Genomic DNA, 288,358 nt, shown 5'->3' on the forward strand with positions numbered 1-288,358 from the left:
GCCCAACCCAGCACCAGAGTTCCCGTGAGACTGGTGGAGACCCTCCTTGGGACTACATTACAGCTCAACTTTTTCTATCCACCCAATCCTGCTTCCTTTCTTCCTTGGTAAGATCCAAAAAGTCCTCCCTAATAAATGTCCTGCCCACAAATCTCCTTTGAGTCTGCTTCCCAGGGAACCCAATCTAGGACAATCTGGAAATATCTTGTTCATTTATCAATGTGCTTGTTTATTGTTTCCCCTTCCATCATTGAATATAAGCTCCATGTGGTCAGGGACCATGCCTGTATCTGCTAACTTAGCACAGTGTGACAAATACGAATATAAATTGATGACGTTAATCAATGAAAAACTGCAGGTACAGAGAGCCTCTGAAACAGCAACAGGATTTGTGCATGGTCCAATTTGGGAGGAAGAGGCATATGACTTCAGGAGGTCTCCCTCTTAAAAAGATTTCCATCCCCGGAACGTCCAAAGCCCCGAATCCTGCTTCTGCTTTCAGAGTTGGTACTAGCACTCTGTACAGAGTTCTGACATCCAGTTCCACGTCAGAGGGTGGCTCTCACCTCCCAGACAGACACAGGTGGCAGCGCAGGTGCAACTGGTGCTTTCACTGCGACACCTTTTCCTTCTACTTTACAGTGTGGCCGCGCAGATGGGAGAGGGAGAAGGGTCTAAACCTGGAACTCTACCTACACCACTGGAACACCTCCTCGCCATCTACATTCCTTCCTGCAGCAAGGATTCACTGCCAACAGCTGTTTTAAAGATAGATCTTCAGCTTTCTAAGGAGCCAGCCTCCTCCTAGTCCCCGCCCCCAAATATCCTTCAGTGACACCAGTGACCTTTCCGAGCGGGGAGGAGGCGCCCACAAGCCCCCCACCCCTCTCTTCGGCCAGGTAGAGAGCCGGCCTTTCCACCTGCGGTCCCGTCGCTCTCACCTGCTGCGCCGCCCCGTCCGCCGTCGCCGCCCGCAGGCCCCTGAAGCCGAGCACCACGCAGCCGCAGCCGCCAGTCCTGTCAACTCGCGCCCCGAGCTTGGAGACGGAGCATGCGCAGCTCTGTGGTTGGCGCCGGTCCCACTCGGATTCTTCTTCTCCGGGTTTTCGTGAAGTTCTCAGCCGAGAACGCGGTGGCTGGGACGGAAAGAGCAGGGGGCGGAGCTTATTCAGTGTCAATCTCAGCAAGTTATCGAAACGGGAAAACTTAAATAACAGATCAAATGGACTTGTTAAGGCACAGTATCTTCCTTCTGGCGCGCGCTTGAGAGGCACTTATTGAATGAAAAAATGATCAACCGTTCTCGGCGGCTCTCGGGCCTCCCTCATTTGACCAATCACGGAGCGCCGTATTCCGTTGTTCATCGCCAACTCCCCGCCTTCCTTTTTGGCTGCCTGGAAAACCTGGAGAAAAGGACTCCACAGCGACCATTTCTGTGAATCGTGTTGGAGAGCGGTCATGCGCAGTGCGAGCTGGTGGCGCTCAATTAACAGCTTCTGCCCTTAGTCCGCCGTCTGGGGGCCTACGGGGGGTTCAGAAGTCCTCTGTTTCTGTGCCCTTCACCAATTAGATAATTTGCGCGCTACGTCCCCATCCTGCTTTTTCGTTCGAGGACAAGAATTGTATTCCCCTGTACTATTCAAAAGAATTGTGGGAGAAATTATGTTCCTGGCTATTTTAAAATTTATCCGGCATTGTGCAAGTCACCTTTATTTTCCAACCTGTGTTTTCTATAATCTTCCCCTTCAAAGATTAGGGAGACTTTTCCCATCCTTGTGCTAGTAATTTTACGGGGTCAAGAAGCACTCTGTGAATGGACTTGAGGACACGGGGAGGGGGAAGGGTAAGCTGGGGTGAAGTGAGAGAGTGGCGTGGACCTATATATACTACCAAATGTAAAATAGCTAGTGGGAAGCAGCCGCATAGCACAGGGAGATCAGCTTGGTGCTTTGTGACCACCTAGAGGGGTGGGATAGGGAGGGTGGGAGGGAGACGCAAGAGGGAAGAGATATGGGGATATATGTATGTGTATAGCTGATTCACTTTGTTATAAAGCAGAAACTAACACACCATTGTAAAGCAATTATGCTCCAATAAAGAGGTTTAAAAAAAAAAAAAAAAAGGAAGCACTCTGTACTACAGGAACACTGCGTTTTATTTTTCTCTCGATCACCCCTGCTGTCTAGCACAGTGGGTAACTGATTCTTCACGGACCAATGATGTTCACTTCGTTCTCGGCCTCTACATAGTCGTCCTTTGCCGCCATTTTTGTTTTGGGCTCTCGTTGAAAGCCGCGAGATCCTGCTCAGAGGCCATTTTTCTTTTGGGCAGATTCCGCGCGCTTCCCGGGCCGCTCGCTTAGTATTTCGCCGCCATCTTCAATCCTGGTTGTGGCTTCAAATTCGCAGTGAAGCAGCTCAGGTCATCTTGTGTTTGGGCGGTGGCAGAGTTCCTCTACGCGCCGGGAGCCCGGGGAAGCGGGAAGTAAGCCGGAAACGGGAATTCCCAGGCGTCTAAAGGTTGGCTTGAGAGCCTGCCGCACAACCAGGTACTACTTCACCAGTTACTCTGGACAGTAACAAAACAAATAAAAGCCCGAACCCAAACCCTCTCACCATCATAGGTAAGAACTTGGAAATGCTGACAACCTGAGATATTCCTTCCCTTGAACTAAACTGTTTGCCCATCTCCTCCCCCACTCTGGTTTTTTCCTTTGATTAGTGAACCTTTTCTGAATCCTTCTCCCTCTGCTTCCACCTCTCTCCATGGTTTTAAACATAAGGGTAATTAAATAAATAAATTTTTTAAAAAAACAAAACAAAACATAAGGGTACGGGAAGCCTGGGCTTGACAGTGGAGGTGTTGGTTTGGAAAATTCTTTTTTTTTGGGGGGGGGGGTGGGACAAAATGGAGTACAGTGAGTGGGCCAGGTATTTGTATCAAACACCTATATGTACAGATAGATTCCCCTTTCCAGACATTTTTTGGGTTGTGACATAAATATAGATTGTGTTTGTATATACTTATTCATTCATTTATTCAGTACATTTGTTGAGTACCTAGTGTGCACTAGGCCATGACGATTCTGCGTAAATTAAAATAAAACCCCTTTATCTCATGGGGCTTACATTCTGTCACCTTGACAGCTACTGGGTCGGGGCAAGTAACAGTATTCTATGGTTCTTAGTCCTGCTACACTATACAAACAAGTAACAAGTATTCGCTTGCTCCTTCCTCTATTCCCCTCCTCCTTTTATTTTCCCCCGGACTAGGAATAAATCGTATTGACAGTTATTTCTTGGATCCTAGACATAACTACATTTGTAGGCCAACTGGGTAATTTTACAGCCAATATTCAAGTTACTTAAGGCCTTGTTGCTCCAAGTGTGGTCTATCTATCAGCCGCATCCGCGTCACCTGGCAGCTTGTTAGAAACACAGTCTGACTCCATCCCCAGGCCCACTGAGTCAGAATCTTCCCTACGAAGTGCACCTTAAGTTCAGAGACCACTGATTCCTGCATGGACTGAAGACAAAGACTGTCTCTTTTCAACTTGTGCTTCTGAAACAATATATGGTCAGTTTACTTCATGCGTTAAATGCAGTGGACATATGGCACGTTTTTTCTGTGCTTCTATCCATCAGCTTGATGTCAAGATGCCAATTTAGCATTCTAAAAAGTTGAGAATGTCAGTCCCGTGCATTGTTATGTAACTTTTGCTGTGATAATATCTCATGTACTTTGTGCATATTTTTAATTTATTTAAAGTTGAACTCAAAATCCTACAGGTATTCAGTAGTTCAATATCAACTTGGAAAACTTTGGGCCATAGTTTACCAAAGCTGTTTTGGCACCTTGCTTTCATCTGTCTTTTTAAAATGAGAACTCTAAATCTAATATGTCTTGGGGTTTCTCAACTTTGGCTGCTCATGAAAATCATGTGGGGCGCTTTAAAAAGAGCCTCCAGGCCAGTATCCGTCAGAGGTTGTGATCCCGTGGATGGAATTCAGGAACTAGTAAGGTATTTGAGAAATAGCAAATGACTTTTACATTTTCCACGTTGCTGTATGTTCGGTTTTTCTCCCTTACAGATTTACTTAAAATAATTAGGAATTTGAAGACAGTGAAGAGAGTTTGACTGGGAATGTGGTAAACCAACTTCCTAGTTGGTTTGACCAACCGATCAACTTGCCATTTATTTTGTGTCCTAAGCAAGTTGTCCAGCTTTTCTGTCTCTCCTTCCTCCATCTATTAATTGGGAAAAGAAGAATGAAGGTCCTGTTGTGTTTTATTTAGTCTTGTGTATGCTACAAAATGTAGTGGATATTTATATTCTGTGAATGTGAGAAAGAAAAGTATTTTGCAAGTGCAATATTCATTGCTTCTGATTTTCCTATACTGTTTCTTATATTGTATATGCCAGTAAGCACAGTGGGTACAGAAACGAACTCTAGAGCCAGACTCTCTGGGTTCAAATCCTAGCTCCTCCAGCTACCAGCTGTGTGACCTTGAGCTGATTACTTAACCCTTCTGTGCCTCAGTTCCCTCATCTCTAAAATAGTGTTGGTATGAGGGTCAGATAAGTTAATGTAAGAAAAGTGCTTAAAATGGTGCCTGGCACATAGTCACAGCTATGTAAATATTAATTAGCTATTGTTATATTTAAGTCTTTGGATTATTAAGGTTTTGTTCATGCATGCAGATCACTTAAGGGGAAAGTATTGTAGTTTCATGACTTTTCAGGACATATACCTGCTTGGAAAAGAGGGTGGTTTAAAGACAATATACCAAGCCAGGAAGATGTGTTTTGTTTTTTTTTTTAATGGTCTTTTTCCCTTTTTCCAACAGCTTTATTGAGGTATGGTTGTCATACAGTAAATTGCACATGTTTAAAGTGTATAATTTGGTGTGTTTTACGTGTATACAGCCATGAAACCAACATGCCAGTCAAGATAATGAACATACCCATCACCCCCAAAAGTTTCCTCTTGCCCTTTTGTAATCCCTCCGGCCTCTTTCTTCCAGGCAGCTACCTATCTGTTTTCTGTCACTCTAGGTAAGTTTGCATTTCCTAGCACTTTATCTAAATGGAATCTTAGAGTATGTGCTATCTTGGGGGGGTCAGGTAGTGTCTGGTTTCTTTCACTCGTCATAATTGAGAGCCATCTTTGTTGTTGCAGGTGTCAGTGGTTCATTCCTTTGTAATTGCTGAGTAGTATTCCATTGCATGGATAGACTAATTTGTTTGCACATTCGCCAATTGAAGGGCATTTGGGTGGTTTTTGTTTTCATGGTGCTCATTTTCACATTGGAAAAAAGAAGTCTAATCATTTGGTGGCCAAGCCTTCCATATACAGAGAAAGCAAGAGGTGCCAGTGGTAAAATGTGTTTGTTTGGGACTTTGTCTTTGCCATTGCGGAGTTTATGAATTCATGTTTTCTGAATGAAACATGTAATAGCTTCTTAAAGATGCAGAACACATGCATTGAGTTTTTAGTGGATTGCATCTCTTTTTTATTGAGATATAATTTATATATAACATTATATTAGTTTCAGATGTACAACATAATCGTTGGATATATGTATATATAGTTGGACAACTTGGGCATCAGGGGTGCTGACCCTTTGTGCTGTTGAAAATCTGCATATAACTTTACAGTGCACCCTCCCCTTCCCATATCTGAGGTTCCACATCCTTGGATTCAACCACCTGTGGATCTATAATACTGTAGTATGTATTTATTGGGGAAAAAATCCAAGTGAAGTGGACTCTCACAGTTCAAACCCATGTTGTTCAAGGGTCATCTGTATATAATACTATATATTATTATTAGTGGTCACCACACATTACATTACATTCCCAGGACTTATTTATTTCATAACTGGAAGTTTATACCTTTTGACTCCATTCACCCATTTCACCACCCCTTACCCCCTAACAACCACCAGTATGTTCTCTGCATTTGAGTTTGGTGTTTTGTTTTGTTTTGTTTTAGATTTCACATATAAGTGATATCATATGGTGTTTGTCTTTCTCTGTCTTACTTATTACACTTAGCAGAATGCCCATTCATGTTGTCGCAAATGGCAGGGTTTCCTTCTTTTTTCATTACTGAATAATATTCCATTTTGTGTGTGTGTGTGTACACACCACATTTTCTTTACCCATTCATCTATCATGGACACTTAGGATGTTTCCTTGTCTTGGTTATTGTAATTAATGCTGCAGTGAACATGGAGGTGCAGATACCTTTTCAAGTTAGTGTTTTCCTTTTCTTCAGATAAATACTCAGAAGTGGAATTGCCAGATCATATGATAGTTGTACTTTTAATTTTTTGAGGAGCCTCCATACTGTTTTCCACAATGGCTGCACCAGTTTACATTCCCATCTACAGTGCACAAGGACTCCCTCTTCTCCACATCCTCACCAACACTTACTTGTTGTCTTTTTGATGATAGCCATTCTGACAAGTGTGAGATGACATCTCACTCTGGTTTTGATTTTCGTTTCTCTGATGATTAGTGATTAGTCCATTTCATACATAAGGAAACCTGAGATTTAGAGGTGCTGAGTACGCTGTCTGAAGTCACATGAAAAGGTAGGCTTTGAATGCATGTCTGTTTTACTAGAACCTGAGACCATGACTGCCTCATGGGTCAGTGCCTATGTCTGTTTCTGACAAAGTATTAAATAAAAATTAGATGTTGTTTATTAGCGAAGCATCCCACACAGGGCCAGGTGGGGATTTTCTGTGGGCCCAGCAGGAATGGGAGGCCCAGATCTTGGGTCAACTGACCAGGTTAAGGGTATAGAGTGACTAAAAGGTAGGACTGTTCTGTGGACTTAATCTTGGTGAGAGATTTCAATATTTGACCTACATTTAAAGAAAAGGAAAAGAAAAAAAAAAAACACCTAATTTTTTTGGTCTCTTGTATTGCCCTCCTTTTATTGTTGGCATTTCCCTGTTTGCTTTTTTTGTTTTTGTTTTTGAGCCCATTTTGGCATTCAAAGTTACCATATGAATAATAGGAAAAGCTGATTCTTTTTTTTTTTTTTTTTTTACACTGCAGTTAACCTTTTCAAATTTTATCTAAGTTGTTGCCAGCAAGATCTTTGCTCATTTGTCATTTTTCCTTGGTATTTTGTTAAAGTTTGTGATTCCTTCCTTGATACTGTCCTTTTGCATGTGTGTGATAAAATTAGATTGGGGGAGTAGGGGCAGCAGGTTATGAAATGATTTCTCATTCTTGAATTACAGTTTTTCCTTCAGACGTTCTAGGGCCTTTGTTGTTTCTGCTCCCATAGGTAATGAAAGTTTTTTAAGACGATAGAAGGAAGTATAATTTTCTTGATAAAAATTGAAATCTGAAGATTAGAAGCCTAAAGTTAATTTCTGATCTTTTTAATCTGGAGTAGTTGCTTTGGCTTGTGACACAGACCAGCAATGCTAGAAGAAAGACAAATGTGAATTTCAGAGTGCCTTGGATTTTCCCACAGAATAATCTAGAAGGTCACTGACTTTCTTTATTAGAGTTTATCTCTGCTTTGTATTTAAATGACAGGACAATCACGTGATATTGTTTAATCTACTTCCATTCCCTCCCAAAATTAATTTTCTTAAGGATTTTAGGATCTTTTCCTCTCCAGTAAAGACACACATGCACACTTATTTTTGGTGGCGTCAGATGCTATCAAAGTCTCCTCTTTGTGAAAGATTGCCTGTTTTCAGGTCAGAGAAAGTGGGCTCAAGAATGCAGGATATAGGATGAGATGTTATTTGTAAGACTTATATAGTTCAACTTCTCAGTATGCTTATGTAAATTATATGCTTTTAGATATTTGGAAACTTGATCTTTTTGGAGATTGTCCTGAACATCTTAAAAACAGGGTATAAAATAAAAATTCCACTGAATGTAGACTCAAATTGGCAGCTCTGATAGGAAGGCTTTTTAACATTTATGCTTTAAACCCCAGGCACTGAGCTTGCTGTTCCCTCCTGAAAGTAACTCTAAGAGCCTAGGAAAGTAATTTTTTAAGGTGCGTGTTTGCTTTCTAAATGTGTGTGTGCACATCTATCTTTTAATGATCAGAGAACAAGTCCAGAAAAACCTGAAGATGTTTCCAGGGTAAAACTTAATTAATACAGAGGCTAATAATATCTTTTCCACTCAAACGAATGTTAGGATGTCAGTATTTTAAAGACAAAAACAAAAAGCACTGAAAACCTCACATTTATGGCCTTCAACCATTTGCCTGTTGCCCATTATATTCAATGTAAAATGCTTCCATCTTCTGTTTACGTTTATATGCATATCAGGTCTCTCAACTTTGGCTGCATGGTATGTGTAACTTAAGTGTTATTTATGTTTTGAAATAGGACCAGAGTGCTTTGACCTCCTTTTTAGAGGGCTTACTGTGGAATTTGGGATTTGGAGACAGTAAAGATGCATCAGATTAATAGGTATAAATCTAAAAAAATAATAACACAGTCCGTAGCCACTGATTTAAGTAACATCAACAGACTCAAGTTAGCAGACTTGATGGATACCTGTGCCGTGCTCCAGGTATCAGAGAGAATGAGGATGGATCCTGTCCTCAGGAAGCTTATGGTCAGACTGAGGAGAGAGAGAGGCTGAGGACCAGACTTAGGTGTGAGAGGAGAGGGGGTGTAAGAACACTGCATGTTCAAGGGCACGTGCCAGCATTGGCCGTGTGGAGGCCTTGAAGCTGTGAAGGTGCCTGAGCTGAGAGGTGGAGGTGTGGGCAGGTGTGGTGCTATGGGAGACCTCGGTGAAGAGCTTTGAAGAGGGGACACCTGCTCAGATACCTCTAGTGATGGGTCAGGGGATGGAGAGCTGCAAGAATGGAGACAGGAGGTACTTGAAGAGGCTCTGGTTGCGGGGGACCTTCAGGATAACCAGCTCTTTGGGATCTGGGACTTCCTGGCATCAGCAAGTCATGATTTTTTTCTTCCTGTGGGAGGCAGACGGGACCATCTGTGACTGTCATCTGTGCTGTCCCAGACGACAGGCACTGAGAGAAGAGAGCAGTGTGTGCTGTCCCCAGATTCCCTGGCAAGTGGTCTTTCTGTATTTAGACTTCAGCTTTCTCAGGTTTTATAAAAGGATAGTGAAGGACATGGCCCTCACCTCCCCAGCGTGGTTGTCAAGGCAGAAATAACACAAGGGATCAGGAGACTCCCACCTCCACCCCCACTGCCTTGCCAGACCTGTGGAGACTTGGCTGGGAGACAGGGGAGCCTAGCTCTGGGCATCTCCTTTGCCCGTTTTTCTATTGGATTGTTTTATTTTGACTACTCATCCTTTGCTTGTTATACGTCTTGCAAATATCTTCTAGTTTGTGACACTACCACATACCCCACCCCCATTTCTTTACGATGTGTTTTTTTAAAAAAAATAAATTGATTGATTGATTGATTAATGGCTGTGTTGGGTCTTCGTTGCTGCACGTGGGCTTTCCCTAGTTGTGGTGAGCAGGGGCTATTCTTTGTTGTGGTGCGTGGACTTCTCATTGTGGTGGCTTCTCTTGTTGCAGAGCATGTCCTCTGCATCCTCATCAACATTTGGTGTTATCCCTATTTTTTTTTTTAGCCATTCTGGTAAGTATGTAGTGATGTGTCATTGAGGTTTATTTTGTATTTCCCTGTTGGCTAATGATATTGAATATCTTTTTTTAATTGAAATATAGTTGGTGTACAATGTTATGTTAGTTTCAGGTGTACTACATAATTTTTCGACATTTGCATACAGTATGAAATGATTTGAATATCTTTTCACATGCTTATTTATTATCTGTTTCTCCTCTTTGGTGAGGTACCTGTTCATGTTTTTTGCCCACTTTTTGACTGGATTGTTTTATATTTTACCATTGAGTTTTGAGAGTTCTTTATATGTTCTAGTTTATAAGTCATTTACTGGATGTGTGGATCGCAAATATTTTATTCCAGTCTGTAGAGAAGTTTTAATATTAATATGGTCAAATCTACCATTCTTTTTCTTTATGGATTGTACTTTTTGTGTCTAGTTTAAGAACTCCTTCCTTTCTCTGAGTTCATGAAAACATTTTCTAAAAGATTCTAATTTTATTTCAAGTGCAAATTTTATTTTTTAAATTAATTTTTACTGGAGTATGGTTGCTTTATACATTTGAGTTTTTAGCTCATCTGTAATTGATTTTTATGGTATTAATTGTTCTTTAAACATTTGGTAGAATACATCTGGGCCTGTGTGACGTATCAGTCCAGTTTTATTTTTTTCCAAATGGATAAACAGTTGTTGGACCACAGTTTATTGAATGAATAGTCTCTTTATTTCCCACTGATCTGCAGTGCTTCTCCCATCATTCATTTGCATGAACCTGTGGGTTTTTTTCTGGTCTGTGAAGTCTGTTCCTTCGGCCTGTTTGTTTACCCCTTTGCCAGCACATTATTTGATTTACTATAGCATGGTGGTAGTTTTGCTAGAACTGGTAATGCAAACTCCCTCCTTTGTTTTCCTGTCTTTTTTTTTTCTCTCTCTCTCTCATGTATCTTAGTTCTTTTTGCTCTTCCTCAGATTCCCTGTTCAAGATTGTGGCTGGGATTGCATTAAGTTCAAAGATCAATGTGGCAGGGTCTGGCACATGCCTTACTAAGTTCATTCCTAGGTATTTTATATTTGTGGAATGCTAGTTTAAATGATGTTTTCAGAAATCTACGTTTTCTGCTTGTTTCAAAGAAATTGCTTTTTAAGATTCATCAGTAAGCACGTTTGCTACATTTTTTTGTAGATGCTCTTTTCACATTAAGAAATTTCTATTCTTAGATTTCTGATGTTTTTCTTTATTTTTTTCTATTTTCATTACAATGATCATGTGCTTTTACTCTACTTCAGTTTTTAAGTATGGTAATTTTTCTAGTATTAAACCAACCTTGCACTCCTCGGAGAAACCTCACTTGGTTCTGGAGTATTTTTTATATGTTGCTTGCTTCAGATTGCTTCTGTTTGTTTAGGATTCTCGCTTCTCTGTTCAGGTATAGAATTGGCTGTGATTTCCCTTCCTTAATCTGCCCTTGTCTGGTTTCGCTCTCAGGGCTTCATAAAATGAGTTGTGTGATGGGAGGGGGCTCCCTCACTCTCTTCTCTGGAATCATTTGTACATTGGCATTATCTGTTCCTGGAACAGCTGTTGGATTTTGGATCACAGAGGTTTAGAAATGGAAGAGACCGTAGCCGTCAGCCTGTCCAACGGCATTGTTCTACTGAGGCAGAAAGAATTAACTGCTGAGGCTCAAGTCCAGAAGGCATGGTCCACTGTAGAAAACCTAATCCTGAAGTAAAGGTAACAGCCGTTTTATTACCTAAGACAGAGGGCTCGAAGCCTTCACATCAAAGACCACGCAAGTCCATGGAGAGACTTGGAAAATGTCCCACCACCCTGACAAACTGGTCCTCAAGGTTTCTGGGGTCACTGGATTAAGTTGAAGAGCCCAGAGGGGAAAGGGAGCCTTGGGAGGCATGCCCTCTGACAGCTCATGGAAAGCCGTGGCAAACAGGCAGAGGCCTCCTTGGCTCCACCGTGAGCAGCTCTGTGTAGGCACGGCTCAGCCGGGCGTTAACATATATATCGCCCACTGTGACGACAGGTGATAATTTTCATCTGGAATATCAAAGGAATATTCACTATGTGGTATTTTTTATGAAAGTCGGGAAAGATTCAGTATATTTTTGGGAAAATTTCCCTAAAGACAGCCAAAATAAAATAGTCTCAGTTCCTGTTATCTGGAATATTTCTTCATCCAACAGACTTTCTTGAGCACCTTCTATTGTTAAGCAGTGTCCTGAGGGCCGGTCACCTTTGATACCTTGCTCCTTCCTGGATGGGTAAGCTTGCTTTTACTATATTCGGAAATTAGCAAATTGGTTTGGTTCATTTCAGATTTCAGTTCGCCATGTAGTTCATTTCCAACACCTGTGCCCAATGCTGTAATGAAGCCAAGGAAGTGTGCCTTCTTTATCTAATATGACTTTAGCAAGTATGCAGGCTCAAGGTCTATGCAACTGCTGTCCAGATGTGTTATGGGCTTTATCTCGGTAGGCTTTTTTTTTTGTTTATGAAGAAGTGTGGCATGTCACATAGCATAATGGCGAATTAAATGAATTCCAACCATTTACCTTAGCTGTGGAGCCCCTCCCTCCCTCTTTTCCTTCCTCCCCCCGCCCAGCCTTTCTGTCTCTGTCTTTTCCTCTCTTTCTTTCTTTGATTAGCAGGAGAGACCCACCGCTCCTGTAGCTTTATTCGAAGTCATGCTCTATGTAAGGAACTTGTGACTTGGCCAGGGGCTCTGGGAGGGAGGGTACACCTACCTTGACAGCCCAGTTAGCGTTTGACCTTAGCAGTTCTACAGGGGACAGATGGTGCTGGTTTGCCCTCAGAGAGCTGACCCGACTCTTCTCCTGCCCTTGGCCTTCAGCTGTGAGACCCTGGCCTGGTCCCCCAAGTTCTCGTTAGGGGAATAGATGTCAGGCCTGGGAATAGATGGTCTGTAGGGTGTCTTTTAGTCATAAAACTGTTACTTTTTTGAGACTGCAAACACTGTAGGAACAAGTGAAAAAATTTTACATTGAGAGGCAGAATGCCACATGGTATTAAAAATGGGTTAAAAGTATGCAAAATGTATTTTACAGTTCCTTTTTTTCATGCAGCCTGTTTTACACTAGAGACCATTTTATTTCATCTAAATATATGCTATTTAGTTCTAGATTCTTACAGATCATATTTTTGAGACTGGGCTTTGATGATACTTTTTGAAGAATCCAGTCCTTAAAAACAAAATGCAGGGATTTCCCTGCAGTGGTTAAGAATCCGCCTTCCAATGCAAGGGACACGGGTTTGTGCCCCGGTCCAGGAAGATCCCACATGCCACGGAGCAACTAAGCCCGTGCGCCACAACTACTGAGCCCATGCTCTAGAGCCCGCAAGCCACAACTACTGAGCCCCTGTGCCACAACTACTGAAGCCCGCGTGCCTAGAGCCCATGCTCCGCAACAAGAGAAGCCACTGCAATGAGAAGCCCGTGCACCGCAATGAAGAGTAGCCCCTGCTCGCCGCAACTAGAGAAAGCCTGCACGCAGCAATGAAGACCCAATGCAGCCAAAAATAAAATAAATAAATTTATAAAAACAAAATAAAACGAAATGCAGCTGCTCTTGCTTTACTGATTAAAGAAAAAAAATGAACATTTTAAAAGAGTCAACTGGAACCTTATTGTGAGTTGAAAATATAACCTTCACTGTTATGGCTCATTATCTAACAGCAGATACGGTCTTAAAGGCTCACCACAGCCTTCCGTGTGGTCCGCCTGTCCTTCGGGAAAGGAAGGACATAAGAGAAGACCAGTGTATAATTAAAGATAATTAGATCACACATGCTTCAGCTTTGGTTGGGTACTTGCTGGAAAACTCTCTCCCCTGTTTTTCTATCTACCTGAACCACTTAGTACCCTCTAAGTATCCCCAGAGAGGGACTCCCTAAATTCTTAGCAGAGTTATTCAAGCCTGATTTAATATATTTAAGGGGACCGACTGTTTATCAGGCTCAAATAATATAAGTTTTAAGATCTAGCTAAAGTTTTTGAAACAACCTTTATGAATGTTGTTTTCAAGTACACGTTCTTGACTTTCTAGAAACTTGTTTATTCCATTTACACCTCTGTCTAAATGGGCTTGCTAAGATGAACATCATTAAAAAATGTTCTAAATCATGTGCATTACATTGTTCAGAGAATAGAGATGAATAAATTAAAATTAAATTAAAATGACTTAGGGTTTGGATAAAGATATTTTTGTCTATTAGAAAAATAGGATCAAAGGTTATCAAATTTCTTAAAAAAATCGTCCTTGACTAAGTAATAATAACTGTTAACACTCATCCAGGGCCTACTTTTTATAAATGATGATACTGAGGGTTTTCACATGCTTAGTCTTTTCAATAATTTTGAGTTAGGTATTACTGTCCCTGTTTTATAAATAAGAAATCTGGGGTTCAGAAATAAGTGCTTTTCTTTTTTTTCTTTTCCATTATGGTTTATTACAGGATATTTAATATAGTTCTCTGTGCTATACAGTAGGATCTTGTTGTTTCTCCATTCTATGTATACCAGTTTGCATCTGCTAATCCCAAACTCCCAACCCATCCCTCCTCCACTCTGTCTCCTGCTTGGCAGCCACAGGTCTGTTCTTTATGTCTGTGAGTCTGTTTCTGTTTTGTAGATAAGTTCATTTGTGTCATATTTTAGATTCCATATGTAAGTGATATATATATATACCACATCTTCTTTATTCATTCATCTGTCAATGGACATTTAGGTTGCTTCCGTGTCTTGGCTATAGTAAATAGTGCTGCTGTGAACATAGAGGTGCATGTATCTTTTTGCATTATAGTCCAGATATATACCCAGAAGTGGGATTGCTGGATCATATGGTAGGTCTATTTTTAAATTTTTGCGGAACCTCCATACTGTTTTCCATAGTGGCTGCACTGATTTACATTCCCACCAGTAGTGTAGGAGGGTTCCCTTCTTTCCACACCCTCTCCAGCATTTGTTATTTGTAGACTTTTTAATGATGGCGATTCTGACTGGTGTGAGGTGGTACCTCATTGTAGTTTTGATTTGCATTTCTCTAATAATTAATGATGTTGAGCATCTTTTCCGGTGCCTATTGGCCATATGTATGTCTTTGGAGAAATGTCTATTTAGGTCTTCTGCCCATTTTTTGTTTGGGTTGTTTGTTTTTTTGATATTGAGCTGCATGAGCTGTTTGTATAATAAGTGCTTTTCTTATAATAAAACCAAAATCCCTTAAACTGCACTGTCCATTACAGTTGCCACTAACTGCAAGTGACTGTTGAGCACTTGACACGTGGCCAGTCCAAATTGAGGTGCTAGAAACATAAAATACATACCTGACTTGAAAGCTTAGGTAAAACACCAAGAGTGTAAACATTTTTATATTGATTGCATGCTGAAATGATAATATGATTGATTTATTGGGTTAAATAAGACATATTAGTAAAATTAATTTCACCTGTTTCTGTTTACCTTTTTATTAGATTCAGCTACTAGAAATTTTAAAATTACATCTGTGCTTTGCATTGTATTTCTGTTGGACCGTGCTGCTCTAAAAGTATCCGTATGCGTGATCTAAACGGCAGATAGTTCCATGCACGAGGCTTGTGAGTTACGGCATCCTTCCCACCCTATTCCTTCCTCCACAGCAGCTCTCTCCAGCTTGCTCTTCAGGTTGGAGCAGAGTTTAGCACTTAAGAATTGGGTCCTTATCAATGGAGAAGAGACTTGTGGTTGCCAAGGGGAGGGGGGAGGGGGGGAAGGGATGGAGGGGGAATTTGGGGTTAGCATATGCAAACTATTACATATAGAATGGATAAATAAGAAGGTCCTACTGTATAGCACAGGGAACTATGTTCAATACCCTGTGATAAACCATAATGGAAAAGGATATGAAAAAGAATATATATATAAGTATAACTGAATCACTTTGCTGTCCTGCAGAAATTAACACAACATTGTAAATCAACTACAATAAAAAAAAAAAAGAATTGGGTCCTTATCACTAAATTTCTTGCTATATCTCTGCTTTTTTATTACTGTTGTGGTTGTGTAGGTTGTTGTTGTTATTATTGGTTTTAGGCTTTGCTTCTAAAACATTCAATTAGCATTAAAGGGAGCTCCCTTTAACCCCTGTGTCCCTACTACATATACACACACACATTTACCATCCTCTTAATATTGTTGAAAACACGATATTGTTTAGGTCAAGATTTAGTGTTTGTTATCATGACTATAAACGCTGAGCTGTCTATGAAATACTCTAGTTTTTATTTTCTGCATAATTTTTGTTTATCCTGGAATCAGTAATTGCCTTGTATTATTCAGTTGCTTAGCTTTCCGTGCAGCTGTCCTAATTCAATCTCATATTCTGCACTGGTTGTCTAAAATTCATCTGCATGCGTGCAGACGCTTCCTGAAGAGGCCTCTCCTGGAGCCTCACAACCGGCTCTGTCCTGGACTGATGGTTCTCTGCTTGTGTAGCCCATGAGTCTCATGCAGGGATCTGCTTTCACCAGACCCTGGGGTTTCCTCTGCCTTTTGCCTATCTCAGCCTTCCTTTTTCCTGTATCTTCCCCTTTTTTGGGTCAGTTTCCTCCTTTTGGTGAAGCACATCTTTAGTAGCTTCCTGAGAGAGAATGCACAGGACATACCTTTTTTAAGACCTTGCATGCCTAAAAATGCTTTTACCCCCGCCTCGTGTTTTTTTTTTTTTTTTTTTTTAATAAATTTATTCATTTATTTATTTATTTTGGCTGTGTTGGGTCTTCGTTTCTGTGTGAGGGCTTTCTCTAGTTGCGGCGAGCGGGGGCCACTCTTCATCGCGGTGCGCGGGCCTCTCACTGTCACGGCCTCTCTTGCCGCGGAGCACAGGCTCCAGACGCGCAGGCTCAGTAGTGTGGCTCACGGGCCCAGTCCCTCCGCGGCATGTGGGATCTTCCCAGACCAGGGCTCGAACCCGTGTCCCCTGCATTGGCAGGCGGATTCTCAACCACTGCACCACCAGGGAAGCCCCCGCCTCGTGTTTAAATGCAATTGGGGTTTGAAAACAATTTTCTTCAGGTTTTTGAGGCTATTTTTCCATTGCCTTTTAGATTCCAGAGTTGTTTTGGGTAGTTTGGAGCCAGATATTCTCTTACCACCACCCCCTTCCCCAAACTCACCCTCCCACAGATTTTTCAAGATTCTTTTTGTCATCAGTGCCTGAAATTTTACTGTGATGTACACCCTTATATGGGCCTGCTTCTATTCTGATTTTTACCTGTTGGTTCTCCTATACTGGTCCTTTAATTTTTAATTTATTCTCTCTTATTTTTCATCCTCTTTATTTTTGCTGAAGTTTCTGGATGACTTAATATGATCCTCTGGACCTTCTATTAAGTTTTTTTATTTCAGCGATCATAGCTTTAATTTGTTGTTTTCTACAAGTTCCTTTCTTTAAAAAAATTATTTATTGCTTTATAGATGTATCTCCTATCCCACTGATATTTGTGATAGTTTCTTTAAAAATATTTCTTTCTCCTTGCATAGTCTAGGTTTCAGCCAAGTAGTTTTTTTCTGTTTGTTTTGTTTCCTTTCATGATAGAGTCTTTCCTTACATGCTAGGTGATTCCTGGTTGCTTAAGTGTATTTGAGAGTGGGACACTAAAGAGATGGGAGTTAGTTCTCCACACAGGTGTGGGGCTTGTGGGTGTGGCCTTCACTTTAGAGCCATCTGTCTTGGCTGTTTGCTTGGGGAACCCCTGATGTCAGTACTTTTAGATCCAGTTCCCTGAATGAGGAGGTTTCAGTCTCCTATTTGGAGACTAAGGCAGGATAGAGGGGTGTGTTGGTCAAGCTTCTCCAGAGAAACAGAAACGATAGAAGATACAAACACACACACATGTATATGTATATATATATATGTGTATTTATGAAAAGAGTTGGCTCATGAGATTTTGGAGGCCTTGAAGTCCCATGATACACTGTTTGCAAGCTGGAGACCCAGAAAAACCAGTGATGTGATTCAGTCCAAGTCCAGGAGTGCCAGTGTCCAAGGACAGGAAAGAAGATGGATGTCCCAAATCAGAGAGATCTTGGATTCACTCTTCCTCTACCTTTTTGTTCTGTTTGGGCCCTCAGTGGATTGAATCATGCTCACCCACATTGGGGAGGACCATCTGCTTTACTCAGTTCACGAATTCAAATGCTAATCTCTTCCAGAAGCATCCTCACAAACACACCTGAAACAATGTTTACTAGTTATCTGGGCATCCCTTAGCCCAGACAAGTCGACACATAAAATTAACCATCACAAGGGGCATGTGGGCTGCCCCTTAATTTCTCTTTTTTCAGTAGGATAACCCCCACTTTATGCTGTGCCTGGTGTTTTCCAGACCAGAGATCCTCTGTTTTACCCTCTCCAGAACATAGTTCTCTAGGCTCTGCAAGGTGGGGGAGGGCAGTTGCCTGGCGGAGCTCAGTAAAAGGGAGTATAAGAACTTGATTCCTTTTTATTGCCAAATAGTATTCCATTGTATGTATATATCACATTTTGTTACGTATATAGTGATACAAGCTTACCTCAGGAAACAAGAAAAATCTCAAATATCACATTTTGTTTACCCATTCATCATTTGATGGACATTTGGGTTGTCTCCACTTTTTTGGTTATTATGTATAATGCTGCTATGACGATTCCTGTATAAATGTTTGTGTGAACATATGTTTTCATTTTCCTTGGGTACATACCTAGGAGTGGAAGTGCTGAATCATATGGCAACTCTATGTTTACCTTTGTGAAGAGCTGCCAAGCTGTTTTCCAAAGTGGCTGCAACATTTTATATTCTCACCAACCATGTATGAGAGTTCTCATCTATCCATATCTATGTCAACACTTGTTATTGTTTGTCTCTTGTATTTTGCTATCCTAGTGGGTGTAAAGTGGTATATCACTGTGGTTTTGATTTGTATTTCCTTGATGACTAGTAATTTTGAGCATCTCTTCATGTGCTTATTAGCCATTTGTATGTCTTCTTTGGAGAAATGTCTATTCAAATCCTTTGTTCATTTTTAAATTGGGTTATTCATCTTTTTATTGCTGTTTTAAAGTGTTCTTTATGTTTTCTGGACATGAGTCCCTTATTTGATGTATGATTTGCAGATATTTTCTCCCATTCTGTGGGTTGTCTTTTCAAGTTCTTGATAGTGTCCTTTAAAGCACTGAAGTTTTAAATTTTGATGAAATCTGATTTACCAATTTTTTCTTTTGTGACTTGTGCCTTTGGTATTGTGTCTAAGAAATTATTGCCTTATGCAAGGTCACAAAAATTTACGCCTATGGTTTCTTCTAAGAGTTTATAGTTTTAGCTCTTACATTTAGATCTTTGATCCATTTTGAGTTAATTTTTGTATATAATGTGATGTAGTGTTCCAACTTGATTCTTTTGAGTGTGGCTATCCAGTTGTAACAGCACCATTTGTAGAAAGGACTGTTTCCCAATTAAATTGTCACAGCACATTGGTTAAAAAATCAATCAAACATAAATGTAAGGGTCTGTTTTGGGACTCTTAGTTTTATTCCATTGATCTATGTGTCTGTCTTTTATTCCAGTACCACAATCTCTTGATTACTCTAGCTTTGTAGTAAGTGTTCAAATGGGGAAGTATGAATTCTTCAATTTTGTTCTTCTTTTTCAAGATTATTTTGGCTACTATAGATGTATTTTCATATGCATTTTAGGATAAGATTGTCAATTTCTATAGTCAGCTGGGGTTTTGATAGAGATTGTGTTATAGATCAATTTGGGGAGTATGGCTATCCTAACAAAATTAAGTGTTAATTTAATCCATGAATATGGGATAACTGTCCATTTACTTAAGTTTTAAATTTCTTTCAATAATAATTTATGGTTTTTGGTGTATAAATCTTGTGGGGTTTTTAAAAAAATTTTTTCCTAAGTATTCTTTCTGATGTTCTTGTAAACAGAATTGTTTTCTTAAATTCATTTCAGGATTACTCATTGCCAGAATATAGAAATATAGTTGACTTTTTAATATATTTACATCTTACAACCTTACTTCATATACTTCATAATTCTATTAGTTTTTTTTTTTAATTCTTTAGGATTTTCTACATATAAGAACATGTCATTTTTGATAGGGACAGTTTTATCGCTTCCTTCCCAATCTGGATGCCTTTTATTTCTTTTTCTTGCCTAATTGCCCTGGCTAGCACCTCTGATACAGTGCTCTGAGGAAGTGACAGAGCAGATATCTCTGTTTTTTCCTCTTTGAGGAGGAGGCATTCAGTCGTTCATCATTTAATATGGTTTTAGCTGTGGGTTTTTCTCAGTGGATTTTCTTTTCTTTTTTTTTGGCTGCACTGTGTGGCTTGTGGGATCTTAGTTCCCCGACCAGGGATTGAACCCAGGCCCTTGGCAGTGAAAGCGCCAAGTCCTTACCACTGGACCGCCAGGGAATTCCCTAGCTGTGGGTTCTTCATAGATGCTCTTTATCAGGTTGACGATGCTTCCTTCTATTCCTAGTGTGTTGGATTTTTCTTTTTAATTAAAAAAGTGTTGGGTTTCGTTAATTTTTTTCTAAATTTGAGATAATCATGTGTTCTTTCTTTTATTCTATTAATATAGTGCATTATACTGATTTTCAAATGTTAAACCAATCTTATATTCCTGAGATAAATCTAATATCATGGTGTATAATTCTTTTTATATGTTGCTAGCTTTGGTTTGTAGTATTTTGTTGAATACTAGTGTGTAGTTTTCCTTTCTTGTGATGTTTCTGTTTGGTATTGGTATCAGGATGTAGCTGGCCTCTTAGAATGATTTGAGTTTTTCTTATGCTTCTTTTAAAGAGTCTGTGAAGGATTGGTATTAATTGTTCTTTAAACATTTGGTAGAATACATCTGGGCCTGTGCTTTTCTTTGTGGGCAGTTTTTAAACTGTTAATTCAATATAATATTTTTTGTTAAGACCAGTTATAAGTGAACATTCATCTTGTAAGAATACCTATTGATATTTGATTATTCAGCCAACCTTTCTCTTATATAATGTACAAATCGAAAGAAATTTTGATATACCTACTTTCTAACTTTCTTTTTTCTTCTGTTAAAGGTCTGTAATTACTCTGGAATCAGTAAGCCATGGCGTCAAAGAAATTTGCTGTTAAGGTAAGTAATGCTTAATAGCTTTCTTTAAAATGATTAATCACTTTCTAATATAACTGAGTCCTGTGTTAATTGAAAACAGTAGCCCTGAACTTTCCTTCTACTCTTCAAATTTGGGACACTGCTGAAAACTTGAAGTAGGTGATTGAAAATTTGCATGTTAAGAATGAGATGGGGGAGAAAATGAATAGTTCATGTGGTCATGGGAGTTTCTTGCTTAAAGTCTTTTGTAAGATGGCTTTGGGGCATAACTTGGTCCTTAATGTTAAAAAGTATTATTCACATTATACATCCATGACGTGATTTTTGATTATGACAAAGCACGTAAAAGTAAAGAAGCAGGCAGCAAATGCTGCACCTGGGTGAATGCCAGGAGTGAATTCTCCTGCCTGGCTGCCCTCTTTTGCTTTCCTCTTGTAAGCATCTCTTCTCTATCACTTGATGGCTGGGTCCGAGACCTTCTCAGTTGTGGAGGAATGGGAGGGTCACCTGTGAGGGGTGGTGGGGAAGGAAAGGGGAAGAATTGGTAGTGAGTACGGTCGACCCTCCAGGTTCTGCATCCGAGGGTCCTGCATCCAACTAGCTGCAGATCCAGTCTTGAAAGGAACCATTGTGTGAAGGATGCTTCACATATGCCTGTTCTTTAAGGCATTTTCCCTGTGCTAATGTTTTATTAAGCAGAAATTCAGAACACTGAAACAGAGAAATCATAGTGGTTAACCAGATCAGATACTGTTTAGTGTTGTAGTCGTATCTTATCTTTACCAAGTCAGTGCTTTAGATTTACAACATAATTATAAATTTCATTACTTACAATTATTTCTAGTATCTGTTTATTCTATATGTAGTATTCCTTTCTGTGAGAGATTATAAGTGGTGAACTTTCACAATCTGTCTGTCTAAAAATGTGTTTTGGTTTTCCTCTAGAAAGTAAAGTTTGTTTTAGAATTTTAGGTTGCACATCAGTTCCTCTCCGCACTTTAAAGGTATTTTCCCATGGTCTTTTGAAATCTTATTGCAACTGAGAAATGTTTTAATTATCCGTTGATGCTTAAAAATCACCTTAAAAGGTAGTGACTGAAAACAGAAGCCATTTTATTCTCTCTCAGGATTCTGTAGGTCACCTGGTACCAGTTGGGCGGTTTCTCCTCTTGATGTTGGCTGGGGCTGCAGTCATCTGGGGACTCAGTTCAGCTGGCACATCAAAGCTGGCTGCCCATGTGGCTGGCAGTTGATCCTGGCTGTGCTTGGAATCTCACCTGTTAATTGTTGCCCTCAGTTCTCATTCAGGTGGCTACTCTGTGTGGCTTGGGCTCCTCTCCTAGCTTGGTGGCTGAGTTTTGAGGGATGGTGTCCCAGAGCAAAAGTTGTGGGAAGAAAAAAGTGTAATTTGTCCGTCCCTTGAAGGCCTGAGCTCAGAAGTCCCACGTGCGTTTCCTCTGCATTCTCTTGGTCAGAGCACTCAGAGGGTCAGCTCCAGGGAAGCTGCAACTCTCCACGGGAGAAGCAGCTTGTGCTCACAGGGAGGGGGAGAATCTGGGGGTGCGTCTGTGGAGACCAGTCAGCAAAGAAGTCTACTGTCAGCCCATCGTGATTTCTTTCTTTGTTATCTTGCTTATCAACATATCTTGGTTCTCTTTGGTTGCTCCTAAGATTTTATTTTTGTCTTTGATATTCTATAGTTTCACTGTGAAATCTTGAGATACAGACTTTTTATTTATCTGGCTTGGGATGCAATGTACATCTTCATTTGGAAGAGTCAAGTCTTTCATCAATTTTGGAAAATTTCGACCTTTTTCTCTTCAAGTACTGCTCCTCTCTGTTCTCTCTGATCTCTTCTTCTGGAACTCTTATACGAAGTTTGTTGAATAGTCCCATGTAACTGTTTCTTATGTGCTAGAGGGTGATGTTAATTCATCCAAGACTGAGCGCCTGCAGGCTGTCTGCTCAGAAAAGGACTGGACCTCTTGCAAAGCTTCGCCCAAACTGGCTATGGTCCATTCAGATAGACAGTCCTTGTCAACCGCAAAGCTTAGACCCCAGGCCCCTAATTATGCCAGAGCTGGGTCAATTGATTTCCAAGACATACATACTGATGTGGTAAATTCTGCTACGAGATTGCCTGATCTCACAGCTGCACCAGCAAGTCTTGGAACCTAACTCCCAGATCATGCCAGGTGGGGGAGTGACCCCAACCATGGGTGTCAAGCCAGCAGGTTAGAGATAGTCAGAGTTCTGACACATTATATGGAAGAATCTACACATCATGTTGTGTTGGTGTCCCTGCCTCTGTCTGATCACACAGGCAAGGAACAAGTGCTTTCCTAATCATGCAGTTTAAAAGGCCCACAGCCCAAGCACTGGGATCCCATTCTGAAGGTCTGACATCTCGCCCAGCCAGATTGCTGTGCACTGCCCTAGGGTGTCATGGGCAACAGGGGACATGCACACCTGCTCTTGCTGCTGTCACCACGTGCCCGCTCTGATGAACTCTGCTTGGCCATTTTCCCTTTCCTTTTTCTCTTCTCTTTATGTCTGTATGTTGCATTCAGAGTGCTTTTTATCAGATCTCTTCCAGTTTACTAAAAGCTTATCATCAGTATTTATTCTCCTTTTTAATCTGTATTTATTCTACTCTTTGTTTATTTTTAGTGACTGTATTTTTCATTTGAGAATTTGTGTTTGGTTTTTTTTTTTAATTCAAATTCTACCAGTTCTTTTTTTATATATATACTTGTCCTTTTTTTCAATATGCTTCCATATCCTTCTTTTATCTCCTTCATAATCTTAAAGTAGTTTATTTTATAGCCTCTTTTAGATTGTTCTGTTATTTCCACTGTTATTTACTAATTGTGAAATATACGGGTGGAAAGGCCTATGAGCTCAGCCCTGCAGAACAGTGGAGCGGTTTCAAGTTTACTTCTGCTGGAGCCATTGGCATTTTGGTGGTTTTGGACCAGGTTTATATTCATTTCAGGACTTGGGATTCCACCACCTTGTGGGTAGTCTGACTTTGCAACCCACAACTGAGTATGGCACAAGCTTAGTGTTTTTAGTATTTTCCAGTATTTTCCTTGCTGTTCTCCCTCCCCTGCCCATCCCCGCCCCACCCCGCCCCTGCCAAAGCCCTGGGTGGACGGCAGGCTTCCATGCTGCTTCCCTTGGTCAGCGAGCAGAGATTTTTTTTTCATTTTCATGAAACCCACAGTTTCTCAAGAGGATGAAGGAAAAGCTCTCTTGAATAGCTCCTGTTCCAAGAAATTGTGGACAAACTTACCCATACGAACCCAAAGAGTATTATATGAGGATATCTACAAATTGAGTACTTACTTCTGTGTCAAGCTTTGTCTTATGTGCTAAGCTGATACAAACAACTGAAAGTTGAAGTTCTTCACAACTCCGGACTTAACTGGAATGAGTTTATTCCCAACTCCTCTCTCTCTCCTACCCTTTTTAGGCATTAGGATGCCAGCTCTCAGCTATCCTGGCTTCCAAATACTCTGACAACTAGGCTTGAACCTTCCAAAGGGGTGATTATTTTTTTTCCAGCTTGATTGAAATATCATTGACATATAACATTGTGTAAGTTTAAGGTGTACCATGTGTTGGTTTGATAAATGTATAAATTGCAAAACGTTTACCACAGTAATTTTAGGTAACACGTCCTTCACTTCACATAATTACCATTTTGTTGTCATGGTGAGAACATTAGAGCTTTACTCTCAAGTATACAGTACAGTGTTGTTACTCTAGTCACCATGCTGTACATTACATCCCTGGAACTTATTCATCTTATAACTAAAAGTTTGTACCCTTCAACCAACATCACCCCATTTACCCCACCCCTCAGCCCCTGGCAACCACCATTCTACTCTGTTTCTATGAATTCGATGTTTTAAGATTCCACATATAAGTGAAATCATACAGTATTTCTTTGTCTTTCTCTGTCTGAGTTACTACACTTAGCATAATGTCCTCAAGGTCTACCTGTGTTGCTGCAAATGGCAGAATTTCCTTTTTTATGGCTGAATAATATTCCATTGCATGTGTATACCATATTTTCTTTATTCATTCATCTGTCAGTGGACACTTAGGTTGTTTCCATGTCTTGGCTATTGTGACTAATGCTGCAGTGAACATGGAGTGCAGATATCTCTTCAAGATAGTGATTTCATATCCTTCAGATATATACCCAGAAGTGGGATTGCTGGATCATATGGCAGTTATATTTTTAAATTTTTGATTAACCTCCGTACTGTTTTCTATAGTGGCTGCACCAATTTACATTCCCACCAACCATGCACCGGGGTTCCCTTTTCTCTACAGTCTCACCAGCATTTATCTCTTGTCTTTTTCATAATAGCTATTCTAACAGGTGTGAGGTGATACCTCATTGTGGTTTTGATTTGCCTTTCCAAAGGAATGATATTGATTAGTGCTGATAGGGATTTGTTATTTTTATTAGTCTTTTCAGAGAACCAAATTCGGCTTTCATTTTATTTTCCTGTAGCATACTTGTTTTCTATTTTATTGATTTCTTTATTATTTCCTTACTTCTACATTCTTTGAGCAAATTTGTCCTTCTTTTTTCAGCTTCTTAAGGGGGCAGCTTAAATCATTGACTTTGGAACCTTTCTTCTTTTCTAGTATATGCACTTAAAGCTATGAATTTCTCTCTAAGTACCTACTTTACTTGTATCCTCTTGTTTTGGTAGAGATGCTGTTAAAGTAGGAATTTTGCTTCCATTAGAATCAAAATATTTTCTGATTTTCATTGTGTTTCATTTTTGATTATGGCTTATTCAGATGTATATTGTATAGTTTCTAAGTATTTGGAAATTTTCTAATAATCATTTTGTTATTAGCATAATCATTTTGTTTAGCGTAATTCCTCTATCTATTGATATTTTGGTTAATGTTCTATAAACACTTGAAAAAAGTGTTGATTGTCAGGTGCATTGAACTGTATATCCAACTCAGGTCAGGTTTGTTGATTCTATTATAAAAAATCTGCTTTGTGTTTACTCATATTTTGTCCACTTGTTTGATCAGTTGAGAGAGGTGTGTTAAAATCTCCAACTATGGTTTTAGATATGTATATTTGTCCTTTTATTGATCTTGGCTTTGTATGTCTTAAGGCTATATTAACACGTATATACAAATTTATGATTGCTCTTTCTGTTGAATAGAATCTTTAATTATTATGAAATATCTCTTTTTATTTCTAGTCATACTTAACCTAAAGTCTACTTGTCTGATATAAGTAGGGCCTGCATCTGGCATCCCCCAACCAGATATCTAAGTCCCCCACTGGATTCCTAAAGCCCAGCAGTCAGTAAGTTCCACTCATGTACAGAAACTTTCCAGTCAGAGATTTATTGTCTGTTCTCAATTATGAATGGACAAAAGATACCACCAGAGATTTAAGGAAAACTTGAGAAACAGAAAACCAGAGAACTGAAAAAGAGAAAAAAGTAAATGAGCAAAACTGGAGGATCAGAGAGATTCTAGTAAGCAAGAAAAGACTTTTAAAAACATTATAATTAGTATCCTCAAAGCAAAAAAGGAGGCTATTATAACCATGTGACAAGTTCAGGATTTTATGAATAAGGGAAATTCCTGAAAATAGGTAAGAGCTCTTGTAAATTAAAAATATAATAGAAATAAAAATTTAGTAAAGTATGGGAAGATGGATAAGGAATACTGCTCAGAAAGTAGAGCAAAAAGATAATAGTTAAAAAAATGGGAAGATAACACAAGAAAATTAGAGGTGTGCAGTATTGATATGAAAAATTGATTTTGAAGAAAAATTGATATGAAATTGATATGAAAAAGTTCTAGAAAGGAAAATAAAGAAAATGGTGGAGAGGAAAATTATGAAAGAAGTAATACGATAAAATTACTAGAAATGATGGCACAAAGTTGCTATTTGAAAGTTTCTGTGAGTGTGCACCTAAAAAAGGCAAGGAAAACAAGTTGTACTAAGGTGCATCATCCTAAAATTTCATAACACTGGGAATTCAGAGAAGATCCTGAAAGAAAATCAGATCACATATAGAGGATCAGATTCAGAACAGCCTTCTCAGCAGCTGTAGTTGTGGACAGTGGAACAATTCCTTAGATATTCTGAGGATAATAGTTTCTGATCTTGGGTGGCCTCGGCCTGCAGCAGCTTGAAGCAGGGTTTTGGTTCCCCGGCCAGAGACTGAGGTCGGGTTGTGGCAGTGAGAGCACAGAAACCTAGCCGCTAGACCAGTGGTCAGTGACAAGGCCCTGGCCCTTTGGCTTTGCAGAAAAGAATTCCCACAAAGACGGAAAGTAGTGAAACAAATAAAGTGTTTATTAGGAGAAAAAAAAAAAAAGGAGTAGAGGATGTGTGGATAGACACATGGGCGGACTCAGAGAGAGTCGCGCCCTCGTGGTAGTTTGAATCACTTTTATGGGGCATTTCTTCCGGGTTTCCTTTGGTCTATCACTTTGCTTTGCCTGGTTCTGAGTCCGTATTTGGAACATCTCAGGATCCTCCCATGTGTGCGCGTGCATCTCTCAGCCAAGATGGATTCCACCGAAGAGGCCTATGGGTAGTGGGCCTCTTACTGTGGGGTGGCTCCCCCCTCCCTTTTTGACCTCCAAGGAGCTTTCTTAGTCCAGAAAGTTTCCTTGACTTGGAGAATGAGAAATATGTGGTCTCTTATCTTCTATCTGGCCAGGGCCCAGCCTCCTCTCTCAATTGTCCTGCTATTCTCATCTTGGAGTATCGGTTCACAGGGAACAAATCTCCAATTGCTTACCCGGGCGGTGGGGGTGGGGGTGGGGGGTTGTGGCCCATCTACCTCCTGCCTCAGTTTCCAGCCCTGAATGCTTTTCACAGCTCAACTTTCAATCACATGTTAAGGTGGAATAGAGGCATTTTCAGACTTGGAAAGGCTAAAAAAAAATTTCTTCTAATGTACCCTGTTTTAGGAAGGACATGATTTTTCCCAGATGGGGCGGTGAACAGAGAAAGGGTGAGATTGGGATCCAGAAAATAGGGAATCCAGCAGGTGAGGGCCTAAGCAAATCCCATGGTGATCAATTGTGTATAATGCTTAGAGAGTAACCAGTCCAATTGGAACAGGACAGATGGTTCTATGAAAGATGTCTCCAACAAAAAAGGAAATGAATAAAATACCACATGTACTTAAATGTATTGAGAGGAGTTTCTGTAGGTCAGAGTGTGGGAATGATTTAGTGGTAGGAATATGGGAAACTATTCCTTAATTCTAAGCAAACAAAAGATTATGCAGGATAGAAAAGTAAGCATAGTATAACTACGTGGCTCAGCTTTGAACACTTCATATGTTGTGATCTTCAAGTTTTGGAAGTCTGGGGAAGGAGACATGTGAGTGGGTGGGTTGCAAGCATTATTTTTTCATTTTCCATGGGTAGTGTTTAAATCTGAAATAATAAGAGATTACAGTATAAACAAAATATTTAGAACTGTTTAGTAAATACCAGATGACATAGATGAAGTTCTCAGTGTGGTGTCTCCTAGTGAGTGAAAGTTGGGGTGAGGGTGGAGCCAGGATGGGGCAGAAGAGGACTGTTTTTGATAGGTCATTTTGATCTGTATATATGGATTACTATGATAAAAAATCACATGAATAAAAGTTAAAAGGAATTAACTTATGCAAATTTTCTTATAGATGTATTTACTTTTGACCATCTGGGTTGAAAAATACTTGGATAGAGCATGGTTTCCAAACTAACAGAAAAGCAGATGAATACCAAACAATTTGCCACTTGAACCTCAGTTGTTTATTCTGAGACTTTCCTTGGTATGGTATTAATTATCCATGCAAACAGGTTATTCTTATTCAAATGAAGAAAGGTCTTCTGACCTTCCTGCATAGAAGAGGGCTTTTTAAAAACAAAGCAAAACAAAACAAAACAAAAAACTGCTGTGACCTTGGCCTTCATCTCTTTCTTATAACTGCCTCCTAGGCCAGAATTTCAGGAAATGGCAGTGGTGTATGAGATAAGTCCTTGGAACCCCAGCTTTCAGGGTCTCTTTACTTCTGGGCCACTGCAGCCCAGGGCAGGAGGATGTGTCCTAAACTCCAGTGAAGGCTTTCTCAGCTCAAAGTAGTAGTGGCAGCAGACACATGTCTCCCCAAGGCTCCTGCGTGATCTTAATTCTAGCTCTGCACCCACCCCAGTATTTTAGAACTTCCATAATTATAAGTTCTTTAGGGAACAAGGGGTCAGAAATTTACACCCCACAGACGAGCTGCTTGTTTTTGTAAATAAAGTTTTATTGGAACACAGACACTCCCATTTGTTTATATATTGTGCCTAGCTGCTTTTATGCTACAATGGCAGAGTTGAATAGTTGCAACAAAGACCTTATTGCATGCAAAGTCTGAAATATTTATATATTACATAAGTAGATTTAAGTATATAAATATATCTCTTAAAGCACATCTCAATTCCTACTGGCCATGTTTCAAGTGCTTAGAGCCACCCATAGGTAGTAGTAGTAGTAGCAGCTGAATTGGACAGCACGGGTCTGAATCAGTGCATCCTTCTGTACTCATGCTTCCTTGCACCTTGTCGGAGTAAGCTTTCAATGAAGTTACCTTGGGTTAAACCGGCTGCAAGGGCACGGTAAATTAGGAAGGTCAAGGCAACGCCATTTCCTTTGCAAGTAGAAGCAAGAAATAGACATGGACATATAATGTATTCAAGTTTAGTAAGAAGAAAATAAATTTAAATAATAGATTACTGTTGAAAGTGTCAAATCAGTATTCATGGTATCTACCTCTGAAAAGTTTATGGATCCATTCCCCGCTTCACAGGTGTTTTAAAAGTGTTGCCAGGTCTCACTCCCATGCAATTATAGTTACAATCTTATGATTTAAAATTTTCGACTTGGGTTCCAGCAGAGCAGTACTGTGTTCCTACTTCATTGTCTGTCTTTGTTTGTAGATCATTTCCTCTGCTTCCTGCATCTGTTTTCTTGGATTAGTTAGGTATTACACCAAAGTCTAGAATTCTTTTGGCTACAAAGCTTGCTCTGCTGCTTTCCCTTCCCACAGCCCACTTTATTGTGGGTGGGAAAATTTTTGTTGGGAGGGCTTGATTAATTAGAAGGGATTCATGGCTTCCCTAGCAGGAAGATTACAGAGCCTGGCTTAGTGACAGGCCAATCTGTATTTAAGGAAAAACTCAGACCAGCCAGATTTCCCTGGAATGTGGATCTGGCTTTGTCTTCTTCCACAGGGAGTGTGTAATGACCTTCTCCTCCTCCTTCCCACCCACTCCAGGAGACTTGAAGCTTTTACTTTGGCTGTTGATAGTTGTCCACTTTTTTATTCCGGGGTTGGGGGGAGTGCGGTGTGCTGGACTTTTGGGGTATGAAGACTGAGTTATTTCCTAAATCTGAAGTAACAGATTTAAGATTTTATTAATGTTAACAAAGAGAGGAGAAATTTTACATTAAAAAAAAAAATCTCCTTGCATCTTTACTATCTGTTTTTCGTTCCATTCCTTTGTAGCAATTATAGTTTTATGTTCTCTGAATTTCAGTTAACCTTAGTCTCAGCATTCCTTAGAACAACCACAAAAAGAAATATGCCCAAGAATTGACAGTAATTTCCCCTTTATAAAAAGTGAAGAGCAACTCTGAACTTCTAGAGAGAGAAAGTTGAATAGCAAATGGGCTTTTGTCTTGCTGGTTTGCCTCAGTGAATAACTTAAATTCTGTGCCCTAGGTTTTTCATTTACCTAAAGGGGAATGTAGCACTTTGTCATCAGCACTCATTTGGAAATAGATGCATTGATTTTGTGTATTGAAAAAAAGATTTATGCAAATATTTTCATGTCAGTCGAGTTCTAGTTAATGACTCTCTATTAAATTTTGAGAAGGACTAAAACTGAAGTGTCCTAACACAATAAATCACAAAAGTTTTAAATGGTTACATTCTTTAGTAGAAATAAATCTGAAGGAAGGGTGTGCAACCTTTATCCCTGAGAATGTTTTTACAAAGGCATTTGTCTTTGTGAAACTTTCCAAGGTGAAGGAAGTAGCTCTGTATTTCTTCTCCCAGAACTTAAACTCTTCATCTTCCAGTTGCTTCTTAATTTTGTCTATTCGCTGGGCGAGCTTGAAGTTTTAAAGACACACAGGATCCGTACGAGTTTGCCCAGTGGTGATGACACGCACACCGACTACAGTCGGCTCCTTTTCCTTCCCTACTGCATAGTATCCGTTCTGTTATGTTGCTCATGCTGGGAACTATTAACTAAATGTGTGCTGAGTACTTGACAGATTTGGAATAAAATTCATAAAAGTTTACCGGCCGTCACCCAATTAAATGCTGCATCAGGCTTAAAGTTTTCAGGGACCTTCTCACTCTAGTGAGAGCATTTGTTCTGAGTGTTGATGACTTTGAAACAAAGTTCTTGTTGGACTTGAAATGAAACTTCCTTTTCCAAGTGTTCTCTCTGCTTCTCTGGCCAGACACCCAGTTTTCTGGGCTTCTTCCCCAATCCTTCCCCATGTGTATCAGCACATCTATTCTTTTTGGGAATGATTAGAAAGTGTTTAAATACAGCCCTGGCTTCTCACCCTCTTTTCAGTTTCAACTCTCCACCTGCCTCCCTGAAGTCTCTGCCTAAACTGATCCCTAAAACTTTGCACTAAGAATTCAGTTTATCACATTTTCTTCTAAATTGGCTTTTGCTTTGAATGTCCCTGACTCTGCCCTCACATCCTGGGCTCGCCAAATTATGCTGTCTCCCTGTCCTTCCTTCACAGTCACCTATTAATGCATCCATTCTCAACACAGTATACTGGACTTGCATCTTCTCTCTCCTTTTCTTATAAATTCAAGCCTTTATTATCCTTGTTGTTTATATTTCTGCACTGATCTCTGGATGATCTCTATGCCTTTCTTGTCCTGCCATTCCAGTGCATCCAGACAAGTGCCGGGATAATGTTTTCTTAACACCGTTTTCACCACATCACTTCCTTGCTTAAGCAATCAGAGTAATTCCTTTTGTTTAATCAGACCTAATCTAAACTCTCCAGCTCAATTCAAGGCACTCTGATAACTATTCTCCCCCTTCCTCTTTAACTTTGACCCATATTTTCATCTTGGAACTTGGGAACATGGCCCACCTATTCCTATGAAACTGATGCATTTGCATTTCCTGCAGTGATCTGGCCTGTGGTTTTCTCTCTTCCTGTTCCCTCTCACCTTTTCTTCTATAGTCTATGCTCATCAGCTTTTTCCAGGCTTGACCAAAGACTCGCTTTTATTTTCACACAAGATCTAAACTTTTCTTGCATCGATTACCCTCTCACTTTGTTCCTTTGACTGCTATGCGCAGCTTCTGTTGTCACGTGTTATATATATTCTCCGATTATTTATATCTGTATCTACCCATGCTCTTACAACATACTGTTCCCAGCGACATTTCCCAAGAAGAAGGACCTGTGCTCTGCTTGTTATGTATCTACTTTGAGTAATCCGGAGTATTTCCAAGGTGCCTGGTATCCCTCACTTTCCCTATTACAAAGATGAGAAATGTCTTTCCTCGTGGCTTATGCGAAACAGGAAAGTCACTCAAGCTTAGAGTTATTTCTTACTGGTCTTTTTTTCAGTCCCAGACAGAGAATGTTGTAATCTTCAATTTGTGGTTTATTTCTTATGTTAAAAAAAAATTGTATCTCAAGCTGTTTCTCCTTTAAGGAGTCCACAGTTTCACTTTGAAAATATTTTAAGTAATTCTTTTGAAAATAGCCTCTGTTAATAGCCAAAATGACAATGTATAGAGTTTGCTTCTATTTGGCCTTCAGGAAAGTAAATTATTCCAGTATAATGATGTTAATTCTTTGGACATCATCATATTTTAATTAACACCTTAGTGTTAGACCATGATATGCTACTTTTTTCCAACATACATACAAAGCACATGTGTATGTTATTAACTTATTCTGGTGTCAAAAATGATTCTTAGTAGGAAAGTAGATTCAGGATCTCTCACAGATACAAGAACTCAGTACGTTCCTTGGATTCTCTCTGAGGGCTGTAGAGGGCATCATTGTTCTGTGTTTTGTAAAGTACCTCTCTGCAGACGTCGTGATCCAAGGAAGCACAGCAGCCAGAGTGCTTTTAAAATCGCTGGCTCATTCCTAAATCATCATGACACCCTAAATGCCGGTGTTTGTTTGCCTGGGAGTTGTGTGTATGCCCTCACCCGTAGCCTGTTAGCCTGTGGATGTTTAGATTGCTCTGTCTTATAGTTCTCCTCGCCGGGAAACACCACCGTTAACCACAGCGGTAGAAAACAGAACAACCCAAACTATCCGCAGTGGCCTCAGAGAAAGCATTGTCAGTGACACAAGATTGCCTCTGGCGTGCTTCCCTTCCAGATTACAGAAGCGGAAGCGAGGGGCTGAGAGTGAGGATCCCTTTGGTCCTTGCACGGCTTTGGGGACCCCAGCTCAGCCCTGGTCCTAGCAGTAAAGGCTGGAGGGGTTCGACTGGGACAGAGTCGTTGAAGTCACAGTGTTATTACAGTTACTGTACTTCCTACTCACCTTTCCTAACTGTTATTGTTACTGTAAGTTTTGGGGATGCGTGGTTGAGGAAGTGAGATGTAGGGTGGGGATTAACAGAGGGTCCTTGCATCCCTGGGAATCGAAATGATATTTCACTGAACGGCCCACATGTGCAACGGTCCAGTCCTTAGCCAAATGATGTAAAGATGCACAGTGTTCATGTATTCTTATTGGCCTTTCGCTGTGTCTCTGGTAGTAACCTTTTGGAATACCCAGGATTAAGTAATATAGGAAACTAGGCCATTGCATAGGTCGCTTTGTTGCATGTGAGTAGTGTGTGACAATAACATTCTGATTTTAAGACTACTAGAAACACCAAGTAAAGAATGAGTTTGTACTAGTGACCATACACAGCACACACACACCTGCTGTGTTTTGCAAGTGTGAGCTGAGGTGAGGAAGAATGTTATGCTGTTTGTTTCACAAAGATGTAGTGTCATATAGATTCTGGCAAGACATGTGCCAGGTCTGGCATCCCACTTTTCATGACCTGAAAAATTCACTGTCTCTTATGAATCAGTACTGAGATCATGTCTTGTTCTAAGTTTCTGTGATTCTCTATATTCTATTCATGTGACTCTAGGTTCTTTTATAGTACTTTTTGAAATTTAGATCCTCAGGTTTTTGAGGAAGGGATTCTAGAAGATGAAATTAACATCAGACTTTTGATCAGGGTTCCTGATATCATGTTGTGGCTTCACTTGTGAAATGTGGATGACTGCGTGAATTGTGTTACCCCTCTGAGCATCCATTTCTTCAGCTGTGGGGTAGTGCTATTATTCCTATCTGTTTGACAGAGTTTCTTGTGGGTATCAGAGTAATAATAAAAGACAGTGCTGTCAAAGTGTTTGGGAAAAGAACACTTTATGCATGTCATGGGCCGTCAGTAATTATTTAATATTTTACAGTGACATTCTGTATAGTGTTAGAGGGACTTGGCCTGAGCGTCTTATTTGTTCTTTGTCTCATAATTCTTTGGCATGAGGACTAGTCTAATTCTTTTCATATGTGAGGTGTCAGCAAATCTTCGTTTATCTCTGGCGTGCAAGGCCCTGGGTTAGGCACTAGAGACACAGACAAGGGTGATGATTGCCTGTCCCTATCCTCAGGGGATTTGTAATGAGAAATTAATGTGTCAAAATGTAAGCAGCCATAGGTGAGGGGAACACAGAGATGGTCCTGCAGAGCTGAGGTGTGAACAAATGAGTACAGTCATTTTGTCCAGATCTGTTTCTTTATGGGATATTGTGGCAAAGTCCAAAGGTCACTCGGTCTTTGGGGTGCTCCATTTGTGTGTCAGTTTACCTGGTGGGCTACAGTGGCAGATGGCCGGGGCTAGAATTCGGGGGCTTAGATTTCAGTCCTTATTATTGATTCTTGACTATGGACAGGTCAGTTAACCTCATGTTTCAGTTAGCTATGTAACCAGCAGTTAGCTGGTGTAACCAGCTAGCCCGAAACTTTTCATAATTCCATGGGTCAGAAAATCTTAGTGGGCAGTTTTTCTGCTTTACATGGCATTGACTGGGTCACTCATTTGGATGCATTCAGATACCCACTGGGCTGGAAAGCTCAAGAGGGTTTCACTCCCATGTTCAGTCCTCCTCCACGATGCATCTCTCTCTTCACAAGGCATCTTTCATTCAGTTGTCTAGCTTGAGCTCCCTTACAGCATGGTGCTGACTTCCCAGAGAACATGACACTGGAAGATGCTAGGCTTCCTAAGGGCTGCATCTGGAGCTGGCAGACTCTTTTTGACACCATATTCTATTGGTCAGCAAATCACAAGGTCAGGAGAGAAGAAATAGACTCCTTTCTTTTTTTTTTTTTTTTTTTAATAAATTTATTTATTTTATTTTTGGCCGCGTTGGGTCTTCGTTGCTGCGGGCGGGCTTTCTCTAGTTGCAGTGAGCAGGTGTTACTCTTCGTTGCGGTGCACGGCTGCTCATTGCGGTGGCTTCTCTTGTTGCAGAGCACGGACTCTAGGCGCACGGGCTTCTGTAGTTGTGGCTCGCGGGCTCTAGAGTGCAGGCCCCGTAGTTGTGGCGCACGGGCTTAGTTGCTCCGCGGTATGTGAGATCTTCCCGGACCAGGGCTCGAACCTGTGTCCCCTGCATTGCCAGGCGGATTCTTAACCACTGTGCCACCAGGGAAGCCCAGCTCCTCATCTTGACGGGACGAGCAGTGTGCTTATGGGAAGGAGGGGAGGAATTGTTGGTGGCCATCTCTGGGGATTGTTTACCACATACATTCCTATCTCTTAAATCTTATCTATTAGTATCTGTTAAACGAGGTGTTGGATTAGCGCATCTCTAACGACCTGTCTAGTCCTACATTTTGATAATTCCCTAAACTTTTATTGGAGGAATTTTTTGTGTATGATATAGTGGAAAGAATTTGGGCTTTGGAGGCAGAGAGGCCTGGGTTTGAACCAGGGCATCACCATTGACCTGCACTTTGGAAAGTGATTTAAGTACCCACTTGTTAAATAGGAAATAGGGTTAATTAAGTGGTGTTAATATAAACTCCTTTCTGGGATAATCGACCATCTCAGCACAGAGTCACCACTTAGAAAGTGTTAGCATTTTTCCCTTTTCACTGCCTTGTTACCTGATATGGGCCTTTTCAAAGCCAATAGTAGTTGAAGACATTAATTGCCGTTCATTTTGCTTAATTCTGATAAGGATGATTAAGTATTTAATCACGTTTTGCCAGTGCAAGGATATTTTTCTAGTTCAAATAAGACTGTTCATTTTGTTTATCCATTTTGGTATTATAAATTATTTCTAGAACATTGTTGCTCCTTAGAAAGCATGCTTAAAAATAAGTATTTTGAAAATGTATTTTGGTCTGTGAACAGCGGACTTATTTGGCATTTCTGGTTATCTTTTGTCTGGAAGAAAGAAAAAGCCATGTGGGGTGGCCAGCATTCAGTCTGGCTGTTTTGGACTGTGGTGGTGCCTGGCCCGTGGACCAGCACTGGTGTGTGAGACTGGGACACGTGCTTCTACTACCGTCCTACCTGGGTCCAAAATGAAGCTCAGAGACAAAGGGGAGGAAGAGAAAAGACAGACCCTGTAGTCTCTAAAGCACTGGTTCTCAGAGTGTGTTCTCTGGACCAGCAGCATAAGCATAGCCTGTGCTAATTGCACTATTTTTATATTTGTTATTGTGAGGGTTAAATGAAATGATGCATATTAAATGCTTAGCAAAGGTAGCCACTTTAATAAATATTAGGCATTATCTCAATAATCATCATCATAACAAATATTAATTACTGTGATTAACTTTTTTCCTCCAGGGTATTTCATGAAGTAGCTTATTTTGCAATTTTTTTTTTAAAAGCTACCAGAGTTCTTATTTCATCCTTTTAAAAATTTTGTGAATGATCTGTTGGTCTAACAACACTTTGTGTTGTCAAGTAAATGAAGACTTGTTTAAGCAATGTCTGAAGGTACTTCGTAATTCTGAAGAAGATAGTCTTCAGTCTAAAGCGATGTTGAGAGATCATGTAACATAGTTATGCAAATATGTTCAAAGCCTTAATGTTTGTGGGAGTCATTAATGCCACTGAATGAGTCCCCGGGCAATGTCTGAACTCTGGAGTTTGCTTTTAAAAGCTGTTCTCTCTCTAGACCCCCTTTCTTTCTTCATTTAGGTATCTGTGTGTCCTTAAACAAAAGTCTCTATGTGGAGTTTTTTTCCTTTTCTTTTCTTTCTTTTTTTTCTTTCATTTGTGGTCAAATAAGGATCATGGTTAACCCCAAACAGAAGGCCAACAGGGCCGAGCGGGGCCTGGGTTGAGGGGTCTTGGGTGGTAGAGACCCCAATCCTCTACAGCTCAGCCTGCTGCCTTGGTCACTTCCTCTTTCTCCCCTTAACCACTGTGTTTAAGACAAATCCCAAAGTGAAAAGCAGTTTATTGGTCTTTGCAGCCTGCTGATTCAGAGCCATGGGTGCTCTCTGGGGTGTCACTGTCTGACCACTGAGCTGTCGACTGCAGCTTACCTCAGCCTCCCTCTGGCACCTCCATCCAGGAGTTTGCTCTCGCTGAGGGAGCCTTGGGTTCAGGTCATGGCCATTGCTCGATGGCTGGTCTTGCCCGCGCTTCCTGGTCTCGGCCTGAGTGTTGGTCCTCATCCTCTTGTCTCTCTCCTTCTCTGGGCCAGCATGTGGAGCGGCTCACGTAAAGCTGCTCTTCCCTGGAGGATGGGATCCCAGGCAGAGCCCGGGGCCCCAGAGGACATCGTGCTCAGGGTTTCCGACAGTGATCCCTGGGAGCGCGGCCTTCCACGGGGCCTGCGCCAGATCCCTGTCCCTGCTCCAGCCCGAGTGGCTCAGCTGCCATGGGTCTGATGTATTGGGTCCTGCATAGAATTTAACTGGGGGTGGGGGGAAGGAGGGGGAGATGACATAAAACACATTGAAAAGCACAGATGTAGTCCAGCTCCTTCATAGACAAGATGAGAATCCTTGTGGGGCACAAGGTGAGGATCTGAAAAATTGCCCAAGAGAACTTAGTGCCTTATTTAGAGAGTAAGGACTGTATCGGGCTGGTGGTAATCAAGGCTCTTTGGAGGAAGAAACAGACCTGTGGAAACTACGGGAACTGAAAAGGGAACCTCACGATAGGGCAGCAGAGTGTCTCAGAGAACCCCGGCTTCGGGCTTTGTGGCTGAGCTTTGGGAAGGTCTGGAGACAGCTTCGGACCACCCAGGGCAGCTCCCTGTGGGCCTCTCTTTGAGAAGTGGCGCCTTGTACTCTGCTTCTCCTTGTTGCTCTCCCTCTGCTCTCCTGTGCATGTTGTAGATCATGATGGCTCCTCACCTCCCAAGTGACATCTTTTACACGACTCCTGTGCACTCCACCCCAATAAGCAAACTTCTGGAGGTGAATCTGGGTAGGCATCCACCTTTGCTCCAATGACTGTGGCGCAGGGGCAGGGTCACTTAGCATATACATGGCTCTCCATGCCCGTGCCTATCCTTGGGCATGGCAGTTGTCAGGATTAAAGGCACAGACTACCCCCAAAGGTATATGGCAGCATTTTAAGGTTTAGAGACTTTACTATAAAGTTTCTCCTTGCACTTCCATAGAAGGCCTTCTTACAGAACATAATGAGTACTCAAAGTGTGTAGAGAGGTCTCTGGGGCATTCAGGAGGGAGCTGGAATAATCTGACCCTTGAGAAGGTTCTCTTGGTTACTGGGGATGAGGATGATCATAATTACTGCTTTACTTCATTTTGCAACTTGCTTCATTGTTGGTGTGCGTGTTGAGGCATTTTAAGGTCGTTCACATCCTAGTGTACATTATGACAATTAAATCGAAATATTGCAACAATCAAGAAAAGCATCAAAGAGGATATCATTCTACTAAAATTTTTGAATATCTACTCTATAGATGACATTCTGAGTCGGGACCCTCAGTAGTATGCATCTGGCCTTAAATCTTGAGTTCTGAAGCACTGAATGCATTCCACGGAACCCCTAGTGAGCTGTGAGTCTACACATTTGCTTCTGACTCAGCATTCCATTGTACTCCCCCCAGTGTGCAAGACTACAGAAGCGGCATTGTAGCTTTAGTATTTTTGTCACCTAGTAGTGCTGCTACCACTATGCAGTCTCCCAACAGCTGATGAAATGCTTCCTGTTTTAAAGATGGCCTGATGGAATCAAATGGCGCTGCATCAGTTCCAGTGCTGCTTGGGTCTGTTTCACTTCCCACAATGACTGATCCTCCATCTGCCATGACAGTGCATTCCTGGGCTGCTAACCCCTCACTGGGTTGGTGACTGGAATGTTTTATTTTGAGGAAAAGTTAAAATTATCCAGAGAAGGGTATTTTCTGTAAAATTTACATGAATCAGCCTCTCCCTGCAGGGATTTTGGGAGGGGTGTGTATATCTGTAGACTCTAAAAAACTTCTTCTGGAAAATTTTAAAACTATTAAAGGGGAAGGAGTATAATGAACATTGAACCCATCTTCAACATCGCAGACAGTTTTCAATTAAGTAATATTTAAGCTGAAGGCTGATTTAAGAAAAGCAAGTGGTACCATGTGACTCCAACACTCACGTGTTTAAGCTGAATTTTCCAAATTTCAGCACTCTTAGTAATTCTCCTCCGCAAAACCAAAAGAGCCTTAGCTCTACCTTCAGTCTTCTGTTTAAATGCTAAGAAATAGTATGAGAAGTATAATTAGAGATCTTACTGGGGCATTAGCGTGGGTTTTCCCATGACCAAAGCAGCCACCAAAACTGCTGATTTTGGTGACCTCGGTTCTGAAGATACCAGTATTCCTTAGATTTCTGAGTTTACTGTGAAGGGAATTCTTGTTGGGGTGTCATTGCACAATAGTCAGATGGACCCCACCGCTTTTCCTACCCGTGGGATCCTGATTCTTCCTCTCCAGCGTGGGAATAATAAATGTCAGCCTTCATAGCATTGTCACAGAGAAAGTGTCTAATCCAGTGCCTGGCAATTAGTAAACATTCACTAAATTTAGCTCTTAGCAATCAGATTAAAGATGCCAGCTGGGAAGCAGACCAGTTGAAAGGTTATGTAGGCTCCCCCTTATCCTCTTCAGGTATTTCATTTCAAGCCACTTAAGATGTGCAGTTCAAGTGGGTTGTGGTGTTTCTTGTAACAGGCTCTCTCTGGAAAGCTTTTGTGACAGCAAAGGAAGGGAGCTAACATTTACAGACAGCCTACTGAACTGGGTATTTTTCACATATTATCCTATTTAATGCTCACAACACCGTCAATGACACCTTACTGTTGACGGGTCACAGATGTGAGGGCAGCGAGGTCGAGTAATTTGCACAGGTCAGAGCTAGAAAATGGTCAAGGCAGGTTTCAAGCTTGGGGTCACTTACTGGAAGTCAGATGCTTTGAAGAAGAAGGTGGAAACTGTTAGCTACAGTCTTGTAAAAAGTTTGGCTTAGACTCCGGCTTGTCTGGTAATAATACAACTACCTACGTTATAGTGGTTTATAATTTTTAAAGTTTTCTTAAGACATTACTTTTACTAACCATATTAAAATACGTTGTCTTGGGAAGTCAGCAGGGCAGGTGTAATTATTAAATAGGGGACCTTGGAGCCCCCGATTCTGTTTCTTTATTGCTTCTCCCTCTCAAAAAAAAAGTCTTTTAGGGAAAAAGATGCGTTGAAGACTGTTGGTCAAAGGTCAGTTTTGGGCCCTGTTCTCATTTGTAGACCTTAATGAATCAGGCCACCTTTGCCAAGCCCTCCTGGGGGTAGGTGGCTCTCTCACGGGAGAGAATCTTGAGCCCCTTTGGCTTACGAAGTAGGTGGAGTGAGAGAGTGTTCAAAGCGGAAAAGAGAGAAGGAGAGGGCCAGACCTCAAGAAAAAGGCATGTTACCTCCACGGTCAGGTAGAAGCAAGAGAAAACTGCCCAAGAGCTGGAATTCAGGGGCAGGTTGGCCAGTCCTCCCCCAACTAAGGCCTCTGCCCAGGTCCTGACCTGGTTTTGGGGAAGAAGTTAGGGAGACCTGGAGAAGTGGGTGGGATCATTGGTTTCCATCTGGAGTCCAGCAGTGACTGTGGCTACATCCCAGATGGTGAACCTGCCTCTAGGAGAGTTGAGGACAATCTGGGTAGTTAGTGTGTATAGATGCAGAATAAGAATCAATGCCATATAACTTCTAGACTCTTTGTATACTTCTTTTTTCCCTTTGAGAAATTTTTAAAAAATCTGAAATGTATGAAGAGGAAAAATTTCCATATTCCTACCACTCAAATTCCATGTTTCTATTGCTGTTAACATCTTGCAGTATTAGCTCCTAGGCTCTTATTTAAAAATTTTAGGCAAACAGACTTGTAGAAAAACTTGTTCTATTAAAAATGGCCATTTGCATTATGAAGAATTCGAAGATAGAAAAAAATCACTCTGAATCTCTTATGAAAACATCTCTTGTTAGTATTTAGGTGAACATCATTCCAGATGGACACCGTGGGATATATATGTACAGATAGAATGATTACAGCAAAAGATAGAAGCACTTTTGTTAAATACTGGATATTATAGCTGTTATTAAAAACATAAAATGTAATTTTACTTTAGTAATAGAAAAGGAATCTGAATTGAAACTTAAGGAATTGTTGAACCTCAATTCTTTTTCCTTATGTAGATTTTATTTCCTAAAAGATTTAAGAATAAAATAGCTTCAAAATGAAAGAGGTTGAAGTAAGGTTTTTTTTTTTTTTTTGGTTTGTTTCAGTTTTAGACAGAATTGATTGACCGCTGGCTGTGAGAGAGGGGACAGCAGCTCCTCCTTCATCCTTGCTCCTCTCTTCCCACCTCCCAAGTTTTGTTGTTGTTGTCATGTGTTCCCATTTTATATTATTCACATTCTTCTCCTGTGCATTTCATGTTCAGTATGGTGACCGCTAGCTGCATGTGGCTATTTAAACTTACATTTACAGAAAATTATAAATTTCGTTTTTCAGTCTCAATAGCTACATTTTCAGTGCTCAGTAACCAGAGGTGGCTAGGGGGATAGTGCAGGTATCACAGAAGGTTCTATTGGACAAGACTGACTTTCAAGAAGCAGTTATTGGTGTTTTATTTCCTGGATTCTTTCACGCTTGAGAATGCCTCTTCTTTGCCTTTGTATTTGAGTGATAGCTTGGCTTATACTTTCCCTCAGCATTTTGTAACAAAATTTTCACCAGTATCTTCTGACGCTCAATATTGCTTTAGAGAAATGTAAAGCCAGCCCAGGATTTACCCCGCTATGTAGATGACTTGGTTTTTGTTCTTGGGTACCTGAAAGATTTTATAAATCTCTCTCAGTGTGGAGTATTCTTGCAGCATTTTTAAAATTTTTTCTGGAACATGTGCTTTTTTGATTTGCAAAGTTTGTTCATTCTTCATTCCAGAGAGATTCTTACATTGTCTCATATCTTGGGATCCCTTGTCTATTTCAGTTCTTAAGTTGTCTTCTTCAGGGATATGTCTTCCTATTTTTATTTGCTTTCCATTTTTATTAGCTTTTCTCTAATTGTTTTAATTTCCTTGTTTCTTTTATTTTTCATTCTGACTATCCAAACTGTGTCACCATAAACAACAGGGTCTTACTGTATAGCACAGGGAACTATATTCAATATCTTGTAATAAACTGTAATGGAAAGGAATATGAAAAATAATATATATATTTAGCTGAATCACTTTGCCGTATACCGGAAACTAACACAACATTGTAAATTAACTACACTTCAATAAAAAAATAATAATAATAACAAACCATATCACCATGATTATCCAAACGTTTTTACTGTCAGTAAATCAGTTTTCAGGGTTGTCAATTTCTTGATGATCTTACTTTCACTTATTTATTAATTCCATAATGATACTGATTTTTATTCTCAATTTGTTTTCTTACTTACCCCATGTTAATTATCTATTAATGTTCACCAAATTACCCCCAAATTTAGAGATGAAAACAACAGCAAACATTTGCTGACTCATGGTTTCTGTAGAACAGGAATATAGGCATAGCTTAGCTGGTGACTCTTGCTCAGGATCTCTCACAAGGATTCAGTCAAGATGTCAGCTGGGGCAGGTGTTCTCAAGGCTCGTTTGGTGGAGGATTTACTTCTAGGTTCCCTCATGTGATATTGGCAGGAGGTCTCAGGTACTTACTGGCTGTTGAGACTGGAGACATCTGTTTCTCAACACATGGGCTTCTCCATAAGGCCACTCACAACATGCCAGCTGGCTTTCCTCAGAGAGAGCAAGAGAGGGTGCCCGAGATGGAAGCCACAGTCTTTTTGTGACCTTACCTCAAAGTGACATCACATCATCACCTCTGCCACATTCTGTTTGCTAGAAGCAAATCGTTAAGCCTAGCCCACACTCCAGGGGAGGGGATCATATTGTACAGGAGCGTGAAAACCAAGAGGTGAGGATCATTGGAGGCCATCTTAGATGCTGCCTACCATACCCTCTTTTTCATTTTTTATTATATTGTATCTGTCTTTGGGCTCTTGAGTTAATGAGTGTAACTCCTAACTCCTATTTCTCACATTGTGGGTTTTTTTTTTTTCAATTTTTATTGGAGTATAATTGATTTACAATGTTGTGTTAGTTTCAGGTATACAGCAAAGTGATTCAATTATACATATACATATATCCATTGTTTTTTAGATTCTTTGCTCTTATAAGTCATTACAGAGTACTGAGTAGAGTTCCCTGTGCTATACAGTAGGTCCTTATTAGTTATCTATTTTATATACAGTAGTGTGTATATGTCAATCCCAATCTCCCAATTTATCCCTCCCTCCCTCCCTTTCCCCCTGGTAACCATAAGATTGTTTTCTACATCTGTGACTCTATTTCTGTTTTGTACATAAGTTCGTTTGTACCATTTTTTTAGATTCCACATATAAATGATATCATATGATATTTGTCCTTCTCTGTCTGACTTACTTCACCCAGTATGACAATCTCTAGGTCCATCCATGTTGCTGCAATCACATTGTGTTTTCTTTTAGGTTGGCCATGTACCTTTTGTTCCCCTTTTATATTGTGTTTTTGATGGAAACACACTTAAAGCCATGCCATTTATTTCAACCTTGGACTTGGGTGGCTGTGCTCAGACATTCTATTTGCTTCAATGTGGTGTGAATGACTATTTTATATTCTCCCCTCTGTAACTGAAGCCACTTTGATTTCCCTTCAAGCTACAGTTTGAGAACTAGGTATTTTGGCCAGTCTGCTTTCATGTAGCTCATAAGGATGGTCTCTGGAGGAAGGAAACAGTTGAGGTGAGGAGTTTAAACACCAGAATACCTGGATTCCTACTCTTTTCTGAGGTTGTGTTAATGATCCTGTGTCAGAGTTCACCCTTGGATGGGGAGGGATTGGGCAGGGCTGGATCCTCGTCTCCTGGGATGTCCTGTTAACTCTGCTTCCCAAATGGTCATTTCCCATACTTCATAGAAGGAAAGAAAAGTATATTTGCTGGAGTAGGTAAATGAGCTGGGGAACTTTGGCAGGGTGATAGAATTACTCTAAAACTAAATTATGATGACAGTTGCACAACTCTATAAATTTACTGAAACTCATCAAAGAGGAAACTTAAAACAGGTAAATTTTAAGATATGCAAATTAAACATGCTAATTTGCTACTATTGATTGGATGATATGTAAATGAAGAAGTCCTACCTGAAAATGCAAATTAGGTTTTAGTTAGTTTCTGACTGTGAAAGAAACCACTAGGAAAAAGGAAAAAAAAAAGCAATGCTCGGGCTTCCCTGGTGGCACAGTGGTTGAGAGTCTGCCTGCCAATGCAGGGAACACGGGTTCGAGCCCTGGTCTGGGAAGATCCCACGTGCCGCGGAGCAACTGGGCCCATGAGCCACAACTGCTGAGCCTGTGCATCTGGAGCCTGTGCTCCGCAACAAGAGAGGCCGCGATAGTGAGAGGCCCGCGCACCGCAATGAAGAGTGGCCCCCGCTCGCTGCAACTAGAGAAAGCCCTCGCACAGAAACGAAGACAAATAAATTTATATAAAAAAAAAAAGTAATGCTTTCCTAAAAGGATTCTGAGATGAGATAGCCTTTTATTTATTTAATTCTAATAGTAAAGCATAGAGTCTAGTAGAGCCAAATCTTGATGGTCTTTAGATTACAAAGATAGATATAGTGTGGCTGAAGGAATTAAAAAATAACCCCCACTTCCTTCAGCAGGAGCATCATTAACATAGCTAAGGAGTATTTACTGGGGGCTCCTTACTCTGGTGATCAGTTAGGAAGATACACAAAGAAATATGGCAAGCTTCCCATCAGTCAGCCTTCCAGTAAACAGATGGGCAAAGACTCCTGTGTGCTTGTTACTGTGAGATGTACTGAAATTGTGAGGTTCTTAGGGGAAGGGCTGTGTCTTATGAATTCCTTTTTATATCTGCGACTCTTTGTATATTACAGGTGCTCCGTGAATATTGGATGCATTAGTAAATGTAAGAATAACTAGGATGTAGTCCTTATCCTCCAGAAAAGTATATTCTAGTTAGGAGACTAAGCCATGCACGTATGAAACGGCCCCATATCATTCCCAAGTATCCACGTAGGGCCTGGGGAAGAGGAGGATGAGGGTAGGACTGCTCAGAAAAGCCTGTGCAGTTAGTGGTACCCAGGTGTGTACACCTGAATCCCTGACAAAGAATATATTTGAATGCTGCGCACAGACAGGCTCCAAGGTAGAAATGAAGATGGCTTTTGCGGGAGACCTTGAAGAGAAAGAATTGACTCTGATTGTAGAGGGACGAACTGGGAAATTGAGTTGGATGGACAGAGTGGCTGTGACTGCCCAGGGGCTTTAAAGCCCCGAAGAGAGATTGGGTTTGTTTTGTTGGGCGTAAGGGAATTGGTAGGTTCATAAGCCAAGAAGTGGTTAGATTAAAACTTAGAAACTCACTGTTACAGTTATTGATTGACCAACTGGGTAATTTGGCTGGTTTTAATATCTGTTATATGCAAGATGCTTATATATTTAAGAAGGTTTGTGTACTTGGTTGTTGCATTTTCTTTATTTTTCCGCAGCTTGAGCAAAATAATCATCAACTCTTCACTTTTTTAAAAAAAATTTTATCAGATAGGAATTCTAACACTGTCTTGCAAATAAGAATAAAAATGTTTTATCTGAAACATTCCGGCAGAAATTCACTGAGGGTGTGTCATATGCAGGACGCCAGGTGCTCCGTGGAGGGTTCAGATGGAGCGATTGCGTGCACAGGTGGTTTAGCCCATTAGAAAGGCAGCAATGCGGTGCTCCTGGGGTTGGAGAGGGGGCGGGTGCTGCTTTCTGCTTGGGAGCCAGGAGGGAGAGAGGTGTGGCCCATGTGTGAGCCAGGAAGGAGAGAGGTGTGGCCCATGTGTGAGCCAGGAGGGAGAGAGGTGTGGCCCATGTGTGAGCCAGGAAGGAGAGAGGTGTGGCCCATGTGTGAGCCAGGAAGGAGAGAGGTGTGGCCCGTGTGTGAGCCAGGAAGGATGTGGCCCGTGTGTGTGAGCCAGGAAGGAGAGAGGTGTGGCCCGTGTGTGAGCCAGATGCCTTCCCAAGTCTTCTTTTAATCCTTACAACGTCCTGGTAACACTTTTAATCCCTACATGCAGAGGAGAAATGAGACCGAGGGCTGATGTTTATGGACATGAGCATTTCAGGTATAGGCTTGGATGAATTTGCTGATAGAATGTTGGTAGGAAAGGCAATCAGGTGTTACAAAATAACTCAGTATTGTAACATCTTTCCTGGGGTAAATGATCAGGCAGACAATGTAACCAGGGCAGCTCTATGTCCCTATTTACAAAATGTTAAACTCTAAGGTAATAGTCCTTTAAATATTGCTTAGAATCAAGTTAGTTACACTAAGCATTCAAAGCTAGCATTTCTTGGAAGGTTTAAAAATTGCCCTTTGAAAAGATCCTAGTCTGAAAAAAATTTCTCCTATTGGAACAAAGTAATGCCTGAATCTCTACGCTCAAACCTTGTTTCTTTTGAATTATCAAATGAAGGGTACAATTAAGTGTTGATTTAGTTCACTTGATCATTGATTTTGATCCACTTAGCCTGGGCCTTAGTTCCTACTTAGTAAACAGAATTTTTAGATTAGAGCAGCCCCCGTGCCCTTACAGCTCTGGACTCTCTGTCCTGTACTGTAGAAAACTATTTATTCCTCAAGGCAGTAGCTCTTTGAGGGTTAAAAACAAAAAAACAACAACAACAAGAAGGAAACCCGACATCCAGTCTAATCCTGCTCTGCTCTTATTTACTCAGACATTTTTGGGAACTGTAATAACTTGTTAGATCTTGTGCAGTAAAACATAATTCCAAATTTTCCAAGGCCAGCTGTAGATCAGGATTCTAAAGGCCTTAATGGAAAAGGGCGGGTGTGTGTTTGTCAGGAGACCACTTAGGGAAATCAGTTCCATGCAGTTTTTAATACAGTTCTTTGGATAGACTTTTTTATGACTCAGTGTTACAGATGTCATTAATTTATGATGGAAAATAGTGAGACAATATGACAAGTATCTTCAGACTCAAGAATACTTAGGCAGCAGGGTGAGTGATGATTGAACAGTTCGAACAGAGGCTGCTATGAAATGCCACCACCAGGCACCAGGCTGAAGGGTGAGCCTGGCCTCCTGGCCTCTGACCCTGCTGGGTTAGCCAGCCACTCACTGGATAACTTGGGCGGCAGAAAGAAACTGAGTCCTATTGGAAATCCAAGGCTTTTGAGGTTTCTTCTCACCAAAGGAGGTCTCCACGAGTTTCCTGCTCTGGGCAGGCGGAGATGTGTGAGAAGGGCGGTCTCGGACAAAATGGGAGAGTGGATTTAGCTTGTCTTCTTGCGTAGGCATGTTGCACACACTCACCTCCTCTGAGCAGTAGACATTTTAGAGATGAGGGCCAGCCAGCTGCAGAAATATTTCAGGCATCTTTGTGAGGGAGGAAGTTAAAATATATGGTGAACATTGAGTGACCAAATGGGAAGATGTTTTCTCTTTGCTGGTTTTGAAGGTTTCATAGGTTTTTGCAAAATATCAGCATATTGTGGGTGACTCTGTAAGTAGGGCCTGTCATCTCTGGACCCCACAGCCTGTGCTAGTAGCAGAGAGAATCTTGTGAATAAGAAAGTAAGAAAGGCTGCTGGCCTGGAATTGGGAGACTGGGGTTCAGCTCAGCTCGTGAGCTGAGTTCCCTCTTAGTCCTTGTTATGAGTTCAGTTGTGTCCCCCCAGAAAGATATGTTGAAGTTCTAAGCCCTGGAAACAGGGTCAGTAAAGAGGTAATCAAGTTTAAATGATGTCATGAGGGTGGGCCCTAATCCGGTATATTACTGGTGCTCTTATAAAAAGGGGAAATTTGGACGCAGTCACACGCAGAGGGAAGGCCATGTGAAGACACTGGGAGAACACAGTCTGCAAGCCCAGGAAAGCCTGCAGCCACCAGAAGCCTGGAGTGAGGCCTGGAACAGCTTCTTATCACAGCCCGCCCAGAGGAACCCACCCTGCGACACCTTCATTTCAGACTTCTAGGCCAAGAACTGTGAGACAATACATTCCTGTTGTTTTAAGCCACCCAGTTTTTGGTACTTTGCTACGGCAGCCCCAGGAAACGAATACAGCCCTGATCCCCTAGAAGGCACAGAACTGTGAGCAAGCCTCTCAACGTCCTGGGCTTCTGCTTCCTCATTTATGAAATAACAGCCCGGGAGTACATGATCTCAGGACCTTCCTGCTCTGGCACTTGGTGATTAGTTCTTCAAAAAGTGCACTCAATTTCTGTTGTTATATTTCCTAATGTAGCTAAAATATGCAAAGAATATGTATTTTTTTCAGTTCCCAGTTTTGTTCTTTTCATTCAGGAGTCATTGGTGATACTTCCCTTTAAGCGAGATATTGGGTAAGGCTGTCCCTTCCAAGTTTACACGCTAGACAAATGACAGCATGTCTAGTCTGTATAGAGTATATAACCAAAGAACATACCACTTAAAAGCATTTAACTATTGTTGACTGGCTGGGGGTTAGCATATATTGAATGTCAGTTCATTAACGTTTCTTCCCTAGATTTGAGGATTGACTTCTTTTAGACACCCACAGGCTTATTCTAGTCTTCCCAAAGGAACCTCCCACATAGATACCGGCCACTCCTTTATTTGCTAAATGCCTCACCTCAGTAAACAGTAGCGCAAGCAGCACCCTCTGCACCGCGGGGTGTTCTTCACGCCAAACTTTGCTGTAAGTGAAGGTCTTCTTTCTTGACTTGTCAATAGGTTACAGTTGGGTCCACTGATGCAGCAAAATCAAGACATTGTATTTGGTGCTTTCCTAGAGGGAAAGAGTGAGGAAACAGTCACCCGCCTCTTCACCAATAAATATCTCTCCTGATATAGTCAGCAGCCAAAACCTACAAGATATGTTTGAAATAATGTTAGCTTTGGACCTTCTCCTTAGATTTTTTTTTTCTCTTTCTTTTCCTTAGTCCCTATGTTACAGTGGATAATATTTTTAAAATGTGCCTTAAACTTTTTAAGGAAAGATAAGTAATATAAAATTATCTTCCTATTATAAAAAAAAATCATTGTGTATTAGGTTCAAAGTATAGAAAGGACAAGATAAATGAAATGGTTGATACCACTTGCCCTCCTGTCTGAGGCTCTCTCATGGTCTTCCTATTTTCCTCAGAACCCTTTTATATCTTCTTCCTCTGCTAGAATATTCCCTGTCCTCAATCTGCTGGGACAGAAAGACCAAGGGGTCAGGTTAGGCCTAGGGAGAGAGTTTTAAAAGAGAATGGGAGGGGCTTCCCTGGTGGCACAGTGGTTGAGAATCTGCCTGCTAATGCAGAGGACACGGGTTCGAGCCCTGGTCTGGGAAGATCCCACATGCCGCGGAGCAACTAGGCCCGTGAGCCACAACTACTGAGCCTGCGCGTCTGGAGCCTGTGCTCCGCAACAAGAGAGGCCGCGATAGTGAGAGGCCCGCGCACCGCAATGAAGAGTGGCCCCCGCTTGCCACAACTACAGAAAGCCCTCGCACAGAAACGAAGACCCAACACAGCCAAAAATAAAAAAAACAAAACAAAACAAAACAAAAAAACAACGTTTGCCTTTGTTCATTTATTTAAAAAAAAAAAAAAAAGAGAGAATGGGAGTAGTCCTGGTGGGGTATGGCTGAATGGGCCTTAATGGCTCTATTTTCTTTGTACTCCTTAGTGAAAGGGATAGAGACATGGTTAATAAGGACAGTTTCACTATAATCAGCCAAATTAAAGGAAATGATTTTATTCACATGTTTAATGAAGCTTATCTGGTTCTTCAAGAATTACTGTGCTGTCTTCTGAAGTATTTTAACACATGCATGCCGTGTTTTTCATGCATTATGTCTCACTCTTGGAAATCCAGTCTGATTTAAATTTTCTTCTTCATTTAATTCTACTCCACCTATTTATCTTTCATAGGTTAAAACACAGGGAAGGGCCTAAAAATGTCCTTAGTGTTAGTATATATTCTAAAGAGGCTCCAATGAATCACCTGTATGGGTTATAAAGAATGACACACCTTAGAAAAATATTATCACCTTGAGAGGCCTCAGGAAACAACTCTGCCATGTGAACCTAAAAACTTGTGTTTTAAAATGAGTTATTTTTAATATTTAAAGTAATGAAACTTTCTTTTTTAAAAGATTAAAACTATCTTTGTAAAGTTCTATGCACAAATTATTTATGACTATTTATAATTTCATTTTGTTCCTGAATAAAATATAATAATTAAAATATTCCACTTCTGAATCTGTGCCTGGCGCTCTCTCCGGCTTTCTCTTCATGCTGGTTCTAAGCCTCTGCTCTGCACTGGCTTCAACAGAGCAGTGGTAACAAAGGAGATGTTCAGCTAAATTGTCCATGTGGTTTCCTGTAACATTTTCTTCTTATGGTGTCAAATGTGGATTAAAAATAAATAAATCTGCCGTTTTTAGGTTAAGATTCACAGTCTCAAAGATTCTTCTGACATCACATTGTTGTGACTGGTCACTCATTTTGTGAATTTTACCAGCTCTTTATTTCCAGTGCCTTTTTTCCTGGAGACCTAGTGTTTTGGCATTTTATTTCTTCCTTTGTGCCTTTTCCAAAGGACCCAGAAAAAAAAGAAAGGACTTGAGACCCCAACTGATCAGTGTTGCTACTAGTTAACAGAGGTTGAAAAGATTTGATGGGTTTCCTGCAGTTTAACATTATTGACCAAGTAGTGACTTAGATTATTTTTTTTCATTGCTGTTTGGTCGTTTATTTTAAAGTGTCTCTGTCAATTTCCCTTCTCCCTGTGAACATAGCTTCTCCTGGTAAGAGTCCAGTTTGCATTCATTATTCGATTTGAATGCTCTGATTCAGTGGTTCTCAACTTGTTGCTTTCTGCTGCCACACAGATGGCTTTCACATGCCTCACACACTCAGAGGGGTGTACCCAGGGTTGTGCAGAATTCCAAGCAAGCTACTTGTAATTCCACCCCTCTCTTTCGCATGCAGGATGGTGCAGTGGGAAGCGAGTGAAAGAGAACGGTTTTGTCACGTGGCTCTCAGTTGGCTCCACTTCTTAATAAAGCAAATTGTTACAAATTCTGGTACTTGATTACTGTCTTCTTGCCTTAGTCATTTGTAGATTTAATGGCTTCTTAAAAACAGTTTATTTGTATTTGAAACATTTAATAAAATGAACAATGACAGAAGGAACACCTTTGTCCTCATTCTCCAATTCGAACATTTCATGACATTTTGCCAAACATAAGACAGTATCTGCCACCTTCTTTTTCAGATAATGAAGGAATTAATACTTTTTCATTTCCCCCTATTTCTCACTCAGCTTCCCTATTTTTATATTATTACTTTATGCAGCTAAGATTGTTCATGTTTATCCCCGTAATCCTACTTATGACATTGTTCTTGGTGCTTTGTGTAAAGGGGTTTCATGCTTAACACTAGTGCCTTCTCCTTCTCTGTTTACCTCTCAGTGGGCTGGGGTTCTTCATGCTAGAGAATCTTCTAGAAGGGTTTCTGGGTACCATCTTCCCTGAGGGTTTTTGTTTTTTTTCTTTTTGACACATGCCTTCCTATTGGGTGCATTCTGGATCAGCGACTTGGATGGGTGTATGTTCTTGGGTTTAACTTTCTTTCCCCTCAGAGCTTTTGGACTCTGTACCATTGTCTTCTCCAATAACTGATGATGTGGAGAAACCCTCGGGACTGAATTTTTCTGAGTGTACCGCTGAAGAATGCCTGAGTTCTGTAACCTAAACAGCTTTTAAGCAGTGATGCTGTATCAATTTTCCCCAAAACTTGATGTATCTTTTAGATCTGAAGGTTTATTTTTTTCTCAATTTCATTCATAGGTGGTTTCTTCTATTGAATCTTTAAACTTTTGTATTATGTGATCATTTGATACACACAAAAGAATACAGCCATCCCTTATTTTATTGCACTTTGCAGATATTACGTTTTTTACAAATTGAAGGTTTGTGGCAATCATGTGTTGGGCAAGTCTGTAGGTGCCCTTTTTCCAACAGCATTTGCTCACTTCGTATTTCTGTGTCACATTTTGGTAATTTTCACAGTATTTCAAACTTTTCATTATTATTATATTTGTTATGGTGATCAGCGATCTTTGATGCTACTACTGCAAAAAAGATTACAACTTACTGAAGACTCAGATGATGGTTAGTATTTTTTTTTTTTTTTTTTTTTTATTTATGGCTGTGTTGGATCTTCGTTTCTGTGCGAGGGCTTTCTCTAGTTGGTGGCGAGCGGGGGCCACTCTTCATCGCGGTGCGCGGGCCTCTCACTATCGCGGCCTCTCTTGTTGCGGAGCACAGCTCCAGACGCGCAGGCTCAGCAATTGTGGCTCACGGGCCTAGTCGCTCCGCGGCATGTGGGATCTTCCCAGACCAGGGCTCGAACCCGCGTCCCCTGCACTGGCAGGCAGACTCTCAACCACTGCGCCACCAGGGAAGCCCAGATGGTTAGTATTTTTTAATTAAGGTATGTACATTGTTTTTTAGACATAATGCTATTGCACACTTTATTGACTACAGTATAGTGTAAACATACCTTTTACATGCTCTGGGAAACCAAAAAATTCACGTGACTTGTTTTATTGAGGTCATCTGGAACCAAACCCACAGTATCTCCAAGGTATGCCTGTATATGTAAATGATGAAGCACTAATTTAACAAAAATCTGTGAACTTGCCATCCAGCATAATAGCTAGTACAGTGCCAGTATCATCGGGTAAAAAGTAACTTAGACACTTTTGAATCCCGCTGTGTACCTCTTCTCAACCTGTAACTTTTCGCTCACCCAGAAATAATAATATTCTGGAATTGGTATTTATTTCTATATATGTTTTTATGCCTTTTTTACAAGTGAATGTGTCCATAAACAACATATAGTATGATGGATTTGCACGTTTTCAAACTTAATATCAATGGTGTCCTGCTGTGTGTAGCTTCATGCAGTTGGTTCTACCATTCGTTCTTATTTTGGTGATCCAGCCATGTTGGGACATGAGCTCTAGCATTGGATCTACTCTGTACTTTTCTCTTTCTTAACTGTATGCCATTTACTTACTCATTTCTCCGTTGAACATTTCAGTTTTTCCCAATTTTGTGCTATTCCTAAGAGTTTGCGATAAACATCCTTGTGTGTTTGGTGGGCATGGGGGGACTGTACACAGGTGCTAATTGCTCTAAGAAGAGCACCCAGGGGCGGAATTGCCGGGCTGCAGAGGAATGCTCATCCTTCACTAGACTCTGCAGATTGCTCTCCACACCCAAGTGCCAGTTTTCCCTCCCATCAGCAGTGGGATTCTTGGTATTGCCAGAAATTTTACTTTTACGAATCTTAACGAGTGTGAAGTAATATCTCACGGTTTGTTTTTATTTCTTCTGTAGATAGCCAGTTTATATCCTTTACTCATTTTTCTGCAGGATTGTTTGTATTTATCTTTTAATATAATCTTTATTCTATATACTGATCTTTTGTCATTTATATGTGTTATAGATACTAATCTGTGACTTGGCTTTTTGTCTCTGGTGTCTTTGGTTGAACAGACATTTTTAATTCTAATACAGCCAGATTTACCAGTCTTTTCTTTTTATGGTTTGTGCAATTTTTTAGACTGATTTTTCCACCCCTGGGTGCATTTCTTAGAGCAATATCTTTCTTTCCAACTGTTGGGCTGCACCCCACAGGCCTGCAAGGCCTGTGCTTGCCCAGCTTCAAGACCAAAGAAAGAGCCCAGAGGCAGCAAAAGAGACATCAGTGGTTTAATGGATAGGGGGGAGCTTACATGTCTGAAGCAGAGTCCTAGAGTGACACCCCACCGTGTGCGTGCAGATGGTTGACAGAAAGTGGCGGCAGTCTTCACGGGTGTGTGGCGGGATGTTGGATTACCAGGGAAACTGGCAGAGGGGCTCACCCCTCACGGCCCCTTTGATAAGAACACTCACTAGCTGGGGCCTGGGGCAAGTATGTAGGAAGGTTAGTGTAGTGAGCAGGGTTTAGGTGTAGCTGGCACTGGTCGAGCAGGGGGTGTACAGAGAGCAAGGGAACAGCCACTTTGAGTGGCCTGACCAGACACCAACCCAAATGTGTTTTTCAAAAATTTCAGAGTTTTGGTCTTTGTATTTATGTCTTTAATCCACCTGGTATTTAGTGGCATGAGGTAGGTATCTACTTCTATATTATTCCTAATGGATAACCAGTCGTCCCAGACCAACTTATCCTTTTCTCACAAATCTGTAATGCTCTTTTGTCATATATTATGATTCCAAATAAGCACAGATGTATTTTTGACCTATGTCTTTATCGTTTGTCTCTTCCTTTGCCAATGCCAACTGTTTTGGTTGCTGTAGTATTGTAAGTCTTCTGGCAGAACAAATCCTTCTACCTTTTTCATTTTCAAAATTGTCTTGGCTACTCTGGGACCTTTGGTCTTCCTTAAAATTTTGGGATTTTGATTCAAGTGACCGTTGGGTTTATAAATCAGTTGGAGAGCAGTTATCAGTTATCAGTTATCTTTATCATTCTCAGTCTTTGAACAAAGCCCTTCAAGGCCTTAAGCAGGATCTTTTATTAGGTTTATTTCTAGGCATTTTGTTTTTGTTGCTACTGTAAATAGAATCTTTTATTCTCTTACGTTTTGAAATAGATTATCACAGGGTTTAGGAGAATTATTTACTTTTATAGATTGATGTTGAAACCACCAAATGTACTGAACTCTCTTATTTTAGTAGTTTATTTAAGATAGTTTTATATTTAATAGTTTCTGTAAGATTCTTGTAATTTTTTCATGTAAACAGTCATTATCCACAAATAAGGTCAGTTTTGTCCCTTTCATTCACTTCTTATGTGTCCATTTTCTATTTCTTAAATCATTGCGTTGGGTAGGGCCCCGAGTACAGTGAAAATGTAGTGTATACTTGTCTTGTGCCTGATTTTAATGGAAAGAATTTTAAAGTTTCACTATTAAGAACAGTGCTTGCTTTAGGCTTAGATAGATACTGCTTTTCAGATCAAAAAAGTTTCCTATGGGTTTGGTTTGTGACCACATTGTGTCAGGAATCAGTGTTAGAATTTTATTGAAGATTTTTAAAAAAGCATTTATTGAATATTTTTTCCTTGAATCTTTTTATATGGTATATTATATTAGTATATGTATATAAGTATATAGTATACAGTATAGTATATGTATATAGTATATATGTTCTGATTTTGTCAATATTATTATTCCTGGGACAAACTCTGCTTTGATTTGCCAGTATTATACTTTAGGATCATTGAAACTATTTTCATAAATGAGCTTTATCTTTAATTTTCTTTCGTTTTTTTTTTTTTTTTTTTTGACTTTTTTTTTACTAATCTCACTAAGTGAATTGAGTAGATCCCTTTTTAAAAAATATTTATTAGGGCTTCCCTGGTGGCACAGTGGTTGAGAATCTGCCTGCCAATGCAGGGGACACGGGTTCGAGCCCTGGTCTGGGAAGATCCCACATGCCGTGGAGCACCTAGGCCCGTGAGCCACAGTTACTGAGCCTGCGCATCTGGAGCCTATGCTCGGCAACAAGAGAGGCTGCGATAATGAGAGGCCCCCACTTGCCACAACTAGAGAAAGCCCTCACACAGAAACAGAGACCCAACACAGCCATAAATAAATAAATTAATTAAATAAACCCAAAAGTTAAAAAAAATATATTTATTATAATTTGCATAAGATTGAGATTATCTATTTTTGAAGACTTGGTAAAACTCTCTTCTGAAACTGCCTGGACCTGAGTTTTTGGGGTGGAGAATGGGAATATAGCCTTTTTATTATTGTTTCATTTTCTTTAATACTTACTGATTTGTACACATTTTAATATTTCTTTTAGGTTTGTTTTAATAATTAATATTTGTTAGAGAAACAGCCATTTCATCCATGCTTTCAGATATATTGATATAAAGTTGTTATAGTTTTCTCTTTTTATTTTTTAAAAAACCCTACTCTTAAGATTATGTCATCCTTTTTATCCAATATTATTTATTTGTGCAAGAAGTTTGCCTGCTTAATTAGTTTTTCTAGTGAACCAGAATTTGGTTTTGTTAATATTTGCTATTTTTTATTTTCTGTTTAATTTCTTTTTTTTTCTTTTAAATTTATTTTATTTATTTTTTGGTTGCATTGAGTCTTTGTTGCTGCACGCGGGCTTTCTCTAATTGCAGCGAGCGGGCGCTACTCTTCGTTGTGGTGCATGGCATTCTCATTGCGATGACTTCTTTTGTTGCAGAGCATGGGCTCTAGGCGCGCGGGCTTCAGTAGTTTCAGCATGCGGGCTCAGTGGTTGTGGCTCACGGGCTCTAGAGCGCAGGCTCAGTAGTTGTGGCACACGGGCTTAGTTGCTCCGCGGCATGTGGGATCTTCCCGGACCAGGGCTCGAACCCCTGTCCCCTGCATTGTCAGGCGGATTCTCAGTCACCGTGCCACCAGGGAGCCCCCTTCTGTTTAATTTCTACTTTATCTCTTTCTCAGTTTTTCCCCCATCTCCTGTTGCTCCCTTTCTTAGGTTTGTTCTGTTTTAAATTGAATTTATTTTAATTCCTTCTTGTGTTTTAGAAAATTCAAAAACGACTGTAAAATTACATCTCAGTATCACTTTAACTGCATATTATACATTTTGATATGTAGTACTTTCATTGTTGTTAATTTCTAAATATTTTGTGATTTTCATTGTTATTTCTTTTTCAATTCCTGGTTTATTTAGGATCACATCTTAAATTTTGCAAATAACTACTTTTAAAGAACATTTTCTATTGTCATTTTCTAATTTGCCTACATTATGGGTTAGAAGATATAGTCTGAATGATAGAAATTTGTTGGAAATTTGAGATTTCCCTTTTGACCTGGCACTTGGTCAGTTTTTGTAAATGTTCCATGTATAATTGAAAAGAATTCGCATTCTTCATTTATTAAATGCAGGATTCTGTTTAAATAGCAGATCAAGTTTATTAATTTTATTGCTCAAGTACTCTGCCTGATTCCTCAGCTTCTGATAGTATCTCTCACTGCGGTTAATAGACTTGTCATTTTCTCCTTATAATTTTGTCAATTTTTGTTTTATACATTTTGAAACTGTGCTGTTAAGTATAAACAAATTCATGATTTTCTATTATCCTCACATATTTTTCAATTTTTATTATCAAGTATTCATCTTTAATGATATTGATGGTTTTTTCCTAAGATAATATTTTATTTGGTATTAATATTTTTTTTTAACCAGTTTTTATTTTGGTTAAATGCCAGACATTTGCTTTTCCAGCTCTTTCTTTGCATCTTCTTTTTTGTAAGCATCAATGTTTTGTTGGTTTGTTTTGTTTGCTCAGTGTAATAATCTGTACCTCTGCATTGGTTACACTTATTGAAAATATTGATATATTTAGATGTATTTCAACTACAGTATATTTTACTTACCATTTATTTTCTGTGTATCTTCCCCTTTCCTGCCTTCTGCTGAATTAATCAAAACTTTTTATGTTTCCTTCCCACTTGAAGTCTCTCTTGTGGTTTGGAGTACACATACAGTAATTCTGTTCTTATAGAACTTATTCTAAATTCTTTTCATTATCTAGTTAAAATAATATCCAGCTACAAGTAAGAGAACACCAATTAGATAAGCACAAACAAGCAGGCGTTATTTTTCTTACACAGCGAACAACTTGGAAGTGGACCTGCCATCAGGGACCCAGCTCTGGTCCATCATCCATAACTCTGGTCCATCATCATCAGCACATCCCACTCATGGGCTTTTCCTCATTCTTGCTGCTTCATGGCTGTGAGCTGCCTGCTGCACTTTGGGCATCAGCCTCTGGTGTGCCATGAGCCTCCCATAACTGGAGGGAGGCTAGAGAGAAACTGAGAATGGGATTTGAGGTCAGACCGTCTATAGTGTCTCCCACACATATTTCATTCTCAAATATTCTAACAAATTCTATGGTCATTCAATATTTCTGTCCTTTGTGCATATTCCACCATAACTTAGTACATTTTATTGAAACATTGAGCAACATCCACAATGTTTTCTTAATACAAAATAAATTGGTTATCGATATTTATTTTTTTCAACCAGAAGTTAAGTTTGTGTGTAAATGTATGTGCATGTTTCTTTTTTAAAAATCAGTATCTAGACTGATTATTGCTTCCAGTATCCCATGCCTTTCGTTCAGTTGATGAACATCCTTTTATGAGAGATTGTGGGGGTCTGTGGGTGATACATTGTGTTAGTTGTTTGATGTCAAAAATGTCTTTACTTTGCATTGAATCTTGGATGGTAGTTTACATGGGTGTAAATTTTTAGGTCAACAGTGATTTTCCCTGAGCATTTTGAAGGTATTACTCTTCCATTGCCTGCTGATTAGAAATCTTCTGTAAGACTTTATGGTAACTTTTAAGCTTCACAACTTTCTTTTAATCTCTAGTGTTTGTGGTTTCACTATAGTGTGTCTAGGTGTGGACTCATTTATTGCTTTGTGCCCAAAGGTGTTTTCATCTGAGGAATCACTTCCTCAATTTTGGAACATTCTTCACCATACTCTCTTTAAATCTTTTTCACCATTACCTCCACTTTCCTTGCCTGGAACCCTTATTCTAGCCTTAGTGCAGACTTTCAGTTTGTCTTTCATGACATGTGTGTTCTCTCATATGCATGTATTCCTCTGTTTCTCTTTCTCTTTGCTCTATTCTAGGGAAGTTCCCCAGCACTATCTACCAGCTTACTAAAAAAAAATTTTTTTTGTCAACTTAACTTTAGTCTAGACTTTATGCTGTCTAAAAATTTTTCAAAATATGTTCCAAAATTTCTTACTTGTTCTTTTGGTATTTTTCATATCAGTTTTCTTTTTTTTTTTTTTTTTTTGTCTCTTTCTGTATTATAATTTCCTCATATTTTAAATGAAAACTATTTTCCTGTATCTCTTTAAAGCTCTCAAACATACATATTTCTAAGTCTACTAGAATTTTCCAGAAAATTATTTTTCTTATTAATTTTGTTGCTCACCTTTCTAACCATTAGAATTCTGTATACATTTTGGGATTTTTGATTTGTAGGCTCACTTTGAGTAGGTGGTGGCAGTGGCTGCTGCTACTGCTGTTTCTTCTCTTCCTCCTCCTCCCCCTCCCCCTCCCTCTCCCCTCCTCCTTCCCCTCCCCCTCCTCGTCTTTCTTCATTGTTTTATTTTCCTCTGTTGCCCTCTGTATGAAACCCTTATCCCTAACTTTGCATTTTCTAAAAAGTTGTCTCTTCTCACTGAGAACCAGCCTTCTCTTCTTGGCTCCTCCAGCATGAGGTCTAGAACCCAGTCATAGAGTATATTTCATTAGTTTCAAAGCTCACATTGTTCTCATGTTTTAAAATCTTTCAGATTGGGATGCATCTATAATTCATGGTGAATCATGATTTAGTTGGCAGTATTTTTTTCTTAGTAGTATGTAAAATAATATTGTGCCTTACAATTGATGGCATCGTAGATTTGATGAAATAGGTAATATAATTTCAGATCATCTGTCCTGCAGTGGAATAGATGTTGTTAAGGTGAGCCAGTGGGTAGCTCTGTTGAGCTGCCAAGGCTGTGTTTGTGTTCTCCTGCTTCCCTGTGATGGCAGCATCCATTCATGCTGTTGTCTTAGGTCATCCGTTAGCAGTTTTCTTCTGGGTAGTCCTTCCTCAAGCCACAGTTCCAGCCTCAGGGGTTCTCTTTCCCATTACTCTGCAGGAGTGAAACTCCCCTTGCTTCTGCCTCAGGTCCCTGGCTTCTACCCTGCCCCTAGCTTATTTCACAGTCATTTCTTTCTTTTTATTTATTTATTTTTTTAATTGAAGTATAGTTGACTTACAATATTGTGTTAGTTTCAGGTGTACAGCAGAGTGATTCAGTTATACGTATATATATTCTTTTGCAGATTCTTTCCCCATATAGGTTATTACAAAATATTGAGTATAGTTCCCTGTGCTATACAGTAAGTCCTTGTTTATCTATTTTATATATAATAGTCTGTATCTGTTAACCCCGAATTGCTAATTTATCACTCCACCCTTCCCCTTTGGTAACCATAAGTTTGTCTTCTATGTCTGTGAGTCTGTTTCTGTTTTGTAAATAAGTTCATTTGTATCATTTTTTTAGATTTCATATATAAGTGATATCCTATGATATTTGTCTTTCTCTGTTTGATTTACTTCACTTAGTATGATAGTCTATAGGTCCATCCATGTTGCTGCCAATGGCATTATTTCATTCTTTTTTATGGCTAAGTAATATTCCATTGTGTATGTATATATACATATACATATGCACATGCATATACATATACATATGCATATACATATATATACACATCACATCTTCTTTATCCATTCATCTTCATGGTCATTTCTTGCCCGTGGCATGGTTATCTGAGTTTTCAACTTGGCTTTCTATCTATCATTTTGATAGTTTGTGGATGGTTTAAAAAAATTGATCATTGCCATAGGGATGCTTCAAGGTGAGAACTTACTGTGTAGTCTTGATGAGAGGTTCTTTGGAACTTGTAGCAATTTTTTTTTTTTTTTTGGACAGATTCACAATTGGATCTCACACCTTGGTGTGGTTGAGTCTTGGCCCTTATTCTCAGGATTTACATTTTTAAATATCCATATTAAAATTCTTTTTAAAAATCACCTAACTTTTAAAACTTCCTGCAAATTTATTTTGTGATCATATCATTCTACCCTTGAATAGGTTACAATGATTATAAGAATTATAGTCTATGATAATAGATTATAACAATGACAATTCTTATTAGCCTCTTTTCCTCTAAGTAGGAAAAAAGAACTTAAATTGGACAGTATGTTCTTTGTTGAGGGTTTAACTGGATCTAAGAGTAAATATAGCTAATTGTGATGATGACTGCTATCAAAGATACAGATAAGCTCAGTAACTGAATCGAAGGAAATGACACATGTCAAAGATGAAAAAGGAAAGGCTGTGGTTATTGTATGATTCTTAGGTGATTAATTTAAGAAACATGCACCCCTTGTTCAGGACACCAGAAAATTATTTATGAATCCTGTCCCTTTATTAGATATTATTATCTGAGCTCTGGGGATAGGAGAGGGTCTTGCATTTATGATATTCTGTGTCAAGATTCTACATGTGGTTTTTTTCATGTGGAGGAAAAGGTAGACTTTTCTGAGGGTCTGCCATTATATTCCTTGCCCCTCCCTATGCCCTAGGAACTCATTTTGGGATTCTGTTTTGTAGCCAACTTTGGTTTATGGGGTAATGTTCTTGGTAAAGATGCTTCCAAACCCAGGCATCGGATTCAGGATGTGTGGTGTGAGCACAGGTTAAGGCCATGTCTGTGGGGGGACAGTGCATCAGAGCTCTCTAGAGCCAGTCAGTCTTTTCATGGGTTTATTTGGCCTGGGCTTCCTTCTCCACTGGCCTGATGATGTTTGATGAGATCGGTTGGTGGTTTTCCTTATATGAATTATGCCTGTGTAAATCAGGAACGTTCCCATAGGAAGTACTAATTTAGCCGTGTGTACTTGCATTGAAGGTGGCTAAAATAGGTGAAACTACTGCAGTTACTATGTAGTAGAAGCACTACTGCTGGTGGCGGCAGGCATAATGGTAATGGTAACTAGCATGTATATATATGAGCCCTTTCAATTAGTATCCTCTGTGACCGAATTAGCATTTTACAGGGAGTATCTCATGTAAGAGCCACAACCAGAGCTGTCTTGTGAACTTTCACTTTTTTTTTCTCTCAGATGAGAAACTGGGTGTGATAGTTCATTTTCTGTGTCATCTTGGCTAGCCCATAGTACCCAGTTTCTGGTCAAACACCAGTCTAACTGTTGCTGTGAAGGTATTTTTTTTAGATGAGATTAACATGCAAATCTATAGATTTTGAGTAATGCGATTGTCCTCCGTAATGTGGGTGGGTTGCATCCAGTCATTTGAAGGCTTACAGAAAGGACTGAGCTTCCCTGAGGAAGAAAGAATTCTACCTCCGGACTGCCTTGCAGACTCAAGTTTGCCACACAAACTCCTCCCTGGGTCTCAAGACTACCGGCCACACCAATCACGTGAGCCAGTTCCTTTTTTTTTTTTAAAACATCTTTATTGGAGTATAATTGCTTTACAATGGTGTGTTAGTTTCTGCTTTATAACATAGTGAATCAGCTATACATATACATATATCCCCATATCTCCTCCCTCTTGCGTCTCCCTCCCACCCTCCCTATCCCACCCCTCTAGGTGGTCACAAAGCACCAAGCTGATCTCCCTGTGCTATGCGGCTGCTTCCCACTAGGTATCTATTTTACATTTGGTAGTATATATAAGTCCATGCCACTCTCTCACTTCGTCCCAGCTTACCCTTCCCCCTCCCCGTGTCCTCAAGTCCATTCTCTACGGCTGCGTCTTTATTCCTGTCCTGCCCCTAGGTTCTTCAGAACCTTTTTTGTTTGTTTGTTTTAGATTCCATATATATGTGTTAGCATACGGTATTTGTTTTTCTCTTTCTGACTTCACTCTGTATGACAGACTCTAGGTCCAACGCCCTCACTACAAATAACTCAGTTTTGTTTCTTGTTGTGTCTGAGTAATATTCCATTGTATACATGTGCCACATCTTTATCCATTGATCTGTCGATGGACACTTAGGTTGCTTCCAGGTCCTGGCTACTGTAAATAGAGCTGCAGTGAACACTGTGGTACATGACTCTTTTTGAATTATGGTTTTCTCAGGATATATGCCCACTAGTGGGATTGCTGGGTCATAGGGTAGTTCTATTTTTAGTTTTTTAAGGAACCTCCATACTGTTCTCCATAGTGGCTGTATCAATTTACATTCTCACCAACAGTGCAAGAGGGTTCCCTTTTCTCCACACCCTCTCTCCAGCATTTATTGTTTGTAGATTTTTTGATGATGGCCATTCTGACTGGTGTGAGGTGATACCTCATTGTAGTTTTGATTTGCATTTCTCTAATGATTAGTGATGTTGAGCATTCTTTCATGTGTGTGTTGGCAATCTGTATATCTTCTTTGGAGAAACGTCTGTTTAGGTCTTCTTTCCATTTTTGAATTGGGTTCTTTGTTTTTTGATATTGAGCTGCATGAGCTGCTTGTAAATTTTGGAGATTAATCCTTTGTCAGTTGCTTCATTTGCAAATATTTTCTCCCATTCTGAGGGTTGTCTTTTGGTCTTGTTTATAGTTTCCTTTGCTGTGCAAAAGCTTTTAAGTTTCATTAGGTCCCATTTGTTTATTTTTGTTTTTATTTCCATTTCTCTAGGAGCTGGGTCAAAAAGGATCTTGCTGTGATTTATGTCATAGAGTGTTCTGCCTATGTTTTCCTCTAAGAGTTTGATAGTGTCTGGCCTTACATTTAGGTCTTTAATCCATTTTGAGTTTATTTTTGTGTATGGTGTTAGGGAGTGTTCTAATTTCATTCTTTTACATGTAGCTGTCCAGTTTTCCCAGCACCACTTATTGAAGAGGCTGTCTTTTCTCCATTGTGTATTCTTGCCTCCTTTATCAAAAATAAGGTGACCATATGTGTGTGGGTTTATCTCCGGGCTTTCTATCCTGTTCCATTGACCTCTATTTCTGTTTTTGTGCCAGTACCATACTGTCTTGATTACTGTAGCTTTGTAGTATAGTCTGAAGTCAGGGAGCCTGATTCCTCCAGCTCCGTTTTTCTTTCTTAAGATTGCTTTGGCTATTCGGGGTCTTTTGTGTTTCCATAAAAATTGTGAAATTTTTTGTTCTAGTTCTGTGAAAAATGCCATTGGTAGTTTGATAGGGATTGCATTGAATCTGTAGATTGCTTTGGGTAGTATATTCATTTTCACAATGTTGATTCTTCCAATCCAAGAACATGGTATATTTCTGCATCTGTTTGTATCATCTTTAATTTCTGTCATCAGTGTCTTATAGTTTTCTGCATACAGGTCTTTTGTCTCCTTAGGTAGGTTTATTCCTAGGTATTTTATTCTTTTTGTTGTAGTGGTAAATGGGAGTGTTTCCTTAATTTCTCTTTCAGATTTTTTGTCATTAGTGTATAGGAATGCAAGAGATTTCTGTGCATTAATTTTGTATCCTGCTACTTTACCAAATTCATTGATTAGCTCTAGTAGTTTTCTCGTAGTGTCTTCAGGATTCTGTGTGTATAGTATCATGTCATCTGCAAACAGTGACAGCTTTACTTCTTCTTTTCCGATTTGGATTCCTTTTATTTCTTTTTCTTCTCTGATTGCTGTGTGAGCCAGTTTCTTAAAATAAATCTATCTATCCATCCATCCATCTCTCTCTCTCTCTCTCTTCCACACACACACACACACACACACACACACACACACACACCTATTGTTTCTGTTTCTCTGAAGAACCCTAACTAACACACCGAGACAGCTCCCTTGACACCCCAAGTTGTCTAACTCCAGAACCTGTGCTCTGAGCCAGTACAGAAAAATTTCCAGCATACGCTAATGACTCAATTTAAATTTGAATTTTATTTATTCCCCTCTCCCCCATCACTTATCCTCTCAAAAAAGTTGCTAATAAGTAGAAAGAACTTGAGCTTAAAAAGAGAGCTGTCTTCATCCATAAATCGAGTCCACCTTCACTGAAGAGTTACGTTGACTGACTGCAGTTGCCAGAAAGCTGGTAGACCCTCTCTGGGGTCCTGGAGAAGACGTGCTCGTGTACCACAGCAGATACCCTTCCTTCAGGGGGGTCACTCTAATGATAAATACTTCTTCCTCCACAGAAGGCTCCCTGCTTTACCACCTTTCCGCTGTTGCCAATCCACTTGGTCCTTTAGTCTGGTGGGCAGGGTTGCCAAAGACCTCCCCTGTCGGAGAGCTCTAGACTTATTGCATAGCCACAAAGAGATGGCAGTTGTGCCAGGTGGCAAGTTATACTTGCTTCTACTACCCAGGCAGACAGACTTAAGAAGGTCTGATGGTAAAATGAGAATTTTTGGCACCATCAAGAAAAATTGATGTCTTAATGTATTAATTGCTTCTCATTTTCTTCTGAGACACAGACAATTTATACAACACTTTAACAATGTTTTGTTATTTTAGAAAACGTACTTCTGCTTTGGAATGTTTTAACTGCCCATTACATTTTATAAAATGTGTTTACAGAGTTATGATGAATAGGGTAGACCATTTCTCCTTAAATAAATATAGATGTGATCTCTGATTTGCATGTAGTTTCACTTAGCAAAGAATGGGCAGGTTTTTCACTGGGTGGAGCTGAGATGACAGCTCACTATTTTTTCTTTAGGATAGATACTTAAAGGGGAGTTAACCAGCTGCACCACATTGGCTGGGGTTTATAAGCCTCAGTGCTAGCACAGGTGTGGCAGTTATGGCAGGAGCCTCCTCCCTGCCCCCGCCCCCCAGCCTGCCCTCCATGGAGCAGCCTGGGTGATCTAGTTAAAGCAGCAGTCAGATTGTGTCAGAGTCGAAGCCCTCTATGACCAGGCTGTTCTCTGCATGCATGGCCACATGTCCCCTTGGCTCTCACTGACAGGCAGCCTTATTCCTTGAAGGCTCCTGCCCTCATGGCCTTCGCTCTACTATCCCCCTGCCTACAATGCTCTTCCCCCAGTTATCACCTTCTCTTTGAGCTCTTTCTTTTTTTTTTTTTTTTTAAGTATTTATTTATTTATTTATGGCTGTGTTGGGTCTTCGTTTCTGTGCGAGGGCTTTCTCTAGTTGTGGCAAGCGGGGACCACTCTTCATCGCGGTGCGTGGGCCTCTCACTATCGCGGCCTCTCTTGTTGCGGAGCACAGGCTCCAGACGCGCAGGCTCAGTAATTGTGGCTCACGGGCCCAGCTGCTCCGCGGCATGTGGGATCTTGCCAGACCAGGGCTCGAACCCGTGTCCCCTGCATTGGCAGGCAGACTCTCAACCACTGCGCCACCAGGGAAGCCCGAGCTCTTTCTTGATCACCCCATTTAATCTGATAATCAGCCCCATCCCCACATTTCCTGTTCTCATCTCTGCTTTATCCTTCTCTGCTACTCAAATCGTTAATGCTGTAGACAATACTTTACTTTTTTTTTTTTTTGGTCTGTCTCCATTACAGGTAGGGATTTTTACCTGGCTTATTCACTGCTGTATTCTTTTTTTTTTTAATTTTTAAAAACTTTTGGCCGCACCGTGCAGTACGTGGGATCCTAGTTTCCCAACCACAGATTGAACCCACGCCCCCTACATTGGGAGCACAGAGTCTCAACCACTGGACCACCAAGGAAGTCCTTCACTGCTGTATTCTTAACGCCTAAAATATGCCTGGTCTACAGTAGGTGCTCAGTAAATATTTGGTGAATTTATAGTACTGCTGTACTAGTCACCCTTCAGAACGTACCTCTAGATCTTTAGACTTGATGGTTAGTACTACCTTTCTTGCTATTTGACCTTGGCATTAGTGGCCATCAGTCTGGTTCTCCTTCTATCTAGTTATAGTGCCTTGGGCTGCTGTAGGCACCCTTCCAGCATTGATACAACCAGGGGCCGTCACCGTTATGGCCTCCCCTACTATCTTTCCCCCACATTCCCTTAACTCATTTATTTAACCCATATCCCCTTAATCCATTCCCTCTGGGTATGAATGGGCCCCTCTATGTGCCAAGGTTTAGGTGGGACCTAAGGCTGCCTATGTTGCAGGCCTGTTGGCAGCTCCTAGGTCTGCAGGCCCACTGTCTTCAGAGCTCCACGGGGGTGAAGTGGCTACTGAGTCTCCTGAACAGCTGGCAGGTGACTGATGGGCGGAAGTATAGGTGGCCTAGAGGCATGGCTGGGGTGGATGGACCATGGAAACAACCTAGAAAGTGTAGAGCCAAACATTGCCAGATGCTGAGCTGCTCCCTGAGACGTAGCCATACATGCAGTTTTGTATAAAACTACACTTTAGGCCACCTTGCTGCCACCGTGCCACAGGAGGGGCTGATGTGTACGCCCTGTGCTTTCACATGCAGCTTTGCTTTCATCTGAAGGACAGTTGCATACACAAATGCCAGATTTCTTTTTTTAGCTCAAGACAAATTGCTCTTTGTATTAGTTTCCTGGGGCTGCTGTAACAAAGCACCACAAACTTGGTGGCTTAAAAAGAACAATTCATTGTCTCGCAGTTCTGGAGGCTTGAAGTCCAAAATCAAGGTGTTGGCAGGGCCATGCTGTCTCTCTGAAGGCTCTGGGGAGGATCCTTCTTGCCTCTTCTAGTTTCTGGTGTTTGCTGGCAGTCCTTGGAGCTCCTTCCCTCTAATCTTTCCCTCTATCATCACATAGCGGCCTTCTCACTCTGTGTTTCTATCTTTTCTTGTTCTTATAAGGACCTACTAACCTCATCTTAACTTGATTACATCTGCAAAGACCCTATTTCCAAATATGGTCACATTCACAGGTACAGGGAATTAGGACTTTAATATATCTTTTTTTTTTTTTTTGGTGGAGGGGGACACAGTTCAACCAGCAACACTCTTTTTGAGGCAGAAGCAGCAACCAGGGAGGAAGCCTGGGCATTTCCTAAGGATAGAGAGCAGAGTTGACTTCTTCTGGACAGCCTTGAGATTCCCTAAATTTTTTGTCTTTATTGATTGGTTTATCCTAGGACTGGGGTCATTCCTTTTCAGACCCTGGAGTGTGTGTGATTCAGTTAAGTGAGTCCCGTGTACCTTCTTTCTTCCTCTGGAGTCCAGGAGCCTTGAGAGAACAGATGAACTGTGAATGGCGAATTCCCTGAAAATACAGTAAGAACCATCCTCCTGCGGGTGTAGGCTGGTCCCTCGTGGGGGCTTTCGGACCTCCAGTGGGGCAGTTGTAGAAGGCTGCAGCAGGACGGCGGGGTGGTGGAAAAGTGGTTGGAGCCTCTTTCATGTAAAGAGCCCCCTTCTCAAGGGCTCTCCCATACCCTTTATCCTGCAAAGGTGTCCTTAGGGCTCCTTCTCTTCATCGTTGCTCGTTGCTCTGTGGCGTTGTTGTGGGCCAAGTGGGAGGTGCCACAGATGCTTGGCAGAGTTGGAGAGGCAGACATCACCTTGCTCCTCTCATCTGAGGCTCTGCATTTGGAGAAGTAGGACACTGGACTCATATTCCTCTCCTGGCAGTGCAGGAGCCCAGTACTGACCGGATCTGTGTGGAGGAGGCCCAGCAGTTAGAGAGGGGCCTCTGAGAGGCTTGTGGGATTTTCCTGGCGAGAAAGATGGTGGCCACAATGGAGGGAGGCCAGTTAAATGGCCGTGATCCTCCGTCAGCGGGGAGGAGTGTGCAACATCACACACCCAGCAGGGCTTAGGTAGCCGGAAACGTGGCAGCTCCATACCCCCAAAGTGAATTTTAAAGTTGACTTACTTACACCATTGTCATAGCAACAGGAAAACTCTTCTGACCTATAGCTGTGGAAGACTCTGTAAAAGAAACTGTAGAAGGAAAAAACAATAATGCCAGGAAAAAAAACCCAAAAAACCCTGTAATAACGTACCATTCTTTCACTTATTCAGTCAACTGAGAATAGCAGTTTGTGCATTTGGCAATCAAATGGGAAACGGCATTGCATGTTACAACATGAACCTGCTTACACTAAGTGATTTTTGTTTGTTTGTTTAGACACAGTGAACAAGAACCTTCAAGTGGAAAGCTATTAACAATGTGAGAACCGGCAGTGCTCACTAACCTACAGGAATGATAAATTCAAAGAGTCCAGAATCCAGAAACTGTCTTGAGCATCTGAACTCTAGACTCTGGGAATGAGTGTGTGTCTTCAGTCCATCAGCTGTAGGTCATTTTTCTTTCTGTGAGGTCTTTTTTCACTTATATATTGTCTGGACAGGGTGGAGCCCCTGCTTAGAGTCTATTTCTAGCTCGCAGAAAGACTGAATTATTGTAGACCAAAGCCAGTGCTACTTGGAAAATGGGAAAGGCGGAGGAGATGGGGCATGTCCTTCTTGTCTGGCCGGGCCGTGAACTTGGCTGGGACCCCTCCTTGGGTGGGTGTTCCTGGGAGGTTGCACAAGGCCTGGGTGAAGCTCCTGGGCCAAGCCTGTTAATGCCTCTCATCTTGTATGAAGGCCGGTGCTTGGGAACTCTTTCTTAAATCTTTCTGCCACTTGACTCTGGGCTCAGCATATTTGTATGTGATCTTGACTAGAAATCTGTAGGCCAAAGACCTTGTGTGCTATTTCTGTCCTCTCACTCGCCTGTTCTTTCTTTCTCTCTTTCTCTCTATTTAATATATATATATTCTATATTATATGTGTGCACAGATAACGCAGTTATATCAAATTATTCTTTTTCTTCAGAACTATATTAAAATGGGATTTTTAAAGCCCCCCCTTCCCCGCCCCTTTTAACCAGCCCATTTCTCCCTTAGTCCTTGCATGGTAACATCTCGATTCCCAGTTTGGCGGGAGAACCACATCCACTAGTCGGGTTGCATGCTGCTCCGCTCTGTATTCGTGGTTGTGATATTGAAACTTCAGGACCACACACAGATAGCAAAGTCTCTGGCCACTTAAGCATGTAAACAGTCTGGCTTTTTATAAAGTGGAAAAATATTTCTTGTGCACTATTTTAACATGATCAGCATGTTGAAACTTGGTGAGCAACTGTGTCAACATTTCTTTGGCTGGAAAGAGCAAACCTGGAGAGCCTCGTGGTAACATATAAAAAACGAAGTTGCTTTGTGTACTACTGGGATTTAGGCAGCAATTACAGCCTGCAATTGACTTTCAAACTTGGGACACAGGATGAGTGAAATCATTATTTTCGCATCATGATTAGGCTAGTTGAAATAATGATTCCTTTTCAGGCGGCTAATATTCTTTCAGGGAATCGGAGGAAAATGGGTAGCTGAATTCCCATGAAGTCCTTTTATAGAAAAACTCACATCGGACCTGGCCTGCCAGTGTCTTCTTTGGTTTCAAATATTTACCGAACACCTCAAACGTGTCAGGTTCTCTTTTACGCACTGGGCGTGTGGATTAAGCAGGATAGATAGGCTGTTGGCTCGTGGTGCTTGCTCTGGCTGTCTCAGGGGAAACAGTAAATAAGAAATCGGGTAAACAAGAAAGACGATATTTGTGATTGCTCTGAAATGGGTTTTCTCAGCGTCACATGTTTACTGAGGGCACTTTTGAGACACTTAGGATACGTCAGCAGTGATCCTGGAAAGCCTCACCGAGAAGGCTTGAAGAGGTGAGGGGGTCAGCTCAGCGGTGTCTGGGGGAAGAATGTTCTAGGCCTGTGGGGACCAGAGTGTTTGGGAACAGCAGGGGGCAAGCATGGCTGGAGTGGAGTGAGTAGGGGGGCGGGGGAAGGACATCCAGATACCGAGGGTGTAAGTGTGAGAGCAGGGTGGGCAGCTGACGGAGCGGTGGGGCTGCTCTTTTAGACACGAGAGGTCGGGGAAGGCCTTTGGATGAGGTTTTGAGGCTTGAGTTGAAACCTGAAGGATTTGATGAGCCTGTCATGCATGGGAAGAGTTAGGCAAGAATGGTCCAGGCATGGGAATGGGGGCACGGCAAAGACCAAGGGCCCAAGACAGGAAAGAGGCGCCCCCCCACCCCTTGCCCCTGCTGTCCTGTGAAAGCGGGGAAGGGGAAGATGGGAGAGGAGGGAGGAGACGGCTCAGGATGCCCTGTGTGGTCGGGGTGAGGGGTACGGGTTTTACTCTGAGTGAAACGAGAGGTAGAATGAGGTGAGGTGCTCCCTTCTACTTGTCTTCTAAGGTTTGAGAGAAGGAAGGAGAAGGCGGCATAAACCACGTGTAAGGAGGGAAAGCTGCACGAGGGCCGGACTTGATCCTCTTCCTTCATCGCCGGCCCTCGAAGCGCAGCCCGTGCCTGGCAGATTAATGAGGCGCACAAAGCAGGACGTGTTTGAATGGCTGGACACATGGATGAATGATTTAGTGACATACCTCCTGGGGGGACAGAGGCCTGTTATCTTTTATGTTTTGAGTTATTTGGAGAACACAGACACAAAAATCCTAGAATAATATACCAGCCACCCAGAATTTATAGCACTTAACATTTTGGCGTATTTGCTTCCAGCCTTTGTAAAATGTGTGTGTGTGTATGTGTGTGTGTGTGTGTGTGTGTGTTTAAGTTCCTTTCAATTCCCATCCTCAGTGGCTTTCCCCACCCTAGAGGCAGCCATGTCATGAGCTGGCCTAATAGTTTTTTTTAGCAGATCGCCTGTTTCTGGTTTGCATCTGGGGAAAAGGAAGGCAGAGAGGAGAGCCGGCGTTTCCTAAGAGGCTGTGTGGCAGGTCTTGTGGTCCAGCACTCCCCTGACTGGAGCTGGGGGAGTGTCTGTGCACAGACCCCGCTCTGGGGCATCAGGCCTGCTTAGCGAGCTTCCCACAGTGCTGGGCACCATGCCAATGTGGGCAGAGCCTCTGACAGCCCCGCCCTGAAAACCCCTCCCTTGTCGCTGGCATCCCTTTAGCATGATATGTTGTCCCGGATCAGCTTGTCCCGGCTCCTGACACCGTCAGCGCATGCGGTGCTCAGCGTGGGCAACTTTTCCAGATAGCCAAAGCTTATCCCTTTTTTCTTTGAGACATGGTGGAAATTATCCTAAAATGTCTTGCAGATTTAGATTTTCTGAGCTTCTTAAATGAGGTCTGTTGATCTTTACTGTGAATTAATCAGGGTCATTCTTTTGAGCATCAGTAGCTATATCCACTGTTGCTCCCGGGGCCACGCGCGGCTTCCTGCAACAGTGCATGACCCAAAAGTGCTCTGCTAAAGCTCTGCTGCCTGCTTTCGCTAACTTGCAGCCTTCCCTCTTGCTGTTGTCAGTCGGCCTGCCTCCAACTCTCCCCCAGTCCCACTTCTCACTCCTTACCTAGGAGTTCTGTCTGCTTTGGCCTGGGAAGCAGATAGTCAAAGGAAGAAAATTCCAGGTAAAGCCAAAGAAGGCTCCAAGTGAGTGCTCTCCACTGAGGCTCCTCTAAGTCAGAGTGTCTGTGAGACTGCGCAGCCTGCCATCATGAGACTGGCCAGCAGACATGGTTGGACGCATGGTCTCTTCCAGGTGGCCAATACCGAGAGCAGTGCCGCCATCTGAGGCCCAGTGGCTCCATTTCTCCCTTACATGACAAGCCAGGGTCTCACTCACTTCGCCTTCCCTGAGATTCTTCCCTACCTTCCCTGACCAAGAGCTTGGGGCGCAGGGCCTCTCATGAGCTGCTGTGGTGGCTGCCCTCAAGCGGTAATTCAGCGTTAGAGAAATCTGGCTAAAATTGTTGAGGAAAGTCACTGCTGGCTCTGTAAAGCTTCTTTTTTCTAGAACCAGTTGTTCAGTTATAAAGGCAGCAGGGAACATTGAGATAATCTCATTCTAGCTCCTAGTTTTACAGCTGAAGAAAGCAAAGCCCCATATGAGAAATGACATGACGGAGACCACTAAGTCCCTAGTTGCTAACTGAGCAGCGCTTCCATCTTGGAACAGTCTGGCCACCGTGGTCAGAGGTGCCCTGCTGTTGGATGTCAGGAATCTGAGCACAGAGGCTGGTAGGTGCTTTGGCAGGGGGGAAAAGTGCCTCATTTCCCGAGCTTGGTGGGATGTCATCTCAGTGCAGACCAGATTTTCTAGTGGTTAAAAAAAGTGGTTGAGAACTTACTTACGCACTGTGTGGACAAAGGCTTATCCAGAAAGATGTTCATTGCAGCATTACTTGCAGTAGTGAAAAATTGGAGACAGCTGGTCCACCATGGGGCTGATGAATAAATTTTGAAATAGCTACGTAGTTGAATATTATGCAGTTATTAAAACTACATGTACAGAGTTATTAATAATAAGGGTATTGACAAAGTCACTGGTTGTTTTTGAGCGTACTAAGTCAAACAGGCAAAATTAAGAAGTAAGGAAAATAGTATAAAAATTATGTACCATATCACCTTAACTGTATAAAAACTTTAAAGAGAAAAAAGACTGGCGAGGAAATATTCCAAAATGAGACTGTCTTTTTTTGTGAAAGTCTTTTTTTTTTAATTATTTTTTTCCTGTACTTTACAGAGTTTCTAGAATACCCGTCTACTATTTTTATAAATTAAAAAGTATTTCTTTATGATGTAATGTGGGGAGGGGGGTGCAGAAACAGCTCTGGTTAGGGAGACAAGGTGAGAAACCATATTTAAACATCCCTGGACACAGTAGGAGAAGCTGCATGGCCCACCTTCGTGGCATCGCACCTCGCCACGCCGAGCGTAGTGCCACCAAACAGATACACGGGGCGGACTTTTCTTACAGTGTCATCCCTAAATGTAATCGTCTGGTACTTAACCAGAGAAACAGAGATTTGTTCCAACACTGGAGGGGAGAAAGGAAAAATTGGCCACATTGGACTGATTTATACACAGACAGTCCCACACTGTGTTTTATTTATTTTTGCGTTTAAGATGTTTTCAGGAGTAATTTTTCATACAGTCACTTCTTGGTGAATTTTAGAACCCAGTTGTCATATAAGCTCTGATTCCACTCTGTGTGCCTGATAACAGATGTCGTTGTTACTGATGTGCCCCTGTAAGCCTGTGAGGCCTTGCCACACGGTCTTTTCCCTTGTGTGTTGCGTTGATCAACCTCTGAATTGGGACCTGAGAAGGAAAGAGAAAAGGAGTGACAGGGTGGAGAGGCAGGGGGAGGAGAGAGGTGTTACCTGTGTGCCCCTCGTCCTGCCAGGCCAGCCCACCTCCTCAGTATTGGCTGGAGAGGGAGGAAATAAAGAGAGCTAATGTTTATTCAATAGCTGCCATGTGGTAGACGGAAAGTACCAGATTCTAGCAGATGCAATCTCAGTGAATCTTTACTGCAACCTTTTGAGATAAGAATCATCCCCGCATTTTTCAGATAAGGCAACTGAGACTCAGCTAGCACTTGGTAGAGTCGGAATTTGTACCCAGGTCTGCAGAGGTCAAAGCCCAGATCATTCCTCTGCCTACAGCACTTTCAGGCATCTCTCACTCCAGGAAAGTCAGGAGAGAGCCCCTGGCCGAGGACTGTGCCAAGGTGGCCGTTTGTCACCATGACGGATGTCAGTGTGGCCATAGGAGCTGCCAGGTTCATTGTGCCCCACCCTGCTGTCCTCACTGCCCTTGTTGTCTGCCTGGGAAGGCAGACGTGGAACCGGGCTTCAAAAAGCTCCAACAGGGGCTTCCCTGGTGGCACAGTGGTTGAGAATCCGCCTGCCAATATAGGGGACACGGGTTCTATCCCTGGTCCGGGAAAATCCCACAAGCTGTGGAGCAACTAAGCCTGGGCGCCACAACTACTGAGCCTGCGCTCTGGAGCCTGCGAGCCACAACTACTGAAGTCCGTGAGCCACAACTACTGAGCCTGCGCTCTAGAGCCCGTGAGCCACAGCTACCAAGCCTGCGCTCTAGAGCCTGCGAGCCACAACTACTGAAGCCCGCGCGCCTAGAGCCCGTGCTCCGCGATAAGAGAAGCCACCGCAACGAGAAGCCCACACGCGGCAACGAAGACCCAACACAGCTAAAAATAAATAAATAAAATAAATGAATTAAAAAAAAAAACAAAAAAACTCCAACAGACGTTCAAACCCTGGTCTTTTCCTCCTGCCCATTTTCTGGAAATATCTGCAAAGAACAAGGCCACAGGTCTCTGAGGGGTCAGGACAGCACTCCAGGTGGCAGTGAGCGGATGGGCGGGGCATAGAGGTGGAGAGGAGGCAGCTACAGCTTCAGCAGCTAGTAAGTTGCTTTTGCTTCCTTAGGGTTGAGTGTCTTCCTCTTTCCACCCAATCAAAGACTGACCTGCAAAGCACCGTCTTCTTTCAGGCTGGCTCTCTAGCCCACCTGCTGAGGTGGGGGAACACGCGCCTGAGGTCATGGAGGAGACCCGGTGCCAGGTCCTCCCGGCCCGCTCAGCCCTCCACTCTCCTCCTGCCCGCACCCTCACCCCCTTTCCTTCTTCCTCGGGACTCCTTGGCCCCCTGGCCAGCTCTCACTGTGTCCCCCTACTGCTGTTCCGGCCTGGGCTCCGGCACCGCACCCCCTGAAGCTGGCGAGCACCTCATCCTCGTGCAGACGTGCCACTGCCAGTGCCGCCCCCAGTGTCTCTCCTGCCCTGATGCCTCCACACCTGCTCTCCAGGCAGCCTTGAGGTGGGGAAACGACCTGGAGTTAGTGCTGTCAGCTGGTCCTGGTGTGATCTTGAACTTGAGCCCTCTGGGTTCACTTGCCACGTTGAGGAAACTCATCCACACCCAGCAGGGTTGGCGTGAGGACGGCGTGAGGAGATAACATGTGAGAAAGGGCCTCGCCATCCTCCTTCCCTCTGTCCCCACTTCATTCTCCTCCCACCCAGTCTGCGGACCCTCGCTCTGAAAATCTGTCTAATTGACAAAAGGGCTTTGGATTGGCAGGCTGAAGTCTTCTTTAGCTGTGCGATATTGACCAAGTCAGTTGCCTTTTTGAGCCCGTTTCCTCATCTGCAAGAATGAGTGTAGAACTACCCACCATACTATTTTCTGCATGTGGTTGTGCTTTATAAACTGTAAAGTACCACGTGAAGGAGGAGCGTTTGTTACGCATTCCATTCCTCTCCGACCTGAGAGGACTTGAGATGGATGGCACCGAAGATTCGATCACCTTATGAAGAGGCATTTCATGCTAATAATTCATGAGGCAAACATGGACTGTGTGTGTTCTAGTAGTATGCGTGCCTTTATCCATTGATCCACCCCCGGACTCAGTGGCCTTGTTCTCAGTGCTTCACCTGTGATTTTCTGTAGCACACGCGTGCTTTCTCCTCCTTCTGCTCCTCTATACTTTTTAAACTCTTGATTTGTATTCAGGTTATGAACGAATGACCCTTAACCCCCGAGGGCGTTAAGGAGTGCTTGAGTCTGTGCTCTGTGGCCATACTTGCATCCTGGGTAATGGGCAGCCGGGGCTGCAGGCCCATTATGCAATCGGCTGTCCTCTCAGATGCCGTGATCAGTGGGTCAGGGCTTGTCCACTAAAGATAAGGCGGCTGCAGTGAGAGGGAGCCTGGGCTTAGCCTCAGGCACCTGGCAGATGAATTGGGCACAGTGTGCCTTTGCAGGAGGATCCTGCCGGCCAAAACCACTGGGTCTGTTGTTGGGGACCGGCCACTTCCTGGGTTAATCCATCGGCTTTGTGCGTTCATTGGTGCTCTGGTCTTGCCCCTCCATTCACCTTTCTGGCAAATGGAGCCAGCTTGTTTTCTTATCCGGTTTTGAGTCCTTTAAAACTTCAAGTTTGCAATACACTGTCCTCATAATCCGCCGACATCTACTTAACCTTTGGTGTGTCATACTTCCCTATCAAGAAGATGATATGCACTCGTTTTTCAGGGACACATAAAACTTTCTTAAACATAATCACAGAGGAAAAAAAAACATTGAAGTCATTCAGTACAAATCATCACCCTTCTGCAGTCCCCACTGCATCCGCCCTGGTTTGTGCCGCCTCCTGGGGCAGTGTCAGGGGTTTTGAACATCTGTGAATGGTCTGTTCATCTGACTGTCCGCAGGCAGTAAGGTGATAAGACTCTCCTTGTGTTGAGCTGAAATCTGCCTGCTTGAAACTCAGTATAACAATTATTGTTATAATTTGGTCAACAGAATATGTCTACCAGCTTTTCAACAATAATAACAGTAATACAAACGATTAATTTAATAAAAGCAACAACAGCAATGGCACTTTCCATTCCACTTGATGGTCACCGTCTTTCTGTGAGGAAGGTATTGTTACTGCCCCAGCTTCACAGATGAGGCTCAGAGAAGGTGAGGACCCCAGGTAGGACGCCGCTCAGGAGCAGAGCACTGAGTCCCCACAGCACTCTGGCTCCCACCTTGCCTGTGTGCCAAGACCAGGTCCTATCCTTCCCACCCCAAATCTTTTCTTCTTCTTCCATATGAAGTAGTTGATGCTTTTGAGCATCCCATATAGAATGATGTTCTCAGACCTGACACCCAGATATTCCTACTTCTTTTTATCCTTTCTAGTTTGACAGAATCCTCTGAAAATTTGGTGCCCATCAGGAAGCTGTATTTTGATAAATTTTAGTTTCATTTGAAATCTAGAATTGCCACATAGTAGAAACCCATGCTTAGGAGAAATAATTTGCTATCATATTCTTGTCAGAGAATAGCACACAAATGTGACCGTAGGCTTGGGAGGCAGTGTCTCTGAGTTCCGTGAGCTGAGAACAGGGGCTGGCAGATTTTTTTCAGTAAAGAGCCAGATGCTAAATATCTTGGGCTTTGTGGACCGTACAGTCTCTGTTGCATGAACTTAACTCTGCCATCGTTGACGAAAGCAGACAAAGGCAATGTGTAAACAAAGGAGCACGGCTGTGTTCTAGTAAAACTTTATTTACAGAAACAGGCAGCAGCTGGGTTTGGACTTTGGCTCAGTCTGCATTAACGGGATTTTCCTTGATGGTGAGGAAGGGTTTACGAGTGGGTGTGAAGTAAGACAGTCATAGTTATTTTGCACTACTTATTAATAGCACCCCATTTTAGTTTCAAAAGTATCTTGATCAATAAATAATATACTGTCACCCTAGTATTATGTCACTTAAAGGTTATTAATGAGACTACGATGAAATAGAAACTCTGCTTTCTGTGCTCACTAGTCAGGACCTTTCTGTATCAGGTGACCTTTCCGTAGATTCCTATGCTTTTCCAGTCCAAGAAGAGGGCCTGGCGATGGAGGGAAGCACTTGGAGGGAGGGATACAGAGACTTTCCAGAGGAGTAGCCATAGCTCAGCTTTGTGCAGAGCTTCCTGTGTGCAGGGCATGGTACTAAGGGCTTCATGTGGACCGTGTCAGGAAATACACACTAATCCCATGAGTTAAGTATGATTATTACCCCCATTTTACTGATGAGGAAACTGAGACACGGAAGGTTAGGAACTTTGCCCAGGTTCACAGAGCTAGTTGGATTTGGATTCGAACCTGGACTATCTGACCTCAGAACCCAAGCTCTAAGGCTGAGCAAGCACGGAATAATTAAAGCAAATAAATCAGTCAAATGGAAGCAGGACAAGATTGGGATGAGGTGGAACCATGCTCTTTTCCCAGGTAGAAAAGGTGGCAGATATCACCTCCCACCTTACCCATCTTAAGTATAAACATCACCGAGGTCAGCGAGTGTTAGGTGGGACCTTTCACAGGGAGTAAAGGAAGTACAGAATCCTTAGGCCTTCTGGTTGGAAGAAGCCTCAAGGGCACTGGAGGGACTTGAGGCCAGAAGCTGCCCCAGGGGCTGAGGGCATCCTTGGACTTGGAGGGAGAGGACTTGAGGAGGGCCTGGGGGCTGCTTTTTGCATCAGAGCTGCCTCTGGCCTACTCAGGGCTTTGTCTGGCTGGGCCCAAGGGCAAGAGGGGCGGGGGAGTCCTGGCTGTGCTTCTCACTGGTCACTGCCCTGAGCAGAGTGAAAAGTCCTCGTCCAGCACAGCATCTGCCTGGCGTTCCGATGTACATCTCCCTGGGATGCATGTGGCTTCTAGCTGGGACAGTGGAGAGAGCATGGCCCCCACCCGTTTCTGGACTCTTACACGTTAGACCCCCGTATTTCTAGCTCAGTGACTTAAAGACAGCACCAAGTTGTATATAATTTTCAAGGGGAGTTGCCTTCTTTAGATAAACCTGTGCCAAAAGGAAATCTTTAAAAATAATTCCTATCAAGTCTTATGATTTCTGGGTGGTATTTTTTTGTACAGTTTCCAAAGCAGTGACCCTAACCACAATGAGGACAGTCCTTTGGAGCTTTTGCAAACTACTCACTCAGAGAAAAGCTCAAAAAAGGGTGCCTGTGGGTTTGGTTAGAAAACTCCTCCCGGGGGTGGGAGGTGAGAGGAGAACAAGGGGTTCTGCCTCCTGGCCCCCGCTTTTCAGCGTGTATTCTTTGAGGTGTATTATACTTGGTGTACTTTCCCAGACGTTCAGTGTGGCCCCAGGAAAATTGTCTAAGTTCATTTTGGCATCAGGACAAATAAGAGGATGTTTCCTGTTTGCCTGACTCTTGCCCCAACTTCTTTCTCTGTTCTGTTAAGCTGTTGGCTAAGTTCTTTCCTCTTGTATTCCACATTTTAACTGATGTTAGGGCACCAAGCACAAAAATCTGCAAACAGTTAGCTTTCATGTTTGAGCATTCTGGTTGGGGCCTACCAAAGTTAAAGTTCACATAGCACGGAAAGATCACCCTCTGGATAATGCATTAAACATTTAATAACTGTACAATAATCCTGGACATTTAATGGGCCACATGGGAGCCTTAATGTGGTAAAAATGTATTTCTTCACTGTCAAGTTAACTTGCATCAAGTTGAGAGAAATTCTTCGCAGCGACTTTGAGCCTAGAAACAAATAGCATATTCTGAAAGTAATTTTTATGTAAAAAAAGATAATAGAAATAGAGTATTAGCCCAGAGCTTTGTGTATTAGCCCAGAGCTTTGTGTATTTCTTTGCAGTTCAGTACTTTTTAGGTTGGGGAGAAGTGTCCCTCCACGATGGTGCAGACAGATGATGAGTAGGGCTGACAGCTAGATCAGCATCGGAACACAGGTCCCTCTGGCCCCAAGACCTGGCTCTTTGATTGGGAATGTGGACTGTTTGAATTTGGCCCCTCTTGATGTATTTTTTAAAATACTACACTTTTGGAGGAAAAAAAAAAGGTCAAAGGTCGATGTGTGTTGTTATCAAATTGAATTCATATTTACTTCTAAGTTGAAGCGTTTTTTAAGGAATTGTTCTCTGGTGAAACAGGTGTGCATTTGAAATGATACAGTTGTTTTCAGAGGCTCAGAAAGGACTGACTGAAACAAGGATCAAGTCCAATAATGTAATTACCGGTTTTCCTTTGTTTTGGTGTATTTAAAATAGTCTTGGCTCCTTACTCCAAATGAAATCCAGTCAAAACACTTACAATTATAATGTGCATAAATTAAGGGCTTAGGAAACTGATATTTCTCAACTATTTGGGAGGAAATGATGTCTTCTGAATGAAATTCATGACATAAGCCTAGCTCATCACTTCACTTGCCTGAATACTATACTTGTATGCTATTTTTTTTTTTTTTTTAGTTTGATAACTTTGTTGTTGTTTGGTTGAAAATGTAAGATGTTGGCATATGTTACTGTCATTTTAGGTCTATTTGTATGGTTGGTATCAGAATATCAATTAGTTCGTTCTTTAAAGCCGATACTATTTTAAGAGCAGTAATGTCTTTACACCTGATTTTGCTGTGTAGTTACCTGCAGTCTCTCTCTTGCTTCTTGAGGTTATTTTTATCCACACCGTGGTACCTGGCCTAGTGCCTTCTCTTCCATGGTTAGTACACACGCACATGCGTGCACATGCACATACACACACACACACACACAGACACAATGTAGATCCTGGCAAGTCTTTAATCTTTGAAGGGAGATTTAGACTTTCAATTCAGAGAAAATGACAGGCTCTTGACTATAGTAGATAAGGTGGTTATTGAGCAAAACTGAGGTATGGCTGTGAGGCTTGCAAATTGACTTGGGGGACTGTTTCCGAAGAAAACTTCCCGGTGTTGGCAGCGCTCAGGAATGAACATTATGCTTCTAGGATGTGTGTTTGTTTGCATGTGTCAGTACTGGGATGTTTTATAATAAGTCAGATTTTTGCTTAATGGCCCTTCTCCATCAAGATGGGTCTAAAAAGGAGAAACTCCCAAGCTCATCCCACGAAAGACAGCCGTGAAACAAACATCAAGTAGTAAGTCGGCTGCTGTGTGCTTAAGAAGGAATTTGCTGGCATTAGCCAAGAAAACCCCAGAGTGGCTCAGGTTGTCTCCGTTGGCTTTTTTTTTTTTTTTCTCCATTGGCTTTTAATCGTCTTCCCCTTTAACAGAGTGAAAAATGTCTGGGCAGTTACAGCTTTGTTCTAAAGTGGCCCATAATTTTGTCTATGTTTTACATCCCAGTGGATTCCTAAGACCAAATATGGTATTGCTTCTCAGAGAGGTCTCCTATTCTTTCTCTTCAATCTATACAATATTTAATAGATTTATTTTGAGGTCAAGATTATCTTTTAGGTTAGCCTGCAACTTAAAACCTGATAGACTAAAGTGGTTAGTAACACAGTAACTCAGAGCGACCACTGGAGGAACTGTGCGTGTCCATTCTGATCACTTAAAATCAAAAGCCATCACGTTTGAGAAAGCATTTGTAAGAACGTACGAAATTGTTCAAACCAGTCTTTTCTCTCCACTACATGCCATCAGCTCTTACTGGTTTTTTGTTTCTGTGTATACCACACACAAAAAGACTGTGCTTCTGTCATATCCACCGTCATGTGGTCGATGCCACGCTGGGTTTTGTTGCACTGTGGAAGATCAGGGGTACTGCCATGCCCCTGAGTCTGGCTTGACAATGGGCAAACCAGAGAGAAGAGAGGGAAGGAGGGACTAGATTTGAGGCAAAAGATAGACATAGGCCAGAACTCTGTGTGAGGTAGAGATAAGCAGTGTTCTGACAGAAATGATGTCAGTGAGTATCTTCCCACATATAGGAAATGAAAAATGCTAACATTTATGAAAAGAAATGAACATGTAAAATTTGTACTTTAGGGAAGTGGGCATATCTTATTGGTTAGAAGTTCAGGTTCTGGAGACATACGGCCGGTGTGGGACTCCCGGCTCTGTTCTTACAGCTCTGTGACTGTAGGTTTTGGACTAACCACTTGGTGCCTAATTTCTCATCAGTAAACTGGGGGGTGGCAGAGGGTCCCTGCTTCACAGGGTCAATCTGAGGAGTGAGGAGAGCATTCATTCCCTGTGCTAGCTCGGCGCCTGGCACTCAGCAAGCCCTGCGTGCCCGCTGACCTGGGACCGCTGTCCCTGCGGTGCTGGGAAGTGACCCGTGCTGGGGCCCATCCACAGGGAGGCTGGGTGCAGCTGTGTCAGTTCACATCCGTGTGATCCTGAGCAAATCTTTTAACTTCTCTAGGCCTCAGCCCATTGCCAGGTCTGTCAAATAAGGGATTTGCTCTCCAAGATCCTTCCAGAATGAAAATTTTATTTTTTTTTAACTGAGAATAAATAGTACTTTAATATTTAAAGAGTTCTGTTTAGAAAAACAAATAGTTCTGCTAGGAAGGCACACTAGCTAACTTCAGGAAAATGTTGATTAAACCGACATTGTTGCTTTCCTGCTGGGAATTGAATCTTGTCACTCTGACAGATGGCCGCTCTCCGAGCAGCACTACAGACCTTTCTAAGGAAGGCAGAGCAGAGGATGGTTAATGCTGGCCATAGAAAGGTAGTAATGAGTTTGATATTTTTTCCTGCTCTGGGTTCTGAAAGTAACATTTGTATAAATTCACTGTACTAAAGCCATTGCATTAGACACTTTTTTTTAAGTCCACTTTTTTGATATATAATTTATGTGCAATAAAATGTACCCATTGATGTGTACAGTTGGATGAGTTTTGACAAATGTTTACATCTGTGTAATAACCACTGTCCTATAGACATTTAAAAACAGCTTTATTGAGATATAACTCACATACCATAAAACTCCCTCATGGGAAGGGTATTTAAATCCAGTGGGTTTTAGTGTATTCACAGAGCTGTGCAGCCTTACCACACGGTAACTTTAGAGCATTGTCATCCCACTAAAAAGAAACGCCACACCCATTAGCAGTCACTGCCAGTACCACCCGACCCCATCCCCCAGTCCTAGCCCTAGGCAACCGTCAGTCTACTTTCTATCTTTATAAATTTGCCTGTTTTGGACATTTCAAGTAAGTAGAACTATTCATACAATATGTGGTCTTTTGTGACTGGCTTTTTTCACTTTGCAAATTGTTTTCAAGGTTCATCCATGTTGTAGCATATATCAGTACTTCATTCCTTTTTATGATGAACACTCCATTGTATGAATATACTATCTTTTGTTTATCAGTTAATGAATATCTGGGTTGTTTCCACTTTTTGGGTATTATGAATAATGCTATTATAAACATTTATATGGAAGTTTTTGTGTACACTTTTATGTTTTCATTTCTCTTGAGTATACACCTAGGAGTGGAATTACGAAATCATATGGTAACTGTTATGTTTAACTTTTTGAGGAACTGTTTTCCGGAGTGGCTCTATCATTTTACAATCTCACCAGCAATGTAGAAGGGTTCCAACTTACCCCACATCCTCATTAACACTTACTGTTGTCTGTCTTCTTGACTGTAGCCATCCTAGTGGTGTGAAGTGGCATCTCATTGTGATTTTAATTTGCATTTTCTTTTTCTTTTTTTTTTTTTTTTTTTTACTATTCTGCATGATACTTTATTTTTTTTTTTAACATCTTTATTGGAGTATAATTACTTTACAATGGTGTGTTAGTTTCTGCTTTATAACAAAGTGAATCAGTTATACATATACATATGTTCACATATCTCTTCCCTCTTGCGTCTCCCTCCCTCCCACCCTCCCTATCCGACCCCTCTAGGTGGTCACAAAGCACCGAGCTGATCTCCCCGTGCTATGCAGCTGCTTCCCACTAGCTATCTATTTTATGTTTGGTAGTGTATATATGTCCATGCCACTCTCTCACTTTCTCACAGCTTACCCTTCCCCCTCCCCATATCCTCAAGTCCATTCTCTAGTAGGTCTGTGTCTTTATTCCCGTCTTGCCCCTAGGTTCTTCATGACCTTTTTTTTTCTTAGATTCCATATATATGTGTTAGCATATGGTATTTGTTTTTCTCTTTCTGACTTACTTCACTCTGTATGACAGATTCTAGGTCCATCCACCTCACTACAAATAACTCAATTTCGTTTCTTTTTATGGCTGAGTTATATTCCATTGTATATATGTGCCACATCTTCTTTATCCATTCATCTGTTGATGGACACTTAGGTTGCTTCCATGTCCTGGCTATTGTAAATAGAGCTGCAGTGAACATTTTGGTACATGAGTCTTTTTGAATTATGGTTTTCTCAGGGTATATGCCCAGTAGTGGGATTGCTGGGTCATATGGTAGTTCTATTTTTAGTTTTTAAGGAACCTCCATACTGTTCTCCATAGTAGCTGTATCAATTTACATTCCCACCAACAGTGCAAGAGTGTTCCCTTTTCTCTGCACCCTCTCCAGCATTTATTGTTTCTAGATTTTTTGATGATGGCCATTCTGACCAGTGTGAGATGATATCTCATTGTAGTTTTGATTTGCATTTCTCTAATGATTAATGACGTTGAGCATTCTTTCATGTGTTTGTTGGCAATCTGTATATCTTCTTTGGAGAAATGTCTATCTAGGTCTTCTGCCCATTTTTGGATTGGGTTGTTTGTTTTCTTGATATTGAGCTGCATGAGCTGCTTGTAAATTTTGGAGATTAATCCTTTGTCAGTTGCTTCATTTGCAAATATTTTCTCCCATTCTGAGGGTTGTCTTTTCTTCTTGTTTATGGTTTCCTTTGCTGTGCAAAAGCTTTTAAGTTTCATTAGGTCCCATTTGTTTATTTTTGTTTTTATTCCATTTCTCTAGGAGCTGGGTCAAAAAGGATCTTGCTGTGATTTATGTCATAGAGTGTTCTGCCTATGTTTTCCTCTAAGAGTTTGATAGTGTCTGGTCTTACATTTAGGTCTTTAATCCATTTTGAGTTTATTTTTGTTTATGGTGTTAGGGAGTGTTCTAATTTCATACTTTTACATGTACCTGTCCAGTTTTCCCCAAAGCAATGTACAGATTTAATGCAATTCTTATCAAACTACCACTGGCATTTTTCACAGAACTAGAACAAAAAATTTCACAATTTGTATGGAAACACAAAAGACCCCGAATAGCCAAAGCAATCTTAAGAAAGAAAAACGGAGCTGGAGGAATCAGGCTCCCTGACTTCAGACTATACTACAAAGCTACAGTAATCAAGACAGTATGGTACTGGCACAAAAACAGAAATGTAGATCAATGGAACAGGATAGAAAGCCCAGAGACAAACCCACGCACATATGGTCACCTTATCTTTGATAAAGGAGACAAGAATATACAGTGGAGAAAAGACAGCCTCTTCAGTAAGTGGTGCTGGGAAAACTGGACAGGTACATGTAAAAGTATGAAATTAGAACACTCCCTAACACCATACACAAAAATAAACTCAAAATGCATTTTCTTGTTGGCTAATGATGTTGAATGTCTTTTCATGTGCTTATTGTCCATTTGTTTATCTTCTTTGGAGAAATGTCTATTGAAATCTTATGCATTTTTAAGTTTGGTCATGTGTCTTTTTGTTATTGTTGTAAGAATTCTTTATATATTCCGATCAGATATATGATTTGCAAATATTATCTCCCATTTTGTGAATTGTCTCTTTGCTTTCTTGATGGTGTAGTTTGAAGCACAAGTTTTAATTTTGGTAAAGACTACCTTATTTTTTCTTTTGTCACTTGTGTTTTTGGTATCATGTCTAAGAAATCTTTGCCTAACCAAAGTCATGGAGGTTTACACCTATGTTTTCTTCTAAGAGTTTCATAGTTTTAGCTCTAACATTTGGGTCTGTGATCCATTTTGAGGTAATTTCGGATGTGGTTTGAGGAATACATCCAACTTCATTCTTTTGCATGTGATATCCAATTGTCCCAACACCATCTGTGTTACATGTGTGAACGTGTATTTTCTTTTCTTTCATTTTTAATTCTTTCCCTTTTTAATTCTTTCCCCTGTGTAATTGTCTTGGCATCGCATTATAGACTTTGAAAGAAAAGCAATAGTTCCCTGCTATACCCCCTCCATCCTCTGTTCTCACTCCTCAGAAGTGATCACTCTAAACCCTTCTAGCTGTTTTTTCTGATTTTTACCTCCATATTTCTAAATACCATGCTTACATGGCTATTTCTTGAGTATTATGATAAAACTCAATATATTTAAATTTGAACCATTTTGATATAAATCCATATTGTGTTTCATTATTATGATGATATTTTATATTATTATGACAGTGTTTACTGCTGAGCCAAGTAGTGTACTCTGAGTACATTTCTTTTTTTTCTGTATCATTTTTGTTTTCCTTTGCGTTAATTCCCCGCCTCCCCCCAACCCCCATTTTGTTTGCATTTGCTTGATGTCTCCTGCAGTCTGGTCTATCTGTCCCCCACCCCCCAGCAGGTCTTTAAAGTGCCTGCCAGTCCAGTTCTCCACATGATCAGACCCCACGGGTAATCTTTCTATTCTGTTTTTCCCCTTTGTCTTTCTGTGTTCTTTGTTCTGGGGTTCATCCTTCCTGGAGTCCTCTCTTGCTTTGTTCATTCCAAGCTGGCTGCTCTGTGTATTGCTGTCTTCCAGAGACTCCTATTGCTCTTCTTTTAGGAGTTCCCTTCACTTCTCCTCTATTCTCTGCCTGGGACCCCTGCTTCCTGGATTAGCCAGGGATCCTTTACATACAACTGAGGAACCTGATGTCCAGATTAATGAAATTCCTTACTAATATCCTGTTTCTTTTACTGCTCATGGCTACTGAAAATGAATTAAAAGCAGTTAAGAATCCTGAGTCAAGAACACCTTCCTTACCCAGAACAAAAGTCTTATCCATCAGAACCATAATTCTAGGAACCAGGAGGTTACCTGGAGATACAGAAGTGGTGCTGCATCCCCAGACATGGCCACTGAAGTCAGACACTTTCCTCACCGCGCCTGTCTTCATCAAATCTGCTTCTCTTTTATATACAGTTCTAAGGTGCTTGGCCGTTTGGCTTTCTAGGGCACGTCAGAGAAGAAGTTGAAAAAATTTTCAATTAGGAGCAAAGGGAATGCTAGAAACAGGCACACGGTGAGCTGTAACAAGTGCCAGTTAGCTAAGGGACAGAAGGCGGAATTACTTTTAAAATCAGCGTATAATTGGTAGAGACCTGAATTATACATCATTTAATACATAATTTAATGTTATTACAGAAAGTCCTGTAAGAGTCAGGCTCACATAGAGGCGTCACTTCATTATGGCTGGCCTCCTCCCTCCCCACCCCCCTCCCTCCCCCTTTCCTTTAAAGGAATAAGTTTTAATTTTCTGGAAAGTAATTTTATGTAGAACAATCCATTTGTCACAATTACAAATAAAAAATTATTACCTTATATCCTTATGAGAATAGAATACCTGCTTGGACTTTACCCCCTTTCTCTGCTTTTAAAAGCACAGCCTAATGACTGTCCTTATAAATGGCATTTCTAGCACTAAAACTATTTGTGTTCAATCAGTTAAAAAGAAGTATATATGTACATATATATGTATATAAGTATATCAGTGATATTTTAAAAAATCTTCTTATCTCTCTCTCCCTACCCCCCTCTCCTTTTCTCCTTATGTCTGTCTTATTGTAACATCATCTTACTTAACCAGGAAATCTATTATTAGAGCATGTCAAGATTCTAAAAAAGAAAGTTTTGCACAACATGTTGAAATAAAAACATACTGAATGTGTCCTTTGGGGTACTATCTTTAAGTCTGGCCACTTCTTAGAACCAAAAGTCTGGAAGTGGTTTTAGCCAGTAGCAGGACCGACCCCTTCAGATTGTCCAAAGGAGGAAATTGAGGTTAAGATTTTTCCAGAGAATACAGGACAGAAGTGGAACCAGAACCTCCCTGACTACGCCAGGTCTCTCTAACATCAAGAGGGTGCAGCCTCATTCTGGGGGCTGATCAAGTCCCTGCAAAGTAAATGGAACTAATTAGCGCTTCTATTAACCACATTCACAAACATGGAGAAGCCACTGTGGCAAGTGACAGAAATCACGAGGTAGAGTGAGCAGCGGCCACAGGCTGGGGAGAGGCGTGCTTTGTAGTGCAGAGACGTGGAATAGCTGTTTGATTCAATGTGTGGTGACTTACAAGCCTTAGAAATGATTATTAGTAAGAAAAAAAAACTGGAAAATGTTTTGATCTTTTGCTGAATAGAAAATGCAGGTTGTGTTGCAGTCAATGGGAAAGGATTATTAGTTCTCCCTTAGTGTTGCATTTCTCTTGGAATCTTAGATCTTTTGTAAAGGCTTATTAAAGCCCCCTCCCCCAAAGCTCAGTGATCCAAATTGATGTTTTTCATACCTCTTCTCTGTGTCCCCCCCCCAGTAGAGTGGAGGTGCCCTGTGGGTGGGAGCTTGTCCTCTCTTCCCCCCACTCCCCGAGGCAGCTCAACAGGGGGCAAAGGGGAGTATGAGGGAGGGAGGGAGGGAGGGACGAGGCTCCTGGCCTCCTGGGCCTGTGGGTGAAACCACATGATAGCGTGTGAAACAAAAACCTGGATTTTGCTGATCCGTTGGTCCTCACCTACATGCCTCCCCCCATTAAAATGTCCTTCCCCCACCTGCTCCGGGTGTTCCAGGGGAGGCGGGGTCATCTCACATGTGCTGTGTATCAGCCCAGGCGGCTGTTACTGGTCTTCCCCATAGAGCATCCTCCTCGTTCTTGTTTGCTGCCACTGACGCTCTTAACCCGCCCGTGCCACCTCCGCCCAGGTGCAGTGATGCAGGGAGCATCTCTCCTGCTCCATGGCGCCGCCCGTTGGTGGGAACAGGTCCCACCGCAGGGTTGCTTGGGTCTTTTGTGAACACAGTTTGCTAGAATGGCAGGTCACAGCCACCAGACTGAGCACACAACCCGCTTCCCTTCTGCTGCAAACTCTCACCCAGCCCTGCAGTCTTTCCTTGCCATTTGGCCTCTAAGTCCACAGCCCTCTGTCCCTCCCTAATTTTGCTAGAAGTTCCTGTGTGTGTTTAAACCCCAAGTGCAAGCAGAGCTCAGATCTTTCCTCTGCACCAGACCTCTCGGGAGGACCTCTTGGGATAGTCAATGGGTACAAGCATATGGAGAAGGTGGCAGTCACTGCCTTCCTGGCCAGGTGGATCTCAGCTCAGTTCCACCTGGAAGGGACACTCTGCCACAAGATGCCGTGAGAGTCACTGAGAGGTGGAAATGGTTGATAGCTTTCTCCTCATGGTAGCAGTTTATATTAGATTTGTTTCTAATGATGAAGTTGAACTTAAGCCAGTTTATGGGGAAGTTGAATTCATTCAAGTCACGTTTAACTGGTTTTTATGATACTTGTTAGATTATCTTTTAACCCCCTCTTTTAACAGACCTCTGTATGTGGACATGGTGAAATGCTTTTGTATTTATCTCTCCAAACCTATAGAGGTATGGTTATGTGGAGAGAGATTAATTAATTGTAGGATAAATAAAGTAATAGCCCCTTCACCTTTTTAAATGTTACGTTAAACTCTAAAAACTATTTCTAAAGTTTGACTCTAAGCATCACGGAAGTCGGGGACCACAGCTGCCTATCCCCTTCATCCTCCCCAGCACCTGGCACGATGCCTGGCACCAAGGACCCAGTGCTGCCTTAGCGAACGAATGAAGAATTTACTGCAGGAGATGCTACATCGGAGCCGTCTTGCTGGAGGATGTATTTTGTGAGAAGCTCATGTGAAGCTTCAAAGTCATGAGCAGATTAAGTAGGTGAAGTATTTTTTAAAAAGTGAATCAGTAGGAGGAGGCTGTGATGTTGGGTGGTTTGTGTCTGTTCCTGCCTGACACAGGCCCAGGAGGGCCGGCTGGCTGGTCTAAGGTAGAGACCCAGCAGGCCCACGGCCCACAGCAGGCCCATGCGTTGGGAGGTCGGAGGAAGCCCAGCGGCAGCAGGCCGAGGCTAGTCCCAGGGCTGTGCGAGGGAAGAGGCAGGCCTCGTGGGTGTGGTAAAGTGGACTGGCCAAGTCCATTTGGCATTGATTACACAGTTACAGGGCTGGTTCACAGAACTCCGGGCGGGGGATGGAGGGACCCTCTGCATCGTTTCTCATGTCTGCTTCTCTGTGGGCATCAGCTTGGCCCTTCCCAGACTCTGATGCAGCCCCAGCGGTTCCCAGGTTTACATGTTACAGGCGTGGCCATGGTGGGAGACGCTCTTGACCACCCACCTTGCCCTAGTTCCGCGTTGCTGAGCAACATGAAATGATTGTTCCATCCGCTACGGCCAGGCCTGGGGCTGAAGTCAGAAACACACAGGGCTCCCAGGGGCCCACTCAGTGGTAATGAGTAAATAGTCATAGGGAAGAGATTTAATTGGAAATTCAGTTAACTATATATATACAAATGTCTTTGATGTCTAAAATAATTAATATTTTTGCGAGTTGCTTTCAAGTTTTTATTTGACCCAAGGAGGCACAGGATGGTAGTGGAGCTACAAAAGTGTTAGGAAAGATACATACGTTCAGAAGGCAACAAAACACAGTGTCGAGAAGGAGAAGTGGGGACCCACCAATTACTCACCGTTTGATCTTTTCAAAGCCTCCATATTGTAAGATTCTGGTGAAGATTAGGTGGACGTTTTGCCTCAAACTCTCACCTTCTCTCATTCTGTATCCTGTCCCTAGATGTCTTATGTTACTAGCTTCTGTCATTACCTACACACTGATGACCTCAAGTGAGTTCATCAAGCCTAAATTCTCAGGTGAAGCCTTTCCATCAAACATCTGAAACTCAGTATGTCCAGAAATCTGATCTCTTGCCTTGTTGCACTTGCTTGTTTCTTGGACATTTCTCCCTTCCCCCCTCTTTATTTCTGCTATCATTGTCTTAGTTCAGGCCATCATCTTCTGTTTCCAGTATCTCTTGTAGCCACTTAACTAGTTTCATGCCTTCAGTTTCTCCCTTTGGCACCAATCCTCACCTTTGGAGTCAGGGTGATCTTTGTTATTTATCTGTGTGTGTGTGTGCACATTTATCCTGTGTGATAAAAAGTCCTTAGCATGTTATTTAAAATAAAAGGAAAGAAAGAAAACGAGAAAATCTTTACAGCCTTGTCCATTCTACCTTGTTTTTTTTCTTTCAAATGTGGTTTCTTTATTGTTGATATTTTTATCATTTCATATATGTATATAGTTTCAAATATCAAATAGCAGTACTACGATTTTATTGAACAGTAGCAGGCCCCTGTTCCCCCATTTCTAGCCATCCCCAAATCCTGTACCCCAGAAGATACTTCTTTTTGGTTGTTTATATTGTAATTTCTTGATTTTCCAGATTTTGACATTATCTATTCACTTCTGTAGATGGGAATTAGGACTGTTATACCTCTTGCTTCCCACTTACCCACATGGAAACTTCCCCTCTTGGTGTCCTCCATAGTTGTATCAAAATGTTTAGTTAAATCTGTCTTTAATGTTTATATTATTATAAGTATACAAGTATTTTCATTGCTGTGCCAAACTGTGTTCCATGAATGTTTTCTTATTGTTATAATGTTTTGTTTTTCCTGGAGTTTAGAGTTGCTTCTTTTTTTTTGGTTGTTGTTGGTATAGTTTTCTTTGTCTCTGTTTATATCCACAATTATCCAAACAAACTATAAAGTCCTTCCAAAGAGTATTTTCCCACAGTCCACTGGCCCAGGTAGTGTGTCAGGGCATTTCTTTGTCTCTTCCTGCGGTTGTCACCCTGCTGCTTTCTCTGGACTGGTGACATGTAAGGCTCAACACACAGGCATCATCCTTGATTTATCTTCACCCCTCTCCTATGTTAGATCCTCTCTTTCTTACATTACTCTTTTCCACTTTCTTGGTTTATTGTTTGTTTGGTGCAACACACTTCTAATAACTTCCTGAGGAAGAACTGTGAATGTAAGGGGTAAGGACTCAGGGGTCTTGTGGTAACTGCCTCACTGCCAGGATTCCTGGAGCTGGGCATCCAAAGGGTCTCACTCTTCACTGAAGTCCTGTCCCCGACTCTTTGCCAGACCCACTGGCTTGTCCTGTTTGTTCTTGCTTACATTTAGAGCCTCATCTTTCCAACCATACCCTCCTGCATGGTTCGACATCACTGTGTACTTTCACACCTTTGCATTTGTTGGTGCTATTCCCTTAGCCTGGAGGGCTCTTCTCCAATTTTCTACCTGGAAAAAAAGTATAGTCATCAAACCAGATATCTATTCAGATGATATCGATAAAATTGTAGTTGAGAAAGAACATTTCTACTTTTGTTTGGCAGAGCATGAAATGACAGTTTTATAGCAGGTATATGGCAATTGTTGGGTTTGGGTTTGTCAACTACCTTGATCCTTCTTGGAATGAACTAGGGTATAATTCACTAACAAATACAGTTAATAATGTTCCCTCAAATAAGATAATTTCAGTGTAGCAGGTAACTTCGGAGACAGTAAGCAGCAAACTAACAAATGCTGACTGTTTGTCTGAAATGTATCTTCAAGATTGCTATTCAGGGGTTGTTTCCATCAAATTATTTTTGATCTTCTGAGATGTTTTTAGTAGACCTCTGTTTATTCTCTCTTAGTTCTGGAAGCCAAAAGTCTGAAATCAAGCCTGAAGTTGGTAGGGCCATGCTCCCTCTGGAGGCTTTGAGGGAGAATCCTTCCTTTGCCTCTACCAGCTTCTAGTGGGTGCCAGCTTCCTTGTCTTGTGGCCACATCTTTCTGCTTTGTCTCTTTGTCACCTTCTCATCTGTGTGTCTGTATACTCTTCTATGTTTCTTTTAAAAGGACACTTATGTTTGGATTAAGGCCTGTTTGGATAATGCAGGGTGATCTCGTCATCTCAAGATCCTCAACTTAATAACATCTGCAGAGACCCTTTTTCTAAAATAAGGTAACAGTCACAGGTTCTGGCAATTAGTCCATGCACAATGGGGGCCACCATTCAACCCACGATAGCCTCTGAGGGGAGGTGCCCTTTGAGATATGTGGTGTCCCACGATAATCAAAAGATACATTGTTCTTTGGTCATAATGACCACACCTCAATCAATACGTTGCAGGTTCATTAACAGATAAATGGTACCACGAACCAGGCCCCGTGCCAGGTCCTGGCTTTACAAACACCAACACAGACAGAACCCTGCCCTTCAGTAGCACACAGTGTTGCGGGAAAGGACAGCTTTCCCCAAGGATCCTCATCTATTATTTGGATACATTTCTGAATAACAAGAGAAATAAGGAGTTAGAAATACAAAGAGAAACTCTGGCAAGTCTATTATTTTTTATTTATTTATTTAATAAATGTGTTTATTTATTTATTTATGGCTGCTTTGGGTCTTTTTTTTTTTTTTTCAGACACCATCTGTACGGTTTATTATTAACAACTTTGTTGAAATATAATTCACATATCATACAATTCACCCATTTAAAGTGTACAGTTCAGTGGGTGTTAGTATATTCAGAGTTGTGCAACCATCACCACAATCAATTTTAGAACGTTTTCATCACTCCCCCAAAGAAACCGTGTACCCGTTAGCAGTCACTGCTCCTTCCCCAGACACCATTCTCCTTGCTTTGGGTCTTTGTTGCTGCACGCAGGCTTTCTCTAGTCACAGCGAGCAGGGGTTACTCTTTGTCGCGGTGTGCGGGCTTCTCATTGCAGTGGCTTCTCTTGTTGCGGAGCACGGGCTCTAGGCACGCAGGCTTCGGTAGTTGTGGCTCGCGGGCTCTAGAGCGCAGGCTCAGTAGTTGTGGCGCACGGGCTTAGTTGCTCCTCGGCATGCAGGGCTCGAACCCGTGTCCCCTGCATTGGCAGGCAGATTCTTAACCACTGCGCCACCAGGGAAGTCCTCTGGCAAGTATTTTAGACACATGGAGAAGGTGCAAGAGGGAACTAGTCAAAGGACTAATTTCATGCTTTACCAACCAGAGATGTCCTGAGCAGACCTCTAGTGTGCAAAGTGGCTTTGTGATAGAAACACAAACCCTTTGGTAAACCCAGACGATGAACTCTCTACAGAATCCTCTGTTTATTTAACATGAGCCCCTTGACTTCTTGCCCTAAAAATTTACTCCATTCTATTCCCAAGAAAGATGTTTTTATAAGGTGCAAAGGAAATGGAAGTTAGTCTTCAGCCTTTGGAAATGCTTTATTGCTTTCATTTGTTTTAGGATACTTGATTGCACTCAAAGTGATTTCTTTCAGTTATTCTTATAAGGCTCTCTTGGACTCAGGTAATAAGGAAGAATAACTTACAAATCCAAAATTATCACTTCTATTAGAGGTTCTAATCCAAGGTTTCTTTACAGTGCAATGTGTTTTAGACAGGTTGTTATCACAAATAAAGGACCTAAGTTTGTCAGTGATTTCTTTACTAGGGAAAAAAAAAGATTGATACACATTTAAGGTTATCCATTAATATAATTACTTATTTTCATTTGCTCTCCATCCTGCATTTTCATTTGGGAAAGAAAAGGGTGGAGGGACAGCTGGTGCCTCTGTAATTGAACATAACCCCAGCCTGCCTATCTGTGCACTCCCGGGAGTAGGGGTCACAAATGTCACCCTCTGCCTTGCATGTTCCAATAAAACAAAAAAGCTGACAGACCTGGTGGTTCTACCTTCCCTGAGTAATTGATCATTATGGGTTCTGTAGCCATTTATCAGGTAAGAGTAGAACTGATTTTATATTTACCTTTTGAAGCTAATTAAAAAATAGTGTTAAGTTCTTAGAAGATAATTTAAAATGTGCTATTAGGAAATTTTCCAACTTTGTACTGTTCTCACAACTTTTCTAAAGTTTGAAATGATATCAAAACAAAAGAGCATCAAAGCAGTTTGTAGAATCTTTGTGCATATTGCAAGAGCTGGACCCTTCATGGGAATATGACATTAGTCTCATAAACATCATCATTTCTGAAACGGAATTGATTTTCATGGTGAGAGTCATTCAAGTAGGATTTGTACCTTCCATTGTCACTCATCCTCTTGCCCCTCTTTTTCCCTCTCCTTCATCTGATACTCACGAGTAATAACAAAAGCACCAATTACATTTAGGAAGTGGGAAATAATTTTACTAGGTCACCTGGGAGGGTTAAGAGGCTTGTGGACTTAAGCTTCGTTGGCCTTGCTCTATTTGTGGAGTTTTCTTTTCTTTTTTCTTTTTTTTTTTAAACTCCTGGGAACTTGCATTATTGTACCAGACTAGGTCTTTAGAGTGAGCCCTCCTTACATCTCAGAACAAGGGAGTAGGGCCCAGATTCCTCAGCCTCAGTCTGAAGACCCAGAAGAGAGAACCCTTGAATCCAGGTTATGACCCACACCGGCTATAGTGGCTGGCCAGTATTTGCCCTACTGATCCTGTTGCCCTGGCCTGGACGTGTTTGCCTGGTCATGTTAGATGTTCTTGCAATTTGGGATTTTCCTTTTAAACATAGATGTAAACATCTCGATACCCTTAAACTATGTGGCCAAATGCAGCCCAGCTCAAAGTTGAAGCTGTCGGAGATGCCTGGAGCTTTCTGTTATGTTGTGTGACTTACAAACGTGGTGCTCTTTATTATTTCATTTTGAGCTGTGCAAAGAAGATACCTGGTGATACATTCGTGATTTGTCTGGATGGATTTCTGAGTCTCTTTGCTTTGAAGTAATAAGTTTAGGATGATGTCTAACCAAAAGTAGATTCAGATTTTGTTCACTGCTTTAACTTTATTAAAAGTCCAGCTTCGGGAGGAGTAGGTGAGTCTAATTTTCCTATCATGCTATTAAGAGATATTTAATTTTTATGTTTAGATCATATGTTTTGCTCTTTAGCCTTGTGGAAGAAGAAGATAAAATAAATGGCTCCTTGTTGAAAAGTGATCCTGATCACTCACATTGTTTCTTTTTAATCCCAGCTTTGTTAGAATTCCATATCACTATGAAAGGAGCAACCAAAGCCTTTGCAAATTCAAAGACCCTTTCCCACCATTGCCGTCGTGTAAAATGTTCTCTTCAGTTCTCGTCCACCGGGATATAAATTAACTTAAGCCAACATTAGCAATATTCTTGATGCCAGGAGAATTTCATGAGTTCGGGAAGGCTTTTTGAGTCTCTTCCCTCGGCAAAGTCTCATTTTGGCAGGTGTTTTATTTCTCCACTAATGGAAAGCCCAAGACCACGTGAAGTCCACAGAGCTTTCACCTATGGGACGGGAGTTGGGATCAGCCAGCAGAGCTGGCGTGTGAAGATGCTGGGTCTCTCTGTCACAGTTTTGGCTGCCTTGGCAGTGCTCAGCCACAGAGCACGGTGGTTCTCGGAAGTTTTGGGAATCCATACTGGTATCCAGTTATGAACAGGCTGACACTCTTGTCTACTTAATATTGAATTTAAGTGAAACCACTTTGTAAAGACCAAAAAAAAAAAAAAGGGGGTCAAGAAGCTTTGCAGGGGGGTGAATAAAGACTGTTTTTGGAAACAAAAATAGCATAGAAAGACTTTTCCTCTATTACCTGCCCCAGAGTAAGGCAACGAATACAGTAGTGGAGGTACGACTTTGGAGGTTTGAAGCACAATACTCCACTGGTTGGTACTTTGCTTTATTATGTCTTTATGTTTCTGGTATGAGTTTGTGTGTTTAGATGATTCAGTGAATCTTTGAGCTTTTTTCTTTGTGAGGTCTGTTTACACATTTGGAAATATCAGTGAACATAGTACCCTTGGTGTTTTGTGGCTTTGAGCTTTTGATTTTTTTTCTGAGGCTGCCGCCATGACGTTAACCTTTGATGAAGTCAAGAGCATCAGAGGGTAGAAGAAAGTGATTACCAGTGGTTAATAACATCCCAGAGTTTTAGGAGTTTGGGAAGAGTGCCCATTTCCATGAAGGAATCTGAGAGCTCACATGGTGAGAAGCTCCCTGACCACATGTAAATTGAGAAATAGATTTCAAAATCAGTTTTGATTAAAATGGGAATTTGAGCCTGCCGCTGAGAAGCAACCCTCTTGCTATAAATTATTTATGGCATGAGCATAAGGGTTTGGTATAGAGGCTGTAAGCCTTTTTTCCATCTTGCTTCAGAAACTGGTTTGATTATAAAAAGAAAATAATTAATTTTGGTATTGAAACAAATTTTTTAAAGGGGGATTCTGTTCCTACAGTGACTCTAAGTTCGAAAAATAAAGAACAATTACTAATACTTTTCAAAAGAACCAATGTTGGCAGCTGCCTTCTACCTGAAAATGTAAATGGCAGGGTCCTGATTAACACAGTTTACCGTGTTAGATACTTGATGAGATGTTTCTTAAAGTGGGCACATCAGTGGCTTAAGGAGCATATGTTTGCAGAGTCGTCGGCTTTAAACACATCTTTAGGTTGATTCCTGGCTAACTGGGTTCTAGCGTGTCTGTCTCCCTGTTTAGACTGTATGTGGAGAGTCTGCTGAGCAACGTGACACTAGGGTTGGAAGGGCCTAGTAGATGGGTATCGGGCAGTGGCCCAGCCTTTGGCATTGATCCCCTTTCTAGGATCAGACCCCCCACCTCTGGCTGCTGTATCTTGCTATGGGATCAGACCCTCGCCCTCACCTCCTGCCTACAGGGAAGTTCAGATATTTTTTGAAAACTGGAAGTTAAGACTGACAGATCCAGAGACCATTTCGTGAATGTTTCAAAAGATGGTGTATTCTCTGCTTTTATTGTATAGGGTTTGAGATATATATATATATATATATATATATATATATATATTTCAGATCAACATTATGTTTATAAGTCCTTTTTGGTCTTATTTATGTTTGCTTCCTTGATCCGGCGTGGGCTGAAAGAAGTGGATTCAATCTTCTACAACTCTGGGGTTTCTCTTGTTTTTAAACATTTTATTTATTCATTAAATATTTGTCGCTTGCCTCCCACGTACCAGGAATGGTTCTCAGCTGTGGGGACACAATTTTGAGTAAGACCGACAAGGTCCCTGGTCTCATGGAGGTGACCTTGCAGACGGGGGAAGACAGACGCCGCACAAGGAAAGAAACAAGATAATTTCAGATACTGAGGAGAGTGATGAAGAGAATGAAAGATGGTAGTTTGATGGCAAGGGAGTAGATAGAGGTGGTTCCAGTTTAAGTAGGCAGGTCAGAGAGCCTCTCACAGGGAGTAGTATTTGAGTGGAAGTCTGAGTAGAAAGAGGGAGGCACCTCCCCAGGGAGTTGTAGCCGAGAGACCTGAGGGGCAAAGGCATCGAGACAGAAACAAACGTGGCGTTTTAGATGAGCGGGTTTTGTGGGGTTTTCTCTCTGCATCTGTGTGCTGTGTGTGACACTGGATTCTCAGGAGAGCTTTCGTTTCATTGTAGCTTTTATCCTCTGTCACTGTCAGTGTCCACCCTGGGCTCATTTCATCCTCCTGTACGATTTAGCGGTTGCGCGGGCATTGCTGGGTTTGCCCCTGCCGGCGGGGCTGTGCCCGTACTAACTCCCCGGGCTCCTCCGAGTCATCCAGATGCTTCTCCAGTTGACCGCAGCGGTCTCCAGAGTTACGTGTGCGCGCGCGCCAAGGTGGGACTCGGAGGGAGGGAAATGGCCCACCGTGCTGTAGGGAAAATATTAGAGTTCTTCTCTACATTTAGCATGATAAAAAATTAATCAAAAGATTACCACCAGCACCCTCACTAGGCGGGTGCAGCCGAGGCTCCTCCGTCTGGGAAGGTGGTGTGACGGAGGAAGGGGGCCCCTGTGGAGGGTGTGCCTGCGGGGCCCTCACCTGCTGTCACTCTCCTGGCTGGACGCGGTGCAGCACGGGCTTCGGGTGCTGTCGGTGTGTGGTGGTTTCATAAAACACAACCCGCCCCCACCTCACCCCACCCGCCTTGGTGGGATATTGTGGTGAAAATAACCAATGTGTTGCTTTCACATTGAATAGAGCTTCACACTGTTTAAATGACACCCCCCTCCCCCACCCTCCCCTGCAGATGGGTGGGTGTACCAAGCTGAAATTTGCACTCAAGATTTTAATCTATAATGGGTAGAAGTGGAAGGAAAAAAATGGACTTTTATAAGCCACAAGCAATGTCTTTCTGTCAAGAGGGGGAAACTTCAATATTTCTCTTCGGGAAAACTGCTCAGATGAGCCTCATACTTGTGCAAATAAAGCAGAGATCTACTTTGAAATGGAGAGAAGTTTGAGATCACTGTGGTAGGGAGAAGAACACTGTTCGGTGCATGAAGCTTGTGACTCGTGGCTTCTGGATGGTTTGATCGTTTTAAATGAAACATCTCTCAGTTTCTTTGAATGCTTTTCGCCTTTAATGCTACCTTGTCCCGATTTTCATCTTGCTGTCCCTTTTTCCTTTGGCTACTGTTTGCCAGGCAGCCCTCTGCTGGGCATGAGAGTCTGTGCAGAGCACAGAGTGCGTCTCAGCTGAGGAGGGGTGACGGTGATGGAGGGGGTGGGGGGCTTCTGCTCCCTGCCCCCCCCCCCCACCAAATAGACGCAGACTTCATCATCTCTTGGAAGAATCTGGCAGTCAGATGAATCACACAGAAGCAGGAAAAATTGCAGCCTTGAACCATTGTTTCAAAGAGAGGCACATGATACTGCTGGCAAGGTGAAGGGTGGGATGCCCTGGGCCTCAGAAGGTTTCCGTGATGAAGGGGCTGAAGGACGCCCCCGTGTGAGCCCAGGGGCAGGTGGGTGCAGGCTGGCTGGGGCCGAGGTCCTGCCTCTTCTGTTCCCTGCCCTGTGTTCAGCTCCTGGCACAGGGCTGGCGTCTGGTGTACAATCAACAAATAAGAGTTAGTGAATAAACGAAGGCCAGCAGAGAGTGCAGGGGACAGTGGAGTGACATGGGGCTGGAGAGGCTGGCAGGGGCCAAGCCTCACAGAGGCTTGTTGCTAAAGAGATCATCTGGGTTGCTGTGAAAATTGGGACAGCTTTTAGATGAAAAGAGGGTACTATTAATAATTATGTTTGAACAGTAGGACGTAAAATGAGACTGACCTGGGCAAACTAGGATGTGTGGTCAGCCTCTTACAGGCCACCATAGGGAGTTTAGTCTCCTTTCAGAGAACAGTGCCAGGCCTCTCGAAGGGGTTTTAGCCTGGGTGCAAGTGTGGAGGAAAGGCAAGACTCGATCGCTCTGGCCACGGCCTGTAACAGATGGGAAGTGATTAGACTTAGGAGATCATGGGACTGTTGCATTTAAGGGCCAGGCAGGGGAGGGTGGCGGCCCGTACTGGAGGCCGGGATGGCGAGGGGGATGGACCACAGGACATGGTGATGGGTTGCCCGTGGCTGCTGAGCAAAGAGCGGTGTCAAGGTCTCAGAACTAGACAGGTTTTGGTGCCTCTGGTGGAGCTAGAACAGGGAGGAGGAACAGGTCTGGGGATAATGTGTAGTTTGGGACAGGTGGGGAAGTCAAAGTATGAACTTGAGGTTTCATCCTTAGGCTTGTGAATTCGCAAACGAGGAGAAAATAACCGAACTCCACATGTGCTGCTGGACTCATGTCCCACCTCTGTTAAAACTACCGCAGCCCCTCCCACCCATCCACTACTCGCTTATGCCTAAAATTTTATTAACCAAAAACAAATCCTTTGCTTCATAAAAAGCAAATATTGAGTAAGCCCGCACAACAGAGTGAATAGTTTGTCAGGGAGAGGAGGTTGGAGAATGCTCTTTCCCGAAAAGATCAAAGACGCTGAGCTGGAAAAGCACCGTTTCGGAAGATGAACTCGGAAACATGGTGAGGGAGAGCAGGTAGCAGAACTGAGAGCCCAGCAAAGGGGTCTAAAAAGCCAGGGTACCGCAAGTAAACTGGAGTCTGTATTTAGAACGGCTCTTATGGTCTCTCTAATTTACAGACTTCTAATGTACTATTTACATAATATTCATCTCCATTCAAAGATCTTTAAAGCACCCTCTTGTTTTTAGAATGTGAAGAGTATTATAGTTGGTATGACCAGAAAGAGATGGTAACTTTAAAATGCTTTGGTTGGGTTGCACTGAACCGTACTTCCGCATCATCAGTTGGAAACACTGGAATGGTTTGGTCTTGCAGCTGTCTGTTAATTCATCCCAGGAAAAGGAAAGGCAACAACACCTTGCACGCGTGATACGTAGAAGCCTGCGCTTCTTCAGGCTGTTTCCTGAGGTCTGATTCCCTTGGCAAGTTATTACCTTGACTGCAGGTAACTGCCAGGGCTTTGTGTAATGCCAGCTGGGCCGCCATTGCCCTCTTCTGGTAAGGGGCTAACGCTACAAATGTCCTGAGTTTTACAAGGAAGGAAAACTCAAGCTCATTTTTCACTTTTGGTCAACTACACTTTGCCAGCTGGCAGAAATCCCTATAATGAAATGAATGTTTGGTTTAAAATGTTGTAACATATACTCAGACCATGGAACCATGCGAGGGTCTAACCTTATTTACAGTTTTGGCTTGTGGGGGCTACCTTAGACATCCATATCATTTTCCACAGTTGGGCCACTTTCTCTTTGGCAAAAAAATATTTCTTTCAGCCTTTTCTCTGTCTATGAAACCCTGTCTGACTGCTTCATTAGCTCACACACGTGTGAATTAGGATACTGATAATAGCAGCAAATGCAAGGAATATGGTTTTAATAAAATTTTAGTATCTAATATCTCTGGAGCATTAGGGCACAGAACATTATAGGCCTGGGATAAACAATTCATATGCAATAGGGGCATTTTAACATTTCTTGGTGACATATTTACACAGTTTATAATTTAGAGATGAGTTTAAGTTACATGGGAAAACTTAAGAATATATTAAAATAACTAACTCTATTGGGAAGGGGCAATGAGAATATGGGGTTACCGTATATGGTGGTTTAGGCCGTAACTAAAAGACAGTTCCTGTTGTCCTACTGGTGCTTGTTCTTTTCTGATCAATCTTTGATTGGCAACCTGTCTTTCCCTCCCCAGCTGGGAAGGAGGTAAGCCCTTGAGTGAGCCACGTGGGCTTTGCTGTTTAAAGGAACCCTGTCGTGAGTACCTGGAATGGAAATACTATTTTGTGAGGCATTTAAGTACTTCCTTAATATAACACCATTTAATAGATTTTTAAATGACCCATTAAGTAGCTATTTGCCATTTAAAACCTGAAGAGTGTCCCAAATCAAAGCTAGCTACCATACTTGTTTTGGTTACTAAGGATCCAAACACATAATGTTGACCTTTTTAAGCTGGATCAGTGTGATATTTGTGGTTCTGTTGACCAGTGTAATTTTTCTAGGAAGTTAATGGTGACAGGACATACATCTAATAGTCATGATCTCAGTATGATATTAATGATGCATGAGAAAACTCCTTCAGTGTTACCCCATCTACCCCTATGCTGAGACCCTCTGTAAACTGCCCCAAATAAAAATGTCTCTCCAGAGAATGGGCAGTACTGCCATTTAGATTTTTACAAAAGTAGTGATATAGTCGATTTCTAAAATGATACCTGTTCAGAATTCCTGCATTTTTTCATTCATTCATTCATTCATTCCTTAGTTGAGGCCTTTTTCAAAGTTAGTAATGATACAGAATGCTTTATAGAGTGGAGGTAATCTGTCAGTTGGCCATGTGATGAATCATGGAACAGAATTGTTACCAAACTAAATCTTTAACCTCATTGAAAAAAGCCCTCATTGGCCACGTCTGGCAAGGTCAAGGCTGAGAAGACCCTTTCTGTGTTGTTCTGGGCAGTTGGGAGGAGGAGCCGCAGCCCCAGCTCTCTCCTCGGCTGGGCATTTTGTAGGACTTCTTCAACTCTGGACCCTCAAGCCCTCTCTCTGTTCCTCCTCCCGGCTGGCCTGAGATCCCTGCCAGTTCTCCAGTGCCTGAGAAGTCAGCTGACTTCACGTAGCGGTTTCCAGAGCAGGGTTTCTCTACTTAGGCACTAATGACAGCGTGAACCAGATGATTCTTTGTTGTGGGCTCTCCTGCGTATTGTAGAATGTTTAGCAGCTTTCCTGGACTCTACCCCACTAGATGCCAGTCGTGACAACCCTAAATGTTTCCAGACGTTGCACATTGAGGGGGTGGAGGGGAAGACGGGGGTGGTTTGGCGTCAGAACCACAGTTCTAGATTATGAATTGTATATTCCTTCTTCTTTAGCTTTATCACTTGGAGGTAAATTGCACTGTTACACTTTCTCAGTAGGTGCTGATGTATGGCACATGGTGTATTTTAGCCTGAAGATTCATTAATTTGAGGAATTCAGGATGGGGAATAGGTTTCCTGTTGAGTGCTAATGCTCAAGGCAGAGTTAATCAGGGGGTACATACCAAAAGTAATTCAATTTAGCTTTTTTGTTCTCACCAAAAAAAAAAATATTTAGTTCCCCAGTTTGTTAAAGGAGGAACAGGCATCATAAAACATTATTTCATAGGAATAACTAACTGTAAACTTCATCCTTGCCATAGGATCCTTGCCATAGGATGAGGAGATGAGGGAAGGGTAGAAGCAGTCAGATGATATGTAGAGATGAGGAAGAGGAGAATCTGATTTGGAAAGAAGGGAAAGGAATTCGAAGAGAATAGAAAAGATATTTGAGGAAGAAATGTTACATGATTTTGAATGTCTTAAAAATCGTTACCTGCTGCTCATCTAGCTGTAAGGTTCTCATTTCAAAATTTATTACTTGTTACCTACTCTGTTTTCAAAGGATTAGTAGATTTATCAGTGTTCATAGATCTTCAGTTGCTCTCATTAGTAAATCGTCAGAGAATTCTTGGAGAGAGAGAGAGAATGTGTGTGTGTGTGTGTGTGTGTGTGTGTTTTGCTAGTACCATGAGGATCATTATATTTTGGCTTGTAGAAAAAAAAGAAATGAACAGTGAAATATCACCTCCAAGAGTTGGTGGAATCGAGCGGATGCCAGGATCTGCCTCCCTGTCTCTAGTTTGTAAGGGTGGATGTAGTCTCCAAATTTAAATGGTTTGAGGCTGATCTTTTCTGCATTGGTTCTCAACCCAGCCAGCATTATTACAATCAGGTAGGGAGATTTTAGAAGAATACTGATATCCAGGCCCCATCCCACTCTCTCCTGGGTCTGATTTAATTGGTCTGGGGTAGAATTAGAACATAGGCTTTCAGTATTCCCCAGGTGATTCTGACGTGCTGCCAGGGTTGCAAACCCCTGTTCTTAGGCTGATGGTTCTCAGAGTGTGGTCTCCAGCAGCAGCAGCATCACCTGGCAGTGTTAGGGGCACATTCTCTGCCCCACCTCCAGCCTGTGAAATAAGAAACTCTGGGGCTGAGCCTTGGCAATCTGCATCTGTCACCTGCTTCCCTGGGGAATCTGATGCACGCTCAAGTTTGAAAAACACTGTTTCAGGCAGCGGGTGGCAGTACTTGGAAGACATTGAATCCTGAGAATCAAGGGTATGGAATAGTGGCTGGTGGAGATACTACCCTACAGTTGATGAGACTATCTTCAGAGTTCAGTCACCTCAGGAGACTTCACTTATCCAAGGAGGACCGCCTGGAAGCTGTAACTTTCCACCGAGAGCCTTCATAAGGCTTAATTGCTAACGTGTAGGTAGCAGCTGATACCGAGTTGTCCCACCACCACCCCCCCACTCATTTCTGCAAAGCTTTCAACCTTGCTCTTAATATTCTTATTTAATGATCTTCAGTTTCTGAAGCCATTTCATCAGTGGTCTCCTGTCCCAGCACGTTGCCCTTTGAGCAGTCCTTGAAGACGGTGTTATTCCCAGCAGTCAATTAGAAAAAGAAAGTCGAGGTGGCTCTAAACAAGTCCTGTGACCAATTAACTGCCTCCCTTCATTGCCCTTTGTAGTTCTCTAAAAACGGGTCGGGAAAGAAAAACTCCGGCTCCCCCCAGCAGACCTCGCCTGTGTTTGTCTAACATCCTTCTGTCCCATTTGCTGTTTCAATTTCCTGCCTTAGCCATGAATTGGTTGAAAATTCCCTTTGAACTCGTGTTCATTTTGTAGAAACCTGATGAAGCAGTGATGAAAGTAGTTAGAGGATTGTTTCCTGAGTCCTGAGACGCAGGGCAGAGTTGGAAGGGAAATTCAAGCACCAAATTTTAAGGTTCATTCTCAGTGAAAGCCAAGGGATTAGGAGCAATTATAGTGGCTGCAATAATAACTTTAAGAATTCTCCTTGAATTTTGTTTTCTGATTTGATAAAGCAGGGTCACGGTGAAAGGGGTGAAAGGTGAAGGGAAACTTAAACTTCTTAATCCTCTAATTGCCAGTAACAGCTTTTATGGCTTCATTTTCTCTTTACAAGGAAAACACCTTGAACTAAAACAGTTCTGTTGGATCAGCACCGTCCTTGGTAAAGTTCAGAGAAATTTCCCAGGTTAGTCCCTATCATTCCCTCCCATGCCATCCTGAGGAGCCTTCTGGAGTTCCCTGCGGGATGGGAATCCCCTCGCATCACCGGGCACTTCCTATTACGGGTTTCCTGATGTTGTTTGCTCTTTTGGTTTTAGTCTCTCATTAAAATTATAGAACCAGGACTTCCCTGGTGGTCCAGTGGTTAAGACTCTGTGCTTCCAATGCAGGGGGCACAGGTTCGATCCCTGGTCAGGGAAGTTCCACAGGCCATGCGGCGTGGACAAAAAAAAAAAAATTATAGAACCAGGATTTCTGAACCAGGAGTCACTTTAGGGAAGTAGCTACACTGTTCAGGAGAGTAGCCACTAGCTACATGTAGCAATTCAAGTTAATTAATAAATTAATTGCTAATAAACCAACTTAATTAGAATTAAATCAAACGCCAAAGTCACACAAGCCTCAATGCAGGTGCTCAGTAGCCACACGTGGCTTGTGGCCAAGGTGTTGGACAGCGAAGATAGAGAACATTTCCATCATCACAGGAAGTTATCAGGCAGCGCTGGTCAGTTTCGTCACCCCCATTATAGTTGGAGTACTGGGACTGTAAATGATGTCATTATTTGTTAACTACTCCCAATTTATTAGTTAACTACTCTTTCTTAACTACTACTCTACTCTATTTTTCCTCTTTGAATTTAATAGTGAGGACATCTAAGGACATAAGGCCTGAGGCCTTACGGCCAGTAAAAGGTACAGCCAGCGGTTGGACGCACACCTGCTTGATTCCAAAAGCCCATGCTTTGTATGTTAAATTGTTTCCGAAGGTAACTTCTCAGATTCTTGAGGTCAGTAAGCCCACATCCTTAGGCATACACTAAAAAAACAAAAACCAGTAACCAGTGCTGCACTGGATGATTGCAGTGGCCAATCAATAAAATGCAGCAAGTCAGTAGCATACCCTTTCCTGTGTCATTTTCATAACTCCTCACAACTAGACCAGTGCCCTGTGATAACAAAGCAATATTTATACAGTTGTCCGTTTTCATGTGTTTTATGTCAATACAGTGTGATCTCCCGGCTTGGCTGGTGAACATACCACCTCCCATGGCAGATCATTTCCTGGTTGGAAAGCCTGCCGGCCAGGAAGTCTTCCTTATATGGAAGGCAATACCTGTCTCCTTGGGGTTTCTCTGCTCTGTATCCCTTAAGGCCCCGAAGAACTAAAAAGGACCATTCTTCCGCCTTTAAATGTCCTGGTAACATTATTTTATCCTGGTGGTTTTCTTTTTTAGGTAAATCATTCCACTTTTTTCAACTGATCCTCATAACATGATTTTAAGTGTTGGTCTTACCCTGGTCACTCTTATTCTGATACATGATTGTTTGTCTCTGTTTGTATGTTGAGACTAATTGAGTACTAAATGCCTAAAAAGCATAGCCACCGTAATGCTTATTCTGGCTGCTACTGTTAAGGCAGCCTAAAATGACATTTCCGTCATCGACCGCAGCATTTTGCTGCCCACTCACAGAGCTTTCTCTTGACCAAGACAACCTCTGTGCTCAGGCTGTTAGTTTTTTTGGAGCCAAATGTTGACCTTTACATATATTCTTGTTAAATTCCATCTTCTTAGGTTGATCTCATCTTTCTGAGTCACAGAGATCCAGGTTTTTTGTTTGTTTCTTGTATTTGTGCCAGATTCACTTTTTGCTATTGCAGATACTCACTCTCCCCTCCTGTGCAGCTTCATCCATCTAATTTGTGGCATGTCCACCTTCATCATGTCACTGCTAAGAATGTGGACCAAGACCAGGGTCAAGGGAAGAGCTCTTCACCATCTCCCTCCATGCTGTGGTTTGGCCATTAATGACTCTGGGGGTTATGGTTGTTGAGCTAGTTATGAATCCATCTGATTGTCATTTTCACCCATGATGAAATTTTTCTGTTTTATGATGATACTTTTCTGTTTTTTCTTTACTAGGATTCATTTGTTCATTCATAGATTTGTCCAGTTAATATTTATTGAGCTCCTGCTGTGTACCAGGCAGGCTGTCTTAAAGGTAGAACTGTTAGGGTTTGTTAACAGAAAAGCTGTAGAATATGAGAGAAGGAGAGGCATCCAAGGTGACTCCAAGGTTTTGACCTGAACAGCTGGAAGAGCGGAGTTGTCATTTACCAAGCCAGTTCAACTAAACCTGCTGGGAGCACATTTGAGGGTAAACAGTAGTAGTTTGGGTTTTGAACTTGTGAAATCGTAAATGTCTATTTCACATCGAAGTGGAGATCTGGAGCTGGGAGGAGGTCCAGGCTGGAGCAGAAACACTGGGCATGGTCAGTATCTGAAACCTTGAGACGAATGGGAGTGTAGGTGGAGACAAAGAGGTCGAAGGCCTGAGCTCTGTTTGGATGTTGGTGCAATGGGGACAAGCCTGCACAGGAGACTGAGGAAGAGTGGCCAGTGAGGAGGGAAGAGAACCAGGAAAGCACAGTGGCCCAGAAGCGAGGGTTTCAAGGATCAAGTGAATGAACCACTTTGTTAAGATGGTGCTGAGAGGTCATGTAACGTGAGGACTGAGACCTGTTCATTGGACTGGCTACATGAAGGTCATAGGTAACCTTGACAAAAGCTGCTGTGGTGCAGTGGTTTGGACAAAAGGATGTCATGGGAGAGTCTGCCTGATTCCTGGCTGAGGTTCATGTCTTCTTTGTCAATCACATTTCACCAGTTGTCACAGTCTAGCAACCTCAGCAAAGAAGAAAATGAGATTAGTTTTTCATAATTGGAGTTTTTTTTTCTGGATCCCATCTAATAATCTATCAGGGATTAAATTGACTGTTGCAAAATCTATCTTCCTCCCCCTTTTGCAAAGAGCAATGTCGTTTGCCCCTCTCAAGGATCTCATTGCAACTCATCATCCCAGTGGCCAAGCCACGGGCAGAGCCCATCCTCTTTATGCTTTGGGGTGGGTTCCCCTGAGCCCAGTGATCTGAGCTCATTTCAAGGACTTAAGTGCAGTTGTGTGACCTCCCTGTCTGTTTTGGGCTTACAACTTCCTTCCTTTCCATTTCTGGCCTTTCCTTTCCATTTCTTCCTAAGGCTCTACCTTGATCCAGCAGGTAGATTTCCTTTTCCCTTTGGATTTCCATCACCATCATCCTAATCCAGAGGGCAGTTTTTAAGATGCTCAGGGAGGCATTATTATATCTGTGTTTCTCAACCCTGGCTGCACATCACATTTACCTTTGGAGGATGTTTGTTTTTTCTTTTTAAAGAAAATCACAATTTGAGTTTCTTACAACTCTAAGAGAATTATTTTCTTATCATCATGATAAAATTGTGATGTGTTTTCCTAATGGGTTTTAGAATTGTAATATATTCTGGTGAGCTGTCGCCTTCTCTTGTGGTACATTATGAAACCTAATCAGATTTTTTTTCCCCTTCCTTTTCTAATGTAACCTCCAAAAAATTTCCTCTGTTGTACAGAGCATGCCAGAGTAGTCCTCAAAGAGATATAGTAGCCTACAGCAGTGGTTCTTAGACTTGAACCTGCACCAAAATCATCTGGAGGGCTTGTTAAAACACAGGATACCGAACTCCACACCTAAAATTTCTGATTGGCTAGGTCTGAATTTGCATATCAAACAAGCTCCAGGAGATACTGATGCTGTCGATACTTTGAGAGCTAGATCTCCAGACTCTAGTGGACACATATCCTTAAGGTTGTACACACAGAGAGCTTTCCTGAACTGGCAGAACCAGGATGATAGCCATGGCCAAGCGCAGAGAGAGGGCTGGCACTTGACTTGGTTGGGCCTCTCTGAGACGTCGGTAACCCTGAGCCCTGCAGAAGTGGAAACTCTTCAGGTGCAGTAGGCCTCAGGAGGTCCTCGCTCTGAGGTGATGTTTCGGTTGCAGCCATATATTTGGATTCTCTTTGCCTTCCTGAAAATGTTACATGTAGCCTTGTCTTTGGCCTGTCAGAGGTGGCTTGGAAAACACTACCCCTATGCAGTTTAGAAGAGCAAATGTAAGCCCCCTTTATCAATAGTACCTACACAATATCAATACTCCAGAGAAAATTAAATGACAACTGGATTGAACAGAGGGTGTCTGTCGCAGCTCTGGTGGGCAAGCCCTTTGTTACACTTGAACATAGACGGGAGGATTCCAGAGGAAAAAATACTGATCGTGGGGGATTCCTTAAATTATTTTACATTAACCATACGAACAGAATTCCTCTGAGTCATCCAGAATCTCCAAAGTACTCATCAAAGATTCTTTGGTTCCCCACCCCCTGCTCCCCAGAGAGGTAGGAAAATTGTGCCCCCTGTCTTTTATCTCCCTTCCTCTTTCAAGAAATCTCCCTGCAGGACTGACCACCCTTTAGAATGATCCACAGATTCTAAGCATTGATCACTAAGGGAATATTTACAGGGTTTTTGTTTTTATTTGTGTTTGATTTATTTATAATTTGTCATAAATTTCTTTAACTCATAGGCTGCACTGCTTTTCTCTTGTTCTTCTTGACCGTGAAGAATGTCAAGATTCTTTGGGAATATAAAAGAAGATTTTTTTTTTTAACGTGTTAATTTTTAGAATTTAAATTGAAACCCACATTCCAAAGCTTCTTGATGACACATGCTGGGTAAAAGTGTGAGCAGAATTTGTAGGGACCAACACCCCTGGTGTCCACCAGATTCCATTTTCAGATTCCTAGATGGTTGGCCGTAATTGCTCCTTAACACTCTCCTGACCAGCCGAAATGTTGCTAAACTGTGAATGTTGCTTGTTTTTCTGGCCACTTAAGACCCTCTCAAGACAAGTTCCCTGTAGACAAGTACAGAATAATTTCTGTCAGACTATCTTTTCCTTTCATGTTCTCTGTTGCAGAAATGTGTGGCAGGAGGGCTCGTTGTAATCTGGTGTGATTACAAGCCATCTGCTGTTCTTCTGAGAAGCAGCGTGTGGCCAGGGTAAAACAGTGGAAAAGAATTAGGAGGCATTTATTAGCTCTTAGGAGAAACAAGGGGAAACCTGCGCCCAACCTGTTTGTAAACCTTAATGGAACTGACAGTTCAGAGTTCATTGAAAATTCTCTGGAATTTGAAACAAATTCTACCTTTGGAGAGAAACAAAACAAAACGACCCATATTTCTTTCTTGAGCCCTTCGGATGTGCTGAAGTCTTGTACCTGAATTCTCTCGTTTAATCCTCAAAACGACTCTGTGCAGCATCTTGCATTATTGGCCCATTTCGCACTGCGGGGACTTACCCGGGGCCTGAGGGTCTGAGGCGCAGGGAGGGGGCTGCGCCAGGTCTGTCCTGCCCCCTCATCATCCCGACTCCTCACTGCTCACATGCTCTGGACGTGCCACAGGCCGGTCTCCTAGGAATAGTGGCCTGGGGGTTACATTTAAAAGGATAATTTTTGGAAAAATCACTGGGGTTAGTATCTAAAGAAATGAAGGCCGTTCTTATCTTTCAAAGGGAGTGACTGAGAGCTTGTTCCTAACTGCACTCTTCATGCAGTGATGGGTTGTAGAGGCTGTGGTTTGGCCTCGAATACGACTTAAAGGTTCCAGGGGGCATGTGGGAAACTTAAGCGTTGCTTCGTAATACCGCTTTGTTGGCCTTCGCTTCATTCCCAGCAGCACTTTGCTTCCCTTCTCAGATCCTATCCATAGCTTATGTGAAGCACTGTGTGAGCATTTTAGGCAAAAAAACCCCAAAACTCTTTCTGAGCAGGAGACCAGAGACAACTTACTGAAGGACATCAGCCCCTGACTCTATTTGTTTCTCCTTTTAGAAGTTGTCATCACACTCAGTAGCTCTGCTTTTCTGCCATCTTTTTCTCTCATTCCTTTGTGATCTGCTCCCTGCCCTTTTCCCAACCATAGCAATAAATCTGTTAAGAAAAACAAACGAATGACAGAAAAGACGTACATCCCTGACCTTAGTCAGATTGTCCCAGAGCAGAAACCAAACAGGAGAGAGAAACTCCCTCCCCTCCTGATTCCTTTCCACTTGAGAAAAGTCACACCCTTCCCTGCATCCCTTTGAACCAGAAAAACTTGACCTCAAAGCACTAGCCATCCATTTGCAACCAAGGAAGCCCTATGTAGGTTCCTTCTAATGGGTCTGGATTCATATAATCAGCCAGGGTTTGATTGCAAGATGGGACACTAACCATCTGGCGTGCAGCAGTGGCCACCTCTGCCCGTTTTCCCGGGTGATAGTGTTCTGTGCATGTATGAGGCAACCTTAGTTGTAAACCATGAGCTCGATTCTGTTCTGAGGACAAGTTGCAGGTGAGAGGGTGGTAATCCCTCCTAGAGAGAGAACAGGGCAGACACTTAAGTAATTTTCATCACTGATGTATTATTTTCACTTATTGAACACTCTTCCTGGCCATCTCTGTGCCAGGCCCAGTACTAGGCACTGACAACCCAAAGGTAACGGGAAGCAGCTCCTTCTCGCAAGCAGCCCTCGGCAGCCAGGAAGCATGCAGTCCTGTGCGGACAGCCTGTAAGGAGTCCCACGACAGGAGCATAAATAAAATGCTGTGGCGGCAGAGAAGAGCTCAGTCTCGCCTGCATCTGGTCGGAGAGTGCTCTGGGGGGAAGAGCTCGCTGGTTGCTAAGATTTTTGCCTCAGCCAACTCCACTGAGCTTTCTGCATTTCCTGTGGTTTACACCGTGATTTTTAGCCATGAGACTGGTATTTTCTGTCATTGGTTGCCAAGACTAAATCCTGCCCACAGAGGTCAGCCCAGCAGGACACGTGCTCTCCTGTTGTCTACTCCAAAACGACGGTGGACTTGCCTGCTGTGCTTGCAGGGCCCATTGTGAACCAATGCAGGATGGTACCAGGTGCCAGACTGAGGGTGGCTCTTTCAGAACCTTTACAGGAGGGCAGACATGACGTGGGCCAATGGAGTCCAGGCAAATGGTTGCAAATCAGAACCCTAAGAGATGGGATCTTAGAGCATAAGGCACCTTGAAGGAGACCTAGTTGTGTCATTTTACAAAGAGGGAAACTGACACCCAGACAGGGGAGGTGGGACACCCCTCCTAAACTGGGGTGTCACCAGAAGAGATTGCGGCCTTGGACTCCCTGTGCTAGGCCATTCTCCTATTTGTCAGCAGAAGGCTTTCTCCGGGCCCTCTCTGTGTGCTGTGCTCTCGACTTCAGGCTGTGTCTCATTCTGTGACTAAGAATATAGAGTGTTCCTCCTACCTGTCCTGACGAGTATTGCCAGGTTGGCAGGCACCACACCAAACAAAACCCAGCCATGATCACTAGGGATCTTTGATGAGAGAGAGGGAGAGCTCTTAAGCTTCTCAGTGTCTCCAGAATGATGAGTGATAATAGTTTGTGCCTCTCCGGGGCACAGTAAATGCAATAATGCACTGAGAGGGCTTGATGCAGGGCCTGGCACACAGTAAGTGCTCAGCAAATCTTAACTGTTGTGATTGCCAACTTATTTCCCCTTTGGAAGTTTTTGCAATTAGATGAAGGGTGTCCTGTATTCCGATAGTACAACTGTTTATTCTCCTGTCCCCTGACCTAACTGTCTGCGTGTTTATGGCATATGCCGTCCTAAAGGTATGCTGGTTTCTTTTCTCGAATGTAAACTCCAAGCTTGGATTTCTTGGGATTTTAATGAAGAACAGGGGTGAAATGGGGTGGGGGGCGGTGAAATGGGGTGGGGTGGGGGGTGAAATTGACCAAATATTTACATTGACTTTTCTTCAGCCCTGGATGGGGCTGTTCATGTCAGGAGACCTCTTTTCCTGCCCTGCCACCCGACCCCACCTTTGGCGTGACGTGTCACCCTTCTCCTCCTTCCTTCTCCCCACAGCCCTCTTGCCCCACTCTCTCTGCAGTGGGGCTTTCACCTCCACGCTGCACTCTTGCTCCAGCAGGGTACCTACCCCAGTGGCAGCTTTAGGATCTGAGCCCTCGGGGCCTCGCTTCAGCCCAGGGAAGGAAGCTGCGGGACCCCGTTCAGAATCCTTGGTTCCATCACCAGGCACCGATGGGGTGGGCCCGCGCAGCTGCCATCACTCACCTTAGAGGGGACAGGAGGCCAGTTCCCAAGTAGAGTGGAGGGGGTTCCAGGCCAGGCAGCCTTAAACGTGCCTCCACGTGGGGTCAGGAAATGAGTCCCGAGGGGCCTTGCACAGGGGGGATATTTCTTCCAAGTAGTGCACACAAGTCGGCTTTGAGGGGTAAAAGATTAGGATTTGATTCCTGGGTCTGTCCTTCGCTGCCTGCGTAATCTTGGACTTGGCCTTTACCGTCTCTGACTCCGCTGCCTTACCTATAAAATGTGAGTAATAGTCGTGCTCCTTCACAGCTTAGTGGCGAGGATTAACTTGAATTCTGTGAATTAAAGTCAGTATTTTAAACTGTGCTCTTTCTTGCAAAATCATGGGACTTTTAAATTTTGTGCTACAACCTATATGCGGTTCGTTTGGATATGAAAGTATTTAATATTTTGCTAGAGCCTTTGAGTAAAGTTGTTGCTCCAGGAGGATAATTGCCATGTTTTTTCATGAAGATATTCAGGAGAAACGTCTTTCTAGATTGAGTATCAGGATTGATTGAGTTATCCTCAGCACCGATTTGTTCTCATCTTACGGCCTCTGGCCTCTTGTTTTTCACATTGGTAACTAGCAAACTGAGAGCAGACTCTTGCAGAGACTTAGGACATGGTGGGGCTTTTGTACAGACCTGTGAGACCTAGCACTGGCTTCCTTTTATCTTTTTACCCTTGTTTTTCTTACTTATTCCCTCATTTTAAATCTTTGCCGTGTTAATCCAGGCTGCCTTAAATCTTTAATAATAGGTGGGTGTACAAGGCCAGTGACAGTGCGACAGACGCATATGGAGGAGCTGCCTGTGGGCAGCCCCGGGGCACGGGGGAAGCTGCCCGTGGGCCCTGGGGTCACCCTTGCCCCTCCCCCTCCATACCCAACCGCATGCTCTTGACTCTGTCTTCTGAGTATCCCTCGAATCTGCTCCTTCCTCCCCACCTCAGGATCACCTTCTGCTGCCTCTTGTTTGGGCTCTTGTGGTGGCTTTAAACCTGGATGCCTGGCTCGGGTCATTTCCACCCTCCAGCCTGCAGTCTCCGTGGCCCCTCAGCCCATCCGGGGCTCCTCTGTGCTCTGAGCCCTCCTGCCCTGTTTCCGTGTCGTCAGACTCCACCATCCTCAGGGCATATACCGAGCTCCTTCCTCGGGCCTCTCTCTCGACCACTTGCCACCCTGTTCCTCAGAACTCAGCTGCCGCATCACAGCCCCCTCCCTGGCCTCCCTCAGGGAGAGCTGACACTCAGATCCCTTGGGTGTGCACTGTGGTCACACTGCCTGCAGTTCTCTGATACTCGCCCCCGCACCGGCTCTGGCCCAGGGCTCCTGTGAAACTCAGTGGGGAATGAATAAATGAATGAACGAACGAATGAGAGAATGTGGAGAACCTTCCACATAACTCAAGAGTTTTGAACCTGCATCTGAGAGAGCTACACGTATGAGAAATGTTAGCGGTTTCACCTTTATTTTACACTTAATGTACAATTAGAGGACAAGATCTCCCACCCCTGAAGACTTGGTAACAGTTAAGTTTCGGCTTTGGAATTCTTAGGAAAGAAATAGGAAAAATCACCAACATGCTTGGTTGGCAGTGAGTTTGGGGTGAGGTAATCCTAGGATCCTTGAATTCCCTTTTTCCAAAATATGGAAAATGAGTGGTTGTCACTGGTGATGACATAGTTGTCGCCGCTCCAGAATAAGGAGGGAGAAAGTTGTTATATGACACATCAGTGTCCTGGGCTCAGTCAGAGTGACCTTGTCCCCAGAGTGGGCTCGGAGCCCCCAGTTTGCAGATAAGGCTGTGATTGCCCCCCCCTTCCTTCCTCCCTCCCTCCCTTCCTTCCTTCCATCCTTCCTTCCTCCCTCCCTCCCTCCCTCCCTTCCTTCCTCCCTCCCTCCCTCCTTCCCTCCCTCCCTCCCTCCCTTCGTCCCTCCCTTCCTTCCACTAAATATTAAGCATCTACTGTGAGCTGGCACTGTGCTGATCCCTGGGATGCAGAGGGACTGAGGTGTGGATCCTGTCTCCACTGAGGAGCTGACAGTCTGGCAGGGGAGGCCCCTACATGGACCAGCCACTGAATGCAGAAATAAGCACGGGAAGCATTGCTGATCCGGAGGAGGGAGTGGCGAACTGTTCAGAAAAGCTCCATGGGGATGGCCGCACTCCTGCGAGGGTTTGAGGATGCGTGAGAGCCCACTGAACACGGGAGCATCGAGTGCTCTGGCAGCAAAGGGCAAAGAGCATGTGCCCAGGAGCAGCGGGAGACAGTGGGGAGCGGGCCTCATCAGAGACTTGGAGCCTCGGCATCCCGTCTGCGGCAGGCGTGGCTCTGGTGGAGGCTGGGGAGTTCATCCAGGACTCCGAGAAGTGGCCCTGATGTTCCAAGTGGGGGATGACGTGAGCTGGGGAGCCAGAGAGGCGGGGTGTGTTTAGCTCTTGAAGAAGCCAAATCTACCAGGCGTGGTGACTGAGGGTGAGGGAAGGGAGGAGTTAGGGGTGACTCCCAGGTTTTTGGCCGAAACCTCTGGGTGGAGGGGGAGGAAGCCGGACCGGCCCCCAGCCGGTTGGTTCCCAGCCCAGGCGTGGGATGCAGAGCTTCCTCTCGTAGCTGCTGGGCTGTGAGGGAGGTAACGTGGCCTGTGTAGCGTGAGCAGCTCTGGCCTGAGAGCCCAGTGCTGCTGACTGTGCTGCTCTGCCTGGAAGAGCAGAGAAGAAACGGCCCCTAATTAAGGGGCAGGAGGGGCCGGGGCTGTGCTGCCAGCAGCAGTCAGGGGTGGTGTTCTTTTTCGTTTTCTTTTTTTTTTTTTTCACTTCTGTTTACTCATGGGAGAAAAGAAGCAAAGCTTTGAGAGCAGGGAACTTCAGAAAGGCAAAATATCTCTGATTACTGTGGGAGCTGGAGAGAGCTCCTGCTGGAAAACTCAGAAGGCTGGCTGCAGAGGGAGAGCCCCGCTGGGGAGCGGGGAGTCTGGCAGGAAGCCCGGGAAGGTTTGAGCACCAGAGTGAGATTCAATGATTTATTTTAAAAAAAAAAAAAAAAAAAAAAAAGACATTCTAATCAGTCTTCTTATAATCAAACAGACTAGCTTCTTTGTGATCAGAGCTAAAATGACGAAAAAATACCAAATTGGACCTTACTATTCAATTTTTTAGAAGGATACTATTCCATAGTATCAGTTCAGGTTGTTCAAACGTCACTATTTTTTTTTAATTTATAAAATCATCTTTGCTCATGACAAAGGGGTAGCAGAGAACTTGGTTTGACTGAACAGTCAGGGTTGAACACCCACAGGAAACCCGGTAGAATGTGCATGAGGCATGTCTCACCTCTTTGGAGGGGCTCTTTTTCTGGGATCCCTGGAGCCTCAACAGGCCCGTGAGAGAATTCAGAGGGTCAGTGAACTTGGATGGGAAAAAAGTTGCATCTTTACTTTGACCAAGTTCTAATAAATTTTGTTTTTATTATGAATGAAGTATTTAGAACACAGTAGTATTAGCAATGTTTGTTACCATTAGAAATCACAGCTCTTTTCATATTGCATTATAATTGTGGCAGATATCTGAAAATGTCATTTATCCTTATCACTACTTTGGATTTATAGTAGTTCTTAGATCCACCACTGTGTGACAAGATCCAATGCCTTACTGAAGTACATCCATTACTATATTACAAATTTTTTTTTAATGTGGGTAACTGTACTTCAGTATAATTGGCTTTCTTTTTACTCCTATGAATTGTGTCTCCATGCATTTAAAAACATTATGCACAGGTTTCATCAGCTTCACAACTGAACAAAGAGGTCCATGGCACATGAAAGGTTAATAATCCCTGGCTAAGATCCTGTAGTTGTGACATGAGACCTCCACCTGGTGGCAGCATACTCCTTAAAGGTTAAATCGATAATCAACATGGAAGAAACTTTTAAAATAACAGTGTATTTGAATATGGTTTTCAAACATTCTTGACCACAACCCACAGTGAGAAATAGCCTTTATATCATAATTCAGTACACTCATACCTAAGTTTCACAAAACAAGACTTAACTTTACCATGTGACACATTGATTTTTTTTTTATCCCATTTCTCTTTCCTTAAAATAAAATGCTGGTTGCAGCTCACTAAACTGTAGTTCTGTGGGTGACATTGCAGTGTTTGACATTGTAGGAGACCATTTTTCATTATACTTTATGATTTATTACCCAGGGAAGTTCACTTTGTTCTCCCCCAAAATACCCACACATTTTCAAGGACATAATACTTACATTTTAAATATCTGTCAACAAATATGAGTATATTTTTACACAGTATTTAAAAAATCGTTTATTATTGATATGTAACGTATATACAGGGAAACGAACTGATCTTAATTGTTTAACAAGACATAGAACGTTCCCCAGTCAATTTCTCCCTAAGCAATCACTGTGCTGATTTCTTTGACCATAGATTTAATTTTGCTTTTCTAGAACTTTATATAAACGGAATCATGCAGTATGTATTTTAGCCTGGCTTTGCTCAGTGCAATGTTATTGGTCTTAGTCCATGTTGAGCGGATCAGTAGTTTGGTGAGGAGGGTTCCACTGCATGAATATACCACAATTTGTTTGTTCTCCTGGTGAGAGACTTTCGGGTTGTCTTCCATTTCGATTCTTGCAAATAAAACATCCACACACATTTGTGTACATTTCTTTGTGTGCACATATGTTTCATCTCTCGCAGGTAAATACCTGAGGTGGAACTGCTGGCTCAGCTGGTAAAATAAATATGTGTTTAACTATAGGAAACTGACAAACATTTGCCAGGGTGGTTGAACTATTTTCCATTGCCACTAGCAGTGTGTGAGTTTGGGTCACTCCCCATCCTTACCAACATTTGGTGTGTGTCAGTCTTTTTCACTGCAGTCGTTGTGGTAGGTGTGTAGTTGTATCTCTTGGCAGTGTTAATTTGTATTTGCTTGATAAGCCATGATGTTGTACACTTTTTTTCACGTGCCTATTCACCAGTTGTTTATCTTAATTGTGAAGTGTCTGTTCAAGCTTGTGTTGTTTTGTTTTTTAACGTCAATTTGTAGAAGTATTTTTTACATATTTTGGACACCAGTCCTTTATGTCAGACATGTGCATTTATGAATATTTTCTCCCAGTCTATGGCATCCATATCCATTTTATTAATGGTGTCTTTTGATGAGCAGAAGTTTTTAATTTTGATCAAGTCCAGCGTGCTGATTTTTCTCTTTTAAAATTAGTGCTTTCTGGATCCTGTCTAAGAAATCTTTTTCTACCCCAAGTTTGGGAAGATAGATTTGGTTTTTTACGTTTAGGTGTATGATTCATCTCAAATCAATTTCTGTGTACAGTGTGAGGTAGGTGTCGAGTTCCATTTTCTTTCCGTATTATATCTGGTATTCTCACGCCGTTTGTTGAGAATATTTTTTTTTTCACCACTGAATTATAGCACAGAATTAAAAAAAAAAATTGTTTAGCCAAAGAGGTACAAAAATGACTTTCCCTGCTGGCCATAAACCAACCCACGGTGCTTTTCTAAGTTAGTTCATCCACAGTTATCTTGATATTCTCAGATTACTTTACTCATACGGTATGAGGGTTTATGAAGCTACACGTTTTTACAGGGTCTGTAGCCATGCCGCAGAGCTGCTAGCTACATGTGGCTGTTTAAATTAGACTGAAATTAAATAAAATAAAGAGTTCAGCTTCTCAGTCGCAATAGCCACATTTCAAGTGCCCAGTAACCACATAAGGCTATTGGCTTCCCTACTGAACAGTGCAGATAGAGAAGATTTCCATTTTTTCCAAAGTGCTAGACAGCACTAGCCTATCAAATAAGAAAGGAGACAGGCTTTGTACAGTTTTGTAGCATATTTTGATGAAACTCATTTAGTTTTCGTAACTGGCATTCAGCATCTACCTTCTGCCCTTTGGTTCTTTTTCATTTGTCCGTGCTTCTAGTTCTAGTCCAAGATGTACGGTCCCAGCCAGTCCTTTTGTCTGTCTAAAAATGCAGTAACTTCTGTCTGTTCTCGCCTCTCTGGAAGAAAGAATTCCCCTGGCCGTCCACGGACTCATTCTTTTCTGGAGCCTACCTCGTACTGACCTATTTAACTTTTCTCAGTGTTTAATAGCCTTCCAACTGCTGCCAGATTTCTGGGCATCCCTCTTGAAGGTGCGGCCCAGAGATAGATATTTTGTCTTTCCTATCCTGATTAAAATTAAATTTCTCCCTAGCATTCCTAGCATAAATTATAAACTTGCAAAGAGCATCGGGTTATGAGTTTTACCCTGCCCCGTATTAACGTTTCTGTCCAGTAGTGAACTTTGTTGCCGTTTCATCATGAGCAACCACATAGGAATTTGTGAGATTTTCTCTCATTGTTTGCTGGGCGTGAGCTAACTCTGCCATTAATGTCTTTCAGTGTGGGAATTTTGCTGTCCTGGTGGATCTTCATATATCTCCGCAAGGTTCAAACAAAGATACCAGCTGGTTTTCTGAACAGAAGAAAGAGGTACCAGAAAACTTTTCACTATTTTTTAAAATTGAAGTATAGTTGATTTACGGTGTTTCAGTTGTACAGCAAAGTGATTCAGTTATACATACACACACACACACCCACACGTATTTTTCAGATTCTTTTCCGTTATAGGTTATTACATGATTTTTTTTTAATAAATTCTTTCAGGATTTGTTTATTTCATTAGTAGTGGAATTAATTCATTCTTTTTTTTTTTTTTTTTGGCTGCATTGGGTCTTTGTTGCTGTGTGCAGGCTTTCTCTAGTTGCGGCAAGCCGGGGCTACTCTTAGTTGCAGTGCACGGGCTTCTCATTGCAGTGGCTTCTCTTGTTGCAGAGCACAGGCTCTAGGAGCATGGGCTTCAGTAGTTGTGGCACTCGGGCTTCAGTAGTTGCGGCACACGGGCTCTAGAGCGCAGGCTCAGTAGTTGTGGCGCACAGGCTTAGTTGCTCCGCGGCATGTGGGATCTTCTTGGACCAGGGATCGAACCCGTGTCCCCTGCTTGGCAGGCGGAGTCTTAACCACTGCACCACCAGGGAAGTCCTATTACATGATACTGAATATAGTTCCCTGTGCTATCCCTAAAACTTTTCACTATTTTAAATTCAAGGAGCTGCTCTTAAAAGGAATATTAGCTCTTTTTCCAGCTTTCATTTTCATTAGTGGACAATAAATCTTGAGTGCTATTTAATCCTTGAAAAACAGTTGTGTTCCCCACAACAGACATACACCTGCTTTTTTGTTGTTGCTGTTCCTTCGGAAACTGACACATCTATCTATTCCCTTTGCTATTCTAGTATTTAAAGCAGAAATTTCCTACCTCTCTGGGGGAAAGGGTTCTTTGTATAAAAAAAGAAGAAGTTAAAGTGACTTTTCCAGGTAAGCAGGGATTGTAATCCTGACTGGCCGTAAAGGATGGACTGAGCACCTGGAGCAGGTGTGGGGTTGACACAAAGCTGGTCTTTCTCACCTGTCTGAAATCCTCTTCTGCACCGTGTGATCCTTTGGCAAAGTGTAGAGATGGTTGATCATGGCCCTCCTCTCGCCGTGGCCAGTCACTAAGCTGATGCTCAGTCAGTAAAGGAAGTGGTCATGTGACAGGGTGGCGATGTTGGACCTCCTGGGGCCCCAGCCTCCTCCTCTGCAGATGAAGGGGTTCTCCCAGACCCTGGCTGAGCCACTCCTGGCTCTCAGTTTCCGAGGTCCCACCCAAGTGCCGCTGTGGCAGAGGGTGAGAAGGTGCCTCTAGCTCTTATCATGTGCTTGGCTCTCTTCTCCAGATCCCTGCTTACGGGAGAGCGGGACAGTGAGCCCGTGACTTTCACATAACTTTCCAAATGTTAGAGCATTTGGTGTCTGCCATGACATTCGTTGGTCACAATAGCTTTTTAGAGCTAAAAATAAAAATATATTTTATTAAAAGGTAGTATATGGAGAAGAAACTAGTGATAGTGGTACTTTTTTATACCACTTTTTTACACCTTTACTGTGATAACTGTTTTCAGTCAGCTTTTGGAGATAACTAGAAAAGAAATCTCCCAAAAGAAAATTTATAAGTGATACATTTTCAGTCAGGAGATAATAATATTATCAGGACTTTGTTGTCCTAATTTTGCAAAGGATACCCCATGGCCTGAAGCTGGAGCAAGAAGGCACAAGATTCTGTATGATGGGATTTTCGTTCAGGTAAATAGCCGTGAATCGTACTCTTCAGGGCTTAACGTTTGATAGGCCAGCATCTCCTTCTACAGCTCACCTCCATGTCATTCCAAGCTTTGGCTTCTCAACACATGTCCCTATGATTCAAAACAGTTAATTCATTTCCCCAAAGTGACTAATATGCACCCCAGGGGACCCCACCCAAAACGTTTGACTTATATTAACAGCATCCTAGAATCCACCATTCCATTTTCCTCTATCCTCTCCCAGCTCTGCCACCACGGCCTTAGACCTTTTTTGTTGATATTTAGTCAATTTTGCCAAGATTCAGTTGATTTGGAAGGCTTTACAATAAATCTGTGGGTATGTGACTCACTTCCTAGCCAAAGCGTAAGGCTAGAATTTTCCAGGGTGCCACGAGCAACTGTGCTGCTCCACCTTGTACCTATGTCCGGGCAGCAGGGCGTGACTTAGCAAGATGCTCAGAGCACGATTAGACCTGCAGAGCTCCGATGCAGTGCCAGCAAGCTGAGTGTTCCTCTCAAAGCAAAGTAGATAGTTTGTGGCTTTTACTTGAAGTTGTTCCTTCAAAGTGTGTTCACTGACATTAAAATTGCTCTGGGATAATTTGTGTGTGTGTGTGTGTATAAGAAAGGAGAAAAGCTAGTTGAGGATTTGACTTTAGCCTGTGTTCAGTGTCCCAATGCTTTCATCTTTTTTTAATCATTAGATTATCTCAAGACTGGGATTTCATGAGCAATCAGTTTGATTGCATTTTAATAGTCGCTTTGCATAGTGAAAGTCTTAAGAATATCCAGTTCCTTTTCAGGAAAAGGAACTAATTACATGTATTAAACATGTGTTTATTTTGAGTCCAGCATGAGTAGTCTTTGTACCCAAACAGTTGAACTCAAACTGTTCCGTTTGTAAACCTGGGGAAGCACACATGGACCCGTTAGCCTGGAGATGTTGGGCGCATCTCTCTCTTGCTGCTTGATTGGAACTTGGTCTTCTTGCCACCCCTCCAATTTAGCTGGGAATTTGTCTTTTCTCGCCTTGCTCTGGTTCTGAAGAGAACACTTCGCCAAGTGCAGTGTGGTCAGTTACTAGGGTATCTCGACCACAGTGCACACTATCTACCTTCCATTTGTCAAACCTGACTCATGGAAGGAAAGCCCCGTAACTATAGGGAGAGAGTTTGTGTGTATGGGCCTTGGCTTTATTTTTGTCATACTATTTTTAGTTCTGGCCTTATAGGGCATTTATGGCCAAATTTTAACAATCCTTGTTTCCATGTATGTCTTTCACATATTTTCTAGCTCAGTCATCGTTGAACCCTGCATGTGAAGCAAAATTCTTTAATTGTTAAAACAACAGTATGAGACAAGGCTGCCTTTCTGTTGCGTGAACAATGCCAAAACCCTAACTGTAAATGAATATGGCTGTATTCCACAAGGCACTGCATCTTTGGGCTGCAAAACGAGAGCAGGAGAGAGGAGACCAGTGTTTGTATTTTATCAAGAAACTCATGTTTGTCAATTAAGTCAAGGGTTTTCTGTACTGTTTGAGGAGTACACGTATTTGCAACAAAAGAAAAGTTTGGCTCTCGTTGCCCTTTGAAGCAGCTTACAGCTCTGTCCTCATTTTAATTTATGAAGATTCTAAGAGATCAACCTGAGATGGCATTGCCAGAAACCAGTGAAACAGGTTTGAGGTGACCTGAAAACTCTTGAGCCTTCTGCAGAGTCCTTGGAAACTGAACCAGAATTACCCATCCTTACGCATCAGTTCTTAATCTCAGTTAAGAAATTTAGATTTGTGGGCAATTTTTTCCTTTCCCTACATCAGGTAACATTTTTCTGGTAGTGTAGCTGGAATGGGCAGTGTCATCCCACTGTGTGGTTGGACTTCTAAAGTTTTGTTTTTCTTTTTATCAATAACACCGACGTAAAACGGTAGCTCCAGAAATTTGCTAGTCGTATGGGATGCTGACATTGAATTAAAACCCTGTGTTTCTGTTGCCTAATAAATATCAGTCTACTTTTGAACAATATAAGAAGTTAAATTATTTTTACCATGAATACGTGAACATAGTACAGTTTTCACAAAAGCATATACAGTATCATCAACAAGTATGAGAAGAAAATCAGACTCCTGATTTCCAGTTCTCTATTCAACCCACCACTCAGTGCTATTCCTTTTCAGTAGATTTGTAAATCCCAGAAACTAATGAATTATGGTGGTTAGGTATTAAAAGTTTTTTGAACAAAGTTTGAAAAGTGGGAAATTTTTGTATGAAAATCACTGTCTCTAGTTCCTCTTAAACAAATTGGAAGATCTGGTATCACTGTGCCTTGTGTCCCCATAAGAAAGCACGGGGGGCTGCCCCCTGTTGACTGGTTTGGGGTCAGGGTTCCCTCTGACTGTGCCTTGGCTCCCAGCTTCTCCCGGTCCACAGTCCCCACCCAGTGGGCCTGGCTCTGGGGCTCCCATCTCCAGCCAGAGTTGGCTCTGTTTGACTTCTCTCTTCTGTTTGTCACAATCCCACGGGTTGCTATTTACACGAAAACAGTCTTTACCTCTCTGATTTTGTCACCTCATCGCCCTGATTTTTACATTGAAGTGTTTTTATCTTCCTTTTAGAAATGTGAAACTGAGGCAGAGGGAAATGAAATGTATTTCTTATATCACAGAGTAAGCCAACATCATGGTTTCAAGCAAAGCTTAGTGGCAAATTTAAATCTGCAGCATTATCCATGAGCACATATAAGATTCCTTTATTCATTCATAGCTAATTTAAAAAGCAAACAAAATGAAATGTTTGATTTTGGCTTTTAAATATGCATGATATTGACTTTTTTTGCATTGCATTAAATTAGAAAGTTATATCTAATTTTCTGATTTACTTTAGGAAGTCTGTTTACTGTTAAAAGAAACCATTGATTCAAGAGTGAAGGAGTACTTAGGAGTTCGTAAACAGCACAGGCCGTCAAATACAGAATTCACAAGATCCAGTCCCTTGTCCTTAAAAGGTAGGAATGGAGTACTTTGATTTTGGATAAAATTTCTGCTTTGTAGAGATGGCAGTTATGTTTGACTCTGACTGTCACGTTAGTACAGTGATACATTTTAAAAAAATATGTTCTAATGAAGATGCTTTGATTGGGTAAAGAAGATTAACCAGAAAGCCCTGAAGGACTTTTAATGGTAGGCAAAATACATAAAAATAGAAAATAAAACATTCCTAAGGAAGCTATAAATTCTTTAAAGGATTTTTTTTTTTTTTGACTAGTCTTACAACTGGGTTTACGTTAACACTGACTTGATTTGGGGCTTTATGCTTTTCTAAATGCTTTCATTTATGTCACCCTATTTCAGAAGTTCTCACCTGGGGGTGCTTTTCCCCAGGGGACATTTGGAAATGTCTGCGACAGTCTGGGTTGTCATAGCCATGGCGGGGAGCTACTGGCATCTGGTGGGTAGAGGCCAGGGACGCCACTAAATATCCTACAGTGCCCAGGGCAGCTCCCCGCAGCAAGACAGTATCCCCCAAAATGTCAAGGGCCCTGAGGTTGAAATATCCACCCTGTTATCCTAATAACACTTGGAGAATGGTCATATCCTCGAGTTATGGGTGAAGAAGCTGAGGTTGCGAGATTAAGGGGGTTGCCCAAATAAAAGGTTATCTTCTCGAGGACAAAGATTATGTCGTGTATCTGGCATCTTCCCTTCTCCTCTCCCTGCCCCCAGCACTTAGCTCAGTGCCTGATGCACAGATTCATATTTAGCATATTCAGGGATACGTTGAATATGGAGGAGGACTTGGGAGACAAGTAGCAGAACCTGAGCCCCCAGCCCAGTGTTCTCTCCACTCTGTCATTGTGGTGTTCTTAATTTTTTTATTTTAAGTTAGCATTTCACGGCACTCTTTGTAGTACACATACAGTCAACCCATGTTAATCCTCAGAGGACCGCACTGTAGTGCTGTGAACTAGATTATGCTAATGCAACACCTCTTTAGGGAAAGAATGGTGTCACGTCCTCCCCTTTGAAGGCATACTTAATCTGCACTGTTTACTTGGGCACGACTGATAAGTGGGCAGATAGGTTAAGTTTATTCAAACCGAAAGCCTCAGACAAATAGAATTTTCAGTCCAAACAATATTGTATTAGGTGACGCTTGCTGGCATTTTGCTAAGTAATAAGTAAGTCTTCTTGAGAAAAGCCGTAGGAGCTTGCATCCTTTGTACTCCAGCAGACCTGGCTAGTGTCACTTTCTAACTGGTACGGAAGGAAAAGGAGCAGAGAAAGTTCCAAGACCTCTGTCTCCAGTGTGGTAGTGGCTTAGTCAGTCCTGATCCTCAACTGGCCCCTCCCCTGGCCTCCACTCCGACTGAGGGAAGAGCTAAATACTCACTTTCCCAGCCTCTCTCACAGGCAGGGAACACAGGTGTTCTGGCCCCAAGATGAAACCCAAAGCCTTTCTTGGGCTCACGTGGGCAAGAAGTTTGTTTTTAAACAGAAAAGTGATCTTACTGTACATACAATTTTGTAATCTATTTTTTTCCCACCTAACAATATAAAAGTCCTTTGAAACACATACATCACCATTTTTAAAATTTAAGTGGTGTCACATTGTGGTTTGGGTTTGCATTTCTTTAATGATTAGTGATGTTGACCATCTTTTCACGTGCTTATTAACTATTTGTGTATCTTTGGAGAAATGTCTGTTTATGTCCTTGGCCCATTTTTTAATTAGGTTGTTTGCTTATTTGTTTGAGTTGTAGGAATTCTTTATGTATTCTGGATATTAATCTTTTATCAGATATGATTTGCAGATATTTTCTCCCTCCTGAGAGAAATGGAGAAAACAAAGCCTTTGACAATGTCCTTTGACACAAACATTTTTAATTTTGATGTAGCCAGTTGATGTCATATCCAACAAATCATTGCTGGATTCAGTGTCACGAAGCTTTTCCCTATTTTTTTCTTCTAAGAGTTTTATAGACTTAGCTCTTACATTTAGGTCTTTGATTCATTTTGAGTTAATCTTTTATATGGTTTAAGTTAAGGGTCCAACTTTGTTTTTTCACATGTGGATATCCAGTTTTCCCAGTGCCATTTGTTGAAAAGCCTGTCCTTTGCCCCATTGAGTGGCCTTGGCACCGTTATTAAAAATCATTTGACCATAAATATGAGAGTTTATTTCTGGGCTCTCTCTTCTATTCCATTGGTCTATATGTCTGTCTTTATGCCAATACCACACTGTATTGATTACCATAGCTTTGTAGTAGGTTTTGAAATTAGGAAGTGTGACTCTTCCAACTTTGTTCTTGTTTTTCAAGATTGTTTTGGCCATTCGGGGTCCACATCAGTGTTTTTAATGAATAGAATTAAAAATAGAAATTTTTTAAAATTCTAAAAATAGAATTTTCTGCATAGAATTCCATTGTGTCCATAGTTTGATTTATCAGTGGGACATTTAGGTCACATCTAATATTTTCACTGTTGTAAACAGTGGTACGGTGGACATCTTGATGATCTAGATATTTGCACCCTTCAATTTCTTTATAATATTTCTCTCTAATGTTCATACATTGTAAGAGCTCCTTAAGGATATTCAAGCTCTGTGTGTTATGTATGTTGCAAGAGATTTTTCTCAGTTTGTCATTTGCCTCTGACTTGGTTTATTTAACATACAACCACAAACGAGAAGCCTTTTCTGCCCCTGGAGCCTCCGATGCCCGCTAGTGGGGGCGAATGCCGGGCTTCTCTGTCAGAGATAAGCAGTGCGGTTGATTGCCCGAGAAAGCAGGAGGGTGCTGATGCAACAGTGTGCTGCTCACGCCTCTCCCTCTTCGAAAGCCAACTCGGTGTGAAAGCAGCACCTTCCTTCTTTCTGCTTCTGAGAACAGTTAACCTTTGACTGAGCATGTCTTTCGGTGTCCCCACCTGAGCTAGTCCTCTTCTCTGCTGCCACCAAGCAGTCCGTGGTCCCGCCTCAGCTGGACACTCAAACACCTGCAGCAGCACGCTCGCTGGCGCCCTTGCGCTCACTCTGGCCGATGCCCCACCTGCTGTCAACACTTGAGTTAGTGTAATCCCTTCACGTCACAGGTCTGATCTTCGTGCAGAAAGCCCTTCAGGATTTCCCCAGGGCCCCCGTGTGAAGGCCAAGATCTCTGGGGTGGCTGCCTCTCCAGCCTCCTCTTGTGCCCCTTGTTCCTTCTTCCGTGCTTCAGCCACAGCAGCCTCAGTTCCTCTCTTTCAAAGGCCCATTCTTCCACTCATCCTGGGGCCTCTGCCCGTGTTGGAGCGCTGGTCCTCCCCTGCCCCTCTGCCACCTTCAGCTCTCCGCTCACAGTCCACACCCCAGGGAAGCGCATCCTGTCCACAGGTCCCCTGCTTCCAGGCCCAGGAGCATCCTGCACTTTGGTTCACACCATTTGATTGTTGACCTCTCCGCAAATGTGCCGGTCGCCTGAAGACAGGTTCTGCCTCTTTTATGATCCGTGGTATCCCCGGCATGGAGCATATTTTCCAGTTTGCAGTAGGTTCTTAATAAATGTTTGTACAAGTGATTAATTACACACATGGATACATCTTTCCTCTTCCTAGTAAGGTCAAGGCCTGCTGTAACTTACCTCGCCTTCCTTGTCCCTTCCTGCTACTCACTTTTCTATTTCCTGAAAACCTGCCTTCTTTATACCTCTGTGCTTTTACGTTTTCAGGTTTCTCTTTTGTCTGGAAAACTCCTAGTATTCAGCTTTTAAGACCTAACTCAAATATTACTTCTACAAAGTCTTCCTCAATTTCCTGTCTTCCTTGCTCATAGCACTTTTATAACATTGGTCACATTGTATTATAATTGTTTTATAATCAGTTTACCTGCCTTTCTCCCATTCTTTGTTGGTAAAGATTGAGGGGTTGCCACCCCAGAGCCTCTATTTTTTTTTTTTTTTTCCTCCAAATGACCGCGCTGCTTAATTCAACAGCAGAAACTGGTAACTCTGCTTCACCTCCTACTAAACTGTTAATTTCCTAAGGGTCAGAGCGCTGTTTGCCCATCTCTACCCCAGGGCTGCCTTCCATATAGGGCCGAGGTGCATCATCTTCTAGGCCGTGCACACCCGCAGGGATGAAGCAGACATACATAGTGATGCCGCCCATCCCAGACTGTTTATTATCAGCATCACTAAAAATGGAAACTGCCTCTTCTCGGCTGCTCCCGTAGTCTTACTTTAAATGCCTTTTTCTTCAAAAGGAATTTCAGAGCCACGAACTGTAATGAAGGCCTTGCCTATTTCCTCCTCACTGTTCAGTTCCCTGAAGATAGAATTGCTCTTACTGTCTTGGTGACTAGGGTGAATGTGTGTGGTTTTCGCTTTTGTGTAAATTGGGTATCTTCCTTATTTGCGTGAGTTTCTTACCTTTCCCGTTTCCAGATCTGAGTAATGATAACGTGCTTCATCATGGGATAGACACTTAACACCTGATGCTGGGTGAGCTGAAGTCACCAGGCTGGTAACTTTGCTGATTACTTTAATAAAATTAATATATTTCATCCTCTGAGTTATCTTTATTAAAAAAATAACATAAATGACTTTTAAGCCATTTCCTTAATCATGTAATATTGAGGAATACAAAGAGTAGTGGCAAAAACTCAGTCAGTGAACAGCATAGCACAGACATTTGCCAGTAGCCTCAGCCTTCTTAAGTCACCTGGCATTGTTATTTCAGTGGATTTAGTAAAAATTAACGTTGTAAGAAAGTTTCTATTTTAAAGACTTAGCTTCAGATTCTGTCAACTCTACCTCATTAATATTTTTCCCCTTAGCCTTGCCAATATTTTTTTTTTAATTTTTATTTATTTATTTATGGCTGTGTTGGGTCTTCGTTTCCGTGCAAGGGCTTTCTCTAGTTGTGGCAAGTGGGGGCCACTCTTCATCGCGGTGCGCGGGCCTCTCATTATCCCGGCCTCTCTTGTTGCGGAGCACAGGCTCCAGACGCGCAGGCTCAGTAATTGTGGCTCACGGGCCCAGCTGCTCCACGGCATGTGGGATCCTCCCAGACCAGGGCTCGATCCCATGTCCCCTGCATTGGCAGGCAGATTCTCAACCACTGCGCCACCAGGGAAGCCAGCCTTGATAATGTTGAGTGTTACTGGTATTTTTAATTTTTGCCAGTCAGGCCAAAAATCAAAAAAAGAGATGTCATGCCCTTTGATTTTTATCTTTCTGTTTTTATGTGTTTATTGACTGAACTGCATATTTACAACTATTGCTTACCTTTGTATTGGGTTGTTGCCTTTTTGGTCTTAAATTTTTGTTTTTCCCTGTGTCACTTGCTTGGTCAAGGCCCTTCTTATTAATCAGCTTTTGAATCACTGCCACAGCCTCCTGATTTCCCTTCCAATTCATCCACGCCTCTGCTGCCAGAGTGGCCTTTTGAAAACAAAAATGTGATCGTCTCCAGCTTAAAACCTTTTGTGGTCAGGAACCTTAGTTACCTAATATCCTTTGTTTAATTTCGTTTCTGTTTGAGACTAGCTGGAATTGGTCTGGCTCTTCAGCAGAGAAGAAGTTGATTAAAGATATTAGGTAGTTCAACAGAATCTACCTGTAGGAGGGCCAGGCAGCCCGATTCTGAGTCTACACAGACAGCACAGCCTCAGCCTCAAGATGGGGGGACGGCTTTGGTTCATCAGCCCTTTCAGCTGCTGTCTGCAAAGCCCAGCACTGAGCCTGCAGGAGCCTGACGGCCTGGCCTGTGGCCATGGCGCCGTGCTCCTCCCATGGAGAGGATCCCATGGCTGTATCCTAGTTGCAGGTGAGCCAGAGAGTGCAAAATGTTTGGCTTTTACCTTGGGAAAGTGGGACTTAAAAAATGTGGGAAGTTACCAAAACGCAGGGAGGATGGGCAGAAGTTTTGGGTGGGTGGATATGAGTTACAAATATCCACTGAAATTTTCCTGTTGGCTTCCTTCTTCCATAAACTTCCAAACAATAACAACAAGCTTTTACCTGACAATACAACTCTCCCAACTACAGACAAAATATGCTCAGCACCTCCTCCATGAGAGAGAACCCCAAGTCTCACATCCTAGCTCCAAGCCCGAGAGTTCTGAGTGATGTTTATTCCTCCTTTGGTTTATTCACAGCCCATATTGTTTTACTTATTGACTAAATGACAGAGCTAACTATTGCCAACATACCTTGCATAAAAAAACCAAAAAACTTAGTTAATATATGAATATATATGTGGTACAGCTAGGAAGACAATTTAGGAAGATGCTATCATTCTAACTTCTGTAGTCGGTTACATGAAATAAATAGTTGGTGTTTGTATATTCCCTCCGCTAATATTTATTTCATATTCCCTTTGTCTTTAGCCAGTAACTCAGCTGATCAGGTTTCTTGACCTGGCGAGGTGACCGAAACTTTCCTTCCTAAGGGATTTGAGCCCTCAGTGGTCCTGCCTTTCTGAGGTTGCCATAGTTTGCGTTAAGTTTTAGCACTGGATGTGCTCTGCTAGGTCGAACGTGTTATATTCCTTCTGTGTTACCCGTATACCTTGTTACTCTTCTTGTACCATCGTGAGCCAACATTTCAACCGCCCTTTGGTCTGTTTGTCTAGTGGCATGAAGAGCCTGAAACAGTTACACGGCGCTTTGAACTTTCAGCCTGACTCATGTTATCCTCTCTGTTCTAGTCTTTTCTCGAGTACTAAAGAAGCAGAGTCATGGGGATGGAAGGCAAACTTTTTGCTGAGGTGGTCACTTCCCACTTCCACTCCCTGGTTCCAGGAACCACATATTCTGGCCAAGGGAATGCGTTGTTCTGCTGGTCAGAGCACATAATACATCTTTTAGGGCTTCACCCCAGCTCCACAAGCTCTCCTGCCTTGCAGTTTGTATCATAACTGAATTTTCAGTAGACCTTTTCACCATCGTATAAGGCCAGCTGCATTTGAGCCTGGCTTGATTGCTTGGTGGGACCACTGAATTTTATGAACCCACTGCCTTATTTTGCAAAATGAGTTTCTTGGTCAGAATCACTGCACTGGTGACGGTGAATGAGGCCTTCAGGAAGTGCACGGGTGATGTGGCTGGCAAAAACATGGCAGACATAGAGGGTACATCCAAATCCTGAATAAGGGTCTATTCCAGTGAAGGTAAGCTGTTGCCGCCTCTGTGATGAAAGAGGTCTAATATAATCCACCCTCCATGGCTAGCCCATCTCCCTGCGGTATGAGAGTTGGTGGGGAGGCTCAGATTAATTGGGCATTTGGCAGGGCTCAGCCTTGATGCAGTTAAGTCTGTGTTGTTGAGCCCAAGCATAACGTTCATCCTTGCCCCCGTGGCCACATCACTCCTGAGTCCTTGAGCAGGTACTTGGGCAGCTGGGGAAGGAGGCTGGCCAGCACGCATGGGGGCAGGTCATCTGGTCCAGCTTATTGTAAGAACCTCTTAATGGGGCCTTTCAGAGAACATTCACATCAGATGCAAATATTCTCACACTCTGTATAACTTTTCCCCAAATGTCCTTGTCCCGGTCCTTCTGTCATTTGCCGAGTAAATCTATTTCAGTCATATACTCAACAGCTGAGAAGACAACTACAGATTTTCACAGACCTGCTGGGCCCTTTGTCAGATGAATTGAAGCCAGGTTTCTATTTATCCCCCTCTGGTGGGTCACAGTGGCAACCAGAAACCCCAAGACTTAGCACAGTCTCAGAGCTAGTATCCAGTCATCCTCAAAAGTTCTGGGTATTTCCCTTTTCTCACTGTGCAGGTACCCTAGTAAACAATTGCAGATCCCAAGGGGAAAATTTATAGAATGTACTTGTAATATTTTTGAGGGGACCTTACTTGGGTGCCTGGCTCTCTGTTCAAAGAGCTTGGGTCAGAGAACCGACTCAGTTCTGGGTCTGATGAGAAGCTGCGGCTGCCCTTCAAGGTCGCCCGCCCAAGTCAGACCCCTATTTACCAGACCTAGATTCTTTTCTATTATACAGAGTACTAGCTTGCTAGGGCTGTCATAACAAAATAACACAGACTGCTAAACAGCAGAAATTTATTTTCTCACACTTCTGGGGGTTGGAAGTTCGAGATCAAGGTGTCAGCAGGGTTGGTTCTTCTGAGGCCTCTCTCCTCGGCTCGCGGATGGCCTTTTCCTCCGTGTCTTCACACGGTTTTCCTGCTACACGTCTGTGTCCTAAATTCCTCCTCGTATAAAGTCCACCTCTTATACAGTCATATTGGATTAGGGCCCACCCTAATGACCTCATTTTAATTATCTCTTTAAAGATGCTATTTCCAAATATAGTCACATTTTGAGTACCTCTAGGGTGAGGACTTCAACATAAGAATTTTGGAGAGACATGATTCAGCCCATAACATACAGTTTAAGTAGGGCCCAAGTATGTTCTCCATTTTATATGGAGTCATGGACGTATCAGTTAACCAATAAGCCAAAGATGTCTGTCGGTCAAGCCACTGACAGCGTTCCTACCAAGGCTACCACTGGCTCATGGCCCTCTAGTGGACCAAGTGACTCACCCAGCCACAGGCTTTAGTGGACGGCAAATTTCTGGCCACCCCATCACCAGGTGACCCATCCACTCTTCAGCTGTGGTGGTCTACAGATGCCATGTCTGTCCTGGTCATTAGTCCTCCCAGCAACTAGCTCTCAGTCCCCGAAGGGTGTCCCTCAACCCCAGGGTCCACTCAGAAAGAGCTGTGGTAGCAGTGTCCTCCCCATGTTGGGCCCCCACCTGTGCGGAGGGTTCTAGGGAATGCAGGGCATCACTTGGCACAGGCTGACAGTCTCACACGGGATCCTCTGCTCTCTTGCCATCCTGTAGCTGTGTGTGCTTAGCCGGGGTACAGCTCTATGTACCTTGTAGCTGCATTCCAGCAGAGGGACCCAAGTTCCCCCATGATCAACCTTTTTATTAAGCAAGTATGAAAACGACCTTGTGGGGATGGCGGGGAGGGGGGCGGGACATTTTAGTCCCAGTTTCAGGCATTGAGCAGTCAGGCTGTTCGGGAGAACACTGGGCAAGCCAACCGCCCGGTACCCGGAGACTTGGGCGGCCCTCCATCCAGACCTGTGGGAAGCTGGGTTCCGGAGGAGCCCCTCTCCTCTAGGGACAGGGGAGTCATTGGTCCCAGATGGCTTTGGCCAGGGGGGATAAATGATAAACCCTCATTTATCAGCTTGGCACCGTAGCCTAACTGACAGGCCCCCAGAACATCATGTTTTCCCGCCTCTGGGCCTTTGCACATGCTGCTTCCTCTCCCCACAACTCTCTCTTCCCCTTGTTCGCCGCTGGGCCAGCTCCGCATCACCCTGCAGGCCTGTGCGCCCGCGTCATTTCCCTTAAGGAACCTTCTCTGACTTGGTGCGTCTTCGCTCTCAGGGAGCTGCTCCTCCCTTTTCCAGCGGCCTGGACAGTGGCACAGTCATCGTTTCCTCCTCCTGGAGGGCAAGGGTCCTGTCCTGGGCAGCACCCAGTGCAGAGCCTGTCACTCAGGAGGAGCCCACGCGTTGGAAGAAGTAAAGGAACGAACTGTAGTTGTGCTCACCCGTCACATTTCATTTGCCGAGGCTTTGTGCGCTGCTTCCATCGTAGCATCTCTCGCCCCTGCAACGAAAGGCAGAGGTAAAAGTGGTCTGCGAGTTACAAGTTATTAGATAGTCTTCCTCATTTGGTTTTGAGAAAGTCAAAACCACATCCTACCCCAGTGTAAGGTGAGCTGCAGTATTTTCTGCCTCTTCTGCAGATGCCTGCCCTCCAGCCCCACCCATCACAAGTGCCCTCCAACGTTACCACTCCTACTAGTTACTGTTACCAAGATTCAGCCTGATGGGTGCCAGCACTGTGCTGGGGCTTCCGCGTGCCCACGGTGGATCCTTGGGGCAGCTCCTTCTAGCAGCATCCTTAACCCTGGTTTTAAGGATGAGAACCAAGCTCAGAGTTCAGGCAACTTGCCCGAGGTCACATAACTAGGAAGTGTCAGAGGCATCATGAAAACATGGCTGTCAAGATGCCTGGCTTCTCTTCACTGCTTCGGCATCCCTATTAAGGGGGGGGAGAGAGAGAGAGGGAGGGAGAGAATGTGTGTTCTTTTTTAATAAAATTTTCCTCTAATCATGAAAACAAAGCTGTGTTTAACCATGTGGAAGCCAGGAATGGCATTCTGCTCAAGCTACCATGTGGGTGTCTTTGTTTTAGATTGTGTACCCCCTCCTCTCTGCTCACAAGATAGAAGAGGAGAAGTAGACCCCAAAACAGAGCTCATCTTCCAGCTCCAAGCACTTCCCACAATACACTATCTAAATATTAGGGCTTTACGACATCTTTGTGTTTGTAGAGCAGTAATCTTTCGTTTTTTTTTTTTTTTTCACTACCTATTATTGCATTCTGTGTAACCTTTTTCTTGCAGTTAACATGTAAGAAACCCAGTCCTTTGGAAAATGCCGTAAAATAGATTAAATTTTCCTGGGCACTGTGGTTTCTGTCTGCCTTGGCTTTCTATTTGGCTTTTCTTCTAAGCCGAATGCTCCTATAAAATCTTAGCTTAAATCTCCAGCCAGCGTGCAGCTCGTTCTCTTGTGGCATCTGAGGCATCTTCTGTGAATGTTCGGGGCCAGATGAACAGACCTCCTATCTGTCCATCGACACCCACTCAGCATCCTGGTGGGGGGGCACTTTACCACCATGTTAGGAAATCAGCGGGTGTGCACACAACAGGAGGAGCACAAGAAAAAGACGAGAATTGCCAAAACAAGCAAGTTCTTCCTATTCTTCCCTCCGTCTGAGAAACGTTCCTCTCCTTTCCCCATCGCCCGATGTGCCGTACCTGCCAAAGAAAGCTTTCTCTCTGCTCTCCAGACACAGGCCCGATTGTGAGCCCTCCTCCCCAGGGGCCCGAGGAGCGCACATTCGCATATTGTGCTGTTTGTTTTGCTTTGTATTTATTTTCCCAGCCCGTTGAAAAAAGGGCCTTTTCCTATTTAAAAGAAATTTTGGAAGTGAAACCCTTTTCCGTTTGAGCCCAGCCCTTCCTCCATGTAAACCATCGGGCGTTTGCAGAGAGAACAGTGAAAGCTTGCTCCGAAACGCCGCCCTGACGCAGTCACGTGACCATCCTTTCCTTAGACATTAGGGACAATGAAAGTTACCGTCTTTCCAACAGCTGTCAGCCCTGATGAAACATAGGCCTTTGGCAGAGAGTCCCAGCTTCGGAGTCACCTTGGCCGTGTGTCAGCACCCGCCCCTGCCCTGCCCGGCCGTTGAGGTGGAGCCGTGGGCGGCCGCCGACGCTGCCATGGAAGGGCTTCTCGGCCTGAAACGGGAGGAGCTGGGAGCTCCTGCGCTTTGATACACAGTAAAAAGAACAGCACATTTAAAACAATCTTCCATGCTGCTAAATATTCTTAATATGGAGACATTTTTTTTTTCTATTCACAGCGCTTTACAAAGAGAAATGGATTTCCCTAGATGTGTCCTAGGGCACCATGGAAACATGTGTTTTCTCTTTACACATGTGTTTAAATAGCTTTGGTTATTATTTACATTTCTTCCCATAATGTACTCCATCAAAACATTTGCTCGGCTTTCATCCGCACGGGAAGCTTACAAGGGCAGTAATGGAAGCAAGTGCCCACAAGGCCTCTGGTGAACGTGCCGCAATTTCAGCAAAGATGATTTTTCCAGGAATTGGAAATTTGTAAAACTTTAAGTTTTATACTTTTTACCGTAAATGTGCTAAAGCAGCGATGACAACTCGAGAGGTTTTGCGTCCTCAAAAAACTGGGGAGACTTGTCTAATCATTTATTGCAATAAATGGAAAGAAAGCAAAATCTGTAAACTTTTATGCATCATGTTTCACTTGTTATAGTCACCTGTTATGGACATTGCTGAAGTGGCAATAACTGATCTTTTGTGTATTTTTTTAATTTTATAAGAAATTAAAACACCCAAAAAAAACCTGATGTGCAAAGCCTCAAAAAAAGGTTAGGATTCTTTTCACCACATCAAGAGGTTGTCGAGCGCCAGTTTGAACCACCTAGAAGGGCTTTTCGTTGTTAGTATAAACCTTATTAAATCGACCCTGCTGGCTGGTGAGTCAGCTGCTTCCTCTCCCACCCTGGCCTTCTCCTGAAAGCCCCTGCCCGGCACATAACAAACAATGATTTTTCCTCATAAAGCGAAGTCTGTGTTGCCATTGCTGAGGTTCAAATTACAATGCCAGTTCTCTTGGGGCTTTTATGGTGATGCAACTCCATTTATACTTTAGAGTCTGCTTGGGCTGGTTCACATTTACATCCAGACTTTCTGCTCCCAAATTTCTGCATATTCAGGAACTGGGAAGTTCAGAACAACTTTACCAAATCCCCTGGGACGCTTGGATTCTAGAAAGGTCTTTGTCATCAGATGGTGGTTGCAAGAGTTTTTTAAAAGGAGTTGTCCCAATTGGCTGAGAGCCCTGCCCATTTACCAGCTCTATGAAGACTGACTGTTTATTACTAGATCTTCCAAAGACGAGTCCTGCTTGGTGGCAGGTGGGACTGGCCGGCACTCCTGCCCTGCTGGCAGAGAAAGTCACTGCCTTACATTGATAATCGGGGTGAGATAACACCATTCTATTAGTGATCTGTGTGTTTTGTCACAGTGTTTCTAATGGTGACAACTGGATGGGGGACCTGTCGTTCTCACGGTTCACCCAGTGAAAACTGTGGCTCATTCTAGCACATAGGGAATGTGGCCCTTGGGACACTGGCCTTATATTGTTCAAATGGTTTGGCTGCCACATAGCGTGTGTGTGTGTGTGTGTGTGTTGGGAGGGGTGGGGGAGCAGAAGGAGATAGTGAGAGCCTCCCCCCCGACAAAGCTATACTTTCCTTTGGCAAATCCCAGATGAAGTCTTAAAGAGTGGCACCCTCTCCTGTATTTGACAGGTACTAACGAGGAAAGCTAACACACACATACCCCCTACCTCCCCCCCCCCCAGCCCCGCTTCTCAGAAAGCAGTGGCCTTTTCTCACAGGAGTTGCATATAATTTTTTAATGTGTGAGATGACAAGGTATAGTGGAAATTATTTACCTTGGCATGTACTGTACATTTCTTGGGAGTTTTATGTCCGTTGCCCTATAGTAATAGCCTTTCCTATGTATGGGAAGCGCTTATGGCTTTTACCAGCCTGTCTGTCCCCTTTAAATTCTTTTCCTTTGGCCAGGCCCTCTGATCACAATGCCAAGATTTTAAAATTCGTAGTAATTGAGTTCCACATCACTAATATTAATAGCCATTGGGAAGCTCGAGAGAGAAAATAGATAGTAGTTATCTAACTGATTAAATGTCTAAGAATTCTTTGACTTTGAAGGGTACGGAGGACGTGTGAAGAGGCTCTATCTAGTGGAGGGTAACATGCTGAGGTTTAATGCTTTGGGACTGGGATTTGCTAATTAGTTATCTTGGGAATTTGGGGGCCAGTAGCCCAAGTGATGATTAAAAACCGGAGCGCTTTCGTTTTCAAATTCCCTAACATGACACCCTTTTATTTAGAATAAAAGTGGAGAATCTAAAATTACAGTTGTTGTAGTTAGTATTTGAAGCTTACCACTGCAATTGTCTATAACAAAAACAATTTTATATTCACTGTAATAACATCTATAAACTGGGCAGGGACTACCTGCTCCCTTTGGTACAGTGGCCATTTATATGACCTCTAAATGAATCCACCACCGTTTTCTGAAGGAGGTGGGCATTTGTGAAGCATTGCAAACCCCCGGGCTATTCCCAGGGGGTTGAGTAGAGGCGTGTTTAATACCTGCTCAGCTACACTTAATTGTGGAGCTGGTTTATATTTGTTGTCGTGGCACAGTGCTGTTACTGCTTAGAGCCTAAACTCCAATCAGCTTCAAATGGATCTCAGATATTTGATCATGAACTATTTCACTAATGGGAAACTTGGCTTAACCTACTGTGTGGAATGTCTTGAGAAAATCATCCATGTCTACATTAAGCAAAACCCAGACTAGGTCCACACGATCTCAAACCTAAAAAAATGAACGCCTGGGAAGAGATGCTAGTTTTAACTTTGAGGCCAAGATCAAATCTCAATTCTGGGGTCATAGGTTGGTGCATATGTGCCCGTAATTGTGTATGTTTGTGTGTTTCTGAGTGTCTTTAATGAATAATATAGATACATAAGTTGCTGCTAAGGAAAATAAAAAGTTACAAGGCTAGAAAGGAGACACCAAAAATATGATTTCCTTCCAAATATTTGCAGGAATTTTACTTAATTGCAACCAGAAGTCTGACCTGGAAGTGTAGTGTTTTGACCTCCTAGCTGTCTGGTTTCCTATTTGCGGTGTTTTGCTCTCCCCCAACTGTGAGAAAATCTATTTTACACGGTTTTAACCCTGTGTATTCTTAGAAACACTGAAGTAGGAATTATTCCCCTGGGGGAAAAGAAATGCTCATTATTTACAAGAATGACTCGTAAAGGTTTCTTTTAAATAGAAAACATTTTTGAAACACTTAACAAATCTTTCTGTATACGATATATTTGAAAATAAAACAGCTTCTAGATTTCCTTTCAAGGTAATGTGAAGTTTTGGAAGACTGTAAGGTTGTTGCATTGTGTAAGCTTATCCTTATTTTAGTAAAATACTAGTTAATAACAAAAGTGTACACTTTAGAAGTAGTCCTCTTGTGAAGAGGCTTTTTCATACTTTTTTTTTCTTTTTCCAGTTCTAACTTATTAAATCTTTTTTCTCTAGCCTTTTAGAAAAGTGAAAATTAGGCTGAATAAACTCTGGGGGCCTGTAGTAATATATGGTACTCTGATGGGCCAGAATACACCAATGACGTTTAATTAGGATATGTAGGTCTAGGAGGCCTACTGTTGAAAAACTATAGAATTCACACATCCGATGCTCATCACTGCATTTGCTGAATCTAGTGAAATGATGGACTGTTGTTTCTGTGTAGCCTTTTAGAATTGGCCAGCATGTCAGCCAGTCATTATTTCCCATTTGGAAAGTCTCAGACATTTTCAGTCAGAGGAAAGCATCATTCTTCCTACTTGATTTAGGGATTTAAGAATGAGAAACACTGACAGTTCCCATCCATTTAGCTGAAGAACATTTCGTCCCGTTCTCCTTTTTTTTTTTTTTTTTAATAATAACTTTCTTGAGATGTAATTCACATACCATATGATTCACTCATTTAACACATACGATTCAGTGGTTTTTATATATTCACAAAGCTGTGCAACCATCACCAGAATAAATTTGAGAACATTTTTGTCACTTTGTAAAGAAGCCCTGTACCCACTAGCCTTTACAATACCCACAAGGTATTGGGGGAACCACTTTCCCCCAATACCTTTCTTACCCTCAGCCTAGGGAACCACCAATTTATGTGTTGTTTCTATCAATTTGCCTATTCTGGACATTTCATATAAACTGAGTCACACAATACGTTGTTTTTGTAACTGACTTTTTAAATTTAGCATAATGTTTTCAAGGTTCATCCATGTTGTAGCATTTATCAGTAGTGTTTCGTTTCTTTTGTACTGTCAAATAATACTCTATTGTATGGATATGTCACATTTCATTTATCCATTCATCAGTTGATAGACATTTGGACTGTTTCCCCTATTTGGCTATTATGAATAATGCTGCTATGAACATTTGTATAGGTTTTTGAGTGGATATTTATTTTAATTTCTTACGAGTATATACCTAAGAAAGGAGTTTCTGGATAATTTTATACCTCTATGTTTAGTATATTGAGGAACTTCTAGCCTGTTTTCCAAAGTGGCTGCACCATTTTATATTCCCACCAGAAGTGTATGAGGGTTCCTTTTTCTCCACATCCTGTCAACACTTGTTATTACCTGTCATTTTGATTATAGCCATCCTGCTGGGTGTGAAGTGGTATCTCATTGTGGTTTTGATTTTTACATTTCCCTAATGGCTAATGATGTTTTCCATCTATTCAGATACTTATTAGCCATTTGTGTATCTTCTCTGGAGAAATGTCTTCAAATCCTTTGCCCATTTTTTAAATTGAGTTGCCTTTTTATTAGTGAGTTGTTGTAGGAGTTCTTAACATATTTCAGATACAAGTCCCTTATCAGATACATGGTTTGCAAAATTTTTCTCCTCTTCTAAGGATTGTCTTTTCACTTTCTTAATGGTATCCTTTGAAACGCTAAAGTTTTAAGTTTTAATGATGTCCAATTTATCTATTTTTTTTTTCTTTTCATTGCTTGTGCCTTTGGTGTCACATCTAAGAAACAATTACATAATCAGAATCCACAAAGATTTACAAGTATCTATGTTTTTTTCTAAGACTTTTATAGTTTTAGCTTTTACATTTAGGTCATTGATCCATTTTGAATTAATTTTGTATATGATGTGAGGTAAGGGTTCAACTTCATTCTTTTACATGTGGATATCCAGTTATCCCAGTACCATTTGTTGAAAAGACTATTCTATCCCCATTTAATTGTCTTGGCAACCTTGTTGGAAGTCAGTTGACAATAAATAAGAGGGTTCATTTCTGGACTCTCAATTCTATTTCTACACGTCTGTCCTTATGCCAGTGTCACACTATTTTAATTACTGTAGCTTCGTAGTAAATTTTAAATCATCCTCCCATTCTTTTAACAGAACTATTTTCTCATCTTCCCAGCAGGGTTAAAGCTGGCATTTACTAGTCAGGATCAAGAATCTGTTTTATACCAACTTAGTTGGTATAAACTTCACTTTAAATTGTTATAAACACCTGACTTTTAATGAATTAATTAAATACTATTGAATCTGCCAAAGGATTTCTAGGGTTTTAGATTAAACTCTTTTACAGATGTATCAACTCTAATTATTCCATTTTAACTAAATCGATGTAGAGAAAAATGATTCTTGTTATAGTCAAGTCTTCATATTAATGGAAAAGCCTTAGTGAGTTCACAGTATTTGTAAGGTATGACTGGGGACACTCATGGGTCTCAATAACTCATTAAAATCCTTTACTTTAGGTTGTAAAGTTGACTGTGGGTTAAAGTCTGACCTCCTTTGCTTATCCGTCCAACCTCATCCTTCATCTCTCCTTTTCCTTCTGGGCACTCTGAACCCTAAGTCTCGGTCTACTCTACCAGGGTTCCCAGGAGCCAACAGGAGTCGCCTGTGGTTTTACACGAACATGAGTATGATGCCCTCCCATTCTCAATCCTCTTAGCAGAATCCTCCTGACGCTTCCAGACTCTGCTTGGATATTTCCCTTCCTTGGGGATCCCTCTCCTCCCAATTGAGTTTGTTACTCTCCCTTGTTTAATCAGACACACCCTTTCTTGGCATCCCCAGTTCCCGCACATGTCTTTGTTGTAGCACTTGCATTGTACCTGTTCTCCTTCAACTCTTCTGTCTCTTCTCTGTAGTAGGTGCACGAGCAGCATGAGTTGGATGCCTCTGGTTTGGTTATTACTATTAGAGGAACATCCAGCTTTTGACAGAATAAAAGAATGTATATTTCCTGTTCACACTGGTCCCTATAACTCCTGTCCTGAGATCATTTTCAGGGTCAGAAAGAGTAAGATCCCGCTCAGTAGAATGCCTCACTAATATGGGAAGGCTCCAGTGTGCTGCCAGCCTGCCCACTCTGTGATAGCTCATTGTCAGTGTGATATGTACTGTCATGTTTAACTTCTGTTATATAACTAACATAGAATTCCCAAAGATGTGCAGCCCAAGCTTGTTTAACCCTGTTGGCCTTACTGCCATTTCTAAGGATTTTTTTCTTTTTCCTGAGCTCAGTAAAGTTTTGTTTGTTTGTTTGTTTGTTTAAGAAAAGATGTGTTTTGAAAAGAGAGCAGAGAAAAAAATTGTCTTGCTCCGATGCCCTGGGAAGGGGTTTTATTGATGGAAATGAGCAGAGTGGAGGGTGCAGACACAGGTGGATAGGGAAGAGCTGGCCCTCAGAGCATAAGCTTGGGACCACAGGGCAAGACCAGGGGCGAGGGGTGATGACAGCAGGCATGGGCGGGGCTGGCACGTCGAGGAAAACCCTGAGTAGGGCTAGAGCTTCTTGAAGAACCTGGGCGCTGTAGAGCTGGTGGGAGAGGTGTGCCACTGAGAAAGGACGAAGACAACGTAGTAAACCAGCGAGAAGCGCAAGGCCAGGGAGGGGTGTGGGAGGGACGGTGCATGGCTTGAGGCAGAAGGAAACACATGTGTTCATGCCCTTGCTTGGGTGGCCATTGCTTTGAGACTCACACCTACCCCAGGACACCACTGGGATCCCCAGGACTCCCTGTCTGAGACTCCAGAGCCCTGCAGAGTGTCTAGTACCTTCAAATACCAAGGGGAAAGGCCTCTTATCATGTGGACCTTCTAATAAAACCAATTAAAGGTAGAGAGAAAGTTGCTATGAAAAGAGCGGAGAACTGTGTCTGGAAACATCTCAGATCTCAGTCAAGTGAGTTCAAGCGTGACCTTGAAAACGTGTGCATTTGGAAGGTGGCGATAGAGAAAGGGCAGGGCAGGAAAGTGGTTCTGTGGGAGGGTTAGGCAGGAAGCTGGGAGGTTTGGGATAATGAACCGTTATGGGAGGCTTTGTGGAGCCTCAGGGGATGGTCAGTTCTCAGCATTCAACAAAAGAAAAATATACAAGTCGGGCGAGAGTGGGGTTTTCATGGAATGATGGAGCAGTGTCTCCTCCCAGGGCTGGGTGGCGACCAGGATATGGTCAGGGTATACAGCTTTAGTCCTCGCCTGGGTTCGTCTGACCTTCTCCAGAGGCCCTTAGGGTGTCTGCCCATTGGTTTTCTACTCTTGCCTTCTCCATTCCTGGTATTTCCTTGATATTTCCATTTGTCTCGAGCTCAGCTATGTATCAATATTTAAACACGTTTTTTTTTTACCTGGATTCTTGTTTTTAGTGGGAAGGTCTCCTTTATCTCAGGCTGCCAGGTTCCTCAGATTCAGTTTTTAGTAAGGTGCTCTTTTTACTGCAAGCTGTATTATTTAATACTGGTGCACTTTTTACTCCATACTTAACAGGTTGGTAATGTGGCTTGAGTGTGCAAAAGGTATGTAATCTGTGTCTATACCTATCTCTATAACTATATCTGTAATCAGTTATATTTTCAACTTGGACTGCCAATAGTTAAAGAATCTCGAGGTGAAGTTACGATTCCTGTTGTAAGTATAGTAGTGTGCTTATTGAGGCTTCAGGAAGATAAGAGCTTTACAATCACCTGTTGGACCATTTTTGCTTAGGTTGCCTTTTAATCGTTATCTCCTCAGGAAAGATGATTCTAAAGATTATGACTAAATTTCACAACATAATAAAAAATACTTTTGCATTCTTTATAAAATCTTATTTCCAAAGTTAGAAAATTACCTAGAAAATCAAGCTTTAATCAAGATTTATGTTCTGGAGACTTTGGAAGAAGGACTTTCTTTGAAACACAAATATTTAAAAGAAAAAAAGTGCATCCTTTTTTAAGATTCTTGAATATTTTCATCAAATGATGGTGCTTCTTTTTAAAAATTAAGCCTTCTTTAAAAGAATCTTCACTTTCATTTTGTAACTTAGAAATTTCAAATAAGCACAACAATAGAATCATACAACGAACCCCCACTTATCCATCAGCCAGTATCACATTTTTAACATATAGCCAATGTTATTTCATTTATGCTTTTTCCTGCCCCCTCCCCCTGATTTTTTTAAAGTAAATGCTGAATATCGTATTATTTTACACACAAATGATTCAATATGCACAGCTCTAAAAGATGAGGTTGTTTTTTTGTTTGTTTGTTTGTTTTTTTAAATGATCAAAGTGCCGTTAAGGAAAAAAAAAATTCTTGATGTCATCAGATATATAGTCTGTCTTCAGAGTTCTTTGAATATCTCTTCAATTCTTTTATAGTTGGATTGTTCAAATCAGGGTCCAAACAAGGTTGGTCCACACACGGATTGCATTTGGCTGATTCTCTTTACCCTAGATAAATATCTCTTTGAACCTATGGTGACACCCCTCCCAGTTTTTGTTTTTTTTTTCTTGCTGTTTACTTGTTGAAGAAACTGGGTCAAGTGTCCTCTGGAATTTCCCACATTTTGGGTTTGGCTGCATCTGCATGGTGATGTTAACATGCTCTTCCAGCCCTGTATTTCCTGTAACCTGGTGGTGAGGGCTTGATGAGGTCTGGTCCCCTGTTGTTGTTTCTTGTGCAAGAATCCTTTGTGGTGGAGGGGGTGTACTTCCCACTGCATCTCACTGGGCAGCACGTGATGCCTGGTTTTATCTCTCATAATCTCATATTAGCAATGTGTATACGGTGAAAATGGAGTTTCTTATGATATTTTTATCAATCAGTATTTTTGATTGGTTCATTTGATATTTATATTATCAGTAAATATTGTGTCAGCAAAACAAAATTTAAAAGACCCCTTTACATATTCTTCTGAACTTTGCCGATAGCATCCATAGCTGGTTCCTTTTTTAACCTGAGCCTATATGAGATCTGGTTTAACGTCTTAATTAAGATCATAAGTTATTGCATACCTATCACTTTAATATTTTACACATCAAAATGATGTAAATTTTATGTTAACTCTAAGGACTTGTGGAAGATAAGAAAAGGAAAAGCATGTGGTGGTTTTTTTTTTTTCTGTGAAAAAGTTTATCTGCAGGCAGTTAAAAAAGAGAGAGAGAGAAGAAAACAAAGAAGGCATGAGAGCTGTTCTTTGAAATCCTCCAGAGGTGCGATAATAATAGAGCTAATATGCATTGGCTTCTCATCAATTGCCTTGGTAGTTTGAGCCTTGAGTGCCTTAGAAATTAGCTTTCTCCCCATGCCTCTTCACTGTTGCTATAGTATTCTTGCCAAAGGCCTATCTGTTGTGTTTAAGGAACTCGTGTAATTTCTCTCTTATATTCACTTACAGACTCGAATTTTGTTTTTGTCTTCCAACAACTCTGTAAAGTACCACCATTACTCTAGCGAGACTCTTGCTACTGATTTCATTATAACAGACAAGTAAATCAACAAAATAAGATTTAGAGCAGTGACTTCCAAACCTCAGCTGTGCATCACAATCCCCTGGAGCTTTTTTAAAAGAATACAGTTCTCTGGCACCCACCTCAGATCTACATCGGGTTCTCAGATGCAGGGGATACAGGATATGCATTTGTAAAAGACCCTAGCGTTGGAGATTCAAATTCCTCGAGTGATTTAGATATGGGCAGGGAGCTCATGCTTGGGAGTTGGAAAGACTCTAGACCAGTAGGTGGTCACTTGAACTTCACAGTGGTTTATTTGATAACTGGAAGAAACAGTAGGATTGATGATAAACTTTGGGCATATTTGGTGTTTTCATCCATGGCTTGAGTGAATGCATCAAAAATGGCAAAAGGACCTAGCACCTTGTAAAATGGGATACAAATCCCAAGTGATGGTGACAATCCTGAGAGGAATGTTTGTTACAGACAAATGCTGACTAGCAAACATAGAACAGAAAACAGACTACGTCAACACAGAGGAGAAAGCAGTGACCGCATGTCATGAAGGACAGAGCCACAGTAAGGTCCTAACAGAACTCAGTGAGGCAGTGCCTGTCGAGAAAGCCAGCACGAGCCTGGGGAACGGGAACAGGAGTGTGGTCCCAGAGGGACAAACAACGGTTTGCCTTTACTTCAGTAGTTTCCCCTGACACTCCTGTGCTGCCTCCTGCTCCTCCTGTTTGCAGAGTTCCTGGAACAGATGTTTGTCTTTTTGTGCCCTCTTTCTCACCCTCATTCACTCTTCTACCATGAAGCCACCTCAGAAGTGCTGTCAACCACCTCTTAATTGTCAACTCCTAGTGTTTTCTACTTCCACCTTTAGTAATGCATTTGACCTTGAAACTCTCTTTACCCTTAACTTCCAAGACCTCACTCCCATGGTTATCCCTTTTCCCGTCTGACCACTCCTGTGGGCACCTCTTTCTCTGCTGACCCTCATCCTCTTTATTTCTCGCTTGGCATGCTCCACCATGGACCTCTTTGCCCTTTGGTCAGAGTTGCCTCAGTATATATCTCCAGACATCACTTCTCCTCTGAAGTCCACACCTTATTTCCATTTGCTTCCCAGACAGCCGCTCCCAGATATCTCATAGGTCCTTCTGTCTAAAGCTTGGTTCATTGTCTTACCAATTCTCCCCACCCTCCCTGTTCCTTAGCAAGCCCCCATTCACCAAGTCAACAAAGCTGGAAACACCGTCGTTGGAATTCACCCTCTCTGCACATGTTGTTTGTTGACCACCAAACCTGTCTCTGCTTCTGTCTCTGAAGTGTCCCTTGAATGTGTCCCTTTCTCATTAGTTCTATCACGACCAATAATCCTCAGCTTCCCCCACTTGGCTTGTTGTAGCTTCTACCAATTTTAGCCACTCTGTGCCATTGTGGAAACGTAGGCCCATGTGCTACATATTCTGATTTTTCAAGTGAAGCTGAAAATACATATTTTCATGTAAACTTGCCCAATCCTTAAAATGTCTGTAACTAATTAAAAAACTTTCATAACACCACGTGCACCTTCATAGGCCACTAGTTTGTGATTTTTGATTTCAACATAAGATGAAAATATTATAAGAAAATGATAATGTAAGTGACTTTGTTGTCTTTTGGCATGGGCAAAAGCTTTATGTCAGAATTTCAAAACAATATATGTGTTTGACTAAATAAAAGTGGAAAATACTTTGGCAAAATAAAAAACACTATAAACAAAGTTAAAATATAAATGATAATATAGGAAGAAAACATGTTCAGATAAAAGGTTAATGTAATTATTGTAAAATTATGCTTACAAATCAGTGAAAAAAAATAAACTAAAAAAAGCTCTGCACCCTAATAGAAATGAACAAAGGACATGTAGAAATACAAATGTATCTGAAATAAAGTTTGTCCTTACTTACAGTTAAAGAACTGGAAATTAAAAAGCCATGAGCCGTGAGCATTAACCTATTAGGCAGGTAAACGCTGATTGCTCAATGTTGGTATGAATATGGGGAAATGGACATGATGTTATACTCTTGGTGGGAATGTGAATTAGAATTTTTTTTCTGGAATGGAATGTGGCAATATCACATCAGTCAGAGTTTCAGCAGGATCCCAGCAAATTAGGAAAAGAGAAAATGGATTCATCATAAGAAAAATCAAAGTTCCAGAAGAACAGTGAAAAAGGCATTGGAGGCGGGAATTAAAATGAAAAAGACTGACAAATTTCTAAAATGAGTGAAGGATGTATTCTGTGATTTAAGAAATCTCAGCAGATCCCAGCAGGATAAATTTTTCAAAAGATCCTAGATATATTGCAGTGAATTCCCAAATGCCAAAGACTTAAAAGAGATCTTAAAAGCTGCCAGAAGGAAAAGACAGATCATCTTTTTAAAATCAATCAATTAATTAACAGCAAAAATATAATCCAAGGTACTGGAATGATTTTTTTCAGAGTTCTGAGAAAAAAATAATTGTCGACCTAGGATTCTATATTCTGTGAAGTTGTTTTTCAAGACTGAAGGTGAAATAAAGGCATTTCAAACATAGAGACAACTGAAAAAGCTTGCTACTCACAAAGTGTCATTATATGGACTTCCAAAGGCTCTTCTTTAGGAAGCAGGGCATGATCCCAGGAAAGAGGCCGGAGGAGCAGTCAAATGTGAACAAAGAAAATGATAACTATGTGGGTGCAGCAAAGCAACAGAAGTGAATAATTTATAGGATTTATAAAAATCAAGATAAAGCTAAAATCCTGGAAAGCATTGGCAGATACGTAGTGGAAGAGCGGCATGGGTGATTAGTTAAAGCATTCGTAGGTCTTGACTTTTTGGAGGGGGGTAAAAAGGTAGACTAGCTTTAGACTTGTTAGGTTAAATATTCATTTGAAAAATTATAGTGTGACACTGCAAGAAGGAAGAAGGGAAATGGAAAGAAGGGAGGAAAAACAAATAAATCAATCCAAGATGGCAGTGAAAGAGCTTTAAAAAGCAAACAGAGAAAAAGTGAAGCAAATAAAAAAACAATAGCTATTAATCCATATCTATTGATAATTGTGGTCAAATATTTTAAAGACTAGATTGTTAAAGATTTTATTCATGTGTTATTTATAAGAGATATTCCTAAAACATAAGACTCGAGAAAAGTCAAAAGTAAGAGGAAGGAAAAGGGTATACTAGACAAATACCACTGAAAAGCAAGCTGGAGCAGGTATATTAGTATCAAATCAAAAATATTTAAGGCAGAGAACATTACTAAAGTTAAAGAAGACCACTGACTATTGAGTAAAGGTTCAGTTTATGTTGAACATATAAAAATTCTAAACCTCTGTGTACATAATACAGTTCCTAAAAATATCATGCAAAATGGACAGAACTGAAAAGAAATTGATAAATCCACCATCATAAAGAGAGATCTTAACTCACCATTCTCATTACTAAATTGATGAAAAGGATGAAAAGATAAGAAGGATATGAAAGATTTGACCAAAACAAATAATAAGCTTGAACCAGTGGACATATTTTGTAGCCAGAGAATGCTCATATTTATCAAAACATACAGAGAACATTTACAAAACTAGATCACATTAGACTGTTAAGCAAGCCTCAAAAAATTTCACAGAATATGATCATGCAAGATAAATCACATTCTGGGGACTTCCCTGCTGGCACAGTAGCTTAAGAATCTGCCTGCCAATGCAGGGGACACGGGTTCGTGCCCTGGTCTGGGAAGATCCCACATGCCACAGAGCAACTAAGCCTGTGCGCCACAACTACTGAGCCTGTGCTCTAGAGCCTGCAAGCCACAACTACTGAGCCCACATGCCACAACTACTGAAACCCGCGGGCCTAGAGCCTGTGCTCCGCAACAAGAGAAGCCACCACAATGAGAAGCCCATGCACCGCAACGAAGAGCAGCCCCCGCTTGCCACAACTAGAGATAGCCCACACGCAGCAACGAAGACTCAATGCAGCCAAAAATAAATAAATAAAATTTTTAAAAAAAGATAAATCACATTCTCTAATTTAGAAATTAGTAACAAAGGGATACTTTTGGAAATTAAGAAGCATATTTGTACATAATATGTGGGACAGAAGGGAAATCTGAATTGAAATCAGAAAATATTTAAAGCGAATGATAATTAAAAGACTACTTTCCAGAAGTTGTAGGGCATACCTACATAGAGCAATTTGTAGCTTATATTAGAAAAGGAAAAAGGCTGAAAATGAATAAGTTAAGCATCTAGCTTAAGAAGTTAGATAAAGAACAAATTAATAAACTCAAGGAAAATAGAGGAGAGAAATAAAAGAATATAAAGAAATTATACAGAAAATGTATAGTAGAAAGGATTTTTAAAATAGCTCAAATTAAGTTTTTTAAAATAAATTTTCAAGAATAAAAGTGGTCAAAATCAAGGGCGAAAAAAGACGAAGAGAATTACTAGAAGTAGAAATACTAGTAGTGAAAAAAAAGATGTAATTAGATGTCAGTGGAAATTAAAAGACTAAAGACTATTAAGAACAACTTTATGCTAATAAATTTGAAAACTTAGATGAAAGGAAAAAAAATCATAGAAAAAGATAAACTGCAAAGTTGAGCTAAGAATAAAGAGAAAACCTGAATAGATTCAATTAAACAATTTAGACCAATACAGCAGAGAGTACCAGGTCTGGATATTTTACCAAGGAATTCCCTCAAAATTTAAGAAATAGGTAATTCCAGTTTTATATAATTGAATAAGAGTTAACATTTCCAACTCATTTTATGAGGTTAGTATAATTTGACACTAAAACCAGATAAGGACAATAAAAGAGAGGAAAATTACAAGTTAATTTCATTCAAACGTAAAAGCAGAAATCCTAAACTAAATGTCAGCAAACCAAATTTGGCAATGTAGAAAAAAATCATGACATCATGCCAAGTTGGTTCATCATTAGAAAGCCTGTTAGTAGTATGTACAACATTAATACATTAGAGGAGAACAATGCATATGATAACTAGATGCAGAAAAAGCAGCTGTCATTCATGATAAAAACTCTTGGAAAGGTTAGGATTCTGTCTATAAAAAGTCTACAGCAAATATTGTTCTCAGTGGTGAAACATTAAAAACATTCCTTTTATAACTGAGAGCACCACAAAGATGCTTACTACAATATTCAATAATTACTGGAGGTTCCAGCCCAAACAATAAGACAGGGAAGATAATACAGATGAAATATTGGAAATAAAGAACAAAAGGGTCATTTTGGGGGTAAATGAATACATAGAAAAGTCTAAAGGATATATGCAGACTAATTATTAGAATTAATAAGACAATTCCATAGGTTTTTCAGCTGCAGGTCCATACACAGAAATCAATTACAATAGCAGACAGTTGGAAAATGTAATTTTTAGGAGCTAACATGTACAATGGCAACAATAAAAAAAATAGGAAGTACCTCATAATAAACCTAATAAAGTATGCAGTAAATTTATATAGAAAAATGTTAAACTTTATTGAAAGACATTTTAAAAGTCCTTAAAAATAATTGGAAGATCTACCATGTTAAGTGCATAGGAAGTCTCATTATCATCAAGATGTTAGTTTTCTTCACCTTGATCTATAGATTCAAGGCCTTTCTAATCAGACTCCCAACAGGGTTTTTTTATGCAGCTTGACAAGCTAATAATTAAAAGTTCTATGACAGCATGGAGGGCCAAGAATAACTCCAGGTAATCCTGATGAAGACTAGAAATAGTGTTGGGGAGCAGGAGAGGAACGTGCACTCCTGGATATTAAGATTTATTATAAATAAAGCTCAGGTAATTAACACAGTGTGCATTGACTGATAAGTCAATGGAATAAAATAACTCAGAAAGACAGGTCTATGTATGACAGAGCTGGCATTTCAGATCAGTGGGGACTTTCTATTGACTATTCTATTGGTTATTCATTGGGGTAAGAATGAAAGTGGATTCCTCACAGATACCATACACAAAGTCAATGTACACAACATTGAGATTTTTTTTAAAAATCAGATTATAGGGCTTCCCTGGTGGCGCAGTGGTTGAGAGTCTGCCTGCCAATGCAGGGGACACGGGTTCGAGCCCTGGTCTGGGAAGATCCCACATGCCATGGAGCAACTGGGCCCGTGAGCCACAATTACTGAGCCTGCGCGTCTGGAGCCTGTGCTCCGCAACAAGAGAGGCCGCGATGGTGAGAGGCCCACGCACCGCGATGAAGAGTGGTCCCTACTTGCCACAACTAGAGAAAGCCCTCGCACAGAAACGAAGACCCAACACAGTCATAAATAAACAAACAAACAAACAAATAAATAAATAAATAAAAGAACGTGAATTTCTAAAAAAAAAAAAATCTGATTATAAAGCAGCATTAAAAAATCATGTCTCCATCTTTGTAAAAAGAGAGAATATATATGTGAGTATATATCTTGAGAAAAATCTGGAGGGTATCAAAGTCAAGGTGACAAAGTGACTATCTCTGGGTGGTTGGATTGTTGATGATTTAACCTTCTCTTTATGCCTCCTTTTTTTTTTTTTTTTTAATTTTATTTATTTTTTTATTTTATTTTTGGCTGTGTTGGGTCTTCGTTTCTGTGCAAGGGCTTTCTCTAGTTGCGGCAAGTGGGGACCACTCTTCATCGCGGTGCGCGGGCCTCTCACTATCGCGGTCTTTCTTGTTGCGGAGCACAGGCTCCAGACGCGCAGGCTCAGTAATTGTGGCTCACGGGCCCAGCTGCTCCGTGGCATGTGGGATCTTCCCAGACCAGGGCTCAAACCCGTGTCGCCTGCATTGGCAGGCGGATTCTTAACCACTGCGCCACCAGGGAAGCCCTATGCCTCCTTTTTGTTTAGTTTTTTTTTTTTAATACATTAAGTATACATTACCTTTAATTTGAAAAAAAAAAATTTTCATTTTCAAGTTTTTCCCCTATTTTTACTAGTTTAGTCTTCTTTTAGATTATTTTTTAGAATTCTTTTTGGCAACTTCCAAACTGCCTCTTCCCTTCACACACAAAAATAACATTTTCATTGTGATTTTGGTTGGAATTGTCTGGTGCATAATAGGCACTCAGTACGTTTGTTAAATAAATAAATACGGGAACAATTCACATCTTTATACCGGTTAGCCCTTCCAAACAAGAACATGGTATGTTACTCAAATCTTTTCAAGTCCTTTTTTTTTTTTTTTTAAATTAATATAAGCTTTGTGATTTTTTGAAATACAGATCTCACACATTCATACAATTATCGTTTTCTAAAATAGTATAATCTTTCCATTTTTCCCCCACCTTGAGTCAAACCGTTAACTGTATATCTTTACCGTCAGGACTTAGAAGTGTGAGAAAGATGATTTAAACGTAGATAAATACATCCTGTGTAGTGAGATTAAGGACCAGGGTTTATTTAGCTTAGAATAAATGACTGTATTGCAGCTGAATGCCTATCTCCAAGCACGTGGTAGTGGCCAGCTTTCCTTCAGCTCTGCCAAAGACAGGACACAAGAAAATGAACTTCAACTAAAGTGTGAGCAATTCAGATTAGAGATTGCAAACTGGCAGTGCGAAGCCAAAGCGGCCCTCACAAACATTATTTTGGACTGCACGGCATAGTTTAAAAATTTGAATTCATTGCTAATTTAAAATTTGGGACATCTCACATAAAAATTTAGATTTCCAGCTTTTCTGGCAAAGCTTAAAATCTGGTACCCTGCACCCGAGTTTCCAGCGGCAGCTGACGGCTGGAGTTCAGTAGCTGCTGCCCCCTTTAAACCAGGTGTGTGCTTTTTCCAGTTCACCTCTGTCAGAACCCAGCCCTTTCCTGTTACCTGCCTTGCCCCTTAAGCATTTAAGTGTGCAACCTCAATTCAAGTGGTAAAGGAAGAACTGAGCTGTACACGCATAGGCGTGGCATTTTTCATTCAGCCTTTCAGTATTGTTTTTAAAATATGGTTTAAACGAAATTGAGTTATTTGTAGCGAGGTGGAGGGACATAGAGTCTGTCATACAGAGAGAAGTAAGTCAGAAAGAGAAAAACAAACACCGTATGCTAACACATATATATGGAATCTAAAAAAAAAAGGTTCTGATGAACCTAGGGGCAGGACAGGAATAAAGACACAGACGTAGAGAATGGACTTCAGGACACGGGGAGGGAGAAGGAAGGGTAAGCTGGGACGAAGTGAGAGAGGCATGGACATATATACACTACCAAATGTAAAATAGATAGCTAGTGGGAAGCAGCTGCGTAGCACAGGGAGCTCAGCTCTGTGCTTTGTGACCACCTAGAGGGATGGGATAGGGAGGGTGGGAGGGAGACGCAAGAAGGAGGGGATATGGGGATATATGTATACATATAGCTGATTCACTTTGTTATACAGCAGAAACTAACACAGCATTGTAAAGCAATTATACTCCAATAAAGATGTTAAATAAATAAATAAATAAATATGGTCCTAATAAGCGGGAAGTAGAGTAGGTGACTTCTCAGAGATCTTTCTTGTCCTGTGAGTCTGCGATCCTGTTGGAATAAATCCCATGGTTCAAGAACTCTTTTTCTCAATGTACATGGTCATCAAAGCTGCAGTGGGCCCTGTGCAAGACAAGGAGCCCACAGAGGTCATGCTTCATCTGGCATCCTCGTCTTGGGCACAGGAAGTTTGACAGCTATTGCAGAGGGACCTGCTTCAACAACCAGCAGTTCAAACAACTAGCTACCTCATTTAGAAGGTTTGTTAAAACTCTGTGTTGCTTTTATGCATAGTTATGTAAATGTGAGTGAAGGATTTTGTAGGTAACTTTGAGTTTTATAAGTACTCAGTATCACATCATTCCCATCATTACCGTGGGGACCATCGTTTTGAATATCATTTCATCTGTGCTTGAATGTTATCTAATCATGGTTTTCATATTTAATGTTAAGGGCATATTTTTATAAACAAAATAGTGGGAAAGTGGTATGTGAAAGAAATCTAAAGTGATAGTTTCTCAGTATGTTTTATTCTAATTTTTGTCTGCCCTGAGAAGCTTTCTCATTCAGTGTTAACAATCTCTGATAGATCCTGTAGATAATAAAATTAATAGCACATGCGGCCCGTGGTATTACCTACAAAGTCAGTTAGGTTACAGGTAGAAAATTTGTTTTTTTCTAAGTAAATTTGGCCTCAAGTAATTATTTTGTTCACAGGTTTGTTTTTTTTTTTTAATGGAACTAACCAGTTTGCCCATTTGTTTTGGCATCAAATAGACATAGCTTTATTGTGACTCAGAGTCCAGTTCTGTCCTTATTTAAAGACATGAAATGTTATCTCAAGGGAACTTTTTTGGAGTCTCTAAATGTCTTGGGTAATAAGTGAAACTTTTAGCCCAGGATCAAATATTCCACTTACCCACCCAAATTGTTTCCCAGTTGTGGTCTTAGACTAGGATCCTGTGTGTGTATTCTTAAACTTAGGACAGGACTCTTGTTTTTTGGTTCCCACAGAACAGTTTCTTTCTACAACCCCACCGACATCAGCAATGGTGAAGGTCGCACTTAGGCCTACAAAATGTTTCAAAGGGCTCCATAAAGGCTTTTCAAAGACGGTGTCTCATACTTAGTTTTTCCTTTATGTTTCAAGAGATGGCATCAAGCTTACAATTTCTCTACCCTTGACTATCTGATAAGGACTGGTATGACTTTCCGAATAGGCACAGTTTCAGAAGTCATCAGTTATAACTTCATTTCTCCTGAACTAAATAGCTTTAAAACACACATATTACCCATCTTTTAAATATATTATATGTTCCTGGCCTAGTCTAGCACCAAGACATTGTCAATACTTGATAGGTATCAGACCCTTCCTTCCTACTGTCTTATTAAATCTCACCCAAGTCTTCAGCTAGTGAATGAGCACTGACTCATGACCTCAGACTGGAGAGTCTCACGTCTGAACTGGTGCACAGTATGGAGCTGCTTCTAGTTCAGCCCATAGTCATCTGATTGCCACCAAGTGCCCTTTCGTAAAACAAATGTAGACCAATATGAGACCACTATCACACCTGCTTAGGTAAGCTTACCTTTGCTGAAAATTGAAGTATCTATAAATTTAAGATTTGGTTTCTTCGAAATCAATTTTAGGACTGAATCTTCATGTCGTGTGTGTTTCAGACTTCGAATTGTAATTATAGCTTTAGTCTGAACCTGCAATCTCCTGCAGCAGCTAAAGAAGCCATCAAAATTAATAAATGACTGGCATTCTAAAATAGCATGCAGGTTGAAAATTTGTATTTAGGCAACTGAGATTTTTTCTTTAAAGTTCAAATCCTGAATGGGGGTCATTCTCCAGAAAAACTAGCCTGATCTCTTTAAAAGGTCAGAGTTATGGAAAAAAGGAAGAGATTATTTTATTATTCTAGGTGTAAGAGACATAACCAGATGCAATGCATAACCTTTGGTTGGATTCTAGTTCAGGAGGAAAGTCAGTGATATACATTTTGGGGACATTTTGAGAATTTGAACATGGACTGGCTATTTGAGCAATAATGTCATGTCAGTTACGATCATAGTATTTTGTGATATAGGAGAATGTCATTGTCTGGGAGTCTGTGCTTGCATATTTAGGAGTAAAACGTCATGATGTCTACTCTGAAATGGTATAGCAAGTGGGTATATGAAATATGATACAATATTAACCATTACTGAGTATAGATGGTGGGCTTTTGGGTGTTCATGGCACTGTTTTTCCTCTTTTCTGAGTGTTTGAAATTTTTCATGCTTGTGCGTGATGATACTAAGGAAGCGGTCACCTCCGGGAGAGAAGTGTTGTGGGACACAGTATGTCTTGCTGAGGCTACCCTGTGGTTTGGGAGAAGGCTTTGCTGGAGGGGAGCCATGAAGTGGTGGGCGGAGCCCACTGTGAAGGGTGCTTACCTGCCCGGCTGTCCAGGGGCTCAGCAGGCTGACCCAAGGCAGTTTCCCAGGCTCCCCGTGAATTGGTCTCCTAGTCGCCGTGGGAGAGGGCTTCCCACCATGATGCACTGGACCACAGCTTCCCCTTGGCAGTCTTGGGGAAGCTCAAGTCATGTTGGCCAGGAATCCCCTGGAAAACAAGGGAAGCTGGATAGTTTTACAGTAAAAACTCCATGTTGGATATTTGCTCTTAGTGTCTTGGGACTATGAAATGTAACACCCCAAATAAACGACCACTCCCTTCAAAAGTATTACTCATTGGAGCACAGTACTACTTAAAACTAATCTATTGCTTTGCTAAGCCAGGATGGAATTTGTTCAACTCATATTTGATTTTTTTTGTTTGTTTTTTCCCTTTCTATTCATGAAATCTCTGAATTTCTAATAAAGCCATTTGGAACAGTTTATTTTAGACAGAATGTGAAATGAAATAGTAGCAGAACCCTGTCCTTAAAACATGGACCACCCTTTCTTTCTCTCACAAATATTACTGACCCCTGCCTCCTTTTTTTCTTGGATACTTAATGTTTTTTGGTGAAGAACAAAAGGAAGTACATGTGGTAACAAGTCGTCATCTGCGGCTTCATTGGGGGTTGCAAGGTTGTCTGTAGAAAGGTAGCCGGAAGTGCAACAGCTCTTTATAAAGTACGGAATGCGGGAGGCACAGGGATGGGAGACTTTTGGGGCTGCTTGGGGACCACGGGAGACGATGGCCTCCTGCTGTTACTGGACATCTCATGACATTAAGCAACGCAGAAATATAAATTATTTCTAGAAGTAGACATACCTGAAGACTCCTGGTGGAAAGGTGCTTCCACTACAAAGCAGTCCTCTCTCTAACCCCAATCTCTTTCTGTGGCTACAGACAGTTTTTTCAAATTAAGGAGGCCCACAGTAGCTCAAAGAAAACAGGCATCCTTAAGTGTGATTTATAAGTGCCTCTGGATCTTGGAATACCATTGCCATGTAGTTTTCAGATGAATATCACTTTATGATTTCCATTTTGCTTCTTCCCCCGCTGGCCCTGACCCTGGTTCCGGGCACTTAGAACATCAGCGTTGCAAGCTGGTGCCCAAGAAGGGGAAGCAGAGGGCCTCCTGGATTCTTTGCCAAGCTGCTATTTAGCTTTCGAGAGTAGTGCAGCTTTACATTAACCCTGGATAAGTACAGAATCTCAGTAGCCTGCTCAAGTCTGTGAAGCCAATTTCATTAAAGAGCAAAGATAATGTAGTCTTTATCACTGCCTATTATCTATGTATAAATGAAGTACAACTCCCTAAGCATTTCAGTTCAGTATATTTCAACAGCAGTGAGTTTCTTCGTTTACATATCAAAATTAGTTTGCCATAAGAACTGACATAAATACTTCTTGTGTTTTCTCTCTCTTCAAGTTTCTCTTTAAACAATAAGGTTTCCTACAGCCAGTAGAATTTGAACTAAGCAGGTGCAAATCTCTTTTACATGGTAAACTTACCATTTCTCTTATAGGTGCCATTCGACAGGGTTTTCCACTAAAACCATAACAAGACACCAGCTGAGGAATGATTGCCTTTAACATAATCCTGTCCGGGAGGGTGGGGGACAGAAGAGGAAAGATTTTGATAAACTCATTTCTCCTAGTAATGTCAGTAGTAAAACAGTCAGAATTTGACTTATACTGCTTTATTTTTCTATAGGGGAAAGTGTCCTACTGAGACAGCTGACCAAGCAGGATTTAGTTATTACTCAGGTTGTATCTCCAGATACCAGGCTTCCTGAGCTCGAGCTCGAGCTTTCCTAGTCGACTTCAGATTTAGCCCCTTCCTACTAATAACACTTTATCGCTGGAGATTTTGTACAGGGAAAGGAGTTTTGAAAATTTGAGCATGCCATCGGACTCTTGACCACTTGGAAATATAAGCATTAAGTGTGATCCACCGGCAAAGGCAGAATGACTTCGATATTGCATTTTTGTTGTTGTTGTCAGTCCTTTGGAAGACTTACATGATAAGTCATTACTTTGAAAATCACCTTTCTTTGTGTGTTTGTAAATCCCAAATTGTTAAGGACTCCTCTCTCACCATCCCCCTCCCCCAGCAGTAGGACAAATAAACAGATGTGGATGTCACTTCCACTCTCTCGGTGACCTAAGGGCTGAAGTATTTGTTTTAAAGCACTCAGAATAATGCCAGTGGTGTGCACATTTTGTTTGACACTTTAAGCAGAAGAAAGCCACATGACCAAAGTGCAATCCACTTCAAGTATGTTAGGAGAAAATATATTTCATCTCAGTAAATGTGGAGATTATCCCATCATTGATGTCACTGTTATTTCGAAATCCCCGTGACTGAAGCAGTTGTGCTGTCAGAGCCGTAGCTTGTGTAGACAGAACATCAAGTCTGTGGTCACTGATGTTCTGGATCTGTCTACGAGGGTGACAGAAGGATACTTGAATGTAAAACTGGAAACTTTAATTGTATTCTTTATGTACAAGTTATTTCAAAACAGTCATAATGGTAGTCTTTGGAGAATCCAGTGGGCCTGGAGACCACCTCTTTTAACTCCTGGACCTTCCAATTTCATGAATAAAATACTGTCTTTAAGAGTTAGCAATTTTCTGAGGTTGTTTTAGGACCTGGGAACCCTCACCAATCTTTGGTGGGCCTTTCACTTCTGATTCTTCCACCAAGTACTGGACTGTGTTAACCGGACGTTTTTACTTGATTATTTCAGGAGAGTCATCAACAGAGTAGTTTATACCTGGAGGGGGGCTGGAAGGAAGGAAGGAACTATGCTGGTACTTCCTGTGAGCCACCTGAAATTCCACTGCCACCCTGTAAGGTGAATGGTAATGTCTCCATCATCACAGATGGAATGCACTCCTTTGGACCAGGCTTCTTTCACTTAACATCATGTGTGTGAGATTCAGTTCTGATATTGCCTCTAGTTGTAGCTTATTCATTTTTAGGGGCAGAGTAGGATTGCACTGTGTGACTATTACCTCCTCCCTTTTTTTCAATTAAAAATTCTACTTTTGATGGGTATTTGCATTGGTTCCAGTTTGGGACTATTGTGAAAAGTGCTCTTAATGTTCTGTGTGTTTATGCTTAAGTTCAGCTTTCGATGTTGAAAGAAGCTGTACCATTTCATGCTTCCACCAGCAGTGCATGAGAATTCCCATTTGCCCACATTATTGCCAACACTTGGTGCTCTTGGCCTTTTTCAGTTTGGCCATTCTGGTGGATTGGAGAGTTTTCTTTCCGCCTCTTCTCTTTTCTTGGGTTGGGGGGGAGGTTCATGTCCTATTTCTTTTCATCTCATCCTATATAAAGGCTTTACTGTACTTGAATTAGAATAACTTATTTACGGGCGAAATACACCCATCTTCAAATAGGTATTAAACTCTTCTTTCTGTGAGCTGATAAGTAATGAGCATCAGAAGGTGGCCAAGATTGGTGCACCAGCTCAGCCTGAATTAATCCTCCAACCTGGAGGGACTGGTTGTTAGGCCTGTTTGGTCAGACCTCATTTATTCCAATTTACAGATAAAGTAACTGAGCTGCTTCAGGGACTGGAGGCTATTCCAGGTGCCGTGGCCGGGCCTCCTGGAAGAGCTAAGCGTACACTGTTTGTTCACCCCTTCCTCTAAGCGAGGCCCTCTACAGATTCTCTTCATCTTTTACTCACTAGGTAATCATTGAATGCTTACTGGATGGCAGGCACTGGGCTGGGCCCGTGGGATTCAGTCACAAACAAGCTTATTATCTAATGCTGTCTTCTTTCACTTTACAGGTTTTTGTTTTGTTTTTTTAATTTTTATTGGGGTATACTTGATTTACAAAGTTGTGTTAGTTTCAGGTGTACAGCAAAGTGATTCAGTTACACATAGACACATATTCATTCTTTTTCAGATCCTTTCCCCATATAGGTCATTAAAGAGTATTGAGTAGAGTTCCCTGTGCTGTACATTAGGTCCTTGTTGGTTATCTATTTTATGTATAGTAGTGTGTGTATGTTAATCCCAAGCTCCTAATTTATCCCTCCCCCTCCACATTTCCCCTTTGGTAACCATGGGTTTGTTTTAGAAATCTGTGAGTCTGTTTCTGTTTTGTAAATACGTTCATTTGTATCATTTTTTAAATTAGATTCCACATATGAGTGATATCATATGATATTCACTTTACAGGTTATGGCTTTCAAATCACAGCCTACTTCCTCAAGAGAGGGATACGTCTCCGCTGCCTCGGGGGCTCACAGAATGCAGGTGAGAAGCCGATTTCTTGGGTCATCAGGCATTCTGTACAATTAACGTGTCCTTAGAGAAGGGGTGAAAACTAAGGAATGAAGATTCCTAGTTGCCTCATAGCCTTCATGACACTTAGTATTTGCAAGCACTTATGATTATTTGTGTTTCATCTTGCACTGTTTACTGCCTGCCTGAGCGCAGTGAGTGGTGCCACGCTCCACTTTCCTTTCCTGCTGCATCTCAGCACTTTCCTTGAGTTTCCAGAGAGACTGGACAGGCAGTTAAACTGTGACTCACTTCACCATTGTCCGTGCACACCAAGGCCCAGGAGTACAGAGCAAGCACGTGCACAAGAAGATGCTTTCCTAGGTGTGTGATGAGGCCTGCTTTCCCCCCGCCCAGCCCCCGTTTCCCCAGGTCAAGACGCCCACTGAGGAAATTATTTCAGACGTGTCCAGCCAACAACAACAGAGTCAGATGCTAACGACCGGAAAGAAAATCTAGCTCAGCTTCCTTGGATGATTTTAGTACATAAGACATGAAACAGACACTTTAAAAATTAACTGTGCGGAGGTTTGCTCTTGGTATCTGCAATTACCTGCACTTACTTTTTTTTTTTTTTAATGCATCTTTATTGGAGTATAATTGCTTCACAATACTGTGTTAGTTTCTGTTGTACAACAAAGTGAATCAACCATGTGCATACATATATCCCCATATTCCCTCGCTCTTGAGCCTCCCTCCCACCCTCCCTATCCCACCCCTCTAGGTCATCGCAAAGCACCGAGCCGATCTCCCTGTGCTATGCTGCTGCTTCCCACTAGCTGACTATCTTACATTTGGTAGTGTCGATGTTACTCTCACTTTGCCCCAGCTTCCCCCTCCGCCCACCCCCCTCCATGTCCTCAAGTCCATTCTCTATGTCTGTGTCTTTATTCCTGCCCTGCCACTAGGTTCATCAGTGCCATTTTTTTTTTAGATTCCATATATATGCATTAGCATATGGTATTTGTTTTTCTCTTTCTGACTTAACTTCACTCCGTATGACAGACTGTAGGTCCATCCACCTCACTACAAATAACTCAATTTCATTTCTTTATAATGGTAATATTCCATTGTATATATGTGCCACATTTTCTTTATCCATTCCTCTGTCGATGGACATTTAGGTTGCTTCCGTGTCCTGGCTATTGTAAATAGTGCTGCAATGAACACTGTGGTACATGTCTCTCTTTGAATTATGGTTTTCTCAGGGTATATGCCCAGTAGTGGGATTGCTGGGTCATATAGTAGTTCTAATTTTAGTTTTTTAAGGAACCTCCATACTGTTCTCCATAGTGGTTGTATCAATTTACATTTCCACCAACAGTGCAGGAGGGTTCCCTTTTCACCTCAAACTATACTACAAAGCTACAGTAATCAAGACAGTATGGTACTGGCACAAAAATAGAAATATAGATCAGTGGTACAGGATAGAATGCCCAGAGATAAACCCACGCACATATGGTCACCTAATTTATGACAAAGGAAGCAAGAATATACAATGGAGAAATGTCAGCCTCTTCAATAAGTGGTGCTGAGAAGACTGGACAGGTACATGTAAAAGAATGAAATTAGTACACTGCCTAACACCATACACAAAAATAAACTCCAAGTGGATTAAAGACCTAAATGTAAGTAAGACCAGACACTATAAAACTCTTAGGGGAAAACATAGGAAAAACACTCTTTGATATAAACCACAGCAAGATCTTTTTTGACCCACCTCCTAGAGTAATGAAAATAAAAACAAAAATAAACAAATGGGACCTAATTAAACTTAAAAGCTTTCGCACAGCAAAGGAAACCATAAACAAGACGAAAAGATAACCCTCAGAATGGGAGAAAATATTTGCAAACAAAACAACAGACAACGGATTAAACTCCAAAAATATGCAAACAGCTCATGGAGCTCAATATCAAAAAACCAAATAATCCAATTAAAAAATGGGCGGAAGGCCTAAATAGACATTTCTCCAAAGAAGACATACAGATGGCCAAGAGGCACATGAAAAGATGTTCAACATCACTAATTATTAGAGAAATGCAAATCAAAACTACAGTAAGGTATCACCTCACTCCCGTCAGAATGGCCATTATCAAAAAATCTAGAAACAATAAATTCTGGAAAGGGTGTGGTGAAAAGGGAACCCTCCTGCACTTTCTTAACTTTAAGTGTCAGTTGACTATGTTACTCTCACAGTGGGGCCTTCCACTCTGTTCAGTTCTCTTAGTAAAATAAACCAGTTAACTTTGTATCTGTTAAAATACAGCCTAGCTACCCTTCCTGGTAGGGACTGCCATTGCCTAAATCTTTACTTTATTTAAATATTGACATAATATAAATCTCAGTTATAACCTAAGCAGAGTGAAAGGGTACATAAGTGGCTTTCTGTTTATATAATACCTGGCACCAAATTGTTTAAAATCTGCCATTCTAGCATTCTTATTTTCTTTTCTTTTTTTTTTTTTTAATTTATTTATTTTTGGCTGCATTGGGTCTTTGTTGCTGTGCGCGGGCTTTCTCTAGTTGTGGCGAGCAGGGTCTACTCTTCATTGCGGTGTGCCGGCTTCTCATTGCGGTGGTCTCTCTTGTTGCAGAGCACGGGCTCTAGGCACGCGGGCTTCAGTGATTGTGGCTCGCGGGCTCTAGAGTGCAGGCTCAGTAGTTGTGGTGCACGGGCTTAGTTGCTCCGCGGCATGTGGGATCTTCCCAGACCAGGGCTCGAACCCGTGTCCCCTGCATTGGCAGGCGGATTCTTAACCACTGCGCCACCAGGGAAGCCCTAGCGTTCTTATTTTCGGGAGGAATCATTTGATAAAACTGATCATTTTGAATTCTAGTTCTGATCCACTAATGAACTATATTTCAAGATTGTGATATTGGGGGGCAGGGGTGTAAATAATGAATTGTGAGGCTCAGTTTCCCCTTCCATAAAGCAGGAAGTAGACTATTTACCTTTTATCTCAATAAGATATTGGAAGAATTAGTGAATAAATACTAACTGCTTTGTTAACTTTGTTTTTCTGCCTTTTCAATGTCCACCCTAGCCACCTAGCCAGATATAGCACCCAAGTGGGTCAAAGTTTAAACACACTAGACCCCCTGAAATGGGGGTTTCTGCATGAGAAGGACTAGAGAGAGTCAGATCAGAATAGCAGGTTAGGCCCCAGTCGTGGAGACTGAATGTTTGCCCATCGCATGGTGAGCAGTGAGGAGCCAGGGTGGGGTTCTGAGCAGGGTAAGCAGAGCTCTTGTTGGAACTGCTACCCCGCTTGCCCTGAGTAGAATGAATTGGAATAGAGAAGAGTGACCCTCCCAAGGAGACAACAGTGGTCCTGGTGAGGAGAGAGCAGATCCCAGAACATCAGCTTACTAGGCCTTTTGGTATCATTTAACCTCCCCGAGTGGTGTGAGGCGTTAACTGTGCAGAAGTTGTGTGTCTGTGTAACTGACACCTTCACGCTTGGCTTCCGTCACTACCTTCAGTGCTCTCCCGTTGTCATCCGTTGTTGGAAGCGTGCAATGTATGTAAAAGGCTTCACTTTCATGACTCATAATAAAAATTGGTCACATCTAAGAGGAAGGTTTTCTCTTTTAGAAAAAGATGGCTTTATTTCTGTTATAAATATGATATGTATTATAAAAAATATTCAGGCAATACAACCAAGTAGAAGAAGGGGATAGAAGACCCTCCCACCCCCACCCCCCAGAAGGTACACTGTTAACATCAGCTAAGCATCCCTCCAAAGATAGGTGGAGGCTGCATGAATGAATGGAGAGTTGGATAGACAGGTGGAGGAGGAGGCACACAGGTAGCATTTACCATTTTATAGTCCTTTCATTGAGTGTTGAGAAGTCTGGTTCTGTGATTCATTCAGCCTTCCCCACCCGGAAGTCAGTGGTTTTGCTTTAAGAAGTTGTAATAATAGATCACTGCAACTGTGGTATTGTTGTATCAGCTTTACTATTGCACATTTAACCATTTCCTTAAGTTTGATCATTAATTCCTAATCAGTGACACTGCTGTTTTCATAGCCTGGTTCAGATCAGTTGTAGGGGAACCTCTCCAAGACCAGGTGACCGAGGAGAGGATAAGTAAACTAGTAAGAACACTGTCGAGTCACGTTTTCAGATTTTCGTCATCTTCCTGTGTACGTCTCAACACTCATTAGTAAACATTGACCCTATTTCCTAAATGTGAGTTCTGAACAGAAAACAGCAAACTGACACAGAGGGAAAGCTGTAAAGGCCCTGCCTGGGGGTTTCATGTGATATAATGGTCCAGGGGCTCAGGTGGACCAATCTGCAGCCTCCTCGGCCATCCCTAGAGGTTTGTGCTTGCCCCGCAGTATTGATGGCAAACACTGAAATGAGGGGAGGGGGGAAGACACGTGTCTGATACATACACGCTTATTGCTGTAACTCAAAAGTCTGGGACCAAGCATTTCTGTGTTTAGTCTTTTGATACCTTTAGTAATGTGATTTCCTTCATTTTGTACAGAACTCCGGGTATTTCCCGACAGATTTGTGGTCTGCGTAAGTCAGCTTGCATTCAGTCACGATCTTTTGGCAAGTCAGAGTGAAGAGTTGGTACGTATGAAAAAAATTCTGTAAGCAAATAAATCTGCTTAAATGATGAGTTACTATGAAAAATAGAAAAGAGTATTGTCGTCTATTCTCATTCAGCTGTTGAGCCCTCAGTACATGTTTTAAGGGACCAAAAAGTCTTACCTATTTTGCATGATTAATATTGATTAATTGATGTGCTGCTTCTTTTCTTGAAGGCCCCTTGAAAATTTAGCATGATCAATAGTATCTCTTCCATAGCAATATAAAAATGAGAAAGCATATCACAAAAACTGTGAAAATGCTTATGATAGTATTTAAATGAAATATAAAGCATTCTTTAAATGAAATGAAGCAAAATCCACATGTTTCCACTAGAAGCTTTCATTGGGGTCAGTGGCTTTTGAATTTTATTCCATGGTGAATCACTGACATTTTCATGAGAACCAGTACTTTTCCCCAGTGTGTTATTTCTTAGCTGATAGGGTTTGTTTTCTCTCTCTTTTCTCGTGCTAAGTTTTGAGCTCCATCAGTCCTATTTCTGTTTCGCTGGAGTTCTCTATGCAGACAAATGGATACTGAAAATTCACTCCTAATGTTATAGCTTACAGCTTTGTCTTTTAAGCTTAGCATATACGTTTGAGAGTCTCCTTGGTGTGTGTGTGCGTATCTTGCTGCAGTCACAGCTCAATCTATCAGAACTTACCTCTGTACCAATTTTTTTTTCATATTTTTGGACTTGGACTTGTGACTTGAAACTTTAACAAAGAGGGAAAAAAATCTAGCAGACGTTAAACGTGGACATGAAGTATGACATGATTATTATGCTTCTAAAATAATTTATAGGGATATTAGATTATCCCTTATGTTTATTATTTTTTAATCCATTTGAAATTTGGCCCACATGGTCTAAAACCAGCTTCTTATCTTATCTTAAATAAATACATAGGAAAAGTGTTTTAGAGACTAGAAGGGTGAACAGAGACCCAGCAAAAGTAAAGAGCAGAGAATGCAGATTTAAATTCAGATACCTTCGTCTGTAGCAGATGAGCCCTTCAGAAAAGCCAGTGAGACCCTTATTTCATCTATCAATTAAACGCTAAGTATACACATTAAGTGAAATAAATGGGGCAGATCTGGTGAAAAGTATTGAAAGTTTATTTGTGAAGTATTTATAGGATGTTGAGTTATCTTAGTAAATTAATAAATACTAAAGTCGTAATGCTGTTGGCAAACAACTATAATGTAATATAGCTTAACTGATTCTCAGACCAATGAAGAAATTGATTTGTGGTTTGAGAAAACAACAATTAATTGTACCACAAAGTACTATTGTTTTCAGATGGAATACAGAAGAAATTAGATCTTGTATGATATGTTATATTAATATGTAATATTTTAAATTATTAAGGGTGAGTTAAAACATCTCCATACAAATGAAATATTATCCTCCTTAGGGGCATTGGTATTTATACAGATGTAAGTTTCCTATAGCTGCTGTCATATAAATCTTATAATCTGGAGGACATCCTAAATGTTAAGAATTGTCATTCTGAAAAGTTGACTGGTCTGAGCCTTTTGCGTGAGCCAGTTCCGTGTTCTCATGTTCAGAATGTTCTGATATCCAGGGATAACACTGTCAGACTGAACCACGTTAGCTTATGAGAAAAGTGCCATTTACATCATGAGGATCTTTCACTGTTTGGAGCGCTTCTCTTTAGGTGTGGTCAGTCTCTGTCTCTTGAGCTTCCCTTTTCCCCACCTCTGACCATCTTTCCCATACCCGCTTTCCCAGCCACACGTGTACAAGTCAGCTAACGCCTGGCACCGCCAGATGGCCTCATCCCAGGCGCAGGCTCCGTGCGCCCCTCTGCGTGGCCAGCCTGCCTGTACAGTGGCCCCTCCTCACAGGCCTGTCCACCACTTCCTCAAGCTCCTTCTCCCAGAACCGGTAACATACCCAGGTCAAGCAGAGGGCCCTCTCTCCCACAAATGGCCCGTCCAGCCAAGGCCGCAGTCCTTCCATTACAAGTGCCTTGGACTCTGTCCTCATTGATATTTGACGTCTGCAGATCCCTCCAGTCTCAGCTACTTAGGGATCAATAAACAATCCTTCCCTCCCAGAATTGCCTTCTGCCAGAGAGAAGGCAAAGTTACTCCCGTTATTCTTACTCTCCCTCAGATGCCCAAAGCCAGTGAGGTCTGGTTCTCCTCTGAGTATCCCTTGAACTTCCTTACATTCCTTAAAGCTTCGAATTCTTTTATCACTTTACACTGATACTCACCAAAGGGCCGGATCCATCTCATTTTCTCTTGGTAGTTACTCTCCAGGAATGTCTGACTGGGCGAGGCCTGGGGAATGGGCTTCCTGAGCAGCTGTATCAGAGGTACTTCTTTGGTATAAATTATTTTTCCTATAACTGTTTACTGAACTCCCTCTTCCCCAGCCACGGAAGTGATGGGGGTGAGTCGGTACCTGGGCAGCAGCCAGGGCGCCCTTACTCGTGCTGTTGCCTTGAGTAGAGATGCCCTTTCTCCTGCCTTTTTCCCTTTCCTTTCCTTTCCTTGATCCTCAGTGTCTAAATGACAGTCAGCTAGGAAATCTGGGAGTGCCTATTCAGAGCTGCTCTGCCTGGACACAGGGAAGCCAGATGCACTCAGCTCCCAGGTTCCTAAAGGTGGCCGCACAAAAGAACCACTGTTCCTGATCAGGCGGCCCAGAGGGAGTAATCCCCCTCCTTTGGGGGCAGAAGGAGTGCAGTCAATGCTGCCTCCCACCCCCCAGCACCAGGGAGGTTTGTCACACGCACACCCCCGTGCACCAGGGACTCCGTGCGGGGAGGTGCTCCGTGTTGCAATAGCTCTGCCCTGAGTGCCCACGTGCCAGGGATGTGGGAATCATGATGTGTACTTTGGGAAGAAAGGGCATTATTACGAGATGAGTCATTGTATTTTTCTTACTACAGTTTCTCATAAGAAATCTTGAAGCCCTTATAGCCTGTTTTGGACCTATTGCTAGAAATGGAGCTGGGAAACCTTTTTGCAAGTTTTTACCTTTAGTTTCATAGTTTTGTTTTCCCTTCACCTTATTTTCCTTAGAAATACCAAGAGCAGAAAGTAAATTTGTATCGTGCTCAGTGTATCCCATTCCAGCAAATGTTTTCTTTCATGTTTACAAACCCAGGTCCCCATGTAAAGACTGCTTTCTTCCTCAGATGTAAAGCCCAGGGGGGCTTTGGGAAATTTAAAATTGTTTATCATTTTATCATTCCTTTATTAAAGGAAATAACGAATCATAACCAAAGTCATAGCTTTACTTTCCGAAGTAATAACTTTATTGTGTAAATAATCACAGAACTCTGTATATATCTGGGACATTTCAGAGTCAGCACAAAGCTGCTGTCTCATAGAACATTGGTTACAGCCGCTCCTAGTCTCTGGAGACCCTTCCCATCTGCTCTCACCATCACATTTTAACATAGTTTGCTGAGTGCTGGCTCTGTGCCAGGAGCTCTGGTAGGCACTGGAGAAACAAAGAAAAAGAAAAACAGTGTTCTTGCCCTCAAGGAGCTTACAGTATGGCAGATCAAGGGTACTGAAGGTGACCCAGGTGACCTAAAAGTTGTAATTCTAATAGAGCCTCCTTTTTTCTTAAAGCCTTACCCGTTCTGTACTTTAATGGTTCATTCAGCTCCTCTCTACAATTCGGGAAGGAAAGTCCAAAATTCTAAGTTACTTTCTTTTAAACCTAAGCTGTAAAAGTCTGTGATTGTTTGGGAAATTAAAAAATGGCATTTAGCACTAGAGCTGCAGAAAAGTGGATGTGTACGTTAAGATATTCAGACTCTCTGCCTCACCTTCATTTGATTTGTGGCCAAGCTGTGAAAACAGCTGTTAAGATTCTTCAGAAAGTGCTAGGCCCTCGCCCAGAGTGGAAGGATTGCTGGCACGCCCTGACAAGAGACAATATTTCAGCACTAAACTGAACACTTCTCTTAGGTCAAACTACTGTTTAATGTTAAAGAATCCTCCTTCTAGTTTATGAGTATAAAACTGAAATGCAAATGAGTCTAAAGAAGCAATAAACTGCCCTAGCCTGGGTTATTTTTAGCTCGGCTGTCGTATTTCTCAGCTGTGCGTAACTGAACCTCTGTGGGCCTTAGCCTTCCTCTCAGTCAAGGGGGAGGGTATCAGATTATCTCAAAAATACTTTCTCACACTGAATTTCTATCAGAGAAAGCAGATGAAAATGTAGCTAAATGAAAACCACAAAATGATTTTGCACAAAAGCATTTTACTCATAGCTTTAAAAAGTGTGATTGAAAAAAAAAATTCAGGGGAGAGTTATAGTTTAATCTTAGGAAAGATAAATAGAAATTATAAGGAAACATTTAAGTCCTTAAGTTTTTAGACTAGAAGAAGTAAACAACAATTTGACTGTGCACTAACTTCTGTACCCTGATGACAGAATTATTTAGCTTCCTTGAGGAAACTTCTGCGTAAGTTTAAAACAGATCATTCAAGAGAGGAACTCTTTTTTTTGTACCAAAAAAATTAAATAAGTAGTGGATGATTTTTCTAGATTTTTCTTACTGTATCATAGACTTTAAGAATCCATTCTTCTTATCTTATTGTATTTCCTAAACAATGCTAGTGGTAAATTACATGGAAGCCATTAACAAGAGATTCCTGTAGCACTAGGAAAATTTCCTTGAGTGGGAAGAGGTCATTTCCATATTTCACATTTCCCACAGTGTTCTGAACTTAGTTTTTTACTTAATAACTGCTTACCAAAATCGTACATGTTCACTGTACAGAAGATTTTAGAATCGAAATATATACAAAGAAACTAAAAATTACCCACAACTCCCAACCCAAAGATAACCTCTGTTAATGATCTAGTCTGTACTCCTCTGTAGTTCATATTTGATAACTAAGTTTGGTCTGTATTTATTTTAACTAGGACCCACTCATTTGTGAATTGTCTGTTTATATCAGTTTTTCTATTGGTATTTTTGTATTTCACAAACTCCTTACTATATAAAAACTTCTTACATAGTAAGGAAAATAACTTTCAGTGAGTTTATCATTTACTTTTCAATTGCATGACGTTTTTGCTGTGTGGTAGGTGTCTGTGTCCTTGGCCGGGCCTGTGGATGGGCTGGATAGGGATGGGAACTATAGCGGCATCCATCACCTGCCTGCCCTTCCTTTGTGTGGACTGGCAGGTGGATGACGCTAATGAAAATGCTGCAGGGCGGGGGCCGCAGGCGATGAAGATGCTCTTGGTTGCTCTGGTCTGTCTAGAATAGTTTTTCTAGACAATGACAGAGACCATAAGAAAATTTTTTCTCGGGGGCAGTCATTTTCTTTTAAGATCAACTATCCTTTGCTTGTATGTTACAGTAAACTGAGGTTTTGTTCTCCCTTCCTAATAATAAAATTCTCCCAAACGATTAGCCAGCAGTACTTGTGAATGAGATGTCTCCTGGCCCCCATCTCCAGCCCTCCAAAGGAACCTGCCCTTTGCTGTGTTAGAACAGGTAGAATAGATAACTTAGGGTAGGGCGTATCTCGGTTAGAATAGTTAGATAGGGTCAGTTAGAATAGGATGTATCTGGGGCCTCTAATCCTTTGTGCCTTTTCCCCATAATGTACCTTTCCTGTGAGAGGCCTATAATCTCCCTTTGATGACTACCTAGATGATCGATTGAATTAAGCAAAACATGGCAGGGAATAGAACAAGTGAAAAAGGAATCAAACGTGAAATTACAAGACTTGACTTTGACCACTGCCTCTCCCCTCACTCACTTGATGACCTTGGACAAGTCATTTGGCTTCTCGGAGCATCCATCCCCAGACTTATTAAGCAGAAGTAAAAGTGATGCCTGCCATGCAAGCCTTCCCAAGGATCAAGTGAGATGATGAATACAAGAATGTAAATCCTAAAGGGCCAATGCAATATTAATTATCATTATCACCATCATTTCCATTCTTCCCCAAAGAGGAGTTAATTTAAATGCCATTAACACCAGGGTAGCAGATAGCTAAACACCTTACCCCCTGTGCCAGAAATGAGAAAAATACTTGCACATGTGATTCTCTCAAGAAGCTCAGCACTCTCATTTTTCATCTCCGTTTGCCAACCCAGCCTCATTTTGCAACTATAAAAACTGAAGTACCAAAGAGTTAAGTGACAAAGCCCCGTTTAGGCAGCAAGTCAGTGACGGACAAAGGGGTACAACAAGAGCATAAACTCAAGACCTCCCGCGGGAGCTCTGTTAACCACCATCCAGGGGAGGAGGAGGTAGAGTAGAGACCACCGGTTAAAACGCCTTTCATTTCCAGTAGCTGCCAGTATGCTCCCAGTGAGACATTGCTTTGGAGGAAGGACCCAGTCACTGCTCTGAGGTACAGAGGAGTTGGGAACCAGCAGATCTCTCAGGCCGACTTCCTAAAAGCCACACGGCCATCAGAACACCCACGGCGATAGCACAGACGGAGTCGACATGCAAGGGGATTATGTTGGGAAAGTTCACTAGTGCACAGATGATTTAGAATTCGGTGCTCATTTTCCCAAGGAAGCAATGCCATAAATGGGGCGAGGTTCTCAGACGAGTCCACAGAAGTCTGTTACTGTCATGAGACTGGAGACTTGGAAAGGGGGTCTCACTGTCTGTGTTTGAGGGAGATGGGAAGAGCAGTTCCTTCTGCATCCCTGGGCAGAGGGCCAGTTCTGAGCAGAATTGTGAAATCAGACAGTCATCTGCGGTGTCTTCGCTCTGACTCTCACGCCTCTTCCCACCGGCAACCAGGGCCACAGTGGGCCCTCCCTGGCCAGTCCTGCCACCTGCCTGGCGGCCCTGCACATTTACCCACCTCTCTCCTCTCCCATCCTGTCCAGACCCACATGCTCGGCCACGGGAGATATCAGGGAAAAGATCACCACCACGAACGAAGGGCTGGCAACCTTCCTGTGGGTGTTGGCAGTTTTCAACCACAGGCCTCTGAGGGAAGGTATTTTTGAATAAGGAGACCTCCAAGGGTTAGGGTAGTTCTGCCTGGGGTAATTGCCGTTAAGTTTCTCTCTATTTTTCACAGCTATTTCCCTTCAGCTTTTAAACCGGACATTATTAACCTATGATTCATGAATTATCTGAATTTTTTTTAAAGAGTGGTATGTATTTTTATGTTTTTCTGGCCAAAGTGAAATAGCTCTCTTCAATTCTCAGAGTGGTCAGTGAGTACTCTCCCTTCTTAAGAAGCACTGGTCCCAAACCTACAAATTCTTTCAAGCACCCAAGTTTTCTCACAGTTGTGTGGCACCAGAGACTCCACTGTGGGGCCCAAGGCTGTTTAGGATTTATTTTTAGGTTCTCGAGGGTTAGGTAAGTGTACACTGGAAAATCCCTATGAAATGTGTACTTCCTGCAAGATCACTTCCTTGATTTTTTTTTTTTTTTTCACTGATTTCATTTTCAGGTTAACATTCTTTTCAACTATTTTATTGGTACTTCCCTAGATCTGCACAAGATAGTTTCACTGTCATCAATTCAGAAGAAATGAAAACTTTAAAAAAATTATTAAAAAAAAACACACTAGGGTATCTTAGGGTATCTGCTGCTAACCCAAGTGGCAGCATCATCAGCCAGGCTGTGCTCCTCTTCTCCTTAGAGACTTGTCCCTTCGTGGGAGGGCAGAGAGATGGAGGGCCTGGGGGCCAGAGGACCCCAGTGAAGCGGAAAGGCTTGTCCCTTGGGAATCGGGCAGATGACATGGCCTCTTGGGTGTCACTTTCCTCGTCTCTGTGATGGGGGAGGTCATGTCTGCCTGGCGGGTGCCTCATAAGGACTGGTCCCTATACCAAGGGCTTTGTCTGCGGCATCTCAGTACAGACGTCCTCCATCGTTATCACCTGCAGGGAAAATGCCTTCAGGCCACGGTGGGATTCTTGAGATACCACTTTCCTTTTCATGTACCTCTTTTTGCTCTGGTTCCTTTGAGCCGATACACACATGTATGTTTCTATACTTTCTTTTAACTGTTCGTTACTACTCTGTCCCATCTGTTTTGTCCTTTTCACTTCCTTCACTTATTAAATATCAAATAATTTAAGAAAATCTTAGAAGTCAAATTTGGGAAAGAGAGACCTCTTCATTTGAAGACGTGTGGTTTCTGCATGACCAGGTTGCATCACCGTCTAAGACTGTGGTCACTGTCGTATTTCATGCTCTACTTGGGCTGCTTTTCTGTGAGCAGCTCCTTTTGTGTCAGGTCACATTTCACCATGCTGATGCTCCTGGAAGTCATCAGGTATCACACCAAACTAGGAGGATAACTTCTTTTTGCCTTATTATTATAAAGTCATGAAGAACTGAAAGTAGTTCCAGTTTTTTTTTTTTTTTAATTTATTTATTTATTTTTGGCTGTGTTGGGTTTTCGTTTCTGTGCGAGGGCTTTCTCTAGTTGTGGCGAGCGGGGGCCACTCTTCATCGCGATGCGTGGGCCTCTCACTATCGCGGCCTCTCTTGCTGCGGAGCACAGGCTCCAGATGCACAGGCTCAGTAGTTGTGGCTCACGGGCCCAGTTGCTCCGTGGCATGTGGGATCTTCCCAGACCAGGGCTCGAACCCGTGTCCCCTGCATTGGCAGGCAGATTCTCAACCACTGCGCCACCACGGAAGCCCAGTAGTTCCAGTGTTTTACTTTAAGATTAGTATTTGCCCCTCCCCCAGAATAAGCTGATAATATATTACCTTTGTGCTGCTTTTATTGTTTGCAAAAGGCTTTTATGTTTGCTGAGTGTTGTCACATACAATAACTTGTTAAGTGCAACAAACCTGAGAAGAGATGGTATCAGTCTTGAACCTTTTAGTTTTCAAGGGACAGGAAGGCCACCTCTAAATGGCTTAGGGAAAAAAGGGCGGTTTTTGGCTCATGCGCCTCAAAAGCCCAGACTTCAGATATGTTGGTCAGAGGACAAAGACTTTCATCAGGACTGTTTCTCACCATCTGTCGGCTCTGCCTTCCACTGTTTGGCTTCATGGTCAGCCTCCACATGGTGGTTGGTCCTGGTGGCTGCAGGTTCATGGGAAAAGAGAGCAGGCCCCTTCCTGGGCCACTGTAGCCCCTGCATCTCTATGAGGCTCATGAATTCTGAACTCCGATTCGCCTGGCCTGGGTCACAGGCCCGCTTCTGGAGTCAGGCTTGGAGATGAGTCCTCCTGAAAGGCATGGACTTTGGATGGACAGTGGGGACACGACTCCCTACAAGAAAATCTGTGTATTGTTTCCAGGAGATGGGTGAGGGCCCCCTATATAGCTATTATCACCTCCCCCCCTGTTTTTAAAAATAGATGAGGAAACTGATGTTCAGAGAAGATAAGGGGCTTGTCCAGATGCCACAGTGAGATAGTGACCTAGGGAAGCTGGGCCCACGGACTTCGGGCTCAGTGTTCCGTACTCTTCCTCCGTCTCCATCTCCAACCAAGATGGCAAATGACCCCCTGGGCACAGTGGGGAGAGTGCTGCACCAGGGCCAGGCCTTCTCGGCTCAATCCTGCCCCCAGCTAAACGTGCGGCCTTAGACGCTTAGTCTCCTGGGTCTCGTTCTGTCAAATAGGGACACTACCTGTCTGCCAAATACTCAGTGAGGCCCCAGTGAGATGTGGGGAAAGAATTTAATCATGTAAGTTTCCTACAGATGCAAAGCATCCTTCGCCTTCTTAAAAACCCATGTGGTCTGCGCAGGCGTCAGATTTTCTTTCACAACCATGTCAAGAAAACGTACTCGATGCTTTCCAGTTTCCAAAGTGTGTTTCATACCTCTTGCTGCATTTAAATTCCCCAAACAATTATGAACCAACTATGAGGGTCTTAAGGAACTGGCTCTGGGAAAAGCCACCAAGGGATGCCATTCCTTGGCCTCTGTCCCCCTCACCTCTGTGCTCCACCTTGCATCCCAGGAGCGTTAACCTGATCTGATCAATTCTGGGTGTGTCGTTCTGAGCAGATGTGATCACAAGGAATTCAGATACAGTCACATTATGGATGTGATTTAACAGCTATGTATTCTAATATTCTATGAATTACTTTTAAAATATCCTGGTTGGGTTATTAGCTGTTTTCCTTTGGAGTAAACAAAACAGAATCAGAAGAAACTCATGTATATAACCATGAGAAAATAGATCCAACTCTCAAAAGATAAAGACTGAGAGTACCGTATTACTGCATTAGGTGCCTCTGTGAGAAAAATCTTAACAGCATTGAGAATCTTTTTTTTTCCCCTTCTCCCATTACTGCCTTCATATCTGGCAGAATGTTCTACAATCCTGGAAACAAGAGTTTGGCGGGATAACTTCTGCCATACCTTCCACCCAGGGCTGTAAGGGGGGCCAGTGCACCAGGCTGCGGCAGGCAGTAGCTGGCCTGAGCTGTGACGCCGGTGCCCACACAGGGTCTGCCGGCATCATGGCCCCCAGGATCTATCCACCCTGGACTGATACTGATATCCCGGGGGCCTGCAGCCAGGTGCCAGGGGCCTGGCAGGAACATGTTCCCAAGAAGCCATGCTGTCCGATGAGCAGTGGGATTGCATTCGTGCTGCTGGACCACGAATGCGGTGTGGTAATGAGAAAACTCCCTGCCTCCCCAAGCTGTTTTGAGGGTGGCATTGCTGAATACATGCAAAGCTGCTGAAACAGTGCCTGGAACTCAGTTGCAGGTTGACACATGGTGGCTGATCACATCCCACCAAATATGCCTGTTGCAGGGTCATCCCAGACTCACCCTCCATTACCCACCTCGCCCAGTCCAGCTACCACCCAGCTTCTCCGCTCCCCCTTTACTGCAGAACTCTTCAAGAGTGTTGTCCGCACCCATGCTGGCCAGTACCGTGGCCGCTGGCCACATCTGGCTATTAAGCATTTGAAGTGTGGCGGGTCAGAAATGATATACTAGAAGTGTAGAATCCACCCCAGATTTCAAAGGCAGCACAAAAATATAAACTCTCTCAATAATTGTGTATGGATCACACGTTGTAAAGGTAACATTTGGAGTTAAATAATGCATTATTGAAGTCTAATGTCACCAGTTTCCTATTACTTTTTCATGGGTCCCTGGAAGATTTAAAGTCACCTGTACAGCACAGGTCATATCTCCACTGGAGAGTGCTGGTCTCCACTCTGCCTCCACTTCACTCTTGGACACATTCCAGGTATGCTTGGGTCCCAGTGCTTCACCAAAAATAGCTTTCATCAAGTCACCTTCCACGAGTCAGTTTTCACTCCTGAAGACTCAGCAGCTTTTGACACGGTTGTCACTTTTAATGAAGCCATTTCTCCTCCTGCCTCCAGGAACACCATTTTATGTTGACTCTTCTCCTTCCTCACTAACGATCCCCTCTTAGTCTTCCTTCCTGAGTCCTCCTCGTCTTCTCAGCTTCTTTTTTCTCATCCAAATGCACTCCCCCCGGAGCTCATCCAGACAGATGCCTTTAAGCACCGTCTCTGTGGACTTCCCAGCTTTGTGTCTGCAGACAGAACTCTCTCTCTTCCTAGAAGCTGTAGCTGAGCCACCTGCTCCGCATCTCCATTCTTCATCCAGGACAGCTCCTAAAGCTTACATACCTAGAACGGATTTCTTGGTTTCGCTTCCCCAAGCCCGCCTCTTCCCCAGTACTTCCAGTATTGGTAAAGGGTAACTGCCTTCATCCAGCTGTTTAAAGCACGGATCATGGAGTTATGCCTGACTTTTTTCTTCCGCTCACTCTCTATATCCAAGCCATCAGCTCATTCTGTTGGGTCTCCCTTCAAATTGTATTTCCCGTCAGACTACTTCTCACCACCACCTGCCTCCTCCAAGACCCACCATCCTTGAATGGACCGCTGCAGTAGCCTCATCACTGGTCTCCCTGCTTCCACCCTTGTCCCGCTGTTATACCCAAGGTGATCCATTTAAAATACCAAGTCACTTTTCTTCTTGGAACCTTCCAATGGCCTTACCATCATCAACACACACACACATACACACACGCACATACACACACACACACACGCACCTCTTACCTGCTCCCTGACCCCTCCCCGGGTTTGAAATGCTCTTCTCAGGTGCTTGTGCAGCCCATCCTCCACTCAGGTCTGTGGGTAGAGCTTACCTTGTTACCTCCCACAGCCTTCCCTGACCACCGTATGTAACACTGCACCCCAGCAACCCTTTAGAGGTTCATTTCTCCTCATAACATCATCACCACCTGACAGTGTATGGTTTTTTGTTTGTTGTCTTCCCCACTGGGATGGAGACTCCATGAGAGGAAGAACATTTTCTGTGGGTCCATGTCCGTCTCTGCAAGGACCTCAGACAATGCTTGGTGCAGAGTTCAGTGGTGCCTGACTGGATGACTCTGCTTGGTTTTCAGTTCCATGCCCCTAAGAACAGAAGTTTATTAACTCTGCTGGGTATCAGAATCACTGGGGAACTTGCTAAAATGTGCGTGCCCTGATACCGCCACCCCTGAAACCCCGAAACCCAAATGCAGTAGATTCTGGGGTAGAATCCTGGACGTTTTTGAACAAGCTCCCCAGGTGATTTTGATGCTGCACGCCTGGGCTGCTCTCTGCCAGATGCTGCCTTGGTGTGCCAGTTTACATTTGTGTACCTGCTGCTCTGCTCTGTTGAGCTTTGTTTCATGCACATCAGCAGTCCTTGAATCACCTGGGAGCCTAAATATAGATCTCCTAGCCCCACCCCAGATCTTGTGACTCAGAACTTCCAGGGATGGGTCCCAAGAATCAATATTTTTGAAAAGATCCCCCTGTGCCTCTGATAGCAGCTAATCTTCCCACTAGCCTTTGGGAGGCCTGGGTATGTTTTATGGACTCCTTGAGGAGGATATAAACTTAAGAGCGGGTATTTTTAATGTCTTTTTTAGGCCGCCTTCACTCCCCATCCCTCATTAATCCAACAGTGTTCTGTTCAAAAGTAGTACTCAGTAAGTCACTGTGGAGTGAATAAATCCTTGATTTATCCACAATTGCAACTTGCTTTGTAACTTGAACATCCGCTAGTATTTCTAACTACATTTCAACCCAGCTCATTCTGGTGGGTATTCTCTTTGCAGTCCTTTCTGTCCAGGAATTTAAAATATGTTTCCCAGGTCAGACCAGACAGCACTGGGGGTAATACCCACCCCCATCATACTTAGACACTCACCTGCTCTGCCTCCCCATTGGACCTGTGCTGGGGCGCATGGGCTTTGGCTGTCCTTGACGTACGGTACGTCCACTGGTCTCCAGAGCATCCCCAGGAACGGAGGCGGGCCTGACCCCTTGCTCTGGGTGCAGAGGAGGGTATCTCCCTAACTAGACTTCTGGGGCCGGTAGCCTTGCCCCACTTCGGTTTGGTTTCTCCCTGGAACTGTATATAGACACACCTTTACAGGTGGACGTTTTTATTTTATTTTTAATTTATTTATTTCATTTATTTATTTTCGGCTGTGTTGGGTCTTCGTTGCTGCGCACGGGCTTTCTCTAGTTGCGGCGAGCGGGGGCTACTCTTCGTTGTGGTGCGCGGGCTTCTCACTGCAGCGGCTTCTCTCGTGGAGCACGGGCTCTAGGCACGCGGGCTTCAGTAGTTGTGGCTCACGGGCTCTAGAGCGCAGGCTTAGTAGTTGTGGTGCCCGGGCTTAGTTGCTCCACGGCATGTGGGATCTTCCCGGACCAGGGATCAAACCCGTGTCCCCTGCATTGGCAGGCGGATTCTTAACCACTGTGCCACCAGGGAAGTCCCTACAGGTGGACATTTTTAAAAGCAAAATCCTCAAAATATTACCAAAGGTAAATAAATGAATGGGGGGGGGGGGGAAGAGGTGACCAGGGAAAGATAGTTGCAGCATTTTCTTCCCTAGCTAGACTCAGAGCTAGCGTCCAGGTTGTGAAGAATCACTGGTGACTGATGATGATCCACAGCAATCCTCTTGGTTAACCTGTTTCTTAAATCCTGAGTCCCCGTGGAGTGCTCACTCTGGACTTTGGATGGCCTGCCCGTAGCCTTCTTGAATATGTTGGGTTTGTCTGTATTCTTTGCAGAAGATGTCAGGGTCCTTAGTCCCACAGAACCTGAAAAGCAGCACTGTCATCCGGGTAAGCCCTGGAGGCATTTGCCACCTCAGCCTTAAGACTTTTGCTTCTGGATAAGCCACGGTTGCATTTTGGTGCCAGATGTGAGAAGCCATTAGTAATCAGGACAAGTCCCTTGGGAAATCCTGCTCCCAGGTGATAGCTGCTTCCTCTGGAATACTTGTTTGGGGGGCACCGGAGGCTGCGATTTAGTGACAAAGGGGAGTGAATTAACCCTAAAATGTAAGAGTGAGAGATGTCTAATGAGATCTGACAGTTCAAGGGCTGAAGGAGTCTAATCTCTTTTCTCCCCTGCCCACCCAGTCTTCATACAAATGTAAATATGCCTCCTTCAACAAATTGCCAAATGTGGTTTTAATTTGGAAGCCGGAGACCCTGCCTCACCTTTTTCTTTCTTCTTTTTCTTTTCTTTCCTTCTTTCTTTTTTTTTTTTTTTAACACAAAGTCACAGGTTTTGCACTTTTTGAGCTGGACATTTCCTTCTGTCACTCTGTCACTCTTTCTGTTGTTGTTTTCTTCCAAGGACATTTCCCCCATTGTTTGTTGTCAGAGGAATTCGGGAGGAGAGTCAATTGTCCTGTGTTTTTCAGAGATGTTTTTCAAGTTCCCATAGGAAATGCAGAGTGCTCTTTAAGCTTAAAAAATAAATAAATAAATAAATAAATAAATAAAGGCAGCGGTTGAATCGAATATGAGATGCAAAGAGTGTCGCTATCACAGCATCGTATGTTATGTGGTCTGTGCAGTATCCATTGTTGTTATTTATGACCCTGTCTGCCTCCATTGTGGACTTCTTCCAGCCTTGGGGAATTTACATCATTCCTAATAGCAAAAGGCTTTCTGGTTCCCACAGAGTTGTTCAAAGCCTGACTCATGCTCCTTATGTTAATTGTTCTGCTCTGAAAATACAGCACTTACAGGGTGTGGTTGTAAGGGGGAGATCTACTGTACTTATAGGGCATGTTTAGAAGTGTTTCACACATAAATCTCAATCTCTCTCTCTCTCTGTCATTTAACTTTTAAACTAGCCCTTTTTGGTCATCTAGTAAGTCTTAGGGGAAAGAAAAGGGACAAGCATCAAAATGCAGTATAATCCAATAAAACCGATTGTATTCTATTCACTGACTCTTAAAACTGACTTGGGTCATAACTGGACATGACTCTGAGTGACATTGGTCCAGGTCTGAACCATAGGCAGAGTTAGTGAGAGCTAAAGGCTGGTGCTCAGTGGCGCAGGGCAGTGATTGGAGAAAGCTCATGGCATCGCTCTGTGGGACACCCGGGCATCACACTGATGGCTGCCACCTACCAGGCTCTCTGGGGCTGTCATTCTGAATTCCAGTGTAGCTCTAAAGCAAGGACCTGCTGGTACCTCACCAACACCATTCCTTGTGGCAGCAACATTTTACTGTGGAATTGGATGGAGAAGGGTACTTAGAAATGTACCAGAAAATAAAAGAAGTTAACACCTTTACCGAATGATCTACTTGCTAACAAAAAGGAAACAACTTTCCAAAAGTAAGAAATGGGTCAATGTTGGTGATGGTTGGGAGGTTTTTACGTTTTGTAATTGCTTCCTTATGAAGCTTCCATGGGAATATATAAGGATAGATAGATAGATTACCTAAGAATTATCTAAAACCATGTTAGTGCTGTCAGTTTAAGGAAAAAAAAAACCTCCCAGTTTTTTTTTTTTGTAACCAAGATTACAAACTCCAGTTTTCAAAGTACCCGTATTGAAAGGCTTAACTCTTGACACTGTCTTGAGTATTGCAAAAGCCATATTTTGCATTTTTGTCAATAGAGAAAATGTAAGAATTCTGAGGCTCATCAGGGTACAGACCACTGTGCCACCGGGTCTCTCCGGAAGGTCAGGCCCACAGTCACACGGCTGCCTGGTTCCTGACTCTGGGCGTCGTCACAGGGCCACAGAGATACCAGATGGTGGCCGAGAGTTCCCAGATGGCTTGGAATCACCGCCTTGCACGTTTGTGGTGCACGTTCTTGTATGAAACGTGTGCTGGGAATCCAAGGGAAGTGACAATTTACCAAAAATTTCTAAACCAAAAAACATTAGAATAGCTTAACACGACGTAGTTTCATCCAGTCCTCACCAAATGAAATCTGTTCACTGGGGCATTTGGAGTGGAACTGTTTTTCCTCCTGTTCAGCTAATAGATTTCTGGTTGAACTTTTGTTATCTTTTGGAATAGCCGGGAAGAGCTCTCCAAGGAGCGTCGGAGGATCGTGCAGCGTGCGTGGAGAGGCCGCTTCTTCCTGGCGCAGAGCTCAGGAGAAACGCTCTGCAAGACCTGTAGGTCCCACGAGTTTCCTTTTCCTCCCTCTGGACTGTCTGTATGGACTGGCACATGACACGAGGTCTAGAATTCAGCAGGAGTGCTCGGACCCTAATCACAGAAGCCCCTCTGGCGCTGACCCTACTCTAAGTCACAGACTGGCTTTTCCTCCTTCCAAACTCTTTTTCTCTCGCTTTCTGGACAGTGGGGAGCAAGGCCTTGCTTCACAGGTGTGTTGCAGAGAGTAATTAATGACGAGCGCTTTGAAGATGAAAAGCACCTGTTGAGGGTATTTCGTACAACTTTCCGAGCAACCCCAGACAGATCTGAAAAAATACACTCCTTTCCTAAAGGTGCCTGTTCTGACCCTCGTGTCATTGTGATAATCCTCGGGCCCCTCAAAGCAACAGTAAGAACACAGACATACGTATTGGTTCCCAGACTAAAGCTTAGCCTAAAGAAATATTTTAGTCTCAATATTTCGGGTTTGGTGGTTTAAGAAACTTCTTGCCATTCACAAGGCTCCAGTCTCTGAATTCTCCCTGGGCAGCTTCTATCCTGCTCCTCCAAGTGAATTTCACACTTACTTAGAGTGCAGTTTGCATTATCAGTTGTATGTGTGTTGTAGAAAAGGGGTTTGTGTATGTACAAGCATGTTCTTATACATACACACACACAGAGAGAGCCTGTGCTTTGGATGTATTTGAGCATTTACTTCTGGGAAAAAAATCAATGTATTAAATGTAGGCAATATTGATCTTTAACATCTGAAATGAATGCCTCTCAGCCTTAGTTAAAATATGAACTCCATCATAACTCCATTGATAACCCAGTGATCGATAAATAAAGTGTGTCCTCGTGTACTGGAAAATGTGATGGCTCTTGCTTGATCCGGTCTGCATGTAAATATACACTTGGGGATGTTCCTAGATTGGCCGAGGGGTGAGGAGAAAGGAGAGTAGCACATGCGTCCTGCTTCAAGTGTAAGAAGTGTGACAAGGGGGATCTGGAGGAAACCTGGCCATTACAGCTTTACAAAACCAAAAAATCTTTCTTTGTTTTAGTGTAAACAGAACTGAAACAAAAAGGAGCGTCGTGAGCAGATCACGGAGCAGCAGGAACAGTGTGGGAACATCCAGTGGCTCAGTGATTGCAGAGGTAGCACGGAAGAGGGGGGACAGCGAGGCCCCATCCAGTCCCCCGGCCGCGGGACAGGCGAAGGCTTTCATAAACGCAGCTGAGAGCCACCGGGGGCTTCCTGTTCCGAAGCTGGAGAGAGTTCATCAGCCCCCGCCAGCAGGCACCAGCAGCCAGCAGAAACCTCATCCTGGGGCGCGGTTAGAGACGGGGCTTCCTCGCGGGAGCCCCGTCTGTAGCTGTGAGTCAGCATCGCCGGGTCCAAAACAAAGTCCACGAGGGGCCGGAGCGCAACAGAAACGCAGGAGCCGCGGCTCTGTGGAAGACGCCGACCACCGCAAGAGAGCTTCTCTTGGAAGTGATCGATTAGTCCCGAGGGAAATAATAGTGGAAAAAAAGCAAAGCTGTCAAGGTTTTGCCAACTTCGGAGCTGTCAGATCCGGGGTTACTTTTGAAACGAGATTTGGCAGAAACCGCGTCTAATGAAGAGTTGCATGCTTTGGAAAATCTCTCCTCCAGACATCTTATGAAAAATAAGCCAGGGCAGGCACGGCAAACCGGCTCAGCCACAAACACTGAAAGATTAGCTACGACTCAGGGCAGCCCAAGCAAGAAAAGAAAGAAGTACGAAAGAGGCCACTAACTTACGGAAGAAGATTGCAAACTCGTAGTTGAGGATATAGTGGCCAAGCCTGTGACAAACGAGCAGTCTGTCTAGATGCCGTGATTTTAAAGGAATTCGGATGATTGTTTCAAATAGAAAATATATACCTGCATTGGGGTCAGCTTTCAAAGCAGCGGCCTCCAGGAGCCTACATGCCTGTTCTGACAGCATTGCTACTTTCTCATTCACACTTTATAACTGTCTTCAGAAATTTACTTTAATGATAAATAGCCACTCGCTTTGTTGGCAGTGACAGTGTCCATGGAGGAACCGCATGAAGAAACCAATCTTGTGCCTCCTTGTCACATCCCTGTACGGACCACACGATGGGCCACGGTGCTGCTGGTCAGTTCTCCTGCCCTTCAGCCTGAGGAGGGCAGCAGTGGAGGAACAGGCTAGCGGTTCACACTATCTGCCTGTGGCACCAGCATCATGGTCTGAATCTGTGGAAGAAATGCAGAGCCTGGGTCCCACCCAGACCTACAGAATGAGAAACTCGGGGGGGATTCTGAAACCTGCCCACGTTCGAGAACCACCGGGTTAATTGGAGACTCCCTAGTGTTGATCTCCTCCAGCCTGGCAATTCTGGCCTCCAGCGCATCAGCAGGGGCCCACGTGTGGACATGCACCCATCATGCTCCCTCAAACCTGTAAAGCACCTGGGTTCAGTGTATGAGTCACTCTGTTCCCAGCTTCTTAAGCAGGGCGGCCACAGAGCCCAGGGAGCTGTGACTTTATCCTAAGAGTTGCAGGACATTTACATACAATTCAGCCCAACATTAGGGGAAGATGTGGGAGAAGCTTGTTCTTGCTTGTAGCTCAGGCATGTCCCTGCCCTTGCCGCCACCTCTAAGATTCTGGTTTAAGTTCAGGACAGACCAGAACCCAAGTGGAACTCAGCAGCCAGAGTTTGCAGTTTTCCACTTGGAAGGCTTCACAGGCAGTTTAAATTTCAAACCAGGAGCCTTCCATTTGCAGTATCACCCACTGTTGTCTCCAGTGGGCTTGCTGAAATGTCACATAGTGAATCATAGCAATGACTAATTTTGGATGGACACCTACAGTAGATTTTCTTAACCCAGTTTCATTCTAAAATAAGGAAGAAACCATATGCAAAGGTCACCCATCAAATGTATCTTTTTTCCTGCTCAACATTGGGTGGTGCTTTGAAGTAGTACCTCCCTAGTAACAAGGAAAATCAAGTATATTCCCCAAAGTGTAGGAGTTAGCAAAAAATAACCCAGAAAAAGCCCAACAATATAAAAGAATATGGAAGTAGACACAGTGTAAGTTCATGCTTAAGATTAATTAGTGGTTTCTCCCAGCTCATTGTGTCCTTCCCCACTCTCCTTTCCCCTCTTAGATTGCAGGGCAAGGCTCATTAAGAGGCAACCATATTTCATGGCATCATTTTGCGTCAGGAAGCTAAGTCTTGCTTGCCATACCTGGCCGTGGATACAGGTGCTAGGCCTTTGATGTTCCAGACTCTCCTGGTAGCCTGTTCCCCTCCTATGGTCCCAGCCTCACCACCCCCACCAGGAACACGGCCCCGCCCACTGATGCCCCTTCCTCTTCCCACTTAGCTTTTTTCCTGCCCCAGGTGATTCCAGTCACAGGATTCTATAGGAGAGGGAGCCCAACAGAATACCAACCACAGTGGAGCAGATTCTGCTCCTCCAATAGGGGCAGACTACACAGGGTGGAAACCTCCTGAGAAGGTGGCAGAACATGGCCCATCCTGGGCCCCTCTCTTAGAGCGATGCTATTCTCGGTGTGCGCTTCACTAAAGACAGAACCACAGTGTGTCATTGAATCTCCTTAAACAATTACTGGAACAGTTTAAGCAGAGAGGGCACAAATAGTAACCCAGGGAATAGGCCAAGAAACAATGAGCTCCCTGGAAGAGTCTGGAATTAAAAAGAGCCATTCCAATAGCTGCTGCCTACCCCAGAACTAGGAGATATTTGAACTAGAGGCACCAGAGAAAGTTTTTATCGAGTTTTTATTTCATTAGTTAACCTAGGCCTGGTGGTTAAAGCCAATACTTAACACGCTTAGTGATCGTCCTTCAAGAAAAGTCTTGTTTTAGAGTTTGGTGTATTTGTGGACGTAACAATGACTGTGATCTAGAGGGAAAATAGCACCTTTGGCTGTAGATAGATAGGGTCTTTCTCACAGCCATCATGTACATGGGATTTTTATCAGGATTAACAGAGGGAACAGCTCTCTGCTTCCGCAATAGGGCATGTGTTTGAGGAATTTCACCTTTAAGCATTTTCCTTCCACATGTCTGAAACACCCCTGGATCTCTTGTTACTTGAGTGGTGCTTTGATTCTTTGGATATTTGGAAGTACAGAGTGGAAAAGGGCTGCCAGGTTTTTTTTTGTTGCTTATTAGGTGGGAAATGAAGAGTTGGTTCTCTACTGCCAGAAGTGGGTGTGTTTTGATATTCTTAATAATCTTAATAATTTCCAGCATCTGAAAATCTGAGACCTTGTCAGTATTCTTAGTTAAAAAGAATAAGTTCTTCAACCACTTACTTAATAAAGCAAATTAAATGTATAGTCAAGTTCCCGTAAGTCTGATGCTTGGAAGAAATATGGATCCAATTTGATTAATGTTATAACTTTGAACTCCCTAACTTTCTCGATGTCATGGCTTCTACGTCACCTCCAGGTGCTTTCAAATGACTTTTTAATAGATTGGTGTTGGTTGTTTTTTTTTTTTTTTAATGTCCACAAATGTCTGAGAACAGTCAGTGTGACTTTTCTTACACATTTTTCTTTTCTTTGCCTCTGGAGGTTAACTGTCATCCAGATATGCATATAAATTGCTAACTGCAAAGGAGCAAACATTTGGGGAGAGAGGAGTAAATGCTGCAGCTTTTGTGCTCACTTATTTTAAATGAAAAAAATAGGAAAAATGTATTTCATTTTATAAAAAGCAAGAGTCACAAAAACTCTCTGTATTTTGATTTTTGGAGAATATAGCTTCTTTCTGAATGAGATATCTCAGGGTATATCTTGGGGACAACAATGGGATCACAGTTAATTTGTTTGCTCTCAGTGTCATGTTTGGACTTTAGCATGAATTGTTGTGCCTATCAGTGGCTTTTGATTTCAGAAAGAGCTCAGAGAGAGCAGAGCACGTAAGGGAAGGAAACCTCTGTACCCAAGCGAGTGGCCTGGGATCACGGTGTGGCCGTTCCCAGTTTCCTTGAATTCCTTCTTGGCAGGACCCACTGTAATATCTCCACAAAATTCTGGTGAGTGGCCTTCCTTTGGCTTTCCTAAGAGCCAAAACCTCTCTATTCAGTGTGCTGTGCTGTGGCTTGAGTATGGAAATCCTTTTAATTTCTTCTTTTCTCTTATGAGGAAATTTCCACGCTTGGTTTGTCAAGACAAGAGACTTCAAACGTTGTTATTGAAACACAAATGAATTGAAACGCGTTGCAACAAGTAAGAAATCAAAGTTAAGCTGATTTCTGTTAAACAGTTTAAAGTCTTCCTTGGTACAAAATAAATTAAGCGTTGTAAAATGAAGTTAATTCAGAAAATCAGGGCAGAAGTCTAACCATGTATATCATTGGTATTACAATTCATGATGCAATTAAATTCTCAGAAATCTGCAGAACTCCCTCTAATTTGGTTTCTTTGTTTACTTAACAAGGCAAGGAACAAATACATGTCAACGTGTAGCTTAACAGAGGGAACTTGAGTGGATGAAATTATTGCCTTTAATTGTCGAGAACTGCTCAGTACCGGGGTTGGATTTAAAATCACATAAGTTGTATTATGCAGCATGATATTACCTGATGATTGCTGTTACAGTTACTTATCAAAAATCTTGTTAATTAAACAAAAATCAGTGAAACCATACATTTGATCCGCAAGCACCTGACCAGGCAACTAAAGGTATGGATTTGACAGATCCCCAGAATAAACTTTCTTCAGTCAAGGTAGGAAGCCAAACACTGCAGACATCACCAGGAGAGCTCCCTTCTCCCATTAGCCTTATCCTCTCATTTGTTTTGTTTAAACTGCTAAAATAGTTTAAATAGTTGTGCATGCCTAGGGGATGAAACTAGTATGTAGCGTAAATGAGCCTGTTTTATGAATAAAAAGTAAAATTGTTTTAAAAAAGTAAATTAGTGTATGTCACTTTTCTTTAAAGCGAGTGAATTAACCCCAAGGAATATACATTCAGAATGCCCTTTTCTGAACATGCTATTTATAAAATTATGTTCTATTGGTTGGAGACTTTTTCCGCCTTGAAGCAATTCTGAGGTTTTGAAGACTGTGTTAAAATAATCAAAGGGGCTCTTCATTTGAACCATTGGCCCTAAAGATTTAGGTCTGGAACATCTTGTGCGGGATGTTGTGATTAAATTGGCCCGTAAGACTTGGGGTGGTCTCTACACTGCAGCTATGTTACCGCTTCTGCTCCCAGTTGTGAGCCAAGATAGACTCCTCTCGTGAGGGGTTAAAGTATGTGACCTTGACTCCTTTCCAGAGAATCTTGACATTTCCCAAGTGGATTCATTTCCATTTTCGAAGTGAATTTAGTCCTAGTTCAGCACCGAATGAAGCCCTGGGCTGACTCTTTCTCTGCACTGCCTTTTATGACAGGATCCCAGGCCTCTCTGGTTGCTTGTAAATATATTTCCCCTCAGATCCTGTACATAATTTTTCAGAAGCATTTCAATATCAGGTTGGAAAGATACATCTGAAAGCTGTATGTGAAATGCTGAGAACCGCTACACTCGACAAAGCAAAGCCCATTTTTTCTTGCCGTTTTGGTCATGGGTGCCGTGTGTGGCCGGCCCAGGAAAGCTGCCCTGCCCTGCCTGGTGCTGCTGACAGCCCTGCTGTTTTACCACCAATTGGTTCGTGTATTTGGGGACAAGTCACTTAACCTCCCGGGCCTCAGTTTCTTCATCTGTTAAATAATCTCTGATAGTTTAAGTACCACACTTGCCTCCATAGAGCCCCGAGGTAAGCGTACCACTCCGTGTATTAATTTCACCATCCGTTTAAAAATGGGTTCTTGACACTGAAATTGGAATTACCTGGGTAGCTTCTATTGGCCTAGGCATTGGCAGTTTTAAAAGCTCCTCAAGTTCTCATGAGATGCCATAGTTAAGAACTATTGTTTAAAATCGGGGGTAGGGACTTCCCTGGCCATTCAGTGGTTAAGACTCCGCGCTTCCACTGCAGGGGTCACGGGTTGGACCCCTGGTTGGGGAACTAAGATCCTGCAAGCCGTGAGATGTGGCCAAAAAATAAATAAAAGTGGCGGTGGAGGTTTGAGTGTGTTTAACTGGATGTTAAAAGAGGCAGGGTCTGCGAAGAGCTGAGTATCCTTTAGAAGAGAGGCTTTCTGCAAATGAGAAATGGGCCTACTTTCAAACAAATGGGAAGGGCTTAGGTGACAAGGTATCAATAGGCGTAAGTTTTAATCCTACAAGGGACGTGTTCTCTTTTCTCCCGGAGGCCCCCTACGTTACTTCTGCTGCTTTAGACCCGACACATGAGGCTACCTTCATCTTTGCCAGCACTGAGAAATTGTTACCCTCGTACAGAAGATGAGTTTTTAAAGCACCTAAATAATTGTCTGGGGTTTGCCTTTGATCCACGATCATTAATATCGTTAATAAGCTCTCGAAAAGTGCGTGTGAATCTCAAGTTCACATTTGGCAGGGTAGTGGAAGAAAGAACGCTTTTAAAATAGTTTGGCTCAGAAAACGCATCTGAAATAACCCTGTGGGAAAATCAGGAGAATTTCTCATCCTCTAAAGGATTACCTAGGATGAGATGCTGACCTTGTATTTTAAGTTCAGTTACATTTCTTAAAACCTCATTCATTACCCACACTGATTTATTTTAGGTGGTGAAGCAGGCTGTGGGAGGAGACTCCGGTGATATACAGCTTTCATGTTTGCTTTCTGTTCTTTCCACAGTTCCCCAAAGATCATAACGTGCATATATTTCTTTAAAAAAAAAAACAACAAACAGCGTCTTCACGAGATTTACTATAGCTTTTTCTCTCAGAAATTAGAGCTGAAGAATTCTCTCCTCTGTGGGCTTCCAAGGCGATCCAGCCCCAGAAGGCGAGGTGCCCAGGGTGAGCAGAGCCCTGACCTCTGTGGGGGAGAGGTCAGTTCAGCAAGAAGACTCAAAAGGGAGGAGGAAAAAGCAGCTTCTCAGCAGGGAGTTTGACTTGCTTCAGGGCAGAAGAGCTTTTATAAATAAGGGCCCAGTCTCCCACGCCCTCTTGCCTGTTCTTCTGTTACCAGTCCTGTCTCTGCGCTTAGACACACACATCGACGCACACACTCACGGACACACACAGACACACACTTGTGGACACACGCACTCATAGACATACACACGGACACGTACACATATCGACGCACACACGGACACACGCACATGGATACACACACTGGTGGACACACATGGACACACACACACTCCGGGACACAGCCTCAGCCCTCACTTCCCCCACTGCCTCACACCCCTCTCTCCACGTGCCCCTGGATTTGCAGGATGGACAGGCAGACCCTTCTCCAGAGGAGGCAGGTGATGGATTGGCTAGGGGGTTTTTCTGGGCCCAGTGGCTCCTAAGGCCTTTTCAGTTCCTCCTTCACATGCTCAGCTGGTGAGAAGAATGTGGAGGGCTCTTTCCCAAACCCACTGTGGGTGCCTGGGAGGACTAAGACCAGCCCATCCGTTCCTGTTGTCGGTGGGAGGAGGGGGAATGGTAAATTAGGGCGACCTCCAGGCCTGACGTGACACACAGGCTGTGCGTTTGGGATGTGTCCCGGTGGGAGGGGCCTGGAAGACCTTCCCAAAATGATGTCAGCGCGAATGGGGGCTTGTGAAACAGCAACCCTGCTTTGCTTTGTGTAATATATTCTCCTTAAAATGCTTGCCTGTGAGCCCTTCCCCAGCGCCTCCTGCTCAGCTCAGCGACCTGTAGAGCAGGGTGGAGCCTACCTGGGCAGAGCCCGGGGCAGCTAGAAAAGCATCCTCAGGTAGCTCTCCAGTGGGAAGAAGTACTCTCTGTGTCAGAACTGCAGGGGGTGTGCTGTTGGAGTTCTTGTTTTGATGCTAATAAGAATCTCCAGCTGGAAGAACCTTCTGGATCTCACCTGAAGTCTCTGTACAGGCTCAAAGACAAGCAGACTCTCAGTCCGTCTGTGAATTTTCTACATCAGATTGGCCTTCCTTTCTCTTGAAGACAGTGTTTCTCGGTACCAGTTTATCAAATCGCATGTTCTGGGTCCTGGTTGCAGAAACGACTCTGGCTGTTGTTCCTCGTGTTCGTAAGGTCTAATTCTAGGTCCTAGTAATGTTTTAGAAAAGTGCACCATACTTGAGAGAATCTTCACTTTCTGCCACTGGCTTTGCATGCCCACCCAGGCCAGCACCCACCATCAGAGCACAAACTGAGGAGAGAGGAGATGGTGGGAGAGAAAGTTGGGCTCGACATTTAGCCCCTTTCAGTGCAGAGGAGAGGGTCACAGCTCAGTGAGGACAGCCAGGGAAGGAATATCCCTACAGGGAAAGGCATTACGAAGTGATCCTGAGACGTCCAGTCCACTGAAAGCATCAGCAAGGAAACAGGAGTCAGACATTATCACGTTTCATGAGGAGAGAAAACTGGCCCAAGACGGTGTGTCCTGGAGTCCTGCAAGGCCAGGCACCTGAGCTTACCTTGTTTGGCCTTAATCTTATAAAACAGTGAAGAGGATGGATATGGAAGAACTATGTTCTATTAGTATGGTTTAGAGGCTATAGCGGGTCATCTACATTCTCAGACCATACACTGTTGTAGAATTTAATTGGGCACCAAGATTTTTTGTGATCCTGTAGTTTATTCTTGTCTTAAATGAGCTTTTCTATCTGCAACACTGGTAGCAGACACTGAACTGATCCAGGAAAAAGTCCACGATTTATATAGTCAGAACCAAATATGGTATAGCACCCACACCAGACACAGCCTGGTGCCATCCCCTTTACAAGAGGCCTGCATTGGTTTGCTGTTGCTGCGTAACAAGTTACCACAAACTAGCAGCTTTAAACAACACATAGTTATTATCTCGGTTCCTGACACCTTTTAGCTGGGTCCTCCGCTTTGGGTCTCAGAAGGCTGGAATCAAGGTGTCAGCTGGGCTGTGTCCTCATCTGGAGGCTCGACTAGTGAAAGACCCACTTCCAGGCTCCTTTGGGTTGTTGGCAGCTGTGAGACTAAGAGCCCTGGGGTCCTGCTGGTGGTTGGCCGGGGGGTTTGCTCAGCATCTCCTGGCTGTTCTCAGGACCTTGCCACATGCCTACCCCTCCATCTCAGTAATGGAGAAACCCCTTGTGCTGAATCTCTTTCATATTTTGAATCTCTCTGACTTCTCCTTCTGTGACCAGCCTGAGAAAACTCCCTGCTTTTAAAGCTCCTGTGATTAGGTCAGCCCCACTGGGATAATCTCCATATTTTAAGGCTAACTGAATTTGGGACTTTAATTAGGTCTGAAAAATCCCTTCACAGTAGGACTTAGATTAGGGTTTGGTCAAAGAACCAGGGACCAGGAGTCTTTGGGAGCCATCTACCACCAGATCCAGCAGCCCTTGGCTCTTCTCTGACAGGGGCCCAGTTCAATGGTGAGAGCGGAGGCTGTCACTGAAATCTAGCTGGATTCCTTCATCTTTTAATGGACTCTCTGGTCTCATGAGATGCTAAGAGAAATACCGAGAGCAGCGTTCTTTCTTCCTGCGGCCCTTTTTCATGAATACTAACAGTGGCACACATTTCTTATCACCATTTCACAGTTGGGGAAACTGAGGCACAGAGAATTTTGGAAACTTTCCCCGAGTTGGTAAGTGGCAGAGCCTAGAATCCAGGCCTGTCCAAACCCAAAGCCCAGAAATTGCTGTTGGGCCGCTCTAGTGTGCGCCTCACGCCACCCAGGCAGAAAATACTAACGCCAGGAGTTGGGAAGGAATAGCTGCAGGGGAATCAAGGAAGTGCGACTTCAGAGTGCAGGCCCCTGACGGCTCAGTGCTCAGCCTGGCCCTGTGCCCGAGAAGGTGAAAGTGACAGGCCCAGTTGGAGGCAGAGCACCCAGGAGGAGATGTTTGGGCCTTTCTATCTATTTAAATTGAACTATAGTTGACTTATAATATTGTGTTAGTTTCAGGTGTACAGCTTCAGATGCTTTTCCATTATAGGTTATTACAAGATATTGAATATAGTTCCCTGTGCTATATGGTAAATCCTTGTTGTTTACCTATTTTATATATAGTGGTATGTATCTTTTAATCGTATACTCCTAATTTATCCCTCCCTCTTCCCTTTCGCCTTTAGTAACCATAAGTTTCTTTTCTATGTCTGTGAGTCTGTTTCTGTTTTGCAAATAAGTTGATTTGTATTATTTTTTTTAGATTTCACATATAAGTGATATCATATGATATTTGTCTTTCTCTGTCTGACTTATTTCACTTAGTGTGATAATCTCTTGCTCCATCCATGTTGCTGCAAATGACAATATTTCATTCTTTTTTTGTGGCTGAGTAATATTCCATTGCATATATATACACCACGTCTGCTTTATCCATTCATCTGCTGGACACTTAGGTTGCTTCCATGTCTTGGATGTTGTAAATAGTGCTGCTATGAACATTTAGGTGCATGTATCTTTTCGAATTAGAGCTTTCATCTTTTCCAGATATATGCCCAGGAGTAAGATTGCTGGATCATATGCTTAGCTCTATTTTTAGTTTTTTAAGGAACCTCCAGACTGTTTTCCATAGTGGCTGCATCAATTTACATTCTGTTCAGGGCCTCTTTTGTTGAGTGTTGGACCGAGAATGCACAGGAAGCAAAGGCCGAGTTACCGGCCTTGGGTCCTGGGAGGGCAGAGCGGGTGGGGAGGCCTGACTCGTCCCTCCCACTCCCTTTCCTTCACATCTCAGCCACCATGTCCTTAGTTTTGTGCAAAACTGTAGCTGTTTCACATTTGTGCCCTTCCTTTCTGTTTTGTGCCTTGGATTCTTTCAAAAACACTTCCAAAAACCATCCCTGCCAAGCCAGAGAGCCCCCTGAGGGTATCTGGTTGTCCATGTCCTGAACTTGGAGGGGTGACATTTCTGTCCCCAGGATGGAGTTTTCCCGAATTGGTCGGCGCTGGTGCCTCAGCGCATAGGAAACTTTAGCATACTACGCCTAATTCTGGCCTCCCCAACATGACAAACAGGTTAGAGATGTGGGACCCGCTCCCATCCCTCCTCGGTGGGTGGGGAGAGCACAGGTGTTGGTGGAAGAGGCAGAGCGGCCCACGGGCGGTTCCAGAAACTCCCAGGTGCGTCTGTGCCAGCCCCGCTGCACCCCGTCATGGCGTGGCTGCACCCCGTCGTGGCGTGGCATCATGTTCAACTGCCTTGGCTTTTCATCTTTTTAGCTGCTCAGGGGCTTTTTGCTCCATAACCTGGACGTAGCCTGCCCAGGAGGCAAGCGTGGTTAGGGGGTGTGAGAGGAGGCCTGTTGTAATTGCAAATCACCTGACAGTGGCCGGCACCCTCCCAACTGCCTCAGACACTGAGAGCGTCGTGATCATCCTGAAAACCCCTGTGGAAGGGCGTGCACATGTGTGCAACGCACAGGGAGGAGTAGGATATAGGGGGCTGTCACTTGCTTTCCTTTCTGAGCCTCTTTTCCTGCGATTCATCTTCTAATTCTATGAAGCAGAAACTAAAAAGGACATGTGAAGCTGCCCAAGAACAAGGAAATCACCTCCAAAGGGATGCGTCTTCATCTGCCTTTGGTTTGGAAAATATCTGTTGCTCACGGATTTATAAAGATGTCACTTTCTAGGCAAAGCCCAGAGAAGGCACAGCTCAGATCAACGCCACTGTCTTTACAGCAGCTTCCTGCAGCCTCCCTTTTTGTTAATTGCTGATCTCCCAATTCTTTACCTTTGAAAATCACATCCAGGGCAGGATCTGGACATAAACCTGGCAAATCCCCGGAAGACGCAGAAAACGCAGCAGCCCAGCTAGCAGGAGCCCCAGGTTCTAGTCCTGGCTGTTGCTAACTCTGTGTGGCCTGGGACAGGTCCCTGATCCTCTCTAGGCCTCAGCTTCCCCTTCTGGGAAAGTAAGGAGGGATGGATCCTTTCACTGGTAAGGTCACCGATTGCATTAATACCTGGCGAGTCTCCAGTGAAGGCTTTTCAACTGCACATTTCTCAGAAAGGATGAAGGAAAGCAGCTTTTCACTCTTCAGGTGCAAAACAGAGCCGAGGGCCAACCCGTCTGGGTGCTGAGTAGTCATTAGGAAGCCAGCTGCTAACTTGTGTTCCCCTGGGGATCGTGGAGGAGCCCCACTGTCCCTGCCAGAAGAGCTTCTCTTTGAAACAAAGCTGTTACTTTCATGTTGCTGGCATCTGCTTTTGCTCTCGGCGTAATTCAACCCTTGGGTGTCCTGATGTGGACAGTTGCAGGGGGCGGGGCAGGGCGGCGGGGAGGCCTCGATTCAAGGTTCTCATTGGGTTTAAGAGCCTTTACTCTCGAAGTTAATTTCCCCAACTTTCATATCACAGGTTAATACTGGGCCCATGCATAATGATACAGAATTTAAGACTTGTAAAAGCCGCCTGGGACTTGAAAGAAACACACTGTCAGCCAGGAGGCTGTGCCTGGCATGCGGGAGCAAGTGACACAGGTAGAATTCATGTCCAAGGCCAGGGAGCCGCACCCTCGTGACACCATCTCAGAGGGTGCCATGCAGGTGTGCAGGCCCGTCTGTGCCAGGCAGCGGTACCCACAGCCCTGCGAGCATCACCCCCACTTGCCCTTACTTTTAACCACCATCAGAAGGCAGTTGTTCACAAAGGGAAATTCGTTATTCTTAATAGACCCAGGAATATCTCATGGACTTAAAGTGACACAACACGATTGCCCTAATGGTTTCTAAACTTTGTTTTTAAGACTTCTGGGGCCAGAACCCCACGGAACGGCCTCGGGGCACCCTCCTACCTCTGATGACCAAGCTGTCTGTTGGCATAGTTGGAGCCTGACATAGCCCGAGCCGGCATGTTTAGCTGCTTGTGGGATGGAAAAAAAAATGCTAAGAAAAATAATTGTTGTTTTTGCAAACTATCTATTTAAAAACAGAACCTCAGGAAGCAGATTTCTGTTTCAATGCTCAGATGAATCAGAGTTTACAAAGTATAAATACACATTAGCAGGAGGAGACTTCCCATAACCCAGTACTTGTGTGTCTTCCCAGCCCGGGAACCTCTGAACTCCTGTTTCTCATTCCCAGTAGAGGCAAGAAAGAAAGCCGCCGTCGAAGCGGAAACTTTGCTGGAACTTTGCTCAGCCCAAGTTGCAAACCTCTGCAGGCCGGTGGGACTTTTTCTTTTTTTTTCTTTAAAGGCAACTGGTTTTTAGCCGCACACTTGCTCACTTTGGGGTCGACAGGTGTATGCCGTTCAGAAATGTGGGAAACCCACAATCTGGTTCCTTGGGCTCTTTGCTACCTAAGAAATATTACCAAATAAGTTAACTTTGACTCACTGACCCCCTCAGATCAGCCAATAAAATGAAGCTCTTACACCACAACTTGTTCAAGGGGCGGTGTCATTAATTTACTTAAAAATGATGTCAGGTGGCAATTGAGCAACAAACCAGCTTCCAGACTACTTAATTCAGTTTAACAAGGAGGAAAAGCCTTGGAATTAATGGAAGAGCTTGTACTTTAGTATGTTAGTGAAGCTGTTCTCAAAGTTTGCTGTACCTAAACCAGGGAGGATTGGGGGAGGAGGGGACAGCTTGTTGAAAATACAGGTTCCCAGGCCCCGCTTATGAATCATGGGCCAGGCCTGGGACTCTGCATTTAAGAGAAACACACCCCACCCCAGCTTACAAGTTCCGCTTCTGCTCATCACCCAGTCTCACTGGGCTTTTAGTTAAGATATACCCCCTTGTTCTAACTCCGTGTTACATAAGTCTAGAATCCCAGGACAGTGTCCCATCCTAAAGCAACCAACTTCGAGCTGATGCTTTCCCGGAGTTTCATGGTATATATATGTTCTAATGCTGGAGTTCTAGTTAGCCATGTTTCTGGACGGAAAATTCTTCGTTTTCCAGGACCTGCTTACAGAGGGCACAGAACATTCCCAGGGGATGGGGAAGGTTCTAAGTCCCTTCTTTTGCACATTCTCGCCCCCAGGATAACCAGGGCCTGGAGAGAAAGGGGACAACCGCCCTTAACGACCAAGGTCCTGGCTTTGAGCTGTGTCCAGATGAGACCATCTCATCCTTTCCACTACCCAGCGTGTCCTGCATAGAAGGCTCCTTAAAAATAACAATCACAAGATCATTTCCCTCCTGGAATAAAGAATTGCAGAGGCTCATTAAACTTTCTTCTTGGCACACAAGCCTTTGGCAACTACCCAGGGAATTCTGGGTCCTGCAGAATCCAAGTTTACAAACCACCAGGGCAAGGTAGCATTCGAACTTAGACTGTCCTGCTCGTGGGGTCTGGAGTGGGAAAGCACTGCTCCCTCCCTCTGACCCGACCCCCGCAGAGCAGTGATGGGGGGAAGGGCGCAGTACCAGGACAGGGAGACACCGTGGAAACCCAGACCCGTCACAGTCCAGGTCCTTCGCGCTCCCTCCCCAAGCCAAAACTCTGTCCCAGACTGATTCCCCTGGTGGCCTCCGCTCGTGCACAAGGAACCAGGGACACTTCAACCCGCCATCCATTCTTAACCAAGATGCCCATCGGGACACACCTCCTAGCCTGGTAGAAAGAGAAGCTTCCCAAGAATGAAGAAAGATAAACATCCCCGTAGCTTTTCCCTCCGCTCAGTTTGTCCCTCCAGCTGGAGTTATCCTATGAAGACTGGAGGGGGGTGACAGCCTAGGTGTCAGAGCTCCGAGGAGGGTAAGCTATGGCTTCCTAACCAGAGGAGGGAACTCCTGGCAACTCCTCAAAGCTGCTGGAAGCTGTCCACGTGCCTGTCACTGGCGGTTCATCCCTCAGTGCCGAGATGCCAGAGGCAAAGCTTCCCCCACTCCACCCCGCCCCGCCACGTGGGGCAGGCTTGTTGGCCTCTGGCCCCAGCAGCCACGAGCAATAACCACGGCTTACCTGCCGTTTAGAGGTAGGAACAGCCCGGCTCTGGCACCTCACGAAGGCCAGGCACCCGGCACCCCCAAGGGCGCACGGGAGGCCAGCCACTCGCGCACTCCCTAGGAGCAAGGTGGTGAGGAGCAGAAGGACCCTCACCCCAGAAGCTTGTAACCGCCACCTCCTGCGGAGACCAGCCCAGAGGCACAAGGTGCACAAAAGCCACAAGGGTGTGGTCTGCAAGTGAAGGCAGGACATCCACATTCATCCAACCAGCCAGGGGAAAAAAAAAAAGAGAAAGCCTCCAGGCTCCCTCCTTATCCCCCAGCACCAATTCCAAGCTATTTAAAACCCTTTTACTGCGGTGGGCGTTCCCGCAAGTGCTCAAAACAATTCAGTCCACACTGCAGGCCATTAATCCAGTGGTGTTTATTCAAGCAGTATTCACACTTGCTGTCGAATAACAAGGGCATCTAGGCCCCCAAGACGGGGCTCACAGCTCCAGCTTCACAGCAGCCCCTCGGGGTTTCAAGAATGTTATGGCTGAAAAGGCTTTCCGTTCTTGATGGGGGCCCCTGTCAAGCACAGCCTACTTCTCACACCCCAGTCACCAGGACAGACCCAGGGCGGTGGCAAAGGCACAAGGCAGAGCCAGGCAGAACTACGTAAGCTCAGAAGAGGCCACACTGGTCCGTGTTTTCGTACAAAAAAATTTAATAAATATGACTTTTCAAAATTTATTGCCAGGAACAACACATCAAAGATGTATGTTTATGTTCATAGAACACTAACAGGACAATACAAAGGATCTTCACGGTCTTAACGGTGAACCAACGAAATCAGTTTTTAGTAAGTCTTTTTGATCTTAAATTTCGTCATAGCATTTTGATTTCCTCACTTAAGGCAGGCAGTGGACTCTGGCAAATCTAAACAGTGACCTTTCCGGACATTTTACGGTTCAAGTATTCAACTAGCTTATGAGAATACTCCCTAAATGCAGTAGATAACAACAAAAAAATCAAATCTACAAGTGGTTCAGTCTTACATTACGAATGGTGAAAAGAAATCAGAATTTACAGGATAAGATTGGTGTGCTTCCAACTTCACACAATTAATTTGATATCTTTAATGATCTTCAACCACTCACGTTTTGGCTACGTTTAGTCATAGCTCAGCTTGTTCCCTTAAACTGCTCGGTAGCAGATCACCTGCCTGTCTCTTTCAAGTCTAAAGCAAAAAAAAAAACCAAAAAAACAAAAAACTTGTTCTAGACTAACTCTCAAACTGCCTCAGTCGGGGTTTTAAACATCTGACGTCGTACGAAAAAAAAAAAAAAAAAAAAAAACTCCACCAGTATTCCAGGCACAGAAGGCCATCCTATTGTCTTAAAATAAACTATTTTCAAACACCTTAATTTTGGCTTATAGGCAACACATAATAAGAAAATAAGGTCAAAAAAATAAAGCCATACGCTTACAACGCTATCAAAAACCTTCAATTCTAAACACGTACATATAAATAAAAAGGAATGATGTCTTAAGGCTCTTGATTATTAAGTTAATAAATCAAATATACACAGTGATTAATAAAAAAGAATTATTTACAGAACTATACAAAATTCTACTTTTGACACATTTTTCCTCTTTAAATTCTTCATTTTACCAGCAACTGCTGACATCAAAGTCCCCCTCCCCCAACAACAACAACAAAATACAATAAAAAAAATAAATAATAAACTCATTTGTGATAGTTGCTGTGGTTCTGAGCTGCAAAGGCACTTTTCAAATACAGAACTACTTGGACGTCATCATAAAACCAATATACAAAAACAACTCAAGAGTCAATAAATATAAATAAAAACTATGATCCTAAGACTGCATCACCATCGGGACATCTGGCAGAAGTGGAGGCTGGAGGCCTCGGGGGGCCGGGTGTTCTCCTGGGAGCCTGATCCGACAGGTGCGGGGCCCCAGGGCCCCGGGGCCTGGTGTTTGCATAGCTGTGCGATGCAGTGCTGCCCAGCCAACCACAGAAACTACCATTGCCAGTGTAAGCCAGCTTGTCAGAACTTAAATTAACACAGGGATTCTACGTCAAGGACAGCCTGGGACCGGAACACGACAGGACAGCTGGAGAAGCTTCAGGAACCCCGGGCGCCCTCAGACTCCGCCCGCCGTCTGCTATACGATGTACTCCATGCGGTTCAGGCTCTGCGCGCTCTCCAGGTCTCTGTTGTCCTGTTTGTTTGTCCAGTTCGGGTGCTTGGCCGGCGTGCCGTGGGGGGACTTCTCCTCTCTGTCGACCAGCGTGTACGTGGCCTGCCTGGCGAAGCGGGCTTTCTGCTGGTGCTTGTCCATGTCGTCCTCTTCCACCTCCGAGTTGTGTGTCCTTATTTTGGACATTTTGGAGTTCTTGTTCTCGTAGTCCTTGATGGGGACCGTGTTGGCCCCGTGCTTCTCAATGGGGTTCTTGATCTGGTTCAGCTGCTCCCGCACGTTGTTGGTGGTGCTCTCCTCAGAGGCCGAGCGCGCGTGGCTGCCGGGCTTCCGCCGCTTGCGCACGCACCAGTAGAAGGCGGTCACCAGGCAGCAGACCCAAGCCACGGTCAGGACCGAGCTCAGCAGGGGCACCAGGAAATCTGCAAGGCAGGGGCACCCCCGTGAGCCCCGCGCCCACGGCTCCCCTGTCCTTGGTCCCTGAGAAGGGCGCGTGGGGACGAGTCCCTTTCCCAACCACACATCATCACCTCCCAGCATCCTCAGAGATCCAGCATCCCTGGAGAGACCAGGCCGAGCAGCAGCCCGTAGAGGCTCCCACCTTGGTGCGGAACAGCATCTGGGCCGGTCACGGGGAGTCTGGCTACTTAGGCAGCTCATTAGAGGAGCCGGTTTTCAGAACCATCAGAAAGAGGGTCCCGGCACGGACGGCTCAAATGCCCCCAGTGGTCCTGCGCCCGGCAAGTCGCTTCACTAGAACGGTGATGCTCGGGGCATCCACGGGGGACCCTGGACATCCTGCAGGGCCATCGAGCCATCTATCAAACCCGTGTCTCAGTGCTTAGGACGGGCTGTCCCCTGATACTGGAGCACAGGACAGGCTCCGCACAGACACGCGCTCAAGGCACAGCCATGCTCTTCCCAGGACCCAGAGACAATGTGTGCCTGGAAGGGCGCCCGCCTGCCGGAGCACAGCTTGCAGGCAGGGGAACAAGTCAGGGCCGCCTCTGCCCTTTGCCATGTGACCTTGGTCACGTCAGCCGGCCTCTGTTTTCTCAGTTAAACATGGGGGATCCTTGAGTAGGGAACCGTCAAGTAACTCCCCACCCTGGCGGTTTTACTGGACGCCAGTTGTATTGGTCTTATTGATGAGATGGACGGACGGTCCTCACAGAAAGGGACCACCGCCCCCACCACCTACCTGTTCTGTTCTTCAGAGGACGCCTCTGAACTCTCACTTCTGCAACGGCGGCGATCAGTGAGCTGTTCCCTTCTCGTTTACTAACAAGATCTATAATTTTGTCGGTGATTTCCTTGATTGGGTTTCCATCATCCCGGATGTCTTCAGCAGACTGGAAAAGGAAGACTCATCAGACCAGAGGGTCAGGGACACTCTACAGTCACCTTTATTCAAAATTATTTGACCACACGTGTATGTCAAGCTCTCCTTCAATATATCTGCTCACCTGGACACTGGCTAAGTGAAGTTTCTGAGCTACTTCGCAATCAAACAACTAAGCGTGCATGGGTCTCATACTCACAATGGCCACGTGTATTTCATTGTTTGCAGAAGGGGAAGGCTCGCAAGCTATGTAGATTGAATATTCAGCAGAAACATTCTTCAAAATATTCAAATTCCGCAACTCGCTGCAAATGTGCTCTGTGGTGAGACCCTAGAACGAGATTTTTAAATCCACACACATGTAAAAGAGCAGAAGGAAAAAAGGCTGCTGTTTGCTTGAAAGTGAAGCTATATTCAGAAGCTGAGCTCTGGTGTAAGACAAGAATCTAGGCTAAGGGGGAGGAGATCCGAGCTCGACTTGCCCCTGCTTTAGGGCAGGCAGACACACCCCACCTCTCCAAAGCCAGCAAGGTGTTCCGTACCGGCGACATCATCTCCTTGTTGAAGGTGAACGTGATGTTGGCACAGTTGTCCTGGTAGTAGGGGTCGGAGGCACACTTGGTCTTCACGGGCTGGAGGCTGGAGGACCGGCACTCACCCACACCAGTGCAGGGGCGCACGAAGCACTGGGCGTCCAGGATGGGGATGCAGCTCTGCCCGCTGGGGCACTCGCTGTGCCCTTTGTGCAGCGAGCAAGGGCGGGGGCCACACCACACCTGCAGAGACAGACAGAGAAGAGCTCAGGAGACGCTCGTTGGCAGTTCCAGAACCAGAACGCCGGCGGCTGGGGCCACGCCTACCTTCGAGCAGGCGATCCTCCCGTCCAGGCACTGGCAGGTGTTGCAGTCATCGTCCCACTTGGCCCCATCAGGTATCACGCTCCCCACGGTGATGCAAGATCTCCCTGAAACTGAGGTGGAGACTCGTGAGTGGGAGGAGTTGCCTTTTCTGGAGACGGTTCTCCTGATTCTTCACTCCCTGCCCGTCGGGAAGTGATGACACCTGTTGCCCCTTGCCCTGTGACAACACAGTTGCTCCCACGATGGGCAAGCGTCCCTCCTTCCCCAGTGGCCTTTGCACCTGCCACGTGACCGGCTTTGGTCAGCGCAGTGCGTTGGGATGCGACGTGAGCAGAGTCTCTCCCGGGTGAGCTTGGCCCCTTGAGAGTCTGCCGTTTGCCAGGAAAAGGACATGCCCTGGATACAGTGCTGGTCCAAGGAGGATGGGGTGGCACACAGACCTGGGCACCCAAGCCGAGGCATCCATCGCTCTGCTTCTGCCCTTTGTGCCCACGAGCAACACCAATACTTGTTGTACGCACGGAGATCGGGGATGGTTGTCACACAGCATAGCTGTGGCAACAGCTGGCTAAAACCAACAGCTACCCTGTTTTCATGGGACCCCCCCCCCCTCAGGTTTCCCCGTCCCCGTGGTCCCAAGTGGATGTCCCCTCCGTGTTCTCTCCCTGAGCATACTGTCCACTCACGAACAGTCAAAACAGTGACTGCAGTGCCTGCTCAGCCCGCAGGACACACGGGCAGCTGGGCCCGGCCCACGTACCTTCCTGGCATTTAGCACCACTGTGCCCTGGGGGGCAGACACACCGGTACCCATTGATCTCATCCACACAGGTCGCCCCGAAGGCACAAGGTGAAGACTGGCATTCGTTGATGTCTAGGAAAAATGGAGTTCGAGCTTAGGCCCCAGTGGGAGGCAGCAATGTTTTTCTAAGTTTTTACTGAAAAAACGTACACAGATAAGCTTTCTAAGTATAAGCTTAATGCATTTTCATCACATGACCAGCACCCAAATAAACAGATCATCAGTACTCCCAAAGTCTCCAGTCACTGCCCCACAAGGACCACCGCTAGCCTGATTTCTAACAGCTGAGAATCATATGGGGAAGCAGCAATTTTTAACTGAGGTTCCTTTTTCTTTGACAGTACAATTTAGAACAAGGGCCGGCAAAGATCTTGAAAAGGGTCAGCTAGTAAGTAGTTTCGGCTTTGCAGGCCATGTAGTCTCTGTCACGACTGCCCAACTCTGTTGCAGCATGAAAGCAGCCCTAGACGGTACATCAACAAGGGTGTGGCTATGTGTCAATCAAACTTTATTTTGGCCCCCAGGCCATAATTTGCTGACTCCCGATTCAGAAACATGAAACAGATACACAGTTCCCCCATCTAGTAGTTCTTGAAGTCCCAGACTTGGGGACCTCAAGGACCAGTAAAACTTTAAATGCTTTAGGGACAAGAACACAAAGAAGTACAACTAATCTATCACCTTTTTTGGCAAAAGAAAGGGCATGTAAAAAAAGTAGGGAAAAGACTCAAAATAAAGAATAAACTGTGAACTTCCTGAAAAACTGCATTGCCTGCCTCCATTTTGTTTAGTCATTTCACCGGGGCCTGATCAAGCCCTGGAAACCGCAGCCCCAGTCCCTTCTGTGGCCTTAGCTCTGTCCCCCACCGGCATGGCTGTGGCAACGTCCGCTTGCCCATAATTTCATGTTAGTCACGGGGACAGGCACACTCTTTCCTTAGGACCTCAGAGTAGATTAATCACCAAATTCTGTGTCTGACGCTCTCTCCCCTAGAGCAAGGAGGGCTGTGTCCCCCAGAGAGGGCCCGGCAGGTACCTGGGAGGGAGAGTCCAGCCAGGGCCATCTTAATCCCAGCTGGAGGCAGGAGGTTACTTGTCAAGGCTACTTAGAACCATGGCCATAATTATTTTAAAGATGAAAACTCTCAGGCTGAGGGTTTGGAGTGGGGAGACCCAGTCGGAGGTGGTCCTTACTTATCCTGCAGTCAGGCCCAGCGAAGCCAGGGGCGCACTCACAGCGGTACCAGTTCTCTCCATCCACGCACGTGCCACTGTTGTAGCTATGAAAGCAAAGACCCCTCGGTCACCACCAGTCCACCACTCCCCCTGCCAGTTCAAAGGTAGCTGTGCCAGTTACGATCGGCGGCTCTCACCCCTGCTCACACACACCACTGCCTGGGAGCTTTAAAAACACTGATGTCTGGGTCCCACCCCCAGAGTGTCTAATATCACAGGTCTCGGTTGCAGCCCAGGCACTGGAACTTATAAACGCTCCCCGGGTGATTCTCGTGTGCAGCCAAGGTTGAGAATCACTGCTCTAAATGAGGACACAACCTGACTAATTAAAGTGTGGTCCACGGACCAGCAAGATCGGTGTTGCCTGGGAGCTTGTCGGAGAGGAGGAATGTGCCGCAGCCCCCAGACCTCCCGCATCTGAACCTGCACTTCAAACAAGACCCCCAGGAGATGCCCACACATGTCACAGCCAACAAGTGCCGGCTTAAAATGTGGCCATGCTTACCAGGGATGAGGACTGCAGTCATTGGTATCTGCAAAGTAAAAAAAAAGACAACTTAACAGTGAGGCCTTCTTAGCCCTAAGTAAAAACACCAGTGATTTCCCACGATACCCAGATGATAAAGCTGTCGTTAACACCGGCAGAAGGAGCTTAAGACCTCTGCTCAATTGGAACCAGGCCCACACCACACTTGGTCCCATTCGCCGTGGGACACATGTACACAGGAAGAGGCCCTGGGTGGGGTGGGCAGGGGGTGTGAGAATGGATGGAGACAGGCTGCTGGTCAGACCGGAGCTGGGAACCACGACGCCATCTGTCTCCACTTATCTCCTCGGCGACTTTCTCATGCCCAGGTCAGGGCTGCATCCCATCAAGTCATTAGAACAGACCCAGGTGATGCAGAAGCAGACATCAAACAGCTCTGCTTCTGGTTTCCATTGCCAGTCCCTGGGGGTGTCAGGATGGACTCCTGCAGCCCTCAGAGAGTTCAAGGTGGCAAGCGGGGGGGAAACACTCACTCTGCGTACAGATGGGCCCCTCCCAGCCTTCTTTGCAGACACACGTGAAGGACTCGCCGTTGACCACACAGGTGCCCCCATTGTGGCAGGGGTTAGGCAGGCAGCTACTGTTTCGGGCTACGAGATAAGAGCAGACAGGACCACCCTCCCTGAGGATCCAGCAACAGTCTGGAGGGGCGGAAACCAGGTCCCGGGAAACAGGCATAGGCTCACAGGCCCACGGCCCCTGCGAAGCCCAGGGAGGGCAGAAAGGTACCTATGTTACAGGTCGTTCCTTCCCAGCCTCCGGGACACATGCACTTGAAAGCGTCCCCCTCGTCATAGCAGGTGCCACCATTGTTGCACGTAGCCTCGTCACACTGGCTGTCACCTGGAGGAGAAGATCCCGGCGTGAGCCCCTGGCCGGCCCTGCTCACGGAAGACAGGGCAGGATCCCGGCCGGCCACCACTTACGTGAGTGGCAGGTCTTGCCTTTCCACCCGTTTTTACAGTCGCAGTAAAAGTCGTTGACCAGGTCACGACACGAGCCCCCGTTGTGGCAGGGGTTCTGGCTGCAGTCGTTAATATCTGCAATCAGAGGAGACGCCCGGCTGAAGACGCTCCCAGGCCCATCCACGCCCCACGACGCCTGAGAACTGCATCTCTCCACCCTTATCCCCTGCTTTCCACGCCCAGTTCAAAACCAGCAGAGCCACCTGGGGACTTAAACACGGTCACCCTTTCCCAGGAATAAAGGAGCCCCCGACAGGCCACGGAAGTTAAAGTCAAGATGGGCAGAAACGACAACCCAAACAGAAAGATGATCGCTTTTCCTGCAAGCGGGGATATCTATCATCCTAATTACAGGGTCTAATTCTATAAGCTCCTCCGCAGAAGTTCCTTCCTGCTGGCTGGCATCAGCATCAACACATGCAAATAGGCCCCCCCCAAAAAAAAACAGGCCATGCCGTCCCAGGACAGGAATTGTCGGGGTCTTACTCCCAGATATTTCCACGAAGAAGAATGGCTTCCCATGTGGATTCTGTCCTGCCCACACCCCCCAGAGCTGTCTGTCCCCAAAGGACCCCTGACTCACTGGTCTCACAGTAGGCGCCCTCCCAGCCACCACTGCAGATACACTTGTAGGAGTTGACACCATCGATGCAAGTGCCACCATTTTTACAGGGGTTGCTCTCACAGTCGTTAATATCTGTGAAAGGAAAAACAAACAGAAACACAGGTAAGTGAAGGAAAAGTAATGCCACCGCCAAGCACTGTTCTATGGGTTTCCCTGCCCCTCCTGAGAAAATACACCGGGCACCTCAACATTTAACTCCGTCAGGACTGTTTCTGAATCCGGCAGGCAGTTTTATCAAGCAGGGGCCTCCAAGAGCACCCCGTCCCTTTTATTTAATGTCCTTGCACTAAGCTACTTGGTGAGAGTGGGGAGGAAACTCCTAGGGAAAGAGGACCACCCCATCTAGTAAGGTTCCAGAACATTCTAAAATAAACGTGCTGAAGACTTGAGAGGCGTCAGTGATCTCATAAGTTAAACATGACCTCAGTCTTAGATTGTAGATGGTAAACCTGAACTGGTCTCTCCTGAAATGATTCCAGATGCCCCCCCAGCTGGGCCGGGGCAGGGTTGGGGGGACCTCGGCCCATTCCCCGAGGATGCGGGGTCTTACTTTCATGGCAGTACGTTCCAGTGAAGCCTTTGTTACAGTCACAGGTGAATTTGCCTCCAGACTGACTCTTGCACTTCCCGTGGGGACCGCAGACATTGGAGGAAATATAGCGCACCCCTTCAGGCGTGTCATTGGAGGCCATGGCCACCGTGCAGCTGTCAATCACTGCGAGACAGACTTGGGGTCAGATCCCCGCCAGGGACCCGAAGACCCGGTGTTCCTGAGCCCAGGACCCGTGCCACGCCTGCTCTCCTGGAGCCAGGCACCCGTCGGCTAACGAGGGTAAGAAGCCAGCACCTCGGGGGCCAAGACTGGCAACGTGCCGTGTCACGCTGGGACAGGCAAAGCCGAGACCCCAGGCAGAGAGATTTTTTTTTTTTTAGGCGTTTTCTCCCCATGGAGCCAAGGAGCCCACGTGTCTGCGGGCCCTGTTCATCCTCCGTCTACTGATACGTCTACCGAATTTGCTGGAAGCTGGCTAAGGAGGAGGAACAGCCTTTCCCTCGACGTAAGGGCACTTACGGCCGCAGGACAGACTTTCAGAACCTGGAAGCCTGAGCCACCTCACACAGCAGCCACAGGCGGCCGTTTAAATTTAAGTGAATGAAAAGTAAGTAAATCAGGGCTTCTAGTTGCCCTGGTCACACACTAAACGCTCCGGGCCACACGTGTCCCGAGGCTACTGTACCTGACGGTGCAGATATCACCGTGCAGATATCACCGAGGCAGAAAGTTGTACTGGCAGAGGTGCCCTGAGGAATCTATCTCGGCCTTGCACATGAGCGTCCCCCAGAACGGGGATGCTAAATGAATTCCCTTCTCTGCCCCGGGCTACTTGCAGGTATGGTCCCCCCGACTGGTGGGCCTGAATAGGTTGTTTCCACGTGTTCTGGCTTCCCTCCGAGTGTCACGGGGCAGTGACGAACGGGCAGAGGAGAGCAGCCTTGAAGACAAGCCAGAACCCTGGCGGGGAGGGAGGTACCTTCACAGGGGGTGGTGCGGCAGTGGTCTTTAAGGTGGGAGCAGTTCTTGCCTTCATAGTCCTCGGGACACTTGCAGAAATAGTCGCTGGCACGGTTGTAGCACTGGGCACCGTTCTGGCAGGGGTTGGGCTCGCAATAATCGATGTCCAGCTGCGAGGACCAGGGGCAGGGGAGGGGGGACACAAAGTGAAACAAAGGCGTGATTATGACTCCTCTGGGGCAGCGGCCACTGGAATTTGACCCTTCCGTCTGCTTCTGTTAGGAGAACACCCAGCATGATTTACAGTTGTGTCCTAGCGACTGTCCAGGTACGCATTTGAGACAACAGGGCAGAAGGAGAGAGAGTGCTGGGTCTGGGATGAAACGGACAAAGAGAAATCGACAGGCTACCGGACACCGGGAAGAAAATCACTCATCACCCTCCTTCCACGGCATGTGTCTAGCAGAGATCCCTAGTCAATAGGAGGGTCCAGACAGTGTCAGGGAATGGGAAGGGAGGGGGAGGAGACTGCTTGTGAAAACTTGGCCATCGGACGCTCTAGCCCGGCTCACCTGACAGAGGTTTCCAGAGAAACCAGTGGGACACAGACACTGGAATCTGTTGATTTCGTTCTGACAGTGACCCCCGTTGAGACAGGGGTTGCTGGCACACTCATCGATGTCTGTCTCACAGTGATCGCCTGCATAGCCAGGTGGACAGATACAGCGATAACCATTAACCAAATCCTGGAGGGAGGAGAAGGGGGGGAGAAACACATGCTTTTTTTCTAGGTGCTCCACAAACACAGGGCTTCAGTGGTTCAGCGTGACTGCTGCGGTTCAGCTGATTCACTGCAAGAGATGCCAAACCTCTCCAAATGTGAGAGAGGAATTTCTATGTGCATGCCTTCAAGATGACTCCCGGGAGGCTGGGGTAACAAGAGCCTGAGTGAAACTTCCAGAGACGCACTTTTCACCTGCATTTTTAAATCTCCCAGGGACAGAGTTTTCCCAGGGTCACATAAATCTTAAGGCTTGTTGTCTATCTCTAAGGTTTTGATATAAGCGAAGATTTACATACCCGACAGGAGGCGTCATTCTGACATTGGCCGAGGCAGTCATTAATATCTAAAAAATAAACAAGTCACTGTATTGGAGGGGCAATTTACATTGAAATTGGGCTTAACTGAAAAGCCTTCTCTGCTCAGGACAGATAAAAACCTCCAATCAGATTTCTTGTGTGCTTCCCGTGAAATAAGGTTATTGGTGGGAACACTCCCTAGTTCTTCCAGACTGAGGTACTGAAACTTCACATCATTGTTTTAGCCACCCTTATCAGAGTACGGCCGTTTTACCAGCTAATGAACCTGATAACGTGTATGTTTTCATTTCTGTGCCCATCACTCCCTCTCCAAAAACATTCCCTCTATAAGGATTTCCTTCCACTACTCAAGTCTTAGACCTGGAGCCTGAGTATGGCTGGCAAACGCCTTCAACACCCCAGTTTCATGAAAATCAAAATTGAAACAGTCTCACTCACTTATGTCACAATTCTGACCCATCCAGCCCGGGAGGCAATCACAGTAGTAGCTGGCAATCAGATTCTTACAGGATTTGGCATTTACACAAGGTTTGGCCTCGCATTCATTTGCATCTGAAAAACAGAGAGGATGAACAGTGAGAAATGGGGTCCTACCCCACCTCCCCCCTCAAAAAAAACACCATACCAATAGTTTGTCTGAAACGAGACATTTTAATAAGCTAGCTAAATAAGAGATACTACTTTGAACATCTGAACCCTTTCCCCTAGCCATGCTCCAATAAGGAATGCTGATTGATAACGTTCCAGCTGCTGTTAACAACTAGCCCCCGACAGGACAGCAGAAAGCCACTAGGCACTTCTGTGCAAAACCCAGCGCAGCCTAGTTGCTGGGATTTAATAGCGGCAAAAAAGAATGCAGACAGCTCATTCCTCATGAGATCATCCCCGTTTGGAACCCAGCTGAACACTACTCGGACAGACGATTGACATGGTTCAAGGAATCCCACGACTTTCCCACAGGGCCTCAAAGAGCCAGGCCATTTGCATGCGAGTTATTTCTCCCAGGCCCGCTGGCTGGACCCTAGATAATAAATGACTTCTTGGTACGATGGCATGCAAACTCGCACCGCTGGCCACATGCACATCTCCCTTAATCGCTCAGATCAAGCCAGCCCCGGTGCAGGAATTCTCTTACCTAACTGGCACGTTTTGCCTGTCCACTGGGGCGGGCACACGCACTTAAATCCGTTAACCAAGTCCTGGCAGGTGCCCCCGTGGGAACAGTTATTTGGAGAACAGTCATCAATGTCTGTTCGACAAAAAGAGGAGAGGGTTGGCAATTTAATCTCAATCCATTTGACAATTAGATAATTTAATACCACCCCTCACATGAGGGGCCTTCACTTAAGAGCCAGACACCTGCTGCAAGTGACTGCTACGATGACGATAAGGCCTGATTTTAGCTTTAAATCCCCCACTGGCCCAGTTCATTTAATCCGCAACCTGAGCAGGCGGGAGAGCCAGCTGGATCCCCGGAGCATCAGCCCTCGGCAACTCAGGACATCTCTCTCTGCCTACCCTTTATTTTTAAAGAACAGTTTCATCACGGAGCAGAGGTAACTAAGGAGAGGTAAGGAAAAATAACTTCTTCGCTGGTGAAAAAAAAAAAATCATATTCTTATTTACTCACAGACTTTTCCCAAAATCACATGCCCGGGGTACCCAACCTCCCCCTTCTGCACTAGACTCCAGAGGTCTCTTAGCGATTCATCTCCTGCCCGTGTAGGAGGTGCCAGGCTCTCCTCCTGAACCTGCTCACCGAGCCTTCACACCTCTAGGAGATGGGAATTGCTACTCTCCCATTTAAACAGGGCACAGGTTGGCAGTGACCACAGTCCCACAAGTGGTGACGGGTGACGGGGCCATGGTGCCAGCCCAGGTGATCCAACCCCGGAACCCAGCTCCTTAACCGTGTCGCATGCTGTTCTCAGGGGGTTGATGACTGTGGACCTCGGGCCTGGCTGCACCTCTGAAATCCAGGAGCTTGTGTGTGTTTTGTTTTTTGTTTTTGCTGCACTGCATGGCACGTGGGATCCTAGTTCCCCGACCAGGGATCGAACCTGTGTCCCCTGCACTGGAAGCTCGGAGTCCTAACTGTTGCACCACCAGGGAAGTCCCCAGGAGCCTGTGGAAGGTACGAACTCCCCCATTCCAAAGGGAAACCATAGGACCCAGAGACCTGTACTGGGAAGCACTGGGGTAGTCCCGGTGTGCGGCCAAGTCCCGCAGCCACTGTCACTCTGTAGCCCTGGTCCCTCTTTCAAAATTTGTCCCCACCATGAAATTCAGTAGTGACGACCTCCCCCGCAGGCATCCTCTGTACAACTTCGAGGAGAATAACCATGATTCAGTTCAGAGGAGGCACAAGTCCAGGGAAAAGGACGCAGCTACCCCACGAGCGAGTTTCTTCCAGTCGGAGATGCATGTGCTTAGTGGGGTGCCTTAGGATGGGGGTGCCAGGAGACTTCCAAGGGCAGAGGCCGGAAGCTCAGGCCAGACTCCCCACCAGACCCCCTCCCACCGAAACAGACCCATCACTGAGACCGACGTGGGACCCACAACCCTGTATCTTGACACAATACCCCCCGCCCCCCGCCAAGAAAGGACACAGGCCAAAACGCAGACTTACTTGTGGAGCACGTGGGGCCGGTCCAGCCCGGAGAACACTCACACTCAAACCCCAGGGAGGTCTCCTTGCAGCTGCCTCTGTTGTGGCAGGGATCAGAGAGGCAGGCGTGTTCCGCTGCGGACACCAGCACGGCAGTCAGCAAGGGGTGCCCACCGAGAGGCTACCTAACACTCTCCTGGGCAACCAAATCCCACTCCTGGGCCACTAGCTCGAGCTCGTTTCAAGAAATCAAAACAGGTGTGGGACGTAACCCCGCTGTGCCTGGGGCGGAAAGGAAGTCATCTTTCTTGCTAAGCTCTCCCTCCCCATTTCTCGGAGCTTCTGACCTGGGAGCTGGGTCACTGCCCCGCACACGCCACCCCCGATGCAATCAGCAGCTCCCAAACCACCTGAGCAACTGGCCAGAGGTTTCAAAGACCCACGGAACTGCTGGGAGGACAGGTCTTAACGTTGGAGGATATTTTCACCTTTTTACGAGTCCCTAAGTGTATTTAAGCTGAGTATACAGAAAAATTAGACAACGGGATCTCACTGCGCCTGGACCACTTACCAATTTCACAGTTGGGTCCTGAATACCCCTCGGGGCATGAACACTGATATTTGTCAGGCCCCGTGTTGCTACAAGTTCCCCCATTGAGACACGGCTGGTGGGTCCCGCAGTAGTTGAGATCTGCAAAAAGACCCCAAAGAAGTCACTCAAAGACCAGAAAGACTGTGTTCCTAGACCCATTCCTCTTAAAAAACTAAAACTGAGGGAAACAGACCCAGATTCACAGGGTTAAAGGCAAATTCAAACAGATTTAGAATAAAAGCCCCTGCAAATAAAAATAAATGAAAGTACAAACCAAATCACCGACACCCCACCCCCGACCTCCAGGTCTGCCCAGGCTCTCCCCAGACATACCTTTGTCACAGAGCTGACCACCCCAGTTAGTCTCACAGAGGCACTGCCAGGGCTCGTTACAGGTGCCGTGGACGCACCCTGGGTGTGGGATGCACTTGTCACAGTACAGGCCCTGCCAGCCATACTGGCACCTGGGGACACACAGCAAACCCTGCTTTACCCTTTAGAACTTGCAGGAGATCGGAGCCAGAAAAACACAAGGATGCAAAGCCCAGGCTTGCTGTTTCTGGCGACAGGATGGTAGACTGTCAAGGTCTGTCCAGGGGTTCCCTCTAAGCAAACATTTTCCCAGTTGGACTGAGGTCCCCTCCCAGGCGACTCCCAACAAAAGGGGGGCTGTTTGGGGAGAGGCCAGCGCGGGGCTGCCCTCCACAAAGCCCCTCTCTCTTCTCAGGCTCCCCCATGAGCCCAGGGCGGGGGCTTGGAATAAATCAACCCCTGGGGGGAAGGAAAGGGCTCTCCCTGCAGTGACAACAATAGCCATGCGAAAGCATCTGCAGACGCAGCCCTTTGGGCAAGTTTTACACAGCAGCTTGGCTGGGCTGTGTCTCAGCAGCAAGTCACGACCCCAGCACACAAAAATGCACCAAGACACCAAGTGCGGCAGGAAACTGCCTCCCAAGGAGGCTCCCTGAAATCAGACAAGGAGGGAGAGGGGGCACCCTTCCTTGGAGAGATGGGGTAGGATCTCTGGACCCATTTCTGCAGGGAGGATGAGGAAAGCAACAGCACTTGGAACCATTTCCGTACATGATTTATGACCCCCCCCTCGTGGCTACTTAGGCTAATTTATTTTATAGTTATTTCTCACTTTGCACACACACACACACAAAGTCAACTTGGTTTATCTCCTATTGGGGAAGGGAGTCGAGTTTCCTTTATAAGCGCCTCATTAATCGGACTCTTTGGAGGCCAAATGGTGCCTTTGATCCCCAAACAAAAACACAAACATACACCTTCACCTGGGGCAGGGGCTCAGCTACTCTCCCCTCAAGTTTCAAGCCCTCTGAAACTCTAACTGCCTTCTCAGAAATCAAGCTCTAGCAAACAGGAGCTGGTCTCGGGGCTGGGGGGGACGGGCAGCCCACAGTGGAGTGAAGGTGGGGTGAGCCAGAAACAGCGACCAGCAAATATTTCCATGACGGGGACCCGGGAAAGCCATGGTCAGAATCGCCTCCCCCGCAAAGAAGGAAAGGCTTTCTGCGTCCAGAGAGCTGGAGGTGGGCTAAAAATCCTTGTCATGGGAAAATTACAGGGATCCAGCTAATCGCTAATCATCCACGGCCGAGAGTCAACTCAGCCCCTGAGAATTCTGACTCACCACTTCCTAACTTCTAAAAGCAAGCCATCCACGCCCCAATACAAAGAGCCACCAGGCTGTGTGGTTTAAAAATCAGACAGAGGATTCTGGTTTATCTGAAACGAAACTCAGGTCTAAATGACAAGGGACTATTAAAGGAGTAAAATAAGAACAAAGTAAATCCTCTGATAGAAATTTTTTAAAAAGTGGACACTCAAAAGTTAGTGGGAGGTCACGGAGATGCCTTTGGTAAAAGACTGATATTCTTAGTTTGAAAGGTAGATATTAAGAAGGAACTGATTGGGAAATAGCATTATTCTTACTCTTTCCCTCATTCCCTTCCAGATGAAGGATCACTACACCTCTTCAATTTGCTTAATAAAAGGAATAAGAGACAGCTGAGGACCCGCCTCAGCTCTTAATTAGTGAGAGCTGGATACCCAAGCACAAGAAAGGAACCACAAGAGGCCCTGGATGACTTCAAAAGAAAACAAATAAAAATACTGACCCTAAAAGAGGCAGCCAACAAGGTTATCCCAGTTTAATAATACATGATTAAGGTTCTCATGAGAAATTGAAGTGACTTTCCTCATAGGATGATTCATTATTGAGTCTGATATTATTGGCAGGCTCGCAATAAAGCAAGACTGTGAATCCAGAAAAAGGGATTCCAGGTCGACCTGGGAGCAAGAGAAGCAGTAAAGCTTTCTCATGTGGGGGAAAAAATGAGACAAAACACACCTCTGTAATACATGATCCAAAGGACAACTGACAGGTAACTTGCCATCAGCTGTTTCTGGAGCAGGACGCAACCAGAACTTCCTTGGCGCGAAGGTTCTGTTTTGATTTTTCTTTCAAGGGAAGGAGAAGGGGATGGCCTGGGAGACCATGCAAATGATGTGTGGGAAAGTCACACCTTAAGTAAATAAGGGCCTGCGAGTCCAGGCAGGGAGTGGGAGGGAGACTTCGAAAGAGAAAGGCCTAAATTCTGGAAACAAAGCCTGCTGTTCTGGCTGGGAGGGCCCTCCCCAGGCAGCAGTGTGTTTATTCTGATGACAGGAGCAGAAATCGCGGTCACCCTCGGCTGATATTCATCTGAGCTGAGCACGAAGCGGGCGCAGCAGAGTCCCTGAGAGCACGGCTGATCTGACTCTCCGGAACAACCTTCACAAAGAAGAGCCTGCCCCCAAGCTCGACAGTAACGCTGTTAAACACCACAGTCGGCTGCCACCAGCGATGGGGGTTCGCAGGCGAAGCCCTTCAGTCTTCCAGAAAGTAAACTTATCTTTCTGAAGTGCAGGAAGAGACAATTTCAGGCCAGCCTGGTTTTGTTTTACTTCCAGCTGCCCTGATTCCCACTTCAGCTTCAAGCCCCAGAGCTCAGAGCTCCCCGCTGCATGGAAGGGGAGCTGCGGCGGCGGGTGCACAAAGGTACAGAGGACCATGGCAGTCTTCAGGATTTTCGGAGCGGCAAAATCCTGTGGCTGTGCTCAGCCTGTCGAAATGCAGATTTCTGGGCCCAACCTAGGGACTGGGGTTCCGTGGGTGGGGGGCGGCACCCAGCAACCTGCATTTCCACACATCCCTGGTTAACTCGGGGAATGACACTCTGAGTACTGAGGTTTGGGGGCAGTGAATCCCAAAGTGCAGTCCCCCCAGCAACAGCAGCACCGCTGGGGGCCTGTTAGAAATGCAGAGACTTGAGCCCACCCCAAGCTATGGAATCAGGATCTGCGTCATCACAAGAGCCCCAGGTAACGTCAGTTTGAGATGCACTGGTTTAGGCTAAGGATTCGTAAGCTTCCCCGGGCTCAAACTGGGGTAGCTTTGGGGGAAAACATGACAGGCCCAAAGGAACCATTGAGTGTCACATTAAATCTGCTAATCCTTCAGATTTGGGAGGAGAGTAAAGTGGGCGATCATGTCAAAATGCCACAGACACCAAGAGTATTTCCTGAAACAAGCCTTTCCCAGATTGGCATGATGTACATTTCAAGAAGTTCCAAAAACTGTAATCGGGAAGCCGTGGGGGAGGTCTCCATTTGGCTTCTTGCATTGTCCGGGACCATAAAAGAACAGACTTCAAAGGCCAGCAGCAAAAGTCTACATTCATCAGGCTCAACTGACAAGATTCCAGCGCAGCCATTAACCTCTCAGCACCGGCCAGGCTCCCGCCTGCAAAGGGGCCAGGAGATTGTCCTAATCCCATTCTAAAGAATGCTCCACTTTCCCCTATTGATGGGAAAAGTGGGGGAGGGCTGGGAGACAGAAAACCAGGCGGGGGCTGGGGGGTGGAGGAGGAGAGAGACCGCAGCAAAAACCAAACCCACAGCCCTCCATCTAGTCCATTAGCACTTTAAGGGGAAGATTATAAAAACGAGTTATCAATTTACAGAACCGTTAATACATGAAGTCACTGACTGTGCCCAGAAGAGTTTTTTTTTTTTTTCCCCAAGAGAGAAGCGTGTGCATTTCACCGGACAGCTGGTATAATTTAATAAGCTTCGGATGTGCCTACTTGAAAAAAATTTTTTTTTTTTTTGGTAACGCTTTCTTGTCCTCCAAAGTAAAAGAGGCGTATTCACAATAAAGTCAGTCCTCCTCTTGTATTAAAGGGATCATTATTAGTAGGAAAAAAAAGAGTTTAGTTGTTTACCTGCAGTCACCTGGGAGTTTGCAAGACCCATGCTTGGGGCTGCAGCCCTGCCGGCAAATAGCTGTAAAAAAACAAAAAACACAGAAGGATGTGTCAGCACACTGCCAGTTTCTTGCACTGCCACCACCATGAGAATGGCCTCGTCCATTAAGCCAACAAAATCCACTATTTTAAGAGATCTCATATCAAGCCCACTGAGGTGCCCCAAGAACAAACCCAGCTTTAAACTTCAAGGCCATGCTAGCAGATCCTCAAACATGATAGCATGTGGGGACAAAATGCAGGCAAGCAGGTGGGGGAAGGGGAGCTTTACGGAGTCTCTGAACAATAGCTACGCTGCTCCCGGTCAATTCCCACCCTCGCCAAAAGCAAAAAGGAGGTCTAATCCTTCCTCAACTCTGTCATCTTCCCCACTCGGTACCCCAGCCTCCTCAGAACCCTCTGACCAAATGCCTGGTGTCTCAAAAATCCCATGGGACTCACAAAGCCAACCAGGCCAGCTTCACTTGGCAGGCTAATCCAGGGGCCAGATCTGGTGGTACTTTTTTTTTTTTTTTTTTGCAAAGTATCCACACAACACCATTCTGCTTCCTTTATTGAAAAAAGTTTTTCAACAGACATTAAAAAATAGTAGGCAGATACTTTTTAAGTAATTGTTACTGATTTTTAGGACACCAACTATTTAAAATATGTTTTCTCAATCCTTTCATTTGGATCCCAGAAAGGCCATCCTTTTCACTCTTGTCTCTAATTATTTAAGAAAGCAATATTGCCCAGGAGACCTGCAAATTCCTCTCTTTGCCCTACCCTTCAGTCACAGTTCAAAAATTCGTTTTTCAACTTGAGTTTATCTTAAAGGAATTTACCAAATTATGTGAACTAAGCAGAGTGCGTTAACGTTCGTGAGGGCCTCTTACATGGTTAACTAGAATTATCCACCAATTTGCTATGAATTAGAAGCTTTGTAAAGGTAAAGACCACAGATAATTCTGTGAACATCTGTGCATATGTGATAACTCCCTGTATTCTAATAGACGGGGCTGGGACAGTAGACAGGAGGTCTGGAAGTTTATTCCACTGTGGAGGCGTTCAGTTCACCACTCGCCCCCTCCCCTCAATACCACGGCCCCCAGAGATGCCCAGTGAAAGCTGCCGTAAGGCCACCCTGAGCCCAAGGGCTGTCATTTTTCACAAGCTGTTCAGACATTGGCTGGGCTAACCCAGTCCCACTTGGCATCTGTTTTGTGTCAGATGCCTTAAAAAGCAGAGCCTGAGAAGGGGGTTCGGGTACAGAGAAAGAGGTAGAGGGCAGCAGATGGGCAGGGGAAGAAGCTGAGCAAGAACGTGGTCTCAGCAGGAGCTTGGCCTCAGCCTGATTCCAGGGGAAACTCTGGAGTGTGAACTGTAGCCCAGAGTTAACACAAAGGGGGCTGTGGCCTTCTTACGCCCATGTCAGCCATTCACAGACTGTGAGCTGGAGGGACTGGGCGTGGAGTGGCACCTGTTTGACCAAGGACAACGCTCCAGAGAAGGAGATGTTAGCAGCCAATGCTCAGAGCGTCTGGGGGAGGGGGTACCAACAGCATCTTCGTGCTTCAGGCCTAGAAAACAGCCCAAATCTCACCATACCCAAGAAAGCCACCTGATGGCAGGGGGGTGAGAACACGACACCCAAAGTGACAGCCATCAGGAGCTGGTTAACCCACCAGGCACGCCCACACACACCTTTGTTACATTCAGGGCCCATCCAGCCTTCCATGCAAGTTTTGTTGCCATTCTGGTCGCAGGCATAGTGGCCAAAGAAGTCGTCTCTGGGTCGGCAGAACTTATTGCAGCCGAAGCCATAGTAATAGTCATCACAGGTCACGCGGATCTGATACTCAAAGTGGGCAACCCCCGTGTTCTGCTTCAGCGTCTGCCACTGCCGGCTGGGGTTGATCATGCCTGAGTGAGAAGCCTTTTCAATAATGCTGTCGGGTTCTAGAGGCAAAAAAAAAAAGGATTAATCACACCAACATTTACATCAGACGTCAGAGCTTTCTCCCCCAACCATTTTGACAACTTTTAATAACAACAAATGCACACGGCACAAATTCAAACAACACAAAAGGGCAAAAAATGAGCCATTCATCTCCCTCCCCATCATACATTTATCCTTTTTACTGGGCATGTAGTATTTCTTCGTCTGGAAATAAAGTGAAATAATTTACCTAGTTCCCAACATGTGCACTGAGGTTGTTTTGGCCTTTGGCTATTAAGCAAAGCCACAGGGAACATCCTTGAATATATTTGCCTGTATGTGGTTCTAGAAGAAAGAAATATCCCAGAAATGGAAGTGCTGGATCGAAGAAGACACACACGACCAACACGCTTCCACCCAGAAAACCCAAACCACCAGGAACAGAAGCCCCATCTGTCTGCCCTCCCACCAGCAAAGGAAACTGTTTCCCAACAGCAGTGCCAACACTGCGTTATCAGACTTTCTGATTTAATGGGTATTTAATTAAGTGATAGTGAGGCACCCTTTTGACAAAACCATGTGTATCGGCTCCTGTGAACTTCAATCTGTTTCTCTCCTTTGCCAACTTTTCTATTGCGCTGTTTGGTCATACTGGTTTGCAAAAGCTCTTTACATGTGATAGAAAGTGGCCCCTTATGGAAGGCTATTCTTGAAGAAATTTCATTATTCCAGGTAAAGGTTAGCAATCTTTCTTTTCTGGTTTTAGAGTTTTGTGTCTTGCTTTAGAAAGGTTGTGTCTATTTCTAAACTCTTCACTGGAAGCCAGAGAGTAATTTTTTTTTTTAATTATAAACTTTGCCACCTCTTAAGCTGGCATTTAAATAACAATACCACGAACTTGATGCATTTCACCTTTCACCTTCGCCCAGAAGGCAGATGGGAAAAGCATTCATCCCAGTTTACAGACAGGTAGACTGAGGGTTTTTTGGAGCCAAGTCAGGCTCCTTAAAGAGTGCCTACTGAGGAAAAGAGACACGCCTGGGGCCCAAACAGCTCCAGGAGGAAGAAGTGGTCCCTGCCCTGGGGTCACCTATCACTTAGTATGAGAAGAGACAGGTACAAAAATAGCTCCAAACTCCAGGTGCCAGGAGTTCAGGGGAGGGGCGTGAAAAGGAAATGAGGCCCCAAGTCAGCACCCACCCTGGTCCTGTGTTTGTTTTCTTAAACCTGCCAGCACCAACCCTTGACGCCTTGTCAAATTCAAGGCCACCTTGGAGAGACCGTTAGGACCTGCTTGCAGTGTCTTTGTGATACTTATCCACCCACACCCCTGTTTTTCTAGGCCTAGGGCCTGTGCTCATCTGCAAGGCTAGGCAAACCCCACAGGTGACCAGGAGACGGGCACTCCTGGGCAGATTCAGCCACACTCCACTTCCAACAGCGCCCCAGCCCTCACCCTCTGGGCTTTTTACCTGTGGGCAAGACGGGCCTTGAACAAACCCGCATACCTGCAGACCTACACTCCCAGTACGCAGGAAGCACTTGCAGAGGACGCTTTCCTAACCTGAGTTTTGCAAATAAACACAGGCCAAAGAATGACAAAAATGTCCCTGCATTAACTGTGTGCTTGCTCTGCTGGTTCAATGAAAAAGTGTAGTGAGCTATTACCGTGTGATGATGAGATCTTAATAAAGGGATTACTTAAACACACTAGCCATGGCTCCTTCTCAGGCAGGCTGCAACAACAAACAATTCAGACAAGAGTCCGGGGTAATCCTAAAGGCACAGGCTGACATGTCAGTCAGTAGTTTGGTATGCTTTCTATTTCCGGGAAATGTTGTGAAGACATCATTTCAGAATCCTCAATGGGGCTAACAGGTCTGTATAACTAACTTCACACCTGCATGACAGATTTTTCCTAAGGGCCCAGAGGGAGTTGAGCGTGTCTGTGACACGCTTTCTGGCATCTGGGTTACAGAGATGCTTCTTCTAAGCTGCTGTCACCTGAATCACACTTCCTATCAGCTCAGGGCATTACCAGTGTTTCTGGGGTAGTTCAGTTGAAAGCCCAGCTTTAAGACTGGAAGGGGATATTACCAGGCCTTCCTACAACCTCGAACTGCATGAAGATGGAGCACGAAGAACCCACAACAGCCTTGCAGGCCAAGGAGGAGGGGATGAGAGGCGAGTCTGAGCAGAATCCTGGAACCACGCCAACCACAAACCTTAACCAAGAAGGCTTAACCAAGAAGGCTACAGTACAAGGAAAACCTGGTCCTAAGTATGCCAACCTGTGTTTACATATCTATTGATCAGAATGAGAAACTGAAATCATTTGCTCTGGGGGAGAGAGTAAAATCTGCACCCTTATATAGTGCAGTCCTGAAATGCAATAGCAATGACCTTGGAGGGCTGGCCTCAGAAAATACTTTCTAACACATGTACATCACCTCGGTTTCACTTGGGCCAGGCTCTGCTCCCGAGGGTTCATTGCAGAGCTGACGTGAGAAGGAATTCTCTGTTCCCAAGCTCAGGGCTCTGCCTCTAATCTGAAGCCTTGTTTGGTCCCCAAAGAGCAGCCAACCCCAGTTGGGTTGCTACACATCCTCAGCGTCTGCCCTCATGGAGGACAGTGCCTTGGGAGGGACAGAGGGTGAAGGGAGTAAAAGCAAAACATTCCAGGCAGCGCGAACAGCACATGCAAAGGCCCTGAGGCAGGAGAGAATGTGATGCATTTGAGGACAGAAAGTTGACTGGTGGGGTTTGAGAGAATATAGATATGACAGATGACAATGTGGCATGTGAGATGGAGCCGGCAGGGAGACAAGACTGGGCCATGCAAGGGGCTTTGGGGCCACACAAAGATCTGTCCCAAGGGCAACAGGAAGTTACCAAGTGGCTCTCAGTAAAGGTGACACTCAAACTTTATGCTCTGAAAAGATCAAGATGGCAGGAGAATGGAGAAAGCGCTGGAGGTGGACCAGAGTAGATAGGGGTGCATTAATTCAGCCTCTACTGTAAGAATTCAGGCGTAAGCAGATGGTGACATGGACCAGGGTAACAGCAGGGGAGGTGGAGGGAGGCATCAGGATTGGGTGTGGAGCACTGGACATAAGATTTTCAGAACTTGGAGGTGGATTAGATACGGATGCTAAGAGAGGGTGGTACACAGGGGGTGCTGTCCAGATTTCTGGCTTACGGTACTGGGTGGTCAAATGCTGGTGCCAGTCATCCATAAAGGGCCCTAGGCAGGCTCTGCTTTTGGGGAGGGAAGATGACACATTTGGTTCTGAATACGCTGGAATCCAAGATACCTTGGAAGCATCGCAAAAGGGAGGCTGGACAAGCACGTGGATAAGCCACTCCCAACAAACCCCCATTCCTCCTCACCAGGGTCACAGAAGTGAGGTTCAGTGCCCTGCAGTGGGCATTCCGTGACTTTGAGGTAACCCCTCTCTTCAAGAGTAGAGGTCTGAAAGCCCTTTATTATCTCTACCCCAACTCTTCCTGTGTCCTTCCAGTGATTTTACCTCCCAGCAAGAGAGGAGAGGCTCCAGAACCCCAAAATGGGGCAGACAACCGTGGGCAGCTCTGGAGGGGCACCAGCTTCCGGAGGAACAGCTACCTGACCCGTGGGCTGGTGGAAGGCCCAGGAAGGGCCCTGCAAACACTAGGGACCCCTTACACACCTGCCCCTAACAGGACACCTGTTAGGACAGGTGTCCTAACCCAGCTCTTACCAGGAGCCAGGGTCAACCTCAAGGATGCTCACGCCACCAGCCAGACTGTGTTAACATCTGCACCAGGACATCTGAAGAGCCTGTCTCCCCCGCCCCATCCCCCATCTTCCCAATGTACAGTTACCACTGTAAGCAGGTCAGTGACATAACGCTCACCCAGCCCCCAACGCGTGTGGCAGGGGAGGGAACAGAGAACAAACAGGTGCCCATGACCCTGACTGGCATCAGCCACAGCCCAGGCCGGTCACTGCCTCCCCTCCCTCCACCAACAGCAGGACGGGGGTATCACTCGGGGAGGAAGGTCCACGGATCTGGGCTTCAGATGCCAAAGCACAAGGAGTGACCCAAACGGCCTGGAGCTTCTGGCAACAGGGGCTCAGCAGTGATCGTGTGGCTCAAGGTGGGCCAGCGAGACAGTTGGGCAGCGGCTGCCTCTTGGATTCCAGGCCCTCGCTGTGCCCCCTCTGGTTATTCACCAGTCCCAGAGTCAGGAAGAAAAAAGCAAGGCGAGAAGAGGGGGAAATGTTCTTAGCAGCAAACACACCAAGGGTCAGAGAGGATGAGACACGCAGAGGGATGGGATCGGGGGGGGGGGGGGGGCGCACAGAGACACCAGGCCGGTCAACCCCTCCTCTTGCGCAGACTCGGATTTCAGCGTGAATCAAGTTTTCCCATGACAACCACCCAGATCCTGCTGGCAAAAAGGGAACTGGCTGGCAGTCTCAGCGAGGGAGGGGAAACGTATCTTGAAGTTACAATCCAAGAGCAAAGACTCCGTTCTAAGCCAGACAGATGCTGCCGTTTCTACCGGCATCCTCCAGGGCTTCCCCCCGACCCCAGCACCCGCCCACCCCCAGCGGCCCTGAAAAGCAGCCTGCGCTGAGAACAGAGCCACCTTTCAGAAGGGGACAAGGCCAGTGTGATGGCCGTGAGGCACTGGAACGCCAGTCACGCACAGTGTGGGAAACCCTGACCAGCTGGGGGCTCACCTGCCCAACGAGTGAAATTCAAGGTCGGTCTTTAGAGCCCAAAGCCACCTCTTCGGGCTTTATCTTTCCGATGAGAGATTAAATGCTCACTTAAAGTTTAAATGGACTTTTAAAAAGTCACTACTTTGATCCTTTCGTGAGTCTACAAGGTTTTAGAGTTGTAAAACCATTAAGATCTCTATCCCAAAGATAATCTAGGGGCTGTATTCAGGGACTGAGTTAACTGGAGATCTGTCCTGGCCACTTAATATTCCAAGCGAAAATTCTAGGGGAAGTGATGGAAAAAGACTCCACGTTGAGGTCTGGGTAGCGGGGTGGGGGGGTGGGGGCAGTGGCAGAAGAGCTCTGAAGCAGCCTGGGGACAGCTCTATCCAGCTCTGACAAGCACCGGGTGCCAAGCTCTGTGCTTCCAGACTCACTCGCTCAGCCCATGGCTGTGATACTTACGGACAGTGTCATTGCTGGAATCCCACGCCTCCACAAGCAAAGTGTAGGACCTCTGTAACACAGATAAACAACAGCTCAGTATTCAGAAATGGGGGTCAGCTCGCAAAGGTCAGGCCTTCTCGGCCTCCCTGCACGCCCTGCCAAACAAAACCATGCGGCCAAAATGGAAACTGTATTTGCTGTCGAAGTGAGGTCTTGGGCGTTTAGGTCCAGACCGACTCCCCACCCCTCCCCCTAGCACCCACCCCAGGGTGGCAAAAGACACCGGGCCCACCGTGGTCCTCATGCAGGCAGCCTGAAGTCCCGACCAAGAAATGCCACCTCTCTATACTTGTGCACACTTTGCGTATGCTTTTCCCAAACTTTCCAGACTCTAACCTTGGTGCTTGAGAAAACCACACAAAGAATTGATGCTAAGCTAACCTAACCAGGTGTTGGTACCTGGGAGTGGAGGCGCTCACCCAGTGAGGAGGGCTGGGGATTGCTGTTACACTCTGGGCCCTGGTGGGGAGGTCCCCAGGGAGGCCCCTTTTCCTTTGCAGAACCCCTTTGAAAGCCCTGTCTGTGTGAGACCATCTCAGCTCCCACAAGTATCAGGTGACTCTAGGAAGCAGGAGGGGTGGGTAGGTGCAAATAGACTCTGAAGACAAAGGCGGTAACCTAACTTGGGGGTGGGGGGGGGCAGACTCTAGGGACCACAGTATAAAAGGAAGAAAGAGCTGCACCCCATGGGTTGTATTTATTGATAAACTTATCTGTCAATAAGATCTAACATTCCAGGAATAATCAGGGTCCACTAACTAAACAAATTCCCTGGACACTGGCGGGATGCCAGCCATTCTACTGAAGGTACCTTTTATCTTCCAGGCTTATCTCAGAATTCCACCTCCTCCCCGCCCCCCCCCCCAATCCAAGCCATTAGCAAATTCCCACTTTTACTCAAATCTTCATTTGTAATTTAGAATGAGGTCAGTCTCACAAAACACCAGGGTTTCAAGAAAACTTCTGCTATCTTGGTGCTGGGGAAATGTATCCGAAGGGGTGGAGGGTAGGGAGGAAAGGCACATGAACCCTTTTATGTACCCCCGCCTTGTCAATGGCAGGTACCAGTATGTCGGAAATAGTAGCGTATATTGATCAAATAATACCGTGCCACCTACAAGGTGAAGGCAAAACGAGAGGGGGGAAGAAAAAAAAAAAAAAAAAAGGAACTTCATTCATAACTCAAAGCAAGCTTACTGCTCACACAGCGACCCAGCAGGTCTCTAAACATAAAAATATCTTGTGATAGACCCCGCCTTGGAATTCGGCCGAAATATGTTTCATACTCAAAGCAGAGTAGGATTCCATTTCGCTCACTGATAACTGTGGGAAAATGCTCAGAAAAGCAAGCAAAACCGGGCAAGCCGGGGCACATACCCAGCCCTCTCCCGCAAGTGGCCAGAGGTCCAAATTCATTGCTGTCGTCACTGGTGTTTTATTAGTGAAAGTTACACCTTATTTACTGCCTCTGTGTTTCTTAGGACTTCCTACAAATTACCGGACTCTTCCCTGAGAGCACCAAGAAGTTAGGTTTCTCTACTGATTTGACATGAGAGCCAAGTCCAAATGAGGCCAGATGTGGGGCTGATTCTGGATAATGAAGCCCTTCATTTGCTGGTCACGTCAAGACCCACGTTCTCCACTTCCACATATTGTTGTAATTAATCCTCTGATTAAATGCACTGGTACCCGGGAGTTTGTTCAGACTTGTACAAGCACTAAACACATAATGCCCACAACCCCACGGAAAGGGAAGGCATCCCGGGACCGAGCTGGCGTGACAGCAGTAACTCTGCTTAAAGCTCAAGGGAGAGGACATCCTTGGTTCTTGCACAAGATCCTAGAAGGCCACGCTCTCTCCCGGACTCATCCTCCCAGAACTGGGAGACCTCAGAAATCGCTGACCAACATGCCCCACCTTGAGGGGAAAGAGGAGTACAGAGCCCTTGACACCAGCTGGCATCATGATTTTCCCATGAACGGCCTTCTAGGAGGCGAAGGTGGGGCAGGGGCTGGGGGCTGCAGCACTGGCAACGAGGCGTTGGTAGAAAAATCAAGTAGCAGCAGCCCTGGACCGTCTCTCTCCCTTGTTTCAGAGAAGGGACGGTGGTTCTAGGACTCGCCTCCTGGGGCAGGAGGATTCCTCCCACCCAGCCTTCAGAGAAAAGGATTCTCTCCAAGGCTCCTATTAGGAGGCGCTCTTAAGCTCCCACTCCATCCCCACACTATAGATCAACAATCGAGATAATTTGGCAATGATTATTAGTTGCTAGGGAACTTTAATTTTTCCCAGGCCCACGCTTGACCTCTGTACATCCCAGAATGTACATCCAGACTCCGGGATCCAGACCATGTGCACCTTATGCCATCAAGGCCGGCTACCAGGCCCCAAACTGGCATTCCGCTACAATCACATCACACCCAAGTGGCCATGCAAACCTAACCCTAGAGAGGCCAAGTCCCAGGGCCCTTCTCACGGCTTGGGAAGGGGTGCCGGCGAGATGACGGGCAGGTGTTTCAACTTATTAACAAGTTCATACAAAAAAAAAAACCAACCCACAAAAAACATAAAAGACAGCAAACACCTGGATTTTTCTTGGTTTCAAACTATGAGAACAGGATTCTTATAAAAAGCTACCTGGCATTCATCTATTTTTCCTTAAATTTTTCCAGAAAAATGGCCTGGGGGTAAAGCAGGAGGGATGGGAGGCCAGCAGATCTTCAGTCTGGGTTCACAGTGTGAATCGCTTCTGTCCTTCCCAGCTCCAGGGAAACCTGGCAACACGGCAGCTGGTTCTCACTCTCATGCAGCAGGAAGGAGCAATGGTCAGCTTTCAGGAGGACCTCTGGGGAGGACACCCATGGAATTCTACCTCCAGGAGGGTCCTGGCATCGAAGGGCCCCCGGCGCCTCCTCCCGCCCTTGGCACTGGGGCTGCGGGAGGCCTGTTTTCCGCGCCCATGCAGCCCCATGGTGGTTACCTTGGCACCAAGCGGAGTGGTAAGCACTTAATTGCCATATTAAGAAGGGGGGATGTGAGAAACAAAGGTAATTGTGCTGGCAGCTGAGAGCTTCCTCTTCCTGGCAACAGTGGCAGCCAAACCAAGCCCTGAGAAGCTGCTGCTTCCCCTCCTGCCAAACAGCCCACCATGCAAACGGCACACGTGCGGCATCCAAAAGCCTGGCCTGCAGGGCAGGCAGCAGGGAGCGCGCCCTGGGAGCGCCCACAGGACCATTGTACAGAGTCATCGGCCCCAGGTCGGTCTGGGGCCCTCTGCTCTGCTGACTCAACTGTCGCTTCCTGAGGCTGGCCCTGTATCTGCATTATTTGTGGAGAGGCTGCATTATTCCCTGTAATCCTCATTTCAGTCAATTCGGCCACACTATTGTCCTGCCTGCGTCTGGGTGGCCGGAGTATAAAACATTCCAAGCACAAACATATTCAATAAAGGCTCCAGAGATGTCATGAGTGGGTACATGCACGCTCGCCCCGACGATTCAAGTGTGGCAGGGTTTGGGCAAGGTGAGGCACGGAGGGAGGACAACCACCCCATGGCATCCCAGCTGAGACCTCAGTCACAGAAAGCAATTTAGTCTGCAGGGCTTGACATTTCAATAGAGTCTGATCTGGTTACAAAGGGTGATTTTCTCATGAAAGCCCACCTCAAAGACTCACCAAGCGGGGCCCCGAAGCTCATATCCAGATTTGAGACTCTCAATGAGAGGCCCCCCACCCCCTTTCCCATCATTACCCCTACCTGTTTGAAAAGCATCCCACTGATAATTAAATGCACCAGTTACAAAAGGGTGGCGAGGTTAATAGATAGAATACCGAGAAACCAGCCAAGCACAACCGTCCGGTTCACACAGAGCAAGCCTGAACAAGATGCCTTTCTACTCGTTTACCAGAAGCGCATAAAGACTGGGCTGAGCTGGTAGAGGGCCTCGAATGTTTGACTATTTATGTGCCACTTTTAACCACCGCGAGCCACGCTGTTGTGTCCTCCCAGCACATGCAATGCACCAGAGACAAATGTCACTGGTGCCATAGAAACAAGGGCCACCGGGCAGGGTAGTGCACGCGGTGATCAGAAACCAGCAAGAAGTCACAACACAGCCCCTCACCCCCGCCCCATTGCCAAGCTAGAGGCAGGACATTTCTGAACCCAGAACCCTACCCCTCCGCCTCTACCATTCTAGAAAACACAAGAATCATCACTTCCCATGCATACTAAAACAAGCATCTTCCTAAAGTTGAAAACTAGGTTAGGTTTGTTTAGGGCTAATTTTTTTTTTTTTTTTTTTTAATGCATTTAAAAGCTGGAGCAGCTTGGAACCTCACCATGGGGGTTGAAGGGGCAGAGGGAACATGTCTCTGAACATTTACCAAGGGGGAGTTCTCAGGAATATTTGCCTTTATGGATGACCATGCTGATTGTATGCACATCCAGAGATTACGCATTCTTACACTGTAACTAATCTTGAAAGCCTGGCATTGGAACCAGGTTCTGGCCCTCCTACAATGGGCCAGTGGCTGCCATGAATCCGGCCAAGGCCTCTGTTTGCATTCCTGTTTTCAGATCAGGACGTGAAGACTCCCTGTTGCCTTGGCTTCGTTTTTTCATGAATAACATTTTTCCTCTATGCTAAACTTTCCACATACCTTCCATCCAAAAGGTCCCTTACAACTATTTGCTGTAAAGATTTTAGGCAGCATTCAGATTGCTGGCTTTCTGGGAGGCTACGTGCTTTGTAAGTGGCTGCTGTCTCTCCTCCTTACCCATCCAACTCCCCCAAAGAGCCTCCATGCCAAAAGCTTCACCATTCTTGAAAAATGTTTGAAGTCCCTGTAGAATTATGGGTGTGGAGCTGGTGGGTTGTAAACTCCTATAAGTACTGGAGGTTTGAATAAGTTGCTAAGAGACAAGACAACAAGGAGGAAGAGCACACAGAGGTTACACCTGGAAGAGGAAAGAACTATTAGAAACCAAGTACCTTGAATAGGGATTCCATGTGGGGAGCAGCCATTCTGCAGACACTTAGTACAAAGCAAGCATCGCTCAACTTTCTCTCCAGCCTGGTTTTGCAATGCAGACATATCGTTTCATCACTCTAGTTCGAGGTAGGTATCTTAGGGCAAAGGGTGTTTTCCCCATACACAGAAAGTCCCTTGCTCTGAGCACGTACACACGTGTGCTATTTGTATGCACGCATGCTGACCACGTGGGTGGCACATTCTGACTGCAGAAAGGAGCCAGTTCAAATGAGAATCCCATCCCTCCACGTGGCTACCCATCTGCGGAGGCCTAGGGACCCGAAAACACAGAGGAAGGTATAAAGGCAAGGGTATGTCAGTTATGGTCTGCGACTAACCTTATAGCATCCAATTTACCTAAACCCCTGGCCGTTGGTCATTCAGGCCTCAAGTGTGAACGGGGCCAAAGCTGGCATCCCTCTGGTATGCAAGAATCACACTTCATTGCGTTTTCCTAAAAGATGGAAGTTGATCTCAGCAAGCCTTTTATCAATGTCAATGGCATTTAAATATGAGGCCGAGAGACCAGGTACCTGAACTGCTTCCCCCCAAATTTCTCCAGATTCACTTCACTCCAGGGCCAGCAAAGCATCAGTACAGCTAACTGGGGTTCTGGATTTCCTAAAAAGCTTTTGGGGCTGGGTAGTGGTAATTACACTAATGTATTTTTAATTAGCAGGCACTCCTGGGATTTAGTACTAATTTTGGGAAGTACAACTTAACCATTTCAGTGATTTCTAAATGGTTATTCCCCAATCATTTCCTGTTGAGCCTAATTACCTCCGATAATGTATGGTCTTATCACTGGGTCCCCTGATTGGAGGATCATAAATCAGGCTAGTTGCTTCAAGTCAAGCCCCTCCGAGCAGTACCGCTATGCTTATTAGAAGCCACGAAAGAAAACCATCACCAGGCTGCGGCAGTGGACCCCAAGTGGGACACAATCAGATACTGTCTGGAGGGCAGGCCCACAGCACAGAGCTTCTCACAAGGACACTGGCCTGTGGATTACACTTCATATCTGACCAAATCGTTTTCTCCTCTTCCTCTTCAGAACACAAGCAGTTGTTTGATTGGGGTCATAATTCCAGACAAAACACATAATTACACCACCTTCTAAAGTGACCTTCTTTTGTGCACCCTGAACCACCTCTCTGCCACTGTCAGCAAACTTGGGAGGAACCACGTGGACGCTAATTGTGGCTGCCTAAGGGTTAGAAGGTTAGGGGCCGGGAAGTCCAAGGTGGTTTTTTTTTTTTTTTTAAACCCTGTATCCTCCTTGTTCCATCTTGAATTCTATACCAAGTTCAGCTATTACCTATTTAAGACATCAGCTTTAAACACACACTCATTAACATTTAATTGCCAAACTGAATGAAGCTGTGCGATCTACTTCAGTACTAATCCAGCTACCTAAGTGCTTTCACTTCAGTTAACACTCACACTGGAATCATTCTTGAAAGTTACAGACAGTGGTGTTTCTCCAACCGTGCTGGGGAAAATAACACGGCACACCCCACCTCCACTCTCTCTTGGGAAGTCAAGCTTACGCTGCACAGCAGGCCTTTTTGGGGCGGTGGGGTGGGGACTTGTTTATGAGGGACACAGGCATTTGGCCCAGCTTCAAAAGAACCACACTCTCAGTGTGAGCTCCAGCCGTCTCCCCCATTCTAGAAAAGCCGAGAGTCTATTTCATGGTTGGTGACCCGTGGGGCCTGAAACCACAGACGAGCACCAGCAAATCAATCGTCTCCCTGCCCTCACACACCACTGCCGCTCTTCCCCATCTCGGGCTCTCTGCCAAGTGTCAAAAGGAGGCAGACACACCTTCTGGGTCACTTTCCCCAGCCAGCCAGGAGAGCAAGGCTCCCTGTGTTCATCCCAGCCGTTTCTCTGACCCTCCTTCTCCAAGATGAACCTCAGCCAGCCCTGCAGCTTTTCCACATCAGTAATAAGATTCCTTTTATGGTCTTGTGAAAAGCGAGGGGCTCCGGACTGATCCTCCAGGCGGGTGGAACCACCTGCAGGCCCCTTCCCCCTACCTCCAGACACTCGGACAAGGGCAAGGGCAGTCAGTCGTCACAGTCAACTTGGGCCCAGCCAGATTAAAAAGTGGCCAACCTCTTTAGCTTAAAGTTCTCCCTAAAGGGGATTAACAAACAAGATAAACACTCTTTGTAAAAATGAGATTCCACAACAGACTCAGTCCTCCATTCTCAGAGAATTCCACAAACCACAGGTTTTTATAAGCCCCTTTTACTGGTATGTTTCTGATAAATGTCTCATCTCACCCAGGCAGAGGGCACTTTATAACGCCAGCCCCAGTCAACACGGGCCTTGAGAGCCACCCCAAGCTTCTCACACACTCCAAGGCCGACTCTCTCCCCTCCCTTCCCACAGTTGCGATTCCAGCCCTAGCCCGCGATAGGAGGCAGCAGAGTGCGCCCCATCAGAGCACGTGGCGAAGAGTATTCCCCAGGGCACCGACCTCCCCCCTCTCACCACCCACCCGCCCAGCACAGGCCGGGCCAAGCCCCAGTCCTGGTACTGAGTCACGCCTCCTGGACGGCAGGAGCGGGGCAGAGGGCACCAACATTTTCCCCTTTCCTCCCCTTCTGCAATCACACTCATCTTCCTTCCACCCATTTCGAGACGTTGCCAGGGCCTGGCTGCAGGGTCTGCCAGCGGGGCCGGGCCTCGAGCGGCTCCGGAGTCGTGGGTCTGTGCACTTGCACCCGCATGGGCTGCCTCGCTCGGGCCGCCCCTTTCAGGCCTCGGCACGCCCCCCCGACGCTCGCGGGGCCCGCGCGCCCACCGGACGAGGGCGCACCCCCGCCCTTCCCGGGGAAGTTTGCAAACACAGCTGTTCCAGAGCCCGGGAACCGCTGGAAGTGAGGCCACAAGGGCTACGCCGCGCGGGGGCGAGGGCAGGAAGGGGCCGGCAGGGGGCGGATGGCTCTCGCGCCCACAGCTCTGGGGAAAGCCCGGCCGCCCCCCGGCGGCGGCCGCCCCCGGGCCTTACACTCAGCCCAGAGCGCGCCCCCGCACGCACCGAAATCTCCCGGGGAGCAGCGGGAAGTGGGCTCCCCACACCCTCCAGGAAGGACACACCCGCCCTCCCGGCTGCTCACGGGAAACGCGAGGGTGCCAATTTGGACGGCGTTCGGAGGCCAGAACTGTGCCGAGCTGCCTTCCCCGGCGCATCAGGTTTAATAGGTTGAGCAAAGATCATCTATAATGACCTCCTGGCTCGGGCGGTTACTCTCGGGCCTTCACGTTGCAAGTTTCAACCGGCCTTCCTAGGAGCCTTGCCCCACCACCCGCTCTGGGGTCCCACTTTCGAGCGCTTAGCAAAAAGCACTGGGGCTGGGGCCTGCCGAGATCTAGCTACAGAGCCTCGGCTCCCTAACCCCGCCACCACAGAGACATCCCGGGTTAGCACCGAGCTTCCAGCCAAGGCCCTTTAAATCCCTCTCCTCTCGCAAGAGAAAGCAGAGCTCGGCCCACGGGTGCAAACCACGGCCCGGCCGCCCGCCGGCCGGCACTCACCGGCCAGGCAAAACTGAAAGGCAGCACGATGCGGTTGCGTTCGTTGCCGCGACTGGCCTTGAGGTTGAAGGTGTTGCCCCCGATGACAGGCGTGGACCCCGAGCCGAAGCTGCAGGGCCCCCCGGCCGTGACGCGCGACTGGTACTCCTTGAGGCACACTTTGAAGTACGTGTCACACTCGTCGCGGGAGCACTTGCGGTCCCCCGGGTTCCGGGCGCCGCCGCAGCAGTTCCCGTTTTGCAGCTCCCCGTTCACGTTCTGCATGGAAAGGATCTCCAACTCAAACTGGCCGGAGGCCCCGCACACCTGCCGGCGAGAGAGGGAGGGAGGGAGGTCAGCGCAGGGGAAAGTTGTTTTCTTCGAGGGTGGAAGTGGCGACTCCCTCCCCGCCCGCCCCGACGAGCCCTTGGCGCCAAGTGAAAATAATTTTACAAAACTAGGTGCAAGGACTCAACGTGATTCCCGGGCTTGAGAGGCTAAAGTGTGGGAGCAAACCGATACGACTGCCCCCCCACCCCGGGAGCAAAAGCGGAGCGAAGGCGCGCTCTGCCCAGCCTGGAGGGTACATTTAGGAGCCGGGGGGCTCCCCCAGCCCAGGTGCAGCTTCTCGGGCGCAGGGGCTGGGGCGGGAGCCGGCGCCCCAGGGCTACCGAGCCCGCTCCAGACGCTCAACCGCAGGCGTCCGGGGCGCCGCGAGGGAAAGAAGAGGACGGGTCGGGAGAGTGGCCCGGCGGGCTCTTACCTTGGCTCGCAGGGCGCAGAGCAGGGCGAGCAGGAGGCTCAGGGGGCGCCCGGGCCGGCCGCGCGTCCGTGGGGACCGCATCGCTGCACCGCGCGCCGCGGGCACTCGGGACGCCGCCGCCGCCGCCGCTGCTGCTCGCGCTGGTGCTGCCGCTGGTGCTGCCGCCGGTGCTGCCGTCGCCGCTGCCCCTGCGGCCGCCGCGTCCCGGCTCTAATATACTCCGCCGATTGGAGCATGCACGACTGGAAAACAACACCACTTTTCAAAAGCCCTTTCAAGAGCGGCCCGTTCCAGAAGGCAAAGAGCCAGGCCTCCTTTTATTATTCTGATCGCTTCTTTGAGGCGCTCCCCCTCCTCTTCCACCTCCCGGCTTTCTTTCCTTCTCTCGAGCTCCCCTTCTTTTATTATTATGATTATGCGCAGCCTTTTATTCCCTTTCAGATCAGCTGCTTAGAGAGGAGGGAGGGAGGGGAGGAAAAAAAAAAACAACCCGAACCCAGCTCGCGGGCCGGTCGCAGGTAACACAATGACGCGTGCCCGCCCGGCTCTCGGAGAGGGACTCAGAGAGCCCGTCTGGGAGCCGCGGCCGGGGCTAGCCACCTCTACCCAGCGCGCCTGGCAGGCGCATGCGCGCTTATTAATATTCATGAGGGGCGTGTCCACCCTCGACACGCCCCTTCCCTCCCGTTGGATGGGGTGGGGGAGTACAGGGAGGAACTTGGAAGGGGCAGGGGGCTCAGGGTCGCGCAGGACTGCGTAGACGTCTGGGGGGCCCAGCGCAGGCCCCCGCCCTCGGGCGCTTTGGGCCAGGCGGGAAGGGGGTAGGGGGTAGGGCGCGGGGAGGAACAGGAGGTCTCCGTTGCTCTGGGACGCGCTAAGCCAGTTAGACGCCCGGGGCCCCCCGCGCGGACCGCCCCCTCGGGCACCTCGGGCCGGGCGCCTCTGGTCGCCCGTCGGGGCCCCAGGTGTAGGCCCCGCGGCGCTGCCTTAGCAGTCGGAGCTGGGCAGCTTCCGCCTTCCGAGCCGCCTGCGTCAGCTGCGGCTTTCGCCCCGGGAGGAGGGCCTGCCCGCCGGGAGCCGGGCCGGCTTCCCGCGAGCGAGCGAGAGAGTCGCCCAGAGCGCGCGGCTGGCGGCGGCGGCGAGGCTGGCGCGCTGGCCGCCGTCTGCTCGCCCCGCGGAGGCGACCTGGGCAGGCGCTGCTGGGAACTTTGAAAAACTTTCCCGGAGCCAGGCTGGCCGCAGATTCGAGGGGAAGCCTCGGCCGCGCCCTACCCTCTCCCAAACCCGAGTCTGCGGAGCCTCGGAGGGCTCCCAGCTTCCTTTCCAAACCGCGCCGGGGCAGAGGAGGGGAAGCCAGGGGCAGAGGGCGGCTGGCACGAGGGGCGGGGAGGGAGAGTCCTGCGCAGGCTTTGCGAGAGGCAGGCAGAGATGCAGATGGGCTGGGGCTCGCACCCTCCCCGTCCCGCTGCCCAGGCCGCAGTGCCGGGATTGCACCTGTAGGCGGCCTCCGAGCAGCTCTGGGTGGCCGGAGACTAGCCTGGAAGACTGTCTCACCGCCGTCGCCCGGCAGCAGAACTTGGCTTCTCTGGGGTGGCAGTGGAAACCGATGCTATTTTCTACCTTGAGGCGAGCCTCGCAATTAACAGCGACACTGTAGGTCACAACCAAGGTCGAAGGAAACCTGCGGGCTGGCAGACGCCTCTGCCAACCCCTCTGCGGGAGGACCTGCTGCTGTGTTGGAGAAGATCTCTTTAGGGAAAAGACTGATTTCCCCTGAAAGGTGGACAAAGTTTTGACCCCTGTATTGGGTACGTCCTGAGGAAAAGGGGCCGGATCGTGGCTCAAACCCTCCGAAACTGGGGGGCATGATGGGCTGCAAGGGTGAAAGGAAAATATTTTCCAACATGCTGAGTTATGAGAAAATAAAACTGGCTAATTTGTGGTTATTTATTTACTGCGTTTAATGGGTGGATCAACATGGACAATATTTTCAGTACTAGATCTCATCACGCTAGGGAATAAAAGAAAGCAGCTAACTGACCTCTTGACATTGGTTCAAAGTCACCAAGGATGGTTTAGGAATTCTGGCATTTTAACAGCCTAAGAAAGGCACCCTCTCTCTTTGTTGTTATTTATTTATTTATTGACCTTTCCACGTGGCTTGCAGGATCTTAGTTCCCCGACCAGGGATTGAACCCCAGCGACCGCAGTGAAAGCACCGAGGCCTAACCGCTGGGCTGCCAGGGAATTCCCAGAAAGGCACCTTCTTAATGGTGATGTGTCCCATCTTGATGATCATTGATGAGAGAATTAGTCCGTATTTTGGAAAGGACGTATCCAAGAGCAGAGCCATAAGCAGTAGCAACCTGGGTGTTTTAATGTACCCCAGTCCCCACTCTTCCCAATTATACTAAATGCAAGACATCCAGTTGTCATATGTAATCCCATCTAGACTTTTCTCACCAACGTTTCCATACAAACCAATCTCCCCTACCTCCTATCTGCCCCTTCTCACCTCTACCCCCAAATTTTCCCTAATTAGGGTGCTAAGGAATGGTTTAAAAGCAAAATGCTGGTACTGGAAAAAAAAATTCACAAAGGGCTGGTAAGGTCTTCAAATGTGCACTCCTTGGAGTTCCCCATATTTGAACCTGTTTTGATTCTGTGCCCCTGTGGCCTGTTCCCCACACACCCCTCAGGAAGGAGCCAGGTGGTTAGCTGAAGAGTTTAGATCCAGCCACCTGACTCAGCTCGAGAGGGCTACCTGAGATGGCAGATGCCTCCAGGTAGGGATCTGGTGCGCATGTAAGCCGAGGTCAACTCCAGGCCACAGGTGAGTTTAGCCCCCTTGAATAATAAGAGAACATAGATTTGTGAGGGATGGAAACTATCTGATTAACCCTAACCGAAATGTCAAATCACTAATAAACACGAAATTCTCATGCCAAAGAGCATGGTGCCCCTCACCCTTCCTGAGCTTGGGAACCTACTTTTGGAGAAGACAGTTGTGGGCTAGAGGGGATTCTTTGGAAAATTTTCAGTTGAGACTCTTGCAACTAGTTGGTACTCCCCCAAAAAGCCAGTCACGTTTCCCACAACAGACATCAAGTGGACACTCTACCCTCTACTTCCTCCCAGCCAGTTCTCAGCCTCCCTCCCTGGAGAATGGGGAACTACTGCAGAAAAAACTCACATATGCAGACTCCGCCTTGGCCACTTTGCATCCTGCCTTTGGGTGTAGCCTATAGTAAGTGACCACTCCAGAAAAATGTTCCTGTGAAAACTGCTACGTTTAGCCATCACACTTACACCTGCAAGAAGGGCAGAGGCTGGTGGCCAGTTCCTGTCTAGCCTGTCTCACGTGTTCAAATCGTAAGCGTCTTTGGGTATCTTTCTTCTTTAATTTTAGAAAGATGATGTCTCATTTTTCTTTTTCTACAAAACTTGCCCTACCTTTGCTGAATCATCAACACACAGCAGTTCTGAACGCCCCCCCCCCAACCAAGGCATAATAAAAGACATTCAACTATACTAACTGTATTTAAATACATTTAGTTGACTTAAATCTCTAGTTAATAAAATCTATGATAAAAATCAGCAAATCAATATTTACTGAGAACTATGTGACATGCAACAACATGGATGATCTCAAAAATATCATGCTGAGTGAAAGAAGCCAGACACAAAAGACTACATCCTTTCTGAATCCATTTCTATGAAGTTGTAGAACAGGCAAAACTAATCTATGGTCAAAAAAATATCGAAAGACTGATTGCTTGGGGAGATGGGAGGGTGGAGAAGAGCTGGGATGGGCTTCAGGCCTCTTCTTTGGGGGGGGGGGATAAGGTTCTGTCTCTTGATAAGGCTTTGGGCTACACAGGTGTCTGCACTTGTCAGAATTCATTAAACAGCACACTTAAGATTGGTGCATTTCATTGCATGTTCAAAAGAGAAAAAAATGTAATACTCGAGTTAGTATTTAGAGGGAAGTATTTAGAAGTATTTAGAGGGAAGAGAAATGATATTTTCAACTTGGAAATGCATAAAAAATTAGAGGGACTGATGGATGGATAAAGCATGGCTGGATCAATAGGTATATGCAGAAGCAAAATAGTAAAGTGTTAGTGATAGGATCTAGGTGGTGAGCATACTGGTGTTCATGTAAAATTCTTTCAAACTTCTCTATGTTTAAAATTTTTCACTATAAAATGTTGAGGAAAATAGTTATTGATGTGCCAGGTATTGTGTAGGGTGCCAATAATATAGTGGATAACACAAAGTAATGGGCTTAATAAAGTAGAGGGCATGCTTGTAAGGGATGATGACAGTTTAGATTGTAGTAGTGAACCCAAGGAAGGTAGTTCCATTCCCCCACACCTTTTCTCCGTAATTCCTTTCTTCTTTCCAATAAGTAAGAGAGAAAGGTCCAAATATAGAGAAGGGACATGTAAAATATCCTTCAATATCTTCCTTTTTCTTTGAGGATGAAGTTAGTGCAAGTTCACGAGCCTCCTTCCACAGAAAAGCAGATGTGATAGCTTTCTGTCCCTTTCCAGCAGGACCAAAGGACACTTTTTTTTTCTTATTTATTTATTTGTTATACAGCAGGTTCTTATTAGTTACCTATTTTATACATATTAGTGTATGTATATCCAAAGGACACTTCTGTGTCCTACAAGCTCTCTACCATATTACTGTGTGAGAAAATGTAAACTCTGTCTAGCCAACTCCCCAGAGAAGCTCAGCATCTGAATATACAGCCACCTCCGTGGATTATTCTTATTCTTCCACATCACAAGAAGTCATGAAAAAGAAAAAAAAAAGAACCACCTATGGGCAACAAATTAGACATCAAAAACTCAGGATAAAGTTATAGCTCCCACAGCTACCATAACCAGGCCACAGGTTTATACATCCAAGTATGAATTGAGTAGCTCCAACCATTTTTTTTCAAAGCTTCATTTTACATACAAAAGAGATCTGAATTAATTTTCTTTGGAAACTAGAACTATGAATTTCTTGCATCTTCAACAGTAATTTTGTATGAGCTTCGTTTTAAACATTGTTCTGGTTTTGCCTTGAGCTCAGGTATTTATAATTTTGCCTGTCTTGCCCCAACCCTATTTCACAGTTATTATCTGGAAATCTATCAGGACAAATAGAGTTACATGTCCACGTCCCCTTTAACAAGCCAATCACAGAAAGTCACAAAAAACCCAAGATGCAAAATCCAGGAACTGTGGGACTAATTTCCTCATTTCACTCCTTGAATTAAAACCAAAGATTTTTAAAATGACCTTTCATAGTTTTATATAGTTTTATAGTTTCATAATTTACTGGGGAGAAAAGAGTACTTATAAAATGTCCTCTTTTCTTACAGTGGAGAGTCTTCTCTGCAAATAAAAATCTTGGGTGTAAATTCCTGTTAAATTGGCATTCTCAAACAACTGTAAATGATTCATCCACCCTCCTTTTTGTGGTGATGATGTAGTGAGTTTTCTGTTCTATGAATGACACCTGAATGACTTGACCCACTGATATTCTGAGATCATATTTTTGAAACCAAATTGGCCCATTTGTATAGTTGACTGATCTAAATGAAACTAACAATTTTCTATAATTTGAAAGTGTGACTGAACTCTTACAAACCTTTTCATCTCCTAAAAGGCTCTGGAAATTACACTTCCAGAAGGAGGTAGCATTTGGAAAGTACCACAATACAATTCATTCTTGAGCAACATTTCATCTTGTTTGCACTCAGCTTTCCAAACCTGTGCAAACCCAAATCTGCCTCCAGATATCAAAAAAAGAAAAAAAAAAAATTCAAAGTAGTTGTTGAAACTCAAGAAAAGGAGAGCTAAATATATCCAGTTATCTGAGAAAATTTCAAAACATTCATAAGTGTGAGAGTCAAAGACAGGTGATTACACCTGCCAACAGCACGAAAGCCACAGGGCTTCTAATCCCAGTATTTCATGCTCGGGTTAATGGTTCTCAATAAATTACAAGATTGTGTCTGTGTTTGACATTTTTGTTCTCAAGCCAGTGATTTCTTTACAGATGGCTTTCTCGAAATTAGAAGTTACTAAGGACATAAAATGTGGATAATTGCAATGCTTAAGCTTTTTTTTTATTTGGAAGGTAAATAGTTGTTGTTTTTCATATTGTTTTTATGCCAAGAGCAGTCAACAATGGCTAAAGAAACATTAGCTTGAGCACAGAAATACTGGCACAAGGACTACCTATACATTTCTAAATCCTTAGATACTGATCATAACATAGGTTACTGATACACAGATTTTCATAAGCATCATTCAGAAACGATTTCAGAACCTATCAAAGATGATTTTTTCTTTTGGAAATAAAACTAGGACATAGAAAACTTCAAATGATTGTAAAGGTGAAAGTTTAGTTTCCAAAAGATGCATCCAGTGAAGTGGTAATTTTTTTCAAAGGCAGGTAAAAGCTAGGGAAGCCAATAACATTATTTTAGGATAATTTGGCAGTAATTCATGTGCAGAGGAGGTGGGGATTTTAATAGACCACACCTGTGACATGCCTAATTGTATAATCAGCCTACTAAGAAGGGTAGGGCCACAGTATGAGGCTGAATTACTAGAAATGCAGGGGGTTAGCGATCATGGAGAAATCATAGCCCCAGCATATTCTGCACTAGCATTAACACGACTGAAGGGTTCTAACCAGCTCTGGGCACCATCTTTTAAAAACTGCAGTAAAATACACATAACCTAAAATTTGCCATCTTAAACATTTTTAAGTGTACAGTTCAAAGGTGTTAATTACCTTCACATTGTTGTGAAACCAATCTTTAGAACATTTTCATCTTCTCAAACTGAAACTCTGTACCCATTAAAAAATTCCCCATTTCTCCCCTCCCCCAGCCCCTGTCAATCACCACTCTACTTTCTGTCCACAAATTTGACTACTCTAGGTACTTCATGTAAGTGGAATCATACAGCATTTGTCTTTTAGTGACTGTCTTATTTCATTTAGCATAATGTCCTCAAGGTTCATCCATGTTGTAGCATGTGTCAGAATTTCCTTCCTTGTAAGGCTGAATAATGGCCCATTGTATGTGTATGCTACATTTTGTTTACCGCTTCATCCACTGATGGACACTTGGGTCATTTTGGCTATTGTGAATGATGCTGCTATGAACATGGGTCTACAAATATCTCTTCAAGACCCTGCTTTCAAATCTGTTGGGTATATGCTGGGAACCATTTTAAGTGGTATATTGACCAATTGGGTCATACCCAAAAGGTGGTGAAAGGTCAAAATATGCAGATCTTTAAGCAGAGCAATTGAAGGACTTGGGGGGGGGGGTGTCTAGTTGGAGAAGAGGGAATAGGAGGCATAGCAGCTGTCTGCAATATTGGAAAGGCTGACTTGAGTCAGAGGGAGCAGACTTGGGTTGCTGCAAATGGCAGAGTCAGCTTAGTGGGTGGAGGTTACAAGGAAGTTGATTTTGACTCAGCAGAAAGACAGACTTTGTTTCCATAAAAGCTATTCCGCAATGTAACAAGCTGCCTTGGAAGTAGTGAGTCCCTACTATTGAAGGTAATTAAACAGAGGCTGCTGGGACCACTTGTCAGCAGCAGGAGAGAGGGGGATTCCCCATCCTGGATGGGACATTGAACTAGGTGGTTTCCTAGGAACCTCATTTCTAGGAGGCAACGACAAAATAAACAGGTAGGGTGGGAATTCAGGTCTCTACCTGAGAATCTAGGAGCTGGTTTTAGACAAATATGATGTTGATACCACTGACTGGGGATCAGCAGAGACTGGTGTGCAAGGGTGAGAACAGCATGGACCCATCTGCTTTCCTGAACTGACTTTTTAGGCTCAATCACACCCATATTTACATAATGGCTGCAGCAAATAAGTCAACTGTGTCACAGAGTTGGTCACCTTAGCTCTGGCCCGTGACTATACTCTCTCCCTTGCTGCTCTGAAAGCCGTCTGAGACCAGCAGCATTGGCTTCACCTGGGAGCATGAGAGAAAGTCGAACTCTCAGGCCCCTGCCCCAGACCTTCCGAATCAGCATCTGCAATTTCACAAGATCCCCAGGTAATTCGTCTGCACATTAAGGTCTAACCCACACTGAAACCGAAACAGTCTACACATTCGTTAAGCAGAAGTTATCAGATGTTCTTTCCACTGAATGGTGGCAATACTGTGTCATTGGGTGGAAGTGTTGGTTAGTCAAATCTACATTTTGGTGGTCCCATCATGAGCTCAGAGTCATAATGGGAATTTCTGTCACTTATTTATCCAAGTATATATACAACAGCCTAGTCTTAAAAAAAGATTTCAGGTGACTTTCAGGTAAAATATATAATAGTATCAGGACCTGATAATAAATATCAGGACCAAGGAAAATGGAGCTGAAGGTAGGAGACCAAGATCAGGAAGGAAAAATAATAAATGAAGACAGGTGGGTCAAGCACAACTACCTGAGTTGAGCTGAGAATTGGATGATGAGCTTGCCAACAGCCAAAGTGATCAAGAAAACAGAGTCAGCTACAAGATTAACTTTAATCTCAGAGTGCCAACAAGCTGGTCCCTCAGATGGAGCAAAGCTTTTCCTGGCATTGTGTGATGAAAGATATCCCCATAGGTGGAAGTGTATGATTACGAATATCTAGGGGGGCTTGGGTCTTGCATTTATGGAGCTCTGAAAAATTGGACAGTTTCTCAGAATGAAGCACCTGAAAATTGAGGGCCTGACACCAAAGCACTGCTCAGAGAAAGTGGCATGGGGGTGGGGCCGGGGAGGAAGATGACATGGTCCCAAGTGTATGTCTTTCTGAGAGTTTTGCTTAATCCAAAGATGATCCCCAACTATCTAGTGCGGTGGCTTTTTGGTTTGTTTTTGTTTTTTAATAGCTGCTCAGCAACCATTATTGAATCACCAAATAAACTCTCATGTGTGGGAGATGATTACAGATTAAATTCCTAGCAATTTAATTGTTCTTGTTCAGAAAAACGTTCACAAAACGCCCTGCCCAAAGATTGACCCAATGTAGGCTCTAACAACACAGCTTGCTGAGATCTCTGATCTTCCAGTTTACATGGCTGTAATTACCCAGGTCAGTAGCACAGTGGATTTCATTTTTTTTTCATTGGAGTTCTCTCATGTAAATGTGCTGTGCTGATTTTGATGAACTCAGTAAACTTTTTCTGGGAAGTAAAACCAATGGGGTATAAGCACCATTTTTTGTGAAGGAGGCTACTTATAAAAAGCCTTTTTAAAAAAATAAGTAGTGAAATAAGCCATTCAGCTTTCCTAAAAATGTAAATTTTATGAGAAGACATGATAATATGACTAATCTTCTATCAAAAGATACTAGACTTCATGTTTTTTAAATATCTTGATTTCCTCCCCCTGTCTCCACCCTGGACCTCCACTCCACAGATAATAGTAATAAGGTTATAAGCTTAGACCCAGGGAGTTTAAATTTACTTCTCTAACGCATGTGTGTGGAATCTAGAAAAATGGTACAGATTAACCTACTTGCAGGGCAGGAATAGAGACTCAGACATAAAGAACGGACGTGTGGACATGGGGAGGGGAGGGGATGGTGGGATGAATTGGGAGATTGGGATTGACATATATACACTACCATGTATAAAATAGATAGCTAGTGGGAACCTGGTGTACAGCGCAGGGAGCTCAGCCTGGTGCTCTGTGACGACCTAGATGGGTAGGATGGGGGTGGGTGGGTGGGAGGGAGATCCAAGAGGGAGGGGATATATGTATACATACAGCTGATTCACTTTGTTGTACAGCAGAAACTAACACAACATTGTAAAGCAACTATACACCAATAAAAAGAAAAAAAATTTACTTCTCAACCTGTTTTCATCTAGCCTCTCCTGCTCTCAAAATTGCATTTATACTTCACCTGGCACAAATCCAACATTATATATTATGTCCAGTTCTGTTTTTCTTTTTTTAAATCCTCTTCGTATTAGCCCACAATTAAAGCAGTACCCTTTAGTAGCGACATGAGAATAAACTGGACATCAAAATCACATGAGTAACACCTAGAGTAAGGTGGTCATACAAACAATCCAGTATATTCTTATGCAAACATTTGATATATATTCATTAAAATAAAGACTCTATGTAGACCTGTTTAGCAAAGGTGTTGCAATTAGAAAATTACTCAATTACCTCTAGGATATTTTTTTAAATTACAAATTAACCTATGACTGGTGAATTGCAAAAAATCGCCCCAACTCTTTACCACCACCCCCTGTCCCAGCCCCATATCTCTACTCCTTTGGGATGTGAGTTTGCAGCCCTTTCTACCTTGTGGATCTGTATTGGCCTCATGACTTGCAGCCCATTTCCCCACCTTGTGGATCTGTATTGGCCTCATGATTTGGTGTGGCCACGAATCAATGCAGAAGTGACGGTGCGCCAGCTCGGAGCCCAGGCCCAGAGAACTTGCTTCCCTCTTGCTTCAAGACTCTGCCATGGTCATGGGACAAGCTGGCCTAACCAGCAGGAGGATGAGACACTATGGGTGGGAGAACTGAGTGGTCCCAACCAAGATCTTCCTTGACCAGTCTCATTGGACCCGCCAGTTGACTCCAGACACACCAGGAAGCCCAACCGACCTCAGCCTAATTGACCCAGATCAGCAGAACCTCCCAGCCGACTCACAGACTTGTGAGAAGTAACAACTGCTTCCTTTTTAAGTCAACTTGTTTGGAGCTGGTTTGTTATACAGCACTATTGTGGCGGTAGATGATAATCTGGCCTCCATGGGTGAAATTTTTGAAAAATTTTTATTCAGTTTATTTAAACTAAAAAACCCCCCAAAACAGTTCACCCATTTCTTACCTCCACCACACTCCTCCTCTTGCAATCACCAGTCTGTTCTCTGTATCTAAGAGCTTTTTAAGATTCCACATATAAGAGAGATCATATGGTATTTGTCTGATTTATTTCACTTAGCATAATACCCTTGATGTCCACCCATGTTACCACAAATGGCAAGATTTATTCTTTTTTTATGGCTGAATAATATTCCATTATATATATATATATATATATATATATTATATATATATACACACACACACACACATACACACACACACACACATATACACATATCACTGTTTCTTTAGCCATTCATCCATCCATGGACACTTAGGTTGTTTTCATATCTTAGCTGTTGTAAATAATGCTGCAGTGATCCTGGAGGGTGCAAACATCTTTTTGAATTAGTGTTTTTGTTTTCTTTGGACAAATACCCAGAAGTGGAGTTGCTGGATCATACAGCAGTTCTAATTTTAGTTTTTTGAGGAACCTCCACACCGTTTTCCATAGTGGCTGCACCAATTCACATTCTCACCAACCGTGCACAAGTGTCCCCTTTTCTCCGTATCCTTGTTGACACTTGTTATTTCTTTCTGATGTCTCTTTGATTAATAGCCACTCTAATAGGTGTTAGGTGATATCTCATTGCGGTTTTGATTTGCATTTCCCTGATGATTAATGAGCACGTTTTCATGTACCTGTTTGCCTTCTGTATGTCTTCTTTGGAAAAATGTCTATTCAGAGCTTCAGACCATTTTTTAATTGGATTTTTTTTTTTTTTTTTTTGTGATTGAGTTGTCTTGAGTTCTTTTGGGTATTAGCCCCTTACCAAATATATGATTTGCAATTATTGTCTCCCATTCAGTAGGTTATCCTTTCATTTTATTGATGGTTTCCCTTGCTGTGCAGAAGCTTTTTAGTTTGATGTAGTCTCACTTGTTTATTTTTGCTTTTGTTGCCATGGATGAAATTTTAAAGAAAACAGAACCACAAAAATTGCTTGCAAGCATGCAATGAGTGGTAATTGCCACTGGTAAACTTTTGTGAGCTAAGCATAGCCTGAGGTAACCAACCTTAACTCAGCAGCCTCCACTTCAGAAAGCAAGCTGAAATGTGAGCTCAAGTGGCATTTATTGTACAAATAACCTTAAATCTGCTCAAGTTATCTTAAAAAATAAGTTATTTGCAGGCTCCCCTAAAAAAGTCATGACAGAGACTCTTGTAACATCCTTTGCTTAACCTAGTCATTGAATTGACCTATGTCCTTCATCCCTTCTTTAATAAATACTGACAGTAACCCACAGCATGGAGAATTCTGGCAGCTAATAGACTAAGTTGTGTTCCAAAGAGGGGTAGGATGTTATATTTTCCAATAGTCAGTTTGGATGAGTTCCCAAAACTGTATATGCCAGTTGTTATTGTAATTACATCATTTAATTCACTATTACATAAACCGATGAAATATGAGTGCTGAAAGAAAGATGTCGCTTCTAGTCAAACTAAATTGAATATAGCTTGACGAGAATAAATGTGAATAGCTAAAAATAAATTCTTGGTGAGTGAATATGAGCAAGACAACTTTAAAAGGGAGTGGGAATCCTTGAGCATCTTGTTAAAAGGCAGATCCTTCCTTATTCATCGGTCTGGGGCAGGCCTGAGAGTCTGCACTACTCATGAGAGCCCAGGTAATGCAGATGCTGCTGGCCCCAGAATGCACTTGGAGGAGCAATGTTCTCAACGCCATTGGCATCAGCACAAAGCCTGAGATGTCCCTTGGCAGGAAGCAGAGGTCCTGAATGGTCCTTTAATTGTGTCATCCACACAATACAATTTGCCTTTCATTTTGTCAATGAAGAATTTGAAAAGGGAACAAAAGGGGGGAGCTGTATTAAAAGAATGAGTCCAAGGAGGGATGCCGAGGCCACACATTCTTCATGAGAGAAAGGAGGGAGAGCTGAGGGGAAGGAATTGGGACCATCAGAGTAAGAAAACCCACCGCTGTATGCTAAAGTGATCGCCTCCCGGAAGCAACCAGGGATACAGTCACCTGGTCACCGACTGCGGGAACATGTGATGGGAATCTAGAACAATCACTGGTGACCACCGACAGGAAGAGGGAGGGTGGGATTATAGTGAAAACTGCTACAAGGGCAGAGAGTTTTAAAACCTCTCTCTTTTTTTTATAATTACCTTCCCTAGTCTATATTTTTTACTTTTTGTTATGTATAAAAAACAACTAAAAACATGCATGGTTTGTAAGGAAATGACAAATTTCAGAAAATTCAGAATCTGAATACACTGTATACCTAGCTTCTAGATAAAGACACAGAAAATTGCCAGACACTCAGAGGCCCCCTGGTCCCATTCTAGTGACTCCCCTCAAGGTTTACTATTGTTCTGGTATCTAACAAAAAGATCACTTCACCTGCTATTGTATTTCTTTTTCAATTTTTTAATTTAATTTTATTTATTTTTTTATACAGCAGGTTCTTATTAGTCATCAATTTTATACACATCAGTGTATACATGTCAATCCCAATCGCCCAATTCAGCACACCACCACCCCCACCCCCCGCCGCTTTCCCCCCTTGGTGTCCATACGTTTGTTCTCTACATCTGTGTCTCAACTTCTGCTCTGCAAACCGTTTCATTTGTACCATTCTTCTAGGTTCCACATACATGTGTTAGTATACGATATTTGTTTTTCTCTTTCTGACTTACTTCACTCTGTATGACAGTCTCTAGAACCTCTCTTCACATCTTTCATGACGGAGTTGTAACGTTCACTCTTTTTCCTGCACACAGTCGTGTAATCACCATTACAATCAAGATGCGGATATTCCCTTAGCTCCCACATCCCCTCGTGCTGCCCCTTTGTATTCAGCCCCTTCCCCCAAGCCCTATAGCTTTCCCTTTTCTAGAATGTTACATAGATGGAGCCACACAGCAGGCACCGTTTTGAGTTTGGCTTCGTTCACTTAACGTAATGCGCTTGGGATTCATCCATGTTAATCCGTGTGTCAACAGTTGGTTCCTTTTTTATTGCTGAGTGATGCTCCATTGCAGGGATGTACTGCAATGTGTTTATCCATCCCCTGCTGAGAGATCTTTGAGTTGTTTTGGTTCCTGGCGCTTCCAAAGAGAGCTGCTATAAATATTTGAGGGCAAGTTTTGGTGTCAACCTGTTTTCATTCGTCTTAGGTAAATACCTAAGAGTGGGATTGCTGGGTTCCAAGGTAAGTGTATGTTTGTAAGAAACTGCCAACTATTTTCCACAGTGGTGGCACCGTTTCTGCACTGCCCGCAGCAATAGCTGAGTGATCTTTCTGAGCTGCATGCCAGGTACTGCCCCCAGTCCGTTGACACACAAGGTACAGACAGCCTTCACCTCGGGATCTCAGGGAGGGAACTGCCAGGAGCACGAGCCACCCGGGAGAAGGCTGAGGTCAGAGGCTCTGGGAAAGTCAGGGAGGCTGGGCTTACCTTCCCCAGCACCCCCCAGCTTCTAGACCCGCATGTTGAAGCTCTGTGCCGTCTCTCTGAGGGAGGCTTTGAGCCCACCTCTCTCCCCAGCAAGTGTGCAGCCCCTCAAACACCACTCTCCTGGGTCAGGCTTTGTTGCCAGACAATGTGACTGTGAAAAGAAGCCCTTCTCCTCCCCCTAAAAGGAGGCTAAGAAAGGCTCTCAGATCAATCCTAGCAGATACATGGAGTCACAAAGCTCCAGCAAATCCTTTATTCTCCCCTTGGAGCAGCTGCCGCAGCAGCCCCGCCCTGCAGCTCTGGCCCCAGTAGAAACCTGAATGCTATTCATATCATTTAATCCCGTTGAAAATCCTCTTCGCTCTTTCACTGAGGTGCGGTCGGCCGAGGTAAACCTGGGCTTAATTCATATGTTGGAAGGGAGATGAAAGGTGTCACATGATTTGACATCCTATCCAGGAGGCTGACTCTCCCCTAATCTAGAAGCCTCCAGTCATAACCCCTGTTTGGGAGTTAAATAAGGTCTTCAAGGAAAAGTACCATCTGGACTTTCTTTTACTGTGCATTCACTTCAGAAAAGAGCAACATTGCAGAGGCAAAGTAAAGATGGTTTGCGGGGATTTGAGTAGTCTTTCACCTACAGCTCATTCACGTTAAGGATCTACCAATTTTTTTACACTTTATACTAACCATGGTGAAAAAAAAACTCTTAAGACCATTTTACCCATGGCCAATCACATCCATGTATCTTGGGTCTCTCTCCTGCACCAAGAAGTGTGAGATCTTAGAGCCAAGTTCTTTAATTTTAAGAAATTTGGTCCTAAGATACTGATACATCCAGAATGATCAACAAACCTACTCTTTTCATTCTAGAACACCCATTCATACTTATCAGTAGTAACAGGCTCCCAGATCTTCTCTGGTCTTTCCAGGCTGGGGGAAAACTCCTCATAAGAGTTCCATAGTTCATACAGTTACAGAGAAAGGAAAATAACATAGGAAATTGTATTCATATTTCAAAGAATAAATTCCTTCTGGTTTGTTTTGGGACCCAAGTAGGATCTGGAGAATAAGTGATCCCAGGTGGCTAATTTAGGGTGACTTCCCTATGAGGAAAATTATTATAAGACCCCCGTGAAAAAACTCAGTCCCCTGGCAGGTGACATTTATTAAGCTTCCACTGTATGTAGGATGGTCCAGGAGGCATAGTGGAGAAACACAGGTGTAAGGGCCATCTTGGAGAGTTTTGTCATCATAAGGTACTTGAGAAATATTAGGACAGTAGCAGGAAGATGAAGCCTGTAGTCAGTGTTCCCGATCTTTGTTACACATTAGAATCACCTGGGGAATTTTGAAAAGTATCGATGCCTGGGTCCCATCCCCAGAGACCTTGGTGTAATTGGTGTAGGTTGCAGCCTGGGCACTGAGACTGTTTAAATCTTCCAATGTGTAGCCAAGGTTGAAACGTGGTTCTGGACAAACTATCTACTAAGCAGGCAAATGAACGAATGACATAACCAGAGCCTTCTCTACCACAGAGGGACAATCAGATGTGTGTCCCATGGTGAGATGGGTCAGGAAAACTAGGTGAGAGGAAGCTTTAGGACGCATAACAACTGGGATCTGCAGTGGTGGTGAGAGAGAAACTGAGAAAATGCCACATTGACACTTGTCAAATGGGGAATGGGACTGAATAGCGGAGGACTCCAAAAGCGTGGGAGTGCCCATAGAAGAATGTGTTTCTGGTGGATCGTGTTTTGCAAGTTCAACTTACTTTCACATGTATTTTCTCTTATGCCTCTAGAGGCAATAAAGCATAAAGAATCAAAGATAGACTTGGGGTAGAATCCCAGCTCTGCTACTGATTAGCTCTGTCATCTTGGGCAAGTGAAGCCTCAGTTTCCCCATCAGTAGAGCGGAAATAATAATAGTAGCTTTCTCAGTAGGGTGGTTGGGAAAATGAAAGAATGTATGTAAAATGCTTAGCTTAATGCTTGGCACAGGGTAAGCTCCCCATGTGTTTTAGCTGCAGTTACAATTATCGTCACACACGGGGTGTGGGGACCAAAGGTCAACGTCAATCAAGAGGTAGAGGGGAATGAGAAATAGTGAAGTTTTTCTGATTGAGTAGAGTAGGAACTAAAAATATTAAAAGTTCCAGAAACTAGGGCTAGTGGAGCTCTTTAAGAAAGACATCGTGATGGGTATGTTTGAGCTCCGAGAAACTTCTTCTCTCTGAGGAAGTCTGTTTGCTTGGCACTTTCAGAGGAAGTGACGTAGAATGTAACCAGGCCGGGAGGCAGGAGGTGATGTAATAATTGCTGCATGAAGAACCTCTTGGGTTGGTTTGAGTTGAAACTGAAGGGTCTGGAGTAGCAGTAACACGGACCTTTGGATGGAGCTCGATTCTCCATGAGAGCACAGCAGAGTGGGTGGGGGGTCAGCCATGGTCAGTGACAGTGGGCACGTCCTGGGCTTGAGTGGACGCACCTGGGGAAGGACAGCGAGCTGAGCGTGTGTGTGTGTGCGTGTGTGTGTGTGTGTGTGAAGTCAAGACAGGCTCAGCTTGAGGCCGGTGAAGAGCCCACTCTCACGTGAGAGGGTTGTTTATGTTCCTGGCCTTGAACCTGCACTTCCTTTGTATTACCACCGGAAAAATGAGAAGGCTGGCAGGCAGGGTCCAGTATTTCACTAAAGATCAAAATTAATGCATCCCTGTTGGGCGGATGGCCTCATCCTAAGGACCCGCTGGCGATTCCAAAGGGGGCCTGGGGGCCCACTCTCTTCTCCCTGCCCCCCTGCCACACCCTTGCATTTATAAAGTCCTGCAGGGCTGATCTCTCCAACAGCTGCCAAAATGCTCCCGAAGATCTCACAGTTAAATGTACAGAAGAATCGCTTTGAAAATTTGTCAGACAGATTTGTTCCCCTCTCCCACTGCAATGCGGATTCAACACAGCTGGGGTGGAGCCTGAGAATCAGCTTTTTAACAAGCTTCCAGATGCTGTCACTGCTGGTCTGAGGTCCACACTCTGCGCAACCTGCCCCAGCCCCTCTCAGGATTTCTGAGTGTGTGCCTTTGCTTACCTCCAATGAGAAGGGTTGAACTTTAGTAAATTCTCTAGGGACTGTGGGTTGGAATTCTGGCCTCACATTGGGGCTTCTCAGTGGAAGTTTTTAATAGGACTCAGATGTTGGTCCTTCTGGAGGAGATTTTGTGGAAACCACAGTGTGTGATGTCAAGGTTCTTCCAAGGAGAGCCACCATTTCTTATTGGGTCCCATCTTAGCACGTGAGATATGAAGGCATAAGATGAGGATGAGAATTTCTATAAAATTTTGTAAATTTAGAGTCTGTATGCCAATGACACATATATATTTTTCGCATCTGGGGGATGGTTGAGAGGAAGACAGGCTTCTGCTCTTAACAAAATTTTGACCATCTTGTCCACTCTGCTGAGCTTCCTTTGTAGCTTGTATCTCAAAACCAAAACTTTCCACAGGAGATCCTCTGGTTTCTCCTGCATCTGCCAGGATGAAATCCTCAGTTCAGTTTGACCCCATCCCACTCTCTTTCTGGACCTCACAAACAACACTTATAATGTGAATAGAATGTCTTTTTTAAGGAGCAAAGTCTAATCTCAATGTTCTGTTGAAAAAAAAGCTCTCTGGGTTAACAAATAGTCCTAGTTTCTTCAATCATGTGGACTTCTCAGGTTTGGTACCCAAAGGGGGGTGTAAGTTTCTGCTGCTTCTCGGAGACTCAAAGGTTCCTCTACAGATGGCCAAGCTGAGAAATCAGAACAGCCCAGAGTTTGGTATAAACAAGTTCATCTTAATTCCTATTTGGGGTTTGTCACTGCTTGAATAGCTGAGAAATCTCAGTGTGGAGTCATTTTACTTAACCAGTCTTATTTTGTAGACTTACCACCTGTCCCAAGGTGGCCTAAATGGAGTGAGGCCCAGTGTCCCCGCAAAAAGAGGTGGTTCTTAGGCAACAACTGGAGTTTATTTTGATCTCTGTCTTTTGAAGCCAGAAACTGTTCATGTGTAACTTTAAAGAAAACTGTGATTTTTTTTTTTTTTTTCCTAGAGCAAAGCTGCAATTTGAAGGCAGGATTCTATTAAAAACAGACAAATAATTCCCATTCCTTCCTTGTCCTGCCTATTGTTTTCCTAAGTTTGTTTGGATTCCCAGATTGAATCCTGCTGGCTAACCCTCCAAAGAGAGGGTCCCGGCCACTGCCATCCTGTGAGGTGACTGTCTCATAAGCTCCTTGGGGAACACATCCTGTTTCCCCATCAAAGAAGCATTTGGAGGATGTGGGAGAATGTCTCCTGTATTCCCTGTTCAGACAGCCTTTATTTCCTCCCTGTGTTTTGTCTATAGACTGCTTCAGTCTTCCGAAGAACTGTCCCTGGGAAGAAATATTGGTCGAGAGCCAATATCATTTATAAGTCATAAGTAGTTAACTATGGGTTTGGTTGCCCTGCCCCCCAAAAGTAATCCCCCTCCACCATCCCCCCAGACAGACACATTAAAGACAATTATCTGATGCTCACATGGTACCTTTAGATGCATTCACTGTTGATGCCCTATGTGTGTCACATCCTTCCACGCTGTGGAAGTCATCCCTAATCATGTGACTGTGGCTCCTTTTTCCCAAGGAGACCTAATGTACCCAAGATTCTTCACGTAGCCAGTGTTCATTAATCAGAGCCCGGATGTTAGTTGCAACCTAGTAGCCCAATGCTGAGTCAGGTGTTGACTTTTCTCTTGAAAGGAAAATATTCTGGAGACAGTGATATAGTGATATCATCACCTTTGTATGACTTTGACTTTCTTTTTCCATAGGTCCACACGACCATGCTGACCTAGACAGGGAGAGCGATGCCATCCAGTTCTAGATTTCCTTGCTCTGTGGAGGTTGCAGGTTCTTCCCAGTGCTTGCTGAGAAAATTCCTAGTTGAGAAATAACGAGAGGAAACTCTTCTTTTTTCTTCCCCCTCAGTCTCAACCTGAAAGTTCCACTGCTGATTAAATACATCTGGTAAAGAATCACTTCTCTTAAGCTTTAAACCGAAACCTCTAAACCCAGAATATTCTTTCCCAGAATATTCCAAAGACAACCGGGCAAGTTGTATGATTTCCAAGTTGCCTTTTCCTTAGGGAAAATGAGTGATGTTCGAGCCGGGCAGACACGGAGCTCTGCGCATCCTGATAAAGATAGGGACTTTAGGCTAGCAAAAAAAAAAAAATCCAAATAAACAGATTTTCAAACAAACCAGCTTTCCTTTTGGTAGCTGAAAAGGAAACCCCACATCCAGGAGGAATGCAGATCAAAGCAGAGTCTACAAATGATGCAGAAAGACATAAAATAACAAACAAGCCTGGTGGGAAGAGAGAACTTTTTGTAAAAGAATAGGCCTCTTCATATTACACTGAAATTGAATGCAAGATTGCAGGCAAAGATACATGAGTTGGGAATACAAAGCTATAGTTTCTTTCCCCTTTTTTGGAGCCAAGGGTATACCTTTAATAGGTCAGACTGGAAGCCACTAAAAGCAACGGACAAAAGATAGGCCCCTTGTTGGAAACCTTGCTTAGCCCACCTTTTGGCGGTTGCCTTGGCCTCTCTCTTTCTCAGTATAAAGTGGACAGACTAATGAATCCGTTCTAGCTGTAAAGGTGGAACCCAAATCACAGTGGTCTCTGAGCGTTCCATGTCAAAAGCTGGGCCTTTTCACTCTGGCAAACCTGGTTCTCTTTAAGAGTGTTCCCAGGTGAGGTGCAGATTTAAAATTGTTGACCCAATGACATCTTCATTCAGAGGCTGTCCTCTTCCCTGGTGTTAAAGTTTTTTTGGGTCAAAGTCTCAGTTGAATCATAGTTAGCAAGGTGCAAAACCAGTCTTAGGACATTTTATCTTTGGGAATTAAGCTCATTTAAAATCCTATCTGTGTTCTGATAGTGAGGTGCTGAGTGGCTACCGGAGACCTGGACTGCTATTGGTTGCTATTACTCACTATTTAAAAGTCAAAGTAACTGTTAGTGTTAAGTGTCTTCTGCTTTCTGAGAACCATCGGAATGAATGCTTGGTGGTGTTGGATCCTCTTTAAAGACCTCAAGGTGTTAAGTGCACATTTAGTTGAGCTTCTAACTCATTTACTACCTCTGTTTGGAAAGGGGAGTTGACAATGACTGTTAAGGTAATTTGTAGTAACTTGCCCCTTTAGCAGCATTAGCCTCACCTGGGAGCATTTCCTGGGGTCTATTCCTCAGAGCAGAATTTCAGGTCCCTGCATATTTATCTTCAAATGTATTGGCCGGTGCCAAGTTACTCTCCAGAGTGGTTGCCTCAATTTCCACTCCTGCCACTGTGTAATAATAATTCTGTGTCCTATTGTTTCGTATTCTTCCTATATCATACTTATTATTTATTTATTTTTACCGAATTTTGATGGCTGGGAAATGGTACTTTGTTTCAATTTGCACTTTCCTGACTACCTGTGAAAAAGATTACCTTTCTAGATGATGACTGGACATTTGAATTTCCTCTTCAGGAAATCGCATCTTTTGACCATTTTTTTCTCCCTTATGAATTGTTTGTCTTTCTCTTGCATATTTGTAGGAGTGAATTATCTATTCCAGATAGTGATCCTTTACCATGACAAGCACTGCAAATATCCTCTTCCAATCTGTGGCTTGACTTTTTTATTTTTTAATGGTGTCTTGTAATATACAGAAATGTTAACTTTTAATGTAGTTGAATGTATTAATCTCTATTTTTGTGATTTGTGTGGAGGGGTTTGGTATGTTGATAGGAAAATCTTCCTTACCCTCAAATCGTAAACAGATTCTCCGATATTGTCAACATTAGGCCTTAGACCACCTGGAATAGACTTTTGTGTACAATGTAGAGCAGGGATATACTTTTGTGTGTAATGAGCTGTCCTACCTGCAACATAAATACATAGTCAGTTGTTTCCTCAATAATCTATAGTGCCTCATCTGTTACATGCCACATTTTCATGTATGAATGGGACAGTTTCAAGAGTCTCTATTCTGTTCTATTGACCTTTGTTTATCCTTGTGCATTACTACACTGCATTCATCGCTATCACTACACATACAAATATTAGATATTTGGGAAATGAGTTTCTCCATTCATCCTCATTCTTCTCCTTAAAGAATGACTTGGCTGTGTTGGGCCTTTGCTCTTCTATGTAGATTTTATAATCTATTAAGGTTCATGAAAAACCATATGGACATTTTTATTGGAATTACATTAAAATTGTATTTTAATTTGCTGATTAACATTTTTATGATTTTGTCTTCCTATCCATGAACATGGCATATTCCTTTGTCTATTAACGTTATTTATTAACACCCTTCAATAAGGAATTTGTCTATATTGTATTTGTCTATAAAATACTTGCATATCTTTTGTGAGATTCTTAGGTACCTTATATTTTCATTGCTGTCAATTTCTGTTGTTTGCCACCAAGAACTCTGACATGTGCATTCACATATATGCTCCCAGTTGAAGATGCCTTAGGTGCTCAGGGAACTGTATAAAACATGGTTCTTGCCTTTGGATCTCATATTTTCACTGAGGAACCAAGACGGATGAAGTGCCAATTATCATCAGAGCTAGTTGATGCTGAGTAGTACAGAAGAGGGAAGAAGTGATAGGTGGAGTGTTTGGTTGGAGAAGGTCTCATAAAAGAGGTGGGGCTGGAAGGTTGAGTTAGCGTTTTGATAAAGAGATAAAATGTATAAATTGGAAGAAAGTCTATGAATATAAACTTAAGCCTAGAACATAAACACAGGCTTGGGTGACAGAGGTTTGGGGATAGTGAGAGAGAAGATTGTGGCCAGACTCTGGATGGACTTGAATGCCAGGATAATGCCTTGAACTTTATCTTCTTCTCCATAGGGAGCCTTCCAAAATTGGATGCTATGTCAAACCATAATAGTTTGATTATTCCCTCTCCACAAAGAGGCAGGAGAAGTAGGCTTTCCTTGTAAAAAATCTTTTAAATTCGTTTTGATTCAGAGCTGGGTGTGAACTAAGGCAAAGCAGTTGTTCTACATGTAATCAAATTCTTTAAAGACAAGATTTAGAGTAGGCATCGATCTCAAATGTTAAGAAAACCTGGAGTTCTAAGAATTGCCAAGGAAGTGTGGCCCAAGGCCCAGTATACAATGTATCTTCTTTTTACCATCATTTTCTTTCTGTAAAAAGTGTATTATTGCCAGGATTTCCCAATGCACCTTCTCGGGGTTTCCTGAGACATGGTAGAAGCAAGGGCTAGAGCTGACTGAGAAATATGAAGGGATCTCCAGGGGTCTGTGACCCTCAGGAGGAAGTTCTCATTATTCTTCACTGCCCGACAAGTGATTTATTTTCTTCTCCCTCAAAATTTCTTTTCAATTTCATTGAAAGTTATGCATTTTTCTCCACTAAGCATCATGCATTCTGTTTCCTGAAAGAGCCAGAGCATGGGAGAAAGAGAGACATAGCTCAGCTCCCATGGCAGTGCTGCCTTGACAGTGATGGGGGAGCTGACAGGGCCTGCGCAATAGGGGTTGGAGCTGTGGCTTCCAGCTGCCAGGAGGCCTCAAGGATGGGCCATCTTCTCTTTTTAAAGCTCAGGAAACCGCTCTCTGAAATAGCCACGAAGCATGCTTGCCAGGCCCGTCCCAGCTCCATGGAAATCCAAGGAGTTATCACTTCTTGGGAATGCTGATGTTCCAGGAAGATAGAAGCAGGCAACCCTGCTGCACTTTTCATTCTCAAAAGCATCAGAAGGCTCTGAGTCCCCAGCATCCTTCAGTTCCTTCCCCTCACCCAGGATCCTTGCTCGTTCAGCTGCCCCCTTTCATTCTTCCTTCTCTAGCCTTCATCCTCTGCAGTTGGGGAAAGCACCCCTGGCCATTTTGCCATGAAAAGCCAACAAAAATGCACCCTACACCCCACCAACACACACACACACACACACACACACACACACACACACACACGTCAGTGAGTCACCACCAACTGCTCAATGTACAGTGGGTGTCACATTTCTAGGCAATGGGCAGCCTGTCCCAAGTGAGAACTTTTCCTGAGACCACATAAGACTCCTTGGAAACAATAGCTCCAAATAACCTTGACAGTTATCAGGCTATTGTCTCTCAGCTCTAAGCTCCCCTGCATACTCTGTGATGCTGGGACTCAGACCCTGTTAATCCCGGTTCAGCTTTGCCAGTTGCTGCCAATAGGGGGTGCTAGGTTGAGACTGCAAGGCTGGAGGAGGGAGAAGGGGTTTCCTGGTTTGGTGAGCATCACCTGAGCATCCTTTGTTCTCTGTGGCAGCAGGAGTTAATTGCAGTTTGCTGTTTATTTCCCACTAACAGAACCAGCTTCATCGCACCCCCTCAGACACTTGGCACCAGCCGCCAGAGCCCCTTCTCAGAAGCCTGGGTCTCGCCCACTGGAGTGGCTGAGCCCTGATCCTTCTCAGTGACCCATTCTCAGTTCCACAGGAAACCTCCTCTCCTCCATCTACGTTTTAATAATTCCGATCTCTTGCCTTTGTTCCCCCAGTCCTGGGAGGGCGGGCTGCTTCCTCCAGTTGCTGTCTCCTTGAGGCCTTGGCCTTCCCTTTTTGCCTCTTCAGTTACTAGTTAGAACTTTTTGCTTGGTTAACAATTCTTTCTATTATATTCTCTTTTCAGTCTGGTGTGATTTCTGACGGGATCTTATTAGACCAGTGGTTCTCAAACTCTAACGTGTATCAGAATCACCCCAGGCGCTCATGAAAACACGGATTTCTGGGACCATCCCTAGAGTTTCCAATCCAATAGTTCTGGACGGGTCCAGGGATTTACATTTCTAGCATGTTCTCAGGTGATGCTGACCCTACTGGTCCGGGGGTCACACTTTGAGAACCACTGCACTGGACAGTGCAGCCTGTCTCCAGAGGGATATTTGTCCCCCGACCACCACGAAACTCCTTGGAAATAGTAGCGCCGTGTAAACTCCATTGGTTAATGAGTTAATGATGTTTTAAAAATAAAGTAGGATGAGGTCTGGGATGCTACCACTTGCCAATGTAATAAGAAAGGATGCGCATGTCGCCAGCTTTCCTGCAGTGTGATGGAGCTGGGGGTTTCCCTCCAGAAAAGTGTGTGAGACGTGCTTCTGGCATTTTAAGAACCCATGGGTCTTGGATCAGGAGTGATTCAAGGAGGAACGACATCTAAGTGGTTTTGGACAATAGTATATTTGAACGAATCTTTGCATTTGGGATGTTTTTTTGAGGGGCAGGGGCTTCAGATTTTCCCCTATGTATTTTGTCATGCCAACAAATAGAAATAAAAACTCAGAAGCCTACACCTGGCGAAGCTGAATGGCTTTGTCTTTGGTTGTTCTTCACACTCTTTGCTTACAGTGTACATGGTGGTCTTTTTTTCCCCCCATCCTGCATGTTCTGGGAGGATCCCAAATCCTCCTCAGTAGAATAGAAACAATGTAATAATGAGAGACTGCTCTTCCGCAGGTCCTCAGTGGCATGCTTGGCTTGGGTGGTAGTGAGGTGAGGAGAACAGGCAAGGAAATCAGAGCATGGGGGTCATCAGAAATCAAGAGGTCATGGATCCAATGAGGGACAAGATAGGAATGCCGAAGCTTATTGAAATGAGTTACTTAGGCTGCACAACAAATTCCCCATAAACGAATGGCTAAAACCAGCAACAGCAACAATATTCATTCACTCATTCATTCATTCATAACAATATTTATTTTGCTTACGGATCTGTGATTTGGGCAGGGTTTGGTGGGAACAACTCACGACTCTGCTGGGTTCAAGGTCCTATGGAGAAGCTTGAAGGCTGGGCTGGAAATCCTCTGAAGATGTCTTGTGGTGGACACTGGTCACGGGGCCTTTGGTGGGACTGTCAGAGGGAACATCAACAGCTGACCTTTCCATGGGGCCCAGGTTTTCTCACAACCTGGTAGCTGGGTTCCCAAGTGTTAGTAGGGAGAGAGAGAGAGAGAGACAGAGAGAGAAGTGAGCATCAGGCAGAAACTGTCCCTTTTTAATGGGCTAGCAGCCTTGGACATTTCATCACACCATTGCTGCCATATTCTACTGGTTGGTCAGAGATGTCAAAAGCTCCAACCTTGATTCAAGAGAAGGGAACTCAGACCCCACTTCTCAAATTGAGAAGTGTCAAGGTTCTGAAGAGTATAAGGGACCAGAAATATCGCTGAGGCCATTTTTGGAAAAAATAGTCTGCTATCTCATTTATTTTAATCTGCAGCTCTGGCCCTCTTTACACAGACAATTCCACTCTCCATGGTCTCTGGGGATTGGACCAGAGGGGAACAAGTGACATGGGAACTGGGCCAATCAGATTCTGTCCTGGCTGAGAATTTAAGTAACTCAGAGAATGAGACATTTGTATTTCTGGATCTACTTCTGGAGCCAGCGTGGCCTGTGGACTTGGGTGCTGGGGTAGGAAAGGAGGAAAAAGGGAAAGAGGAGATGGAGTTTGTTCCCAATGGTTCTCCAGCTTCTTCAAAATGCGCCACCGAATTTTGTCATCTTGAGTTATCTGAGGAACTCTTGTGTCATAAAAACAATCCCCTCTTTACTTACACTAGTTTGTGTGGATTTCTGTATTCTGCGTGGAAAGCGAAGATAGAACTCCAGCAGAGGAATTCCTCTCCACCAAACAGACTGGTTTGTACTAGGATGTACCTGGATCTGTTTTCCATGATTCCTGCCCTTTGATTTTATGCTCCTTATCAAGGGTGGCCCCATCCACCACACCCATAATTCCTCAACTGATATTATAGTCTCAAGCAAATATCTCACGGAAATAGGCCAGGGTTATTAAGTGAGCAGTTATTTCTGAACCAGCTAGATTTTCAAGTTTTAGTTATACAAAAGGTCACATGGAGAGATGTTTAATGAACACATTGTACAAATAGTCAGGTAGAATACTCTGTCATGGTTTCTGTTGGGGTTGTTCCTAATGTTCTTGGACCCCTTCCACTGGGTGAGGGTGCTCATGCCTCAGCCTCTCTGTGCTTTGATGCTTTGAAGAAACTACTGACTTTCTTCAGAGGATCGCCCTTGGGCTATTGTCACTGCTCTGCTCATACTACAAGCAGGGATCCAGAAGTACCTGGAAGTTTATGTCTACTGGTGCAGCCTGGAGCCAATGGCTGACAGCGTGGGCATGTGAAAGCCTGGCTCCCTTGCCTCCAGGTGGGACAAAGCCTATGCTATCATTTATGCCACAGAGTGTCCTGCAGAATCAGACTGTGGCTGGGACTTTCTGAAATCGCCACCTCCCATGGCTCCTTTCCCCTGTCCTGGTTCCCCCGTGCCTTTACTGTTTCTCCAGGAAATGGTTCCTGAATAAAGGAAGAGCTTAATCAACTTGGGCACATGAGTCCTTGCCTCAGGCTCTGCTTCTGGAGAATGCAGCCTAAGACATGGACATTCTTGAGAATGGAATATGATATCATGGTAAGAAAAAAGTCTTTCAAATGATCAAATTTGGATTCTAATCCTTGCCTATAGAATTGATTTAATATATAGCTATGGACCCAGTTCACTTTTCTAATTGTGTCTCCCTATCTAAAAATTGGAGGTAATAATTACTACCTTGTGACTACAATCTTATAACACATACAGATTTCATGTCTATAAATCTGTAATTATATCCTAACAGGACTTGAAAGATATAGATCAACACTGTCCAATGGGCCTTTCTGTGATGATGGAACTGTTTTCTGCATGATCCAATATATCAATAATAGTCTCTAGGCATATATGGCTATTGAGCACTTTAAATATGGCTAGTCTGACCAAGGAACTGAATGCTTCATTTTAGTTAGTTTAAATTTAAATATAAATAGTCATATGTGGTTAATGGCTGCATACTGGGCAGTATGAGATAGACCAGATGATCGTATTGTAAAGTTAATTTCCTGATTTAAAAAAAAATTTTTTTTTTTAATTTTATGTTTTGTCTGCGTTGGGTCTTCGTTGCTGTGCACGGGCTTTCTCTAGTTGCAGCAAGCAGGGGCTACTCTTTGTTGCAGTGCGCGGGCTACTCTTCGTTGCGATGCGCGGGCTTCTCATTGTGGTGGCTTCTCTTGCTGTGGAGCATGGGCTCTAGGTAAGCAGGCTTCAGTAGTTGTGGCTCACGGGCTTAGTTGCTCCGCAGCATGTGGGATCTTCCTGGACCAGGGATCAAACCGGTGTTCCCTGCATTGGCAGGTGGATTCTTAACCACTGTGCCACCAAGGAAGTCCTAATTTCCTGATTTTTAGTAATCATATGGTTGGTTATATAAGCCTTGATTTTGGAAATACACACCAAAATATTAAAGGGTAAAGAAACATCATGTCTGTTGTAACTTATTCTGAAATAATTTAGAGAAAATATATACTATCACAGTGTTTTTATACATATATATGTATATATATGTGTATATATATATATATATATATATATATATATATATATATATATATATATATATATATATATATATGGATATATATACTTCTATCATATCCTCTATGGTAGAAGTAGAAGCATGCCATATATATATATACATATATCCTGACCCTTGAATAATACAATGAGGGGGTTAGGGGCACCCACCCTTGGAGCAATAAAAAATCCACATAGAATTTAGTCAGCCCTCTGTATCTTTGGTTCCTCTGTATCCACGTTTCCAAATCTGTGGATTCAACTAACTGTGGATCATGTAGGACTGTGGTATTTACTATTAAAAAAATTCTGCATGTAAGTGGAACCACACAGTTCAATCCCATGTTGTTCAAATATATATATATATGTAAATATATGTGTATATATGTATACAAGTGTATATATGTACATACATATATATATACATGTATATATATGTATATATTTATATATCAGTTATGTTAACTCAACATTTAGGGAATCTGAGTGAAAGGTATACAAACTTTTTGTAGTAAGGAAAGGGATAAAAAAGGTAAATTCTTAATTGTTATAGTAATGAACCAGAAGATCATATTTGAAATTGATTACTTAAGAGGTAGCCATATACATGTATTATTTAGAAATATGGAGGTAAATACTGGAAGAAAACTATTCAGTTACTTGAAATATTAAAAATGTCCATCAGTTATTTCCATCCCATTCTGCATGCCCCTTGCAGTATAATTTTGAAGGTCTGCTCATCATTTTTGCAACTGAGGTTAGCTTGTGACTTGCTTTGGCCAGTGGACTAGCTGCAAATATGACACAAGCAGAGAATTGAAAAGTACTTGTGCTTTGGTACTTGCCTTTCCTGATGCTCTCAGGCTCCTGGGAACTGCAACCATCACCATGGGAAAAAGCCTTGGCTGGCCTGCTAGAGGATGAGAGACCATATGGAGAGAGGCCCTGCCATGTCAATCATCCTGGCTCTCCCAGCCAAGGTCCCAGATATGAGCATGAGGTCATCTAACTCATCTAGCCACCAGCTGACTGGGCTCACACACATGAGTGAGCCCAGCCAAGACCAGCAGAAGAACTGTGCTACTGAGCCCAGCCCAAATTTGCTACCCCACAGTATCATGGGCTAAAGAAGTGATGGTTGTTTTAAGCCACCATGTTTTGTGTGCTTTGTTTCCCAGGAAAAGCTTACTGACACAAAAGTGCTCCTCTAGGGAGAAGGGTAAGATTGCAATGAGCAAATACAACATGGCTTTTAGGAACATGGGTTTTTGAGCTAGACTCTACCTTCCATTTCCTAGCTGTGCGATCTTGAAAAATTTCATTAACCCCTTGTTTTTCACATCTTAAAAATAGAAATAATAATACAGCCTCATGTATTTATTCTGAAATTAAAGTTTAAAAAATGTATGCAAATGACTCAGATAGTACTTGGCACATAATAAACGTTCCATAAATTGCTAGAGATGTGTGTGGGTGGAGAAAAGCAAAATAATTCTGGGTTGCAATCAGAGGTTAAGGATAATGTTGTCAAGTGCACTGCATTAAGAAGCAAAAAGGAGAGTTTGATTCTTCTCTCTATTATCTTCTGGCTGTGTAATTTTAGGCAAGTCTTTTTTGTTTTCTAAACCTTGGTTACCTTGGAAAAAATTTTTTACTGATGGACCAGACTACCTCAGTGCATTTCTTCAGATTCCAAGGACTGTGATTATATTTATTTTAACTCTGTTTTTCATAACTGTCCATTACTTTTCCAAAAAGAAGGTCATGGAGATCAGAGCCAGAACTTCCTAGGGTATAAGATGGAGATTTAAGTTAAGGGCCAGGCAAATCCAGACACAATCATAGCTGCACAAATTAAGGTTGTTCGGAAAAGCTAATTACTAAGGAGGTCCAGGAAGGAAGTATGTCTTTTGAAGTTCATGGTGGGTAGATTTCTATAAGAAATGGTACCTTTCAGAGAGATTAGTCATGGCTGGATCAACATAAGGTGAGGCATTAAATCATGTCAAAAACTTCCTATGAAGTTCAAAGGCAGGTGTGTTGAGGTCATGTTAGCTGCTATAACAGAAGAACACAAAATACATAATAAGTCAAACATGATAAAAGTAGTTTCATTTCTTGCAGGTGGATCTCCTGACCCAACATCTTTCTGTTTTCAACACGTGGCTTGATTGCATCAAGTGGAGGAGAAAAGAGCATGGATGATCACATGTGAGAGATTTTATGGCACTCACCATAAGGTGACCCCTTGCATTCAATTGACCAGAATATAGTCACATGACCACATTTCCACACATATGACCACACCTAACCGCAAGGGAGGATGGGAGATAGTCGTGTGTTCAGAAAGAAGAGGAATTGTGTTCTGTGAACTGCTATCCAGTTTCTGCCATGGCAGGTACATACCTGAATACAAGGGCCTGTGTGCACAAGAGTGAGGAGTGATGGGGAGTGGAGAAGGGAAACATTGCTTCCATGCCTAAATAGTGCCAGGTGGGAATGCAGACCAGGGGTGGTCAAGCCATCCAGTTTCTAAGGAGCAGTGAGACTTCTCAACTGATACATAAAATCTCTCGATTTTCAAATGTTGGTGATGAATTTATAAAACAGCAACAACAAAATTGTAGAGTGTAAAGAAAATTCATTTGCAGGCCCAATGTTGCCTGCATATTTCAGGCTGTCAAGGCATAGTATCTATGTTGTGTTAGATGGGAAAGGCCTAGAAAATTAGATAAGCGCCTGGGAGGCAGATAACTTACAGGTGACAACCAGGCCTGGGAATTCCCTGGGCAAAAGTGTAAAAGGGAGAAATCAGCCTGGGCTCTTGTTAGGGCTTCATCCAGGGGCCTAGCAGATGCTGCAAGGCGGTGGGGAAAGGCCCTTTAATCATAGATTTCCAGACCCCTTTCAAAGAAGAAACAGTCTTGTCTTCCATTGCCATGCAGAAACCGGCAAGAAGGCAGCCATCTGTAAGCCAGGAAGAGAGCTCTTGCTAGGAACCAAACTGGCTATCACCTTGGTCTTTGTCTTTCCAGCCTCCAGAACTGCTCAAAGGATCATACATTGCAGAGACCACTGAGTGACATGAGCTGCCCGTACACTCATTGTTAAGATCACAAATCCAACATTCCAAGCTGCTGAACACCCTTTCAACTTGTAGCTAAACTTCTATGCATGACCCTGAGGACAAATTCTTATATCTTTTTTAATATAAAATAAATAATAGTTTATATAAGGGAAAAAAAAAAGCAGGGGCTGGTGGCAAAGCTGAGGACGATGGCTAAGAAAGAAGGGAAAAGTAAAATGACTGGGGGTAGGGAGACATATGTCTACCTGTCTTCAACCATGTCCTGCCTGTCTGTGTCACTCAGAGAAGATGGGAGAGGAGCCAGGGTGTGGTCTCAGGAAAGGGGTGATTTCACCATTAGTCACAGAGGCAGTACGTATTTACTGCTCCAAGACAGAGGCCCTGTCTGTGTAGACACAAATTTCCTGTAACCCTGTGAGTAGCTGTCAGGTTTGGGGTTTATACAAAGCTATGGCTATGTCCTAGTCATACCTTTGGTGATTTAGAAAGACTGCAAACACTGAAACTAAAAGCTTATTGTTTTCTTATGTTCTAGGTAAATTGGTGATGACCTCAAAGGTAAGCCATGATTGCATATTTACATTGTATATCAGTGTGGCAAATTCTGTCTGTCTGGTGTTTTAACCTCCATCCTAACTGGTCAGTGACATGCTTGGGAATGCCATTCTGTGCTGGGAACTGAGAGAAATGCGTTCACTATACACCACTCCACGCTGCTTGAGGGTTTTATGATCCAGGGAAGGAGGAAAGAAATACATGGTGTTGAAAGAAGGAAAACAGTGTTCAATACAGACAGGGCATGGTAAGTGAGAAATGAATGTTGGAAATGGAGGAGCCTGAGGCATAGATGCGGGGGGAGGGATGGACTGGCATGGGGCAAGGAGTAGGACCCACTGTCCTGTCCTACACAGCAGTCATGCTTAAAGATATGGCAAATATTATTGCTCTTGATTTTCTTATATATAGATTGATTGTGACTTCAGTCCCTTTTAGAAAATAAAAAGAAACGAAGACATTTTAAGTGGGCATTTGGGAATTTTTTTTGAATTTGAAGCTTCTTTTATCACAGTAACTTCAGTTTTGCCAGATATGATGGTCACAGGTACGGTACACCGTTGTAGGCTGGGCTGATGAACCATGGCTTTCCACTGAAGGAGTGACCTCCCGGATTGGAAACTTAGAAATGCCCTTTCCTCTGAAAAATTCTCCGCCAAGAAATCAGCAAAGCTCCCAGAACTCTCTGCTTAGAAGGTTTGAATAAAAATCCTTCCATGGTTCTGCTCACTACTTAGGTCAAAATGAAAAATATGTTCTTTACCCATGCTTAGAAGTATTTCAATCTTTTTCATGGTTATAGCACTTGAGGCTATGTCCTCCATTTGGCAGTATGATAAGTGAAGAAGGGAAAATCATGCCAACTTTGGACAACATATGACTGTGTATTTTCAGCTATGATCCAAAGTCACAATTTGGCCTGTGAGGTCGGTTCTATCCCTTTGCCAAGTTGGGCAAGGAATCTTGGCTGAAAGATCCTTTTTAAAGACCTGGAGTATTGGACTAGATGTCAAGACATTTGTATTTGGGCTTCTTTGGTGCCACTGTTTGAAAAAGCAAAGGCATCCTGGCTTTGCTGTTTCTTTCCATTTTAAATGTAGCAGGAATGATCCCCAAGCCCTCTTACAGAATGTTGTATGGCTAAATCAGAACTTCATTTAGAAATATTTAGAATCCTCTCTCTAGGTTGGCGTGTCTAGAGTAATTATTGTTTAATAATGCCATTTCTACTATTATTATTGCTGCTGTGTTATTACATTTTTGGTCATGGTTATCGTACCAATGTCTCTGTTTATTATAAAATGAGATGACGACTGGTATTCTTTCCAGACAGCCCCAAACTGTCCCAGAGAAGTTAAAAGTGAAAATAATTTATGCCATACTGCTGAGGAAATGAAATACCCAGTGGTCAAGAAATAAATATGTCAAAGCTTCTAGGAAAATATGAACTGGGAATGTTGCTTCAGACTCACTGAGTGTGGATACTATTTGCTGCCTTTCGCTGTAGAACCAGCTTTAGCTCTCAATATTCTGATTTATATTAACCTTCTTTAGACCTACCTAAACTTATAAATCAACATTTTGGTTTATATTAACCCTGTTTAGACCTATCTGAAGTTATATGTAAAAATATAATTTTGACATTGCAATTATGTTGTAATGGACGATAGTGCTTTCCCAAGTCACAAATTTGGAGACAAATATGACATCATTTTAGCACCAACATCTTCTACCCTGACTACTTGAATACTTCTATACAGTCAGTCTCTTTGGATGCAAAAAATATTAAAAGTAAAAAAAAAATCTAGGAGATAGGAACAAGCTGGACTTCAGAGTGTATCAGCCAAGAAGTCATGAACGGTAGATTGCAGGTGGCAAACAAGTATGAAGTCCGTGGTCAGAATGAGAAGTAGCCTACACCACCCTCGGCCGGGAACTGGGGACCAGTGCAGTAATGTGATTATGATAATGATTCAACAACTCTTTGTGTGCTGCCTGTGTTCCCTGTAATTCACTTTTTGGAATCGCACAGTCTCTGTCTCTGGGCTCATCAGCTGGCCCAGCTTTTGTGTCCCTAGTCTGTCATTTCTCCCAGGGCCTGGGAGCCTCTAAGTGCATTGCTAAATGAATTCATTGTGGGAACAAAGATAGGGTGGTCGAATAGAGATGGCTATCTTTTGTTGTCAGACATTCAATCCCATATAGCAATCCAATTACTTAAGCTGTTTCTATCAGTCTTATTAGGGCTGGCCATGGAGTCCGGCTTGGATGCTGATCGCTGTGTCTCGGAAGAATGTGGTGGAACAGATTAGCGCTTTAATGAGAGACTTTCTGAAGGGCAGATCTTTTCCATTGTATATATATCGAGATCTAGGAATCATTTTTAGGCAAAAGCCCGGAGTCACTGTTACAAAGACTGATCAAAGGATGGCTGGAAATCTGTACAACTGCTTGAAGAAATTTTATGGGTTATAAAATATTGGCACGGGTTCTGTCTGTTATGGGCTATCTGCTAAAAATCTCTGGTAGGCTGGGAAAAGGAAATTGCTTATTGGCATTTATTCTGTGGGATGGATATCTTTGGAGTTTGCATTTGAACTCTTTCCTCATTGTGTTACAGGTCAAATTCTGTGCTCAGCGCTAACATTCCAGGAATGTGGACTGCACAAAATCAACACAAGCCTTGCTCCATATTTTGCTACCCAGAAGAACAGATTGTGCGAGGGTGGCTTAGACAACAGTGAACAGACGATTGCTAAGAACAGATAGCAAGGGTGGAGTAAGATTGCAGTGGTTAATGTGTAAGGTTGAAACCTGACGTTAAAATGAGAGTTGGGAATTAAGTTTGAGAAATAGCTTAGGGAACTCTCTCTATGGCTATTGAGAAAAGATGGTAATTTGGGTTTTATTTTGTTTTTTTTGGCAATTGGTTTTCATGTTGAAAGAAACAATATCCAGACTCTACAGGTCATGCCTATTGCTCTGGGAATATTTCTGAAATATCAGATGCAAAGAGCTTTTATTTTAAAGGAAGGACAGCTACTCTTATTTGGAAGATTTTAAGTAAACAGAAAAACTTTTTTTTCATACAAATTTCTTATTATTTCCAACAGACATAAAAGTACTCATTACTCAGCTTCAATAGTTAATCATAGCTAATCTTTCACCTATACCTTCTAAATTTTCTGGAAACATCTCTGACTTCATATAATTTCACCCATCACTACTACACTTAAAAAAATAAGAACTCTTTAGCAAAGCATCAACTGCAACAGAATTATCATGCCTTAAAAATATTAAAAATAATTTCTTAACAGCCACAAACTTTCACTTAAATTTCTCATAAGCAGAAGATATTTGGCCTATTTTTTGGAGGTATTTTTTGGCATGGCATATTTTAGATAATTTTAGATAATAAATGCCCTTTTTCCCAGGAGGATGTTGTTCATCCTCTTCTATACAGACTTATTCCAGATTCTATAAAGATGTTAAACATTACAATAAGGATATATTCTATTTGTAGTTTTCAAAACTACAAATTTTACAGTTTTGTAGTTTTCAAAAGACTTTTATGCATGTAGATGTTTTTGTTTTTATGTTAGCCTCTGTAAGACAGCTGGATATATTAGAGATAAAGAAACAAACATAGCTGGTACTTGAATTTAACTCTTTTGACCTCAGCGATATGTTCTTTCTCCTTTACTGTTGATTTTCACTCTCTCTTTCTCAATATAATGATCTCTATCAAAAAGCAAAATTCCATGGGCTTGGGCTTAGACTGAATTTCAGATACTGATTACACTGCTCAATTATATATGATCTTAGGTGAATTACTAACCACGTGGAAGCCCCGTTTCCTCATCTGTAAAATGGTGAGTATAATAATGTAACTCCCCGGCTTATAGCAGAATAAAGTGAGCATGAATAAAGGGTGGGAGAAAATGCCTAGTTCCTGTATCTTTCCTTCCCAGCTAATGGCCTGGTTGTGGCCCCACCTTTACAGTGTGACTTTGTATCTACTTCCTCACATCTTGAATTTGAGTTGGACTTGTGACTTGCTTTGGCAAGTAGAATGAAACGGAAATACTCTCGTGCCATTTCCTAGGTCAGGCCTGAAGAGGCCTTATGCGCTTCTGCCTGTTCTCTTGGACACCTGCCATTACCATACAAGTCTCAGCTAGCCTGCTGGGGGTGAGAAATCACCTGGAGAGCCCAGTTGTCTCAGTGGAGACCATCCTAGATCAGTCTGTAGTCAGTCACCTTCAAAACATGTGAAAAAGCTTAGCTAACATCAACAGACTTGCCTATCTACCCAACCAGCAGCTGACTACATGCATCTGTGAGTCCTGCCAAGGCCAGAAGAACAGCCCAGCAGACCCAGACATTTGTGAATGGTAATACATGCTTATTATTTTAAGCAACTAAATTTGGGGGTGACTTGTTATACAGCAATAGCTAACTGATACATAGTAATTGGAGAGACAATATTAACATTTATTAAATTTGAGGGGAATTATATATTAGATATTGCTTCCATTCTCTTACCCTTATTCAACCCATCTATTTTGTAAATTTTAGATAGATCACCCCAATAAAGTGCTTTCTGCATGTTACTTTCTGCTGTGGACAGCTTAGCAGCTCTTCATTCCTGCAGGAAGAAGCTCAAACTCTTCTGCATATGACTCAGCAAAATCTGACTCCAACTGCCTTTCTGTTATTTTCTTCCAATATTTTCTTATGCTAATTTTTTTCTAATAAACTTTTTTAATGAACAGATCCAACTTTAAGTGTTTCTTTTCCATACTTTTGCTCTAAGTCCCTACCTAAAATGTTCTTCCTTCTGGAAACTACTCAAGGGAGCTCTTAACTTCCTAAAAGCTTTCCCAGATGCCTTTAGTCACATTATTGGCACTACATCTTTATGCCACTGGCTTAGCAATGCGCCATTTTTGCATTCTGACAATTTTTGTCTCATCTTCTATTACTGTGTGATTTTCTAATTGTATCCCTCTTGTGGATATACCTTACCTTCTTGGTAACAAGAATCATGTCTCATCTGCTTTTGTATCTAAGGCAGTTGTCAACACAAGGAGTTCAATAAGTATCTGGTCACTGTTGAATCAAAGGTTAAAGTATATGAGGGTACATATCCATATAGAGAAAGGGGAGATCATTGTGGTATGGGATAAATGGAGAAGGCCATTTGGAGGAAGAGAACTTGTGCTGGGTCCAGAAGCCTGAGCAGAACTTCAAAAAGTAGGAGGAGGTAAAGAGAGGACATGTTTATAATAAAAAGTCTTGGAGACAGGAACCAGCACAGTGAGTGTATTAGTTAGGATGGGCTAGGTTAGGATACAGTAACAACCATCCCCCAAATCTCAGTGACATAAGCAGTGGAGTATATGTTCCATTCATGCTAATGCTCATCACACACCAGTAGGAGGAATCTGTTGAAACTCATCTTCACTTAGGAATCCAGGGCAATGGAGTTGCTACCATTTGGAAGACTATAGGTCTTTGTGGCAAAGAGGAGAGGAGATGAGAAAAATGCATTGTCTCTTAAATACTTCCACCCAGAGGTGATACATGTCACTTCTGTCTGCTTAGAATTCATTGGCCAGAGAAGGTCACATGGCCACACCTAACTTCATGAGTACCTGGCAGGAGACGTTTAAAAGATATTACTAAATAGTTGTAATACTCCTGAGGGTGGGAGGGTAGCCTGGGAAAAACCAGCTTATTAAATAAAGGTTATGCAGTGAAGAAAAGGTAAGAAATTAAGTGGAGTAGATAAAAAGGGAAAAAATTATGGAAATGCTTTTGACCTAGGAAGAGGAATTTGACCTTGATATTAGGCAGTAGGAAACCATTGTAGGTTTTTGAACAGGGATGTCACGGCATGATGTCAGCCGTGTTCTAGTAAGACTAACCTTCATCTTGCAAATAGGATGGAAAGGAGAGATGATAGGAGGCTGTTCCAGAAACTTTAAGGCTTGGAGTGCTGAGCAGTGATGGGGACATGTGCGTGTGTGTGTGTGATACAAGACACTTCACAGCGAGATGCTGCAGGATTTGGTGATGGATTGAAGTGGTAGATTGATATCTGGAGGATGGATGTCTTAAATATATGCAGTCCTTTTCCTAAAAGGTAGGAAGAGAATGAGCAGGATGATGAGGTTCAAGCTAACTCATAAACTAATCTCGTTTCAGACCTTCTGAATCTTGTCCGTGTGTGTGTGGTGTGTGTGTCCGTCTGTCTGCGTGTGTGTCTGTCTGTGTGTGTGTACAAAGAAAAACAAATAGACTTCCTTGGATCGCCTCAATGCCCTGCTCATTTCTTTATAAGATAAAACCACAAGACCAACAAATGCAGAATTCTGCTTTTGCTTTTTACGGAGACATGCAAAGCCGCTGGTGCCTGCTTTCTTTGGTTTAAAAAAAAAAGAGTTGGAAAGGTCATCCAAGATAGGAATAAATAGAGGCAGAGGCAATCAATGTTTAACTTAGAAATATTTTTCGGTTAATCATCTCTGACCGCTCACACTATGAGGGCACTCCCGGAGTGCTGGCACACTTGAACTGCAAGCCACCCAGCTTCTCATAAAACAACCAAACGTCAGGAGCTGTACAATCAGAAAGGCTGATCTACTCTAGGTTAAACCTAAAATGGGGAGAAATCTTCAGCAAGTATATATCTTGGGATAGTCTGACTTGTAGACATTTGCTTCTGAGTCTGAGGCTATGAAACCACAGGATTTTCCTTGTTTGGGGATTATCATTTAAAACTTGGGACTTATACCTGGTAGGAAATTTGTTGAAAGGTGTGGGAAATCGTCTTGGAACCTGTGTTATGGCTTTCTTTTCCTGTTTTCACTGCTGGTATAAGCAATTTTACAGAATACTACATAATATGGTTTCTTAGTTTGGGGCTGTTTTGATGATTTTTTTGTCATTTTATCAAAGGAAGCCAATCTTTAAGAAAATTATGAAAACATTTTGAGGCCAATGGGGCTAATATTTGGTCTAATAAGAAATAGACTTTTTAAGTCTTTCCTCCATTTTAGTGTGTTTGCAGATGGTCAGTGATGAGGAAATTCTATGATTTTGACGGGCTTTGTTCATTCTCTCTTCTATAGGGGGTGAAATAATTATCCGTCAAACAAAAGAAGTAACTCATTTGGCCTTTGGATGTAATGTACCCATTACATTCATGTAAAGAGATTCTTAATCCAAGTGTCACCCTTGACTTAAGGCCATTGTGCTCATGAACCGTGGAGCATATGGTGTGCTCTTCTGCAACCCATCACTCCAGAGAGTTTCCTACACCATGGACATTGCTTTACAAGCAGAGAGTAATGAAACCAGTGCCAAAATAATCAATAATCTAGGAGCACAAAGATGTATTTCTCTTATGAGACCTGGTCTTTCTAGCATTCTGATTCTAGATATGTGAAACATCATGTAATAATTCAACAGCAGGGAAATTCAGCGAAGCTGTGTTTGAATTATTAGGGATGTCTTAATTTTGGTTTTGCCTTTGGGGAGCTTTAAACAATCTGATTTTGAATGCTTTTGAGGAATTCACATAGATATGATGGATTTTACAGGAAATGTAAAAAATACTAGGTTACATGTGTCTCATTCAAAAGGACAAATTCTATATCTTTTATGTTCTTTTAGGGTGAATGGACAGCAAGATCCTGATGGAACACTAAAAAAAGTCTTTTATTATGGCTTGGATCTTTAATCTTGCAATAATTTTAAATAATGTCACTTTAGATTTTTATTGTTAACTATTACATTGTTTGGGGCTTGGGTTTTACTTCTCATCTTGTACTATATCCTTGGCCATCACCTTGGTCCACCAGTAAAGTTTGGCCATGGATTTATTATTTATTTGTTATTTTGGCCAAAATAACAGATGTGTTTCCCTCCTGTGCAGGAATTATTGTCTCCATCAGACTCTCCTGAACAGAGGACAGATGGTGACTTTGCCTTTTGTACCAGTTAGCTATTGTTGCATAACAAGACTCCAAACTCTAGCCTAAAAAAGTAAGATTTATTGCTCTTGGGTCAGCTGGACAGCTGTTCTGCTCTTGGCAAGGCTCCCCAAGCATCCCTGGCCAGCGGTGGGCCAAGTAGGGAGCTCTGCATTTCTAGGCTGACTACAGGCTGTTCCAAGGTCACCTTGAATGGGACAGGTGGAATCTCCTTTGTGTGGTCTTTCATCATCCAGTAGACTTGTCTGGCTTGGTTCACATGGTGGTAACAAGGATCTGAGAGAGAGAAGCATGCAAGTCTCTCAAGGCCCAGACTTGGAGCCGGCACACTGACATTTCCATTGCAAATTGACCAGCAAGTCACAAGGCCAGCCTAGACCCAAAAGGTAAGGAAATAGACTTCTTCTTGATGGAAGGAGCTGCAGAGTCACATTGGAGAGAGTGTGGATACAGGGGAGCCATTACTTGGAACCATCAGTGCAACCAATTGACTGCATCTTAATGGGAAGTAATCTTCAACAAGGCTAGTGATCTCTGCCCCAGGTGAAAGGTCCATGACATATAGCTAATTGCTAGAGCCATATTTCTCAAAGTGTGGTCTATAGGTACCTCCTACCTCAGAGTCACTGTGGGACTTGAGGTGCCCTATACCTACTGAATTATATTTCTGGGGCTGGGTCCCAGAAATCTGACTGTTAATCAGTATCCCCACACCACAACACTTACACTCAGGCTTCAGAATCTCTGCTTTAGATTCTCCTGCTCCACACAATGAAACATGTAGACTTAAGTAAGAGAGTGTTTTTTCAGATACAGAAAACTTACTTTGAAATGAATTACAAAAAATATAGTTGGACTTTCCCAGTGAATTACCTTAAACAAATTCTTACATTTTCCCCGATTATGATAAGTATAATATGTCATAATTACATTAGATTAATCAAGAAACTCATATTGGTAACACAATCATTGCTTTTGCTCTTTTGATTTTGTACCTGCAAGGGGGCCCCTAAAAACTGATGCATCTTAAAATTGGGCCATTTTGCCTTCCTCACCAATAATGTCCAAGTCAACATTCCTTTGGTTTTTTTCATAGAAAGACTCAGAAGCCTACCATGATGTCATCCCCTCTAGGAACCTGTGGTGCAGCAAAGATGAAAAATTCATAAATTTATACTTCAGAAGAAAAAAACACAGATATATGGGATTTATAGGTTTTGGCCAATGCCTCCTAGTAGGCAAGTACGGAAGGAAGAAAGATATCTTTACATGTTTAAAGTCCATATCCTTATCTTCCACTCAGAAGCCTTCAGTGGGAGTCATTCAGGTGCCCTTCAGGTAGAGACCAACTCTCTGTGTGTGTGTGTGTGTGTGTGAGAGAGAGAGAGAGAGAGAGTAGTTCTATCATTTTATTGGAAGCTGCCTTTGAGCTATTGACTGAAAATTTAAGACATTCTGGAAGAATCTTTTGGGATCAAAAATATATTTTAATGAACGCTCAAAGGAAATAAACCTGAAAGAAGCAAAAAGAGCTTTAAAAAAGACTAGTACTCAAGTTAAACTAGTCTCCTTGGTTCCAGTCTTTACTGGAACGAATTTAGCCTGTGCAGAGGACCAGGTTAGTTATCTGGAAGCAGCCTTGGACCTCTCACTCTCCTCCTTTGCTGAAAACCCCTCATGGCACCAACTGCTTCCCTGGGCTGTCAAATTCAAACACAACAGGGTCAGGGAAAAGAACAGTAAGTGAGTGAGGCTGGATGGTTATGAGTAATAGAGGGTGGTAGGGTCTGTGGGAAACTGGAAAATGGATGTCTCATTGAGAAGTACTCAAATTCAGATTTTTAAAAGAAAAATTGGACCTCACCAATAGAACACATTTGTGGCTCAATTCATGCCTTAAACCACCTGTGTGCTACCTCTGGGCTGGCTCAAGTCCAAACATAATAATCTGGCGTTTAAGATTCTCTATGGCCTGACACAGTGCTGTGAACAGAGTAAGACTTCTCATGCTCATTTTTAATGCAGCAAGATGTGGGGAAAGATCACTGGGCTTTGGAAGTCTTGGGATTGAATTCTGATTCCACCACTCACTGGTCCCTACAGCCTCAAATGAGTCATTTTGTCACCTCTAAGCCGTGTTTGTTTTTCATATGTACAATGTGGGTAGCAAAGTCTGCCCTGCCAAGCTCCTTTATTTCCTAGGAAAATAAAATGATATCACTCAGAGCTGTACCCCCAGTATGGCAGCCACTGGCCACATGGGGCTACTGAGTACTTGGCATAGCGCTGGTGTGACAGAGGAACTGGATTCAGTTGTATTCAATTTTAATTCATTTCAATTTAAATTTAAAACCAGCTTGATTTAGTTCTCGGAAAACTTTTAAGAATAGTTGGAATAACTTGAATATGTCAATCTACTTTTTTCAGCTGTAAACTTTTATGGAATCTGAATGCAAATCAAATATTTCTGATGAAAATTCAGCATCTGAATTGAGAGATCTAAATGTAAAGTACACACTGAATTTTAAAGACTTAGCATGAAAAAAGAAGGTTAAACAGCTCATTAGTAATTTTTTATGTTGACTACATGTTAAATGATAATATTTTGGACATACTGGGTTAAATTAAGTATATTGTTAAATTAATTTCTCTTCTCTACACTTAAAAAATGTGGCTATTGGATATTTTAAAATATTGTGTATGGCTCACATTATAGTTCTATTGAGCACTGCTGATCTACATGAAAACTTTTAATAAACTATGATGTTTTTACCAGCAGTAAATACTGCACAAGTAGGGCACAATATTTGTGAGAGTAGCAATTACATCTATCTTGTTCCCCATCATATAACTAGGGCCTGGCCTTGTTCCTGGCACAAAGCAAAGGTGATAATGATTCTTTGAACAAATAGATATTTAAATAAGTTTAAATATTTATGAAATGAACACGTATTCAAATGGTATCTGTGTTGTATTGCCTATAAAATAAAGTGGCTATAAAATAATATCGAAGTTACTTCCAGCTCTAAAAGACAGTAAGACCTGACAAAGTAGATACCATGTAATACTGTGCAGTATGCTTTCATGCTATGTGTAGATGTGTAGTCCTTTTCACTTGGCTGCCCTGCTGGGATTTTGATATAGTATCTTTAAATACAATACATACCAATGCAAGAAAGACAAGCAAATCTTCATTAGATGACAAGAAGTAGCTCATGTTGCCAGATTCTGATTAGGAATGAGGGAAGCAACACTGGCCAAATCAGCATCCGTATTTTGGACCTGGTCCCTTTGTCTTTGTTAGTTTTGATTTTCAGTCAAACTACAGTTTTATTAGAATAATCATTGCTTTTGTAGGCTTTCTTGCCTACAGATTAGAGAGTGTTTTATGCATCTGAATATTCTACACCTTGAAGTGAGAATTTGCTCTTGGGAAGTCACATGCTTTCTTGGAGAATGAATTGTCACCTCACATTTTCCATCTGTCCTCAAGGAAATATGTTTATTTTTAGTGAACAAGATAAACCCTAGAGGGGTAAGTAGTAGATTCCCCCACTTTCTTTCATTTCATATGGAGGAGTATAAGAGTCCCTTGATAATTAACATATCAGGTTTCTGAGATCCGTGGAGCTCCTCTTGCAAGGAAAAGTGTATATAATTGTAAGTTCTATATATAATATACGTATATGTTTTTCTGTTTCCATGGGAAATGTTACAGTATGATTTATTGCCATATATGAAATTTAACGTTTTGAAAGACTAACTTTCATTCTGTGGAATTAAAGGTGAGAAGCTTTACTGTGTTGTGTAATTTCTTTGGAAATGAATGGCAACTTGGCATTTTCCTCTGCTTCTTACTGATGGAAGTTGTGAGGATTCCAGTGTTTTCCCCTGAGAGATTATCTTCCGTTGGCCGCCATCCTAAGTTTTGAGATGTTTATTCTAGAAGCAATTTAAACAAAAGAGAGGAAATGCCCTGGACTAGTGACTGCATGTAATCATCATGAAAAATGCTTGATATTGAATCAAAAGAGTGGAAGATGGTGTCCTGATTCCAGACTTGCACTCCCATCTCTGGGGACAGGACTCTTGGAGAAACTAGGATAAAAGGAAAGCATGTTGGGGCAAACCTGGCCCATTTGTAGTGCATGTATTTCCTTCTTTTCTCCTTTTTATTGTCACCCTGTGAATGAAGAAACCTGGTGAGTTGTGTGCTAATACAATCTAAGGGATTTTTCCTACCCTGTGATGGTGTTCAGTGAGTTGTTTCTACAATGTTACTTCAATAAAAGAAAACACATGAGCATTAGAATGAAAATGGCTTCAGGCAGGAGTCATCAATGGATACTCAATCTAAAGGTGGAGGTTCGATGTAGAACAGAATACTTACATAATCTCAAGGTATCTAAAAGTACAGAAGGAAAAAGTTACGCAGGAAAGACATGGGACAGCATTTTAACCAAATGTTAGAAATTAACATCTCCACAAAGAGGCAAATGGTATTACAGGTCCCGAGATGGGACATTTTGGGAAGAACGCATCATTATGTAGTGTTCCAGTCCCAAAGGGGATCCATGAGCCTAATCACAAGGAAATATCAAATTGAGGGACATTCTATAAAGTAACTGAAAAGTTGAGTGATGGCTCGCAGGTTCAAGGAGATTGTAGAGTCATGACAATTGAATGCACTGTGTGGTCCCAAGCTGGATCCTTCACCCAAAAAATAATTGTTATGATGGTCATTACTGGGGACACATGATGAAATGTGTATATGGGCTGTAGATTAGATGAAAATTCTTAAATTCAATGTTAAATTTCTTGAATTTGATAGCTGTACTGTGATTATGTAAGAGGCTCTTTATTCTTAGCAAATACACACTGATGTATTACAGAGTAAAACATCAAACATGCAGCATACAGTCACATTGTTCAGAGCTAATTATATCTATATTTTTGCATGTGTGTGGATACACACATACACACACACACACACTCACACAGAAAGAAAGCAGGACTGCATTAAGCAAACATGGCAAACTATTAAAATTTGTTAAATTGGTGGAAAAGTGGGTTTAGCATTTGCAACTTTAAATTTGAAATCATTTCAAAATAAAAAGTTTTAAAAATAGAGCCAACCTCTCCACCACACACACATGCACATGTATCTGTTGCTGTAAAGGTTTTCTGGGAGAAGAATTTAGAATACAAACAGTTTGAATACTAGGAGAAAAGTGTGAGGATGAGCCATGGAAGCACCTTCTCATAAATATTGCTGGAAGTAGTCTTTCTACAATGACAGACTCCAGGAATTCTGTGTCCATCAGGGTAATCCTACTAAAGAAATTTCAGATGGCTGCAAAGCCCTGAGAGTCCAGGGTGTAGGGTGATGAAGCCCTGGTTGGAGGGTTGATTTATGGCTGGCTTAACCTGCTTGTTACCGGGAACTTGCAGAGCAGCGGTCTGGGTCAAGGCTGTGTGCCCTGCACTGTCCCTCTGGAGGGAAGGAGCACGTGCGCTATCGTTTAAGTGTTGCATTCCCAGGGGTTGAGGTTAGCCAACCATCTTCTCTTAGTGCATCGGCATGGCATGTCCGCAGTGGCTCCGCAGTCTCTTGTGAAGCACGTGGAAGGAAAGTTGGTTCTTCGTGCAAGCTCTGGCATCCATACAGCACTCATCTGTGACTCACGAGATTTTAAGCTTGCAAGCTTGCTTTTCCGGTAGACTCCAGGCTGAGGCAATGCACCCATGTACACTGTTAACAGAGCCTTCTAGGAAGGGGGGTGGGGCGCTTGCTAACCAGCTCATTAGAGTGAGAGAGAATGAAGCTGTTGTTCAACCAGTCTTAAGAAAAATCTCAGTGGGATCTCCCTTAACAAACACCTGTAATCTGGGGTTACACCAACACACAGTTAACTCTTTATATAGACCTTTGTCGTGCTCTCATAAGCATCCTGTGGAGGTTACACAGGAAGAAAAATCAGCCTTTTATTACTTAATCACATCACTCAGTGTTAGAGGTTTTTGTTATCTCATAAAATGCTTTCCAGGGGTAGGGAAAGGGGGTTTGGAGGAAAGTTTATTGACTTGCCTTGTTTCCAATTTCATGAGCTTTCAAACAAAAATACTGTGTCCTCTTTTTATTTGTTGATTTTAAAAAATATGACTTTTGTGCATGATTGGTTCATTTTCAAGGCCATTTTGCTTTGTCCTAATATCAGTATGCTTTGAGAATTATTTTTCTTAAGTGTAAATGGCATAGAGGGCTATAAATCATCCACATGTATTTGACTATGACAGTAATTGTTTTTGAGTGTCGTAGATCAAAAACACAGCAGAGGATGGAGCCAGTGTGGATCCAGCAAGCTTTCAAAGGTATTTGCTTTAAAAGAAAAATGAAGTCCTAAGACTAAGGCTTCTAGTTTTCAAAGTGCTGTGCAGAATTTCAACCTCATGATCTCTTATCAGCTCTGAAGGGGGACATGGTTGTTGTCTTTGCTTAGTAACAGTTTTAAAAGTTTCCATTTTTATTTCCATGGATAGCATTGTGATTGTTTTTCTCACATGGTTTGAATTGTTTTACAGGGGGACCTCCATTCAAGCTGGGGTGCAGCTTTTTCACTTTGTACCTCGAAAAAAAGTCAAAGAACAAAAGAAAAAGATTTTATTTTGTTTTTTCCACAAAGACTAGACTAGTGACACACCTAGGCCCAGTGTGAAGCTTTCTAGCATGGAGTTCACTTTCCATCAAATGATTTATTTGGCAGAATAATATGGTCCCAAGGTTTCTTTTTTTTTCTTTAATTAATTAATTTATTCATTTATTTAATTTTTGGCTGCATTGGGTCTTCACTGCTGCACGTGGGTTTTCTCTAGTTGCTGAGAACGGAGGCTACTCTTTTTTTTTTTTTAAAGTCTTTATTGAATTTGTTACAATATTGCTTCTGTTTTATGTTTTGTTTTTTTGGCTGCGAGGCATGTGGGATCTTAGCTCCCCGACCCAGGGTCAAACCCTACCCCCTGCATTGGAAGGCAAAGTTTTAACCACTGGACCACCAGGGAAGTCCCCGGAGGCTACTCTTTTGTTGTGGTGCGCAGGCTTCTCATTGTGGTGGCTTCTCTTGTTGCGGAGCACAGGCTCTAGGCGCACGGGCTTCAGTAGTTGTGGCACATGGGCTCAGTAGTTGTGGCTCGCGGGCTCTAGAGCGCAGGCTCAGTAGCTGTGGCGCACAGGCTTAGTTGCTCCACAGCATGTGGGATCTTCCTGGACTAGGGCTCGAACCTGTGTCCCCTGCGTTGGCAGGCGGATTCTTAACCACTGCGCCACCAGGGAAGCCCCGGTCCCAAGGTTTCTGATTTAACTGTCTTAAAAAATTCCATGGCTTAGAACACAAAATGGGTGTGGGATTTTTAAGGCATAATTGCGGTGGAGTCAAAAGCTCTCTGGAAGCCCAGCAGTTAAGGCGGATGACTGAGATCTCTTTCTTTTTTTTTTTTTTTTTTTTTTTTAGAATTTTTTTTTTAAGGCATTGTTTACTTTGTTTATTTATTTATTTTTGGCTGCGTTGGGTCTTCGTTTCTGTGCGAGGGCTTTCTCTAGTTGTGGCAAGCGGGGGCCACTCTTCATCGCGGTGCGCGGGCCTCTCACCATCGCGGCCCCTCCCGTTGCGGGGCACAGGCTCCAGACGCGCAGGCTCAGTAATTGTGGCTCACGGGCCCAGTTGCTCCGTGGCATGTGGGATCTTCCCAGACCAGGGCTCGAACCCGTGTCCCCTGCATTGGCAGGCAGATTCTCAACCACTGCGCCACCAGGGAAGCCCTGAGATCTCTTTCTGAACAGAGAGATGCGGTATCTCTTTGGGAAATGTTGGCCTGGAGAGGAAGCAGGATGCTTCATTTCAGTGCCCGGTCTTCTTTGGCTGGTGGGGTGTTTTGAGATGTGTGTGTTTGTATATCTGTATATACATTTTTCTTTTTATAAATTTATTTATTTATTTTTGGCTGCGTTGGGTCTTTGTTGCTACACACGGGCTTTTCTCTACTTGTGGCTAGCAGGGGCTACTCTTCATTGCAGTGCGCGGGCTTCTCAATGTGGTGGCTTCTCTTGTTGCAGACCACAGGCTCTAGGCATGTGGGCTTCAGTAGTTGTGGCACGTGGGCTCAGTAGTTGTGGCTCATGGGCTCTAGAGCACAGGCTCAGTAGCTGTGGCGCACAGGCTTAGTTGCTCTGCGGCATGTGGGATCTTCCCAGACCAGGGCTCGAACCCGTGTCCTCTGCATTGGCAGGCGGATTCTTAACCACTGCACCACCAGGGAAGTCCTATATTTTTTTTTAAGTTGGATAATTTCTGAATTTCTTTTATTCCTATCAGCCTGTGGTACCATGAGTGCCCCTCTCATGTGGCAGGAGCAAGTCTCAACCGAGAGAGTGAGAAATAAGCAGAAGGCTTTCTCTTTGCAGAACTTCCCATAGAATCCATTTCTTCTCATCACTGCTCATAGCAGGGACAGAAAAGGAGATAATTTTCCTCCTCTTTCTTGTTCATGTTCTGGCAACTGGACAACTTTCCCTTGGGACCAAAAGCATTAAGGCTGACCCTGTGTTTCCTCAACGTGGCAGATTGACTTTGGTTAAAAGAATCCAGTGAACCTCCCCTGGGAACACCAGGGCCACTAACTCTCTTTCCAAAATGCTGACTTACCTACATGGTTGCTCCATACTTGGTACTTTTTTCCACCAGTTCTTTTAATGGCACCGAGCTCTGGCTGTATGGTAAACTATGTCCAGCCATTTACTACATTGAGAAAGAAGCAGGTATTTATTCCATTTGGTGAGGTGCTGATTGGTTGTAAAACGTCCTTGTAAAATCTGTTCTTGCTGTTAACCTCATTTGTATGAAGAAAAAGTATTTGGGATTTGCCAAAATTGCTGAACGCGGGGCAGAGCAGTTGCTTCGACAGCCTCACGTTTGTTGAAGTATTAGAAAATCCTGAGCCTGCAAGAAACCCGGGAAGTCTTCTAGTGTGTCCCTCTGGGTGAATCAGCCACTCGACATGGTCATGCATGTTACTGGGGCTTTCCTGTCTCACATCCATGCATCTCCTGGGAGCGAGATTACAAGACTTCCCTTTGTAACCTAATATGATACGGATCAACTTAGGCACCAAGAATTCATCCTAAAAACTAAGCTGACATCTTTCTGGACTGACTTAAAGCCAATTTTTTGTTGTTTTCTCCTCAGAGATGGAGAACTTTGATCTAATAACACTCCATATATTACTTAGCCATCCTGAGGGGCCAATCTCGGTTCCTTTAACTGTTTCTCTCCTCTGTTCTTTCCCAAATCTATAACCTCTTTAGTTTTTGTCTTCTTTAAATAATATATTCTTTAGATGTCTGTGACTCATTTTGTTTTAAGGTTTTTTTTTTTTTTAATTGAAGTATAGTTAACTTACAATGTGTTAGTTTCAAGTGTACAGCAAAGTGATTCAGTTATACATACATATATATATTCTTTTTCAGATTCTTTTCATCTATAGGTTATCACAAGATTTTTTTAACATGCAAAATTTTGTGCTGCTTCTATTCACGTTTCCACTGTTTCCTTCTTAACCTACGTGACAGCTGTGCCTCATTTAGTCAGGCCAAGAACATACACGTTATTCTATGGTGGCACAGCCCTGGTGACAGAGATGGCTGCAAAAAATACTGTATACAAAGAGAATAGAAAAAAGATCAGGCATATTAACCTGTGTTTCTGTCTAGAACACAGACTACGAAGTATATACTTAATAAGTGAATTCTGCATAAATAAAATTTCATTCCTATGTTATTTTCCTTGCTGCCTGTACCACCTTTATTATTAATTAAGAAAACTTTCGTATTAAGATATTTTGAAATTGAAAAGCGATCCCGGCGCGGCCGAGGGGAAGATGGCGGCGGCCATACTGCTGGCCGCCGGGCTCTGCGGGCCGCGCCGGGCAGAGGGGGTGGCGGGGCCGCGGGGGGCGCAGGTGAGAGGTGGCCGTGGGGCGAGGAAGGGGTCCCGCGGCTCTAACGCCCTCCAAGGCCGGGGGCCGCGTTCCTCCCCGGCTCCCCATGGCGTGCGCAGCCCTGCCGGGAACGTTGCCCCTCCCGAGGCGCAGGCTCCAGGGCTGTGCGGTGAGGTCGGACCGGTGGTCGCGGCAGCCTCTCTTAAAGCCTCGCCGCGGGAGAAATGAACCAGCGATGGACGACGGCCTGCACAGGCCCAGGCATCGAGGTCGACACAGGGTCCGAGGAGCTGCAGGTGTGACTGATGGGAATGAAGTGGCCAAGGCCCAGAAGGCAGCTCCTCGGGGAGCAGCTCCAAGCATCTCCTCCTGGATCCTGGATCGAAGCCTCCCAGCTGGCGTTCTGTATGAGGACCAGCAGTGTCTCGTATTCCGTGACGCGGCCACTCAGGCTCCTGTGCACTTTCTGGTCATTCCTGAGAAGCCCATTCCTTGCATTAGCCAGGTTGAGGAAGAAGACCGGAAGCTTCTAGGACACCTTCTCCTTGTGGCCAAGAAGACAGCAAAGGCTGGGGGGCTGGGAGATGGCTACCGATTTGTGATCAACGATGGGGAGCTGGGCGCACAATCTGTTTATCACCTGCACATTCACGTACTTGGGGGCCGACAGCTGCAGTGGCCTTCAGGTTGAACCTACCAAATGACCAAGGACCCCAGACCTGGAAGCTTGGTTGGGGTGGGGAAAAACGGCACCCTGTGATGCTAATAAACTTGCTCTCCCTCAATAAATAAATAAATAAATAAATGAAAACAAGCAAGCTATCCCTTTTTTTTTTATAACTTTAGGATGATGGAATGTGTTACACTGGAGACTTTTACATTACTTAGACAACTTCCTTGGGGTAGAGAATTAGCAATTTGGCTGATCTCCCAATGACTGGTACGACCCAGGGTCTGTTGTGTTCCCCAGAGTAACACTGATACAAAGAGACTACTCCCAGAATGCCATGGGCCTTTTCAGTTAAAACTAGGATGGGTGTAACTTCTTTACTTCCTGAAGCTATATCAGTTACAAATATGTGGAAACAGAGAAGATTATGGAGAATTTTCTTCTGAATAATTCATATTATTTTTCCTGTGTAGAACTGTTCATTCTCCCCATCCCCTAGATATAAACTAAATATTGAAGGTTCATTACATTTCTTATGAATATCAGAATTCTGACCATGATGTTAGGTTTGGGAACAGGATGAGTTTTTAGTGTCCCAATAAACAGGATGTAATAAAAATTTTATAAAGAGCCAACTCTTTGCCATGTACTTTGAACATTATGTTTCACTAATAGTGTTTTTCTACTTTTCAACGCTTGAGGGAAAGTAACTTACAATCTTAGCTTAATTATGCACGGTTCTGAAGTAAATCAAGATCATCCTTTCAAATCATGTTTTAGTAAAATTCGTCCTACTCTCAACACCCTCAATTTTAAATCAATGAAATTTTAGGTTTTCTTATCTTACTGATAAATGTCTTCCTTTCTGGAAGCTTTGCCAGTAAACTGACTTTCTGCATGATTTGGTTCTCCCTTGTTGAATGCAGGGCCATCTTGCTCAGTAGGAAATGAGCTATATGAGGGCCAGTGGCCAAGGAGCTGATGTTATTCAAGCCTGTCTGGTTCAGGGAACCCCTGGACTACTTACATGTACTTGACCATTTGACTTGTCAATCTCCCCTGTTAAGTAACTCATCTAGCACCCTGGGTATTTCTTCTCCTGTCATTTTCCTGGAAATGGCTTAAGGTTCTGTGCTTTCTCATCTACATCAAATAATGTCTTGAACCTGGGCATAAAATAGATGGAATTCTATTTAAGTGCCCACCATTTTATCCTCATGTCTTCTTTTCCAACAGATATAAGAGTCCCTGGCTTTTCATGGCAAAACATCCACAACCCTAATCTTCTCTTCCTTCCTCTCCACCTCCTTCACCCTTTTAAAAAACAGTCTTAGAGGGGCTTCCCTGGTGGCGCAGTGGTTGAGAATCTGCCTGCCAATGCAGGGGACAGGGGTTCGAGCCCTGGTCTGGGAGGATCCCACATGCCGCGGAGCAACTGGGCCCGTGAGCCACAATTACTGAGCCTGCGCGTCTGGAGCCTGTGCCCCGCAACGGGAGGGGCCGCGATAGTGAGAGGCCCGCGCACCGCGATGAAGAGTGGCCCCCGCTTGCCACAACTAGAGAAAGCCCTCGCAGAGAAACGAAGACCCAACACAGCCATAAATAAATTAATTTAAAAAAAAAACAAAAAACAAACAGTCTTAGATAGATAGACAATTTTTTAGAGTACTGTGCTATACAGTCTTGAGTGCCTTAGTGGGGGAGGATTAAGAGGGAAGATTTTAATTACACAAGTATTTGTTGGGTGTCTACTGGATGCAAGCTACTGAGGTCAATTGAGGTCAAATTTTTGCATCTGTCACCTCTAAAATGGCAGCGGTAGAGGACAAGCTGAAGCAAAGGTGTTCTGACTTGGTGTACAGATGTTATTAGAGATGACTTCCCAATGGCATAGAGCACTTGGGACATAGGCTATAGGAAACAGAGCAAAGTTGTGCCCTTCAATGAAGAGTGACAACCATCCAAGAATGGGGGAACTCTTTCAAGACTTTCTTCGAGGAAGAAAATGGAAGTGTCTATTGGCCAGGGCAGATGTTTACCTGGTTGAACAGGCTTCTTAATATAGACAAAACCCAAACATTCAGGAAGACAGTGGACTGCTGCCAAGGTGATGGGACAGATGGGGCATAAGGAATCTTTTTACTTATGTTGTCGCAAATGCTAAATCTCTGGAAAAAGAAATAATAGCTAGCGGTCATGGGGTATTTACCATGTGGCAGGATTTATTTTCAGCCTTTTATATACTATCTAATTTAAACTTCATAGTAACCACTTAAAAGTAGGCACTATTATTATTATTTTTCAGACAGGGAAACTGAGATACGAAAAGCATGAGTACCTTGCCTAAATAGCTCCCAAAAGATGCAGCCAGGCAGTCAGTTTCCATAGAGCCCTTAACCAGAAAGTGGGGCTCCTTGGGATCATGTTTCCTGTGCTACAACTTGGGAGAAAGAAGCACAACATGTTTCTTTTTTAAACGTTAGTTTCCTAGAGAATTAGAGTGGTTTTAACTGCTTGAATATAGGTACCCAGTCATATATGGGAGCGCATGATTGTTTTTAATGAGTGTAGACATTTCCAGGGAATTAGCTCGGAAACTTTTCTGCCTATGAAGCTCTTGTAGGTGGTTTTGCTCTTCTAGAAAAACACGTACTCTAAAGTTCGCAAAGTAGAGCCCTGGAGCTCCCCTGGGAGAGTGGGAAGAAGTTTCCTCTTAAGCTGATTGAGTGAAAGCCCCAGCAAAGTGGCATTTTATGGAAGAGGCTTGATCAAAGCCAGTGAAGCTGAGTATAATTCCTTAAATGTACCTTTATGTAAACAGGGGGGACTCAATACAATTTAAAAATAACACGGTAGAGTAAGTGAAACAATTGGAGATATGCATCTGATTCAAATCGAATTCAGCCACTGCAACAAAATTATCTGATGAGGGAGATTTTGTGTCACATGTTCAAAGCTTTCTTTAAGTCCTTAAGAGGTATCAAAATAATCAAAGTGTTTTCTTTGCTCTTAGCTGTCTTGTGAAAGAATCATAAATGGTTAAAACGTTTATGTTGACCAGAAACCATAGTTGGGAAATGAAAAGAAAGTGTTTCTGTGGACAAAACAGGGAGGGAGGAGACTCGGTCCCTTATTACAGCCTTTCTCTTAGAACTCTAAAGATCTCTCTGCCTCAGATCCGGACTCCAGGGTATCAGAAATTCCTTGGCGGAGTGTGTCTTTCAATGCGAGGAGAATCAGAATTGGAAAAGGGATTCCTAAACTTGACTGATCATTGTAATCTCCCGGAGAGCTTTTTTAAAGGTAGAGCTTTTCAGGCTCCTCCCCCGGAAGTTCTAATTTAGCAGGTCCAGAGTGGACCCTAGGAAAAGGAATTTTAACAAATCTCCCTAGATGAGAGTCTCATAATCAACTAGGACTTGGGAGCCACAGTCTAGTGCACACATTTTACAGATGAGTAGGCTGATGCTTGGCAAGGATAATTAAGATACTCAATTCCTATTCTACAGGTGAGCTGAAGCTGGAATTTCTTTTTTTCCCCTTTCTTATCTCTTTTCTATTTTTCCCTTCCCCCTCCTCCTCTGCCTCCTCCTTCTTCTTCTTCCTCTAGCTCCAGTGCTTTTTTCAAGTCTCTGAGTACATATGCATTGGCCAGTTAGGGATGAGTGTCGTTTGTGTGTGTGTGTGTGTCTGTGAATGTGTGTGTGTGTGTGAATGTGTGTGTGTCTGTGTATGTGTGTGTGTGTGCCTAAGGATGAGGAGCCGTCAGTGGAAGACACTAAATATTGGGCTATTAATCCGAAGTGTTGTCAGATGAGTAAAAATCCCTGACTCTTGGAACGAAAATGTTTATCCTGTGAAAATATAATTATTTAGTGCACAGTCTCCTGGGAGAAGTAAAACACACACACACACACACACACACACACACACACACAAGAAATAAGATATATTTTCCAAAGAGTTGTTCAAGAAAATATTAAATTAACTTTGTCAGAGGCTTACAATCATGTAGAAGAGTCATGATTTACATGCTAGAAAAGATAATTAGACAAGATAGCGAAAAAGCATCCTTTTTCCTTGCGTTTTTCCCTCCCCAATCCATTTTCTCCCCCAGTGGATTTTGAGCTCCGGAGGTCAGGGACTGTATCTTACTCCGACTTAGATCCCTAAATGCCTAGCCCAATGTCTAACATATAATAACAATGATCATAATAATGATTTATTGAGCATTTATTTACTTATGATCCTATCATATAGGTACTGTTATAACCCCATATCCCATATGGGGAAATAGCTATGCAAATGCCATCTGGCTTTTTAGTGAGTGTAGAGGAAGCACCACCTCTAGCCTGGAATGGACAAGATGTTCAGGACCAGATGGGATTTTTCCAAGGCTCAGGGGATGGGATGGGTCAGATGAAGAAAAAACTGGAGCAGGATAATGCCTGGCAGAAGGAAGGATTGCCAATCTCCTTGAGAGGGTGGGAAGGCATCAAGGTGAGCATGCTTGAGAGTCACGTGCAGGATGTCTCCTTGGAGGAGGTTTGGGCAGAGAGACAGTGGGCACTGCAATTGGAAAGGTAATTTGGGATGGACCCGGGGATGGCCTTGAAACCTCAGTTGAGAACCTTGGCTTTTATTCTGTCCATATTAAGGAGCCCGAAGGCTTTGAGCAGGGGCACATCATGTTATAAAGTGCTATTCTAGGATGACTGTGTCATGAGCATGGGGAGGTCTGAGGCACCACAGTTTGAAGTTCCTGTTCAAAGAAATAGGGAGATTTGGAGGAAACACCAGTTAAAGGGGAGAGAAGGGGACGAGCCTATCCTTGCCTTGATTGGGTTGGGATGCCCATGTCAGGTGGCTGTCTTTAGCAGGTAGCTGGAGCTATAGGGCTGGAGACAAATATGGAATGTGGATTTTTCAAGCTGATAGTAAGTGAGATCTCTGAGTAGGAGAATAAGGAGCAGGAAGAACAAAGGGTCCAGGGCCATACCTTGTGCACCTGACA

At 43.6% G+C, this 288,358-nt stretch overlaps 3 protein-coding genes and 2 long non-coding RNA genes across 10 annotated transcripts; 3 read left to right on the forward strand and 2 right to left on the reverse strand.

Annotated features, from left to right (window-relative positions):
• Window positions 1–1,944: 1,944 nt before the first annotated feature.
• LOC309612908 lies at window positions 1,945–55,599 on the forward strand. The gene is made up of 3 exons (XR_014235398.1): window positions 1,945–2,623; window positions 20,743–20,798; window positions 48,282–55,599. It is a non-coding gene; the product is annotated as an uncharacterized lncRNA (long non-coding RNA).
• Window positions 55,600–115,564: 59,965 nt separating this feature from the next.
• Window positions 115,565–188,011, forward strand: SLX4IP (SLX4 interacting protein). Its single transcript, XM_082359132.1, is given in 8 exon segments — window positions 115,565–116,001; window positions 120,033–120,122; window positions 124,699–124,819; window positions 160,963–161,040; window positions 165,567–165,655; window positions 181,979–182,079; window positions 183,127–183,592; window positions 183,594–188,011. Coding segments are annotated over 8 exon segments (1,410 nt in total). The 5' UTR covers window positions 115,565–115,785; the 3' UTR covers window positions 183,843–188,011.
• LOC309612905 lies at window positions 132,846–181,278 on the reverse strand. Of its 3 annotated transcripts, none has more exons than XR_014235393.1 (4): window positions 178,840–181,278; window positions 167,917–178,055; window positions 156,759–158,359; window positions 132,846–134,435 (listed from the first exon to the last, which is right to left on the reverse strand). It is a non-coding gene; the product is annotated as an uncharacterized lncRNA (long non-coding RNA). The 3 variants fall into 3 exon arrangements; XR_014235394.1 differs by having other exon boundaries at window positions 156,759–156,927; window positions 158,272–158,359; window positions 167,917–181,278; XR_014235395.1 differs by having other exon boundaries at window positions 167,917–181,278.
• Window positions 188,012–198,405: 10,394 nt separating the features above from the next.
• JAG1 (jagged canonical Notch ligand 1) lies at window positions 198,406–233,825 on the reverse strand. Of its 4 annotated transcripts, XM_082358989.1 has the most exons (26): window positions 233,195–233,825; window positions 232,453–232,758; window positions 223,827–223,878; window positions 218,416–218,670; window positions 216,691–216,751; window positions 212,735–212,865; window positions 212,381–212,500; window positions 211,831–211,944; window positions 210,337–210,450; window positions 209,640–209,753; window positions 209,181–209,227; window positions 208,673–208,846; window positions 208,120–208,270; window positions 207,138–207,302; window positions 206,546–206,659; window positions 205,924–206,037; window positions 205,727–205,840; window positions 205,471–205,587; window positions 204,956–204,983; window positions 204,409–204,494; window positions 203,173–203,286; window positions 202,413–202,522; window positions 202,095–202,328; window positions 201,752–201,883; window positions 201,412–201,562; window positions 198,406–200,632 (listed from the first exon to the last, which is right to left on the reverse strand). In XM_082358989.1, exons 1-26 carry the CDS (start codon window positions 233,273–233,275, stop codon window positions 200,175–200,177), a joined length of 3,657 nt encoding a protein of 1,218 aa, XP_082215115.1. In that variant the 5' UTR covers window positions 233,276–233,825; the 3' UTR covers window positions 198,406–200,174. The 4 variants fall into 4 exon arrangements, with proteins under 4 accessions (XP_082215115.1, XP_082215116.1, XP_082215118.1 ...); XM_082358990.1 differs by lacking the exon at window positions 210,337–210,450; XM_082358992.1 differs by lacking the exon at window positions 207,138–207,302.
• A 46,768-nt stretch (window positions 233,826–280,593) lies between these two features.
• On the forward strand, window positions 280,594–284,673 carry LOC309612881 (adenosine 5'-monophosphoramidase HINT2-like). The gene is made up of 2 exons (XM_082359242.1): window positions 280,594–282,702; window positions 282,962–284,673. Exons 1-2 carry the CDS (start codon window positions 282,615–282,617, stop codon window positions 283,363–283,365), a joined length of 492 nt encoding a protein of 163 aa, XP_082215368.1. The 5' UTR covers window positions 280,594–282,614; the 3' UTR covers window positions 283,366–284,673.
• The last annotated feature ends 3,685 nt before the right edge of the window (window positions 284,674–288,358 follow it).

This window comes from Balaenoptera borealis, assembly GCF_965194805.1.
Source record: "Balaenoptera borealis genome assembly, chromosome: 16".
NCBI lineage: Eukaryota > Metazoa > Chordata > Mammalia > Artiodactyla > Balaenopteridae > Balaenoptera > Balaenoptera borealis.

Excerpts from the sequence above, each read along its gene's own strand:
- JAG1 (XM_082358989.1), bottom strand. The coding sequence starts at position 233,275 with ATGCGGTCCCCACGGACGCGCGGCCGGCCCGGGCGCCCCCTGAGCCTC. Across the intron at positions 210,451-211,830 it reads CGGCCCCACGTGCTCCACAA|ACATTGATGACTGTTCTCCA; the intron begins GTAAGTCTGCGT and ends TTTGTCGAACAG. Across the intron at positions 208,271-208,672 it reads TCTCTGGAAACCTCTGTCAG|CTGGACATCGATTATTGCGA; the intron begins GTGAGCCGGGCT and ends TGGTCCTCGCAG.
- LOC309612881 (XM_082359242.1), top strand. The coding sequence starts at position 282,615 with ATGGCGGCGGCCATACTGCTGGCCGCCGGGCTCTGCGGGCCGCGCCGG. Across the intron at positions 282,703-282,961 it reads GCGGGGGGCGCAGGTGAGAG|GAGCTGCAGGTGTGACTGAT; the intron begins GTGGCCGTGGGG and ends ACAGGGTCCGAG.